General features: G+C 39.7%; 9 protein-coding genes across 13 annotated transcripts; 7 read left to right on the plus strand and 2 right to left on the minus strand.

Moving 5' to 3' along the window:
• Positions 1 to 3983: 3983 nt before the first annotated feature.
• On the plus strand, positions 3984 to 8538 carry LOC109997044 (protein shisa-like-2B). 2 transcript variants are annotated; one of them, XM_020651417.3, is made up of 3 exons: positions 3984 to 4317; positions 4835 to 4971; positions 5126 to 8538. In XM_020651417.3, exons 1-3 carry the CDS (start codon positions 4055 to 4057, stop codon positions 5305 to 5307), a joined length of 582 nt encoding a protein of 193 aa, XP_020507073.1. In that variant the 5' UTR covers positions 3984 to 4054; the 3' UTR covers positions 5308 to 8538. The 2 variants fall into 2 exon arrangements, with proteins under 2 accessions (XP_020507073.1, XP_020507065.1); XM_020651409.3 differs by having other exon boundaries at positions 3985 to 4317; positions 5123 to 8538.
• Positions 8539 to 16338: 7800 nt separating this feature from the next.
• Positions 16339 to 20087, plus strand: LOC109997291 (leucine-rich repeat-containing protein 19). The gene is made up of 3 exons (XM_020651714.3): positions 16339 to 16495; positions 17470 to 17659; positions 17759 to 20087. Exons 2-3 carry the CDS (start codon positions 17491 to 17493, stop codon positions 18154 to 18156), a joined length of 567 nt encoding a protein of 188 aa, XP_020507370.2. The 5' UTR covers positions 16339 to 16495; positions 17470 to 17490; the 3' UTR covers positions 18157 to 20087.
• Positions 20088 to 20370: 283 nt separating this feature from the next.
• Positions 20371 to 22914, minus strand: tmem125b (transmembrane protein 125b). Its single transcript, XM_020651704.3, has 2 exons — positions 22359 to 22914; positions 20371 to 21124 (listed from the first exon to the last, which is right to left on the minus strand). Exons 1-2 carry the CDS (start codon positions 22451 to 22453, stop codon positions 20371 to 20373), a joined length of 849 nt encoding a protein of 282 aa, XP_020507360.2. The 5' UTR covers positions 22454 to 22914.
• Positions 22915 to 33584: 10670 nt separating this feature from the next.
• On the plus strand, positions 33585 to 120877 carry LOC109996541 (low-density lipoprotein receptor-related protein 8). 2 transcript variants are annotated; one of them, XM_020650721.3, is made up of 18 exons: positions 33585 to 33762; positions 34420 to 34536; positions 64234 to 64356; positions 79117 to 79245; positions 87464 to 87844; positions 90981 to 91103; positions 92685 to 92807; positions 97435 to 97554; positions 98261 to 98386; positions 103496 to 103667; positions 105356 to 105583; positions 108364 to 108482; positions 108944 to 109083; positions 112007 to 112148; positions 112914 to 113066; positions 114897 to 115175; positions 116231 to 116299; positions 118197 to 120877. In XM_020650721.3, exons 1-18 carry the CDS (start codon positions 33696 to 33698, stop codon positions 118535 to 118537), a joined length of 2952 nt encoding a protein of 983 aa, XP_020506377.1. In that variant the 5' UTR covers positions 33585 to 33695; the 3' UTR covers positions 118538 to 120877. The 2 variants fall into 2 exon arrangements, with proteins under 2 accessions (XP_020506377.1, XP_020506385.1); XM_020650729.3 differs by having other exon boundaries at positions 118215 to 120877.
• A 2236-nt stretch (positions 120878 to 123113) lies between these two features.
• LOC109997598 (KN motif and ankyrin repeat domain-containing protein 4) lies at positions 123114 to 138467 on the minus strand. Its single transcript, XM_020652136.3, has 9 exons — positions 138194 to 138467; positions 130106 to 131661; positions 128245 to 128320; positions 127496 to 127795; positions 127210 to 127294; positions 126368 to 126587; positions 126148 to 126290; positions 125611 to 125811; positions 123114 to 123978 (listed from the first exon to the last, which is right to left on the minus strand). Exons 2-9 carry the CDS (start codon positions 131598 to 131600, stop codon positions 123886 to 123888), a joined length of 2613 nt encoding a protein of 870 aa, XP_020507792.3. The 5' UTR covers positions 131601 to 131661; positions 138194 to 138467; the 3' UTR covers positions 123114 to 123885.
• A 6604-nt stretch (positions 138468 to 145071) lies between these two features.
• LOC109997704 (angiopoietin-related protein 3) lies at positions 145072 to 152504 on the plus strand. Its single transcript, XM_020652283.3, has 7 exons — positions 145072 to 145664; positions 146805 to 146915; positions 147816 to 147936; positions 148225 to 148338; positions 148804 to 148899; positions 149887 to 150159; positions 151683 to 152504. Exons 1-7 carry the CDS (start codon positions 145158 to 145160, stop codon positions 151889 to 151891), a joined length of 1431 nt encoding a protein of 476 aa, XP_020507939.1. The 5' UTR covers positions 145072 to 145157; the 3' UTR covers positions 151892 to 152504.
• A 3226-nt stretch (positions 152505 to 155730) lies between these two features.
• Positions 155731 to 166982, plus strand: LOC109997309 (phosphoglucomutase-1-like). The gene is made up of 11 exons (XM_020651738.3): positions 155731 to 156106; positions 158512 to 158674; positions 158939 to 159085; positions 159343 to 159468; positions 160709 to 160899; positions 161062 to 161216; positions 161359 to 161474; positions 164295 to 164430; positions 165258 to 165441; positions 165557 to 165685; positions 166704 to 166982. Exons 1-11 carry the CDS (start codon positions 155849 to 155851, stop codon positions 166791 to 166793), a joined length of 1695 nt encoding a protein of 564 aa, XP_020507394.2. The 5' UTR covers positions 155731 to 155848; the 3' UTR covers positions 166794 to 166982.
• Positions 166983 to 169163: 2181 nt separating this feature from the next.
• LOC109995241 (leptin receptor gene-related protein) lies at positions 169164 to 173502 on the plus strand. The gene is made up of 4 exons (XM_020648899.3): positions 169164 to 169322; positions 169724 to 169799; positions 171678 to 171864; positions 172033 to 173502. Exons 1-4 carry the CDS (start codon positions 169307 to 169309, stop codon positions 172147 to 172149), a joined length of 396 nt encoding a protein of 131 aa, XP_020504555.1. The 5' UTR covers positions 169164 to 169306; the 3' UTR covers positions 172150 to 173502.
• Positions 173503 to 176548: 3046 nt separating this feature from the next.
• Positions 176549 to 235035, plus strand: LOC109996589 (3',5'-cyclic-AMP phosphodiesterase 4B). Of its 3 annotated transcripts, none has more exons than XM_020650799.3 (18): positions 176549 to 176659; positions 179874 to 179942; positions 193482 to 193635; positions 199459 to 199706; positions 206611 to 206805; positions 206906 to 206942; positions 207767 to 207837; positions 208456 to 208505; positions 220968 to 221080; positions 228554 to 228647; positions 230195 to 230412; positions 230502 to 230600; positions 231007 to 231171; positions 231485 to 231584; positions 231752 to 231906; positions 232009 to 232131; positions 232305 to 232487; positions 232640 to 235035. In XM_020650799.3, the coding sequence occupies exons 3-18, from the start codon at positions 193594 to 193596 to the stop codon at positions 232991 to 232993; spliced, it is 2247 nt and encodes a 748-aa protein (XP_020506455.2). In that variant the 5' UTR covers positions 176549 to 176659; positions 179874 to 179942; positions 193482 to 193593; the 3' UTR covers positions 232994 to 235035. The 3 variants fall into 3 exon arrangements, with proteins under 3 accessions (XP_020506455.2, XP_020506464.2, XP_065809930.1); XM_020650808.3 differs by lacking the exon at positions 176549 to 176659 and adding an exon at positions 179442 to 179457; XM_065953858.1 differs by lacking the exons at positions 176549 to 176659; positions 179874 to 179942; positions 193482 to 193635; positions 199459 to 199706 and adding an exon at positions 203595 to 203732.
• The last annotated feature ends 7187 nt before the right edge of the window (positions 235036 to 242222 follow it).

Here is a 242222-nt window from a genome sequence, read left to right on the forward strand (position 1 = left end):
GGAGTTCCCCAAGGTTCCATCCTGGGGCCTCTTCTGTTTAACATCTACTGTACATGCTCCCACTAGCTCAGATTATAAAAAACAATAAAATAAGTTATCATAACTATGCAGACGACACACAAATATATAACAATGTCGCCAGGCAACCATGGTCCCCTAAAACCACTGGGTAAATGCATAGAGCAAATCAATGAGAGGATGTGCAAAAATTTCCTCCAGTTAAACAAAGACAAAACTGAGGTTGTTGTTTTTGGAGCAAAGGAGGAGCGACTAAGAATCAGTAATCAGCTTCAGTCAGTTAAATTGAAAACCACAGACCAGGCAAGAAACCTGGGTGTAGTGATGGACTCAGACCTACATTTTAAAAGCCACATTAAGACAATTACAAAGTCAGTCTACTATCACCTGAAGAATATATCAAGAATTAGAGGATCAGCAGGACCTGGAAAAACTTGTCCATGCTTTTATCTTCAGTCGTCTTGATTACTGTAACAGTGTCTTTACAGGTCTGCCTAAAACATCAGTCAGACAACTGCAGCTGATCCAGAACACTGCTGCTAGAGTCCTCACCAAGACCAAGAAAATGGATCACATCAGTCCAGTTCTGAGGTCTTTACACTGGCTCCCAGCCTGTCAGAGAATAGATTTTTAAATACTGCTGCTGGTTTATAAAGCGCTGAATGGTTTAGGGCCAAAATACATTAGTGACCTTTTGATTAATTACGAACCATCCCGACCGCTCAGGTCGTCTGGGACTGGTCTGCTCTCTGTCCCCAGAGTCAGAACCAAACACAGAGAAGCAGAGTTCAGTTTCTATGCTCCTTATATCTGGAACAATCTCCCAGAAAACTACAAGTCTGCTGAAACTCTTAGCTCTTTTAAATCCAGGTTGAAGACTCATCTGTTTACAGCTGCCTTTCATTAAACAATTTTAGTACGATTTTAAACTTTAACTCTGCACTGTAACTTTTAACTCTTATACTCTTTATATTTTTACTTTATTTATTTCAATTAATTTCATTTTAATGATTTTTATTTGAACATGTTTTCAGATTTAATAATTTCAGGGATTTTTAAACTTTCTATTTTAATGTTTCTTTTCTTTCATCTGTCATGATGCTTTTGATGTCTTGTGTGAAGCACTTTGAATTGCCTTGTTGTTAAAATGTGCTGTATAAATAAACTTGCCTTGCCTTTAGAAGGTAAGTTTGTTCAACTTATCAAACTGTTGGGCGGGCTGACCCTTCTTTTACTTTCTATTCCAACATGTCGGATTTACCAGTATTCATCCTATATATCCTTATGTCCATGAATGTGTCTGTACAATAGAATGGATTTAACTCACTGTCAGTCTTAGTCAGTTAAATGGGAATTTATTATGTTCCCTTAAAAGGTTTTATAAGATACATTTCATTACAGTCTTCTATGTCTTGTCTTTAGGACAAAAATCAAGACAAACTTCGACAAAGATCGGAGGCCCCATCTGTCCTTTTTCTATTTTTTTTTACTGAGGTCTGAATGTAGTCCAGAGCATTTTCCATTTAATCACAAACTGAGTATTTCTTTCAACTCAAGCTATCTAATGGAGGAAAAATATCCTGACAATTATTCCATTAGTCATGGATCAGAGCTATTAGAGTATGAAATTGAGTGAAAGAAAATGATTCACACTGGCTCCTGTGGGTCTAATGAATAAGGCTTTTTGACCACCCTTCTTGTATTGTCTGGGAGTTAGTGAGCAGGTTTAGAAGCCAAGTCACCTAATATAAGTTCATTAGTGTAGTTAATGGCATGTTGTTTAACATGAGATGTATTTTGTGAATATTCCTCCAGACAGCATTCTATAAGAGGACTGTCACAATGTCACATTATCCAGATTAGAGTACAAACTACTAAAGGAATATGTTTGACTTATCCTCCTTCATAAACATAACTCAGTAAATTCAGTGGCAAATGTATTTTGGCAAGTTTGGTGAGATTCAGTACTTTGTTTGGCACTGTCGAACAAGAGAGTTTGATGGTTTAAAATTCATTAGACAGAATGATGAAGATGTGATGAGTTCTTACTTACAGGTGCATAATGAAAGGACTGAAGAATACGGGAAATATTGATCGAGTTTGATCTGTTCATCAGAAATAGTCCTGAGAAGACACTACAAAACGACGTGTCCACTATATAGTGCACTATAGTGAATAGGAAGTGATTTCAGTTAAACACTGGGTAATCAGACACAGGTCAGACTAACAAGGGTGAGGACAATAGAGGCAATCAAAATGGAGGGAAAATAGACAAAAGGAGGAAGTAAGACAAGCCAATAAACACTGGGGACAAGAACAACAAAATACAACAGGACACACTTTTTACTAGACCAGGGGCCCGTTTCTGAAAGAAGGTTGAACAAACCCTCAGTCTAACCCTGAGCTCTGAGTTGATTTACTCTCAGATGGGAAACTCTGAGTTTCTGGTTCCAGATCAGCAGATTTTAATTTGTTAAATTAGGTCCACTCGGTGTTCAGTGTGTGCACCACGATGATAAAAAGCCAACATGAAAGGAAACCCTGATTCTATGATTCACCATGGCAACAGGTGACAAAAAAGAGATCCTCCTACTTTAACCATCTCGAAATATAGCCTATCTTAACGTGGACATATGGCGAATATGAAAGGGTTTTAAGAAGGAACAAAAGGAACACTGCTGCAGCGGCAAAGGAGAGAGTGTAAGTGGTGTAAGAGAAAACAGCTGCTCGCGTCAGCGCGTAATGAAGTCTGTTAATTTAATATTTAATCAGAATTATTATAGGCTATTGCAGGTCAAATCTGGTGGAATTGTAGGCCTATTAAACCTATAATTTATTTTTCATTAAGATGCAATCCAGCAGAAGAAAGGTGACCTTAAAACAGCTCAAAATGAAATAAGAACATAATAGGCTCATATAGATTTAAAGTTAACTTCATTCAGAGTCTATTTGAATGTGCAGTGTGTCTTAGCATAGACATCAACAGAAGGATATAGACACAGTGATGTCATGGCCATATTCAAATAGGCTTCACATCCATGTTTTGACCGGCATCATGCACCGATCCTTAGAATTTTGAATGCTTGAACTTTGTGTCGTGGAAATGTAGGCTATATTTTGTCCACACTACTGCACTTGATCAATAAAATGGCAAAGCTAGCCTAGTTAAAATAGGTTCGGAAAACAGCCATGCTGAAAAATGTACTTCAACTAACAGCGCTGCTATTCGTAGCCGAGTGCGTAAAGATGCAAAATATTGTAATATGTTATAGGCTACATATTTTTGAGTACTTACATTCCCTCAAATATTTAGTTATTAGACACTGAAACACTGAAATCTGTAATTGTATAGTTTTAACGGGCGCGTCTTGTGCTGGCAGCCATGACAAACATGTTTGTCGTTACTGTGGAAACGCAGGATGTTACCTAAAAGACCACTGCATTAGAAAGCGGGCACTGCTACTGAAATCTACTGTTGCTGTATGTGCAGCTGTGATAAAAAACGTAATGTAAATGATACTTGGATACATCATCAATAAACATATTCAGCTTTTGTTATTGTTTTGATTGAGAGACCCCTGGCAGCGGATTTTATTAAGTCAATAAGGCCCCCCCTCCAAAAAAGTGAGGAAATGCCCCTGTAAACTGTGTAAAGATTGGACTATCACTTTTAGCAGGACATATTACCCGGAAACAATAGGCTAAGCGATGATATGGTGTTCACTCAGGAGCAATTCTGTTCTGAGTGCCACATATTTAAAAAAAAGTAACTCAGTAAATCCATCAAACAACCTAAAGTGCCCAACAACTTAAGCAGATTAAAAGAGTGGGTCCACTTGTTTGTCTGCGAGGGGGGAGGTAAAGATACGAAGAGGAGGAATAAATGAGGGAGAGAGAGAGAAAGAGAGAGAAAAAATAAAGAATGAGAAGAGAGAGAGAGAGAGAGAGAGAGCTTATCGTATATTTCTTAGTTGATTCACTCAGAAACACGCAGCTGCTGGAGAGACACGCACAATACTGCTTTCACAGAGTGCACATGTACTCTGAACTTCCTCGTTTTTGGATTAATAGTTTATTTTTTCGGTCCTCATTTTTTCCTTTAATTCTGTGCCGCAGAATGAGCGCTGAGTGCAGCAGCTACTACAGCGCAGACGAGGTGTTGGTGGACGGATTCTCCTGCCCCAGGCTGGGAAACGCTGCTGCTGCGGTCTACTGCTGCGGGTTTAATGATGTCAAGTATTGCTGTGATGATCCCAATAGTTTTTTCCCCTATGAATACGGATATATGTGGTGGCTGAGGTAAGAGATTTTCTAATAATTTGAAGATTATAAAGATTTTGTCGACTTTTTTTTTCTAAAAACCAAAATAACAAATATTAGGCTACAGCCTTTTTTTTTTACCTTTCTTCTTCTTCGTTTGTTTTTACATTGCGGACATAAAGACAGCAGGGTCTCACTCACTTATAAAAAAAAACAATTCTCCCGTGACTCACTCTAACAGAAAATCTTTATTTCCAAAAGCTAATTATTTCCAGCTGAGTGAGTCCTTATTCTCACTCATTCTCAGCGAGGAGTGTTAAACCATTGCATCAATTACAGCAAGACACCTTGCATATCAATCAGTTCATTCATGGATAAAAAGACATGTTTTACTGTATTAGAACAATTGAGTTGTCAACCAAATTTCAAGTTTATTACAATATCTCACCTTATTACTTCTTTATTTATATTTATATTTAGAACAATTTTCTTAATGATGTATGTTCTACACATCATGCTGTCTTATCTGCTCCACTCTTCCTTCTTCTTCTCCCAGCATCGGTGCTCTGGTTGGTCTGTCCATTGCAGCAGTAGTCCTCCTCGCATTCCTCATCACCGTATGTGTCCTCTGCTACCTCTTCATCGCCACAAAACCCAGTCGTCTTGACAACGGCCTGCCCCTCAGAGTGCCAGGTAAGAGGCGTGTATGCTCTCTTTTTGTACTCTCTTGATAAAAGGTGTTAGCTTTGAGTCTTGATTCCTCTTTTCAGAGAAAATCTCCACAATCTGCTGTATTCTCTTGTTTTAAATGACTCACTTTGTGCAATTGTATGTGTGCTATCAGCAGGAGATCCCAGTGAGGCATCTACTCATGTGAGAGTGACCTGCGCCTCTGGTCCGCAGGGATTCAGAAAACACTTCATGAGCCGGAAGCTTGACTGTGATAATCAGCCTCCAGACCCTGATCTCCTGTTCCAGAGGTGTTTTACAGCTAATGTCGCCAGGGTAAAAGTGGAGAGCCCCTCGTAGGCTGCTTGGAGACTTCATTTCTAAATATGGGACGGCAGCAGAGTCAGAACCTCAGGAGGCAGGCTGTGCTGCTTTGACCCCTGATGCTGACTTAACACGGTGAGCAGCGGAGCCATAGTGAATGAGAATCCTCACCGTGTTGTGCTGACAAAACTGAGCGAGGGCACACAATGAGCTCTGGAAAGCCTTTGAGAATGTCTTTATCTATTTAACTGTTCTCCTCGTCAAGCTGCAGAAGAACGTGTTTCATCATCACAGCTTTAATTGAGAGAGCATGTATGGAATTTAATTATACTCCTTATTTTTTGTAAGAGACTATTTATAATTGGATTGAAAAAATCCAAAGACTTAAAAATGGAGTCATCAAGGCATCGCTTAAACAACAAGGGACATTGGCCCAGGGTTGAAGTCCAGTTTATATTGCAGGTGTACAATTTCATGTGCATCACGCTTATTGCTTATTGCAGGAAAAAGATCCTCATTAGCCAAGAAAGCAGAGTCAGCGAGGCTGTAAAGTCAGGGTGCTGTGGATTTTTATCCACGTCTTCTACATTTTACTCAGGGACTGAACTGACCTTTGGTAAGGATTGACAGTGTGATAACACAGTCCTGATCAGAAAACATTGACGGCATTATTGTTCATTTAAATGCTTTAAATGACCTTACTTGATTGTCTGTATTGAGTGTCTGTTCTATTTGTTATTGTTCAAGTGTTGATTTGAGTTATGAGAGTGTATGAATGATAAAAATTGAGTGTCTACAGGCAGAGCGGTTTTCCTCATACAATGGCCTTTTCTTTCTAATATTCACAAAATTCAGACAAAATTATGTCTAGAAACAAATCTTTTTAATGCAAGTTTTTTTGGGGCATTTTATGTCTTTTTCTTGATAGTAAACAGTTTTGGCTGGAATCAAAGAGTTGATTATTTTCTATTTGCCTTAAAAAGCTACGACGTAACAAAACGGATAATTTAGAAAATGACTAGGTGTCTTCAGACCGCAAAGGTAGCAAACTTTTGGGAAGACGGGATTACGCAGAGTTTCAATGCTAAGAAGGAAAATTCCTATGTGCAAACCCTAGAATGTGTGTCCTTGATTATTTGTGGAAGGTGAAAAGATGCAACAAAGCCCAGAAATTCACATGACACTGTGTCTCAAATGACAATCATTGTTTAGCTTTCCTGATGTACATAAAGTTGTTTGCTTGTGGTCATGACAAAACAGGGCTGACAAAGCATGCATTTAACTTTTAAAAATATGTATCATGATGGCATCCTTTCAACCTGTTCAATGCTTTAAAATCACAGATGTGCTAATCTGCAGTCAGGATAACATCAACCCTGCTCTTGTCAGCCGTAAGTATAGCAATCAAGTTAATTCAGTTCCTGTAAAATGCAAAAACAAGTTTGTCTAGATTTGCGATTTGACGGATCTCTAAAAGAATCTTGAATCATATCTAACTTGACTATCCAAAAATAGTAGCACATACTGAAAGAAGCAGTTCAGGGCAGTGTACTTGTTGCAGCCAAAAGCCTTAGTAAGAGTGTAATCATTAAACAGTGATATGATGTTACAGTGGCCTGCGGCTGCACACCTGAATGAATACAATCAGATCCCACCAGCCAGGAAGCTAGACAATAGGAAGCATGAAGGTATGACCTCTGTGCTATGACTCAGCAAATGCTATGCATCAGTAGACAAACTAACCAAATCTTAGACTATGTTCGGTCCATCATCAGCTCTGCTTTAAAAACCAAATGTAAACATGTCATTACTACTGTAACCAGAGCACATGAAGTCAACTGTTTACCTTGCATTTGTGCTTCTCAAACATATTCTCTGTTGATCATTACTGTCTAATCAATGTTTTTTCTCCTTAGCTAAGACGATAAGTGTATTGCTAAGCACCTTAGCAAAAAGCCCTGACAGGGCACAGTGTACCATTTAATTTGGGGTTATTTTAAGTCACTGAGATATACTGCTTACGTTATTCGGTGTAATTTTGCAGGTGCACAAAGGCGAGGACAAGTTTGCTTAAACAGTGTTGAATTAAACGTGTTTCATTTGCTGCTTGGAAAAAGCACAAAGGACTTTACCAGTTGGACAGTTCACACTGCTATTCTGCAAATTAGATGTATTTTAAATCTTTCTAACCAGTGGTATTGCATTTAAGGTATTAAGGGCATTTATTCTGCTCTTTTATTCAACGTCAAGAACAAGTTAATTTCTTCACAAGTCTTTCTTTAAACACAAGTGCACCATGAAGGTAAATCTCACTAAAAAGGACCACACCATGGTCATTATTTATGTAAACTCTTTTTATTCAATGAAATCGAGTGAGAGGCTATGAGTTAAACAGGCCTCACTTATTTCCAGTTGGTGAAGCTTCATTTGGGAAACTGCTGTAGCAACTGGGTACAATGAACCCCAGAAACCTCTGATTGAGTGGAGTTGTAGTAGGGGCGAACCAATGGCCCATGCTTTTTAACAGGTGCTGTGCCATTGCAGGACACTATGGTATTCACTTTCAGCCTGAAGAGGTTTCCCGAGTCATAAATGGGTGGACTAGCAGCCACTAGGGAGCCCCCAAGTTGCAAGTTAAGCCTCAATATAAAGTATTTGGGGAGAATGACAATTGCATTTCTATTGTAGCAAGCAAGGCCCCCTCATGCTGTGTGTTTAGTGAAGAACGTGTATGCTTGAAATTAGATTTAAGATATAAACAAAACTAAGCTGCTATGATCAGGAAGCTAATGATTTACAATGGGACTGGTCTATTAATAGGCGTCTATAACAGATCACGAAGCTGCATTCCCATGGACCCACTAAGACACTGTGCTCTGTAGTGTCAAGATAGCTTTGGTGTTTATACATTCCTGCAAAATGTAATTTATTTTTTCAGGGGATTCAATCTGGCCCCTGTAACTGCTGTAGGGAGGCGTTCGTTTTTTATTCAATGATCTGTTGTTAAAAACGTGCGGCAAGAATGAACATATTAACAGTTAATTTAAGAATTTGTTCATAATTGTGTTTAAAAGCTACCTTATACTGTTAAACAAAGTTTCATTTGTAAATGTTGGCACACATAGTTTGCCCTCCTGTTTTTATTCCCATTGTTTATTTTGTATTGATGACATTTTTTTGTTATTTTTTAACTCTGTAGCACTCTGAGATTTTTCCCAAAAATGTGAAGTGCATTACAAATAAAATATATTATTATTATAATTTTCATATGGTGTCGCTGAATTTCATGCCAGTGATTTTCTTTAAACACACTCCCTCATTATACAGTAAATATGGGTTTATGCACACTTTTGATGAAAGAACATCAATAAAATCATTTTTAAAGGCTTGACCTGATCAATAATCCAATGATGCTGCCATGTCATGGATTTTTCCACTGTAACTTTTGCTGCTTTGCTAAAGTGCTCATGATGGATATGCCGGGTCTTTGTAATATAGCAATAAGTAAGGTCTTTTACCTGCTTTTTGTAACATAACAATGAGTATGGTCTTTTTACCTGCTCTTTTGTAATGTTAACAGACAAAGAGTAAGGTCTTTTACCTGCTTTTTGTAACATAACAATGAGTATGGTCTTTTTACCTGCTCTTTTGTAATGTTAACAGACAAAGAGTAAGGTCTTTTACCTGCTTTTTGTAACATAACAATGAGTAAGGTCTTTTACCTGCTTTTTGTAAAGTGTCTCGAGATAACACTTGTTATTGATTGATTTATTGATTAATATCACTTAGATTGTGATCTGCTGGACTGAGTTGTGCTGCACTTACATGTAGACTCTTTCAGTGTACTGATGGTTTAATACTGTGTGTGTATGATTTTGGCACAGTATGTAGATAACAATAACAATAACAAAAAACTAAAGATGACTTTGAGGCTTGTGGGAAACCATGGGAGTTCTCTCTGCTACTCCCCCTCCCCAATTATAAGAAAAGTCCTTCCTCTCCGTCTTGTTACTGCTCCTCCTTTCAGATCATTTGTGCTCAAACAGGCTGTTTGGAGATTTTCTTGTGACATCACAAAGGGCAGTAACCCCTCCGCCAGGTGGAAGACACTCCCACAGTTAGGTGTTTTTTCTGTCCTCTGAGTCTGTCTTCTAACTGTAAACAATCGCGCACAATGTAAGAAAGCCCAAGCCACCCAAGCCCTTCCAAGGGGCGTGGTCAGACACAGCTCATTTGCATTTAAAGCTACAGACACAGAAACAGCCTGTTCTGAGCAGGGCTGAAATAGAGGGGTTCACATACATGCTAAAATACAGGATCAGATTCGATTTTTGGCAAGAAACTTCAAAGACATTTTTTGGGGCGCTCTGAGACTTAATTAAACTTTTGGAAAAGGAGGATAATATATGACGTTTAAAGTCTTGCAATCTTTGAAAACAACACCATGGAAACTGAAAAGGATTAAATAAAAAGAAACTAGGACTTAGTATGGTTGAGTTCTTCATCATTTGCGTCCATGAGAGTGGCATGTCTGAAAATAAAATTTGATTAGGTTCCTTATCAAAACTGTCTTTATATAGAAACAGTTTGATGAGAAACTTCAATGCCATGCAGACATTTGTTGTGTAACACATCCACATCTCTGTCCCTTTCCCTCTTCACTTTAAAGCCACTGTGTGAGTGAAGTATTTCAAAGGAAAAGATAAGATGGGTCAGTGAGATTCCGTGTCAAAAAGGTCAGATTCAGTGCTGGCTTTGTGGTCTTAATCTTTTCTTGCAGAAATGCTCTTGCTGTATGTAGTAAGAAGACTCTGTGATGCCTGTTACAACAAAATGCATTGCAATACATGTTACAAAATCCCCTTGATGTCCCTGTTTTTTGGTATAAGATAGAGGATTTAATACTTCCATGACATGAATAATATCAATCATCCTGCGATGAGGAGTTTTAAAACATGAAAGATTTATAAGTACACATAATGTTGCTCATTACAGTTCCCACAATGAGCATAATGAGCAGTGGGTGGATATTCTTTCTCATTGTGTACTGCACTTTTTCTGAACATTGGATTGGAAATGTGTTGCTGGTATAGTGAACAGCACATCCTGTAGAACCTCAATTAGCATCAATCAGCATATATTCTGCATTAACCCTAGAACACTAACGTTGGGGGATTTTCACCCACACGATTGTGGTCACGTGAATTTCATTGTGTTGCTTCTGTATGATTTGTGTGGGTCCTTGGGTAGCTTCAGGCTGCCCCTTGAAGTCATTGAAGGTAGGCGTGTTTCCCTGCACCAATCCCCGTTTTTTTCAACAGGCACCTGTTCGGAGGATTTTCACCCGACGTTAGTGATAGTGAGTAAAACATTTCCCACACTTGTCAGTAATGCAGTGAGAGACTAAAGCTGGCCACACACTAGACGATTGTATCCCCGATTTTGGGGCCGATTTGCCCCTCCCGATAATCGGGGGGCGTGTCCTGATTCAAGGCTTGTCGCATACGATTATTTGTCAGAATAATCCTCAAGTGTAGTGGCGTCACTACGATTATTTGTGCGAAATCTCCCGTGCGAGGGCTTCCTCGATTCCTAGTCGGGCTGCTTCAAACGGAAATACCTGCAACAGCCAATGGGAGCGAGCGGACAGGGATGCCACCGGATGTTGCGCACTTTGACAGATCACAGACATGGCAGCGAACATAAACACAACTGAGCCCCGAGCCAAGTGGAATATTGAAAAGGAGACCAGCTTGTTAAATTATTGCAACAAAACGAGTGTCTCTATAACATCTCCTGCTAGATGTTTGTTTTTTGTTCCTCGCTGCACAACAGAGTGCACGCCAGGAGAGCCAGCTGACGACGATCGTCATTCATGTCCGTTTATCTACTGAAGTCACGTTTAATCACGTGAGTGTATGTGAGATCTGGAATCAGCGCTTTAAAATCGTGACAACAAACGGCAGGTGTGTGGTCTCCCAGTCGAGCCGAGTCGTCTGGTGTGTGCGTTCAGAGGATTTCTCAGATTAAAAATCAGCGAAAAATGTCATTATGTCTGTGCTCTCCTGCATTTTAAAAATCAGTTAAGATTATAAAATCATCTAGTGTGTGGCCAGCTTTAACCTTCACCAGACAAGGCTCACATGTCCCAGGAAAAAATTGACTTAAACACAAGTTCCCAGCTCTATTTTTTTTAAAGGAATTTTTCACTAATTTTGAGACTTTTTATAGGGTCCCGCCACGATACCTTTTCTTTTTTTTCTTCATTTTATGAGACTTGGTATATGTGGAAATAAAAGAAGAGTACTTCAATTTGCCATGTGTTGTTGTCCTTTAATATATTTTGATTGGAAGTATGTTTTATCAGGTATATTATATCAGGTAAAATATACCCGACGTTAGTGATGGTGTTACAAAACTGTTAGTGTTCGAACAGCCTCTAACGTTAAGAGGTTTTGGATTTATTCATGTTAAAGATTTAGAGGGGGGTTGGGAACAGACAGTTTTGAAATTTCCAACAATCCCATATGAATAAATATGCCTTTAAAATACTTTACTGACCTCTGTACCTCACAATCATTATGGAGATACTTCAACAATAGACTTGTGGTTGACTTTCCATGCCTATCAGCTGATTGCTGAAAGGGCCTCAAAGAGCCGTTTTCCACCTCTGAACTGAAACAATTAATGTATCCACAATGGCTCTCAGAGTCTTATCATAACAGATGAACTGTCTGATAATTTGCCAAGAGACTACAATATTTTTTAACTGGGACTTGAATTGGAAGAGATTGTACAGACATCTCAGCAGGATATTCATTGGATATTTTTGGGGGGCTTTATGACTTTATTTAGAGGTTCGGTAGTGGATAAGGTAAGAAATCGGGGAGAGAGTGGGGAATGACATGCGGGAAAGGAGCCACAGATCGGATTTGAACTCGGGCCGTCCGCTTGGAAGACTAGAGCCTCAGTACATGAGGCGTGTGCACTAACCACTACGTTACCTGCGTCCCAGGATATTCATTTTCATAACATTAATTCTGCCTAATAAAGTAAGTGGCAAATTCGTCACTTGTTTTCTTTTTTTAGATCTTCCCCTTCCTCCTGTAACAGGCTGACAAGATTGAGTTTGTAAAGGCTATTAAGATTACTATTAGCAAATCCACTCAAGTACTGAAATCCTGTCGGAGACTACGTAAAAAGGAGCTTGTCTTCGACACTATTTTAATTAACTGAAGGATCAAATGTAACTTTTATTGAGATTAACCATATATCCTGAGAGAGAGCTGTATGATTTGAGTAAAGGATTAGGATCAGGATGATGTCATCAGCAAATAGCGATATCTTATGTGTGTCAGGGTCAACCTTAAAGCCTTTCATGAGGATGACTTTTAATGGCCTAGTGGCTCAATGGTAAGTTTGTAAAGAGCAGGATAGCTGGACATCTCTGTCTGTTACCTCTACAGAGAGGGAAAGGATTAGAAATAACACCATTAGTGATCCAGTCTACTTACGGGGAAAATAAGCACAGTACTGAAACCACATTTTCCCAACACAAAGGGAAAATATGACCACTTTTCAGCTTCTAGCTAAACTATTATGAGATTAAAAAATAATAGGTAGACTAAGGTAGATTAAAAATGTATTTGAACAAAAGGCAAAAGCAAAAACAAAACAAAGGAAAGGAACATTGGGAAAGTCTGACAATGAAGAAGGCCAAGGACTAAATAGGCAGGGTAATCCAACTCAGGTGTGACAGACAAGACACAGGTGAAACTGATGAAGGCAAACAAAGAGGGAAACACACAAAGGGAGGAAGAAAGATAAAGAGGAATAACTACTAAATGAAAACAGGAAAACAAAGAATGAAACAAAAGTAAAATACAATAAAAGTACACACTAGGACAGTGATTGTCACTGATAATAATAATAATTGATCCTGAATGACCAGCAGAGGGAAATGTGTCGTTAACCTCTTCGATATAATTTTAGTTACCAGTTAAAAATCTGTGCAGAGGAGAGAGATTGGCCTTTAAGATGCACATTTTAGTGGATCTTTCCCCTTCTTATAAATACTTTTAATAATAGTTTGAGAGAAGGAATAGGGGAAGTTTTTTTCCTTCCTAGCTTGCTCAAGTACATCCATATAGAGTGACTAAAGGAGTTCTTTAAGTTTTATATAGAATGCTGAAGGAAAGCCATCCTCCATCTTCCAGAGATTGAACTCTCCCGAACTGTTAAATGTATATACTATGCAGCTCAATCTAGATTTTGGGCACAGATGTTTGATGAAGTCCTACACCCCTCAGGGATTAACATTTAAAAAGAGATGAACAAAGAGACACAAACTGATTTGCTGTATAAATGGGATGAAAGTCGATTAAAACTGGAACTGAAAATCTTCTTATCATTCTTATAGTCCGAATGCTGTCCAAAGTGATTACGTAAGAAAAATATTACCAATGATCAGATTGGTCAGTTATTTCAAAATGTGGTCTGAACAGGGAATCTTCACTTTTGGTTCATTTATTTGAGAATTTTGTCATTTCCTGTTTAACTTTGTACTTACCCTTGCCTCTGTCTTTCATTTCCTGCTCCCTGTGTTTTCCTGCCTTGTGCTCCCCTGCCCTGATTGTGCTCACCTGTATCTCATTACCACCTGATTGTCTGTGTAATTGATCCCCATGTGTCCTTGCTCTTGTTGCCAGTTCTTGTGTCACCTCGGTCAAACATTTTCTGCTCCTGAGTCTTCAAGTATTTTTTGACCATTGCCTGCCTTCTAGTTTTTGCCTTTTTGTATGCCACGTTCTGGATTTGTCTGCACCACTGACTGCTGACCCGTGTACCCACCAGGACTGTTTATTAAAACTCTGCTTTTACCCAACTCCACCTGGTCTGCATTTTTGGGTCTGTCTGGCTCTGTTACTTCTGCTTGGTCTATTAACTGATTCCCAAAACATGGTTAGAGTATGTTTCACTTATTCTAAAAAAATATGTATTTTTAATCTGTATTTGTCAATTCCAAGGACACATGGTTTAGGGCATAATGTCAACTATATACGTGTCACATGAGAAAGAATATTTAAAACCTCTATCCAGAATGTGTAGATTAGTGAGCAGACCCATAGGCAATGAACAAGTGGGCCCTTCTTCGCCCCGTTTACGATATGGTTAAAATGTCTTCTTAAATTAGATAGAAAAGATAAAATAGGACACAATGCATTTGAAAGTAATCCAATTATCTTTACATAAGCAAAGATAAGCTCTCATGCAGGTGACTGGAAAGTAACTGGTGGACTACAGAAAATCCATCTGTCTTTATCTTATCATGGTTTAGATTTAATTTGAAGAGCTTGAAAATAGAGTTTTAATCTATTACACCGAGTTTAAGAAAGATACACATCCAATACTTTATTTATGTTCTTACACTTGATTAAGGTAGGCTAATAGAAAAGTGAAATCTAGGGTGCATAGCCAAAGCTTGAGAAGCTCAGGGGAAGTTAGGAAAGAGGGGTGTTTTTAGGGTGGTGATGGTGGGGGATTTGAGGGGGGGGATGCTTTGTGCACTGTGCTTATACCTTGCAAGTTAAGTTCTCCCATTTACAGGTGACACAATATTGTCTGTGTTTTAGGGATTTATATTTGGCATCCCACTTAAAGTTCTCTCTGCAAGAAATTGTTTGATATTGCATTACAGATATAACCACACCATGAAATGGTGATTTAAAGTTGACCTATGAGTTCATATTCAGCCACAGCCCCTCAATTGACTGTACACCACCAGCTATTTATTCCCTGTGACTTTTATAACCTTTCGAAGACTTAAAGCTGTCTAAACTGAGACAGGTCTGACAAAAAGATATTACACTTGTCAAGTCAGGATGATAAAATATATATTTGGTGTTTCTAAATCACACATAAATTGGAAGCTGTCTAAGTTGCAAAGTTGAAATAAAGGTAAAAGGATAAAATGTGTTATTTTCTAAGTTATGAGTATTCAAACCTCCATTTCTCTGTTTGAAGAGGATTTCTGCTGGTCCTTTGTGAAGCAAGGTTTTCTGCCTGCTGCATGTTTAATGAGCTGTTGAGAGACGGCTGAGGTCAAGTAAGATACATTAAGCTCTTAGGATGACAACTCATTTCCACCCACATAGAGTTCATAGCTGAATGTCCTTTGATTAAAAAAAAAAAAAAAAAAACATGGGACCAAGGCCACATAGAGCCCTGATAATTAGTTGGGAAGTTATTTGAGGCAAAAATGTTTTTTTACAAGAAAAAAATGAAGCCTGTTCTTTATAAACTCTCAAAACTAATAGTGAATAAACCTGGATATCCACCAGAGCGCACAAAATATGGACTCCATGGAGTGCTTTTGTTTCTGGCTCCCAGTCTGTCAAAGAATAGATTTTAAAATACTGCTGCTGATTTATAAAGCGCTGAATGGTTTGTGGTCAAAATACATTAATGACTGAACCATCCCAACACGGAGAAGCAGCGTTCAGTTTCTATGCTCCTTATATCCAGGTTGAAGACACACCTGTTTACAGCTGCCTTTCATTAAACAACGTTAAGAAGATTTAAAATTTTAACTCTGCACTGTAACTTTTAATTGTTCGTTTTAGTGATTTTTCAATCACTAAAACTTTCTAAAATTTCTATTTTAATGTTTCTTTTCTTTCCTCTGTCATGATGCTTTTGATGTCTTGTGTGAAGCACTTTGAATTGCCTTGTTGTTGAAATGTGCTTTATAAATAAACTTGCCTTGCCGTGCCTTGCCTTCAGTTAAGTCTTATGTGATTACACTGCCACTGTCTGGCCTCAGAGCACTAATGCAACACATGTAACAAGTCAAGCAAAACATTGTCCCTGTACTCATTTACTTTCAAAGACTGAGTATTGACCTCTAATTTAAAAAACTAAATTGTGAATTCAACATGTCTGCCTTACTCCCATTAAAGAGATACAACAAAAACATTTACTCCTGTTTGAAATCGTGACTAAGAAAGGAATTTATTGCAGACATGGATGTCAAGCCCATTAAAGTTACTCATTAACATCTCTGTCTTAAGGGCACAGTGCAAGTAGGGTTGTGCTATGGCATGTCCTGCAACCTTTGCCCAACAAGTCTCTTAATTTTTACCAGAAGGAGCTGAAGAGGAAACAAAAACGGCAGAAGAAGTCAGGTGAAGGAGACATATATCTGATCACTTAAAGTTCTTAAAAGGTAAGTCACTTTAGATGTATTTATTTCTTTATTATTTTGATTGTTTGAATTGAAATTGGAATACTATCCTACTACACTTTGGGATCAAGATGAGAGAGTTTCTGAAAAGGTCATATAACTTGTTGATGATTGTAATGTTTCTACTGTGTCACCGTCTACATCACTTGAAACTGTTTTGCCTTCAATACCTGGGTCGAGCTGCTTTACATGTAACTGTCGAAACATGCATAATGGATACACCATGTATGTATTGGAATAAAGATTATAAATGTACTCTTAGGCTGAAGATAATTAACAAGCAGCTCAGGACTGTCATCACCAGCATTGCTCAACTAACAAACAGCATGTGACATTTTGAGTGTGAAAGAGGCCAACACAATCATAAAGTTTAATGAGGTCTTTTTTTAGTTTTTTTTTTTTAGATCAGGTGATTTTTTTCATCAGACTTTTTCAGTGCCACAGGAGAGATATGTATTTGCCAGCTGTGCTCTACAGGAGGATTATCGCTAAAATATTAGGTTTGTTATTCCGACATGTAAAGTGTAATGGCAATGACAGGGTCACCATGAAGTTCAATAAGAAGGTATGACTGTACTCTCAGAGAGCGGTGGGTAGTGTTATTCATTAAGCAAGTTTACTTAACATTTATATAGAACCAAATCTATGAAACCAAATGTGTTAAACAATTTATTAAACAATCAAATCCTATGGAATGAAAAAACAAGTCCACATATGTGTGCTTGTGTGGGGTATCCAATTTGCCCGACTGAACTCTCAGATTATATTGACCCTATTATATTCCTGGGTCAGTTGCAGGGGTCCGGTCGGTTTGATTTACTGGTCCCTAAATATGGAGATTAATGAACTGAAAGAGTCATAGGTTGTTCTAATTGTTCTGGCTGCTAAGGCTATGCCTTCCCAGCATCGCCTCATGATCTTCAGTAACCATTTCTGGTTTCTTTTTTTTTTTTTAGATCTTCCCTCAGCACACAAAGATGGGACAGTGGCGTTATATCCTCTTTGTGGTGTTTTCACTTTGTGGACCTTTTATCAGAGAATCACATCAGGCCACTGTATTTGATGTTAGGGGACACAACGAGCCTCAGAGACATCTTCTCATGGAAGAAAACAATCTAACCACTCCTAACGGTACTCATCGTCTGGGTGAGTAAAAGAAATCTGATTTACACACAAAACATTTTGTTTACATCAGTTGACCTTCCCATCGTCATAACTACATACATTTTACGGCTCTCTTCTCAGGGGTGTCAGATAAAGACGTAGTACCTCCAAAGTCTCTGGAGTGGTCCTATCTGGCAGCAGGACTCGGCACTGTCCTTACTGTCTCTCTCCTCATTGTGATGACGGTAAAGTTGCGCCTCTTCCATCGCTTTCTGGCAAGCTACAGGCACTCTCTGCTCCAAGAGGCAGATGGAGTCAGTCAGTACGGACAGGAGGCGCCGTTTCCCAACAGTGTGATGGGGAGAATGGCCGGGACTGGAGGGACTCTCGGAGGACTGGATGAGGATGATGACGGGTTCATTGAGGATAACTACATCCAGACCAGTGAGAAAGACAGAGCAGAGAGAGAAGTAAAGGAAGATGAGGGGGAGGAAGACATGGAGGACAGCGACGATGATCTTCAGTTCACTATCGGGTGATTTCAGAAAAAAGAAGATTCCGGCAAAACAATTTTTCCATAGCTGATACGAAATGAGACTTTAAAGAAGATCTTGATTGACAATCTGCATTTAGCAATGATTTCAAATACCTCTAGCTCTGGCCTCTTCAAATATATCAATAGGCCTTTTTCACTTAAGTGGAACTGTTTCATGGAACAGTCAGCTTCTTTTTTCTTGTATTCACACCTTAAGAGCAATCACAGGTTTTTTTAGAAATCAACTGACAAAGACTTTTCAAGCTCACACTTCAGAGTAGGTATAAGCAAAAGTGGAACCTTGATTGGCACACGAGCACGATGAAATATCAGCAACATCAATCTTGTAAAACCAGTATAGCAGTTTGTAATGTTAGCATTTAAAAAATGGCCAAAACATGGCAACTGTAATCTTATAGCGCTTACTCTCTATTCCCTGCTAGTTGTACCATGCATAATTGCTGTCAAAACCAAAGTTTTTCAATTAAAGTTAAGTGAAGGAAAATGAAGAAGTGAAAAAGAAAGAGGAAAATAAAAATGAGAGCTGGTTAGAGATTACTTTTTACTTTTTTTGCCTTGGGCCCAACATACTCTAGAATGGCTATGTGTGCAACATAAATCCACACATTTTCAGGCATGTCACTCTCAATCTTTTTGTTTTTGTCATATAAGGTGCTGTTGGCCTGCTAACATCACTTCTTCTTCATATTGGTGGTATCAATGGAAACAGAAATAAAGCCCTCTGAGGTTTCTTGCCTCAATGATCTCCACAGTGGGCAAAACCATTAGAAGGAATGATTAATATCCTGTTACTGATTGCTTTCAGTAAAGATGTATTTACCAAGGTCTATATAATTCATATATGCAATAGCCTCGACAATACATATCTAAAGACAAAGAGGAAAAGTCAAAGGAAAATCATTTAACAAAGGAAAATGGAACTGCTTCATTTTTCCTGTTCCAATTGGTTCTAATCATTTCACAAAGAGGAAGATTTTCCGTAAAAGCCTTTGGGGGGATCCCCGGGAACCTGCTAAAAAAGAACTTTAGATGTATAAAACATTTGAACGCTGATTCATCTACAGTTGATTCAAAATTGTTTCAATAGATAAGCAAATTTAAATTGCATAATGTGATGACCAGTACAAATGCCACATGTCCATTTGAGTGTGGAAAGGTAGTATAAATAAGAACACAAAATCCTCTGCAGGCAGGGAAATTCAGTAAAGAGTCCATACACTTTTATTACTCTGAGACAACAGTGTTTTGACCTGAATCAGTCATCATTGAAAAAATGGCTAACATGACTAAGGGTGAGGTGTATAAAAAAGTCCAAAGATGACTTGATGACGTTGCTCATAAAAGAGAGTTTTGCATTAAGCGCTCCTCAGCAACATGTTAAACAGCAAAGATCTCCTGACGTTTCGTCACTTTGTGGTTTTAGCTTGCCTGTCCGATATCTTTCCTTTTCCCTCTTAGCCAATCAAAAAATTGTGACATTATTTTTTACAATAAATATATGGTGAGTTTATCCACCTGCAAACTGTTGGAGGTTGTTGTTCATACTGCGCTACTGATAAACAACCTGATTGGAGTTTGTCCATAATTTGAGTTAGTATGTGAAGTATTTACCTGTTTGATGGATTTTATGTTGACTTTAAAACCAGGATGAAAATACATAACTTCATCTTAGAAGTGATCTGAACATGCAGAGAGTTACAGGTTTAATGTTAGTGTGTTAATGTAAGATAGCAAAAGGTGTTTTAAAGCACATGAATGTAAAGTCTGAAATACTTTGATTGAATATCCACTTACGGAAATGAATAAATGGTTTTTAATACCAATTTAATCTTTAGTCATTCTGTCATTTTCTTTGTCCAACTTGATCATTGTGTAAGATGAACAGATGTATAAAGCAGAAGACATTTGAACTGATTTGAGTCTTTATTTTCATTCATAGCTATGCAGATATCGAACAAATTTGTTATCAGACAGTAGGAACCTGCAAAGGGTGTGCACAGCATGCCTGTTGTTTGTCACCTATTATTTTCAGGTGATGATCTCACAATAGTGGAACCTAAAGGATTTCGAAGATGCCCCAGCAGTAAAGACTATAACTCCAGATTTGCACCTTAACTCCTTTCTGTTATTCAGTTTTCCTTATTGGTAATTTGCTGGACATTTTTGGATGTGTTGTGATTTTGCTAATTCTTTCCGTTCAGATAAGGCTGGTCCTGCTAGAGGATGTGTCTATCCTCGTCTGGCTCATCTGTCCTCCTGAGACACTGAACACCCTGACCGCTCGACCCCCCAGCCCCCTCGCTCTGTTCATCCTTATCATCATCCTCCTCCTCTGCTCCCTTCTTTTTTTCAGGTAGACCAGCACACTGAAGCCCACCACAGCCAGAGACATGCCTGCCCCAGCAGCCATCAGCATCAGACTCGATGCCAACATCTCCTTCCTATCATGACCTCTGCTGCCGGTCATGGCAACAAAGATCAGAACGGTCCCAGAGAGCATCAAAGCCACGCCAACCGCTAAGATGAGTGCCGGGTCCGCCCTGCCACCGCTCTTCATCTGCTCAATCCGCCGCCTGCTGCGCACACAGTTCATATCCTGGATGGCCGAGCTGAGAAGCTGCTTGAGCAGAACAGCCAGGGCCAAAAGGCAGAGTGTGGTACCCACCCCAAGGCGCCACTCCCCAGACAGGCTGGTGGTGGTGGAGAGGAGGCCCACACCGCCAAGACCAAGTCCCAGAATAAGGGCCACGGAGGCGCAGTAACATAACAGAGAGCGGCGAGGATCTCTGAACCACCACAGCTCCACTTGATCATCAAGCACACGCCTCTGTATGAGGGTGGGGTCCAGGTAGAGACTTGTGGGGTGACGGATGACGTGGTGGGGCTGGTAGAAGGTCTGCAGCTCAGACATGGTGGTAATCACCAGAAAGTCGGCCAAACCAAACTGAAACCTTGAAGGATTGTGGAGAAATTGGATGATAATTAGAATAAAATCAACAGGATTCAAGTTGTTTTAAAAAAGAGTATATCCTTATCTATCAACCACAACAACTATCACTGAATTTTTCATATCATCATATTCTATTGATATTCCTACAATACGTTTCTATTATCTGATTTAATTTTGGATGCTGTCTGCATCTCTCTCATCTCTCCAGTGGTGGCAGATGGCTGTCCACCAAGGTTCAAGAGGCATGTCCTGAAATAGCAAACAGAAAGCACTGCACTAAGCTGCAGAATTTGATCAAAGCATTGAGAAACAGGATAACATTTTGAAAATGAAATAGGCATCAAAATGATGTAACTTAATTTTTAATCAAGTAGAAAAACTTAAATAACAATGTTAATAAAAAATGGCCCTTGTTTACACATAGTGTAAAGTACAGTGATATTATATCATATAACTGTAACCTATTGACCAGTGAGAGAGAGCTGTAGCCAGGTGTATTGTCCTGCTAGAAAAAGGCATATGTAGTTCCAAAGTCTGCAAGTTGAAATGAGTCTGTTTCTGCTTGAGGTTTCTGCCTGTTAACAATTTGTCTGTTTTATTGTTGCCAGGGGCCTCCTCATGCTGGATTAATGTGTGGTCTCTATCATTAGTTTATAAGTAGTATAGAAATGCTCCTTCTGTAAAATGTAATCTGAAACATGGTATCAATATCATTTCCCGTTGAGATTTGTTTTAATTTATAGTTACTATTAAGAAAAGATCGTATTCGATTGGGAACCATTACATTATCTTTGTGGGGCAGAGCGGAAAAAATAAAAAATATAATTTAAGTAAGATCAAATAAGCCATGCAATGAAAACATGTTTGAATCCAGCAAGTAGAAGGCAGAAACCCTCGCATTTAATGAAGTAATATTTATGTATTCTACTCTGTAATATCTGCAAACGTGTCCTTGTGTTGTGTTTTTCTAATGTTTTGTATTGTGTTGTGTTTGTGTTGTGCTAGTATTTGGATTTTGTCTTTGTAGTGTAATATTCAATTTTTTTTTTATGATTCTGCATTATATAAATTAAAAACAGATTGATTAAATATGTTTTGTTACTACTTAAATGCTGCTAATTCATTGATTGGTGTAGTTTAGCTTTTCAACGTACTTGTGCTACCATCTTGGCAAGGAGATTTTTTCTCTCAGGATTAGTCCTTCTAAAATAACAGTAAAGAAAACAGATACTTACTTGGTGTTAAAAAAAAGTGTCATGTGTTGCTGTCCATCCAATCTGAAAAGCTTAATCAAAGAATTAAAATCCTTTTTTTTTTTTTCAAATATCATGTGCTTGCTTTGCCTTGTTTCATTCTGCAACAGAGAAGAGTTGGAGTTTCCAGTAAAACATCAAAGCAGCTTCAGAGGGCATTTTCCAAACTTGTAGATTTTATTTTGTTCAAAGAGATTTCTAGAAGAAAACTCTCCTTAGGTTAGATGAAAAATGTATCCTGACTTCATGCTGGAGGCAGAAAAGCAACAAGGACCAAAATGTAAGTGATGATGTTGACATCCTGGCACGGTGTTGTGTCTGTCCACATGTCTACTCATCATCAACACAGTGACTGACTGCTGTGGCGTCACACATTGATAATCTGTAACATCGTCAGTGCCAGGCAGACCACAGGACCCCCGCTCTGTCTTCTTCTTCTTGAGCAGCACCTTGTCTGGTTAAATGGAAAAGCGACTGGTCACTCACAATAGCAGTGTTGGATCATGGTTTAGACAGATATTGGAGACATTGTCCAGTGTGCCCCCTCACAGACAATGGGCTGGCCAGTGACCACAATGACTGTGCTGCTAGAGGCAGCGGTGGTGTATGTGTGTGTGAGAAGTGTAGGCCATTGCTGTTCTGCTGCTGTGAAGGGCTGAGTGATGTCAGTGTGTACTGATAATGGTGTTTCTGTGATCCTCAGGATAGCGTCATTCACACACTGAGCTGAGCCTCTTAGATACGCCACATGAAATGCTGCATTTCCCTCAGAGAGATGCTCTCTGACTGGAAGCTTGCAGATCTATGTTCTCCAGAAATACACAGCTACAACTGAAACTATTTATTGAGAACAATGGGCAAAGAAATGAAGCATTTGATCAAAATATTGAGAAATACTCTTTCTTGCTCTTTGGAGGGAAATTACATAAGAAGATCCATGTCACTCATATCTGTCTGTGAGATACATACAGACAAGAGAGGTTTAGCATATGTTTGCTAAACATAGAGCTTACAGGCCAGTGTTTCCATTAGCCAATGACAGCATGCAGGTGAATTTAGGAGTGGATAAAATGAAGTGATTGGACGCCACTCAAACCGGCAAATATGACAGACGTGGACATAGTGACAAAGAAGAGAACATAAAATGACACTGAGGTGAGCCAAGGGAGCAAAGCAAAACTTCTTCATCCTTGTAATCATTGCTTAAATATGAATAGTTATGTACTGAACTGAATGTACAACACTACATTAGAGTGTACTATTTATTGACCTTAAGCAGAATCAGTGCAACAACTCTTCGGTGTAATGAATGAGTACTTCCTGATGCGTTCCAGTTGTGAGTTTCCATAGCTAAAAAAATATTTACAAAATGGTGAATGGTTACAAACCTTGGTTAACAAAACATGAGAGATTTAGGAAAGACTGGAAATAATAATAGAATAACTAATAAGTAGTGTGTCCATACTGTTGTGAGGTGGCTGATGCTAGTGCCTCTTCCTATGTTTGATTGATGGATACATCACTTAAAACACCAGTTAAGGGTTGATTCTGAGCCTCTGTGGCCTCCTTTCAGAGAACTGTGAATGCAAGCCAATCAGAGGCTCCTCACCAAAGAGGTTGGGCAGGAGTCCTTTTCTCCATCTAGTGGACAAAAGAACTAAGTACACAATTCAGCCTTCGAATCTCCAACAATAATGGAAGGGCAGATATAAAAGTCAAATTATGACGTTCATTTGATCATCATAAGGATTCTATTACATGAGGTTATAAAAAGACAGATTGATTTATGGATTGATGATAGAACCTATTTATTGATCCTTTTTTTAATCCTTTGTTTGTACATCGAGCTGATGTCATAACCTTTCCCTGTGGTTTCAGAGATGTTGATCTGATATCTTCCATGCTATATATGTTTTACCTTTGAAACATATTATGGCTGGAGATGGATGGCTTCAACCTGTTTTTTCTTGTCAAAGAATCCACAGGACTGGAGTTGTTCAAAGGAGTCATTTTGTGTTTTAAGGTGCCGAATCCAACTGTAAAATATATTTTTTTCTTTGTGGATACGTGATACTGTACTTCCAAGGACATCATTTTTCACTGACTTGAATAAGTATTTAGTTTTGACTCTTTTGTTGCCCCTCAAAGTCTGTTCCATTCAGTTCTGTTTCTAACTAGAGCAAAGAAAATGTGACCCTGCCCAGGCAGTCAATACATAACATTGTTTCCCTGTAGCTGAGTCTTTACAGTCATTGGATGGACCTGGTCTATCTCACATCTTTCATCAGAGAACAACTTTTAAAGCTTTTACAGTAACCTCATTAAAGTACAGAACAGTGTTTTCACACATTATGAGCGCCTTTAGTTTGTCAAAAGCATCCCCATGTTGATTCTACTCATCATTACTTTCCTATTCACTACAAATGACTGATGATGGCATTTATAAAGGTTTCACAAACTAGATGCCTTGTTGTCCATTGACATAGTCTTGTATTTACCTTCATAATTCTCCATATGAATGTGTGTTTAGTCCTTATCTGGCTGTTAGAACATTTTCTTCTCTGGGAGAATTAGGTTGAAGTTGAAGTTATTATTGATTTTCAATAATAGGTGACTAAAGCATGGAACTTAGTTTTGCTTTCACCATGGTCATAGATCAGGTTACAGATGAAAAACTCCAAGCTGGGGATTTCAAAAATTAGATTTTTTGACAGAAACCTCAAGCAAACTCAATTCAATTTGTATGTGTGTGTGCTAAACAGTACAGAAGATAACAGTCATGGTTGGATGATGGATTTCGCCAAACCAGAGGAGATCAGAGCCAACGAGCCAGAACCAGCAGCTCCGAGCCTGAGAGTAGAGAGTGAATGAGAATTCTGAGAGGTCTTGAAGAAGGTAAGGTTCCACTTATCCTGTTGATGACCTCCACCTGGGCACACTCCCTGCATCACACCAAAACAGCAGCAAAACAAAGACAGCTGAGGCCTGCTGGCACGGTTGTCAAAATGTAAAATGTCGTCACATGTAGAATATATGGTAAAGAATAGCGCCACATCCAGAGAAAAAGTCAAAACTGTCCAAATAGTAAAACTCTTACAAATATAAAATATAGTTGTTTGTTTCAAAATAGATTTTTATTGACTAATAATTGCAACTTCTCCCATCTAAGTATTAAATGTTGTTGTTAACATAGATCAACCTGTAGAGGGCAGCAGCCTCCAAGTTTGAAAAGCAGCCTAAAGGATGCACATAAGTACAGCCAATATACAAATTGAAGTTTTAACATCTAATTTTAGTGATCACTTTATTTTGTTGTTGAAGCTTGGTGAGGTGGTTAATTAAATAGGCTGGGCAGAGTATCCATTCTAAGACAATGTACCATGTTTTATTATCTGTTGATATATTTTCGTGATCATTTTTCAATGCCTTGCTCAAGGCCACCTCTGCAGTCCTCGAGGAAGTGACCTGGCACCTTTCCAGCTACCAAACCAACTTCCATATTAGTGAAATCCTTCATTTCATAACTCAAGTCCCTACAGACTGAGCTACTGCCGCCCAACATCGGCATATACAGAAGTATACGTAAGCACTATAAACATCTATCAATATCACTTGTATAAAAAAACATTAACAGGCACTTCCCCCAATGTGTTATGTTGTTTTAAAGGTGTGTAGGAGGGATTTAAGTCAGCATGAGCCTTTAAAAAGTGACCATTGGTTATGGTAAACATTAAAGCAGGAGGCTGTGGGAGTACTGAGAAGAGACAGGAGCATCCTCAAACCTGCAGGAGTAAGATTTCACAGTCTGCTGTCCGTCAAACATGTGTCCAAGAATGTGTCGTGGAGAGATTTGTGTGAACAGTTCATCACTCTGGCCCTACTCTCCAGCAGCTGAATTCAGTGACAGGTGTGTGCAGACAGGATAAACTAATCTCACGGCTGCAGGCCACTAGGTTAGACAAACACAGTTTGTGTCCAGACTCAGAGCAACACTCGTCCAGTTTTACTCAACTAACTGGTGAATGTTTGAGTAAACTGACATATTGTGATATTCTAAAGCAAAATACCCAAACTGCAGATGTTTTCTGTGGAAAGCATTACTTTAGAATAAGAAGCATGCAGTGAGAGGATGCCAGATTCTGCAGCTGTGTAAATGCAGAGCAGAGAGAAACATTGTGCATGTTCAGCAAATGTCCCGTTAAGGTTAATTAAATCAGAGCTGTGGCCTTTGTAGGAGTTACACTATTTACTGAACTAGGAGAGGAACTGCAGATCTTTATGACTGCTGTGAATAAGGGAGGCTCTTGCATCCGTAATGTTGAGAAAATGTGGCACATCATCCAGGCTGGCTACTGTGACTAATGAAAAGGATCTACTGCCAATTTCTGAGGCCCCTGGTGACATGAAGGCAAGCACAGACAAACCTTTGCAGTGTGGACTTTATACTATTCTATTTTCTGCCCAACATATACACCCCTACTCTTCATAGCCTGTTTCTTATGCAGAGACAGAGTGTAACAGAGTTACAGTGTAACTACACTTTTATCTAGACTGAAATATCTTAACATCTCAGCTGCGGAATTGAAAACATGCCAATGTGCTCAGAGGATGCTGACTTCTGTGATCCCCTGACTGTTCCTTCCATGCCTCCAGTGTGTTGTTGTGATCATGTGATGTTGGATGATCTCGCTCTACATTAATTGGATGAACTGCTATCACAACAGGTAGAGGTTGCCACGGTAATACATTTTCCTGCGGAAGCTTCAGGTGTGTTAACGTTTTGACATTGATATTTTGTTATATTGTGAAAAAAAAAATACAATAAATTTTTTTTCACATTTTACAATAAAATAACCCTGCTCTATGAAAATACTTGTGGAGCAACTACAGATCAATCGTTGCACACAGAAACATATTGGACTGGACACAGGTTAAACACACACACTCAAGCAATGGAGAAAAGACATTCTGCTCTCTACCTGATGTTATCAAGAAAACCTTTTTGATCCTTAATCAGTATCAGTTTTAACTTGGCGTGAAGCAGCACATGGAGAGTCTTTGTTTCACGTTGCATGGTTTCAGTGAATTATGTGTTGTGAATTAAACATATTTTGATGGTTTTACATCAGTGAATATTTATGGTGTTGAATATGATAACATTGTGTATATGAAAGTATTTTGCAATGATAGAGATGCAGATGGTCTATAAACCATTGTTAGGGTTTTTCAGGGGCATATGAGTTATTTTATTGGCCTGGTTTATAAGTTGTTTCATTTGCAATTGGGCTCATTTTGTCCAAAAGATCTGGCAACCCTTAAAGCACTATCGTTAGTTAATAACACAACATATAAGCACTAGCATTGAAGAACTAGCATTCAAGTTAACAACATGCATGTGAGGATCAAATCCTGTTGATGTTGTCATTAGGAACAAGTTAGTTTTAAGAAGGTTTTTTTGCAGTTCAAGAGCAAGGTCGGTTGAGGTTTTTAGAGACATACAGGACCTGAAGGAAGCTGCTGGACAGGGTACTGAAACAAAGCTGGCAGGGAAACTTGGCCTTTGATAAAAAAAAATGCAGAAAATTGTATCTCTATTTTCAATATAATTCATTTGATTGATAGTCTCTTCTTCTTTCCAGCTCTAAGGTTTGCCCTGCCTCCTGTTTAATCTTCAGTGAGCTAAAAGCGTCTTCATTTAGTCATGACTCACTCCTCACAGCAAATTGACTGTAAATTCAATTTACTCTGTGTTATCTCTGATGGGTGAAAATCAGATTTGCTGCTAGACCAAAAACATTTCTTGCGCTTCATCAATATGCATTGATTACATTTTTACTTGAGCGAGCCAGATGGGAATGAATGATAACACATACTGAACTAAGTATGTTCTAATTGCATTTCAAAGTAATAAAAGGTACAGTACTTCAACTTTTTCTATGTCTTTTTTATCAGACTTTACAGTGTTTTTTTTTCATTTACATACAGCCTATGATGATGAAAACTCAAAATCAATCACTTTATGATTCCATAGTCATTAGCCAGACTATTTGAAGTACTGGGGGCTTTATTTCATAAAGCCATGGAGAATTGTAGCGATTAAGGAAGCTGCTTTCTGTTACTTTTATTTTCTTGTACAGCTTAACACCAAAGGTCACCACTCAGAATCAGAGCCTTGTTATGAGAAGGTCTTGAGCAAACATCGATTTAATGTTTCTTGAGCAAACATAATGGGCAGAAATTATAGCACATTATAAAACTAATAGTGTGAGCTATTTCTCTGCAGCATCTGGTTCTGTACACATTGTATAATAGACCTATAATCGATGAAACAATATAAAATGAAACAAAACATCATTTGCTGGGGAATTTGCAATCTGTATGTTAGAGAAAAGAGCTTCTTCTTTCTCTGACTCTATTCAATGAACCTATACTGTAGCTTACCTGTGGCATACTCTTTTGAACTATGGAGGTAGTTTACAGCATGTAGAAGACTCCTTTTAAGTTTATAGATTCATTTGTTTAAAATATATGATTTTAGTCGTTCATTTTTTATGAAATTTATTGATTGTTAAGTTATATCTTTATTCCTATATATATGTTTTATTTAATGCAGATCACGGCTCAAAATTGCGAATTTGAAACACGCAGGTCTGGAGCGAGCTAATATGAAATTGGTTGATATGGCTAACTTGCTCATTTCCTGACAATTATTCCGTAACATATTTAAACACCGGTTCAACAAGCTCTTCCTATCCACTCCTGCTGCCTCAGAATTGCTGGACGGTTGCCATGCAACCATGACAACATGCCCGACTATCTATATTTTCTGCTCAGTGCCACAACGGTATTGGCTGTGAACATAACTGTGTGCACAAATAAGTGCATGTGTGCTCCGGGTTGTGTTTGTGTATAGTTTGAGAGGGGGATTAAGTTATCCTTCAGCTTATCTCCATTAAAATGACTGATAATGCTGTCAGCGATGGTCGTGGCCTACTTTTGAAAGACAGCCTTATTTCTCTGGCTGGGAGCCACAGACCTTGTAAATACTACTGATGCACTTTTATCTGCACTCGAGTATTACCTCATTGTGTGTAGTGGGAGAAATAACGCTGCAGTTTGGTTAATGAAAGAGGTACAGGGGGCCTTTTCCTGCTGCTGCTGCCTCTGAGAGACTGCGTTGCCTGCGGTTCACCTTAGCACTCGCATAATTTACATATAAATGAGACTACATATCACATTATTGCTTTGGTGGTATATTAATAATCGGGGTTGTTGAACAGGATACGGTACTGTTAGGGCTTGTGTATTTGCTGAAACAGGTGGAGCCCAGGGTGCTGTTTTCCGCATCAATAAAGCCATATATGTCACGCATGTTTCACCTCTCCATCAGCCGTACTTTACTTTTTGCCCCTCCTGTTAACATTTCTAAAGAACGGGAGAATTTGTTTCCTGGCCTGTATGGATCCGTATTCCTGTGGAGGCTTCTCGCTAGCTACTACTAATATGTTTTCCAAAATACCCCCATCTCCCTCAAACTGACCACAAAAACACCACAGGGACACAAAATTGCTTGACCTCCCGATCCCCTCCTATCTGCTCTGCTGCTGGCCCTCGCCGCTGAACCACTATTACATATCTGTCATGCTCTGAAATTGATTTCACTACCTCAGTGGGTGTGACATGGACAAACCAGGAACCTCTTACACCCTCTCTCTCTTTGTCACACTTTCTCTCCCATACACACAGTTGCACCTTCTCGATTTGGCATCAGTAGTACACACAAACACATAAAAAACCCTGTTGTTTTGGATAAATGCTACATCAAACTGCTTTCCTTCTTACATTCAGTGCTACATTTCTTTTTTTATTTAGCTCAACCCAACGGTCAGTTGGTTATTGTTAGCCTCAGTTTTTCCATTATAAAAAGGACCAAGGGCTTTTTTAGTGTCACTGTTGCAATGTTAAGTATATTTACCACAAGATGCACTAACCTCCAATAGTCTTAACAATCTCTAGGCAGTTGAGTAGTAGATGCGACACAATGTAAAGGAGCATCACTCATTACCCCATTTGTCTCATGAAAAACAAACTGATCAAAAACATTAAATTTATGTATATTTTTTTCAAACCTGCTCTAAGATGAACTCTAGCCTAATAAAACTGTTGTAATTGAGGTCAATTTTAATGCCTGAATAGAAATAATGACATATCTACTATTTTTAATGGCTTGACTAATATGTTTAAGTTAACCCCTGTTAGTAGCATTGTGGTTTAACCAGGAAGTATTTAAAATGTTTGATCCACATGGTCTATGAAATTCATAGATGAGAGATAGATAATGATAACATGTCATATGTCAGTAAATATGGTGGTTGGAGGCCAATGTGAAGAGCATTTTAGAATAAGAAGAGTTTGCACAAGGGGGGAAAGGGATAGTTAGATTTTTAACTGTGACTATGTGATAAGTAGATCTAAGATGATAATGATGAGGGATATTGGAACCTGGAAATGGCAGTAATGCAATAATGTGGATGCGAAGTTACCATAAAACACCAAAGAGGAAGAAGAAGTAGAAAAGGAAGAAGAAGAAGAAGAAGAAGAACACATGGCCTACACAAACTGGGGACTCTCCTTTGATGTGAGTTTTCTTATCATCTAATGTTAATGCTGTTGTATTAATGCTGGCACTCATTATATAAGAGCTCTGATCCAACTTCTTTGACTTTTATGATTATTTAGGTTTTCTTAGCCCCAGAGAACTGCAGGTCTACATCCTGCTTACTATGGTTTGAAAACAGTACCCTTACTCCATAGAAACATTATAGGTTTGCATAGTAATGTCTGCACCATAGACTGTGGTCTGCATGCAGATGGTGCACAGTGTTAACTGTAGAGCCCCAAGAACATTGACTAAAAGAAGATGTACAGACGGTAAAATATGTAAAGAAAACAATGTCTGTTAGCTTATTAGATCCAAAATCCCCAAAGCAATCATCCCAACTATCTTTCACTAATATTGAAAAAGAGAAAAAGCCTTCATAAGAGCAGATTTTAATAAGCTAATGTCCTGTAAGATTATTTTTGAACGAACCTTTATAAGGAAAACCTGTTCCTGGTCACTATTTTTCTTAATTATAATTTCAGCCTGATATAAATTTCCACAGATTTTTTTTTAATTCTAAGTGACCCATTTTCCTGGCATTGCTGATGTTTTAAGTATTTTTTTTATTCAATACCAAAGCCCTTGAACACCATAGTCCACCTACACAGGTTTTGACATGTGGCGTACAGGTGTAATTAAAGTGTCATGGTCTTGTGCAAAATGACATACAGTCCTAGAACATTGTCAGTGTTAATGTTATTAAAAACACTGGTGGTTTTCTGACTTAAAGTAAAGATAAGGTCAATTAGACTGTGTGGGCTGTTGTTGATCAACAGCTTCAGTCTTATTGCAGGTGTTGGAAAGACAAATGAGTGTTAATTAGTTTGACGACACCGTATAATCCACATCTTCAAACAGACAAGAGGGCCAATCAGTCAGGGTAATTGAAAACACCTGTCAGTGTGCAAGCCTTTAATAAACTGAGACACTATGGTTACCTCTTTGTGTATTGTCTAAGGGGTTTTAAGGAAAACATAATACAATATAAGGCTGAATTCATCTTAAAATCTTAAGTTCAAGGGTAATACAGGAAGTGCAACAAATAACAAACCAAATATAGCATACATTTAAATTGAAATAACTAAATAGTTGATTATCAGCTGTAAATGTTTAATGTTCGCTAAGAAAAAAAATTCCCCCTTACATAAAAAAAATACATTATCTTCCATCGATGATAATAATAATAATGAGTGATAATTTTTTTATCACGTTGATTTGTGCATCCTTGCCTCCTCCCTCCTTGGTAGACCCAGGAAATTTCTCCCCCTCCACCCTGATAGAAGATTAGGTTGGAGATAAAGAATACTTAGAGGAACTGACAGCAAAGATACAAAGGTAGGCTATATCCTGAATGGAAGTCTCAAAGATGTGAAAGTCTCGGTGTGGATGTGCTGAAATGCTGCATCTCAGTCATAATGACAAATGCTTTAACTATACACAAGTTAATATGGTTCAATTTATGTGGCATCATACAAATTAGTAGTTGTTGTGTTTTTTTTTTTTTTTACAGTGAAGTCAACAATCACACTTGGGTGAGACAGCTGATCAGCTGAGCGCCTGACTTTGATTCTCAATTGGCAGAATTGCCTACTCAAAACTCATGTCTTCTCCTTGTTTCACCAAATCGTCGAGTGGAAGATTTAAGATACAAAGAAGCAATGTAAGGTAGCCTAAGCCTTGCAGCACCAACCCCTTTGACATAACTTTGGGCCCTTTAGGAGCCATGGGTCACACTTTGGGAATAACTGATTTAATCAAGGTTAATACGGCCAGTCAGATCTTCCCAGTAGGCCCCTTAGGCTCTATTTTATGCTTACCCAACCAGGCCATAATAAGGCCATAATAACCAATAAATGACCAAAACTATTATTTTGTTCTTATTGAAACAGTGGTTTTTATTAATAATAATAGGCCTAATTATTATAATAATTATAATGATAAAAATTGCTTTTTAAAGTGCCTTTCAAGGGACTCAGGGACACTTCACATCAATCAATCAATCAATCAATCAAACTTTATTTATATAGCACCTTTCAGAAAAATGAAATTGCAGTTCAAAGTGCTTAACAAGAGTGCAGAAAAGTTATTGACAAAAAGTAGTTTATAAAATCATTGAGAGACTAATGCACACCAATAAGAATTAAAAAATATGTATAGAAATAAAATAAAATACGACACATAAAAGCAACAAGATATTAAAATAAATACGTAAGAGGAAAATATTTAAAATTGTAGTGGAATAAAAAAAGACAGTACAGTAATGTAAAGATTTGAATTGATATAAAACACTAGCCAGACTGAATGAATTAGTTTTAAGACTGCGTTTAAAAATCTCGATATTCTGGGCTCCTCTCAGACCCTCAGGAACCCATCAGAGCACACAAACCAAGACAACACAACTAGTCCATAAACTGAGCTGAACAGGTGGGTTTACAAATTATTGCCCTCAATTGCGAGAGCATTTTACTCCACTTTTGTCCCCGCCCACGCGCTGTCGTCATGCGCCGGGCAGCCATTGAGCAGGGGGGGGGGGTGTAAGGAGGGGGTGTCACACCGCGGAGAGGCAGGCAGCAGCGTCGCAGCGGCGCTACAACCATAGCGGCTCTCGGGCTTTGTTTTGTGGATGTGAATGAGCTCCATCACCTCCTCCTTCAGAAATGTGGACGGATATAAGGACATTGTTACTTTTACACTCGCTGCTCGTGACGCTCCATCTGTCGGAAGGTGAGTCCAAACGCCTTCTGTGTTTTTTTTCTTCTTCCTGCGCGTGGGACTTGAGTGAAATAAAACATAAAGCGTTATGCGCGTGTGTGATGGGATGTAGGTAAGAGACTGGCAGCGCTCCGGGTAGCACACTTTAACGTTTTCAACCAGGAGGGAAAAAAAAAGGAAAATGACACTTTCTTCATCATTGAGCCACAAGTATAGGCTCTGTCTAATTTAAGGATTTGAGTGATTATTCCGTCACTCAGTGATTTACGCTGAAGCCCTCGCGCGTCTGGCATGTGTCTCGCGGCTGTGAGCATCCATACTGCATTAGAGGAAGAAGCTGTAGTAACCCAGACTGAATCTTTGTCTGTGCGTTGTGAAAAAAAATTGTCTCCGGCAGACATGGCCTCATCTTTTCTCTCAACACTTTTTTTTTAACCGTGGTAAAGTAGCTTCAATAATTGAAAGAGAAACACACAGCGCCTCAGCCAATTGACCCGAATGAACGAATGAATGCTGAATATCAATTAGGCATTCAATTGCAAATGACAGTTGAACTACAAGCGGTCGCTGCTCAGCTGCATCCGTTTGTTGTTGCCACAGATCCATCTGGACGCTGTTTCTCCCCCCTCATGTTTGTTTGTGTGTTTTTTTTTTTTTTATTATCCCCAGCCACGGATGAGTGTGAGGATGGTCAGTTTCAGTGCAACAACAAAAGGTGTATACCCACCATATGGAGGTGTGACGACGATGACGACTGCTCCGACAACAGTGATGAAGAAAACTGTCGTAAGTGATCAAATCTATGGCGAAATCATGTGAAAGCAACTATGAGAAAGACCTATCCCAGTCATTTTTCCTTACATTATTGTTACATTATTATCCTAACACTTTACCTCCAAATAATAGCCTAATAGTAATGTTTCAACAGCAGACATAACGTGGATTAGCTCTGTTTATTTCACATTGTCTTTCTTGAGCTTTTTGCACACTCCAGAAATTGGGCACGTCGTTGTATAAACTTTACAGCTTTCACATTAAACTTTAAATTTAGATTTACTGCAGATATTTCATACAATATTCTATTATTAGAGTTGTCAACAGTGGTAGTATTGCAGTTTACTTGGTCATTCTATGCATTATGTTTTGTTAACAGTTATCACAAAGAACATTTTTTTTTTTTAATCTGTAAAACCAACTCCAGATTGAGCCAAGATTCTGATTCCCGTTAGGAGTTGTTTCTATTTCAGGGGCATGCTGTAGAAGGTTGAATGTAGTTTCAGGCCACAGAAACACCGTCTTCACCAACATTTCTTCACAAATCCAACAAATCAGACCTGTCAAGGATGTGACCATGTTCCATTAAACAGAAATGCTCTACATTATAGGTCATTGAAGGATTTGCTAACTGATGAAAATTATTCCAAAAGAAGACTTTCAGAGAGAAAATAACTGTCTTTTTTTTTATCACTATGAGAAAACCCATTGTACATCTCCCATCAGCCCTCTATTACAGCTTAATGGTGTGTTCATGGCGTGTACTGCAGCTATCTTATCTTATTGAGCTGTATTGTCTCGTAGTGTTAACAGTTATGAACCAGAAAATGCGGCCATATCCTGTGTGGCCTTTTTCTCTTTTTGTTGTGGTTTTAATTTCAGTGAGACATAACAGGTCGAGTACGAGTTTAAATAAAGGTCATATAAAATCCAGTTTTGAGTGTGGATTGGGCAGGTCAGGTCCAGTGTGTGTGCAGATGATTGAATCCTTTCTGCACTTACAGAAAAGACAACAAGCATATTTAAAAACAAAAAGAAAAAGAGGGTTGATTGTGTGGAACAGTTTTCAAATCATGTATAAATGAAAATCAGTCTAGCAGGGAGACAGATTGCGTGGTGCATCGGTCTGGTGCACAGAGCTCTGACAGGTATCTCGGATGTGTTGTTTTTTTAGGCAGAAATAATACAATTTCCAGTTTCCTTTTCTGACTGCGAGCCAGTGGCCTATATTTTTGGAAGAATGCTGGAGCTGATACCAGTGAAGTTGTGCCAAAACTGAATCCGAGCTCTGCGAGTGTGTAGTGCAGCGATGTTCTTTTGTGTCTGGGTTAATTGTGGCTCCAGAGGAATTCCTGCACCTTCCTTTGCCCATACTCTGTATTTCTCCTCTCTATGTCTTTCTTTGCTTCTCTCTCCTTCTCCCACAAACTCCCACGCACCCCAACCTGTTATACACCAGGTTTTACTTTGGACATGTTTTCAGTTTAGTTTTTTCTCCGTCTCTGAGGCCAGCAGGACGGTTCCTCAGGCATTTGGAGCATCTTTGCTCTTTAAACATTCATGTGTCACTGCCTCGCATACAAATGCATGATGTTTGGAGGAAATCATTACTCTGCAGGCTTTGTTTCCTCACAGTTTCTTTTATGAATGAAATAGGAAATTACCAGCGAGGTTTTATCACCCCCTGTGTTCTTCATCAGGCATCCTTGACACATTCAGACTTTGAGTGAAAACACTCCTCCTGAAAGCCTGCTGCGACTACTGTCAGCCCACTCATTGATTATTATGACAGTCCAGCATTACTTATTATATTAGAGAGTGGCCTTCACTCTGTGTACGTCTCTCCTTGGGTTTGTTGCCCCTGTATGGGTTGAATGATAAGGTGGTACAGTGGTCGACCGTGACGGACAAGTTGTAACAGCCTAATAGGTTTTATCAAGAAAAGTATGAAGTTAAAAAACGTCAACAAAAATGTGCTGAAAATGATTTTCTCAGTGTTTGAATAACAGATATGCTGCATGTTTGCTGCTTATGCAATTGTTTTGACTTTCTGCAGATTTTTTTCCCCCATTTGCAGCACGTTTCTTTCATTTTGGAATTTTAAATCTTATTAAAAACTATTTATTGGTCATCAAGTACAAGACGATCCTGGTGCAGACAAATCTGAATCTTTGCATGCCAACTTTTTGGTGGTTGACAAGACTAGAAGTATTTCTTTATGGTAGGGATTTGGTGCACTTTTGGAAATGGGCGGCTGTGGTTCAGTGGTAGAGTAAGTCATCTATCGACTGAAAGGTCGGAGGTTCTATCCCCAGCTCCTGCAGTCCAATGTCTAATTGTCCTTGAGCAAGACACTGAACCTCAAAAATGTTACAGCTACTGCGTCAGTGCACTGTCTGTCCCATGTTTATGAATGGGACTGGTAAAAACGGATCCATTTACTTAACAGCTTCTGTAATATGTGGCATAAAAAGGTCAACATCAGTAAATAAGATGCAGACATTTAGAAAAAACAGCAAACAGGCTGCAAGTACACAAATGACGGAAAGTGAAAAGATTGGACAAATCCAAAAAACAAATGCACCAGCAGAACATTTCTGATTTCTGTTTAAGACTCCTACATGTGCTTTTGCAGAGTGTTTGCCTTGTATGCACAGAGGCAGATTGGTCTGCAGAGGCGTCCCATATAATGTTGGACCACCAAGCATTCAACTTTTACTCTGTTTGATTTGGAGAGGAAGTTCTCTGGCACACACAGTACTACAGCTCTTGTAATATTTAATTAATGAGTTCAAACTGAATTCATTCTCAGAGGTTACTCTTGTAAACTATTTTTTTTTCTATATTTGAGCATGCTGAAACACAGAGGGATATAGAGAGGAGAGCAGTGGAGGGTAAACCTGTACACTGCACAGAGTAAGGATTAAGCTTGCAGCACACAAATCCTGTGCAGGAATTACACAGTTTGGTTCTTGTTAACTGTGAAGTGCACCCTTTTAAAAAAATTAAGTTTCTGGCTGGTTGACTGGATAGCCGCACAGTTTATTCTACTTGTGCTGCACAATGATTTTTTTTGCAACAGCTTGCCAAGCCCAAGAAATCAGTGTCTGATTGTAAGCAACAGAGCATGGTTGTGAAATATGCTGACAGGACGAAACCTTTTTGCTGCAGCTGCTTATTTGTCACCTCATTTCTAACCTGACAGGTGCTTGAAGCTGAGCTGCCTAGAGCAGGTGTAGAGCTTTTAAAACGCTGTTATTTCTCATACAAATATTATACCCTTTATGCACCATGATCCTCCTCCATCCTGCACCCTGTTTCTGCACGCCCCATCCCCCACCCAGTCCACCCCCAGACTGCACCCACATCACCATCCCCCCATCATCCCAACAATATTCCCCACTGACCGGTCACTCATTCACTGCATGCACCCATACATCTATTCATACATGCATAATCACATTCATAAGTATGCATGGACACAAGTATATGGGCCAGATGCATCAAGTGAGCATAAATAAATCCATACATAAACACACATGGACACATACCAATGAACCGAAAAGTTGCACATCATAGAAACTGTATATTTTGTTCACCCTCTAATCTCCAATCAAACCACTCCATACCAACTCAAAACATAAAAAAAAACAAAAAACAAATAGCACACACAACGCAACATTTCAGATGTATAAAATGATGCCGAACTATCAAAATGGTATCTCTTTCTAAAACCAACAGTATGTGATGCAACATATTTCTGTTCATTGAGCATGAGGCAGGGTTCTCCCTGGACAGGTCAACGTTTGATAACAGAGCTGACATGCTGAGACAGACAACCACTCACACTTACATTCACCATTAGAGTCTCTAATTAACCTAGTGAGTATCTTTGGGAGGGAGTCTAGTACCCGGAGGGAACCAAAACATGGACAGGAATATTATACTATCTCCACTCAGAAAGGCTCCCCTGTCTAGCTGGAGTATTCAAACCAGTAACCTTCCTGCTGTGAGGTGACGCCGCACATCCCCTCACCCATATAAACACAAACAAGTATGTAGTGATAGTTAGTGCCTTTGGCTATTTGAGAAGAAACGCCAAATGTATTGGTGGAGAAATCTCTATGACACTGGTGGTCTACCATCTTTAACTCATTCTGCGCTCAGGTTAACCGCGTCTGTCAGCGACAGCAAGTTCACCGCCGGTGATTATGTACAGTCATCTTGAGAAACAAAATCGTCCCATAATGCCCTCCTGGATTTCACAGTCCAGATCTCCCTAGCATTAAATCTTACAGCTTCTATTAGTGCATCAAGACAGGAATTTTAAGCGGGCAGAGACCATTTTTAGATTTTTTTTTCATGACTCATCAAGGGCTAACGCTCTGCCATGGCACATAAGATCTCTATAAGGAGAACCAGGCTGCAATTTCCTATCCCCCAATGTGTCTCTCTGACTATCTCACTGGAGCTTTGTACCCCTGGGAGGTCTAAGTTGTCCGGCCCAAGATGGCAATCAGCAGGGAATGATGGCGAAGTTGGACAGAAGGAAGAAGCCCTAATGTTTAAGTAGCCAGGAGGTTGTGGTTTAATAATAGTTATGGGACACTTCTGTTATGATGTTCCATTTGTCTTCTCGATGTATATCTTTGTTTTATTTATGTTTCGGCCGCAGGTTTACTGTTAGTGTATTTATTTTGGCATTTTGCAGCACATTTTCTCTTCCGAAGCTTGCTTCTGTGGTTGTATTTGTTTTGGATTGTTGCATTTAATTATGAATTTGCATCATGTCAGAATATGCAGCCTGTTTTTTTCCTAATGAAAATCTTACGTTCGTTGCAACAAGTTTTCCGTTGTCTAGTGAATAGTGGATGACAACCAGTGAGGTAAAAACACAGATATCAATGTTGGGATGTATATTTCTGGTTTTGGTTATTAACAGCAACTTCACATATACATCACAAGGCTTGGACTTTATTGTACTTGTTATTAAAAAGCTCTAGAGGATTAAAAAACCACACATGTGCTTCTGGCCTTTATGTGGTCAGAGTTATCTGGTTGTGTAACATTTCTGAAGAAGGATGAGATGCAAAGCTGCCCTGCCACTCGCCTCATCTGGAGTTTCAGGCAACAAAGGAATTTTGCTTCAAATCTCAAAGTCAAACCTGTGCCGACTCTGACATAGAGCCGCCGTTTAATCCTCATCCTGATTAAAGCAAGATATCTCCCGGCTTCCATCTCTCTGCGTTACCTTCAAAGTCCAGCGTGTCAGCTCAAGACTTTCTTCTCCATCCTTGAATGTGATAACGATTCATTTCATCTGCAATCATGAATTTAACATTTACACCTGCAGGGAGGCATTTCACATCGCCACAAAGAGCTCAAAGTCTTCTTTTGTTTTCCCTCAGTAATGCAGAGTCAGCAACAAACTGTGAGCCTCCTCACTTTGTGATTTGATCTAATAAATCCACATGACTCATTTAGAGATATTTTTCACTTTTCAAACTTCGTCTCTAGTCGTTGTTGATGTCTATATTCCCGAGACGTACAGTCGCTGCAACGTAATCCAAAGACGCACCAAGTTTTCAAGTGCAAAAAGGTATCCCTGCAACATTTATTAATGCTGGTGTAATGATTTATTCAACAGACTTATAACCTCAGCAGCTTTCTGCTCAGCTTACATCTGACACTAGTTGAGGACAGGGTAAAACCACAGGTGTAAATCCAGACTGCATCTTTTATTTATGTGATATCAAGTCATGGTCTGTTTCTTTTAGGATATTCTTTTTCTTGTCTGTTAATTGATCATAAAAGTCGCTTCAGCTTCAAATCTTATTGTTTCTTTCTATTTAGCTTTATTCCTAAAAGGAGCTCATGTCTATGAAAGACGTCAGAGCCTTCTGTTAGCTTTTTTAGCCCCTGACTGGCTGGATTTTACTTGACTTGACTTTTTTTTTGGTGCTGTATGATTCCTGAGGTAGGACTTTGGATACAATAACAGAACATTGAGAAACAAGCTTTCAAGTGTTAACTGAGAGCGAGTGGGCGTCAAATAAAAGAACTAGCATTTGGTGCAGCAGAGTTTCTTTTATGAAAATAGAATGAGGTGTGCTATTAGAAAACACTTCCAGGGCTCTTAATGCTCACTAGAAGTTATGAATTGTGTGACTTGCATTCTCTTGAAACTCTTCTTAGCACACGCATGCATTTAGCCCCTTTACTATCTGCAACACATGTAGTTTGTATGTGGCAGACTTAATATTTTCTTATCTTTTGTGTCATAATTACAGAAAGACCAGATAACTAAATTATTAGTGGATGAAGTGAAACTTGCTGGAGCATCATGCTCATATTTGGTTTGACACTTAAGGGCCATATACGCAAAAACAGCTCCAGTCAGATGCAACAATGCATCAGTTTAAAGCAGGTTAATGGACAAGTAATTTCACATTTGATTTCATTTAAAGTGAGTTTGCTCTCCACGGTTCAAGCATTATGTATGGATTTTATGCTTGTTGTCATAGTGATAATGAAGGTCTTGTGTTTGAACTTGTCAAACTAATAACGATTAATCAGTCCAAAAAAATATAAAGATACAGCCCTACCTACTCCAGTAACACCCCAACTTAACTTTTTAACTATGGCTCTGTTTTTATTGCTCTTTTCCTTGAGAACACTCCTTAACCAGGCTCGTAGACAGCATTATTTCATCGCATGTCAAGTATTGTAATTGAAGTTTGTCCACCTGCAGAGATCCACCTGTGCAAGAGAATGATAATGCAACATGTGATGTTGTGCTTTGTGTCACCTCTTGTTTTTGACACATCCCCGTTGAAGTCGTGTTTGTTTGCGAATGTTTTCCCCACTGTCTGTTCTGCTGCTTCCCTGTGTTCAGTGTAGAGCTGTGTTTGACAGCTGAGACGTGAGGGTTTGTTGTTGATCCAGAAAAAGAAAGAGAGAGGGATAAAATAGAGATGGATGCTGAAGTGGGAAAAAGAAATAATTCTGACCTTCAGGCTGAGTCAGGGAGGTTGTTTGTGTGTCGATCAAACTCTCTCCATAATCTCCTCGCCTTGTTGACAGGTGTACACAACATGGAACGGATTACGCCTTTATCTCTCCACACAATGAGCTGTCTGTTTTACCCAATCTGTGGTCAATTTGAGTTCTGTTGACTCCAAAACTCTTAAGTCCACATCATCATACAGATTTAATTAGTGTACAAGTTTTTAATAGCCTGCTCAAAGTAATCTATTGATGGGAAAATGTTGTGTCTGAATTAATGAGGTCAAATGAACCTCTGTGCTCTTATCTGCAACTTTAATCTTTTCTCATTTAAGCAGGAAGCTGTGAAAGCCTGTGTTTGTAGGGAGAATATCAAGATGTCTTCAAAGTGGCATACTGAAAGAAACTTTACTTTTTGTGTCAGTAATTCAAATATATGAATGCATCTTTTTCACATATTTATTTGTCAAACGCTGGGGGAAAACAACATAGGTCACTTTTATGAACTTTAACCCTGTGTGCCATTTTCACAGCTTACCAGTGATTAAAAGGCTTTTTAGAGACATTATTGACAGAAGTGCTGTCATGTTTGTAGTTGGCATCCCACATCTAGTCCATTCATCCCCCATAACCACAATATTCTATGATGTATGATGTGTTTTGGCATGGTGAACAGTGACTCATGCTTTGAAAACTTCATCCACCAGAGGGGACAAAACGTAGCACCGCTAATTGCAACCAGTTGATGTAACGCTAACAAAGTTTCTGCAACCATCCCTTACTTGCCTTGTGGTCTTTCGAAAAGATTCCACTGAATGGTCAAAAGTTAATTACTTTGATATTCCTTTAAACTATTTGATCTCATCAGCAGTTAAGACCAGGCTGGGTTTCAAAAATGACTGTCAGGATCCCACGGTTTCCCCCAATTTTGTCCCATTAAATGAGGATCATTTTTTTGTCCAGATTTGTATAAAAATCTTCAGACTCTATTAGTGGCAAATTCCACCTCAAAGCAGCTTATTCACACTTTTCTGTTGGTTGATAGCTGACAACAAGTTAACATAAAGGGATTCATTGATTTCACCTTCATTGCACTCAGTTAAGGCAGCCTATTAATAAAAAATGTTCCCTCTCTTCAAAGCCCATAGCATTCATTTGTATCCCATCAGCTGTTTAAGACATCTGTTAGTTAATAACATTTATTCTTAAGCAAAGGTCCAGCCTGGTGTTAGCATTTTCCTCAGAAAGCTGAGGCTAGCTAGCTAAGATTACAAGCTAAGACTTAGAGCTAGTTAGCTGTTTCTGTGAACCGTGATTCCTCATAGATCTACCTTTTTAACACCTGCTAAGCTTTTCAAAGTTTCTACACTCAGTGATGTTTTAGTCCTGCACGTTATCAAGAAGTAATGTTATGCTATTATTAGCTTCCTTTTTTTTTTTTCCTGTGAATCACAATTGTGCTGGTAGCAATTGACCAAACAGTCAAATGTCACTCTAAACAAATAACTGGTGTGAAAATGTCTCCCTAAAACAAATTTGTCTACTCTTCAGTTATTAACAGGTCCAAACACACGATGTATCGTATATTTGAATATATTGATGTAAAAATTGCTTAACTATCATCTTCATGCAACATGCAGAACAACTAAGCTAATGAAACGCAGTGGTGACCTTTCATCACTAAGCATAAATCCAGTGAGTGATGGTATTCAGTCCAATAGTTCATTAAATATGCATCAGGTTTTTAATCAGAGACTGGCTTGACCACTAGACAGTGACCAGACATTTTCTCCCAGGATGCATTAGTACTTGGTGAGTTTGTTGCACGACATGTTTAAACCACTCAGAGGGCATTGCTCAAGTCCAGCCCCATCCAAACGTTTGTGTGTGTGTGTGTGTGTGTGTTAAACTGTGTTTGGGTTGTTTGCTTGGTCTCTTGCTCTACTGGCCTACTGCCCTGAGTGTGCGTGTCTCAAAGCCGGCTCGCCCAAAGTGATCATTAAGAAGGCAGCAATTGAGCTATTATCTCAGATTAGTGCGTGTCGCTTAGCAAAGATGCTGAAAGAGAGAGGAAGAGCAAGCCAGACAGACAGAGATAGAGAGAGAGGGAGAGAGAGAGAGAGAGAGGGATTAATGTTGTGGGTATAAAACATCATTCAGCCTCAACCTCTTGCCCTCCCCAATTCCACGTAACATTCTAGTGTTTAAAATGAAGCAGTTTTGCATCATTTAATAATTACACGCCTCCCAGAACTCTTTGTTCATTTCAAGTGTAAAAAGAAGATCTTTCTCTTGGGACGCTCTGTGAAGTGTGGGGGGTTTTTTGTCTCATGAAAAATGCTCTTTCACTTTATCAGTGAAATACTGCCACTGTGAAACAACGGCATAAACTTTCTTCTAAGTCACACTGTGTTTGAAACGGAATGATTTTCTGTGTGAATTCACCAGTGGGTTCTCGCCTTACATTTTAATATTTAAAAAAAAACTAAGACTCTGTGCTTTAAGTGCATTCATGCTATTTTAAAGTTTGTTTAAAAGTACAAGAAAGGTTTCAAATGCAAGTGAGAGAGCATCCAAATGCCTCAATGATGTACCTTTTTTTTTGTTGGTCCTTTCTCACATTAAAAGCTTTTTTGGCACAACAAAATGTGTTCCTTCTGCACAGCATGGTTTCTTAAAACACTACAGTAGATATAAAGTAAGAAATAGTGGATGCAGATGCCACAGACCATCCTCAACTACTGGGAGATGTTGTGAAATTGTACAAATGAGGACAGCCTGGGTTTGCATGTGGTGAAATATTCTTGTTTTTTTAATGAGTTGAGAGCTGAGCTAGTTTTGAAACCCACTTTGGATTAAAACATGGCTCCAGTTCGTGTAACAGTTTCTCAGTAGACGTGAAGTGAAATGAAGCCAGCTTAGCTCAAAATTCATTTTGACGCACGCTGGATGTTTGCGGGGGGCTGCCTGCTCTGTGAACCCAGCCCTCTGAGTCCACAGGCATCCAGGCAGGCAGCGCCTTTCATGCAGCATTACTGTCAGGAAAAACAGAGCCACGAGGGAGAATGTTGGCACACCACTGCAGGAAGTGTGGCCTCTTTGCAACTTGTGATTCACTTTTGTGAAAAATGCCACTTCATGTGACTCGACTGCCGTGCTTGTGAATCTCTTCCGACAGCTCGGGGGATGTCGTGGATTGGCTGAGCGTGGCTTTAACTCTCCCTTGATTTTGATTTATCTGTTTGTGGTTGAGTACACACACTCATCACGGCCCTATAGAGGACATTATGCCCCTCTGAAGTCAGGCCAGGGTAACGAGGAGCATCAGCAGAGAGCATGGTAGTGAATGAGAATGATGAGCAAATGCCTGTGACACAGCAGCCTCAGTCTCTCTTTCTTTTTATTGATGATTCAGTGTAGCTGTAGATGAATTATGAGTGTCACCACCGCTCAAAGAAGTAGCAACAATCCCCTCGACTGGCCCTGATACACAGTGACTCATTTCATCGCCACCATCACTATGTTTGAGCCGAGCACACAATCCAAGATCGTCCCACCTGCCTGAATGACTTCACCGAAGCACCCATCACACCCATCACACCCATCACAGCCCATGAGCCTGCATAGCCATGGCCAATGCATTCCTTCCAAAGGGCCATGTAGGAGTAAGGACAAAAAAAAGATCAGCTTGATGCTATTCTTGTTCAAACTGTGAAGTTCAATAATTCTATATATTGTCATCCTCAATTTACCCCTCAGTGCCACAACTATAGGTTATGTTCAATATCTGTTAACCGTCTTACTGATTTCTGTTATGGCTGATTGATCGTGAAATGTCAAAGGATTATAAAGATCACATGCCCTGTAGGCCTTAAAGCCATGTAATGTAATTTATGATCATATTAGAAATAAGTATCAATCCAATTTTGTCAGTCAGTGTTTCTGCAAGCTGTCTTGATTTTGCGCTTGAATTGGGCATTTTAAAGCTCAGACGTTATAAACACTGAACATGAACATGCTATGAATTCGCAGGTTCTGTTGCAAAACAAAAACAAGTTGACACTTCTCCAAAACCTGCCAGGGTTTTAAATAACGAGACAGTTATTTATGAGTTCAAACATGAAAATATATGATTCAGAGGCTTGAATTGCTTGAGCTGCTTTTTATGAAGCCTCAGCTGAATCATGTGCTGCATGTGGGTGCAATCAAATGTTCAGAAGGTTTTAGTCTTTGTAGGAGTAAAGCTGAATTAGCTTCCCTCTACTGTCAGGGAATGATTGGTGATTAATGTTCCTCACGAATGCAGATTTGATGAGCTGAAGTGTAACAGGGATTTCATTCTATCAAACATTGAATTATCTGAATATGACTGCAAATAAGATACAACCCTGGACTCATTTCTTTTAGGCAGGAGAAGCTCTGAATGAGACAGGTTCAGTCAGATTATCCCAACAAAACCAGCCATCCAATAAGCTGAAGCTGAATGATGCTTAATAGTACTAGTTGAAAGAAAAATGACACTTCATAACAAACAGTGTCAGGCAATATTTAACAGCTGTAAACTGAGATTTCTGCAACCTTTTCTCCTCTCAAAGCACCTTTTTATATCAATTTTATGTTGAAGGACACTTAACTCCTTTAACAATGGGATTTAAAAATGGCGACCAACATTTAAGTTTTAGTTTACCTTAAAATGTGCAGTCTTGTATCAATCAAAGGATCATGTATGATCCACCAGGAATAATAAAAAAAAAAAAACTGTTATCACAATTCGGTTTATGTTTTAAAAATGTGCTAGGTTACCTAATTTCCTAAATCTTCTCCCAAGAATTTTGCATTTGAAATGAAATTACTTTTTCCATCATTTTGAACTTTAATCCCAGTTCAATGTGTAACTTTTAATAGATTTCTGCAGCCCCTTAAAGGGAAAAGCAGATGTCATATCAGGAACTTTAATTTAGAAAGCTTATATTTAAATCATAGACTATATAAGTATTTCATGCTAATGCAAGATTCATTCAGGCTGTGTTGTAGCTCAGTACTTGAAGAAGTTTTCTTGAAATGTGATGCTGATAGAAAGCAGAAAGGAGTGTTTGCTGGCAGATGGTTTCTCTGTGTTGTTCCTGACCTCATGCGTTTAACTGTGATCAAAGCTGCTCATCTCTGCCTCGCCATATATGTTTTAAATGCATAGCCATCGGCCGCTCATATGCACACGCAAGATATATGCACACAGGCAGGCACATTTCCTTCACATTAAGAGTCTGACTGAAGAGCTTGATTTTCACAGAAGCTCAAACGCAAAAAAAAAATTGTGTGCGTACAAAACGCGTAAAGACGATGATGTAATCTCGTGTGACAGGGATCTGTGCAGAAAGAAGAAAAGAGCGATGAAGAGTGAAGAAAAATAGAAGGAGAGAAAGAGGAGGCCCTATGGAGGGGAGCCAGGGAGGGTGTTGTTGTAGAGCAGAGGGTGGGGGTGGGAGCAGGGATGAAGAGTGCTGCAGTGTCATTGATTTTGGTTGTTTTGCAGTCTTATTGTTGAGATGCACAGCAGATAAAGTTAAAAAAAATAAATCACCTGTAGTCTCTCCTTCAGAAAGGTCAAATTTGAGGATGTGTTTCCTGTTTTATGCTTCCCTGAACTGGAAGTTCATGCATCATCATGCATGCACTGAACAGAAACAGAGTATTGACAGAGACATGGGGAGATCTGCTTCTACGGCGATTAAACAAGACAACAAGACAAAGTAAACTCTCACTCCTTCCAGCAAGACAACCAAATTAAAACCCATGGCACCTGTTTGGTTTGAGTCAAGATGAGCAAAGGATCTTTATGGGAAGCTCAGTCACACTGCTGAACATCTGCTCTTCCTCTCAGACACCTGGGATCACCTGGCGTACGTGCAGCTCTCCTGCTCCACTTACACAAGGCTGTTTGAAGTACATTCTCTGTATTGAACTGTCAGGCAAAGTGGAGGGAATCAAGCTCAATATCCACATTTTTAACAAGATGTGCAACACAAAAAACACACTAGCAAGCTTTATATGATGAAGCATGCTGTTCTTCACTGGACGTGTCATCTTAATGATAACTTCTTCTAACGCATGAAGCCGATTCTGTAATAGAGGTTTTGCTTGATTAACCCACCTGGCTCTGCTTTGAACCAGTTTATTTTTGTATTCTTTTTGTCCTGAGAATTTAATGTAGACCAGTGCTGCTTCATGGCTAGGATTTTATAATTAAAAAAAAAAAAAAAACACCAAATGATTCACTTCTCTCCTCTTTTTAGTGAGGTCATCCGAAATGCTACATCTGAAATGCTGTAACAAATGAAGCATGCTTTTAATTGAAGCCATCTGAGCTTTACATGCATGAGTGAAAGCGTAATAAAGAGCATCTTTGCTGTGTCACCTTCAGGATATTCACACTGACGCTCACTTAAAGAAGCAGAGTTTTCGTTCATCTTGATACAATATGCAGCACATGAAGTGTGCAGTGTTGCATTACAAAAAGGAAGAGTAAACTTTGACAGGATCGTGTGTTAAATAATTTACATGTAGCCTATTTTTTTTGTTTTGTTTCGGCTATGAGTCATTTTCTTTGCCTGTTAGTAAAAATACAGACCTCACTTAGCCATCTGACCCTCAGGGCTCTTGGGTAGATTCATTGATAAAGTATTTATCTGAAATATCACACATTCTGTGCCCACCCTGCACGTTAGCTGCCTGGTGCTGCGTTGCTAAAACCCGGCAGCTCTGCTGATGAGAAGAAGCCTTTAGTCATGGTGTGAGTAATCTGAGTCTGTGGTGGGTGGCTGCTGGACTCTTTTGATTGGAAAGCAGGCATATCGGGGGCCCACACTAAAGAATATCTGCACTCTCAGACTGCATCAATAGCTGTCTGTGACTTTGTTCTTCCTGTCTGGGTCCTGTTTGTGTTTGTGGGAGAGAGGAAGAAAAAACAAACAAAACTAAAAAGAGTGAAGCTTGAAAACAAATGGAAATGCAAGATTTACTCAAACGTGCAGAATTGGGTGAATGTGTGTGCGTTTTGTTTTTACATAGCTGTTGGGTTATGTTCAAAGGCAAACTACAGCTGGGACCCAAATGTGACTGTGTCTTAATTATGCTGTCTTGTTGCTGGGGGCAGATTTTCTCGAACAAGAAATTTGACCTCGGGCAGTATTACAGTTATGCTAATTTACGTCTGCAGTGGGAAATGTAAAACCCCGCTCTCCCTGGCTCGTCACACCAATTTGAATCCCTTAGTCTCTAGGCCAGCGAGGGTCTCTGAGAAATACTCGGCCTGCAGCTGGCTTCGTTTGTCGTGTTGTTGGAGTCAGGTCTTTGCAGGAAAAAGAGAGAGAAAAAGAAGGGGGAGTTAGAAATAAAGAGAGAGACAGAGATGTGGCTCATTCTTTTTGCAAGCTAAAAGACTAATCTCCCAATTCCCATTACAGTCCCTCAGCTAGTAGACGGGAACTATAATCCAGTGTGGCACACATTTCCACATACAGGAGAGCCTGTGTTCAGGCTCCTCTAATGCATTTGGCTGACTGAGATTTAGAGTGGCACTGCACTTTTAACATTTTTTCTTAAATCCAGACCTATTGTAAACTCAAGACGCTTAATGGAAGACTCCTCGAAAGTCAAGGCATAGGTTTCAACCTCCATGAAGGCTTTTAAGGAGTATCCTTATTCATGTCTTGTGTTGTAAAAAGGAAAGTAGTGACACACTTGAGAACCGTCTTTAAAATCAACAAGCATAGCAGGACACAGACACTAGTGTGTTGATATAGGCCACACTCAACTAACACATCTAATGAGATGATGAAATTAGAATCACGTTTCACCATTATGAGGGCAAAAAGCCCCTTTGCACAGCCAGTTTAAGAGAGGACTGTGGTTATTTAGTCTGACCACTCTGTTTAAAGGGTACAGGGATGAAATTGGCCGAATGACCTTATAGACCCCATTACTATAACCGTGTTCCTTTGTATTACATTTTGGTTCTAGTTATTTCAAAAACTAATCAGCATGCACAAGACGAAAAAAAATGCTATGTCTTTGTGGGAAGGGAATCCCAGATGATTAAAGCAGGGAAACTATCATAGTTTGGTTACATTAAGGTACCGTAACTTCTTGGGTAAGGTAGAAACATAGTTACCCATGGACGTTCTTAAGTTATATTTAAGATGAATAAGATCATTTTTAAGATAAACTTTATCGATCTCGTAGCACATCCTAGTGCCAGATTGCTTTAGTTTGCTGTACAAAAATCACATGAATCAAAAGCAAACTAAAGTAAATTGCTTTGAATTTGTGTCCTTGTCCTGGATGTAAACTCCAGTCTCATGGACTTCATCACTCATCAAAGCCCTTTGGTTAGATGTTCTGCACATGAAACATGTAACGAGCTCACTCAATTGACTGAACATAATTCAGAGTATTGTTACGATGCATACAACAACATGTAAGCCTGTTTTCACTGAACATATAAGTACCCTGACTTTTGTATTCGGCACTTTTGTACAAGCACAACCTCAAACAACTGCTTCAATCTCTATCTAACGATCTGACCCTTAACTATTTGCTTTTCGTTTTAACCCTTAACATTCCTTCCTACTTGTTTTTACCCTAACCTGGCAATGTATCTAAGGGGAAATGTACATTTCCAAGGTTGATGAATAACACAAGCATAGTTAGAACATGTTTTCCTCTTCATAATAGTGAAACAAAAGCCCTAATTTGTTTTATGAGTTTATATTGTTGTTTTATTTTAAAACTGGTATGATTCAAATATAATTACTTGCCCTCTGGGTAGCATATCCTGCACCATGACGGATTCTGATTAACCTGAACTTAATCACGTGACCTAGATGCTATGTCCAGAGAACACCTTCATAATGCCCCCTACAGGATGTGAAAGAGTTTGTCTTTCCTGGTTCACGTTGCCTTGACAAGACACAAAGTACTTTGGTTAAATTAGGTGCTGTTTTCCCATCACAAACTAATCTTTAAATGATAGGCCAACCAGCTCTTTCTTTCCTGCAGTCTGAATTGATTGTGTCCGTCTGCTCTCAATGGTGAGTGATGGTGTTTGGTCCTGGAGTAATAATTACTTTTGACAGATGGATAATGATTAAGAAGAGTGTCTCCTGTGTGCAGCTACATTCAATCTGAGAGGAGATTGTCCATATGAAGGGAGACATCACTCTGGGATTCCGGACATTCATTTCATTTCAGTTGATTTAATCGCTCTCATAACTGAGTCGTGCTTGTTCTACGCCTGCTGTGAAAGAGGGTTAGAGGCTTTTTAAGAGAAGTTCTAGATGTTAGTTAGAGTTAAAGGAAGATTGAAGAATAGCCTTGCAAAGTGCAGTTTAAGGTTATGCTGGATGTGATTTGTTGACCCAAAATTTTAGTCTATCTTGTTAGCTGCATGCTGCAATTCAGTACATTTGTGCACCTAATGAATCATGAATAAGCCTGCACTGTTTCACTGTAAACTCAAAGTTCGTATTTTCTCTGACAGGATTTTCTCAGAGTCTTCTCTGCTTCTACTCGGCAAGCTAGCATGACAGAATTTAGCTGTCGTATCTTTGCGTTGTCAGCTTTTTTCTGCATTTGTTTTTAACAGTGTGACATTCATGCACAGCGGTAGCCTTGAAGATGCGGTCTTCCGAGAATAGCGATTTTAGAACTACTTCAGAAAAAGTTAAACACCCGTCCTCTCTTTTCCCAAACATCTTTGAATAACTGCCTTGAGCAAGCTGTAGAGCCTACATCTGCTGCATGAAGCTGATGTTGAAGAGAAACACAGAACTTTCTCAGAATAGCAGTCAGTTTAAGGAAGTGTGAAGAAGTTTAAATGTGAGGCAAAGCATCGTGAAGCAGATTATGTTTGTGCATTGAAGCTTCCCTGAATCATTAAAGAGGCTGATCGATACTTCTCTGGGGAAAAGGTTTGAATGAACCGCTGTGGCTTGTGATGAGAAATGCAGCACATCAGGACTCAATAACATAGCAGGATGTGAGAATATGTAAGTAACATTGACCAGGATTGTGGTTTAAACTGCAGGCTGCAGACTGTGGAGTGTTTCAGACTGAGTCGGAGCATCTGGCTGTTGTGTTGATTTGGAGTCATTCTCACTGAAGCGTGGAGGAGAGACTCTGAGGGGAAGAGCAGCAGTGGAGATGTCTGCAGTTTGTCTCAGGGACCTGTACTCAAATTGTATCTCTCCTTTTTTTTATTCCAGGGAGACTTTATTACCAAAACGGGGGGGGGGGGGGGGGGGGGACAGACTGCAGCAACAAGCTTGCTACAAAGGAGACCTTTATTATGTAAACGTTGTATTATTATCTTTACCATATTTGACAGTGTTTTGGGGAGCTGAGTGTTATGGCAAATGAAGATTTGTGTGTGTGTGTGTGTGTGTGTGTGTGTGTGTGTGTGTGTGTGTGTGTGTGTGTGTGTGTGTGTGTGGGTGGGGGGATAGGGATGTGGGGATTATTATTTCTGTGCCCAACCTGAAAAATGCTGAACCCCGGGCCTCAAGTCTCCATTACCCCCACTAATATACTTTATATATGGAGATATTGATATTGATATTTATAAAAAAAACAACTTTAATATTATCTCTTTTAGTTTGGTAATAACTTTCCAGTGACATGACAGTTGATGTTAGTTGATGTTCGTTGGCCTTTGCTGCTTTTATGATTAAATTGAATTTGGGGTTCATATTGCTAAGAGTGCTACTTAATGTGTGGGTCAACATTGACTACGTAACTGAGACAGTCTCTCGTCTAGTCTAGCAGTTTCAAATCAATTCAGTGAATTCCGACAACTTGTGCTAATTAGCTGATTGTGGACTATGTTAAATTGTTAAATCCAGATGTGTGGTGAAGACATCACCTGTGATGCCAAACATGGAGTATAATGATGGCTATGGGGAAAATGAAGATGAGGAGTTGCATTTTTACTGTAGGCTAATGTCGTGAGCTTTAAGAAAGTTACCTGCGTCGTTCTTTGTGCCTTTGGCCCAATGTCAGCTACAGCCGGCAGGCAGCTGCTAACTAGCTAGTTAGCATTCTAGCTGTTTCTACACTTTTGCTTTTTCTTATTATTACCCAGCCTCAGCCAATTCTTGTTTTGTTTTGATTCAAGTATTTTGTAAATACAACAATGATTTTTGATGATGACTTTTATTTTAATTGTCACTGTTCATGGTTGTTGTTGCACACCTTCTGTATACATTGTACTCTGGGTTTTCCTGTTATGTCTAAGCATGATCTTTTTTTTTGTTCGTAAAAAAGTAATTAGCTCTTTTTATGAACAAGTTCCTAGTTCCCTACTTATTTTACTAACTTGACGATATACAGCTATATGCAATTTGGTTTCAACAGTGCTTTGCTCCTTGTGCAAAGGCTTGTATTTTACGAGGGAATCAAAGAATCATGCTTTTATTAAAATAAATCTTTTGATATGTATCTTTTCAAGAGCTGCATCCATCCGTCTAGGATATTTATATTATATTATTAGTTTCTTTTCTGTTTTTTTGGTGTGTGCTAATTTTCAAATGTTGTAGGATTTTTGGGGGGCATGCAATAGCTCCAACTGTGGATGAGGGACATATTGTCTGACCCTTGGCTTGGATTTAGAAACAGCAGTCAGGGCTGGTACCTGAAAACGCCCGCTGTTAAATCCTTTCCTGTTTCTGTCTCTGCCCAGTGTAATTAGATCCAAAATGCTTTTTCTGCACAATGCAAAAGCTGTTTTATGATGAAATCACAAAGTCATTGCCCTTCTTCGGGCAGAACATCTAAGTCATTGCTGCATCTTTTATGTGTTGTGTCCCTGCAGTTCGTACATGCTGCAGGCTGGTAACCTTGTCTTCTCCCTCCATCATCACCCCTTCCTCCTGTGTGTGTTTCCTGTCATGTGTTTCTTCAGGCCTTTCTCTTCTAGCGATGTCTTCCACGTCTCAGTGATATGTGCCTGCTTGGCTGTGTTCTCACACCCCTGGGGTTTGATTGTGCTCCCCGCTGAATCATTAGCAGGCTGCTGAAATTCATACAGGGATCTCCCCAGAGAGCAGAACCTGCACCGCCAAATACAATGCTGTAACCGCTCTTACAACAATAGTTCTGACTCAATAATGAGCCCTAATATTCCTGGCTGAATCTAGGTTACTCCCTACAGTAGTAGGATTAAATGACATTACAGCTGGGTTACATCACTGCATTACCATAAGGAGGTACAGTTCACCCTAAAATACGCTGTATGTTTTAAAGATAAGCATCCTCCTTCCTTCATATTCTTACCTGTAGATCTTGGTTTTTCATTGATATGGTTTCATTCATATGATTGATAGTTCTTTGTTTAAATCCTGGTTCTTTGATGAGGAAGCTGACGCCATCTTGATATGGGTACCACTTTACACCATGCTAGTCTCCAATGCAGAGATTAAAATAAGTGACTTCAGTTTAATGCATGTCACATCTCTATTTGCTAACTGTACTATAAGAAATGGTGATCAGGAGGCTATAGTGGAATCAAACTTGTGGATAGTATTATTTTAATGTAGGTCGGTTCATTATCTTTCCTCATTCGACTCATTTATCAGCCTATAATGAGTCACAGAAACCGGCAAGATGTACTTTAATACAGCCAAGCCTGTCACTGTGTTCAACAGGGTTTCATAGCTCCCTCGTCTGTGTTTGGTGCATTGAACAAATGTCTGCTCTATTTGATTTATTTACATGATTTATAATTTTCCAGGCAGTTGAAATGTTATAATATTTTAGAATTCAGTCAGATTTACAAAAACATTAAGTTGTTAGCTGAGGCGTTGGAAATGTGCAGGTAGTCCCCGGCAGCTTCATCTGTAAATCCATGGTGGTTTTTCTTTCTCATATCATTACTTAAAATGATTTACAGTCAATACATGCAGTATTGCTGCAATGACGGATTGGTTTTGCATGCTTCAAAAATAAGCTATTCCATGTTTATCCAGTTGAGTTTTGTAATGAGAACATATTTGTTGGGTGAGTGAACAGGAAACATTCAACCTAATATTTGTGAGATGTATAAGAACCATAACTATAATTGATTCTAAAAAATAAACGCATAGTCTTTCAGTTGATACCTGCTGCATATGAAGGCAGTTTCACTCAACAGGGAGGGTGGATGACTGCTAACAGTGTAAGCTATTTAATAGAGCCGTAAACACCGTAAGTGCTGCTTAGCAAATCATCTTCCACAAAATGTAGAATTATGAAATTGTAAGACACATGTGAGACTGTCAGAATAAACTTCCTGAATCTACCATGTTCAACCCCAATTCCAAAAAAGCTGGGACTTTGTAAATAACACTGCCAGCAACACAAAAAGCTGAGGCAGGATCATGTTTACTGCTCTCTTGCATCACTTTTTCTTTTAACCACAACCTCATGGTTAAGGGAACTAATGACACAACTTTCTATATTTTTGGAGGAGGAATTTTTTTACCAATCTTGCTAAATGTAGGATTTCAGCTGTTCAACAGTTCACGGTCTCCTTTGTCTTCTTCTACGCTTGATGATAATCCATACATTTTCAGTGGGTGTCAAGTCGGGACTGCAGGCTGACAATTTAATCACCCAGACTCTTTTTCTATGCTGTTGGAATAGGATGCCAGGATATAGTTTGGAACTGCCTTGATGAAATAAGCAAGGCCTCCCCTGAAAAACACATTGTTTTTTCTGGCAGTACATGTTGCTCCAAAACTCATATTCAATTCAATTCAATTTATTTTGTATAGCGTCAACTCATAACAAGTGTTATCTCAAGACACTTTACAAAAATCAGGTAAAATACCTTACTCTTTGTCTGTTAACATTCTGCATTAATCTGCATTAATGGTAACCTTCACAAAGGTGAAGGTTACCCATGCTATGTTCACTTATGCACCCACATACCATCATGCAAAGTGTGCACTGACAACAAGCCAAAAGGCCCCTCTCCAAAAATCACTTTTCATCATTTTTCCTTAGTTGCAATAGTCCCAACCTTTTAAAAACATGTTGTCGTCATTACATTTGAAAGAGGCAAATGAAATATATCAGTTTCAACCTTTGACCCATTGGGTTGTATTTTGATGGCGTGAAGCGTGTTGTCTAAAGCATGTGGTACTAAATGATTTATTCTGATTCTGATGTGGAGCAACAGCTGACCACACCTCATTTTCAAACGAACACACTCTTGGGCGCTAACTGGAATGCAAGTTAATTTGCTATTTAAACAACGTGAGCGCTTTGAGTGAAAATTAAAACATGGTCAGGAGAAAAATAGGAAAGACACTTGTACTGCCAAGAAGCTTTGCGCCAGGCGTACGATAGGGCCCAGAGTCTTTGTGCTATTTTCAGTGTTCTGTAAATCATCACGTTCAACAGGATCTCAACATTAGTAATTTGAGGTGTAAAAGTTTTTATCTGAAACACAGCTGTGTAAGCTATAGAGCAGTTTATGGAAAACTTTTTGTCTAGAATCCTGAAATTATCCTGCAGGTCAGGTTTTCTTGTCGCTCTTTATCCAGCTAAATTAAAACAGAACAGTTGGCCTGTTTGACTTTATGCACAGTCCCCTGTAGCTTTAACCTGCTGTGTAGCTTGTATAAGATAACATTGTGTTGCAGAAAAGATGCCAACCTGTAGGAGGACAATGTAGACATATGGCTGTATATAAACTGTATTTTGATATTTTTGTATTAGTAATCGCAGGGGAAAGAGGAGAGTAGCAGAAGGTCAGACACATGGAGCGGGGATCATGCAGTGAAGGGCGGTGATATGTTTGTGTTCAGATATGAGGTCAGTGGCTCGCTATTTCTGTAAACACTGATTTGTGCGTTGTCTCAGCAATATTTATAGGTATGATTTCACTATGTGGGGCTATGTCACAGATAGAGGAAGTTGACCGTCACAGCATAAATTTAAAAAGCTTCACCCTGTTGCTTCTGCAAGAGAACAGCCACCTGCATGACTGTCTGATGTTGTTCTTTCACACCTGGGCAGATCTCCTGAGATATTTACAAGCTGAACTTATGCATCTTCACTATAAGTCACTCTCAGGCCGCCTCAAAGAAACTAAGGAGCTCTGCTGGCTGACTCTGCCCTGGCTCCTCCCTGGTCAGGAGGTGTTTGTGCCAATGTGACCTGACAGGGAGGTGGGGGGGGGGTTGAGGGGGGTGCACAACATATCTTACAGCATTCAGATTGCTTTAATTAGCCCAGTATGTGTCTTTATAATCAGTACACAAGGTCAAAAGAAATGCTGGCTCGCAACAATAAGCTGCCTCCCTTTCCTCTGGCATCCGCAGACTTTGACTAAAGGGAAATTGTATTGTATGTAAACAATTATATGTACAATTCTTTCAGCTGTTCTTGGTTTAGAATGATTTGCATCTCGCTGCAGCAGTCGTTCTGGCATGAGTCCATTTGATGATGTTGGTACTAAAGAGGGGCAGAGACTTTTTCAGCTTGTCTGGTCTCTGACTTCCCTTGTATGCAGAACTGGACGAATGGATGGATTAATGTATAAAAAAGATGGATGGTTGGATGAACAGATGGATGTTGGATAGAGATGGATAGATAGATGTACATCCAGGGGTCACTCCCCCTCATAGTGAGATCTGCACAGCTGAAGTACCTACACATGCTCAGTCTTCTTGTTCCTCTTCTTTCGGGAATGTTTGAATTTGCCGTCTTTATGATGTCTCTTTAAAAATCTGGTCAGTATGACTTTGGAGCAATGCTTGTACAATAATAATTGATGTCCTGCTTGTAACCCATAAATGAACAGGTTCTACAATTTGTTCATCAAAATTTAGTTTTGTGACACGTTGATGTCTTAACTGTATTTTAGTCGGTTGAAAAATAGTTGAGAAGGCGTCTTCGTCCAATCCAATCCAACTTTATTTGTTATGCACTTTTAAACAACCACAGTTAACCAAAGTGCCGTACAGAAGAATAAATAAAATACGTAACAGCTCACATGAGTGGACCGACTTTAATTAACACCCATTACGCTCGCTTTCAACATTGTAATCGCAGTTATTGCTCACTGGGAAACAAAAGAAACAAATACACATACTCTTCAAATGGAGTGAAAATCTGCCATACCTGTAACTTTGTATTAACATTGATTTGCTCAATATGTCCCAAACAGCAAATAAGTGCAGCCACAGAGAGGGATGTGTAATCTGTAGATGCCACTACTCTGTGGCTGCTAAATCAATACTCCATCAAGCGGTGCTGAGTTAGAGGAGCTGCTACATTTAGCCTGGTGTTTTCCTGCAGGTTCCTGTGGTACTCTGCTCTCCACACAGACCTGACTGAAATGTACAGACCTTCCTTCATCAAACTTGTTGATGCTACGCTATGCTACAATAATGTCCCATTCATTTGGGAAGGTTTCTGTGATTTACATTTTAGTTTAAGCCAACAGGATACATTATGTTTCCTGCTTCAACAACACTCCCCGACTTCTCTCTGAGCTAATGAGGCCATTTGTCTTGTGAAGCCCAGGAGAATGTGCTTATCACTGCATTACATATTAAGCCTCTCATGGCCTCTAAAGGAAGGAGGTGCTGTCATTAATATCCCTCATGCCAAAGAAAAAAAAAGGAGTTTCTTCACAGGGTTAGGTTGTGTGTGTGTGTTTGAATGTCACATGACTGAAGGCTATCTGCTGCTCTGTTCTTGAACATCACTGATTGATTGAGTGAGCTTGGTTTTAGGGTGCATTAAGTCCAGAGGCCTTTTTATCACTCCTATACAAACTAAGATTTCACAAGTAGTAGTTTCTTGAGCTTGATAGTTTATGTTTGGTACTGTTGTTCTGAATATCAGCACGGCTGTGATTTGATCACACAAGGCCATAGAATTAAATCAAATGTGTCTATTTACCAACACGCTTGTGACTTTGTATTATAACAGGAGTCAGACAGGTTCTTTGGTGGCCTGTGTAATTCTGAGCTACCATGTGGATCTTGACACAGCCCACTGTAAAGTTTGTTATTCAGGAGAACACGTAGCAGAATGATACACAAAAGCTGTTTTTTTCTTTCTAGATGATTTCAAGAAGACTGCCTCTAAGATTGACAGGGGGGGGGGGTCTCTCCTGAGGTGATATGTGACTGATCGACAAACAAAACCTGTGCGCAAACATCTCCACAGAACTGATGGCATTATTTAAAACATTAAAAGCATGTTTTTTTATAGCATCTCCTGAAGACACAAGGCTTATATCAGTTTTCACACTTCAACACCTACAGCTGCTGAGGAAAATCACAAGTCTGTCACATCGTTGCTGAGCAGAGCTGACATCCTCATATCTGATAATCATGTAAACATCAACCCAGATTATCTGCAAACCCACACTGTATATACCACACATGTCCACACTGTGTTTAAGACAGATGAAAAAAAAGGATTATAAATGTCGACAACATCGGCCCCACAGGAGACGGCTCCAGGTGGGGTTGTCGGAGCGTGGAGTATCTTCTCACTGTACCTCCTCCAGGAGAAATAAACATGGCTGGATGAGCTCCCCGTTGCATGGCCCTTATTCTGTCTGTGTCACATCCCATTTGTAATTCTGCATGATAGATCAGTGACTCGCACAACACTGGAATGCTTTTGTCTCTGTTTTTTCTTCCGTTTTCTTCACCCAGATGTTGTTCCTGAAGGTGTTTCTCTTTGTGAAAATCCCCTATTCACTGTGTTTGTGAGAAGAGAGAGAGAGAGTGGGTTTATACTCATACAGTGCTTGTCAGAGGGATTAACGTTCAGTAAGTGCTATCCCTGCCATCTACAGTAATATTGCCTGTTTTTATCCACTATCACACTTTCCATTAGGCTTCCATAAAGCAGTATTACTGTGCATGTCACTCCCCATCGCTGCTGCTATTACTCATGTCTGTAATTCCACCTCTTTCTCTCCAAAGCCTTCTTCTCATTCTCATGTCACTTTCCCCTTCACCCCCCACCATCTCAACGTTTTCAAACCTCTCCTAATTAAAAACACACAGTCATTCCTAGCAGATGGCACGAGCTGGCTTAGGTAATTATTGCCAAGTGAACCATGGCCCCCGTAGACCTTTACTGAAAGGAGAGGTGAGCTCAGTTTGGGGTAAGAAAGCTCTGACTTTGTGGAGATGACCGGCACTATGTGTGTACGTGTGACATGCAGAGGCCATGACACAGATCTACGGGAGATTTTTCACATCTTTGTTGTGCGATCAAACGAAGTCTTGAAGACAGTCATACTGCTAAGCCTCAGGGTCTTAGCTCTCTCTCTCTTTCTTCATCTCATGGGAGTCAAATTAATTCATTAATTGAATACGAATTTTAATGCGTCCTATCTTCCAGGATTTGGAGGGTGTTATGAATCTAATTAATCTATCGCCTCTAAAGCTGCTATTCTACCTTCACCGCCACACCTACCTAAACAAGTGATAAAAAGATTTGAAAACGTGCATGTTTGCCTAATGCGGTTGTCATCTTTATGATAAGCCTTTATTTTGAAATCCCCCTCCTGGGCCTGTTTGACAGTTTCCACCCAGCATCCGAGATAACGAAAGGATACTAACTCCTCTCTAAAGAAAGAACAGCTGTGTGTTGAGTACAGTATCTGCTGTTGTTGTGCTTCCTCCTTCAGTCAGCTTGCTTCCCAACTGGCCATCATTCCGTTTGCACGAGTCCTCCCGTTCCCTCCACACAGCGGGCGATCGGATCATAAATATTTAACATGTTGTATACTGTATTTATGATTTGAAGTCAGTATGGCCAGGATGTTCTTCCGAGCAGATTGGATCACTCTTACCATACCTCACACCACAGAGAAATCTGGTAAGATAATAAATAACCATCAAATACTCGGGACTTCGCTTACTTTCATTGTAAGGGAAGAATTGAGCTAATGCAGAAATATTATACTTAAACTTGTAAAAAGTACAAAAGGAGAATATGTTGTAAAAAATACTGAAGCAGGTTATAAAGTAACACCATCTATAGTTCACATATGAAATGAAATATATAGAAACCTTGAGCCTATCAGCCAGCAGCTTCACCAACGAAAACTGCAATATTATTTAGACTTTTGGAAGACGCTTAGATTTACCGTGTCTGCCTTTAAATGACTGACATTACCCCCTCCAAAGATGTGACTAAAGAAAGGAAATTGTTACGTGGGGGTGTTCTTCTGTAATTGTTCAACAATTAAATCGTGAGACAGTATTATGATGGTAGACAGATTTAAAATCCTGCATTCACAAAAGTTACCAAGATGAATGAATTCATGAAAAAAACATACTAACAGAAATGATAACACAGCCTTAAGAGAATAAAAGAGAAACATAAACAGAACATTATCCAGGTCATATGTGTTCTGCAGGAGACACCATAGTTTTTTTTTTTCCCCATGATGTGAGACACCACTAATGAGTTCTTACACTTGAGGGAGGTGTTGGTTAAAAGCATGTCACTGTCCCTGTTTGCTACATAATCATCCGTCTTCACCTTTAAACAAAGGCCCACGTTCTTGCACTCTAATGAGGACACAAGTGGCACTTAAGCTGCACTAAGGAACACCCAAAAACAATCCAAAATGTGTTTATTTTTGTGGTGAAAAACTAAAAGGCTTGGGGGCAGACATAAAGGAACAAAGAGAGTGGAGGGAGTGTTTTACTCCGTCGTCTTAACGGGATCAGCTCATGACTGTGTGCAGAAAAGGCGAGTAGGAATGTTAATAAAAGCACTTGAAGTGAAATGAGACTGGCCGCTGATTGTGGTGACAGCTTGAAAACACATTCATGTCCAATCACAGCGACACTGCTACACATTTCATAATTCTCTTATGATAGCATCAGCAGGCCAGTATGAGCCGTTATCGCTTTGACTTTGGCTCTTTGACACAGGAGATAATTGAGAATGTGGCAATTAAACAAGATTTAGAATAAGAGACAGGCACTCTCTAATCGTAGTGCTTCACTGTGGCAGTCCGACCTGAACTGTTGCTGCTGGACTACAGTAAGAGGAGGTAAAATCACATGATAGATAATGCTTAAGTGACCCAAACTGTAAACGTGATGATTAGATATCACAGGGATTTTATGTATGTTGAAGGAAAGCCAAGGAAGATTGGATTAAAGAGTGAGACACAAATACAGTTTGATCTGCTGACTGTCTTTACTGTACAGCTCACAAGGTAAGGAAAAATGTGCCCGACTAACCAATCTTGGAACCTCATTGGCTATTTTCAGACAATAACATGTAGCCTTTTAAAGCTACAACTGACTTTTTAGGGCTTCAGGGGCATGATGAGAGACAAAAATGGAGTTTGAATGAGAGAAGACAGCATCAAACAGATCGTTAGCTGCACTTTCATGACAAGTCAAAGCCACTTAGAAATGAAAAGACTTAGATTGTTCTAGGGAGAAAGAAATGTGTGCTTCATATGAGAACCAGATATTATGATTTAATAAAACGTGTGTTTGGTGTCAATAATTCATCAATCATTATTTGATCGCTCCTGGTGTATAATTTCGCTTAGGTAAGGAGAGCTGATTCACACAGAAGTGGTCATAAGTGACAGCTGCACCATCAAAATCCTGTGAACACCCCGTCCTGCTAAAAACACAGAGCTGGATGCAACATGTTAACATTTAGGGGCAAGAAGTTTAGACTAGTAGAAACTGAATGCTGTGCTATAGCTCACTCTTCTTGCTCAGCCCTGGTTTATATAATGTGTTGCCCAACCACATTGAGTGTAACGTGTTTAACACAGTTTTATGACCAAACCTTAAGAGGTAGGGTGACAATCAGACTGACAGAGAGAAAAGCGAAACATCCTAAATATACAGTAATATTGGTACACCTTTTCTGGAAGTCTCTTCTAGTTGACTTTAGAGGTGTTGCATTTGCGATTTACAGGTGACTAAAAAAATGTGTGAAAAGAAAGTTCAAACCCTGCGTCCCCTTCCCCTTCGAGGAGCAGATCAATCACTACATGAAGAGGAAGTGAATTGTGCCGTTTTAGATTTTCTTGTGAGCCTCTTGTCAGTTCTGGCATTAAAAGATGTAGTGGAAGAAGGTTTACTAAAGCTTTTTATTATTTTTTTTTTTACCGATAACAAACATTTCTGATGAATTGTACTTGCAGTTTAAAAATAACGTCATGCTTATAAAACATAAGCTCCTTTCACATATTGTCCAGGCAGTCTGTACGTGTGAAGGTAAATGTCTGAATTCGTCACCCAAACTTTATGTGGACTATTTCCGGCTTGTCTCTTAGACTTCACACGGACGTTTCCTAAGTGAGCTGATGTGTGAACACAGCAGGTCGTAGTCTGGAACATTTATTTAGAGTGGGTCTTACTGCTTGTATCAGCCTTGATAATAATGTTTTCCACCGTTGTGTTTTGCCTGTCCCTATATGTGTTGTGGAGATTTCTACTTGGAAACAGTCACTGTTTGTGGAAGACTCCTCTTATTGGTCCTGCTCGCTCTTCCCATTCCCCCTTCCCTCACTCTTTTTATTTAAGTTTTGAGAGTGTCTCTGGCACAGCCAATTTAAAGTTAATTTCTCCAAGTAAAATACACGTAATAATCTAAATCATAACTCCCCTGCTGTGTTCAAACTAGTGCTGAGTTTGAACCTACACTTTAACTCTTCTGCCCTTTGATGTAAAGGTCAGGAGCGATCAGGAGTTGTAGAGAGTGGGTGCAGTTAGATTAGTGTGAACAACTGTGGAATAATCACTGCCTGCTCTCTTTCCTCACAGCCCCTCAGCTAAGCTTAAGCTCCCCGCACATCTCTAAATGCTCGATCTAATTTGAAGCATCAGAGCCAAGATGGAGTCGGCTCAGGAACAGTTGTGGCAGGGTAACAATAGGAGCTGAGGGGCCTTTTAGACGCTGATTTATTAGACTGGACTGCAGGACTGGAGTAACAGGAGGAGGAAATTGAATGGCTCTGACCTCTGTGTGCTCCTGGCTCTCAGGTCCAGCTTACAGAGAGTGTGTGTTTTGTGTGTCTGAAGTGTATGTGCACACAGCACGATGTGTGTAGAAACCATGATAAGCTGTCGGCTGTTTTGGGAAAGTTTTAATCGCTAAGTTTGTCTTCTTTCTGCTTAAACAGGCATTTTTCCTGACATGTTTGTGATTTCCGATTCCCGGCACGTTTGACATGTTTATCAGCCCGTGGCCCCCCGGCTCATAGCTCTCTGTGGTAAACAGGTTTGGGAGGTAACAGGTTTAACCTCCCCGAACCGGCAGTGTTCTGCAATCAGCATCCTTTTCTCTGCTCTGTGATGGAAAACCTGGAGGAGAGATTAGACTTTCAGAGAACAGCGGAAGGAGGAGAGGCAGAGGAGTCAGGCGAAGGGGGGGAGGGGAGGGAAACACAATGAAAAGGAGTCATGAAACTAACAGCGAAGATATTAAAGCTGCAAAGCCGAGAGCTGATGAGGTTGATCTCTGCTGATGACTAGTTGATCATTGGGATTCAAATAATGTGAGCAGTTTCAACGTAGAAATTAAATCCTGCTGCGTACATGCTGTGCTTTTTTACTCGGTCATATTGGCCTCACACTTTCCCTTCTTAATCAAATTCTCTCTGTGCCTTTTCTCTCTCTCTCTCTCTCTCCCTTCTTCGAGCAGCCAGGAAGACCTGCGCCCCTGCAGAGTTTGCCTGTTTGAACGGCCAATGTGTGCCGGGACGTTGGCGATGCGATGGGGAACCAGAATGTCCTGATGGCTCTGATGAGGCCGAAGAGACCTGCAGTAAGTAGGATCCCTAAGTGTTTTTTTTTTTAAAGTATGACCATGGCTTGAGTGGAATTTTATACTGCTTGAATATTTTTTGTCAAAGCAAGATAAAGAACATTCTTTTTAGTTATGTATGGTCTTTTCATGTGATCTTTGTGGCCTGAGTTTGCAGCAGGTCTTTTAATGTTGTAATTTAAGCTGTGATGCTTGGAGTTTTCATATCCACAGTGAGTGCCTGTGACAAAAGCCAAATGAAGCAATCTTTTGTCTGATTTTTTTCTTAATGACATTTTATTTCTGTGTCAAGACTCCAATAGCGTATGTAACCATTGAATGAAACTTAAATAAATTGCCACTGAATGCTCATTTTGCTCTGCCAGCACCCATCATCCATCGTCAAGAAGAATCTACTCACTATTGATCACATAACACTGTTGTAATTATTTAATTAAGGTGTTGTGCAAACATCAAGCTATTAATAAAAGACAGGGCGATTACTTACAGCCCTTTTTGAGCAAAGCTTTGACCCACGTTTGATACAGAGACTCTGGTTTGAGGGAAGTTAGGAACACAGCCTCATTATTGGTCAGTAGACCTGAGATAAGGGATCAGGAAGTGACGTAGTGGACAGCTTATAGTTTCAACAGGCACATTTTGAGCAATTATCAAAATAGACATAACATTTAGTAATGGTGATTATGGCTTGACTTTATGGAGTCAAAGTAAAGACACTTTAACTCGGATCTGGATTTTGAAGCTTCTAAAAGAGAGATGATTGAAGCGGTCTGCTTCAAAGTCTGTGGGCGCAATGTTCTTAAGATATTAAATACAATGTCAACCATACCTTCTAATGTTTTAACAACATTGAAATTGTAAGGGGATTAATATTTTCCATATCAAAGACATGATTGTAATGGTCTTGACGATGGGAATGGGGTAATAAAGTTATAGATAAAACTGGGCCATTTAAAATGTGCATGTGTGAATTCACCTGATTAAGACATTACATCCTTCTGACGGGCCTGAAAAAAAGTTAGCCAAGGTATTAAAGGTCCCATATTATGCTTTTTCTGGTTTTATATGCTCTTTAGTGTGTTTTCCAAGTGTCCTGTGCATGTTTAGGCACATCTATGTGCAAAAATTCAAAGTCCGCAGAGACGTGGCTTCTCCTACGTCCTCCTGTTAGCTGTAGCATTAGCTGCATCTTACGCTCGGTTCTAGCCCCCCTCGAACAAAAATTTGTCAGTGAGACGTCTTGTCAGTGTGAGATCTCTGATCTAAGCCCATTGGCTCGTTGTGGCAAGCCCTGCAGCTCATGTTGCACGCCCGTTAACTAACAGAGCCGACAGGCCGACCAATCAGATCAGACTTGGCACACGTGGGGACTCTGAAAGTGGGCACTTCAGAGCCTTACAGAGAGAGTCAGAAGCGAGCCGGTGCATGGAGCGGCAGAACATGAAGACAGACACTTTTTTCGAACTTTAGCTATTGTGAACATAATTTAGTAGGTACATAAATTAAATAAACGAACCCCAACAAGGGTATAATATGGGCTCTTTAACAAAGTAACGATATAGACATCTAAACCTGTGGCTATTTGATGATCCAAGAGGATGTGAGATGATTAGCTGGATACTGTACTTTGGCAAATATCCGTTTCAGCTGTATTAAGTTTTGCCTTTTAAAAAAAACTTCAATTCTGCAAATAGTTTTATGTCTTCAGGCCTTAAAAACGGTGCCAAATGAATCTGAAATGTGCAGCCTGAGGGGAGGTGATGCAAATATGCCATTTCAAACCTTTGAAACATTTTGCAACTATGTTAACAAGGATCTGTTTTTGTGTTGGTGTTTGAAAAGACTAGTTATGTTGGATTGCATTTACTGCTACATTGGCTTTAACCTGCACGAATCACAGACTGCTTGAGCTTCTTGTTTATTATACATGTCCTGTCTCTGCAAAACCAGATCTCAGCAATTCATTCAATCTTTCTGATATCAGGGACGTAACTATAAAAAGAAGATCCGGGCTGCTAAAAAAGGAATGCACTTTTTTGTGTCTATTATAAAGATTCAATTTGAACGAACAAAGCTGTAGTCAGGTTTGCTTGTTATCCCGGCTCCGGCAGCCGTTCAGCCAACTCGCCAGCCTCCGCCCACCCACGCACTTCAGTCCTCTATACTGTCTGATGGCGAGTGCACAGAAAGGCCTCCATTACCTCCTTGCCGAGCTTTTAAAGCCGAGAATCTCTGGCTGGATCACTCTTGGCCTGTGTCAGTCTAGCTCGCCCACACACAGCTCCTGATGGGGGTTAGGTGGGTTTACGTCTTCACTGCCAAGCAGCAGCTCCAGAGTGGGCGGCTTGAACCAGATATTAATTGTTTTCTTACTTTCTCAAATGCTAATTTCTTTCGCTACCGTGGCTGCCTGCTCCTCTCTCGGAGTCACAGACATCAGATAGAGATGATTGCTGTGCACTGAAAAATAAACATTTCAGTGGTTTAAAGCAGCACCAAAATATTCTCTACTGACTCTATCTATTAAAAAATGTGTTATATACAGAGTAAAATGTTAACAAACCATCGATTGGATCTATAAATTAAGGGAAGGCTGGTTAAGTAAGACATGAATGCCACCTCAGGTCATCAATTCACCTGTTGGTGATCTTCTGTTCATGGGTCCTTACATATCTTTCATACAAAATCCTTAGGTAGGTTGTTTTGGAAACATACTTGAAAAGTGAGTGAGAAGGTGAGGATTTTTTTTGACCCCACTTATAGTGCAAGGCAAGGCAAGTTTATTTATATAGCACATTTCAACAACAAGGCAATTCCATGTTTGGTTCTGACTCTGGGGACAGAGAGCAGACCTGTCCCAGACGACCTGAGCGGTCTGGATGGTTCGTAATTAATCAGGAGGTCACTATTGTATTTTGGCCCTAAACTATTCAGTGCTTTATAAACCAGCAGCAGTATTTTAAAATCTATTCTCTGACAGACTGGGAGCCAGCGTAAAGACCTCAGAACTGGACTGATGTGATCCATTTTCTTGGTTTTGGTGAGGACTCTAGCTGCAGCGTTCTGGATCAGCCGTACTTATCTTTAACATAACTCAGTCGTACTTGTAGAACATTTTTTATTTCCCTGAAAACTGGCATCTTGCTGTGATTGGTTGCTTGATCTTTTTCTAGTTCAGGAGGAGAGGAAGAGGAAAGGATGTGACTCACTCTCATACACGATGTACCAAACAACATGTGAAAAGAATCTGATGACAGATGGTGGTTTGTTATCCCTGTATCATCAGAACAAACCGGAGACTCTTGATGAAGCAGTTTTATTCATACCTCAGTGGTAAACATTTTTTTACTTTGTTTCTTCTGAATTTTTCTAGATTTATTGTTGCGGAAAAGTTACTTTCTAAGATTTAGACTAAGATTTCAAGGCAAATTTTAAAGACTGTTGTATGTTAGTCATAGTGCCCTCAGACGCACACACATACACACACATAGACACACACACACACACACACACACACACACACACACACACACACACACACACACACACACACACACCCTTGGTGAGTGTGTAACAAATAAATCCCCTGTTAGATAAATTAATACATTTTATTTACCCTTTCTGTGTCCACTTATCATATCTAAACTTGTCAAAAAAAGTTTGGAAACGTTACTTTGTTAACTTATTTCGCCCCTTTAACAATACTAATTGGCGTTGTATTATATGTCGTTGGAAAGCCTGATTAGTTACCTTTACAATGAGGTATAACTTGAAAGGATTGTCCATTTGTGGAATGAGCAGCACCATTAAATGTGTGGGTAGCACTCAAAATAAATGTGCCAAAATCCTATGCAATATTCTTCTGTTGGTAGTCTTTCAAATGGGGCTGTGGGGTGGTGTGGGGCAGTATCTCTCTCACAGGCAAAACAGAATGTGTCATCATTGAAGGCCATCTCAATGCAGTGAGATGTCGGAATGAGATTCTGGAGCCAGTGGCAGTCCCATATATCCACAGTCTAGGACCTAACTCCATCCTCCAGAATGACACTGTCTCCCCCACAGAGCCAGGATCATCACAGAGTAGCTCCAGAATTTGGGAGTGGAGAGGATGGAATGGCCTGCCGTGAGTTCATTTATTAAATGTGCAAAATAATTGGCCGGAATAACGTTTCCAAACTTTTTTTGAGGAGTTTACATAAATTACTAACATTACCTTTTTAACTTTCAAAAGTAACACAACAGTGTGCATTAAGGACAGTTGTATGTCAAGAATCATAATTTTACAGTACTAACAAAAGGAAACGCCCAGCACTAAATAGTAGAGTTTACTGTTATATAAATCCTGCTCTGACAAAGAAAATAGCCAGTCATATTTGAGGACTTTGGGCTGCCTCTCAGATTTGACCCTTTGATACCGTTTTAGTCCAGAAGATCACAGAAAATCTCCCCCAAATTTAAGAAATGTTCCTGTAAGCATCAATTCACATTAACTGGAGGACCAGCTGTATCTTATAAAATTCAAAAGCAACTACTTTTTCTGACTTTATACTGTAAGACTCAAAAGCAAAACTTTCAATACTGACTGAATAATGACATCTTGTCAGTGTATTTCATTCGGAAAGCACAAGCTGGTGAGTGATGGAACATGTTCCATAACCTGTTTGAAACTGATACTCTGGCTCTTATCACTCTTTGATCTTTAAAACTCATTTTATAAGTTATTGTGGGAGGGAATTAAAATGCATCAAGCAGAGCGGGGAAATGAATCAAGGAAATCCAATCTTTCAGAGGATATTCATTCTAGTTTAGTCACCTTTTTTTTCCAGCTGTTGATGTGTGGCTCGCTTCCATGAATAATGGAGCAGCTGAGAAAAACTTCCAATGTCGACCCACCCCAAAGAAAGTTGAGTGCAATAAGGGAGACCTCTGAAGGATAACACATTTTTTTATTGGAAATCCAATTAAAGATAAATGAAGGGAGGATTCATCTCTTGGCTGCAGAAGAAAGAGATAGAGATCTGTTCTGAGAAGAAAGCCATCTATATGGAAATCCCATCTGTATTCATATTATGTTGTTGTGGAAAAAATAGCTCCAACACAAACAGAGAACATCATATGGTGAGGTTTTTTATTTCTCACTACCACCAGGACACAGATTTATTTTTCTTTAAGTTCTCCTTGTTATACAGTGCTGTAGACAAAACTGAAACCTCTATGCTCTCCTTCATTCAACATAAAAATCAAGTCTTAATCCAGGTTATAGTCCACACCACCTGATGAAGAATGTCACTAAGAGGTTGCTGTACGAAGTGATTTCTAATGAGATCCACTTCATCACCATTGTCTTTGTGTTTGAGTGGATTCAACTGTTCTGTAATTCCATCACCTTGTCAGAAAAGATGAGGAGAGGACTTGAAAATACTGCCAGCATCTCAGGCAACAGCAACCAACCTCAATGAAGAGCTCTTCTATCATCTATCTCAATATCCTCAATTCACTAGTAACTTATTTGTCACAAAGTTATTTTTAGATCTGTGCATCTGTCAGGGAAAACCGCTTCATGTTTTATGATTAAAGCAAGAACGCCACCTTTGAAATTCATGTTTTGCAAAATCCAGTATAAAAATGTCACCGTTATCACCCATAACCCATGAAACCCTTCACTTTAAAGCTTTTGAAGTCTTGGCTCTAAATAGTAAAAATGCATATAAGATATTACAGATGAGTTTCATTAAGCATCCACAAAAAGTTAAAAAATAATTAGTTATAACCGTTATTCTCCAAGAGAGCAACGATTCTCACAGATGTACATTTTAGTTTGTTATCTTGATGGTAACACATAATGGAAATTCGCCATTAACTGGTAACAGAACTTTGATCATTCAATCGTGCTTATTTAGCCTTGCTAGCCCATTTATCTACCTGTCCCTGCTTATATCTGTAAGAAAAGTATATATGAAAAAAACCTTTCAGATAGAAGAAGCTTGTTTTGGTCACTGAAATGTGAGTTAAAAAAATGTTGCTATTCTTTTTGTTAGTGAGAATACACAGGCAATATAAGTCCAGAGGTTCATGTCTGTTTGATGTCATGGCTATCAATCCAATGCTAAAGGATAGCTCTGCCGTGTTAGCTAGTAGTTTATTATAAATACCTCTCCAATGTTTCAAACCTAGCTGCATTAATATATCACTAACGGCCCGCACAAAAAAAGGACAATCACAGTCAACACTCCTATGCTCTGGGTCCATGGACAAACCTTTTGTTGGACGTAAACAGCCAAATTGCTGACATATGACTATCCTTTTATTAGTTTGTGGAATTACTTGTATAATTTTCACAATAAATACCAGAGCTTAACCACGCCTGATTCAAACTGGATATCAAAAAAAGTTTAAACCTTAGATACATATTTTGAAATTTAAGATTCTTATGTTTCTCTACATTCTCCTTAAATATCTTATTTAGGTTATTGTGGATTTGGGTTTCACCCCACACTAAATCTTAAATCCTGAAGCAACCAAGCTTCATATGTATCAACTGAAATGTGTTCAAGTGACTGTGAGGCCTTTCCCGTTACAAACAGGTTTAGGGAACAATGGATAGAAAAATTGAATGTTTTATATGATGGCGATATGAAACATGCGGTTATGTAAATAGCAGGGTGCAGTGGCTGCATGATAGTTTAACACGTGCTAATTACATATAGAACAGCAGCATACACCTTAATGCATCACGCTCCAGTTATGACAAGCCCGGCTACACTCTCACATGCTGTAAACCCTTGTCTTGTTCTTCATTAAGTTCGCCCCCCAACTCTCCTGTACTTTGTGTCTATTTCAGTTACACACATGCACGAACATACAGTAAGTACACACGCGCACACAGGGCTAAGCAGTTTGGACTCAGTGCTGCAGACATCTGTGCCACAATCATTCTGGCTCACTGAGTGGCCTCCCAATTACACGCTGGAGTAGCGTTACACTGCCGTATTAAGAATTCAAATTTCGGGCCACACTGAGTTACTCGTGAGCTCTTAAAAATAAATGACTCTGAGGAGCACGTGAGATGCCACAGCTCAGAGTTTTTGTATCAGATTAAATCATAATCAAGGAGGAAGTGGGCCACAGCAGCCAGCTGTGTTGTAGCTTCTCAGCCCCCTGGGCAAATATAACTTTTTTATGCTCTTTTAAGTTAACCCAGTAACTTTTTTTTAAGGATTTGACAATGGAGGGCGAAGGATGGCAAGTTGATGCTTCATGAAAAATAATGCTGAGTTCAGCTTATTTCTTTGTGTCAGTTCGTCCGCTATGCTTTGAAATTGATTTGAAAGAGTTGACAGGTGTGAGGGAACTTCACACTGTTTCATCTTTCTTTAGGTGTCTCTTTCTTTATGAGATGACATAACTCTGAAATGGTGGATATTTTAATGGAGCCTTTACTCAGAAAACCTCCCTACTGTGTTTTCAATTTGCTCTTTTAAGTGTTATGTAATCTTGAAAGGATTTGAGATATTTCTTTGGAAAGGGTTTTTGATGGAAACATCCCTCTATAAGCCTTTTTGAAGATACTGGCAGAGTCGATGATAAAGCCTCACTTTTTTTTATTGACTTTACAACGAGAAGATATCTCTGGAAAGATGTTTGCATTGCTCCAGTTTTCTGTGTGTTTTGTCCTTTGGACTGTTAGCAGATACAGTTATAATATCTGTCGATGTCAACACAGCTAATAAGTGAATAGAAACACAGCACACTGAAGCATCATGCCCTCTGCCTTGAAAACAGAAGAAAATGTGTTTTCTTACAAGTCAAGTAATTTGATATCTTTTTAAAATCAAATCCAATGGCTTCCTGTGACCAGATATTTCAGTCCATGGTGCAAAATAAAAAACAGTAAGATGATAATGAAATAAACATTTTAATATATGTTTTTAGTTAAATTTGTAAGTTTAATTAACTTTTTCCCTTTTTGTTTTTGTGGAAAACAAACATGAGGGTATATTTTCAGCAATAATGGCACATATTTATTTGGATCTGTAGAGATAACGATTAAAGTAGGATTTTTTACAAAGGAGTTACATGACTTTAAGAGCAATTATTAAGTAACCGCCAGGTTGCAACTGATTACTTTCTTAATCCATCAGTTATTTTTCTTGTAGACCATTTAGTCTTGAAAAATATCTTGTTGAATAATGTATATCACAATTTCCTAAAGCCCACAGCGACATCTTTAAATTTCCTGTCAATAACCCAGATTATGATTGCGTAAAACAAGAACACTTCTAAAGAGGCTAAAACTGAGGCACTTTATTGCTTGAGAAATTACCCAAAAGTCTCCTTTTCAATGTAGTTGCCAAATTATTTTATATCTGACTCTTTTTTTTTTTTGCTCTACTTATGAGAATCTTCACTCCAGAGGACGGTTAAGTAGGACCAGTAGAAATCACAAGTTAAAGCTATAAATTAGAAAGGAGGCATGGTGACAGTGCATAATGCTGTCCCCTAAGAGGAAGAAAGTCCTGGTTCAAAGCCGCTAACCTTGCTGTTCTGCCTCTGGGCTCTCAGTGTGTGGTTGTCGGTTTCTGCTAGCTCTGTCATTGACTGGCAAAACTTCCACAGTGCACCCATCTCCCCTTGTCTGCTGTGATACAAAATGATTGAAAACGATTTAAATGTCTGGATATTAGTCTATTTATTTAGCTGGTGAAGTCACATTCATGCTGGGCAAAATACAGCATGATATCAAGCAGAGACGCATGTCATTGTACATTACTTGCTTATGCACTTTACTGAAAATAACAATTTTCCATCTTGTATTTTGCAAGCAGCAAATGTTCTCTGCTGTACCAAATCTATAATTCAGAGAGGAGGACATGGCCGCACTAACCTGTTTAATGAAGCAGTGAATCTGAATTTGACTCATGTTATCAGAGCAGTTTGTGTCTTTTTTTAGCTCTGAGGCAGAGACGCTTATTTAACTCCTTCCCCATCAGACCGTGGACACTTACATACACAGATGGACCGGCTGGGGAACACGCTAAGCCTACAGAATACAGACCTAAATAGATGCGCACACACAGTCGCAGACCTCACAACCTTCAGCTCTGACTGTTGGTTTGGAGGTTACACAATGTGGATATAAAGGGTTTAGCTTCTCGGGTACTAACCAAAGCTGGCTAAATAGTAAGCCTGTCACCATTTGCATTGCAAACAAATTCACATCTCTATTAAGCATAGTCATGAACTGTCTGCAGGATGAATCAACACTGTGTTAGATGTATTGGCAATTAAAGACAGCAAAACAGACATTTAAGTGGCTGCAAATTATAACTGAACTCCACGTTGATCCTCATTGTTGTGTTCTTTTTTTTTTTTTTTTTTACATCAGATCAGTTATATACTTGATGGGTCCACAGTACTAATCAGGTCCTGCTGTATCACAGCATTTTTTTTATATGCTGGTTGCAACACTTCACTGTCTATAACCCTCTCAGTGAACTGTACGACTGTGTTAAATTTCAATATATATGTCAGTTTGTAAGAGCTAGCAACAGGTGAATCAAACAAACATGCAACATATTGGTTAATGTGCTGCTCCTTACATAGACTTTCAGGATGTTGATACGTCAACTGTACCTGCCGTCGTAATAACGAGCTGTAAACATTTTAGGTCTGGTGACAACTAACAAGTTTCTATACTTTTTCATAATAGTCACAATACAATATAAGGCTGTCAGCAATTACAAGGTCAGTCATCAGAATCAGCTTTATTGGCCAGGTAGTTTATACACACACACACACACACACACACACACACACACACACACACACAAACACACACACACACACACACACACACACACACACACACACACACACACACACACACACACACACACACACACACACACACACACACACACAAACACACACACACACACAAGGTGACCCCAGTTAACTTTGCTCTCTATGTATAAGCCTTAAAAATTACATTTTATACAAAAGCATACAGTGATTAGACAAAAGTGCAGCAGTGAGGAGTGTAAAGGATAAGGTCAGTCAGACGATTGTACTCCAGCATTCACAAAAGCCACCTTCATTTTGTTTTATGATGTCTCCTCCTTCTCGACCAAAAACCCTTCATCTATGTCTTTATAAAATCGGAGGTTTGCCTTATCAATATCTGTCTGGAGAAGTCAGAACTGGAACTTCCCTGTGTAATTGCGGTGAAGGTTGGTCCTATTGTTTGTCTGTGGGAGGTTCAGCCCTCACGCTTCATTAAAGAGTCATCATTTAAACAGACAAGACAGCTCGCCCTCCGCCTTGTGGATTCAGATTCAGCTCTAGCCTTTGCTTTGCGCTTCATCCACCATCTCTTTCTACTTGGTATGGACAGCTTTGATTTCGCTTTAGGATAAGAAAGTAAAAGGTCATGCAGCGGGTCGTCTCTTCATCTCCTTCCCCTTCATACTGTATCATGCTCCTGGAGGGTCGTGCTTCTTATAGATCCTATTTTCTCCAAAGCGGTCCTCTTTATTTCTCATTTCTGTGCTTTGCTCGCCTTTCTTTCATGCTCTCTGTCTTTTCTTTGTTTTATGTCAGGTCCTCATTGGACCTTCAGAAGTTAGAATTCATTCATTTCACACATCATTTTCTCTCTCTTCACGATTCCACCTCCACGTCTTTTTCATCTCAGACTTTTCTAAGAAATGTTTCCTCTAGCCAGTCCATCATTTGTTCTTCAGACAGTTACAATTGCTCATTTTAGCTTCTTATTGCTCTCTGTTTTCAGTTTTATTCTTCATTAAGCTTGTTTGCTTTTTTAATGCTCACAGAAGTCAGGTCTGGAAAGATGTGAAAAAACGTATCACAGGCAGTAATAGTCTCTGTTGCATGCATTAAATATTGAACACTGACGCAGGCAACATTAAAGACTGTCACACATCAAAACATTTTCATGCCTTGATAATACACCTTCCAAACCTCCTTGCATACTAAACAGAAACAGATTAAATGAAATATATTCTTGTATTACCTTGTTTAAGGATTTAAGGAAAGGGGGAAATTGCAGCCTTGACAGATCGTGGTGTAAGCAATTAGCTGCGATATTCCCTCTCCTTTTCTGCAGTTTTACTCTCTGCACCACTTTCACAGCAGGACATTGTTCAACACAAGATGTGAATGGGCTGTGGAGTGACAAATTGTAAATAACAGTAATTTGCTTGTCGATAACCTTACATAGCAATTATTCAGAAGAACTAATAATATTTGTGGACTAAACTGTGATTGTAGGTAGAAGTCATTCCTGCAAGAGTTATACAATGGTCTCAGAGCCTAAAGTGTTCCCTGCAGTAGAAACAACCCTCAAACACTGCAGTGCCCAGGAAATGTGTGTGTGTGTGTGTGTGTGTGTGTGTGTGTGCATGCATGTGTGTGTGGGGTCAGGGCCTGGCTGCATCAGCCTTTCCCACTGCTTGGTGTCCCCAGGCACCAGCTGCCTCTCCAGCCTCCTCTCTGCTGTCACCCTCTGTGCTGCAGGGACAGTCACACCCACAAAGTGAAAGGGCTGAAGAAAAAAAAAAAACCTTGAAACTTGCACGACTTCCAAAAGAGGCTTACCCTGTGTGGTATTTATATACATAACGGGCATAGCAACCTTGTCATCACCCATTGGTCTTTTGACTGCTTATATGACGCCTTGAGTTTGGCAGATTGATGCTACAATGTTGATTTTTCTGGAGCCACAAGTGACCATATTTGGAGGAGAGGGTGGAGTTGGAGAGAAGCGAGGGGTTAACCAAGTTATAAAAGCTATAAAAGAAACAGTCAACAACTGTGGCTAGTTCGTAAATGAGCTACAAGTAGGTAACCCTCATGTTTCTTACAGAGTGCGATTCTATTTATAGTTTGGTAGTTGCTTACCACAGCTGTCTTATTTTATCAGAAAAAAAAGAGCAAAGCGAGCCATGAACGACACAGAAAGCCAGATTATCCGACAAAACTCCCAAAACACGGCAGAGAGGCTGACTTTACTGTTCACAACCAACACAGCAGCCACAACCTACTCATCTGGCACACCACATACACACTCACTAATTATTTTTTTTTACCATCCGAAGGACTAGTGTATTCTTCCGGTTGTGATATTCCAACTAAAATGGTCCTGCTGAATTGACAAGGGTCCCCACAGTCCAAATCCAGTATAAAATATAATCCTAACATATTATATCCATATTCACTGTTCCTAGGCAACTATAGCCAATGAGAGCCTGAGTAGAAACAGGACTTTCTTTCTCTCCCCTCCATTGCCGGCTTGAAACATGTTGCAGACCTATCAGTTAAAGAATCAGATACCTACAAGTTTCATTTTTGATGTCAGACTTGGAAACAAAAGTTCTTTACCATATAAGTGCAAAAAAGACTGCATTGCACTGTATGTGTAGGTATAAGTGATCTTATTACTGGTACCACATAATTTAGCATGCAGTAAATTAAATCAAGCACGCAAATGAACGTTAAAACGCATTTAGACCCAGGAGCATCATAAATGAAATCAGCTATCCATTTTAAATTAACTGTAGCTTAATTGTCATAGCTAAATAATTAAAACATACTGCATATTGTATTTACATTAGATGTAAGTGCATACTTTGTTGCACGCATTTCCACATGAACAGATGTGCTTTGTTTAGAGACATGGTTTGGCTGACCCTCTCCCTGCCTGGTCTAATTATCCACCATACAGTAAATACTCAATACATCATGTAACCTCATAAATGAAATTCATTATGGACTGTGTTCTCCCTCATCAAGCTATGAATGTTCTTTCGATTGCATTGTTTGTCTGTTTGAACAATGTTCAGACTCCGTGAGCTCATGGAAAAAAGAAAACATGACCAAGGACAGATCTCACAAACTGACCTTGATTTGCATCAGTGAATGGCAATGCTTTGTATATAAAACAGTTTGACTCTTCTGCAGTTGCCAAGGGGGACCAAGAAAGATTGTAGAATATTTCATCCGGTTTAATAACAAAGACATTGCACTTTGATGGAAAAAAAACACAAAAACCTATTAAAAAGTATACATTAAGGAGCGCTCCCTGGACTTGAGAAAGTGTTAGTTGGAGGTTTCCTCTGCATGGGTAAACAGTACGCAGTCATAAAACATAAGAAAAAGGCCTTTTTGTGATGACATGGTAGAGTTGGTCGTCTCCTAACCCGATGTGTCCTTGGCCATGGTATTAGTTACTTCTGATGTTCACTTTAAATAGCAGCCACTGCCCTCAGTGATTGAATGGGTAGTTGCGACCTGCGGTGTAAAAGCGCTTTGAGCAGTCAGAAGACTAGAGAGGCGCTGTACCAGCAAGTCCATTTTCATAGTTTAAACACAGGAGTTCTTCTTATGTTTAAGTCAGCTGTTTCATTAGAATCATCATGGGGAAAAACCCTTTAAAATAGTTTTGAAAACATGATAAATGACTGAAATATATATCTGATCAATGGTCACATTCTTGCAAAAGTAGACAAATTGTTGGAAAAGTAAGGTTTTGGTAATGATTTATTAGTTTAACAGGTTAGCTTAAAGCAATGGATGAAAGTTTGTAACAGTTAGCTTAAAGATAACCGATGAAGGTTTTTATAGTTAGCATAATGTAACAGATAAATTGTAGAAAAGGTAGCTAAAACAATTGCTGAATTGTTAAAAAGTACAAGTTAAAAGTGACAACAACATGGTAGAAATGTTTAGCTCGAAGCATTTGGAAAAACAGTTTGAAAAGTTAGCGGTGGTCAAAATGGTTAGCTGAGAGCAATGGATAAAAGGTTGAAATTTCATGTTTAAAGCATCTGATTAATGGTTGAAATTGTCAGCTCAAAGCTAATGTTAAGTATTAGCCCTACATGTTTTGTGTGTAGGAAATGAATAAGTTGCCAAAACAGTTTGTATAAAGTAATGTTTGAATGGTCAAATAGTTAAGCCTAAAACTCTAGATAAATCCTTTAAATATTTAACTTTTCAGTGTTGAATAAATTGTTGGAATAGAGAACTGAAGCAAGAAATTACTGAAATAGTTGGCTTCAAGAAAGGCATAGATATATGAAAGAGTTAACATCAAGGAACAATTCAGTGAACGAATTGGTGAGGCAATTTGTTTATTTTTTTTATAGCCTTAAATTATATAATCAATAGCTTCCAATTTAGTACCAATATAGTATGCAAGTATACAAATTTAAAACATGAAAGGTTGTGCTGTTGAAGTGATTCTTGGTTTCATCGGACAGGACAGTGGGGGGTACATGTGACAATTTTTTTAATATATAGAATTTCAAAAGGAGACAATGATAAATGATATTCCCCCTGTATGCTGACTCTTTAATCAGTTCAAGGGACTCATGGCGCAAATATATATAATTAACAACATGCTTCATATTAAACGCAGTGTAATCTGGATCAAACCAACCTTGTGCCAACCAGAGCAGATTGGCAAAAGAAGGAGGAGGGGGACCGGGTTGTTCTTTTGCTTTACTGCCAACTGTACATTTGCTGTATTTCATGGTCTTTCTGCACGTCTCTGTAGAAGCAGCCCAGACAGTAAAATCAATTGGCCAAAGTCGGTGGAGTTTTGGATGAGTTTTAAACTGCATCATGGGGGTGATAAAAATCGAGTCCAGCGGTGGCTTGTCGTTGTTTTTGTTGGCGCCTTTATGGGACCCATAAAAACCTCTGCAGTAATCTCCCTATCTCTTTCATCTCTGCCTACAGGCAAACAGACATGTCCTCCGGAGAAATTTGACTGTGGGGGAGCCACCAACAAGTGTGTCTCGCTGTCATGGAGATGTGACGGGGAGAAAGATTGTGAGAACGGAGCGGACGAGGAGGATTGTGCGTCTGGTGAGTCTGCCATGACAGAAACACAAACAAGTTATTACAATAATCGCATTTTTTGCTGGGTATTTTATAAGTAGATATGACATTTGTGAAAATCGACCTTACGAGCTCACAGTCAATATAATAAGAACTCTTATTTCTCCCTTTTTGAATTGTGAGAGGTTTCCTCCATTCTGATCTCACTTATCATCCTGCAGCTGAGACATTAAAGGCACAGCAGGGAATACTCTTTATAATTAAAAGGATTGGAAATAAGGTTTGAGTGTGAAGCCAGCTGTACTCCACGACAGAGTCCCTTTTGAAGTGGAGTGATTTTTTTTTTGTGAGGAGTATCGCATATCTGCAGCTTTCCGTTCACATTTCTAGGTGTCTGTCATCACATTTTGAACCTCGAGTCTTTAGCCTTTCTCCAAAAATGACATCACTTTATACTCAGCCAATCAACAACTCAACCGTGTGCTGCCCCCACCCCCAACCCCCCACAGGGACTATCCTTGCCCTACTTCTGAGGCGCTGTGAAGAATTGGCTTCTTCTTTTCTCTCCCTCTTTCCCTCTCTCTTTCCTCTTCATGTCAAGAAAAATTGATTGAGGCAACCGAGCTGTGGGGAGTGTGGTGTCAAGACTTTGAAGATTGTCTAAAATGGCAAGTGTTGGAAAATTCTGAGGGAGGGAAAAAAATGGCATCTTGTTATTATCCTATATAAATTATGTTGTTCTTTTTTCAGCTATTTGCTGCCTGATACATTGTCTGTATGTGTGGGTGTCTACAAAATGAGAGGCTGCTTTCTGAGAAATTCATGTTCTTGTTAAGAATTCCCATAATTTTCTCTCATTATTCTACAAGGAAGTCAAAACATTTGGCATAAAATGAAAATATAAACCTGAGGCTTCAAGGAGATACCTCTTCTCCTTGAAAGGTTACCTGAAAGGTCAGAATTTATATGATGAAAAATGGTAATGTTTTGCCAGATTAGCCTGCAAGAGGCTTGTCATTGTTTTCTGTCTCAGTTGCTCCACACACTCACGCCAGAGCAAGTGATTCCATTGACTAGGTCTAATGCCTTTCTAGCTTAGATGGCTTTTCACTTGGCTGTCCATTGAGACCCAGTCTAGCCTGCGCTAATCCTTTTTTGCAGTCTAATGTCTGTATTGATGCGGTAGTCCTAAGCCTCTCAGTCATGACATGAGGGCGGGCAGCAGTCTAACGCCCACCCAGGCAAAGGCTTGAGGTGAACATTGACCAGGAGGGAAAAGCTGAGTCTGACACCAGCGCTGCACAGAGTTAGATATGATCACAAATTAGATTAATTAAGTGATGCTCAGGCCAGCTTATCTGTAGACTGATTAGGCCAGACGCCAGATTGGAAGATGATGTTTCCAACAAGGGCTAGACGCTTTTAAAGACCTCACTGCAAGTCAATCAGACACGCCCGTGTAGTGGTGCCTAAAGAAGTGGGTATACTCTTAAATTTTCCCCAAAATGTTTTTTTTTTAAGAAAAAACATGATGTGATGACTTCTAAATGTGTACAGAGGCCAGGAGTCTCATGCCCCTTAATGGGGTTTTTAGGGGCATTTACTGTTATTTGGGTCCTATTTTTATTTTTTATTTTTTAAGATTTATTTTAGGTTTTTTTCTGCATTTATTGGAGAGTTAGAATGGGGGATAGATTAGGAAATCAGGGCGCTCCCCCGCTAGTGGGGAATGACATGCGGGTCAGATTTGAACCTGGGCTGCCCGCTTGGAGGACTACAGCCTCCACACATGGGGGCGCGCACTAACCACTGCGCCACCAGCGCCCCTACGGGTCCTATTCTGACAGTGTGTAGTGCATAGTCAGTGTTTCCCCTACCATTATAATAGGGGGGACGGGGTTGGCCCCCCAACAGTCAATGTTAAGCATACTCAAAATAGGAACCTGCCACCTTTACACTACCTGGCTACTGGGTGGGAAAATGAAAACTGCAGCAGGTGGCAAAGACACCTGTGCTGCACGCCAAGACTTGGTTAATGACTGAAAGACTGTATAAATGCAACCCTTAAAGAAGTGTATTTCACAGAATTACAGTCTGGCATAGATGATAAATTGCCTTCTGTGTCAGTAAGTCTGCGTGCTGCAACTCTTAACCACTTTACACCAAAGTCTTCAGATCTTTCACATTCACAGTCAGAGAGTGAGGTGAGGGAGAAGTGGGGGAAATTACAGATTGGTTTGTCTCAGTGTGTCTGTTCTTAGCGGGCTAGCTGCTGGCTAAGGGGCAGCTGGAGAATTCACTTCAAAGTAAAGCGGTAACTAAGCTGTATGTTTGGGTTTAGAGGGAGAGGATAAATGAGTGAAAAAGTGTATAATGATACAGCAGCCGTCGGAGCGAATCGAGAATAAAGCTAATTTATGAACATTGTATGTATGTAATTGAGTTTTCCTCCCTCAGCCAAGTTTACGGTTGGAGTTTACGGTTTAGCTGCACACCTCGGTTAATGTTGCATCAAACAAACTGCGGGTGCAGATATTCAAATACTAAAGCACAGATAGACATGCAGTGTGCAAAGTGAGTGATGAAAAGCTCTTATGAGGAGTTCTGGGATACATGTCCGATGCAAAATAAATCCTACATACATGGCCGTTTTTCCAATTTTGTCCCTATAGTCAGACTCAACTTTCACTTCCCCTTTTTCACGTGATCTTCTATAAAGCAGTTGGATATTGAATCCTTATATGACACACAATCAAAATGCGTACTTTTGTCTGATTAAGCATTAAACTTGTAAAAACTAAACAAATCTATCCTCACTATTCTGGACTTAACCAACAAGCTTTTTAATTGAAATGCAGCAAACTGATTGTTGTGGTTGTGAAGCACCCTGAACCCCTTTCCCGTTCCTATCCCACTTGAATTTGTGAGAGGATTCCCAAGCTTAATCCTCCGTACAATAAGCAAAAGCTTCAAATCGACTTCCCACTCTCACTTGTATTTACCCAAATGTGGGTAGAGGGGTCGCATCCCTCAAAACTGACAGAGCTTAACGCACCCAGTTGGCCCCAGCGTGCTCTGCTATTAGTAGAAATTTACAGACTGCAGAGCAAGCTGCAGACCTTAAAAGTAAATCCTGCAGAGACATCCTGCTAATTGAGTCATCCACAGTTTGAATTATGTATCAAGTAGATGTAGCTCCACCAGAGGAAGCTTTCCCAGGTCATCATTACATTAAGAATCAGTTCTAGTGGCTCCACAAGAAGATTTAACTCAGAGATGTGGAGATGTATTCGACAGCTTCCTTTACCTCTTACATCTCTTCTCCTGTCCCTGTAGTGAAACCTAACTGGCAGATATGGTTTCCCCCCCAAGATGAAAATGCACACAGGAACGTTCTGCTAATCGGATTTGAGACAGGTTTGTAATTAAGCTAAACATGGAGGCTTTTTGTTTTATCTCAGCGTTCATACCTTTCTCCTTTGCCCTCAGTTGGCCTATCAGTCACTAATGATTTGAGAGCAGAGGTTAAAACACTCCCATCTTATCCTCTATTATCTTCTATGGTCTTTACTGTAGATGGATGACATGTTTCCTCTCTATTACAGCCCAGTTTTCGCTGTAATTGTGTGTGTGGCATTACAGGAAAGGTCAGCAGTCGAGCTATTTCCCCTGTGAGGTACCATGACCCGTCTCAACTGGCAGGCAGGCAGTGTGTGTGTGTGTTTGCGTGTGTTTCTACCTCCCCAGATTTGTCTTTGCGTGCGTGTGTTCCAGTGACCTTGCTGCAGCGACTGCAATGGACTGTAGCTCTGCGAGTAGACAGGTCTCAACTGTCCTTTCAGTTTAAATCTATGAATATGTAAGGGAAAGCTGGGGGACGTTTAGCTGCATTGACATTGACTGATGTGCTCAGAGGAAGCTTTGTAATAAATGTGCTTCTTATTCATGCTTGCACACAACCTGGAAGTTTACATTTTTTCTCAGATCATGTTTGCTCTTAAAAGGTGCCATAAAGATAGACTTTATTTACTTGCTCACTACTTCCATACCATGCCATGCCATACCATACCATACCATAACACACGATACCGTAACATACCATAACATGCCATACCATACCATACCATAACACATGATACCGTAACATACCATAACATGCCATACCATACCATACCATAACACACGATACCATACCATATGATACACTTTATTGTCCCCATACGTACATTTTTCTTGGACTCTGATGCTGCGCACATTCAGCTTCCTCTACAGTAGTAATGGCAAGAAATTTATCTGGAAAACAAAACAAACAAACAGCAATCGACATGTAAATAGAGCAGCACATACCATTGACAACTTCACATATGTGGAGCAACAGACTGAGATGGCCAAGAAGCTAGCATGGTTAAAACCCTTTGATTTGAGCATTGTGTACTGCCAGATGTAAAACATAAAAGGTTGTGTAGAATAATTAAAAATACAGCCCTTCATATATGTGTTCATGCATAAGATATATCGTACATACTGTAAACACATGGATGCATACTGTGTGGTGTTTTAATCTGCTAAAAACAAATCTTTATATAAAAAACACAGAATAGAAAAAAATGTACTCAACAAACTGAGTAAAATGCTGGAGCCTTTTGCAGGTTATTTATCATTTAAAGCACACTGACTAGTACATCATTGTACGCAGGCAAACTATGTGCTCAAAATTACTCAGAAGTCTAAAATTCACTTACCCAGAGCCACCCAAAGGAGAACAAAGTCCCTCTCCAATGTAACCAGGCCACTCATGTACTTTACTAATAGCATGCCCCATGTGTCAAAATGAACATGTCTATTGAATATCCTTAATTATTTAGGGGCAGATTAGTATGGAATGAGGGTAGAGACATAACAAGGACAGGAGAACATATCTAAATCAGATGGAGCTTGTTTACTTTTAATGAATAGAAACTCTTTGAATGGTTTCTCATTTCAGCTGCTCTCCCAGTGTGCTGCTGTGTTAGTCATGTATGTACCAGTGAATTTATTACACACGGATGTTTACATATGGTGTAACTACATAAGATATTAATTAGGACACTATCTTGCGTCCACTGTTTGCTCCCCCAGTTAAACTCTGCAGCACGGTGGAAGGCTTCGTTTATTCCAACCTATGATTTTACTTTTTGTTTGCTTTCATTGTACAAGCACTAAACAGCAGCTACTCGCATTGATGCCTTTGGTTTATACTTTCAACATTTTAAATTAGTTTATTCAGTTGACAATTTACTTTATTTCTTTTCAACCTTTATTTAAACAAAATCTTTTTTTTAACAAAAGAGAAAATACAACATAAAAGAATAACTAACAGACTATAACAAACAGAATTAACACAAATAAATGACTAACAGTAGATATGTGCATTAACTGGTCAAATGATCCTGTATCCTGTTTCGTAATCTTCCCAACTAATAAAACAATCCCGTTTAAGGCGACCCTTTTGGAGAAAAATGCTCAAAGCACTTTTACCAAAGAGAGCGATTAACATGTTTCCTTGTGACCTAAGGATGCAGCTGCTGAGAGGTTTAGGAGTCAGTTGGGAACATAAATAAAAAGGCAGGTTAATTAAAATGCCCCTTTTTAAAAGAAACATGTATATTGCTACATTTTACAGTTTTGTAGGGGGATAACAAACTTTTACACACAAAGAAGCAATACAAGAAACAAACGACAATACCACACAATACACTGAGTCAAATATTTTCAGTGAAGCTCAGAAGCCTTACATAAAGAACATACCCAAGTCGATTAGTGATGAAAGAAAACATCGCTTGTGTTAGTTTTGTGCTTGCAATGGAAGAATAAAAGCATTTGTTTTTACAGAAGAATCCTCATTTCTCTGAAGAGCCAAAGGCATCGGTGTGAAGCTGGACCTCCCTGCCGTTTGTGTGTAGATATCAGATTCTGCCTCTCCCTGTGTTGGCCTCAGTGCTCCCACAAGCTCACAGTGGGAGCCCTGACTCCGTTCACAGCCTGAGTGCTTTTGGCCAGACATTATAGACAGAGAAAGCTGGGAAGAGGTGGAGAAAGAATGAGAAAGGGATTTACATAAACCTCTAGGTTGGCGTGTGAAAAAAGGAGACATCAGGACAAAGTTTTACTTCTGAAGTAAACACATTTCCAAGTAGTGAGGGACAAAGTAAATCTGCTTTCACACATATTTGGTTAGGAACAGATTCTGACTTTATGAAACAAGTTCATAAATACTGTATTTTGCCTTGGATTGTGTTGCGACAACCAAAAAATAACCACTTCAAAGACTCATGCTATTGTCGGACTCTTTTAAAATCATTCATTTGGACCCGCTCACGTTAACCACGTCAGAAACCTGCAAATCTGTTGTACCTTCAGTCGTCCTCGACACTAATTCATTGATTTGATAACAACAGAAAATGCAATTGAATTCTCGCATAAAGAGAGCCTCTGATTTAATAATTGACTCCATTTTTTGGTACTTTCAGCTTTTAAATATTTTCGTATCATTTTTTTATCACACTTATTTTTTACAAGTGTGATCAGTGGTAAAGGTGCCAATGGTTACATGTTCATTAAATATTGTTCATGGTCCCTTTGCAGATTAAAAAACACAGATATTAGAAGTGTAAATGAGGGCATTCATTGATGAGTTCAAATGAACCATAATAGCAGAGTGACACTTTGATTGTTTGTAGATTTGAAGTAGTTTGAGTTTTTATTTTTTTCCTTATGTCTTGAATGTACTTTAGTGCTGCTGGTTCATTGTTCTTTCTCTTTTTGTCTTTGGGAGGTAAAGTCAGATAAATCTTATATAAGTGCATATGTGCTTCAGGTCTTTACTTGGTGGCCTTTAAACTTTAGAGAGTGTGTAAAACAATACAAAAATATGTATTCTAAGTTTGTGACACGGCAGAATACTGTGTTGTTAACCAACAGGGCAAATTTCAGCAATGTACACAAATCCCTGAGAATAAAGTTTCAAAATGATGAATTATGAAGCAGTAATGTCTGCTCAGGGATGCTGTGGGCATGTCTGTTGAATGTGACTAAACCACGGCCACATACAGGAAAGATGCACCCTCTCCCCAGTCAAAACCTGCTATTCAGATTCATCTAACTCTGGCCTCCAGGGAAGACGCACATGCAGAATGAAGGCATAGCTAGCTACACTGCAGATTGTGATTTTGAAACTTGAAGTAAGTCTTATCAAGTAGAAGAACGGAAGATGCTAAAGTGCTCAGTCATTATTCTTTACAAGGGGAGATGGATTATGCTTAAGGAACCCCCATGTGTCATTGAACCCCCCCCCCCCCCCCCCCCCCATTAGGCCCCAACTAAAGAGAAGACAAACTTTCTAAAGGTCTTAATCTATCATTCAACCATAGTTCTCAGTCTTTTCATGATTATAGCAACTTTTTCCCAAATATATATATTTATATGTTAAGAGACCAATTTCTGATTTAGCTTGACACAGACTTTAAATTAGTTTGAGCACTAGCATGTAGGCATTTATTCATACAATACAGAATACCTCCTTCACTATAGAAAACAAAAATAAGCCAGAGAGAAGACAAGCAAAACAAACACTCTCTACAGACAGATATCTTCTGAGAGTGAAGGAAATACTATTACACCGATCCTTCACAGAGTGGAGAAGGAGCAGCTGATGGAAGTGGGAGCTCTTTTATCGCTCACGCTACAGGAGGGAAAACCTCTCACCAGCCTTTGTTGAAAATCACCATCATCCCCTCTCCCCCTGTCCGGCTCTCTTTCCATCCCTACCCCACTTTAAAGACCAATATTGACTTTCAGCCCTCATGAGAAACTCTATCACCCTCACCGTGTGGGCCCTCATATTTGAAGCTAATTTAAGCCAAGAAGTTTCTCGCCTCTGCTCATACTTTTTCTATTATAAAGTTACCTACAGCTGCAGCCAGTGTTGAAGCTTCATCTTTGATTAAATGCACATACAGCAAAAACTTAAACACTGGGAGGCATTTTTTTCGGTGTGTAACTGTGAAATTGCCTGTTACGTTAAGGTTCATTTTAAAGCCTTTAGACTTATTCATTACATTTTATTTTTCAGCAATTTACCAAGTTGTCAGAAGATGACCAATCTGTACATTAAAATGAATCCTCTGCTTCAGTGTTTTTACAGAAAGGCCCTCACCTGATCCTCAAATTTCACATAGATTTTTCTTCTTTTCTACTTTACTCCTAGATGCCAAAGCCTGCCCGACCGGTGAGTTCATGTGTGCCAACCGCAAGTGCTTGGCTCAGGTCTTCGTGTGCGACGGAGACGACGACTGCGGAGACGGCAGTGACGAGCTCAAATGTACTTCCCCTCTTACCTGCGGGCCCAACCACCTCCGCTGTAACACTTCTGAGTGTGTGCCACTCATGTGGAGCTGCGATGGAGATCCCGATTGTTCCGACAGCTCTGATGAGGGGCCTGAACGCTGCGGTGGGGACGGGGTCCCGTACCGCCGGGCAAACTGCACTGATGGGGAGTTTCGCTGTGCAAACGGGGAGTGTGTGCGGTTGACGTGGAAGTGTGACGGGGATCCGGACTGCAAGGACAAATCTGATGAATCTGACTGCCGTAAGTTGCTCTTTCTGTCTCATTTCTTTGCATCTCTGCAACCGCTCCCTCTCTCTCTTTCTTTCTATCTTGCAAGGCCTTGACGTTCTTTTATCTTATCAGGGCAGTCTTTCTATTCACTGTTAAAGCTGTCTTTTCAGATTATATTGTTGCAGGGTAACACAGCTCTGTCTGAAGCTGAGTTGAAGGATAGTGTCAGTACAACAGAGAATAATACATATGTAACCATGGATCTCTGAAGGAGCTGCGTCTCATTTACAAGCTTATGTACATACAGTGCTGAGCAGGTTTTTCGAGCATGTAGTATAATGGGAACGTTAACTTAAAAAGCAGGCATCTATACTGCTAATGTTGTTTTTGAGTTTGCCTCAATGCACTTCATGAGAAAATGAGTTGCTATCCACATCCATAGGCTGTATAGAGACCTTATATAAGAAGTAGACGTACTCGTGGATTCAGAAGAGAAGGCAGTGAAGAGTTACTCATGTCTGCAATCTTTCTAATGGGCAACTAGTAGTAAAAAGGATTCCAATGTATGAAACTAGATGAGAAAATGACCCAACTCCTCTCTTGATTTGTTACCTCATTAAACCAATCTGAACGAGCGTATAATCTCAGTCGTTGGTTTAGAATCTTCTCCAATACAGCAGGAAGTTCATGTTGTAACTTAAATCCCAATTGTAAAATAGACAATAAAGAAAGGCATGATTTTGGGCGGGTCTACACCTGATTGACAAGCCACAACCAAGGGTGGCTTTCAAGGATAGAGATGTAACCGTAATGTGTATTAACCCTGACGTCCAAATGTAGTCACTCCTGGATCCAAACAACCAAGATGGCAACAGGCTCCCAGCCTTCCAAAAGCCCTCACACCCATGCATGACGTCTTGGTGGCTTCTTCCACTTCTTCTATACAGTTTAGGTTTGGATCTGAAAAACAAATCTTTAGAGAGAATTTGACTTCTGTGATGTTGGAAAAGAAAGTGTGATTAGTTTTGTCAACACAGATGTAACGGCAGTTACATTTTATACAGAATGCTAAATCACACTAAAGTCCTTTAACCAACGCTTCAGAGAGAGCAAACTGACAATTTATTAAGAGTGTGATGTTACAGATAGTGGATCATTTTAAGAAGTGTGGTTTCCTGTTTTTTTAGAAATATTTAATTTTTCTTCATTCGACCACATAGATATAAGAACCCTGTAGAGATTTTAGAATGATTTATTTCACACTGCTTGTTTAAAGATATCTTCAGAATTAATCAAATTCCAACACATTCAGAAGTAATTAGAAGGAAGGTCAGCTTTACTATTACATTGTGTTTGTGTGAACTGCATGTTTCGATGTCTCGAGTACTGAAGAGAAGAAATAAATCACAAACAAATAACATTTCCTTCCACCATTGAGGTGTTACTTTGTCATTTAGCACATTGTCTTCTCTGCTGGGAGCTGGTGTAGGGTTTGTTTTTTTCCTCTTAATGTGTCTGCTGAAGAATGTGTTTGTGTTGATAAACACTGTGTGAAGATGGGGCCTTGAGATAAAACAGGTTTTCCTATTAGCTGGTCATGGATGGGCGAGCCCTGGAGCTCATGTCTCACTAAGCCCGAGTGTGAAGCCCAGATAGTCCCTCTATTCATTATCAAGATGTGTGCTGCACACATCAAACCAATTCTTGCTCTCTGTGGTGTCATATAAGCAGCACTTACAAGAGAGTGATGTTTTTTTTACACAACGGGATCCCTGGGTTAAGAGAGACGAGGATGCTTGACTTCAAGTTGCCACAGTCTCTTCCTTTACTATATTCACATACTCTAATGTAAAAATCAAGTGCGTAGAGGCCGTGCATTCACATCTCCTGTTCTCTGAAAGCGAGGAGTCTAAATGGTTACAACGGTTCAAAAAATGACTTGAGGAAAAATCAGTCCTGTCTCCCTTTGTAGCTCACAAAGAAGCATCAGTATTGATTTAAGTCTGTTTCATAACCAGCTACTGTAAAAACTTTAAAAAAATATATTACACTTCATTTTTTGGCAGTTTCACTCCTAAATTCTGAAAAGTCACACAACAGTCAGTAAAATTAAAACCTTGATTAATTATTTAAGGTAAATGGTAAATTGACTTTTCTAGTCTTCTATCTAGTCAAAGCGCTTTTTACACCGCATGTCACACCTACCCATTCACACACTGATGTCAGAGGTTGCGATGCAAAGTGACCATCAGAAGTAACGAATTCAATTCCGATTCATACATAGTGAAACCCCGCTGACGAAGCAGCGAGAGCAACTTGGGGTTAAGTGTCTTGCCCAAGGACACATCGGACATGTGGCTGAAGAGCTGGGGATCAAACCCCCAACCTTCCGGTTGAGAGACGACCAACTCTAACAACTGAGTGTGAAAATGACCAGATAAAAAAATGTTGAGAGGTCGGATGGGACCTAGGGACCACAAATTGAAAAGATTTTGTATCCCCAAGAAATTAAAGACAATGTCATCATGATTCAGCTATATATTAAAGACATGGCTTTTTGTCTGTTTTTATGAATATGCAATGAATACATAAATATATGAACACTGTATAGCGTGTTCTCTATGTGTTTTACATCTATCACCCCCCACCCGACCCAGCTCATCTTGTGATAACACTAAATCATATCGCCCTCAGTCATATATATTGCTTTTCAGTGTGGTTTAGAGAAGAGTTATACGAGCACAGTGGGCTCCGTTGATGAAAAGCGTGTCTGTTCTTGGGATATTAATGAAATTTGCCGTTGCTTCTTGCCGCCTCCATCTTTGCATTACTATATTGAAAATCATTCATCACATGCCCTCAGGTTGACTGTCTCTGTCCCACACAGCATCTTACAAAATCTGTGAAAAGCACTACTGTATGTCATTTCATGTCAAGGATTTTCATTATACGAGCCTTAGAGCAGCATGTCTTATTAGGTAGTCAAAGTAAAGAAACTTGTGAAAAACTGATGAAGTGTAATGCAACACAAGGTCTTGTGTTGGTTTTGACCCTGGGATGCTGTGTTCCTTTTGAAGGGATTAAAGGGGATTTACATGTCCAATATCACATGTGTTTACAAGTCTATGTGTGTGTGTGTGTGTGTGTGTGTGTGTGTGTGTTGCAGCCCTGTTGACGTGTCGTCCAGATGAGTTCCAGTGCGGCGATGGTTCCTGCATCCACGGCACCAAACAGTGTAACAAGGTCCACGACTGTCCTGACCACAGCGATGAATCTGGCTGTGTGAACGGTGGGTCCATCTGTCGTCTGTGTGCATGTGAAGCTGCCTGAACCTGTTCCCCTCACTGCCTGTTCACCTGTAGCCTTCTTTCATGCAAATGTCTGTTTGAATCTGTCTTTTAATTTGTTTTTGTTTTTTGCTGCTACTTATACTTGATTTGTGAAACATTTTAAATCAAGGTCATTGTTTTAGCTATGGAACCTCAGTGATCCGTAACGTATGGTGTAACTCAACCTCCCAGGTGAATTTGAAGTAGTACACAGGGACTTTAAGAATGTAGCGTTTCTGATATTTCATTCCTACATTCCTGCTTTAAAATGTTTTGCCAGCTTGTTGCCTGAGTTAGAGTCTAATTTAAGATTGTTCAAAACAATGAAAACTTGATGAATAATAAAATATACAGCGCTTTACTGTTTGGATTCTAAGGATTTAAGTTGTGGTTGATATGAAGACACCTGTGGTGACGGGTGTTTCACGAGAAGCTTCTTTGTCAGAGAAAGAAAAGAGAAACAACTGGTGTATTTCTCAGCGGTGCAGCGAACAGCTTCAGGCTGTTATTTGAAGAAAGTCAATCAGAAATATAATTTTAGCACAATCTGATTTAATGCATATATCCAGATATTACTTAACAGATGTTTCTATAGCAACAGGTTGCCAATTACTCTTCATCTAACAGCTCTCTGGGCTGCTTGTCAAAACTCAATTTCTGTCAAAAAAATGTAGAAAATGTTTTATCATTTTGTATATAAATGTATTTTGTGTTGTTGTGTTAGCTGGTGTGACCATTGCATTACATTTCCTAGCAGCTTCATGAAGTGCCTTATTGTCTTTTGCATAAGAAAGTGGAAAAATCTTTTAATTAACATTAGCAGCAACTTAAAGCTCTGGTAAAGAAAATGAACATTTAGCATCCTGCTATCAATGAGCTAAAGTAAGGCTAACAAACACTGAGCCGCCTTTTGTGGATACCAAAGGCATAATCATTAATATTACATCTGTATGTGAGAGGTAGACAGTGCCACTAACAACATCTAATTTAGAAAGAAAGCCAATAAATAGCAGGATTGAACTCATTATAGAACTTAAATACATTGAATGCAGAACTTCTGACCTTAAAGAGCATCAAATCTATGGTTTCATTCTTGTAAATCTATATGGGTTGTGATTGATTGATTTTGTGTAAATAAGTAGTGTGTGATGTCTCTGGATATTAACCATCATAAAATTAATTGCTGTAATTTTTTTATTACTGGATCATGTTCAGTGCTGCTGTGCTTTTGTATCAACTCATTACACGTTCCTCTCATCTGCCTGTGATACATATTTTTCCAGCGTACTGCAAATTACTTCGCAGGGAAATTAAGCCTAATCACTGTGAAACTGGACCAATTTAAAGTTTCTATTACACCAGGGTTTTAATGTGGGGAAATATGCATATCTGAGTTTACTATCACTTGTTTCATGCAAGCCTTCAATAATTTGCTGAACCACAGGAGGCTTTCACACTGTTTTTTGATGCTTCTTAGGCCAATAAATGTTCCAGGCGATCAAAGAGTGGACGCTGATTCATCTTCTGCTTGTTTGTTGCAGCCACCAAATGTGAGGGACCCCTGAAGTTTCTGTGTAAGAATGGCGAGTGTATTGACAGCTCTAAAGTGTGTGACTCTATGAAGGACTGCAAGGACCGATCAGACGAGCCGAAGAAAGAGTGCGGTAAGAAGAGTTTTAAAAAAAAAAAAACACAGTGTTGACATTGTTTACTGTCCACCGAGCAGATTCAGATGAGAGAATAGGAGTTGAGAGATGATGTCGCAGAGCAGACTGCACTTTCATGAAGATGTCTGTTTATTGAGAACAATGTAAAGTATTGAAAGATGATGGCAAATTGGTCCTGGGGGTGAATTATCGACGATGCTTTCCTCCCTTTTCTTCTCCACTTGAACTTGTTTCCTGTATACAGCCTTAGCTTAGCCCACTGAGACATCAGTAGTGGAAGCTACTTCTCTGACTACAGCGGAAACCAGAACACTTCCAACCACCAAAAATCACCTCCCACTGAGATTGCATTTAACTGCAGAACCCGTGAATAGAGATGTGGACAATGACACCCCTTCCGTCTGTCTAATGTCTTTGTCCTTCTAGGAAAGCATTAACTTGTAATAAAAAATAACACGAAAGGAAAAGTCTGAAAACTTGTTACATAAAAATTATGTGATGAAGAAAGTCTCCCCTTAGGACGGACTCTTTTATTAAAAAAACAGTGATAGATAGTGGTGACTGCTATCACAACACTATGACCCTAAAGGTCTGATATCACAGAAGTAAAGTGACATGGCCTCGAGTATCATGAAGATATCGATTCCTCTCACTCATCAGCTGTTGACAAACTCGCTTTAAATTAAGTTTATTTATTGCCCTCAACTGGTTTGTTTACACATAAAAGCTTTTCCATCATGTCCCCTGAGTAAGAGACGAGGATACTGTGTCAGCAGAGCTTTGCCTCTGCCCTGTGCAGTGAGGGGAACATGTACACATCTATTGTAAATGGATTCAAGCAGTTAATGTAGCAGCGTAATCGTGTTTGCTATAACAAAATGTGACTACCTCTCTTCTATTACCTTGCATTTCAAAGACTTTGGAGGCGCACTTAAAACAGCAGCAGCCTCTGTTGATCGGAACATGAGCCTGCACGTACTAATTACCATCAAATAGTAGAAAAGGGCTTCTTCTTCTTCTGCTCTGTGATAATCTCTCCGCATACAGTATGTGTTTATCTCTTCGCCTATTTTAATAATCAAAAGTACATGAAATTGCTGTCTTATTCAAGCAGCATAAACTTGATCTTCAGTAGACCTAACAGGAAAAAGACATTGCACCAAAAACAGGTTTTCAAGAGTGAAATGTCCCTCTATCTCCTTGTATCTCCTCCCCACTCTCCTTCAACTCAGGTCTTGTTCACAGCTCATTAAAAGCGTGTCCACACACACCTCGCTCATCGCTCTGCTCGCTCAACCGTTTACTCGCAAGATGTTCCCTCGGCCAAAACACACAGAGAAAAAACTACAGACACAGTAACGCTGCTTGCTGCGGTGAAAAACATTTATACCTAGATGTTCCATGTGATTGCGTTTGCTGCATCAGCCTTACATTAGGGGGAAATAAAAACAATGCCACTGTGTGTGTGTGTGTGTGTGTGTGTGTGTGTGTGTGTGCAAACCAATGTTTCCAATCTCATTAGAAATAATGGCATATTACCTCATTACTTGGCACACCATTCATTTCTTAACTCTGACTGCACCATCACTTTTCACTTGCACAGGCTGAAAATAGGTTGTACATAACAACCTACCATGGTGAGAGAGAGAGAGAGAGAGAAAGAGGGATAGAGGTGGAGCAGAGAAGGAGAGACGCCATGTTTGTTTGCCCGGGGGAGAGAAGGGAGTGACCTCCAAATCATGGCTGTCCTTGAAAGGGGACTGGGGAAAAAAGCTGTCACACACGGCCTCTCCTGGGGCATCTTTGTTGCCCACCCTCTCAGAGAAACAAGGAAGGAGTGAGATGTCAAATACAGCTTCATCTCGGTCTGCAGTTAATTCTGAGCTGACATGAAGGGAGTGAGCAGGAGCGACTGTGAGTGGCAGATTGCTGTCAGCCGTCCAGCTGAATTAGAGATGGGAATTTAATGTAGTGCCCAAAGTCTGCTAGCACTTTTACAAAGCAAAGAACATTCTCCAACAAAAGTAACCTTCACTCGATCTTTGGAGAGTCAACTTTATCTTTTCTTTATTTTTGTTTCAGTAGTTAGAGAATCATTTTGTGTAGCTTTGCAAAAAAAACAAAAACATTTCTCAAAGCTCCAGAGAAAATGTGAACAGGTCATTCTACATCCCTGAAGTCTGAGTAGTTGTGTCTGTTTTGTGTCTTATTGCAGAACACAAAGACCACACAATGAGAATCTGCTTTAGCATCTTTTAACTTTAATTTTTGAGATATAAAGTATTCACAGGGCCTCGTTTCAGAGATCCTCCTGTGTCGTGTGTAACACTGAAAAGACTCTAAATGACACTTCATGGAATGAGGAAAGCTTCAGTCTGAAACTGTAAGAGGTTTCAATACATGGGCAATAAGATGCAATACTATGATGTGATATAATAACCTAACACAAGTTACTATATAATGTGAAACCAAATGCACAATACAACCTAATATGATGAGGGACAATCAGATGCAATGCTATGGGGTGTGGTATGTTACGATACACATGAAAATGGGTCTTGAACTCAAGTACTGCACACATTTAGTTGCCTCCATAGTCATTTTTTAGCTTTTATACAATTATTAAAAATAACTTTTTGAAAGTTCTCTCGATGTCTTTTTTTCAGTAGCCAGACTTTCAATCCTAAATCTGATTTCTGGACAATAGCTGAAGTCTGCATTCGGTCAGCTTAGCTTAGCACAAACACTCAAAACATGGGGAAACTGCTTAAGTCAATAAATGTCTCTTTTCATCGTCTCTAAAGACACCAATTAACACCTACAGTATATTCTTAAATTTGGACATGTTGTGATGTACAGTAAGGGGTAGTAGCTTCCTTGTTTCCTAGTGGCCTTGAGGCTGCTAAAAAGAAATAAAGTAGAATTTTGTTCTACTATTTACAGTGTATTAGTCAAAAAATACTCCACATAAAGTGATCAAAGGAAAGACACATTTTCCCAGGGAGAGGTCCAACAGGAAGACAAGGTATTGTTAGAAAAACAAACAAAAACAAAAACTCCAGCAGTTTGTGAAGTTAACTTTCTGTCTTTTTTTTTTTAAAGCCAATAAACAGATATTTACTTCCATAGGAAGAAGCAAGTAAACCTGTTAGGAAGTGAAACATTGAAAGTGTCAGCCTTTACCCTTTTACTTATGTTCACAGAACACTAAAGGGGCTCAGGTAATTATCCTCAAAGGGAACTGTTACAGAGTTTTGTGGTGAGAAAATAAAAACAATACAGTGATGATATCAAATGGGATTATTTGTTTAGTTAGTTTGTATAAATACAGTCTGGGAGTTGCTGTTGCTCTCCTTTGCTTCAGGCCGACCGTTGACTATCTCACACATACTGTACAGTAGCTCTTCTCTCAGTGACTGACCAAATAAAGCTCACTGTCTATTGACAAATGTGTAACACTACACTAGTTATGATGTTGTTGACAGAATCAAACACTCTCGTATTGAGGAGTGCTCGTTCTCTTCCACTTCAATCCATTTCTTCTCTTCATCAGCTCTTTCCAGCTCTCATTGTGCGTCTGTGCTCAATTGTGTGTGTAAAAAGCAAAGTGTGTGTGCCGTTGAATAAAAATTCAGAAAGAATTACTTTTAGGTGATCCAAGCTTTCACTCAATGGGCCTCCCTTCTATAATTCTTTGAAACAATAGTTTATTTTTTCCTTTTGTTGAACCAAACATGCAGAGTGAGCTGAAAAGCTGCTTCAGTCCAGGCATCAAAACAAATACTAAAATGTGACTTCATGTAACAGCTGGCTCGATGATGCTTTTAATATTCTCAGATGTATTGAACCAATTTGATGAGATTAAAAAAGCCAAACCTTAAATCTCAACCTTTGATTTCTACGTCTGTTTTGCTATCAAGTGATTCTTAAAAAAAACAAAATGTGCAGCACATTTACAGGATATCTAACTGCCTCTAATGTCGTCATTGTGTGCCAACCTTGTGTTAGCTGCTTTGACCTACTTTCAAACGAGAGTGGTTGTGTTTTTACATCTTGGGTTCTCTTTTTTTTTTTTTCCTCTTCTCTCCTTTCAATCTCCGGAAGCTTTTACATCTCTCAGCCTCAGTTTGAGCAATGTGCCTGATGAATTTAGACGTCCTCACTCGCTCCTCTGATAGATCCTTATGGGAAATCTCAGAATCCCAGTTCACAGCATTAATCCCCCCAACACACACACATATTTCATATCCCGGCACATGGATCTGATTTTTGGGGGTTTTAAAGGCTTACCATGTGTGATGTTGTGCCTCTTTTAGTCCTTTTATTACAATCGAGAACATCTGATAAGGATTCAAGACAGATGGAAAAGAGCCCGAGTACATGGGCAGAGATAAAATGAAGATTATGAGGTTGAAATCCATTTTTGCACCCATCCACCACACATTTTTATACACCTTTATTGAATATCACATGCTATTCTGCTGATATTACTGCTGTTGTTATATAGTGCAGTAAATCAGCCTTTCTCTTAATCCTTTAAAATAACCCTTTGAAAGACTGAAAGGCCTGATCTTTTCTGTGATTGGCTGAACATAACCACTTGCTGCTTTTCTTTGTCTCCCAGGCTTGAATGAGTGTATGATCAACAACGGCGGCTGCTCACATGTCTGCATGGATCGACCAATCGGCTTTGAATGCCAGTGCCCCACCGGCTACCAGCTCCTGGACAAAAAGACTTGTGGTGGTAAATAAAGAAACTTTTGACACGCAGATGTATAGATAAAAAAGACATCGAGTGACAGGCTGACTTCTGACCATGCTACAAGGCGTCTGTGTGACTGTGTTTGTGTGTTTGTGTGTGTGTGTGTGTGTGTGCATGTGTGGTGGATTGCTGTGGGCAGCTCTCAGCTCTCTAGCTGTCTGTCTTTGTTTGGCTTGCCCAGCCTATCACTCCCACAGGGAAACTAGCACAGTCATATTTCTCTCTCTCTCTTTCTCTCTTTCATTTCACACAAGCACGCATGCACACATACGCACACGCACGCACGCACACACACACACACACACACACACACACACACACTGTGTCCTTCACAGCCCTTCCACATCCTTTTCACACTAATGTCTTCCAAACACACCGAAGTGAAAACTATAGATTTGCTTGAAGGAAGCAGAAGAGAGGAGTCGACAGGGACACGCCCTGTCTCCCTGTCTTGTTCTTTCTTCCCATTACATGCCAATCCCGCCGTGTGTTTCTCCGCCCTAACACTCATAAATCTGCATATTTACTCATCCATTACGGCTGATACGCTGAGAATATATTGCATTGTAAGAATTTGCTTGTCTTTCTTATCCGGTATAGCTCATGAAGGTGAACTAGTCACAATCTGTCTCTGTCTGATGTGTACTTGATTGATCACCTCTCTCTCTCTTTCCCCTCCTCTCTGCAGACATCGACGAGTGTGAGAACCCAAATGCCTGCAGCCAAATCTGCATCAACTATAAGGGAGATTTTAAATGTGAATGCTATGAAGGTTATGAGATGGATCCGGTGACTAAGACCTGCAAGGCCGAAGGTGAGACACGATGATCAACAATGATGAGTGTTTGAGACGTTGTAGACATTTCAGTCCCACACCCACTGGAAAGGAAACAATGCGCCGTCATTAGCATTGTATAGCTTCCTCATGGCTCATCTAATATAAATGCCAAAAATTAGCCTTTTTGATAAAAAGTGAAGCCAATTTGGATGTCACAATACTGCAGGTCATCTCATGACAACTTGAGGCTGGCTGTAAAAGCCAGAGAATCTGCGTTAGGGTCCCATTTTAAAACATGTTTTATAGCAGAAATCAACATTAACAGCCTGGTACAATAAATGGTTTTGGTCTCAATAGCCCATTTCTCTGATGCTGTTTTGGTGTGTTTGCCAGGAGGTTATAGCCTGCCTAATCTCCACCTCCATGCCTGTTTCTAGATTAACCAAAAAGCATTTCTAATATGGCCATCGCCACCATTGGCAACGTTACTGAGACTAGCAGTGTTGTGAGCAGTCTATACTTTTTGGAGACATTATTGGGTACAAGCCACATAAGACCTGACATACATCAGACAGAAGACTGGGAAAACTCTGGGAAACTGAAACTAAAAAGATTGTCCAGAAAAATGATTGAGTTCGAAGCTTAGCTCTGTAAAGCCTGATTTAGATCTTCCTTCCGTTACCAGGTGGTTACATCAAATAGTTGGAAGTATCATAGTGTTAATCTAATACAAACAAAGAAAAGTGAACGGGTACTGAGTCAGACCTAATACCGATAATACTTTTCAATACACTTCATCCTCTTTGATAGATAAAGGTGAAATATGATATGTTGATAACTAAATTTTGATGTGAAACATTCTTTTTGTTAGTGTGTAGGCACTTGTTCACCTACTGTGGAGTTATTTCCCCCCTCAGGTAGGTGCAGTGTGCACAGTATGACGTGTGGCGCCTTTCTCCAAGAGACATATTCTACGAGAAGCTCAAAATGATGCTCCATGTCCTTACATTATTGAGCAAATCAAAAAATGTTGTCATTTTCTGATACATCTAGTATACTGCTTGGTTGTTTTTATTGTCAGTTGTAAATCTGCTCAAATGTGTTGTGTAGTTCTGTTGATAACAAGACTTCCTCTCCGACGTTGCTTCGCCTCATTAGTGAAACCCTCTCAGATCTCATCTCATAATAACAAACATCTTTTCTGCTGTTAGGCTCTTATCAGCTCTCTGCACTGGCTCGTGTGCTTGACAAAATTGCTAAAATATTCAAGCATCACCAAGACGACCGCTGAGTTTCTCCCCGGCCAGATCTGCACTGTCCCATTAGACGATTTCATGAGTGGCAGACTTATGTGTTCAACCATGCTGAACGCCTATAATGAGGTATATCAGCACTTCAGGGGCACCTGGCTGAGTCACGGCGGAGGCTAATTACAACAAATTTAATCTGCCGTTCCGTTAGGCTTGTTCAAAAGAGTTGTTACACTAGTGGAGAACAAAGTGAACTGCTAGGAGGCCAATTAATTTCGTTTGACCTCCAACTCAAGCCAGACACTTCTATCATGAGGATTGCACAAAGAGGCTAGTTCATATGTTTACACTTAATTTATGTTCATTATTTCATTGGCAGGAAACAGAGTGTCCGATGAGATATGTTAATTTGCTCTCAGTGGCTGTCAAATGTTGTGATTTCATTTTCCTCCATTAGCCCAAGCTGATATCAAAGCTCAGCACTCACTTTGTATCCACACTGTATATGTGTGTGCCCTATGTCTGCCCCCTGCCTCTGTCTGCACTTGTGTATTTCTCTGTGCATGACTGCCCAGTGTGTTTGCTATCAGTTTATCACAACCAGTAGAGAGCTGAGTGTCTGGCCGTGTGTCAAAAGCAGCGAAAGTGAAATCGCAGTGAAAGCAGCCGTTCCACCCGTAGGTTTTGAGGCAATGAAAACTGCTTCTGCTGCCGTGACAGCCCATAAAACCAGCAGTGGTCTATTTTCCTCTGTACAGGGGTTGGAAATGTAGTCATTGTAATGGCTGGTTTTTGAGGAACCCTTAGTCCTGAAGAGCACTGTTATCATTCAGACTTTTAGCTTGGAGAGGAAGGAAAGGAAGAGAATGAGAGAACGTGCAAGAGTATGATACTACACTGAGGCTACGACACAGACTGAGTGAAACTGAGGCAATCGAGCCATTAATGAGAGAATATCTCATCTGCCTCCGGAGATAACTGGCTACAGCTGCCATCCTATTACCATTCAGTGTCAGGAGGAGAGAGCTGGAGAGAGCTGGATATAGATGTTATAAGACAAAGGTGGGCTGCAGTTGCTAGCCAGAGTGATAAAACCTCTCCCTGTAGGCACACATTGTCGGCGTATCTGTCATCCACAAAAGCTTTTTTTCCAGCCAGAACTGTAAAGAATAAAACATAGAGACATGATAATAAAAATGCATCTCAGGGCCTCTGTTCAGATTTGGCTCTAATTAAAAAGCATCTTGGGTGACCTTCTCACAAGTGGACGCCTCTAAAAATAGGTGTGATGCACCCAAAATGAAAAGAGGACACAGCGTGATGTCAGTGCTAATAGCTTTGCGCTAATACTGTAGCATGACAATGACTAAAACACAACAGGTTCATGAAGTAGAGGCAAGAAACTAGTCCATGGTGTCTCTTCCTGTGACTGTGTTTTAACAATGTAGCAACAGACCCATGATTCCAGCTTTGTCTTTCCTGATTTGTTTAAGTTTTTATCCAGTATGCAAATATCCACTGCAGTCTTCTTCCACTGCCCTGTGGATGAAAGCAAAGATGTATTTTTTTAGCCTCGCTAGCAGCATAGCTGGAGGATATCTCCCTCCATCTATTCAAATGAAATGAAATTCTATAAGGGCATTTGTGCTTTAAATAAAATACATTGTAATTTTCCTGTTTTGAATCCATTCCTCAGATTTGCCATTTAAAATGAAACATGTCCAGTGTAATTGTATAGGTTTCACGAAATCACACTTGAGCACATGTTGCTCTTGAGCACTAGCAACATGATCTGTTGCTAGTGCTCAAAGGTAGAGTGAGTTGTCCACTAATTAGATTTTGAAATGGGTTCATTGTCAGACTACTTTCTTCTGCATGCTGATGATCCTTAAGCAGGAAACCTGAGCCCCCAAAGTGCTCCCTCTGCTAAAGTCATCAGTGAGTGAATGTGTCTGAATGGGTTACCCCAGAAGCTGATTAGGGGGTAGACAATGTGAATGTGTGTGTGTGTGTGTGTGTGTGTGTGTGTGTGTGTGAACGAGTGAATGTCACATGTACTGTAAAGTGCTTTAAGAGGTTAGAAGACTAGAAAGGTGCTAGAAAAATCTGTACCCTTTTACACGATCCTTTTTTTTTTTTTTTTACATTTTGTCCTTGGATAGTACAGCTGAAGATAGTCAGAAAATGTGGAGGAGAGAGAGTTGGGTAGGCGTGCATAGGGTCATAGCTGGGACTCAGACTAAGCCTGCCCTTCCGACTGAACTTTTACACCTGGTTGATACTATAAGTTGGTAACTCTGTCAAATTAAGAATGGCCATCTGAAAGGAATTTAATTGTTATCAACATTTCCATTCAAAGGAAGAATGTGCCAACATTTTACAGCAGAAATCAAGTTTATCCTATGTGAACGTCTCTGTGAGACTTGACTGTCTACAGTGAGTGAGAAGTGTGACTCTCTCCAGCTATACTGTTGTCGAGCTGTGTTTATGTCATGCTTACATGGACGGGACAGCCTTGTGCATAAAGCTGTTTCAGTCAAGGACTAGAGAAAAGAAGAATAACACACTCACTGTTTATTTGGATGTCACTTGAAGATTACGGTCATTCCGTGTCAGTTTATGTGCAATGTGAAGCTATGAGTTAACCAAAGTGTGCTAACATTAGCCCGCTAACACAACTATTTAGACCACAGGCAATTGCAGCTTAATGGTGCTGGTGCGTTCTAATTCATAACTCCTTCGTGCCACTCGAGTGGAGATGGTTTGGAGGTGTATCTCTGGAGGAGAGCTGTGGCTTCAGAATAACAGAGGCGTCGCCAAGCTGCAGTTTGTTTTGGTTTCATGCTGGTGCCCAAGGGCGACATCAGTTTGACTTGACTTTGTTTAAGGTTGTTAATCAGCTCTCAGAGTGAACGACTGCATTGTTAGTCTTTTAGTATGTGAGTTCTTGTGCACTCATTCATGTCTATTTACTGTGGTATCTGACAGCTTGCTGTTTAAAGAGTCACACAGCCATATGATAAGGTAGCTCTGATCTATATTTGCAAGCAGCAGATAATAAGGAGCGTACGACTTAATGATGCACACAGACACGCTGATCAATGCAGGAACTATTCAGCACTTTTTAATGAGGGATTATTGTCCCCGCTCTCTTGTTAGAGGAGGATATTGAGCTGTATCACACAAGCTGTGTTGAGTTATTTATCTGTGTTATAGATGACATTGCAAGTATCGACTGATGTTACAAATAAGCTGCAGCATATTAAGCTGCAATGCTTTAAGGAAGATTGTGAAGCCTCAGTGTTATTACTGTAGAGGAATGTCTACATCATTCCCTTTCACACAGCATCTCACATCACGAGTCCAGCACAAAAACACAAACCATGCTGTGCAGAAAAAGAATGTTTACGACTTGTTGGCATCTTCTTTTTTTATTTTCTCCCTTTGGAGCAGAATAATGCCATTTGTTTTGCGTTTAAATTTCCACACACCTTCATGTAAAAGTATTTTTTCTTATTTTTTATCTACTGTAAATCCCACCATGTATGCTCAGAATACAGTGAGAAGTAAATTCCCTTCATTTTGTTTCTGAATGTAAATCATATAAGGGGTTCTGTGCCTTGGACTCCACTTCTGGCTCTCCACCAAACTGTCAGTCTATATGGCTTATGTTTTGTTGGAAGAACATCCTAACTCCACTTACTGATAATGTATTCCTCTTTCTAACAATTCATCATGTCCTGACCTATTTTCCAAATTGCTTTGCACTCTAACTGCTCTGTGATTATAAAGGGACTGCATGCTGGACTGAAAAACATGAGGCCACAAGTTCTTGTTTACTTTGCTGACCACTTAGCAAGAACGGTGCATTTAATATTTGCGTCTGTATGTTCAGGAAAGAGCCCATACTTGCTGTTCACAAACCGGCATGAGATCCGACGGATCGACTTAGTGAAGAGGGACTACAGCCAGGTGGTGTCCACACAGAAGAACACTGTGGCTCTGGACCTGGACGTGGCCAACAACCGTGTCTTCTGGTGTGACCGCTTTCACAGGAAAATCTACAGGTAAACTATATCTATAAACAATCTGAGTTATTATGACAAACATTATTTTACTTTAGAGCAATGTCCAAAATCCAAAACTTGAGCTCAGATTTGAACACCCAACCTGGTTTTACAGTTTTGAATTGAAAATTTAAATGAATAGATTAGAACAGGTGTCCTTATTTGTGAATCGTATTAATAAAGATAAACTGTTGAGCTTTTGTTTGTGTGCATTAGATGCATAAAACAGGGGAAACCATTATTTAAAACAATTGTTTGTTAACACCGGTTGACTGAGAGGTGTTGACAATATACACCAGAGTCTTTATTCACTGTAATAAGGTCTGACTGTGGAGACACACCTGACTTTACATTCGACTCCTTACTGATGGATGTCTGGACTCCACATGTTAGTTATGTTGTTGTTGCAGTCAAAGACATCGTTTAAGTCAGAATTTTGTATCAACTGTTTTTTTTAACACAAACATTTGTTAGGTCTAATTTTATATGATTGTATTTATGACTATTTCAATACTTATTGTATTGTACTATTTGTTTTAATTTCTCTATTTTTATTCTGATCAAAATGCATGCATCGTTAATTAATTTTTCATTCCCTGTTCGTCTTACTTGGTAGATACTTTTTACAACTTCATTGAACTTTTTCTCGTATCTTCTGATTTCAAGCCAAAACGAACAAAATTTGACATTTCAGCCACTTGATGTGTCAAACCTGTAATTGTGGAACCTGAAATATTCCCCTGTACTTAATGTTCTGAGCATCTTCTTCTTGTTCAATCTTTTTATGTTTTTTGAAATTTAACCAGCTGACTGGATGGCCCTGGCCTGCTATCATCCCAGATTAATTCCATCCGTCCTATTGTTATCCCTCTGCGTTTTCTCCCCTGAGTCTGTTCTAATTGGAGCACTCTGTTCCCTTTATAAAATGGCTGTTAAAAGAAAAAGACCTCTGGGGAAACTTAAAGTGAAATTCTTGTTCAGGGAGCACAGATGCGCGGCCCTCACCTCGCACCTCTGCCGGGGCCAAATCATTAGCCAGCAGGGCAACCACTGACTTAGGCCTTGTCTATTCTGATAAGTGATCCAGCACGGAAGGATGCTAACCCCTGGATGAACCTGCTCCGTGCGTGGCCCAAGGCTACAGCTCGCACTCTAGTCCCATTCTCTACTATGTAGTCACTTCACAGCACAGGGGAGGCTGGAGATTTAGAATACACATCAGTCAGGATGATATATAATCTATAGGCCGTTCAATGTCACTGTCACTTTCATGTATCTGCTCATATTTCCCATCACATTTATAAAATTCAAATGTATCAGTTATTTTATCCCTGTTTATTTCTATTGCTGCTTTCACTGCTATGATTTCAACAACGTTTTATTCTATAGTTTTACTAATAGTCTTATTATCTTTTAAGTTTGTACATTCTTACGCTTGTAATGTTAAACAAAAGGTTAATATTTTCTGAGAGTAAATCTTTTTAGTAGAGTGTCATAGAGTAAGAAGAATAGTGGATACAGACTCATTATGACAACATAGGGCCCCACCAGGCAGCCAGCATCCCTCCACTGGGCATCGATTTTACAATAACTGCTGCCTTGCAGAGGATTACGACTTCCATATTCTCCTCCCCTCAAATTCTCCCTCCTTCCCCTCTCTGTATCTCTCTGTGCTCGCCCCCCTCAAGTGCCTTCATCCATGAGGCCAGTGACCCCTCCCAGCAGGTACCACTGCTGGATTCATTCCTGCAGACCCCTGTGGGTTTGGCTCTGGACTGGCTCCAACACAACCTATACTGGGCAGACTCCGGTGACAAATCCATCTCTGTGGCCTCAGTGGACGCCACCAAAAGAAGAATCCTCGTCAACACGGACCTGAGCGAGCCGCGGGCGATAGCGTTGGACCCCCACCACGGGTAAGAGAAATATATTTTGCCTTTAAGCCGGACATAAAACCATAACCTCTGAATGTCATTATTAAAATTAAATCTCATGTGAAGAGTTTTTAGCTGGGAATGAAAAAATTGAAATCAATACTGTAACCTCTCCATGAGCCACAAGAGCAAACAAGATCATCAGGCACAGGATCAAATATTAGTGTATCATTTTTTTTACTGCCTGAAAATGCTACTGGACCAAAGCAGACTTTAATATATTCTCCACAGCTAGGATCCACATTGAGTGATATGTTTGGCTTTTAATGGAGTTTTCATATTAGGCACCATTGTTTGGTACCATGCTCATAAAGCAGTCCACTTCCTTGTTTGAACCCGAGACCACCTCTTCAAACGGACTCAGGCACAGTACCCGAGTACGGAACAAGTACGTTTTTTGTTTACACTGATCAAGTGAACCAGACTGTGGGGGTCAAGCGTACTTGGATCTGGACCCAGGTCCCTAGTGTGAAACCACCCTAAAAGACAGCGGAATGATTTTTTCTTTCTTTTCTATTTTCTATCTATATTATTGATTTCACATATACAAGAACAAATCAGCACAGAGATAAAAGGTACCACGTTGTCCACAGGGGGAGCCATAATCAACACAAGCCAAAAGGTGCTCACAGTAGCTTCAATAATACAAATGTCAGCATCCTTTTCCATGGTCTTTAAACTTTAAACTATGATTTACATTTTTAACGCTAACTGCTGACCAGAACAGCTCCTTCCTGTTTTAAGAAATATGCTCATTAGCAACCATTAGGCTGTTAATTTAATTACAGCTTACAACATATCAGAAAAAAAAAGTAGCAAACTTAGTTTATGATGTTTCCTCTCCTCTCTTCTGAAATGCCGTCAGAGTACTAATTTCCTCTGCATGTATTCTATTTTAATGTAGATGATAGTCAATGGAGCCCAGATAAAGATTAGTAAAGTGATTTCAGCCAAAGACCCGAGCATTGAATCAACATAATCCTCTCCTGGGACCCTGTCTAATCATTAACATAAGAGAACTGTTGTTGTTTTGTTTTGGGAATGCAGAGTAACACGCCGGTGACCCATTTAAGCATCCTGACTCAATAGTTTTTTAGAATTTCTGTCCTAGATGATTGCTCCTAATCTGGGAAGCTTTATGAATTTGTGCCAGCCTCGGCAGCTTTTTTTTTTTTGTTCTGGTGATCAGAAGCTAGATGAAAACAAACATACGCAGAATTAAGTAAAAGAGCACAGACACACACACACACACACACACACACACACACACACACACACACACACACACACTGAGATTTCCTGCATATCAAAGTCCGATTCTTATCCCCAAAAGCACAGATCTCTTACTGAGACACCAAATTACTTTTGTCTTTGAATGTAATAAACATTTACATAGAAATGACTGTTTAAATCTCTGTGTTGTTACAGTGCATACTGACTCATAATGCATGATAACCATTGAAACTACACAAAACTCATACACTAACATCTTTTGAATGTGCTGGTTTAAACATGTTGAGCCTACTGCAAACCGCTGCCATGGCTGCAGAAGTTTGAATGTTTCTCATTTAATAGAGAACTTACCAACTCATAAAGTGAATTAACACTACCACAAAATTAAATGGAATACATTCCTTACAATTATGACAATTTGGGCAGATTGTAAGGAAAATAAAAGGAATTCCTGCCAAATAACTTGAACTAAAGGGTGATTAAACCAATAAATGTATTTCAGAAATTAATATTAGAAGAACTACATCCTCACCAGACCAATTTACTCTGTGTGAAATGATCCAGATAATCCATGTTATCAGCTGCTAAATGCTGTGGAGAAAAACAAACCAAGCATCAGTGAGGTGGTAATGGTATTTTATATGTAAAGATGAAACTGTGATTCTGTTGCTGCATCGTTCAGCTCGAAGACGTGTTGTGGTGCTGAACGGACAGTTCCTTACAACGTTTCTTCTGGTTGTTGCAGATGTATTTGTTACTGGCTTTAATGAAGTTTATTTATATACCGGAGGAGCACTGTAGTTACAACAGAAATATGTCTTATTTCAGTCTCCCACAAAACCTCTGTTTCACATATCTTACAGAATCTATCCTCAGACATCAAATCAGAGACAGTATGCTACTGCTTTATTGTTCAGTCTTTAGTAGAGAATCATAGTTTCAGCTACCATTTGACAAAATCCACATCCCCATGTCTGGTTTTCACAGTCCTTCTACAAGACTTCTCCAAGACTACCTGAATATTTCAAAGGCAGTTTTCAGCAGCACTACTTTTCTGTCATCTTGCCCGTACAGAAAGTTTGTGCAGTCCTCGTAAAAAAAAAAAATATATAGAAGAATGCTATCTGACTTGCTGGTACCTCAACTGTGTCACACAAAGTTACAATTCCTTGCGTCTGGTAGCTGTGTCTTTGTTGTGCAAATGCAGCCAGACACAGTGCAGAGCAGCACCTACACAGAAACTCACAACTTTCTCAAAGAATGGCAAAGTTCCAGACAAAATGCCGCAACCAGAACATTGTATATTCAGTAGAGCCTGTTGGCACAACAATGTGGGCAGACTAAATGACATAATAAATAAAGCGATGAAATCTGACAAAAAAAAACTGGGGGAGGAAAAAAAGAAAGCATCTCATTATGAACACTTTTGCACTGCAAGATCTTCTCTTTCACATTTCCTGCTGAGCACAGCTGCATTACATGAACACTCCACAATATAACATTAAATGTGCTTCCTTTGTTCACTCCAGCTTCATGTACTGGTCAGACTGGGGCACGCAAGCCAAGATAGAGAAAGCCGGGATGAATGGAGTGGACCGACAGGTGCTGGTGGCTGATAACATTGAATGGCCCAATGGAATCACTCTAGGTGAGAGCACAGCACTTTTTTTTTTCACCCTTTATTTCTTTATTATGTTACACAAGGTTATATTTGACACTTTTTTTTTTTTTTTAAAGCTATTTTCATTTATCTTAAATTGCCTGAAGCACAGAGTTAATGCATCCGATAATCGAATGGGAGGTAAAGGTCAGAAGTAATTAAAATAATGAGGAGAGATATTTAACAAAGATGGAGAAAAAGTTATCCTACTTGTTTTTCGAATGACATTTGAGGAGAGTCATAACATATAGATCAACAAAGTAAAACTTAAACTGCTGTAATAGTGAGAACCTGACATTTTAAAAGTAATCAATAGCACCTACAGGGATTTTGCTGGTCGGAGTGCATCAGTGTTTACCACAAAGACAATCAATTTCTACTCAGCTTGCGAAAGTCTTATCTGTGTGTGTGTGCGCGTGTGTGTGTGTGTCTGTGTTTGTGTGTCGCAGATGTAGCCAACAGGCGTCTGTACTGGGTGGACTCAAAGCTGCACCTGATAGCCAGTGTGGACCTGAACGGAGCTCACCGCAGGACACACATGTCGTCCTCAGAGAGTCTGGGACATCCCTATGCTCTGGCTGTGTTTGAGGTTTGTGTGTAACACGTTTAAAAGATTTCTGTCTTGTTGTGCACATCTCATCATATCCACATCTTCCTCATCAGCCTCACGGGGGCCCGCAGTGTGACTGGGAGTTTAAAAGTAATGAGAGTTAAATTCAATTTACTGTACATTATGTGTGTGTGTGTGTGTGTGTGTGTCCTGTGGTCTGTTTGCCCCGATGGGTTTGACTAGCAGAGCATACTAAACAGAGAACAGCCACAGGGAGAAGATAGCCTACAGGCTCAACACACTTATGTTTTGGCCCTTAGCCGTCAGAGATGATGGCCATCAGAGAAACTTAGATCTGGGTTTATCCTACAAATTCTTCCTATCTGGTCTCTTTGTTGTGTTTTTGGGCTTGTGTAGAATCATGCTTTTGCTTACAAACTCAGACAAAATCAGAGTCGTTGCCACTGCAGCAGAGTCCCAGACAGCTGCAGATGGGTGCTAAACACATCAGCCAGGTGGTCGATTCCCAAGTGGGACTCCTCTCAAGGGTATCTGGTCTCAGGGGGATCAGGGCAGCAGGTTTCTTATGGCAGCGGACCAGTTTACAAGCTCGGAATTTTTGAAAGTATGCCATTGAATGACATTGTTCAGCTAAATGCTCCTGAAATTTGTACCAGGGGGCTTTTTTAAGTCAAAACACCAACATGGATTTTAATGTCCCTCCATTGCTACACAATAATAAAGACAACTTAGCTCTGCAGATTTGTTTTGAAAGGAGGTAAAAAGAAAAGAACCATGCCGTCTAGTCTCTTAAAACGTTTGCATTCCAAATTTACTTTGAGTAAAACCGCACTTGAATCATCACCCAAATGTATTTAAAGTGTCAAAGAATATTGTAAAAAAAAAAAAAGTGTGAGTCATAATTTTATTGTATTTTCAAAACTCAGGATTGACAGTTATGTCGATACAGCACAAAAAAACACAATATTCAAGATTCACAAATATAAGCACACAGACGAGGCCATCCTCTCCGTCTTTTACCTGCTCCACTTTTAAATGAAAATGTGTGCTCAAACAGGCTGTTTGAAGATTTTCCCTTCACGACATCACAAAGGGCAGTACCCCCCCCCCCCCCCCCCCCCCCCCCCCAGGTGGATGTCACTCCCACAGCAAATAGTGTGTTCTGCCCTCTGAGTCCACCTTCTCACTGTACACAATAGGTTATGGTGCAAGAAAGCCCAAGCCATATCCACTTCCAGAGAGGGGCGTGGTCAGACACAGCTCATTTGCATTTAAAGCTACAGACACAGAAACAGTCTGTTCTGAGCAGGGCTGAAATAGAGGGGTTTATAGGCACGATCAAATACAGGATCAGAGTGGATTTTTAGCAAGAAACTTTGTTTGTTTTTGGGTTACTCTGAGACGTGTTTAATCTTGTTGAAAAGAAGTATAATGTGTGACCTTTAATATATGAGTTATGCAAGTTACTAATAACTAAAGCTCCCAAGCCTCCCATGACATGTTGAGCAGCCGTATAAAGTTTTCACTTTGCTCAAGTTAGATAAAGAAGAAACATATTTTTTCACCCTTCTCTGTTGATTTTCTCAACATTTTCTCTTGATTTTTCTCCCCGTTAAATAATAAAACTGCCAATAGGGTTGAGCTGTTCAAAGCACAACCTTGATGTAATTGTTCTACTGTACTGTGCTGCCAGTCGACTCTGCAGGCAGCACTGTAGTGTACCTAACAAAACGATGATAAATCCCCTCTGGTGCGATACATAATCGATCCGGGGCTCCTCTGCTCTCTGCCCTGTTGTGACTACAAGGTGACCTTCCTGTTTAGGATGTTCAACACACACCAGCTCTGTGTTATTGAGTGGAGCGTGTTGTAGTGAACATCACATTACCATCTCGGTCTGACTCAGTGACTGACTCAATGCAAACAGACACACACGCGCGTACACACACACACAAAGACGCACTCTCATGTGGCTATATTAGGCTGTAGTTTCTACAGCAACCCCAGAATATGTCAGCTGCATTTCATTAGTTGAATAGAATTATTTCTGAGTTAAACCTCTGCATATTTATTTCCTTGATGCATTCATCCACTCATGTTATTTGCAGCGCATGTCAAATGAACACACTTTCTCTTCCACAAAAGATAATCAATGAGACTATGTGTGACACAAAATATTTATCAGTGCATATTTCACTGGCGTTAATTTTCTCTCCATTGTTTTTCCTCAAATAAATTAGAGTCGTGAGTGAATACGCTGAGCCTAGCATTTACAGCTGTTAGCTCTGTTTACTCTCCCACTGTGGTCTGTATTCATGATTCTTCTATTTTCACTCTTTTTCATTCACCAATTTCATGTCATTCATACAAAAGCAGAGATTTAATTAAGTCCCTTTCAAATTGAAGGACTCTTGAACATACATGACTCTGGAAATGTACAAGCTGTATTAGTGCATGTTGCTGTACACTACGGTTCTGCATAATGCAATGAAATGTGTCATCTTTTGAGTTTTGGTTAAGTTTATTTGTGATCACAACTGGATGGACATCTCAAATGCTGTCCACAGCACAAGCTTCAAATGGAGTTTGAGCTAGAGTTTTGAGCTAAATGCTAAAATTAGCTTTAGCACATGCTCAAATTGACAATGCTAACGTGTGTGTGCAATGCTGGTAAAAAGTAGAAACTACATGAACCATCTTTGGTCAGAGAGTTAGTTTGCAGACATAATGCTAATGATCCCTAACTGCAACAGCCGACGCTGCACTAAGAGACATGAAGAGAGTCGTTTTATGTCTTCTAGGTTGTATGTCCTTCAGAACTGGAGCTTTTAAAATTCCCTTGTGTACCAAAATGTGCTGCTGGGTCGTAGCCTAGCAGCGCCCTGCCTGACTTCTACAATGTGTTAGTCATAATAAAAACCTAATCTTCCCTGTGTTTCAGGATCGTATCTACTGGACGGACAGAGACAGAGCGGCAGTCTTCATGGCTAACAGGTTGACAGGTCAGGATGTCCAGACGCTGGCTGAAAACCTCAACGACCCCCACGACATTGCGGTCTTCCACCAGCTCCGACAGCCCCAAGGTGTGTGTGTCCTAAATAACAGGGAATGTACATGCATGTCTGTACTGTTCACTTTCTTCCCCTCACTGTGATTCTACAAGCTGAGACGCATCTCTGTGACCAAGTTTCCCGCAGTGGGTCCATGTCAGACCGGCACATGAATAAATAATGTTGAGACGTGTGACTGCAGCAGGGTGATCAAAGCATCAGGAGCAGCCGAACATTCACACATCTGTCATAAACTCTGCCTCCAACCTGGTTTTCTTTTAGGACCATCCAGATTTGAATTTAACTGAACAGAGGTTTAAATCATGAATGTGATGCTGGTGTTTCCATTCTTGCATGTCGGTTTCCATAAATATATCAGCCTTGCCTCTTTTGGTGTCTTCCCTCCAGTGAGTAGTCTATACACAATAATATTTACATCTTTCACTGTTTTTCATCACCTGTCTTTAATTGTTTATGAACAATACTGGCTTGAACACAGTGGAGTCGTTTTTGGCACAGCTGCAAAGGAACTAGTTAATATTTACAGCCAGTCTCTGTAAGTCGCCAGATGTTAGTCTGTGTATTCTTCTAGTTTTTGTTTACACATAGTGAATGGCTTTTCTGAAAGGGAATTAGTCAGTGTATTCACAGAGGAGGGAACAACAAAATGTCCAAAGCATCATTCAGACTCTCTACTATCTCTAGATGTTGAAATAGTGATAATCCTATTTTTAAAATGATCACTGTGTCATTCCCGTGTCTCAGTGTCTCTCTGTGTCTTTTTGTCTCTGTCTCCAGGCCCTGACAGCTGTAATCTGGGCAGTGTGGCCAATGGAGGATGTGAGTACTTATGTCTGAAGGCTCCACAGATTACAGAACACTCGCCCAAATACACCTGCGCCTGCCCCGACGGACAGGACCTGGGCCCCGATATGAGGGGCTGTGTGCCAGGTGAGCCTGTTTATTGAGAGTAATTAGTGATCAATAACACCTAATAGGATTTGTCGGACAGACTGCACAGTGCTGACCGTGAAGATGATTCAATTCACCTTCACTTAAGACAGACCTTTTTTCAGAGGGGGAACTTTAAAAAATGTTTCTACTTAAATAAAAACATTATACTCAAATATTTAAGACTTTTTGTGTTAGAGCTCGCATGTGTAAGATCCTTATATTAATATTATTGTAACACTGAAACAATAATAGTATTATTTTCTATGATAGATTACTTTTCTTCACAGTAACAGAGCGATTATATCAAACTTGGTGAAGTAATAAACTAATTAGAAGAATATTCCCTAAACATAATTGGATTAAATTGAATTAAAGTCATGATTAAACATGTATGACTTGGTTATCCTGCATGTCCTATTTATTTCTCCTTATTACAACATCTTAACCATTTCACTGATAGTAATCATTTTAAGTCTTTCATCTGTTTTCTCATGTTTTATTAAATGTAGCACTGTATTCATCTCGTTGTTTTATTAGGCTAAATGTAGCACTGTATTCATCTCGTTGTTTTATTAGGCTAAATGTAGCACTGTATTCATCTCGTTGTTTTATTAGGCTAAATGTAGCACTGTATTCATCTCATTGCTGTTCATTGCTGGATTAATGCATTTTATTACAGAGGTAGAGTTTGGTAGAAATTGTGTAAACAATCAATATTTTATTTGTAGTAGGTAGTAATTGATGATAAATCATGAAATATGCGACCCCCAAGCAACAAAGTAATTCAACCTCTGATGAAAAGATGGTTGCTAAGCAACACATACATGGACCACCACTGTGTAGTTTAATGGGATTCAACGCAACATCTAAAGGACAAATGCGTTCTTCTGCTCATACATTTTCAACACATTGAATTATGATAATGGTCATGGTACTTTGTTAATGAAGGAGAGGTGAGCTGATTTTAATTGGCAATAATTCCAAACAAAATGATTCTGATTCAAAGCATGATGATAGTACAGACAAGTATTTCAATCTTAATTTGAAATGCACTGCAGCAGCTTTAAGTAAATGTACATGTTAGCACATTGATGAGAAATATATGTTTGTTTTGTCGCTTTTACAGCAACACTCAGCGAATGACAACATTGATAGAAACATCAATGAGCGTGCCTATAAGAAACAGGACCTAAACAGACCACAAAATAAGATATACTTTAACTTTGAAAACATGAATTCACAACAAGCTTCTTATTATTCACACTAAATAAGTGTTGTAATTGTCTAATTAACTGTCTTAACTGATCTTATTAAAAGTATCGACCCACACAGTTTACTGATGAAGCACAGTGACACTAGCATGAGTTTCAACTGCAAAACCAAATCAATACTAACAGAATCTTTTATGATACTTCAACGTTGATGTTAGTTAATTTGGTTTAGTAACTAATGACATGTTTAAAGATTTTCGGATTCTACGTTTTAGTATTCAATGATAAAATGAATACCAGATTAAGAGTTAATTGAAGGGAGATCTTTTTAACCATTGAGAGACAAGCTATCCGTTCCTTTCTGTTTCCAGTCATTCTAAGCTAAGCTAACATTTCCTGACTGTATCTTCATTTTTAAAGAACAGAGGGTGTATATTTAGAATAATTTTCTCTTTAAAACTATTTGCAGGAAACTGTTCATTTCCCAAAAGTCACAAGTACTTCAAGGGTATTGAGAAAAAACTGATTTGAAATCATACTTCCAGGTGTTCCAACACATCGACAATAACTTTCTCTGAAGCTTCATATTCTGTTATCTTCTCTTCTCTAATTCCAGGAGCACCGAGAAACGACACAGCACCCACATATTCGCCTCCGTCTGACACTAGCTCGCTTGTTACTGAAGACTTCCCGCCTCCCTCAGGGGGGGTTTCACAGGCAGATGCCACCCCACACTTAACCACAGCTCCCTCTGGTGCCCCCGACTCCCTTACAACCCTCTCCACCCTGAAGCCTCTTTCCTCACAAGCATCAAAGGCTCTGGGCTCCCACTCCACGGCCACCGCTATGGTCGTGTCTACCACACCAGCAGGGGACAGCAGCGTCTCTCAACACTGTGAGTGAGCTGTGTATGAAAAAAACCATGTGTATTCATTCTGCCTTTATTTAAAGACACTGATAAAACTACGACAAATACTTTAAATAGGTTTTCTTAAAAACTCCTGTAGAACTTTCAACTGCTCATAAAACAGACTGAAATGAATACCGATGTCTCTTTAAGACCCACAAATGCGTTCATAAAGAAGATTGTAATTTCCTTATATGCAATTTGTATTTGCTGATATCACTGCCATGGGTTAGGTGTAAGATGAGTTGATTTTCAGCATGCCAAGTCGCCCTATGAACAGAACACGAGGGTCTTCTTCCGCTCTCAGGTGTCAGATTTTCACATTCGAAGCATGACATTGGTCCCTTTAAAGGGACACTGTCACCTGAGTGTCCTCATCTCCTGCTAACTAGCACATCCTACAGTACTTCTCACCCTCATAATGTAGCTCACAACCTCAGCCTGGCTGTAATGATGACATTAAAATGAGGGATTGACAAGACCCCTAAAACCACGCTCAGCTGCATTTAAAAGGAGTGATGAATCTTACCTTGAAAATGTGGCCTTCTCTCTATAAATTGCTCTTTGTGTGGGCTGTAGTCCATTGCGTGGGTGATGGCATGTGTGTAACTGTACATAAGTAAGTGTTATATAAATGAGTGTTAAATGTGAAGTGGCAAAGAAGTGTTAATGAAGTGTAGAAGGTCAGGGGTAGTGTCAAGGTCACTCTGCCAAATGCCATAAACTCATCATTTTTCTCACCCGCTGTCATTTTTATTCCTCACTATCTTCCTCTTTCTGTAAAACACTCACAGCCATGTATGCACGAACACCCGGCTGCTGTGTTTTATCTCCTCTCTCTTCTACCGGCTCTCCTGTCCTGCCTCCCCTGCTTATCTCTCACTCTATTTCGTGCATTTTTATATCCTGTGAGCTTTCTCCCTCTTATCCTCTCTCGCTCTTCTGTCTTTTCTCGCTCTAACTCCTCTAATTCCTCTCTCTCTCTCTCTCTCTCTCTCTCTCTCTCTCTCACTCTCTCTCTCTCTCGCCCCTTCTCTCTTCAGCTGGAAGCGAACATTTCCTCCTGGGCGAGAACCTGACAGTGGCTGTTTTGGGGGTTGTCATCCCCATTGGTAAGTCACTGGGAGTCCTCTTGTGTGTGTTGTCTGTGTGTGTATGTCCACGTCTGAGGCCCTGCAGGGCTGCATTTAGCTGCTGTCTACCTGCACCCTAAGGCCTCTCTGTTTGTAGTCCATTCACACTGACCCTGCTGTGGCAGGATGAGAGAAGCCTGGAATACAGGTCTTCTCGGTGAGGTTTCTCCAAGTCATTTTCTTTGTGCGTCTGACATTGCTGCCTCTCCGCATTATTCACGTCACGCTGTGTTGTTGTGTTGGGTTACGCTACTGGCCTGTCAGTAATCGTTTTGTCTCTGTGCAGTAAGAATACTATAATACAGAAAGAAAGCAAGGGCAGGGTTGGTGCACCTAAATAACTGCAATTTTTCTCCTTGTTACCAGCAGTATGCAGCCAACCAGACAGCTTCGTAATATGAGCATGTTAAGCCCTTTACCCCTTAGTAGTCTTATTTGTCTGTTGTTGCACAGCACATATCCACTTAACAGCAGAAGATATTCTCATACTAGTTTTTTTTATTTCAGTATAGAGCTACAGTGGATAGTACTTGTAGTAAAAGAAGCATTCAATAACTAATATAACTGTTCTTTTTACACAGTTTGTTTTAACTAGAGCCCGACCCATTAATTGGCCAGGCGATAACATCAGCCGATTTTTAGCATATCCAATGACTATCATTATCGGCCTCAAGCAGATATGCTCCTGTATTACTCGATTTATTCACTAGTCAAATAGCATTTCATTTGAGTATCATTGTATTACACTAGCAATGAAGCTTTCTGGCTGTCACTAGCAGAGTGCTTTATGGATTACAACAAGCATCATAAACCTTCAGAGTGTCGAGCGATGATGCACTAACATACGCAGTTACTTTCCAGTTGAGTGACCATCTTGTCTTCGTTATATATCTTTTCCAAAAGTGTTTGATTACTGCATTTGACGGATCAACACAATACATGTGTAGATCTATATCTCTATGTATCTCTGCTGATTGAAGATTGATCTAAAAAAGATGTCAGGTCATTTATCGGTATCAGATTTTTTTCTCTCTCAAATATCGATAGAGGTATTTTTCCCCAAACTCCCATAAAGGTGGGGCCCTACTTACTATATCTTCAGACATCAACGGATCAACACAATAAATGTGTATATCTATATCTAAAAGAGAAAGACTAGTGTGCACTCATCCAAACAAATTGCATACAGGTGCAGGGGTAAAAAAAAGTATAAACTGCAGAAAAAAGAGAAAGGTCCTCTCCCAATGAGCAACTTTATCAATGGCAACGTTTCCATCCAAAGGACCTTCTTCAGGCAAATGTACGGCAAGCCAAGGGAAAATATAGCTATTAGATTATAATGCCATGAAAAATTGTCTCATAGGAGCGAAAAGCAAAAAGTGTTGCTCCTAAAAGAAGAAAGAAAATGAAAATAAGACGTCAATAAACCATGGGAGCTTTATTGGTGCTTTAATGCTTTAATTCAATAATGCAATATTAAATCCCATTGCTTATTCAAGGACACTTTCTTTGAGGATGATGTTGTTTGATAGTTTAGATTTTGTTTTTCTCCCTGAGGAGCGTTCAAAACAACTTTTCTCCACAGTCAGCCCTCTGATGATGTTTGGCACAGCTCACTCAGAGTCTGTGTGAGAACTGTCAGTTCATGAGTGACGCGACAGTCACCCGATGTTTACCCGAGCCACCCACACACACACACACCCACCCACACACACACACACACAATCTCTGTGTCACTGCCCCCTGACCCCTCTGTCCCCCCGCATGCCTGTTCTGCTCCCCTCTGTGCCTCTCATTTCACGCCATGGACTTGGTCTGCCTTGTTAACGCTGCCCCCTTCCCCATGTCCCTGCCGCTGTGTGTTAAACGCATGCAGTTCCTATTGTTGCCACAGTGGTGTTCGGCCTGGTGTGCACCGGAGTCTACCTGGTGTGGCGGAACTGGCGACGCAATTCCACCAAGAGCATGAACTTCGACAACCCTGTCTACCGCAAGACTACCGGCGAGGGCGAGGAGGATGAGATCCACATCGGACGGACTGACGGCATGGGACACCACGCGCACCACCACCCGTACCCACAGGGAGTCAACATGGGAGTCGTTGGAGCAGGAGGTGGCACCTGCCCGCAGTTCATAGCCCTGCCACTAGGAGGCAGCATGCCTGATCCAGGGACTCACTGGTACACGGAGCAGCCTATGCTCTCAACTACAAAGTGACCAAGAAGAGCGGAATCCAGGTGAAGACGGCCGCTCAGGCACACGCACACACAGAGAGAGGTCAGGGGTCACTTTGACCAAGTTTCCTTGAAGGGAGAAAGAACATATCATCGAGTTTTACATGCAGCCATTCACAGCCAATGTCCTATGCCAAACTCTATTTGGAAAACAGCAGATTTAATTACACAAACATTGTTTCTTTTAAAAACACTTGTCTTTTTTTCTGTGCTGCAGCTGGATTTTCTCTGGGAAAAAGTTGAGATTGGATTTGTCAATGTGTTTTGATGTGTTCCCAACATTGACCTGAACTGAATTATGGTGTTGAACTGGTTCCTCTTTTGAGTCTTTTGCATTGATCACGAGTGAGGTGTGTGCTGTGTGCTGTGTGTCTTATATTTTGTGATGAGGCTTGTGCCAGCTTCTGTTTCATCCTCAATGTTTTAGTTTGTGTAATTCCTGGTGGGCCACTGGGAGCTCTGGGAGAACTGTTTGGGAGAGTGAGCTCTGAAACTGGGACAGCACCTGCGTTGATGGGACAATCTGTACAGATTCATGTTTGAGTCAACCACTAATGTCATAGATGTCATAACTGGAGCTTTTTTGGGATTAACCTTTTACCGAAAGGTTTTTCTGTTTAGTTTTTAATTTTCAGACTGATTTTAAAGAAAGCTTCGACATCATGTGCTTTCTCTCTGGTTCAGGAACAAGCCTTTAAGGGTGAGTTGTCTGAGTGCAGCTTTAACACGGCTGATTTGAGGGGTTATGTTTTGATTTGACCTCCAAACCTCCAGAGATTTAGGAGAGTGCATCAGGTTTGTGCAATGGAAAGAAGTAAATGGAGGCACCCAGAACGCTCTTGGGGCCTTTGTTGTCGAGGAGCAGAGAGGATGAGAGGTTAGAGATATTTTACTTGAGACTTCTGTTGTCTTTATTGTAACTTGTTTAGGTGTTCAATGGTTTGAGAAAAGCAATAGACTGCAGCATTTAGTTGGGCTGCGGAATTATGTGGTTCACAAAACCCCCTTGAGTGTTAAGAATTTTATTTGATCACCCACTTTTGACTGTGACAAATGCACACATGAACACACACAGGGGTGCAGTGATTCCTACTGTTCTCCAGAGGACAGAGACAACTTGCACTTGCCCTCTAAAAAAAAACAAAAAAAAAAAAACACAAACAGCATGCATGATTGCCCACCACCTGACAATGCAGCCATTCATTGTTTCAGGCTAAACACACACATGATTGCACGCACACACAATAGCAAGCTGGATACCGTAGCCCACTGTGGTCTCCCTGAGAAGGCGGATATCTGAGCAGACAGTTTGGATGGCTCCGTGTGGGAGGGCCCAGCTGGTGGCTGCACACTGAAAAAGACCCGTTATGTGATGTAACCACCAAAACTCAAATCTGACTGTGATGTAACGAAACCAAAATGACAAATCAGAGAACATGTTTAATGCCCGTTTAGTCCAGTCATTAACGCTGTTACTCTATTTATAGACCTTTAAAGTCCGTGTATGTGTGTGTGTTTATGTGTGTGTGCGTGTGTGAGTTCATTTTTACGCATGTGAGTGCTGCTGTTCATCCCACAGCCATATTTGAAACTGTTTTGTATGCTCTTTGTTGCACAACCCTCTTTGAATGCCTTCTTTATTGTGTACTGCATGGAAGAAAACAGATGTGTGGATACACGGGTGTGTAAGAGTGTATGTGTGTGTAAGTGTTGTGTGTGTGTGTGTGTGTGTGTATGTGTATGTTTGACACTGGAGAGTTTTTGAGGGTGCTTTTTGATTCATTGATTTGTAAATATGTTTTCATAAGGTTTTTGATAATGTATTATACAATTATGTAAAAGAGAAGCTGTACATAAGATTTTAGATAAAGTGTTGACAGGTATATTAATTTATTTGTATAAAAGGAGAGCACTGCATTCCCTGATTGTAAGAAGTCTGAATCTTTCCACCAAAGTGGTTTGTGTTGTTTCTTGCTGTGCATCATTTAGCATCTTTTTCATGTGCAAACCCTTTTTTTCTCCATACACCCACGTAATCATGGTGACCCCCCCCCCCTCCTGAAAAATGACCACCCTTTTGCAATGATTGCCAACCTTAGTGTTAACGAGATGATTGATTTTTCTTTCTTTGTGCCTTTTTCGTTTACTTTTTCCATTTTCTTGAAGTGTTTTTCACGAAAAAGGACAGGACAGGGATCAGCCAACTGTACATGCAACGATGAACTGTTAATTAAACCAAACTGGTTCCACCTTTTGATTTTCTGTAATGGATTACTTTTGAATATCTCTCTATATTGATATATAAAATCTGACTGAAAATGTCTTCAGTGTGTGCTCTTTTATTTCCTTTTATATCACAAGTCCATTTCTCAAACCTGCTGCTGAAAGAGGAGGTTTGTGTCACTCAAGATCTCTATAATGAGACTAGTTATGCTCAACTGGGGCCTCAGCTGACAGACCTTTGTTTTATCATGTCTTCCAGATGAAAGCTGGGTAAGCTATTTAGTCTCAACAGATTTGTGTTTATGTTCGTTAAAATTCCTGCAACATACTGACAGCAGTCTTAAAAAGAAGCTCTCCATCTGTGTGCCATGAGCCTGTGATACGTCTGTCCTTTCTTACCAGATGAAATAATGTTATGGAGGGCTTACCATCCTGTCTACCTGCCTGCACTGTGAACATGTTGATCAAGTATGGCAGTCTGTAAAAATATGGCTTACTCTTGCTGGTTTCTCTACATTGGCCTTCAATAGGTACTGCACATATTTTCAGTCTACTAAATCCTTATGATCTGTGCATTAAAAAACATGGAGACATCTCTGGAGCTTTCAGCCCCTATATTATTATTATTGTTTTGATTTCTTGGGTGCAAAAAAAGTTAACTCCTTCTCCAGTCTAAAGTTAACTAAATGGACCAAACAACAAAACTAATGACCAACAAGCAAAGATTCTGTCAACAGAACATTTGAAGATAAAGAGCAACATATTTCCCTTCGGTCCAAAAACAAAGCTGGTGTGTGAAGACCCCCCATGGTTGTGTAACTCAAACATTTTGTGAGTGACATTGTGTTCAAAGGTGTCTAAACTGAATGCAGATTTAAAGACATAATAACCTGACTCACTGAGAGCAGTGGAAGAAGACCAACGGCTGAAACAACAAACGTGTCTTCTTATAAGGTATGGCATGTTTTCTTTGTTTTACTTGAGCATGACTTGGTAACATGCAGCACAAGCAGAGCTGCAATATGTTCTATACAAGCTAAGCTGGACCACGTACCACTGTATTAACACTCCTCCTGAATGTATGGTACCTGCTCATCAATTAAAGCTTTAGCTGATAGGATGCTGCTCCTGACAGTATGTTTTTTTTAGAGTCCCTTCTGTCTGAGCTGCCTTTCACATTCATCCACTTACAAACTGATTCATCAGCAGACAGACCAACAGTGGTGGATAAATCCAGTCCATTATCATTATTAAACTGAAGCAGGCATAATACCTCTAGACTCTTGGCTTGTTGTACCAGACCCCATTAGGATATTATGTAATAAGTATTTTATTAATCCAGTGGTTCCTGCAGCAGACAAATATGTGTCAAAGAGGCTCAATGCTGCAGGAAAGCTAAGATGGGCACCTTTATCCATGTGGCGTGAAGGCCTGTTTGGGTGGGGGAGGGCGGGTTACAGCTATATACCTGTGATATGGGCACTTACAGGTTGCTACGAATGAAAACATATTGTCAAAATGTTTTCATTCTGGGATTCATCTTTTTAAGTAAATATAGATTTGATGTAGTAGTGCAGCTTCCTTTGCAGAGTGACTGTGTGCTTATATTTCGTCTGTGACGTTTGACTGATGGAAAAGCAGCTGATTCCATCTCCATCCATCCATCTCTGTCTCTTTCTGAGGATATATATTTGCTCAGGGTCATTAAAGCAGCAGGACAGTCAGTCAGTCGGGCTGGGAAGAAAAATCCTCAGGGGAAATGAGGTGGATTTGCTCATTCAGACAGAAATCCAGCCTCCCCCTCATCTCCGCACTCAATCCTTTTTGTTTTATCTCAACAACGTTATCTCACATCCTCGCAGAGAGACTGAAGCTCAGACCCTAAGTGTTGGGGGGGGGGGGGGGGGGGGAGAACAAAGGCCAGTCACATACATCTGCTCTCATGCTGGATCGGGCCTTTCCAGCTGCCATAGGATCGCAGGTGAATCTCATGTGTGCCCCCTCTCATGGTGGAATTAGCACAATTTGGTGGGTATCATGTCTATAATTGTATGTCACACTTGAAAGGGATTAGATCTATTCCCCTGGATATGCTCATTTTAGAATTCCAAATTTATGTACATTGTTGCTTTCTGTATGTGTGTTATGTTTGTTTTGTCTGCCAATAATGTGGCTGAAATGGAGGAGCTATGCCACCTGCTGGTCAGTACTGTTACTACAATAGCATAGCTCATTTGCACTATTTTGCAAAATTACAAAAAGTGAGCAATAGGTGAACCAGCAGGAGGGTGTGTGTGTGAGGCAGGACTTTCAAACAGCAGATTTCAGTTTTCACCCATTTTTAACCCATGAAATGCAGATTTATTACATTTTAGATGATCATTTTAATATTTACACGAGCATTTTGTGTGTCATCAAAGTATATTCATATCCTTTAGGTTCCAGCTCAAAACAAACACGGCTAACTTTGTGGGTTCTCCTCAAAAACTTGTTTGCTTAGCAGAAATAAAATGTAATAATTTGATGTATTTTTATTAAAGAGAGCCATTTTATACATTTGCAAATAACATTATAACTGAATCAACAGGTTTTTCTTTCATGTGTTTTCCATGCAGCTTTATCATTTCTTTTTTATATTCCACACATATTGTTAATGAAAGGAATTGGCTGCTGTAATAGTTTGAATATGAGTATCTGGCACAGGGGAACTTATCTTAAGCACTTGTTATTTTATAGTTGTCAATATTTAATCTGAGCTACACCATAAACGTTTAATAAATATTCTTACATTGCATAGTTTGCAAAGCAAAGACGCTACTTTGATGTGCAAAGGTCAGACATAACTATGAACATCAGCATTTAAAGACATCAGCACATTAACTTTAGCTCTTTACTGCATCAGCAATCCCGACAGACAGATATTAGCTTAGCCTCACTCATCCCATCCAAAACTCAAGTTTATATTCCTGTTGCCTAAATGTGTCCAGTAGAAACAATAACGGAACAGCAACAGCTCAACCTAAGCAAAGATATAACTGTGTTTAATACACGGTTTATTGCTAAATATGAAAGATATGTCTACACATTACTTCCCAGTTTTACAAAGAACTACAAAGCTCGAGCTTTAGCGTGGGCCTGCAGGAGGGCTGCTGTGTCAGTGTGGGAACCTTGCATGGCGATGGAGAGTGCAGTTTGTCCACGCTGGGGAACGAAAAAAAAAAGAGAAGGACAATAATGAGTAAGACTTAAGAAACTTACTCTGAATACCTATCTAGCCAGGCACATTATACATAGGCTTACTATAAACACCCTTTCGTAACCATGCTAACAATGCTGCTGTTTCCTGTTAGTCCAACTAACTATTTACTGACATTTCAGCCTAAATCCAGAACCTCATTCCAAAAAAGAGAGTGATGTTAGTTTCCCTTATAACGATGGCAGGCACAAGTCTATAGGAAGATAATTGAATTGTTTTAAAATTTGATTGTATTGTGAAAATACACTCAGTATTGTATTAGTTATCGCTGAATTTCATGCCGTTATTGTTAATATTGATCCCCTTTCAGCGATAAGCTGCAAATTTTAGTTGTACCACAGCAATGGTGTCAGTAATGATGGTTGGAGTAGTGTCAGAAAGTTTTTGATGTATTTATTATTGTTCTGATAAGTGCACCATATAGTTCAGAGAGCTCGTGTAGGGAGTAGGGAATGGGCGTGTTATTTGGACACCATCAACATGTTGACTTTAGCATTGAGCTAAAAGAACAGCCTCAAAGGCATTCTACTTAGGCTACAGACTCTTCATTTTGTTTATCATTCATGTTTGATGCATACACACAGCGAAATTGTATTTTTTTGTTTATTATGAGCTCATTATTAATTCTACTGTAGACCAGCATGTTAGCATGGTCATGTTGATGTTAGCATCTAGCATGGGTAGCATACTCTTGGTTTTGTTGATATTAATATTTTGATTATTGCACAATAAACTTATTTGGTATAACCTTATACTTTGTAGTTCTACTGTAAACAGCAGGTTAGCATTGTATCACGGTGTAGCACTGTGCAGCCTCAAAGGGATGCTGGGGCTAAACATGAGCTTGTTTCATGTAATGACCCTGAGGTGCGATTGAAGACTCCCAGAGAACAGATTAAAACCCAACACTGTGAAAGGTTAAACTTTCATTTATTTAGTCTAATGAGTTATAATTTAATTAAGGTAATGAATCTGAGTGTGAGTGAAGGTGAAACGTTTTGAATCAAGCTGGGACCCATGTGATTGAAGGTCTTTTTCTCTCTTTTAAACTTTAAAGGCAGATGGAGTCAAAAGCAGAGGGACCATTTTGCATCCTTGTCACTGCTCTTTTCGCTGCCTCCCATCGCTTCAGACTGGCAGATAAGGTACTGTTAGCGGATTAACTCATCTGAGTCTCTGCCCATTAAGACTGGGAAAGCTGTATTTAGCTGCATCCAGACTGTCAGTCCACCCACGTCCACACTGTGTCAGTCAAAACATTTAAGCATTCATCTAAGCTCCCTTTTGAGCTTAGTTATGTGAATACAAAAGTGGAAATAGGGTAATGTTTTAAATAACACTGAATTCACTGGGGAAATGGAGTATGAGTCGTCATACAAACGCTACAGTATTTTGAAAAAAGTCAATACACAGTTAAATGTTATTTTCTTGGAAAAATGAACATACAAAGGCAAATAGAAATCTGTACCTTACAATATTGGTTAGTGTGAAAGCAAAACTGCTTGTCCTCTATCTGGCTGAAGGGTTTGGGGATAAATCTAACAGTGCATTGTCTATGGGGTTTTCTGCAGTATCACCTTGTCAGTCAGTGTGAGATCACACTGGCTCCTCTCCAGCAGCAGCCTTGCGATGTGTGTGTGTCCCCTCTCAGCAGCAAACATCAGGGCTGTGTTTCCCTGGTTGTCCTGGATGTTAGTGTCCGCTCCGCAGCTCAGCAGCAGGCGAACCATCACAACTCGCCCGTGTCTCACCGCCAAGTGCAGAGCTGTTTGACCTGTCTGTGGAGGGACAGACAATTGAAATATTTACTGAAAACCTAATGTATCTTTCCCACTTTGTATGATTTATTTTTGCTTTGTATGTACATGATTTATAGTGCACATAACTTCCAGTATACATTTCTACATAGTGTGCAGTGTAAACAAATCAGGGGATGACCCTGTGTCAATGTAAGTTATTTATGGAGTACATACAATTTTCTCTCGACTGCATAGAAAACTGGAAAACCTTGACATCTCACTGCTATCATTCATTTTCTGTCCTTACTTGATGCCACTATTCACATGAATACAAAACATGTTACACTTAATATATGCTCACATCGGTTGTGTTACCTGGCTAGAGCGAGTGTGGATGTTGCCCTGTTCCATCAGCTTGCGGACCACCTCCATCCCACCAGGTCCGTCAGGTGCTGTCAGTGCGGCCAACATTACTGGCGTATAACCTGCGTTGTTCTGAAGATTTAAGTCACTCACACCTGTTGGAGAGAGAAAATTCATTTTTCTCTGTATTTGAAGGCACATTAAACTTCTCTGGCCCACACGATGCTGTTACCTGTGTCCAGCAGCATGCTGACAATGTTGTAGTTACAGTGGGATACACTATAATGCAGCACTGTGTTGCTGTTGTCGTCAGCCAGGTTGACTAAGAAGGCCAGTAGAGAAGGGGTGTCCTTCTTTACTTCTCTCAGGTACACAGCCAACCTGCTGGCTACTGACGACTCCTCTGCTGCTGCACTGAACCAGTGCTGAAAACACACCACCAGGGCCTTCCTCTGCAAAAACAGAAGGCAACATAGGAACAATGCTAATAGTTACATTTTTGAAAGTTATTTTTAACTGTTAACACTGCATTGTTGATTTTTTCAAAAAATTGTTTGCGTTAATATGTTAAGCCACTGAAACTGTTTACAGCTAACATATACAGATCAACATTAGCATTTATTTAAAGTCCTGCCTCTGTACATCCAACACATTTAAGTCTGTTAAAACCTCAAACGCTCTCTTCAGACACACCTCCTACTCTTACCTCCATGTATAAATACTAAATTAATATTCAATATGATATTGCTTTATATTACATATTTATATTCATATACTTTTACAACTAAGTTTTGTTCTACAATAAGAAATGCTGTAGCTCATTAGCTTGTGAAACCTTTAATACCAGCTCTCCTTGAAGCTCTGCTCTTTTCTCCAGTGTCACATTTTACAAGCTTGTAGCTCACTTTGTCTATCTGCCATCTGTTGCTAAGCAGGTTTGGAGCTGAGGGGAGTTGCAGAGTTGAGTGATAATAATCTGCCTGTATGTCAACTTTTGTTGACATACCCCCAACCTTCTGGTTGAGAGACGACTGACCCTACCAACTGAGCCACAACTGCAATAATTCTGCTTACCATGTCTTCATTGGGGTTATCCATGTTGTCCATGTGATCTTTGAGGAACTGACAAGCAGCCACAAAATCTGCAGTCACTATCCCCCTAAGGGAGAAAAATAAAGAGGAAATAGATCGATTTTCCCAAAGAATTTATTCCCATGAGATGACAGAAAACACAGGAGCTATTCCCTGAAGAGTAAACATCGGATAACATTTTCCAAACATCACTATAAGCTGGTGCTGCTGTAATGCACAAATAAAGTTTATCTTTATCTTTATAAGACTGTAGTTCCAGTCCTCTCACCTGGCCCCAGTGGTGGTTTCTGAGCCTGAATGACCCTCCATCTGTTCTCCTGGGGACCTGGGTTTCATCTTGGCTGTTTTCTCTTGAGTCTCAGCTTTGACAGACGCTTCAACTCCATCTGTCTGCCTGGATCCAACTGCTCCTGATATCATCTCTCTGTCTGGGCTCATTTGCTTCTTTTCATCCATCCATCTCTTGCCTGGGTCAGCGTCCACCTGGACATCAGCCATCTCCCAAGGGCTGATGAGTCCCTCCTTCTGCTTGTGCTGGTTCACACTGTGCTGCCCATCCAGATTTCCTCTTGAGGTTGTTTTGTAAAAAGGCAGAGCAGAAAAATGATGCAGCTTTCTTGCAAGTTCATGCCTTTAAAAATAGACATTTGTATTTTCCTGTGAAGATTCACAGACTCAGCAGTCAGCAATAAAGACAGTTTTAACATCTCCCCTCCTTAGTTGCTGAATTGGCAGTTTAGAAACAAGTAACTATATCTCTTCCAACCAATCTGACTCAGTCAGAGACAATAAAAAGGCTCATTGGACACTCTGAAAAATGACAAAACTGGAACTCAGATTTTGGGAGTCACCGCTTTTTTGTCCCTTTAATGACAACTTTAAAGGGAGTGGCAGTCATCCTTCATTGTGTTTTTCTCAGTCAAATGACAGTAGCTAAAGTAACCTCACCTATAACTATGGTTTCAAGCAATAATCATAACTACAAAGGTTGCTAATGTCAGAGTGCTATTTACTAACCTTTCATTAACGCCCCCAGAATGTGGGCTTTCAGACATCAAGTAACATCCATCTGTCCTCATGATGGATTTAGAGGCTACATTGAAGACAAACACAAAAATTACAATGAAACATTGAACTTTTCACAGTAAAAGGTAACATGTGAGTCTATTTTTAACACATGAGCATCATAATGTTGCCTTAAAGGCTTAATATGCGATTTTGATCCAGCAGATGTCACCCTTGAGCCCCAGCATGAAACCAAAACAACTTGCGCTGCATTGTTGTGTTAGCATGCTAATGCTAGAGATCTTTATTATGCTCGTATCTTCACACTGCATGTAAATTTACCCGAAATGAGCGTGATCTAGAAACACTTATATGACATTCAATTAAGCAGTGAGTACAGTATGTTATTCTTCTTTTCTCTAGTCCCTCAATTAAATAACTTTTATACACGAGGGGATGAGCCGGCCGGCTGGCTGCAAACAAACTCAAGATAGGACTCGGAAAGCTCGGAAAACATCACAGACAGTGGGACTCGGATGTTACACTTATTGTAGACAGTCATTACTCACAGAGTTATTTTCAGAGGATATACTTGATTTCTCTTATATTTAAGTGTGAAAAATTGCAGATTAAGCCTTAAATGGTAGCAGATCTAGATTTTCAATATTGACTTTTGTGTTCTTTTATTAATTCCAGACATCTTTAATGTGAGACATATGTAGATATACAACTTTTAAGAAAGATTTCTGAAGAGATTCAATGTTCCCTTACTGAAATCATTCAGAATTTTTGGTTAACCAGCAGCAAAAGTCCCCCCATAAACTGGCCCTTATTTGTGTCTTGGTACAGCTTTTAGGTTTCCACGGTTGTTGGCATAGGTACCAATTATAGCTCTATTTTCATCCATGACAGAAATTTGGACAACCCTTTGGGCCCCTTCATATATACTAGCTTGATCTATTTAATGATTGAATTAGGTTTTAAAGATTAAAATGGGTTTTAAAAGTAGAAATTTGGATTTCAGTCTAGAATAATCTGTGTATTTACAGTAAATATTTATTTAAAAAATGTTTTGGACTTTCAGTAAAGAAATTGCCCGATGGGTCTTGAGATCACTCGTTTTTAGAGAAACCATATTGAATACACTTCTCTCAGACATTCACATTTGCTATTTCAGCTAAGCAGGAAGGGATTTTGGAATCCTTAAGAAGATGAAAGAGAAACAAAAAGATTAAATCAGTGTAAACACATGCCATGAGACAAACAGACACACTCCTTTCAACATAAAGCTCATTGAACTTACTTATCTGTAACATGGATGACAAGGAAGTAAAGCATGTTTGAAGTTCAAAATGTGTTTTTTCAGTTATTTACAGTGATGTAAATTGCTTAATTTAACCAATTGGTTGCGGTTTGATGCTGATTTAACCTCTGAAGGGGACAGTCGATATTTCAGTGGATTTCCAGATAACTGATAATGGATATTAGTGAAAGTGTCTTCTTCTGTGTGCTAGTAACTTTAACTATCAACAATACAGTGGACGGATGAGAGCAACCGGATTGTCATGTACAGAGACCTGTTGGTAGCTATTAATAGAAAGCTAATCAGAGTCAGAATGCATCACCCTAAACGCACGCTTGATGACTATTGCTCTCCACTTCGACTGTTTTCCACGTCCCACCAAACTCAGCTCAAACGTGATTGGTCAAAAGAAGTAACAGACACCAGAACTCTTCCAATCCAAAATCTTCAACCTACAGAATATGCATTCACATTGAAGATGTTTGTTTCAATAGATAAATCACAGTCCTGCAAAGTAGTCAGGATTTAATCACTGAAATGATAAAATATACGTTATGTGGAGTACAATACCTCCATGTTGACTCCTCTCATCATCCCTGTTTCCATGCTGGGTGTAATAGGAGGTGAGGATGTCAACAAGTCCTATCATCTCCTGCTGCAGAGAGTTGACTTTAGGATCTGGGTGCTTTAGAGGTTTACTCTCCTCTTGTGAATGATGGTCTGAACACAGACACTCCCACTGCTGATCCAGGAGCCGCTTGATCTTCTTGACATGGTGCATGACCATAGCTGTTTCTGAAGCCCCTATAAGTCCAACGGACTCCAATGAGCTCTTTTCAGAGGAATCAGAGTCTTTTCGTGGACTTAGTTGTTCATTTGTAAGAACCGTTCTTGCAGAGTTTGATGCATATTGACTTCTTGACACTTGATTATTTGGTTCAATGGCTCTCACCACTGTTTCATCTCCATCCTGGTCTACCACCACTCTCTCCGCACGGACCCAAACTCCAGGATTTCTGACCAGATGCTCAATCTTTTCCTCCTTTCTTCTGCTCTCATCCTGCTGTTCCTTTAGCAGTCCTAATGCTCTCTGTAGCTCCAGGCCAGTCTCATGAAGCTTCTGCTCTAGTACAGCTACCTTGGCCTGCAGGGAAGTCACCGTCAGCAGCTCATCCAGATCTGTACTAGTCCTCCACTCATGTGATGGATTGGAGCATTCTTGATGGAAACCATTATTTCTAGGGAACATAAGGTGACTTTCATGTCGTGGCCTTTTGATGTCCGATATATCATAGTGGATTGAGTCTGTGCTACCATTAATTGAAGGAGTTCGGATATTTTGATTCAGGCCCAAATGTAGTCTTTCCCTTTCCTCCTGAAGGATACAGATCTGGGCCCTGAGCTCTGGAATTACCCTCATCTCCAACTCAAGCTCTCCCACACGTTCAAGGGCCTCTGTCAGGCGCCTCAACAACTCTGAGCAGTCCTGTGGTCGAGGGCTTGCTGATGAGTAAAAGACGTCTTCACAAGAAATATTCCTTTCTTCAAGGTTATCCCTGGAACTTCGGAGGCTTCCAGGGTCGTCGGTGGACTCTGATCCCTGTCTCAGCAGTACTGTAAGTGGAAGACTTGAGGCACGGAGGAGATGAGGTCTGATGTGTTCACCTAAAGGTTGCTCATCAAACTCCTTGATTCTGGCTTCCATCTCCGCCAGGGATTTGAGCCCTGTAGGAGAAAGTAGCGTCCTGTGATCATTTGCCCAGGATATGTAGTTGTGATGATAGGTATCTGATAATTTGGACCTAGGGCCAAGAGCTCCAGTAGAACCCCAGGGACTCGGGCGGTAGCCACACGCAGAAGGGTTGAGGTTCCTGGGTAGAGTGCTTGCCCTTGGGCCCTTGTTTCGACGCTGGATGGGGACTCTTTTGATTGTGTTACCCTTCTCTATGTCATCCACATATTTCAGGAAGTCCAGATCGAGTTGGAAGCCATAAGGGGTTTCTACCGAGTATGGGGGCTTCCCTTTTATTCCATTTTCCGTTGGTTTATGTTGTCTCTCCATCATCTCTCTGTCTTCAGTTGTCCAAGCAGTTTGCTGTCACATTATCTGTTTGGACCAGTGGTATCTGAAAAAACACATTCAAGGTTGAATTAAATCAAAAACACATTTGATTTAAAAACACACAACTTGTAGGGTATTATTACATGTAGCAGTCTTGGTTATTATGTTATCTAATAAAATAATGAAGCCATTCATAAATTCCAAAGGGGCAAAGCAGATACATTAAGGCACTAACTCACATTAACATAAGGTTTACTTGTGATATTTTTTGTTGGAGATTAGCTCTCAAATTTATATCCAGATGGGGGAACACTCAGTACAGCAGTCGTCTCTTTTTGTACTCCAAATTGTGCCGCACAGCTCTACACAAAAACATCAAATTACGCTCTCTTTTTCCCTCCCATTCCCTTTTTTTTACCCAAAGACTTCTGTTTTTCTCACACTCTCCCTGCTTCATTTCTTCCATGCACCAAGACAGCTATTATTCAACAGTGGCAGACCCGAGGTTCCCTTGATTACAGCCCTGCCATCCAGGATGAGGGCTGAAAATAGCTCTGGACCGTACAGCCCAGCAGCTATGGCCAGCGGAGAAAAAAAGTATACTCCTACAGACATAAAAACAGACAACCATTGTTGTGAGTCACTACTTTCCTCTCATTCTGCGCTCCCCTTGCATCCTATTTCAAAACCTCAGTTCAAAAATCAGTTTAATAAGTAAACCATACTTATTAAACTGAGTAAGTTTCTCGTGTCTGTCACGTTTTTGCTTGCATAAATTTAAAGTATTTGACTATATCGTCTTCAGATACTAGTATATTCTAGTATTCATAGTAGTTAATTCAATAAAAAGTCATTGTTTCTCTTACCTCTAAGTGACTCTCCCTTTCTCCAGCCCCTCCACCCCCCTCTCCTGACCACCAGCCTCTGTGGCAGCTCATCGTCCTCTCAAGACACCACAGCCACCGAGCCACAGCCCCAAACAATGTCAGCTATGCAGTAAACAGACAAACACCACCAAATGGGCCTGCTGGGAATTCTGACCTCCATCATTCACACACTCTCTGATGGACGGCAATAAACAGCAAGAAATCCTTTATAAACAGACATGGACCTACACATTTTCACAAGCTAAGAGGGGTTAACACTGACATATATTTGTGTCTATTTGAAGTAAAAGACACGTGCATTTAATGTGCAAATGTGTGTTAGACGCCTGTCCCCTGTCTAGTATATTGTCATTACTTGTTCTCAGAAAAAAGAAAACAGGTCATTAAAGATAATGATTGACATTCCAGTAACACTTAAATGCTACTTCAGGCTTTGTTATTGTTTAACATTTTGGGTTATTATAGCCTACATAGATGAAAACCTATTCTGTTGGTAAGTGGCTGAAGATTCTCAGTCAAAGAGGTGACCGACTTGGTTGAAGGTCTTAAAGCTATTTCCCCTCTTGTTTCATCATTTCTTTGATTCAGACATGTTCAAGAACTTTAACCAAGTCCATCTGCCTTTTGGATTAAATTTGAATTCTCTTCTAAAGAGGGCTTTGGATCTGTTTAACACACTGAGATATCATGCAGTTTTATAATGACTCAATTTGGGAAACTCCGCTTATCTAGTAGATAAGAACACTGAACTTATTTGTCATGATCTATAAACGTTTTTTTAACAAAGCACAACTCCATCTGACTGTCTGTTCTGTTGCTGTTACAGAAACCTAATACATGTGTTATACATTGAACCTGATACAGTTTGTATGTTGTTATGCCAGTAGGGTTTTATGATGTTGAGAGGAATGTGTCAGCACTTCAGCTGACAAGTCTAAGTTTAGCCTATACATGTGGGTGTAAAGCTAAAGCGTATGCCATGAGCCAACACACATACTTTTGTTTTTATTTTACAAACTAGTATTGGATTAATCAGTTGGATGTCTTTTGGATGTACTTAGAATCAGCGAGACACAAGATTATCTTTTTGTTATGATGATCAAGGTCTGGAGGTTGTACGATAGTTAGATCAAACAAAGAGAGTAGTAATGTTAGCAAAGGCCGTATTCAAAGCAACTTAATCAGCCCTGTACAGCAGAGCACCTGTCACTGCAGACATCTCAATAAGTCTCTGCTCAGACATGACTATGAAAATGCAAGCCATGGCTGCAGTTCAACAGAATGGAAAATGTTCAGTAGACAGACATACCGGTACTTTGAAGTTAAAAAAAAAAAAAAAAGGGGGGGGGGTTCTTGAAATTAAAAGTATACACTCAAGATTATGGGGAGAGTAAATGTGGTAACATAAATGATATAAGATGTTTCCTTAAAGGGGACATATTGTGAAAAAATCCACTTCTACAGTGTTTTTGAACATATATTAGGATAACATGAGTGTCTACCAACCCACAAAATGTGAAATAAATCCATCCAGTCCTTTCTTTGTAGTCTGTATAAGTCTTACAACATAGAGAAAAATGCTCCGTTTCAAATTTGCTCAACTTGTGATGTCACAAGTTTAATGCCCCTTCCCTCCCCTGACATCTCCACCAATGGACTTCATCCCCAGCCTACAGCAAAACCGTTGTGCAGGTCCGCCATTTTTATTCTCGCTACAGAGGAGTGATGTCTACCGGGAAAACTTAGGGGGGCTCATCGCAACAGAGCGTTCTGAGAGAGCTGGTTTATACAGGGTCACAAACCTCCTCTGGTGCTTGATTCATGTTATATTTTGATCAAAGCACAACACAGATGTTTCATTTAGACCACAGGGGACTGTTTGAAAAGGTGGAAAAGGGCTATAATATGTCCTCTTTAATGTATAGACAATAACATTGATACTTTTGGTAGTCTTGAAGCTAGAGAGGGACAGATAGCTCAGCTTAGTTAGCATAATGACTGTTAGCAGGGCAAGCAATTAGCCTCTCTTGTAATGAGACACAACCTCTTGTAAAATTTCAGCAACACCTAATTTTAGCTGTTTTTGAACAAATTACAAATAACGTGATCACTGTAGGTGCTTGTCTGCTTATCTGTGTAGCCTATACAGCCCAGTTAGCTGCTAATCTCCTGGCTGCTGCTCCATATCTGTAGGATGAAGTATCAGTCTTTTCAACTCTCTCAGCCAGAATTAGAATCTGCGCAAAAAAATACATTACCACTTCTTTAACTTCACATCAGTCTACTAATTCTCAAAAAAACATAAGAAGGGAGTGCCAATAGCCTATGTCGGGCACCCCATGTACAGAGGCTATAATCCTCATCGCAGTGGCTGTGGGTTTGAATCCGTCCTTGGCCCATTGCTGCAAGACATCCCCTGCTCTCTCCTCCCAACACTTACTGTCTCTCTTCAGCTGTCCTATCAAATAACGGCAAAGCGGCTTTAAAAAGAAGAAAAGAAAGCTGTATATTTCACATTACAATACACACATTTGTAAGCTATATACTGCATGCTCTCACAAAAATGAAGTGAAATCCTTTGCTATATCCCACAAGTTTCATTAGTATAAAAATAGACATACTTTTAAATGTATTTCTGACCAGGTTACCACAAAGGAAACAATCTTGCAGAGTTAGGGTTTAGGCAATTCCCAAGAGTCATTGCCTAACTCTCCACATTTCTGTGGCACAGGTTTTAATTGTATATGCTTGGAGCAGTAGGCCCACCTCACAGGAAACCAAAGAAATGAAACGTAAAATATTTGCCTTACCCCAGACAGGCCCCAGCCAAACAGCACAATGCTAGAGTACTGCTGCCTGCGCACACATTGAATTAAAACTCAAGTTAGGTATTGGAGAGAGTCTGATGTTTTCTTATGACAAAAAAAAGTTTTCCTTTGTATTCATCTGAAGTTCTTGTAGTATTTCAGTGAAGGGAATGTCAAAAACATTTTAAGCAAACTTCATGTAACAAATCCCACAATAGCTTACATTGTCAAGTGGGTGAATGTGTCCTTTCTCACACGGACCTTTGAGCTCCCTGCATCAGCGCAAACCACATAATCACAACATCTCAATCCACAACATTCTTTACCAAAGCCACAAATTAAATATGAACTCATGACACAGAGAGATGGGCGACCTCTCAATGAGCAGTGATACATGTTTGAACAGCAGCTTGGATGAAATAACTAATTCGGTTTATGGCTGATTTCTTTAGCTAAATGACTGATATCAATATAAGGATACTAATGTCAGTGGGTCAGAAAGCCACTTTGATTAAGATTAAAACTGTCTCAACAATTCCTTGGAATACTATACAAAATGTGGACATTCAAAAGGAAGACACCTACAAACTTTAATGGTCACTCTCACTTTTTATTTAGTTCCCCTTCAGATTGACAAAAGAATACTGAAGGTACAGTATGTCCCTACATTTGGTACACACATTCATGGCACCCTTACAAAGAATTATAATACTTTAGTGACTCTTTCATCTCTATTAATAGTTACTGTGTACAGAATCTGGAAGCAAGGGACTCATTTCTTTGGGTGCTAGAAGGATCCTGATTTGAATTCCGAGTAGTATAGTCCATTGGCATAAATGTTGGCATTGGTTGCATGCAGAAAAACAGTCTTTTTAGAGTGCCAATGAGGTAATTGAGTGGTTGTAATATAGTTCTGGTACCGATTGGTTATCATCTGGTGATGACTTAGCAATTAATTAATCTCCTTAAAAGGACAACAGTCCATCATGTCTTCTCTCTCTACTCCTTGTTCTCAAGTGCTGGCAGACTGTAAACAATGATCACCTCATGGAAAAGGAAGTCTTGGCCCTTTAATCCTTTACCTCTGAATATATTGCTGGCAACACCAGGGGCCCTGAAATATTGGATGCTATTTCATTGCCCATTGTTTCCAAGATGATGATCCTTTGACTTTTCATCAAGCATCAAATTTTGAAATAAAGTGCTTGGAACGGACTAATACTTGTTTCCCGTCAATTAAAAACACTTCACTCTACATGTCTTAAGTCCAAACACACACATGCACACAGATGGCACAGCCAGTAGAAGCCATGTTTGGGTTCAGTATCTTGCCCAAGGACACATGAGGACTGGAGAAGCCAGGAATAAAACCCCCTGATCTTGAGTAGACGATCCACGCTACCTACTGGCCATGTTTTGGGTCATGACTAAACGCTGGAAAAGCTAATTATATCATTTGAATCAGCTTTACTTTTTGTTCAGTGTTAATTATCACTTTGTGTTGGTGCTAATTAGCAAACAGCATGCTTCAGGTGTGTTGAACAAAACTGTGGGGCCTATGCTTTATTTTGATAGCTATTTATTCTCTTTCATTGTGGATCCTTCACACATGAAGGCTCTGTGTGCTGTTCCCCCCTCTTTTCGCAATCTGACACCCTGGATGCCAACACAAACAGGCTGAAAACAGTAATTGTTTTACATTGTTAGCCAAAGGCACCAGTGTACTAAGTTAAGCCTCCAAGAGCTGAAGAGTCATTTTTTTAAATGAATACAAAATGATTCATGAAACGTCTTCTGTGTTCTTGTTGTTATGGGTTCACTCAGGGTTAACATGCAGAGCTGTCAGTATGTTATCTTTGTCCCAGCCACCCACATAATTGTACTGTGTGTTTTGTTTGAAAAAGTTTATATCAAAATTGTAATTTGTGGATTCCTAACCTTAAGAAAACTTCAACAATTACATTTAACAATTAATTATTAGATTTTTCTGATTTCCGCCATCTGCCTCTCTTTTTTTTTCCTGTCCCTCCATTGGTACAGTATGTAATTCTACAAGTTTCCCTGTCTATGTTGTTGTTCCCGGAAAAACCATTCGTCCCCTCAACTTTTTGGCTACTGCCTGTTATTTCCTTCCAGCGCATAACTCTAAACCTTGTCTTCTGTTCAGAGTTGATATAGAAATCGAAGCCAACTGTTTGGACTCAGATGGAGCAGCAGGGGAAAAGCGAGCCTGTCTGTTTTTCTCCTGTTAGACTCACATTTCTCACTCGCTGTCTCCATAAAGACTTCTGAGAAATCCCTCAAGTTCTGTGATCTTTTTTCTGCTCAAATGTTTTCATCTTGCGATTTTGGACCACTGGAGATGTCCAACAGCAACAGGGTCAGGGTTGCATTGTGGCATCTGAGCCTCATTGGGTGGTATGTGGAGCCAAAGCCTTTTGGATGAAACAGCTGCCGGGGCTTCACGCAAGGAAGAAAGCTGTGGTATGTTAACATGGCAAGGTTAAAATAGAAAGTCTGCTGCTTTGTGTGTGTTTGTGTGTGTGTGTGTGTGTGTGTGTGTGTGTGTGTGTGTGTGTGTGTGTGTGTTGCATGTCTGTAGCTTGCTTATAAAAATAAAGTAATTGAGATGTAAATGTGGTTAAACATTTAATCTCTTTAGGGCAATGTTTTATTCCTCAAGGTCTGATTAGTATTCAGTACAGGCCCAGAGTTTCACTCTACACAATTTATAAAATCACTTACAAGTCAAAAGCTTTCCTGACCCTGAATTAAGATCAGCCCATCCCGTTATTGAAGACTTTCAAGGTCAGCATTCAGCATCTCTGCTTTGATTAACTATCCAATCCAATAGTCCTCCTCTGGCTCAGAGATTTAAGATGAATATTTAACCAGGACTTACCTTGTGACATGTGCTCAGGCTGTTTCCTCCACTCTGTCTTGCTGATGTGAGGGTGTGTTTGTCTGACAGTCTGCTCTCAGCTCAGTTCAGCTAGTCCTCCTGTCTTCTGAGGGGCAGGGAGGTGCCTGAATGGAGAGTGGCATGTCCTGGCTGTTTGGAAAGTGCCAACGTGCAGCAGCCCCTGCTGTAACAGAAGCTGGGTTTGCTTGTGTGTAAAAGAGAGCACAGTGCAGGGAGGGGTTTGTGAACATGCCTTCCTCTAGTACAATCCATCCAACGAGACTGACAAGTGGGAGGGTAGACATACAGACGGCACTCTCCTTCAAACGGCAGCCAATAGGAGCTCAGGAGGTGTAGCCGGCTGGGTAAGACAGCAGCTCTTCTGGGATGGAGGTGACAACATGTCAAAATATGGAGCACCTAGGAGAAAGTACAAGAGTCACTTTACTGTGTACCGTCCATGATCCTCTCAGATAACACTAGTGACTCATCGACCCCCCTCATTCAGAATGTGTAACCCTATCCCTTGAAATGTGGTCTCTGCCCCCTATAATCAAAGAAATAGGGGGGAGAGCAGAGGGCTTGGTGGCATTCATGGGGGTTAATTCTCTCAATGCATACCTCTCATACTTTTGGATCTTCTTTTAAACTCCTAACCAGCATCCTCCTTTGGGGCACCAGCAGCATGCTAGAAAAGTCTTTCCTCATCTCCATATACAGGCTGTGGATAAATGTGTTGTCATTTGTCAACAAATTTATTGTAAAGACGTGAAAATTGCTTCATTGGCCATGCTAGTGGCATAGTTGAATGAATCATAATGTCTGTATTTGACAAACTATTGGCCATTCCATAGTTATGGTTCAGACCAAAGTATCTAATGAAGTATGGGATAGATTTATAATACATTTTGCACATTCATTTTCCCCAAAAGATAAGATTTCCAAACACTAGGCAAAGACAAAGCACTAGAACTCCACAGTCTTGACATTTACTGGTCAGTTAACAGTCATACTGACATAAGGGACCTGAGACGAGTCAGATTGTTTTTAGAGACATTCATGGATCCCAGAGGATAAAGACCCTATATAGACCCTATCGATCTCCCAGTCTTTTTTGTGGGTAGTCACCAGTGCATCAGCGTTAAGGTTTATCAGGGAAATATCTCATTATTTTAAATATGGAAGTACAACACAACACTTTCAGAAGATGTTCATGTTCCCCAGAGGATAAAGCCTCCGTAACCTATCGTAACTGATCTCCTTGAGGGACCTCTGTGGCTCGAAGTTAGTTTACCAAATAAGATATCCCAAAATGAATAGATTGACTGACTCTTAAGTTTGTAAAGACATTTCATTTCCCAGTGCCATTATTTACTGAAGCCAGTGAATCAAGGTTTTGGGTCTTAAGACAGATAATCCATCATTCACCAATTGGCCTCACACAAAGCAGCTGTAAAATCCATTGTATTTTGTAGGCCATCTGGCATTTCCTACTTTGAAAATGAACATTTTAGCAGTGTCACTGTCATGCTGACTGTACTTATGTAATTAGTGTGATTCTCTAGCTTTAAACCATGATAATACCAGCATGCTGGCATTGTAATTGTGAGCATTTTATCATGGTAGTATAGACATTTAAGCACAGTTCAGCACAATTTAAATTCACACTTGGACCTTTTCCCTTCTTTCTGATTCTGTATGAATACAGATCATCCTTTTTTCTCTCATTCACTCCTACAGTTTGTCTTCTAGCGTGAATGGAAATGTTTTTCCAATCACGTATTGCCCACAGTATGTGCCATACAGTGAAAACCATTTATGACAGTCTCTCCAGCTGGTAGCATCCGACTTGAGCTCTACTTGAGAGTAAGATAAACTTTGCAATTTTGAAAAATGTAAGAAAAGATGGAGTGGGAGAGCCTCGAAAAGAACTGCAACCACCGCCTTGTGCCCAACGACGGATGGAAAAGGAATTAGCAAGAATTAGCAAGAAGTACTCCTTTTCCATTACCCGAGCAGACAACTGACTCCGAAAGGGATTGTGGTTTGACTCAAGCTACAGAGAGAGAAAAACAGTCTTTATTGGACCAATGACTGCTTACGGACTGACCACATACTGCAGAACACTTGGCTGAAAGGCAAAAATGTTCTCCAAGGCTAGTTTCACAGAAAGATTTAGAGCTGCATTACATTTGAAGAGAAAAGAGGGTTATAAATGTACTTTGTACATGCTTAAAATATTACTTGAGAAATGAGTTGTTAACTATGAACTCTCAAAAAACATGTTTTGGGCCCACAGCGTCGAATGAATGAGGCACAAGGCGTTTTTCTTAAGTGAAAGCGTTATTACTAGTGCAAGATGCCTCCTGCTGGAAAGTATAGCTGGAGGCAAGTTAAATATGCCAAGAGGAAGGATTCTGTTGTAGCAAAAATCACTTGAGTTTTTGAGAAGCTGCATGGATTTCACTGTAGTTTCTGTTGTTGAAATAATCAGAGTATTTTACATATGCTGTTTCTCTATCTGGACAACTGTGCTGACGCAAAACAGAAAGAAAAGTTCAGTCGCTGTTCAGTCCACCTAAAGGTCCCTCACAGGCCTCATCTCCCCTCACTCTGCGCTGTTATATAACTGGCTTGTGGTCAGGGGAGTTACAGGTTGGGCTACTGCGGCATTGGCCAACAGAAACAGTGAAATCATGTAACTGTGACCTATGGATCAAGCCCATCCCTTTGACCAGAAGGCCACAGACCCTTGACAACCTGGGATTATTTAGAATTACAGATGTTTAAGTCCAAAGAAAGACAGCTGGAGTCCATACTGTCCAAGTTTACAACGAAGCTGAAGTTTCTATTAGTTCATATGTAAGTAGTTAAGGTCACAAAGTAGTTCACAAATTGAAAAGAAACTACAGTAAAAACAAAAGTGAAGAAAGAAAGACAGAGGCAATTAAATATAACCTATATACCTTAAAACTAAGGAACTACAAATACTGTATACAAATAGTCAATAAAAAATGTACGTTCATTTTTGGCAGCAGCTAAAGACATAACAGAGAAAGCATTTAGTATTACAGTTACTATAACAGCTTGTTCTTTTGGCCAAGACTTTAAAAAATCCCAAAGGTAATGTAACGAAACTAAATCTTAATAAGTTTGATTATCGTCTGTTTTAAATGTCACTGTCATTATCTGCTTATAATGGTAGACTGCACAGGGAAATGTCTCTATTTGAAAAACCAAATCACTCCAAAGTAAATAGCACAAAGCAACCAAAAGATTTTGAAAATATTTTCCATCTCTAACAACATTGAGAATGAGCAATGTAGCTGAGAAAATAAGCCCTCAGGTGCATTTATGTTGCCCTCGAGCTCGAAGCAGCTGCTGAGGTCTGAAAAGATGACTGCATTACATCACCACAAGAGGGTTTAAAACCATTAGGTTTGGACTTTAGGTGGAATCACTTACACAATTTCTTTTTTGAACAAATCACTCAGAGCTTCTTCAGTTCTCCTGAAAATGTATTTCCATAACTAAAAATCACTGTGCAGTTAGACAACTTACTCTAAGGTATATTTGAGGACTGTTTTGCTGTCTGCAAAAGGAAACTATTGAAGTACCAGTATATAGGGCATTGGGGTCCAAAGAGGACAAAACAAAAGCAACAAAAGCAAATTTTAACTTCAGATGAGAAGCATAGTGGAATAGCTTTCTTAATGCTAAAATAATGTACAATGCATTTGGTTGTTTGTCAGCTCCTGTCAGCATACATTTCAAACAGGGGTTCCAAATTGTAGTAGATAATTCCTGTGTCAATACTTCCTGGTTGAGGGGGGCAGGCCAAATAAAAGATTCCTGAAACCTTTTGCCAGTCAGGTGACCTGAGGCCTCTTTTTTATTGGTGTGTCTCGAAGCTGCACCCCACTTTCTTTGGCATCAAATTGGTGTTGTTCTAACGTTATGTCCTCTACTCTGATTGGACAGTTGACTTAGTCTGTCATGTTTTTCACATATTTTTCGAACAAACTTTATTAACACAATGCCATTAATAATAACCACAGACTCGCAACTATCACTCCTGACCTTTACTCAACTGAGCAACCAACGACACTCCTGTGTTACAGACTGTAGAGATTCTAAGAAACTATTATCATCAACATCCCGGTCCATCGGTGAGATATTCCACCAGCCTTCACCGTCTAATGGTATCATAAAAATAAAGCAGTCACATGTACTAAAGAAGCAAAATGTCCAATATTAAATGATCTAGTAAACAAACGATGTTCTGCCTTTTTCTGACATACGCAGAATGCTCAATGGTCACTGGCTCACTAACTCTCCTCCCTTTGTTTACCACACATGCCCCCTGAACTCCTCAGGGCCCCTTCACTGTATGTTTTAACTCTTTGAACTCAGGCCGCTGCTGTTCTGTCACAGGTTAACCTGATGTGCACCTACAGATTCTTCTTACATTGAACGTTCTGACTTCGCCCGCTGAAGTCAGAACTGTGGACAGTCTTTGATGTGTTCATGCTAACCTGCTTTCATATGTGTAGTTAACATTTAACAGATGAGGCCAGGAGTTAATACTAAACTAATACTCCCACTTCATAGTGGATTGTACTGGATAGTGCACTAGACCTGTCAACCATGAGACTTTAGGAATATAGAAGATATTTTAGAAGTCTCTTCATACATTGAATTTTCATGTATTCAATTTTAGCTGAATATTTCTTTGTATAATGTCTTTATATTATTTTGTAGCTCTATCCTCATTTCTGCCATTCTACTGTCTTTTTGCTTTTTGACTTGTTTGTTATAATTTTTGTCTTTGGAGATCGGATTTCGAATAGTGCTTTCTAATTAAAGCTTATAATGATCAGAAGTACAGGAGGGAGTATTAGGGTTGTCTCCCAGTTTGAAGATTTAAAAAAAGAAGAAAAAAACACAAACAATTTTTTTTTTTTTTTTTTTTACTTTTTTTTTCCTGGAGAGGAAACAGATTAATAAGTGGTGAAGGGTATGTTTCCTTTACCAAACCACCGTGCGTAAGAGGTGTGTTGAACAATACATAAAGACTGGTTTGAAAGCTATTTATGAAAAGGTTCCACTACAGAGATTGAAAGTGTTCATTATTTATCATTTAGAGGCAGCATTTTGAATAAGAAGTACTTCTGTTTTAGTTTTGCATTTTCCGTGAAAAACAGTCCATGATACACCATTTTTTACATTAAACCAAGTAACAGCAGCAATAAAAAAAACCTATTTTAACAGGCAGAAACCTTAAGCAGAACCTGACTCATGTTGAACAACCATGTTTGACTTGCAGAAAGGGACATAACATGACACAAAAATATTAACCTTATTGAATTAATTGAAAAAAATGTCAACAAATGTTGCGAAACCAAGTCATGACCATCAATCTTCGCTACAATAACAGAGAGTTTCGTCGGCCTCAGCACAGTTGACACAGAGTCACAATGACAAAAAGAAACAAGTTTCAAGATTGAATCATGTTAATGTGTAGGCTATGTACTCTCAGCAGGCTATGCTCCTCCAAGCGGGCGGCCCAGTCTCAAATCCGACATGTTGCTCCTTTTCTCCACTCTCTCTGTCCCCCATTTCAGACTAATTCAAAGATGACTTTAACAAAATTACAGTCAGACACACTCCACAAAATTCTGTCAAATCATTCTGGTTCCTTTTCCTGTTAGTTTGATTATTGAACATTTTCTCAAGCGAAAGAGGACCAAGTGTTTGCTGTTTGGGCTCCACAGTTGTGTAAAGACCTGCTAGAGGAACTTCTTGTTGTCTGTTTTATTGATCATGTTTTTCAATCTTGGAACCCATTTGTTATCATCTGATGATGATACAGCCTCAGGGAGTGTTGACTGATATTTTGGGGCTTCTGGGGTAGCCAGGAGACCTAATATTTACTTTCTTGTGAGTACCGTTGTTTGAAATCCAACTAGAAAGTTGAGAGGTGATATGGAGTTGGAGTTGACATCTGCATGGGATTGATAAATATATAAACTTAAGCTGAATGGTCACTTGACTGTCGGTGGTTTCCAGGATTTTATTACAGTTCTGTTTATTTTGCTCTCCACATGGAGAGTTTTCCTGCAAACAGCCCAATGCCTGCTAAAATGCTAGAGGACGATACTTCTGGGATTATAAAATGGAAACCAGAACACCTCCAACACTGAAACATTAGTTTAATGCATACAGATTTTTATGTGCAGAATTGGTAAAAATATATTATTTTAGTAGGGGTTAGAGTAATTGTAGTATAATCTAAAAGTTTATCAACCTTCAAAAGTCCATTCAGGAGGCTGAAACCACATCCACCATGCATAGGGTGACCATATTTTCAAACCTCCAATTCGGGAAACGTTAATTTTACTGCAAGCTCACATGTATCAAACCACAGATCGATGCACTAATAGGTAGGTGGTAGTCAAAGGTTTCCTCCTGAGCAGCCTGTTTAATTTTAAGTAGATCTCAACAGTTGTACTTCCTTTCTGTCTCTGGCCGTTTTAGTATGGCTTTGTATGCCAACATTTCCACCGTGGGCGACTCAAAATGGACACTTTCCATGTGTGCTGGACGCAGCATATTCATTTTTTGAAGGAAGTTGTAACTCTCCTGGAGCTCTTTGGAAAACGCTGACTTCCTTTTTCAGTAAGACAAGCATGGTATATTGTTTTGGGATGACTTATTGGGACAAATAAGTGTTTTATGGATATTTGTAGGGACTCAGGACAGGGAGCTTGAAAATAGGGCGGTCCCGGTCAAATTGGGACGTATGGTCACCTTATCCATGCAGCGATGTTAATCATTGACCTGACAGCAGACAGTCTATAAAGCTCAGGATACTCACTGAGCACCTCTGCGTCCTGTCACAGAGGAGCGAGGCGTCTTCCCTGACATCACCAACACCAAGCAGGAGAAGCAGCACCACACCATCATGAAAATAACAGTCATTACCGTACTGTTAGTCCTAGCTGCTACATGTGTCCCTTCCCTCTGTGGAACCACCCAGCAGCCTGACCCTCTTCCCCGAGCCCCAGCTGAAACCCGGTCCCGTTTTGCCCCACTAGATGATGTGCGTCTCCTCGCCAACGGTCTCTTGCAGCTGGGTCAGAGTATGCGGGAGTTTGTGCAAAAGACAAAGGGGCAGATCAACGACATCATCCAGAAGCTCCACATCTTCGACGGCTCCTTCTACCAGCTGTCGGTGCTCGCTAGTGAAATCAAAGAGGAGGAAGAGGAGCTGAAGAAGACCACTGTGGTGTTAATGGCCAACAATGAGGAGATCAAGGGTCTGTCTGTAGATATCAATACCAAAGTGGACAACATCCTGCGGGAGAAGAGCAGTCTACAGAGTAAGGTGGAGGGTCTGGAGGATAAGCTGAGCAGTCTGACAACTGGCCTGAAGACAAACGAGCAGGTGGCAGAGATCAACAGCCTCAGGGTGAGTCACCTGGTTATTGACCAGCAGTGCTTGGAGAATGAGAGAATAACAGAAAACAAAAGTTAGTTATCTCAGAGCTCTTTTTCTCAGCATCAACATTCATCGAAGTTCAGTACAAAACACAACTCACTCCCAGCCATGCAGAATACACTGAAGCTCCCAACTTTTTTTTGAACTTGATTGAGCCAGACTGTTTCAATACAATGTGTCAGAGCTTGTATCAAAGATATAATGTCTCATAGCTGGGGATGTGTGAGGTTTCAAGCGTGACCATCTCCTCCAGATAGAAGTTATATTGTACCAAACGTTAACAGCTAATTGGGAAAAAAGTTAGTCTTCAACAAAAACAGCAACTCTAAGCTTTCACATAAATATCAATGTTAACAATTGTTTAAATAATTTAGAAGTAGTTTACATTGGCATCATCATTAACAACAAGATAGACATCTTCTTGAGAGTATTGTAATCTACATCAACATAATCTTCTATATCATTATCAATACCATCAAAATGTAGGAGCCTTCAGACCATCATTAAGAGGTCTGTTATAAGATTTACATGCCACCAGATGTCACTGTGTTGTCTGAGTCTGCCCATTACTAGATTAAACAAAAGCTTTAAATACAACATGGTTCAACTTGTGGATAATGTTGCACAAACTATTTGAGCTATTAAATGGCTGATTTAAAAAAAAAAATATATATATATATATATATATATATATTGTACAGTCCAGATTGCCAACACTTGGTTTTGTAGGAGGCATTAAGTGAGAGCACCTCATCCACCTCAGGAAACAATGACCTCAGAGACATCAATGATTAGAAATCAAAACAACAAGAAAAGAATAACTTTAATGATCACATTCTAAAGGAAGCACATGTATAAATCCAAACATCAGCTGATTAACATATATCCCATGACCAAAACCCACTTTTTGTAAACAGATAGAGATCAGAACAGAAGTAAAGCAAGTTTGGAGGCAAACAAGAATCACACTTTCTCGTTTTAGATTTTAATAAAGTCCCTGGATTTGCATTTTGAACAACTTTTGATGCTGTTTGGAATCAGTGTATGATACTCTAATCAAATAATGCTTTTTCTTCCTCTTCAAGTGATTCTATTATTTTCTCCCATCAGGAGGTGATCATGAGCCAGGAGCAAAGCATCACAAAGCTGTTGGAGGCTGTGAGGGAGCAGAGTGACCAGCTGAACCACCAGAGGTCAAAGATCAAGATCCTGGAGGAGAAGGTGAATGTTTGGGACTGTTGGTGTCTTATCAGAGGGGATGCAAGGAGGTGTGATGTGGTTTCGCTTGCTGAAAAATATGCTCAGCCTAATTATTTTGGGATAACAGTTGACCTCTTTTTTTTTTATCTTTATCACACAGTCAAAATGTAATGTTGTTCTGTTTCAAAGGAAGATTGTAGAAGAAACATCTGTATCACCAATGTTCATGCTGTGCTCATGTCCATCAGCAGCCACAGATCTGCTGCCTGTAATGTAGCTATTTGTCGGGAGGCTAGGCTTCACTTCTGTCATTAAACTGTCCTGTTGTTTTCATTGTTTGGAATATTCTAGCTATTTGACAAGCTAGACAAGCTCGATGGGATGAGCATGTTCATGAACAGAGATATTGTTTTTGTTATCAGTCAAGAAGACAATCCAGATATAAGTTATGCTCAGAAGGGTCTTGTACTTCCTGCCCCCTGCATCACCCCGATTATTTTCACCCAGTCCCTTCATCATTCAGTTTGACTTTGATGCTGAGCAAAGTTTGCAGAGTTTTCTGATTTACTTCGGCTGCTCTTTGAGTTTTTATCTGTCAGCAAAGTGCTGCTAGAAATGTCAATGTAATGAAGCCAAGTTTTTACATTGTATAAAATAGACTGTATATGTTTAGACAGGGCTGACTTAATGAAATAAATGTCTATATTATTTCTATACTATTATTATGCCTTCCTCAGTGATACGTTACCTTTGCATTTCCTTGGTTTTGGCAGCACAAAATGATTATTCTTAGCGCTGCAACACGTTATAAACCTCAGGTTGTTTTTCTGAAGAAGTATATTTCATTCCAGAGTATTTCTGCTGAGTCAGTGTGAGGATTATGCCTGCCTACTCAAGGGTTTCCTGTTTTATTTTCCCCAGCTTACAGCCAACACTGTGGCTCAAGAGACCATTGAGAGGACGTCTGAAATGTTCTACAGCGAAGCACAAACACTGACACCTTTTCTGACCTCTGGCTCCACCAGCAACACTGACAATAAGGGTAAAATGAAAACAAGAAGACCTGTCGAGAGTGATATCATGATTCTGTGTATTTTAATATGTGCAACAAGCACAAAGGCTAACAATTCAATCTTACTGATTTAATGCTCGTTGTTTCAGAATGTGTGCAGAGAATTTGCAGTAATTTTCTGCCTCACTTTCACACTGCTTCATACAGCCTGCTATACTTAAAGTTTCAGCACTGTACAATCAATGATATTACCTATACAGTACTTTACATGCTAGTGCTGCTGTTATAACCTGTTTTTTTTTTTTTTTTTTTTAACAGATCTGCCATTAGACTGCAGTGACCTGTTCGACAGAGGGGAGCAGGTCAGTGGAGTTTACGCCATCAAGCCCAAAGGATCAGAGCCCTTCATGGTCTTCTGTGACATGAGCAGAGGTACTGTCACCTTTATGTCACTTTACTACAACACAGGACAAGAATTGATTCAGAATAGTTAGGAACATTTTTGTATTGTTGAATCAGCAGGTGTACTGTCTTTCTTTCTTTTAAAAAACATTGTAATCCGTTGAGTAAGCCGCAGCAGTAGTCACTGTTTGCATTTGTGGTCAATTAGTACAACAAACAGTGAGGCTGACGTGAAGTTACAGACAGTGACGCTGGGTTACAAGCATTAATCATTTTCCTGTTAATCCCTCAACATATAAAGGAAATTTGAATCGATGGTTAGAATGGCAGACTTGGCCAATCAATAAATAGATCAGTAACAAAGACAGACTGTGAATGAATAACACATACTGTACAGTCGATATGTCATCAATATACAGCACAACACAAATATTTCAAAATCTTAAAAATTACGATTTAGTCACTCATACCTCATTCTTTCATTTTTCCATTCAGGCTTTGGAGCAACAGTCATCCAGAGACGGAAGGACGGTTCTGTGAATTTTGATCAAGTCTGGGAGAGATATGAAGATGGGTTTGGAGATTTTCAGAGTAAGAGCCACTACTCTCTCCTTGAGACATTAAGCAAAATTAAATCAATGATGATGGAAAATTCAATCTCAAAAGATCAATCGTGAATAACTAACTCTAACACTCTGTCTTCATCTTAGATAGAGAAATATAAACTGCATTTAAATATGTTTTATTAGTTCATTTATCTCTAATAGCAGTTGTTCAATAATCATGTAATATTATTTACGACGTGTGCTGCTTCCCTCTTGGCAATGTCAGCTTTGTGAAAGAGATCTTATTCTAAATGGGTTTAATACCTGCTAAAATAAAGGTTGAAATAAAATTTTAAAAAAATAATAAAACATTATGTATATATAACGTGTTGGAAAAAATAAATATAGTTTATTTTCCTGTGAATTGTTTTTAGTAATACTTTATGCTTCTGGTTGAAAGTCTGGCCCACGTGACAAAAACAGTTTTGCTTAGGGTTTTCCTGTCACACATTTGTTATTTGTTCTATTTAACATCTATTCAATAGAGTTATAAAGGGGCCGCGATGGCCTAGTGGTCAGATTGCGCCCCATGTTTGAAGTCATCAAGGTCCAAATCCGACCTCTGGCTCCTTACCTGTTCTATTCTCCACTTTCTCTATCCACTGTCCTATCAAATACATGCATAAAACGTTTATATATACATCTTTTAAAAAGCTATTAAAAGTGAGTCATTGAATAAGTTGTGCTAAAATCAAACAAAATGCTAAATTAATCATTTTAGTTTGATTTGAAGAAACATATCAGCCATTGACCTGATTTAAAAAGCTTAGTTTTTATGAAAACCATAATCATTTTCAGCTTTGAATTACTTTTTTTGGTGGGTCTTTTATTTTGAAATTTCCATTCGAAATGTATTATCATCTGTATTAGTTTATATGCATTTGCATGTAGGTTTAAGTACAACACACTCAGACGTGCTTTCCCCGCGGGATTTGACCTCTTAATGTTATCTAAATGTTGTCTCCCTCTTCAGGCGAGTTCTGGCTCGGCCTGAGAAAGCTCTACTCTCTGGCCTCACGGGGAAACTCAGTCCTTCACATCCAGCTGGAGGACTGGAAACAGGACAGGCGCGTCATGGAATACAGATTTCACCTTGATGGGCCAGGGAGCAACTACACCATTCTCCTCACAAATCTGTCTGGAGATCTGCCCGACTGCATGAGCAACCACAGCGGCATGATGTTCTCAACCAAGGACAGAGACAATGACAGACTGCAGGAGTCCAACTGTGCCCTAAACCACTCAGGTAACTCAAATACTGTCACTGTTACTGAGTGGGCTAGATTGTTTGAAGCAGGTGCTTATGATTTTGACACAGCCACAATAGTTCTGTATGCTGGAACATAGAGATAAAATAAAAACAGCCCTATAGGCATGAAGTGTATGACACAAGTAGGCGACCTTACAGTATCAATGCAGCTCATTCAGACTCTCCTCTTCTTCTTCACCATCATCATCATCATCATCATCACCACCATCACCACCATCACCACCATCATCACCATCATAATTGCTCAAAATATAAAGCCACACAATTTCTCCTTTGCGTTAGCAGTTAGCTTTCTCAACGCTGGTATTAGCAGTCTGTGATCTTCACCACCTACAATCCAGCTCTGTGATTCTAAACATCAACACAAATTGCTCTGTCCATTGTCAGCAGATCAGCAAATTAATTTACTTCACTGAATTGATTCGAAACTTGGTATGAAAAGGTATTCAAAGACTAGAGACTATTAAAAGTAACCAAAACATTCAATAAGATCACATAGACTAACCAATCAAATCACACAAACACGCCACAAAGGTAAATGGCCATCATCAATTTTGTCACTGGAACAACACGTGAACGAAAAATATGATTATGTTTACTTAAAAAAAATGAAAATGATTGATGTCTCCATATGTGCATGTTGTTGCTTTTAGACCTTGTATTGCTCACACAATTGGCAATGTAATTGATCCCATATTTTGCTATGCACTATGCACCCGCCTGCTTGCTATGGACTCTGCACTATTATGCCTCTAGAGGGCACCCCAGAGAGCTCAGGCTGTATGCAAATAAAGGATGCATGGGAAGTGAACAACAGACATGGCAATACTCAAGGAGGATACTATTACAGAATGCGATACAGAGAAGACATCAGAGCAGAAAAAAGTGACATTGCCTCAGTTGTAGTTGGTATGTAAGGTGGACGGAACACACCATCAGCAGTGTCCTCTTTCCATTCCTCGAACACCTTTCCTATGTGCACGGCCATAAAGGGCTTGTTTACATTCAGTTTTGCAGACTTCCACGTAGCCTTGTTATAAGAAACGTATCTGTGAATGGCTTCATGGACAGGTATGTTTGTCTCTGTGCAGTGGCAATGAAACATCGTACAACTGTGGAAAACTGTGAACTTGGTCTAGCAATCCTCTTCCTGATGCCGTGTTGATCCTCTCACATCCCTTCTGTACCTCTACACTGCCCCTAGTGTTTATGTGCATACTGCATGTTGTGACAATGTGGTGTTACTGTTAAAGTACATGCACAGCGGATACTACAAACAAATGTAAAAAAAATTGGCAGCAATCGTGCTCAAACGAATGTGTACTTAAAAGCAATCTATCTCTGGCACAGATCACAGGTTTTATTCCATAAACAATGTCATCACAAAATTAATGGTATAGGGGGGTATCAGCCTTTAGTGGGGAGAGGGAATAAGAGCCTGCTTGCACCCCCATCCTGCTACTGTTGGCTGCTCAACAAGTATTTCCTGTCTTTTCCAGGTGGATGGTGGCTTAACGCCTGTGGAGAAGCCAACCTCAATGGAAGATATTTCCACATGAGACCTCGGGGACGATCAGAGCGGAGGAGAGGGATCCAATGGAGGCCTGGCCAAAAATATTCTTCCTCACTAAAGTTCACCCAGATATCTGTCCACTCTGGCGCCTCATCCATTTCCTCTTCCTCCCTTGAAACAGGCATCTTTCAGTGACCCTGAGGTATAACTCCCTAAATTACAAAAACAAACAGTGCCCTCTGCAGGACAGCCTGTGTAATGCATGCTGGAAACAGCCACAGTTAAGACGGCTCAGGAAGAGAAGAAAATAAAAATGTTTTCTCTGAGGGCAAATTCCATCCACAGACGACAATGAATTAAGATGTACATTAGCGCTGTTGTGTGAAGCAGATTAAGATTAATAATCCATTTCTAGCGATCCCAGAACAGCCTCTAATGTTAAAGAAAACTTCATATAATATATTGGTAACTTCACTTACTGTATCTAAGAAGGAAAGGATTTAAACTCACAGATAAGTAGGAGCAGTCAACAATTTGGGTCATATTGACTCTGGGTATAAAGCAGTGGTTGCTAACGTAGGGGACGGGGCCTATTCAAGAGGTCATGAGATCAATTTAAAGGGTCTGTCATTAACATCTGTAACAGGAAGTGGCCTCATGAGTTGCAGTGACTTCTTTTGGAGGGGTCAGGTGGCAAAAATATTTGGGACCACTACTATGTATGACAGTTATCTTCACTTTACATAATTTATTTTTGATACAAATAATTTGTTTTATCAATTTAAACAAATAAAAGTATTACCATCAACTGACAGTATTTGATCATTTGTTTTTATGTTTGTAACAGGAATACAACAAACACCTTTTATTTATTTCTAATACAACCAAAACTGACTAAAATAAATATATATATATGTTGCTCTGTGGAACACCCTTTTCCCCTGGCACACATGGTTAACAATAAAAGTCAGATTTCGTGAAGTTACGGGATTATTTTTTTTCAAATCAAATTTGATTGATGTCTTACATTGAACTATAGATCCATAGGGGCGCCAGTGGCCTGGTGGTTGGTACGTGCACCCCATGTGCAGAGGCTGTGGTCCCGGGTCCAAGTCTGTCTCTCTCTCTCTCTCTCTCTCTCTCTCTCTCTCTCTCTGTCTCTCTCTCTCTCTCTCTCTCTCTCTCTCTCCCTCTCTCTCTCTCTCTCTCTTTCTCTGTCTCTCTCTCTCTCTGATTTCTGGCTCGGCCCTCGTCTTATCTCTAAATAGGGGCATGAAAAGCAACAACAACAAAAAACCTAAAATGGAAAATAAATAAAATATAGAGCCATGAAAAACGTTTTATGTCCTACCATTTGGGTTATAAAAACCTTTCAATTATATCTTGGAGTAGTTTCTCTCAAGTCCTGTTTTTAACTATTGGCTGTAGATTGTTTGCACCATTGACCTTTGGTCAAGCGCTGAATGATCCTATTATATCAACAGAGATTTATTCTGGAGCCCTGTCAGCTTTGAACTTCAAACATTGACTTTCTTTTGAAGATGTTAATAACTTACTAACACTAATTGTATGTTGTGAAAGATTCTTTGAAAGATTAACTTTGCAAGTTACCAACTTCTTCAAACTGCAAGAATTCACCTACAGCACCCGACGGAGAGATTTAGTTTGGTAAACCAAAGGCTCCATAAAAAGTAGTTCAAATTACTTTGTAAGAAAATGATCATATTTTACTGATCATCAAAAAAACTATGACAAATCAAATGTGTTTTTTTATTTTGTCAAGTGCCCAAATAGTTTTCTGTTTTGTCTACAAAGTTCATTATCTAACTGGTACATGGTCTGAGGAACTGAGCTTAAAGCATTTCTCTAGTCTCGCTGCTACTCAAAGCACTTAACACTGCATGTCACAGTCACCCATTCACATCCCACATTCACACACTGATGACAGAGGCTGCTATGTAAAGTGTCTATCTTCACATGCAGCAGGTGCAGCAGCAATCTGGGGTTCAGTGTCTTGCCAAGTAAACTTCTACATGTGACCGCAGGAGCTGGGGATCTACCTCCCGGTTATGAAATGACCAAATCTACTACAGAGCCACAACCGCCCCACACTTTCCTTCAGACCAGATGGGGGTATATTGCAATAAATATCATGCAACCACCTATCTAAACATTTACTTATAAATAGAAATGTGCACACATGGACAAAAACATGGGTATAGCATCTGCATTTCTGTCCTCTATAGAGAAAGTAATTTCCTGTTTGTGCACAGACTGGCCCGATGAACAGATATATTTGGTTAATTGAAAATATCAGGTCCAGAGATACTGATCTATGCCAGCATGATGCAGCTGCTCGAGCACACACCCACTCGCGATTGGGCCCTTCCCCCTTTCTTTTTGCACTTGTTACTTTATTGGTCAAATCATTATGACACTGTCACTTTGTGACAGAGAGCAGTGCTTGTCCTGCTATTGCATATATTATATATATCATGTGCTATATGGTTGAAGAGTTCATGTCTTCACAGACATCGAGATCAAACAAGATGTCCAGACTGAACAAAGGGGAATGACTGACAGAAGAGAAGCAGCAGTAAATGAAGATACAAAATATCAGATATTTCCCTCTCTTAATGCTTTCAGTGATTATCTAAATGACATTTGCACAAAGACAAAAAATTCAAAAGTAACCAAGAGAAATAACCATCTGTCAGATGCAGAAAATGTCATTACCTCTGTCACAGAACACAACTTGAAAACAGACACACACACACACATGCACGCACACACTCTCCCTCACTCTCTCTCCCTAAAAAAACCCCACCAGAATAAACAAATGTAAGCTTTTTTAGTATCTACTTTTATTAAACCTCTTACTTACTAAATTAACTCTAGAGGTCAGTGTTGTTCTGTCTACCTTGACAGGTAGACAATGTGCTCCATGTATATTAGATTCAACAAAGTATCTTCTGTATGTAAACAAACACTTCCTTAAAACCACATCTGCATTTGGAATTTGCTACTTCTGAGTCTCAAATTGTTCCTCTCACAAAATCCTCTTTAGGAAAAGGGTAAATAAGATCGCCTCAAAAATTTGTGTGTCTGCGATGAGAGATGTCATCCGTCTATATTCACTGCTGCGGCTCTTTACAGATGGACCGCAACTGGCCCCCCTCTTTATTATTTAATTTAAATTTCAATACAGTTTTCTTTTCTCCACATTCTTTGGGTATTTTGTAACTTGGAGGCAATGGAAAATACACTTAATCAGAAGAATGCTTCAAGGTTGCACATTAGTCTGGTGGTTAGCACTTTAGCTTCACAGCAAGCTGGTTCAGAGTTTTTAATCTTGGCAGGGCCTGTCCCTGTGTAGGTTTAATCTTCTGTCTGGCATAACATCTCTGACATTTGCTAAAAAAAATGCTAAAAAAAAAAAAAGTAAGCAGGCTGCAAGTCAACACTTTTTCAGAAAAAATATGAAGCATGTTCCCAGGGTAGGTACCGGATGTGCTCGGGTGGTCAGATCAGCAAGGGGTCCAGCGTCTGCCAGTGACATTACACAATATAACTGGCTTTACGTTTGTTTGATGATGTAGCACATTGTGATTCGCTGTTCGTCTGTCATCAAAATTTGAGTCAATGCGCAGTTCAACAACTTTTGACAAAGTCATGTCTCGGTACAACACTTTTTTACTCAAAATTTGAGTCGTGTCACTAGTCAACACATTTCTTAATGCTTCGGATTTGGCTGTGGGGCCCACAGTGATATCCTTATATGGGCCCGGAACTCATTGTGACACCCCTGGACAGATCACAACACCCCTGGACAGATCACAACACATGCTTTGTGACTGGGCCTGCAGCCTTGACAGTGATCTCTCTGCACATGTGTGAAGGGCTGTCTTCAGTTACCCCCCTCCCAACCCTGTCTCTGCACACATGAGTTTGAAAGGTTATTTTGGGCCTCATAAGTACCCCTGTAACCCTGTGCTTCCAGTGAAATAATAGGCGGAGTCAAGATTTTGCCTTCCCATAATTCCCCTGTACACCCTTCCCCATGTCAACTGACGGGGGATTTCCCTCCAAACAAAACTCCTTCCCTGACTACCTTAGTAGTAGTAGTTTAGTTTGGATTCTTATTTTGAAACAATGGACAACAGTCCCCTGCAGGTCCTGACCATCCCTACAGCCCCCTACCCAGACCAGAGACCTGGCACCAATGGTCTAAGGAAGAAGGTGTTCGTCTTCCAGTCCAGGAGGAACTACTTGCACAACTTCATCCAGAGTATCTTCTCCTCCATCGACCTGCGAGACCGCCAGGGGTCAACTGTGGTGGTGGGGGGTGATGGACGCTTCTTCAACCAAACAGCTATTGAAGTCATCGGGCAGATGGCAGCTGCCAATGGGGTAAGTGTGTCACCATGAGTGTGCGTTTGTTTGTTTGTGGGCACATGCTGGTAAGTGTGTGTTTGTGTTCGAGGGTGGGTGTGTATGTTAGGGTCACAAGCTGCCACCTCCTGTTATAATCACATTATGGTGCAGCATCATCATTTGTTTGTATAAAGAGGGTTTATACAACATTACTTCATGTGTGAGTTACATATGTCTGGACACATTGAACTAAAACTATAATCCAAAATATTTTTATTTGGAAAATGTATCATACTTCAGATACTTTTGGGGAAAGCAGAAAACTTCATCATCCTGTATATCTGTTAAATCCAAGACTGTGATAACATCATGAATATGGCAGCGTGTTTTCACATCTGAATAACTGAGAAAACTAAGCAAACTTTATTTGCAGATGAAGACCTTGTGGAACAGTTGAAGGCCTGGTTGTTGTGTTTCACCACAAATGTAATTCCAAACAAACACACTTTCATACTTATGACAATGATTTCTACCTTGGGGTACCTTTTTTAAGGTTTAGTTAATATCAACATGTGTTTGTTTGTATTCTAGCCTCACTAGCTACAGTATGGAGATGGGAATTTGAATAAATCTCTTGGTCCATCCCTTCATCCCTCCAAACTGAAATACTCAGCAACTAGTTAATGGATTATGACATTTGTTTCGTCAATCATGGTTACCTGAGGTTGAGTCCTAAAGATCCATTCACTTTGCCTTGACTGTCACAAGTTAGCTTTTATTGTTTTGAAGTAAATCTCTTAACAACTATTTGATGCATTGCAACAATTGTCTACCTTGCAACACTGATGTTCCCCTCAAGGTGAATTCTTAAAAGTCACTTTCAACATCAACAAGGACAGTTTTATTACAACTAAAAAAAAGAGTACCATTACATTTCTGTAAACTTCAGATTTCCTTTTAGTTTATGAACACATTTAGCATGCTAAGACACAACCTTGTAACACCAGCAAAACCACTGCTTCTAATAATCATGCAAATGTTGCATAATGTTAAAAGACATTTTTTAATCAACTTAAGATTTTGATCAATAAAAAAAAAAACACTAAACCCTACTTTAAAAGTGTATAAATCTTGACTGAAAAATAAACATTTTAAAAATTGCAGTTAATAACTATTCAAAACTCTCTTGTCTCCCCTTAATATTTTCAGTTGCAATTGCAATTAGCAATTGACAACAGTTTGTCGATTCTGTGACGAACTTGAATAATATGTTTAAATTGGGCTAGACAGTGGTTAGCACGAACAAGAAGGTTTCTGGTTCAAATCCCTGTTGGACAGTAGCCTTTCTGTGTGGAGTGTGCATGCTTTCCTTGTGCATGCATGGGTTTCCTCCAGGTACTCCAGTTTCCTCCCACAGTCCAAAGACATGCTTGTTAGGTTAATTGGTGACTTTGCTCATAGGTGTGAATGTGAGTGTGGCTGGTTGTCTGTCTCTATACATCAGCCCTGTGATTGACAGGTGAACACTCCAGGGTGTACCCTGCCTCTTTCCCAATGACAGCTGGGACCTGCTCCAGCCCCCCCACGACCCAGAACGGGAAATAAAGCTGAAATATGGTATAAGGGATGCAAACAGTCAGAGGCGACAGATTAATGTAATACAATACCAGAACAATGTTACATTAGGAAATTGGAGAAGAAATTCTGCTATAAAAACAGCAGGCCAATGCAGCTACTTGATACTCTGCTGTCTTTAAATAAATTCAACCTGTTTGGCTTTCCATCCATTTGCCAGCACATTTAATGAGCTGTCTGTGTTCGTTGGGTTAAATTACACAAGCTTGAAATCTATGATGTTTTTCTGGATGGCGTGTAAACGTAGAAACGTTTAAAATACACTGACTTTAAAAAAACCTGCTGTTGATGTATTATTTCTGTCATTCACTCGTTGAACAATAATTAAGAATAATTTATCCTTTATCAATCCCGCAAAGGGAAATTCAGTTTTACACTCTGTTTAATGAACATGCTACACAAACATAGGCATAAATACACACACAGGATCCTATGGACATGCATTAATGGAGAGATGTCAGAGTGACAGGCTGCCCACAGTGAGTGCTCCAAGGCAGTTTTGGGGTTCTGTGCCTTGCTCAAGGGCACCTTGGCAGTGCTCAGGAAGTGGACTGGCAACTCTCCAGCTACCAGACCAATTACTGGACTTGGTCCGTGCTGGGACTTGAACCAGCGACCCTCTGATTTCCAACCTAAGTCCCTACAGACTGAGCTACTGCCGCCCCAAACACGTAGTCCCTGGACTTTGTAGGAATCAGCATGACCCAGCAAACATGATATTAACTTTCCTCTCCTCCCAACTAAGATACATTTTGACACAGAATTGTGCCAGCCAACTCACACACACCTGTTTGACATTCCCTCAGGTTGGTCGTCTCATCATTGGACACCATGGGATAATGTCCACACCTGCCATCTCCTGTGTGATCAGGAAATACAAAGCCATCGGAGGCATCGTCCTCACTGCCAGCCACAACCCAGGAGGACCTGATGGAGACTTTGGCATCAAGTTTAATACAGCAAATGGAGGTAACTGGAGAGGAGGAAGCATGCAGGGGCAGAAGACAAGTGAGAAATAGTGTTACGAGATAAGACCAAAAGACATTTAACAAGTGTGCAGGCGTCATTCAGATACGTGGCACAAAAACAGAACTTTGTGCAAGCAGACGATCTGGATCAAAGTTCAAGTACATATAAGAAATCTGCTTTTTTTCCGCATATAAATGTCCCAAACATTCCTGATAATTATCGCCTTACTAAATGTGCATGTATGTGATTGTCTTCTGCATGCAGGCCCTGCTAATGATGGAGTCACAAACAAGATCTTTCAGATCAGCAGGACGATTGAGGAGTTTGCGATTTGCTCTGGACTGAAAGTGGATCTGACAACGCTGGGCAAACAGATGTTTGATCTTGAGAACAAGTTCAAACCCTTCACAGGTGAAATCCTGCATTAGCCTGTAAACCATTACTGAAATGAAATATGGAGGGATGCAATAGCCTTTTAAACAGTCTCTGTGGAAGTTATTATAATACTTTAAAATCAGACTTACTTTGCAAAATGAAAAATATGACATATCTTTGACATTCTTCAATTATTAAATGTTCAGCCAGCTTAGCTGTATACTTCATTTTCATTATGTGTGTTCAATGACTGGTAATACTATATTGTTGGTGTCATTTGTTGTTCTGTCCAGTTGAAATTGTGGACTCGGTGGAATCGTACGCCAACTTGTTGAGGAACATATTTGACTTTTCTGCTCTGAAGGAGCTTCTGTCTGGTCAAAACCACATCAAGATAAGACTGGATGCCATGCATGGAGGTGAGAGAATATTAACCAATAATCTACATTACACTATTAAACTACATTCATTACTGATTTTATGTGTGTAAGATCAATGCTAATGTTGTAGCTAATTATAACTAAGGTTAGGTCTTTATAACAGATATTACATGTTTAGTGACATATAAAGGTAGCAGCATCAAGAGCACAATATTGCCCTCTGACATGTGCTTCAGTTAAGTAAAAGGTTAAGGTTGCATTACATTCAGAATACTAATGAACGCTCAGGTGCCTGGAAATGTGAAAATGTCCCAAAAAAAATTGCGCCAAGTGTTTGGTCTGGTAATGAATTTGGTAACCTTCATTCAAAGCTTTATTAGCTTAGTTTCTATGTGTGCCATCTGCATGCTAAGCCCACCAACTATATGAATAAAAAAGAAAGGTGAAGTCTTCTGGTTGACCGCCGTGGGACCTCAGAGAAATCATCTAGCAGGTGATGAATGATGTTTTGATCCTGTTTGAACTAAACCACAATTGACACAAGCGGTGTTTGCCAAATTAAGAGATCATTTTGTATGGAGTCGACATTTGTCAGAAAACTGTTAAAGACTGTTAAAGGTCTACTCACAAAAAAATATACAAAATTGGTGTTTGCCTGAACCCAAGTAACCATACAGTAGGTGTTCCTGCATCCAGGCCTGCCACACAGAAATGTCTGGAATGGACCCTCTGCAGATGTCATTTAATAATATCAAAACATGCATGCTGGATCGGTAATGTTAGCACTAGCCTCCTGGAAAACAATTGTCTTCTCAGCCTGGTTCCGATCAGCTTTTGAAACTGAACAAGTTATTCTCGGGGTCAAATTAGCCTCCTTTTTTTCATGCATCCTGACATCAGGTCCATCAGAACTTTATAAAGGTCCTGGCACGGCTATACAGTTGTACATCACTGGACTTACAGTTAAGTTTTAATTACATAAACATTGGGGAAAAAGGCTGAGACTTTTTAAAATTTTAAGAAGAGGGCAACAATAAATAAAATCCTTTCAAAACGGAGAGACTTCCTGTGATACTTTTACATTCCCCTTTGGGTTAAATGTACCAAGTTGAGGGCCATGTTGGTTTAATTAGTTCATGTTGTGCAACTGAAGAGATATTAAACGATAAGCGTCATAGAGGGTCAGCAGTGTTACATTGTGATACTCCCTGTTTGAGATGAGCCGCTCATCGTTGTCTTGAAAGTAATATTTTCTCTGTCTCTTCTGTTTGCTCCACAGTGATGGGACTATATGTGAGGAGAATAATATGTGAGGAGCTTGGCTGTCCTGCTAACTCTGCAATAAACTGTGTCCCATTGGAGGACTTTGGGGGTCAATACCCAGACCCTAACCTCACCTATGCCGCAGAACTAATGGACAGCATGAGGGACGGGCAGTATGACTTTGGGGCAGCGTTTGATGGTGATGGGGTGTGTATGATTGTCTCTCTTTTTTAAATTTATTTTAGCTTTTCTACAAAGAAATCAGATAAAATAGTTTTCTTAGTCATCCCTACTTGACAAACATTTCACACTTTGAAGGATAAGGGGTGACAGACCCGAAGGCCTTACCTCTGTCTGTCTGCTCTCTAGGACCGTAACATGATCCTGGGTAAGCACGGCTTCTTTGTCACCCCACCTGACTCTGTGGCTGTGATTGCTGACAACATCTTCTGCATCCCGTACTTCCAGCACACAGGGGTGAGAGGCTTCGCCCGCAGCATGCCCACAAGTGCAGCCTTAGACAGGTAAAAAAAAAAAGAATGCACAGCCTGGCTTTTATAATCACTTACAGAACAATGAGCCAGCAATTTTACAAGTTTCAGTTTACTGTTTCTAAAGAAGTTCACCATGCTTTCTTGGAACACTCTTTCCTTTTATTTCCTGCAGAGTAGCAAAAGCAACAAAAATAGAGTTATATGAAACTCCCACTGGGTGGAAGTTCTTTGGGAACCTGATGGATGCAGGCAGACTGTCTCTGTGTGGAGAGGAAAGCTTTGGTACAGGTACAGAATCTCCTCAGCAACTCAATACTTCATTTAATTTGAAAAGGTGTGGATGTAAAAGAAGTCTGCAGTTAATATTCAAAAATACATATTTTATTAGTTTTACATAAAGCAAACAGAACAAGACAGCACACTCAAGATACAAATGCCAAATTACAAAGGGACAAAACAGAAGAGTGTACCTAAATATGGATCATATCACATACAATCTTATTTACATTCATTATATTTTCAAATGTTAAGATGTGAAGACAAAGTGTGGGCACTCCGTCTGCAATAAGCCAACAAGATCACTGGGTAGATAATCTAAGAGGGTTGCCATAATATAATTTAATATAAAAGAAGTTGCAGATACACTTCAATAGAGCCCTGAGGTGCTCCACAGGAAGCACCTTAAATGTTTCTCAGTACCAAGGTTTGACTGAGGGAGGCGTCTCCTGAAGCTACAGGAGCAGAATACATCACCTGGCTATAGGAGCAGACGTTTACTCGTTAAAACAAGCTGTCCTGTTGATAAAGAAAGCTCGATCTAGTTTTACTGTTTTGGGAGAAAAATAAAATATTAATATGGATATTAACGAACATTGCCTTATACAGTGATAGTAAGTTCCTAATTATTTTGTACACTTCACACAAAGTGAGGGATCTGGGGATTCATTTGGTTTAGAATTTGACTGTTTACTGCAGTCTATGTAATATCCTTTATTGGCTCTTCTTGAGTCTACATGTAAATATTTTTCTAGCTGAAACTAAAGTATCTGGACAAGCCTCAGCATTTAGTTCAACCCTCAAAGTCCCTTTCCCTTACTTTCCCAGTATCAATTATCAGTCAGTTCAGCCAGACTTCAGGCTACAAAATTAATCATGACAAGCCAGACGCCCTGCCTTTGATTAATTTTGGGGACGGTGATGCTCGTGTCAATTTTCTGTTCAGGTGGTCAATTTAAGGCTTAACTTAAGAGATCAGCAGACATAAAAAAATATATATATATATAAATTAAATGTTATGCAGCATAAATGACACACTGTTAATTGTGTTGATGTTGAGAGAACATGGGAAGTTATGGAACTCTGGATTACGGTATATAATCATCAGTACAGAGCGAGATATCTGTATTCAGTGTCTCCCAACGTGACACCAGACAGACCATGGGGGGTCCTAATGGCATCTGCAAGCAGCTCATCCCATCACTAAAGCATTTCGCTCAGCAGCGTAGTGTGTTGACACTCAAAGAGTAAAGTTCCTAGTAAAAGTCTTACCCTGCCCCCCTGGCTAGATTGGCAAGGAGTCTCTAGTTCAAATAGTCTATGCTCGGCAAAAAATACTGCAGATTCTGCTTTTTCGGCAAAAAGCTGATTCATGGATGATTGAGCCGCTGCTTATTTCTTCAATTTCACAGATGTTAAAGGAGAGGCTTTAAAATCTATATCCAAGTTTATAATTTGCTGCGAAGGCTCTAATTGGTTTGCTAATGTATTTTTCCTCTTTGCAGCTCTATAGGAAATTATACAGTATCCATTGCTAAAAAAAAAAGCAATATTAGAAGTTTAACTGTATTTTCCCAGTAGCTTTGTTGTTTCCTGAATCAGCTTGAAGCTTAACAATAGCTAGGCTGTTTTATTGAACAAGTAGTGCAGTAGCGTCAAAACGTTCTCCCTACAACAAAGTGGAAGCTCAACGGAGCGCTCTTTCACAATCCAAAATCAAACTGTTGAGGATGAGTAGAAGACGCCGGACGTATACTTGTGGCTGACATATCTGCCTCTGAATGATGATTTCCGAAACAAGCTAACATAACCAAGCCCTATCCAGTCAACCATCATTAGGTTAGTCTGCAAACACCAGCTACAGACAAGGGCAAGGGTGGCTTGGGCTTTCTCACTCCTTGCCCAATTTTTTACAGTAAGAGACAGAACCACAGGGCAGAACAAACACCTAGCTGTGGGAGTGTCACCCACCTTGGGGAGGGGTTACTGCCCTTTGTGATGTCACAAAGGGGAACTCTCCAAACAGCATGTTTAAACACACATTATCTGAAAAGTGGAGCAGGTAAATGCCGGAAAGGATGAACTTTTCTCATAATTAGGGAGGTTTGTAGACAGACTAGAGACACAAGTAAGTGTATGAAAAAAAAGGTGAAGTGTATTTTAAACCAAATGTATTTTTTGTTCAATTAAAACTTTTTTTCCATGACCTCTGTCAAGGGGTCAAGGTTGATTTTCAGTCGTTGGCCAAGTAGCCTAAGTAAATATATACGCAAAGTTTATCTTTACAGCACATTTCAAGAGCAGATGTCACAATAAAAGATTTTTGAAAATGCAAACCTACAGATAGCAACAGCTAATAAAATGACAATAACATAATAAACAGGTCAAAGTGGGTAGTTTAAGTGAAGCAACTATTAGCTTAGCTTGCTACATTTTTATAAGTAGCTTGCCAAACACTGGTAATGACCAACTTTGACACATTTTGGAAATTATTGCCAAAGTCTCAGAGATCTTAGAGAGCTTCCCTTTGATTATGTTGTTTAAGTGTTGAGTCACTTCACAAATTAGAGCTCGTTGACAGAGTTTCATCACCTTCGTATATATACAGAGCTTGTTTGGCTAGCAGTTGTAACAGTTGTGGTACTCTGGGGCTGAATCTTTCTGACTGCTTCCACCTTACAGTCTATGGTTTCAACATACATTGTTCTTCAAAGGGGCACTTTGCTTTTCGTGATCTCTGTGAAAACAGCTCTTCTAGTCAGCAATCATCACGTGACCCTGTAATTTGATTGTGATGTTCTTCTGAGGTCTGTCTTTTACCTTTACTCTCAGGTGGAGATCACATCCGGGAGAAGGATGGGCTTTGGGCCGTGCTGGCATGGCTGTCCATCCTGGCCTACAGAAGGCAGGGTGTGGAGGATATTCTTAAGGACCACTGGATGAAATATGGAAGAAACTACTTTACTAGGTGTGATAAGAACATACATGTATTGTTGGTTTGTTTTTTCTATAGTTATTCTCCTGTAGTAATTAACTCTGAATGAATGAATTATTTCAGAACCTAGCAACATTTTTTTTTTTTTTTACAAGTTCATTTTTTACATGTGAGAACATAAAAAGTGACACAATTTTTTTTTTTTTAAAACAACACACACGTGTCCACTAGACTGGACATCATGCAACCCTTTCAAACTGTTTTTTTTTGTCCTGTTTTGGTTATTAATTTCATACACATATTTCTGCATACATTTGGTGCACAAAAAGCTTACTTTGGTTAGTTGATATAAATGGAACTTATATTCAGGAGACACAGTGATGTTTTAAGGAGCTGTAGAACATGGCTGACATCTAGTGGAAATTGAGTAACATTACATATTCTTTGCACTGTGCAGAATATAAAGACCCAAAATGATGATGTCAGTGATATGATCATCCAGAGCTCTTCTGAAGATTTACTAAATTGTTCATCTGTCTAGGTTTGTCATTACCACAAAGATTATATTGTCTGTCCATTCAAATAATTATAACAAAATGGAAAACCTGTAATTTTAAGACAATGTACACATATAATTCTGTGCTGGATGACAGAATTTACAAAAATCATCAAACAGAAGATATGCAAAGAACTGCACATCTGGTGGGTGTTGCAGCTGCTTAATGGAAAAGCTCCTGTAAATTTACTGACTGTCCATTTTGGAACTGTTTTCAATCTCTTCATCAAATGAAATACCAACAAACTTAGCTACAACAATAAAGCTCTTATTGTGACAGTAAATTGATATTGTTTTCGTCTAGATACGACTATGAAAATGTAGATATAGACGCAGCCTGTGAGATGATGGAGGATTTGGAGATTTTGATCGCAGATAAATCCTTTGCACGGCAAAGATTTGCTGTGGAAGACAAAATCTACCAGGTGGAGAAAGCAGACAACTTCGAGTACACAGATCCTGTGGACAGCACCATCACCAGGAACCAGGTACATGTCACAAACACTGAGCCATATTCATGTATCCAGTGGTCAGGTATGTGGACCCCTTTAGCACTGGAGGTACTGGTTTACATGTTCTGTTCTGGGCTTTCTTCCTCTGCAGGGTCTGCGGATAATATTCTCTGATGGCTCTCGGATCATCTACAGACTCAGCGGGACGGGGAGTGAAGGGGCGACGGTTAGAGTCTACATAGACAGCTATGAGAAGGAGCACATCTTTGAAGAGACACAGGTAAACTATCACATTCTGAACATCTCAGGACTCGTTTTTAGTGTTACAGAATTTAGAACTGTGATTGCATTTACTTTTGTAAAGCTCTGATCTCAACACCACAAGATAATAGCATAGCTTTTCTTCTCATGATAACAGTAACATTATTACCTCAAGAAAAAAGGAAAATTCACAACTACTTTAGCTTTATTGAGAGTATTGTAGGGAGCCTTAAAAATATATTTCCTGTTGATTTGATTAAACCTTGTTTCAGACTGTCAGGTAGGATCATATCTGAACTGTGATAAAAGTTCAATCTGATGCTTTTAATAATAGTGGTCCTCCTTGATTGGACGTTTTCAGCTTAAATCAGTTGTACACTTGTGAAAGACAACGTCTTATACTGACATGGCTCTCCTTATTTCTAATATTTGAACACTGTAAGAACTCAGAAATAAGTTCTCAAAGCTTCATATCTTCAATCAATGAAATAGTTTATATGTGATCTGGATATATCAGAACAAATTTGAAAAAGTTAGACTCCACAAACGTTTCAATACTTTCAAAAATGAAAGATGGGGTGCCGTTAGCCAAGTGTCTAGTGTGCACGCCCTATGTACTAGGGTTAGGGTTAGTCATACTGTAGCTGTATGACTTGTGGCTCCTTTCCCGCATGTCATTCCCCACTCTTTCTCTCCCTGATTTCTAACTCTATCCACTGTTCTGTCTCTGCAATAAAGCCCCAAAATAAATCTAAAACTGAAAGAAGTTTTTATATTTCTCCTCATATGAGTTGTTGATAATCTGGATGTGGGAAACAGGTAAGACAAAAACCTGACATATCAGGCTCTAATGATTTTAAAATAACACTTAATTAATCGTTCATAAACATTTATGCCATTTATGGTGATTAAAAGATTCTGGAAGTAAATATCTCAAAACAATGGCAGTTATACTAAAATATTCATGAGGGTATGAATCAGTGGCATATGGTAGCCAGGTGCTTGAGTCTTTACCGTGTCCTCTTTGTTGTGGCCAGGTGATGCTGGCACCACTGGCGACCATCGCTCTGAAGATTTCACAGCTCCATCACAGGACAGGTCGCAGCGGGCCGTCAGTCATCACATGATTCCTCCCTGTTGTTACTTGTTTTTGCTTATGTAATGCCCTTTTTGTTTGTATTTTCAGATTAGTCTTTTTTGGTGAAAAAGGAGCTTAAATTCCGTGTTTAGCTGGAAAACATGCACCATGTTGCATTTAAGGCTTAACTATATTCAGTGATCCCTCTGTATAACATTAAACTGCTTTTTACTTTTGGTTCATTTGTGGTGTGTGTTTTTTAAGAGCAGCAAACAGAATACTCTTCCAGATAATGTTAATGTATCTCTACATTTTCAGTCTTCTGTAGAAATGAATAAAAAAAACTAGTCATGACATAGTGTCGCCCTATCAAACACAGCCTGTTGATCTGAAACGGTGTTGTCATTTCCCTTAAGACATTTTATCTCACTGTTATTTCTTCACATTGTTTTACATAATGTAGCTGTGAAACTCAGGAAGTAAGCTTTGTGGTTTTTGAGAAAGCTGTACTTAAGACCTGTTGAAAGACAAAAGAAAAGAAAAATACTAGAATTACATGTTCTGGTGCAACCAGTGCGATTTTCAAAGAAAGGAAATGGGTGTTTCCTGCCTGCATGAAGCCACAAATTGTTCTTTGGCTCAGAGGCACTGGCTCATTAAGGGACATTAATACTCATCAGCAAATGACTACCTGAAAGTTCACTTCAGTGTTGGGGCTTCAGGATCAGGCTCAATCAAGAGTAGACACCAACATCTTTCAATATTAGAAGCAATAAAATAATATCAGAAACTTCGGAATCAGAGTCAGCTTTATTGGCCTTGTATGCTTACACACACAAGGAATTTGAATTTGGTGACCTGTGCCCTCAATGTACAAAAAATATAAAATTTAATGTAAACATAATAATAATCAGAAACTAATATATACAAGGCTAAAAAAGACAGTTGTGCAGTGGTGAGTAGTGCAACATTTTTTAGTACGGATTAACAAAATAACCCTTTAACTCGTGTTAGATTTTACTTATAACTGGTCTTTACTGCAGGATACAGTCAAGGCATTATCTAGCAACAATTTCAAAAAGGGATTTTTTTCCAGCTCCGGTGGTTTGATTATTTCCATCCAGACAGCCGCAGCATCCGAGGGCCTGCATCTGGTCCAGCGCTGTGATCACTCATGCCCTTTGAAGTACTGTGCCTTTCTGATGGTTTCATCTTCATATACAACTGAACCTGAAGCCCAACAAGAGAGAGACCCAACGAGTTTAGTTTATCATCAGAGCTCTTTTTACTGCTACTAGGCTCTGCAATTTGACTTTTCAAAAAAAGGGAAAAGTGGCCACATACATGAAGCATGGCTCTGTCATATCAGCTTTGAGACAGTGAGCCAATGTGCACATTGGGAGGACCCTGGTGCACCTGTACTCTCTGTGCTGTGACATTTCAAAGTGTCCTTTGTTAAAATGGGGGCTTATTTAGTAAATTACTCGCACATTTTTACAATTTTCTCAAGGGAAACCTTCTCTTGAATCTGTATTGCAAACACATGGAACCTTTTTTTTTTTTAAACTAAATGATTGAATTTATAATGGAGTTTATAATACTGCAAACACTGTATACTGGTTACATGAGACACATACTGTTGGAGGAAGTAAATTCTGGTCCTCATATCATCACATCAGTGTAAAATTACTCATTACAATTCAGCAAAACACACTTAAGAGTATCCAAAGTTAAAGCACTTATTATGCAGAAAGATGTTAAACCTGTTTTATTATATCATATGACCAAACCATGTCATAGCCTAACATTACAACAGTACGTGCAATTAGTCTGACAGATGACAAACTGGTCGAACTGAAGCCTATCCTCTTTGGTAGGTAATTAATAGCATGTGATCTTGTATTTTGCATGAAAAAAGTCAACCAAGTGACTAGGTGTTCAAGCTCTCAGAGGCATGAGTAGGACATGAGAAAAACTTTGGGATTTATAATTTTGCAAACAATTAAAACACATTAATTAAACTATCCAGTCAATACGTAAGTAGTTCAAGGCTATAATATCCTCTTACATTACATCACTGATAAATCCACAGTGGCTGCATATACAAATGCAGGGCCTCGTGCTCAGCGTCACGAGGGATGAAAACGACAGAAGGGTGCACCGCAAACGACAATAATATTCAATAAATCTGTCAATGAGTTGCTAGTGACGATGATAATGATGACCAGGTTGATCATGGGGGTGATGATAAAGTGCCCGCAGCGCTTGGTGGTGTTCCTGTTTGGTTTGCACAAGAGTACATATTATAAGACTCTGGTTTTCACCACACAGTGAATGGTTTGTTTGCACCACAAAGTCAGTCTATGGTTTGCACGCTCAGTGTAACCTCGAGCTGGCGGAGTGACTGCAGCTTTAAGACGGTCACGTGATAATAAAGAAGGACAACTTGATGGAGGAAGCAGGAAGTTCGTCTACCAAGAAGAGAGTCTGAGCACATAAACAATAAACAAAGAACTACTAGTAGAAACTAATAAAGTAGAAAACTGTTGCACACCTATCGCAATGGCCGGCATTAAAGGTATTTCATTAAATACTTGGGTCTGTATGCTGACAGCTTAGTGTTTGTTTAGTAACATAGACGATAATACTTAGCGTAAATGCTTCCAAACGTCGTTAGCTTTGCGTTTAATTTTGTGTGTGTGATCATTTTGAAAGCTAGAAGTACAAAACTGCTCATGTGTTTTTAATATTTTGTGTAGGCAATATAGTTTCATTGTTGTTGTTGTTTTTTTTAAATGCTGTTTTAGCCTTTTTGTTATTTAATTCGTAATTTGGACCTAGCCCACAAACACTGTCCGAGCAGGCTTTATCGTAAGAAGTTTTATTATGGCTTACTAATAGTCACATATTTCCTGTTGTCTCTTATCGTTTGGACTAAAGTTTCTCCGTAGATGTAACATAAAGGTTTATCTCCCTCAGCACTGGTTGGTTTGTCCTTCAGTGGTGCTATTGGACTGACGTTTCTTCTGTTGGGCTGTGCGCTGGAACAGTACGAGTAAGTATTATTAAACTGACTTTAAACTAATATAATGAGGCTTCACAGGGTAACAGGGTACTACATGTATTTTCTTTCTGTTTGTATTGACTTCACTCTTTTGTGTGTCTGATTTTTTATGTTCCTAATGGAGACAAGACATCTAAGGAGACTGATATAAGAAAGATATGATCCTCATTGGTGATCTTAACCCGTGCACAGACTCCATGAACATAAAGCATTTATCCCTTTAGTCCTATAAATGAATCCTCTTAGTGTAACTATAGCAAAGTGGTGAGACGATTTATATTACAAGATGTATTTAAGACATATGGTAGGTCTGGGTGTTTTCTGTTGTTAAGATTATATGGAGACTAATTTGAGATCTCACACATTCTACTTTAAGCTCAGATCTTTGAATGAGACAACTGTAAGACAATTTAAAGAACTTGGACTGTAGACTGAACCTTGATTTTTAAGTTGGAGAGCTTGCTGTGGTTTTGTTTTTCTTGTTGGAAATGCAAGAGATGATGAGATGAACCCTTTTATGTCTCAGCTTAGTCTTTGAGACAAATGGGAAAATCGTTTTTGACTAAGAGACAAAGACAAGACATAAATAAGATCATATCCTACATTTTACTTTGCTGTGGGTTATAATCAGTGCATTACAGACATATGGAGTTGCTTATGTAAGTGAAAAATCACGAATGCTGAATGCTGTTTAAATGCAATCTCATTTATAACCCAACATTTCCCTTTTGTAGTGCAGACTTTATGATAAATTATGTGAATCTTGGCCCTGTTTCAGACGACTCATATGGATGTGTTATTCCTCCAGACCCTTCAGATTGAATCAAGAGTCACTAAAGTAGTTATACAATACTGTTTACAGACAAATTAGTAATTATCCCTATGGGTAATCTCCACTTCATCGGACAAATCCATGAAGTAAACCTTGAAGATGTTTTATTATTATTCATATATTTTTAAAGATGCACTATGTAGATTTGTTAGTGAAATTTGAAAGTTGGAGAAGTGAAACAATTCTGTGCAATATTTTCTGAACTAAATACACAAACTTTATTCAAAGGGAAAAATGGGTCCCTGGAACACTGTTTGGAGCTAAAAAGCTACCAGGAGAGTTACAGTTTCACTCCTTGTTAGTACGAATTTTCATGAAATTCATTAATCTTGGTAACTTCGTGAAATGTATTATTCAAGTCTGTCTACCACGTGTTAACACTCCTACCTTTAGGTGTCTGAAGCTGTAACCTTATATGAGTGAAGCACCTAAGTAGTAGCAGATCTATATATGGAGAGGAGCCAACTATATGTTGTCAGCAACTGTTTGCTAGACAGAGAGTCTACATCTGTTACGTATACAAATCAGTGTCATGTCATCTTTATTGTTTTATAGTGATGTACCCAAATGGAAAGGAATTTGTGGGTTGCACCTTTTTGACAGAATATAAGCAGCACTGGGAACACTGTTACTTTATCAGCACTTTGTCAGTCAAGTGATTTGGAAGCGTACTTGTTTGATGAAGTTGTCTGACCTCGGCCGATTAAATGGTGTTATAATCTCCAGTCTGTTTCACGATTTCTTCATTGGATTTATACAAACAGAAACAACCCCCACCTAACACTCCTGCTGACCCACCAACACAACTTGAAACTGTTTTCCAGGGACCAAATTTTCCTCTGAGGACAGTTTGTGTAAAGAGTTATGAACATATACCACAGAATCTGTTTAGTTCTCTTTCACAACTCCATAGTGCACCTTTAAGTGGTGTGTTTTGCATTATATTCCCTGTCGAACTTTCATCTCTTTTCTTTTATCTGACATGCTTCAAACTCATGCAACCATTTGTCATAACTGTTCCTAACCTTATTCCATAGGGCATACTGGCCGCTGTTTGTACTGATTTTCTACATATTGAGCCCCATCCCGACCTTCATATCCAGACGCCTCAGCGATGACGCTGACGCCTCCAGCAATGCCTGCAGAGAGCTGGCCTACTTCATAACAACTGGCATTGTGGTATCATCTTTTGGGCTTCCCATTGTGTTGGCCCGAAAAAGCATAGTGAGTCCTCTCCACTTCTGTCAAATGTTCTGAAAGTTGATTTGAAATGCCTTATGTGGTCTGAGCCATATCAGTTGACACTATTTTCCAGCACTATAGCAAAACGAAATGAGCACAATGCATTTGTTTTGGACAAAATAATTCAGTGTCAATATCTCTCTCTCACAGATCCAGTGGGGTGCCTGCGGTCTGGTGATGACAGGAAACGCTGTCATCTTCCTCACAATCTTTGGCTTTTTTGTTGTGTTTGGAGGTGGGGACGACTTCAGCTGGGAGCAGTGGTAGTGAGCCTTTAGACATGACAGAAGGATGGGTGGATGGGTAGGTGCATAGTTGAATGGATAGACTGAAGGGCACATGTGTCCTGAACTCAGTAGGGGATGAAGCTCATGCACATAATAAAATAACCTGACATATTTTCAGGGATTTTTTTTAATGAGGGGATATTAAAGTTGGAGACAACACTAGGTTCCCTGTCAATGTGCCTTATATCTTGGACCAGAGAGACAATGATGCCTATACCCCTCTGATGCTATTACTCCATCATTTTCCACCTTAACCTGTGTATTTTAGCTTGTCTTGCCCTTTTTCAACCCCCACATCACCCCATGTATAGCAGCTGCCTGCTATTTCTTTATTCAACATCATAAAAAGATGCTAAAGAGTAACTCTTGTAATGTACACTGCCATGCTTATTTCATTATCTGTCCTCATTGCTTAAGGGGGAACTGCTATACTGAATGATAGCTTACTAATAATCACTGTTTGCTGTGTACAGTAAAAAGCAGGGCAAGTTATGTTAATCCGTGCTATCTGACAACGTAGATAAAGACCTTCTAATCAGGGGAAGATATTTTTGTACGGAGGTGATGTTTTTTGTTAAACTTTATTTTGTTCAAGTGCAATTGCTTACATTCTCACCAAAGATCTTTTAGGTTGCAAAAATGTACCATTGAAACGTCGGTTTTCATTTGTGCCCATCACCAACATGACCCTCAAAAGCAAGCGGAGGCTTTGGAAAAATTACCTGTAGTCAATACCATACATCAGATCTTATTTAAGTTATTTCCAGCATTCTTTTATAAACCTGCAGATAAAAGAACTTCATACTATAGACAAAAATATGACAATTTGTGAATTATATTTAAGGTCAATTTGTTACACATTTGTTTTTAGGCCTACAGGAGAGCACTGTACCTGCAAAGTCGCTTAGAAGTGCCTGTCATTCACTGAGTATATTTTGATTAATAGACAAATCCCTATGATTCCGTTTTGAGTCATTTTTAAATAGTGTTTCGTCATCAGGGGCCATTGAAACATGTATTTGTAAATCAATTTTGCATCCCCATGATCAGCTTCATCAAGTGACTGTTTTTGAGGTTCTGAAAAATGGTGTGATGAGTCCTTTCCATGCAAGCTATCACAAGATTTCTAATTTCTTTCATTTCTAACTTTGACTGCTCCACAAGCCAATTTGTGAATACTGTGTGTTCCAAAAACTGACATGTTTGACAAGGAAGTTATTTTCTCTCTGTGATGACTCCTGTTCCCACACTAACACGTTCTAAAAGATAATTTCATACGCTCCTGACTGCATTCTGTTTCCCAACATTGATTAAAAGTTTATGTATAAAAAAAGTGCTGGCTCTGCCCTTGCTTTGTGATTGGATGGAGAACTTTATTTAACCTCTCTGCAGTAGTTATATATACCTGTATATTTTACATTCAGCTCAACACAAAAACAACTTGACAATAGTTAACCTTCTTAAAGGCCTCCTACAAAATTCAGACTTCAAAAGAAGGAGGGGTCGTTTTGGTATTTAGGTGTTTCTGGCTAGCCTAAATAAGCAAACCCCTATAAGCCTTACTGCCAGGAATTCAGATGTGAACAGCCGTTAAATAATTCAATGTTTTACTACATTCAAAAAGCAGCATGCAACATGATCTGGATTTTACCAATCTATAATTTTCAGTTAAAAGCATCTTTGTTCCTGTCTTCTTTGCTCTTTACAGCCACACAAACATTTATATGAATTTCAGACCGACAGCATTGTAAGTTGTGAGCAAGCTGCATGATAAAAAGAATGATTAAAACAAATATTATCTTTTTATGGTTCAATAGGGCGTTCTAGAAATCTGTCATGCAGCTGTGCCTTACTTTAGTGGTTTCATTTCATTCTCTGTTCATGTGTGGCAGAATTTAAATGCACTACAGCTGCCTCCCCCTGTTTGTGTGCTCAACTTTTGTGTTCAAATACATTTCCTGTGCAATCATAAGAAACACGTTTAAATCAGTTATTTTTTTCCATGAACGACATCTGTGGGTCCTGGCTGCTTCCAGTGATTGCATTTCAAGAATGGAAGTCACTGCATGTCAGGGCTTAAATCTGCAGTTTGAAGCCCTTTTGAGGACTGCAAGGGGATATTATGTACAAGACATGATGTGTTTATTGCATGGCCATGCTCAGTTGTGTCAAGTTAGATACATTAGTTGAGAAATCAGGGATTTAAGGAAGACAAAATAGCGCAAAGACAAGACATATGTTGATTTATTTATTAGGAAAGGTGAGAAGGGGAGTGGGAGTGACTCTCATGGGTAGTGGTAAAGCCATACTTGATTTGTTGTGCAAGATTGAGGAGGAAAAAAAGATGAAGGCAAAGTTGAAGAAGAAGAGCCCAGGGACACTCATTCATCTCTGTTGCAGGACAGCTGTTGCCTGGCAACAGCCAAGGCATCAGAATTATTTAAAAAGACTGTTGAGTATGGCCTTGAACACTACACAATGCTACACACAGTATGTTGCGTGCTACTGCGATTTCCAGTAGGTTGCATTTGGTTCTCAGTGCAACACATCCCAGCTGGACACAGAGCAAGATAAGAGTACAATTAATAATGCAATGTTGAAACAGCACTCATACCAAGGCAATGCAACCAACCAATCACATGTTCATACAAAGTGATGCAATAAACCACAAAACTCAAGGCCACTAGGAAACTGCACTATGTGATGTAAATGGTAAATGGACTTGACCTTATATAGCACTTTTATAGTCTTCCGACTACTCAAAGCGCTTTTTACACCGCCTGTCACACCTACACATTCATACCCTTTCACACACTGATGGTAGAGATCACTATGTAGTATCATCAGAAGTAACTAATCCCATCTATACACCGCCACTGAAGCAGCGGGAGCAATTCAGGGTTAAGTGTCTTGCCCAAGGACTTGTCGGACATGTTGCTCAGCTGGGGATTGAACCCTTGACCTTCTGGTTGAGAGGCGATGACTCTATCAACTGAGCCAGAACTCTGTGTGATGAGTACAAACAGAAGGGGTAAACAAATTTTCGTCATTCATGTGTTTGCAACACAAACTTCAGGCCACTCCTGCACAAGTCGATGCCCCAGTTGGGCCACCCCAGTCCAAAAAGTCTGAACACTCCCCTGAGTCTGATAAGCACTATGCAATATCAGTTATTAAAATATATGCCAACTACCACATGAAACACCCAAATAAAGTGTTTTATTTTAAAAACGGTGTTACTATGTCGTGAAGGGGGCCATAGCGAAGCTAGCTTAAGTTCTATGAGCAAAGTTGTTTTTAAAGACTAGGATTTACAAAGTTGCTACTGAGCCAGGCCACACAACAATTTTGACAACAGGATTAAACTGACTGGGTAAATTGTACATAGCCATGGTAACAATATGGGCTATATATACTGTATATAGCCCATTGACCATATCTCATTGAAGCCATGCATTTTGCTTTGATGTCAGGGTGGAATCATTCTACTGGAAAGGGTACGCTCAAACGCTACACTTTCTGACAGCTGTGTTTGAAGTTTTATATGTTTAATCTTAGATCGACCTGACATTTTCATTAAGCTACATCAACACCTTTCTATTGATGGGATAATAACTTTGATCAAGCAACAGAGCATAGTTCAGTCAATCATAATATAACTGTCAGTTAGGGAATTGGGTCAAAGCTCATAGGCCTACCCTTAGAGTTAACCTATATTATATAGCCTAACACAAAAAGCATTAACAATTTGCAAGAAATATACCTTTTTATGTGAGCTGTTAGTGGCTGAGTGTTAACATAACATGTAGCTACACAGCCAGGTTATCAAATACCTGTATGTTGTTTTACTTTCAATTCTTCAAAATTTAGGTAGGCTATCAATTTTCTGTTGCTGACCAAAGATTGTCAGATTTCCTACATTTTTACAACCTGGAATACAAATTAAGGTAGGGGTAGCATTAGAAATGAGCATCCTGAGTGTTTCTTTTGAGGGGAATGGCTGATGTGTGTGTGAATATGTAGCCTAATCAAAATATAAATATAAGAACCTGTTCTGGAAGGGGTAACAATTTAGTAGTCTGTGCCTCTTTGCGTAACTGCTATAAAAAAAAAAAGACAATCAACTAAAATACATTATGTAGTCAATGCCAAAAAGCCTGGGGGATTGTGGTCTCACTTAATGGGGGAGACTGACACATCCATACCCCCACTCTGGCTGGATACCAAGTGGATGCGGAGAAGGGGCTTGTGAGGGAGGGAGGGAGGGGCGGGAAGCCACTAAAGAGAGGGAAGGGCGTACGGACTGGCAGTCATTGACAAACGGGAGGATTCGCGTCGACGGGATGAAAGCCAATCGATGCGCTCACGAGGTTCGTGGAGGGGAACGAGCGCGAATGGAGCCCGTTAAATAGGGCGCGTGCTTGGCGCGGTAGAGACAGAAGAAGAAGAAGAAGAAGAAACAGCGCGCGAGGAAAGCGAACACCTCACCGGTAAGATTTGAAAGGTCCTGTCAGAGAAACGGTTCAAATTGTAGCCTGCTCTACCTCCAGCGGGTTTTATTGTCGGTTCAACTTTTACGGAAAGTGACTAATAATGGAGTTAATCTTCTTCCCTTTTATCCACCTTTATTTAGCCTAAGTTAAGCTATTTTCCATCTAAAGTTTACATTCTTAAATGATGTATTTGCTTCAAACGTTTGCAAGAGATAACATTTGATCATAGGGTGGCTTATTTTCTGTAATTTAAACAGTGCAAAAGCTTTTTTCGAGGACATTGTATCGGCAGACATGTCCAGAGTAGCACTAAAGAAAGGTCTTTTGATTCAATCCTCTCACGTAGGTTTATTGTCTGAACGTAAGGCTGTGCTCTGCATCTCTCTTTCTTTTCACAGTCTGCTTGTTCAGTCGCTTTCTTTGTCACTGTGTGTCCGCTTTGCAACATGTTTCTCAACACATGACGTGTTGCCCAGGATACTACAGGCTACACAAATGTTTGGGGCACTTTGCTGCAGCCTGACGACGAGGTCGAACAAGGTAAAAAGCGTTTCCCACTAGTGTTTCCCATCCCTCACAGGAAAGGTGTTTATTTGAATAGGCAGTGGTGTTTTGGGTAATTAAGAGGTGCTTGGTGAAAAGGGGTTTTGTGGAGCCTAAGTGGACAGCTTGGGTGAAAATCGTTAACACAGTTAGGCTATAGGTTTGGTCTATACACTAAAGTGTTTTAGACGCAGTTACACAATCAATTAGCGTTCATTAGGCGATGAAGTCTGAGTAAAATAAGGTCAGACTCTTACAGAGGATGAATGGATTCAGTTGGGCGATTTATTTCACTATAGAGATATTTATGCTTTTGTGACTTAATATATTTTTGACACTTCATTGCAGAGGAACCTTTTTATAATCTGGGTAAAAGAGGTGACTCGAAAGGATTGAATCTGTTTTGTATTTATCATCTCTGCATTAGTGATTGTTTTTGCTCGTCCTTTCAAACCTAATTTACAGCCACAACTGTTTTTCAGCACACATACAATCAGTCTCCATCACAGTGAAGGCCTACTAGGCATTGTATTGAGTCCCCAGCATGTTACATTGTTGTAACACTGTTCCAGGAGCAAAACAAGGGTCTCGTTTTGTCGGGCTGACAGAAAGTATTCTGGGACTGATGCTCATTTCTTTATTCGGAGGAGTCTATATTTTTGAACTGGAATAAAAATAGAACCTTTTCTATAGGAATAGTAAACATGTATTTAACATTGTCGGCTTATTCTAGTGCCACTCATTGAGCTCTGCATCTGTAATGCTCTCTTAAATGTGCTGCTGACAGTGCTGGGAGAATTTGTAAACTATAGAGGTGGAGCGTACTCTACAAAACAAACTAAAAACATTGCACATAGGGTAAGGAAATTTGTGTTTGGTAGGTTATTTCTTTGTAACAATGCTTATTGACAAAAAATCTTATACTGTTGGAAAGCCTGTTTATTTCCATTTTTAATGCTGCCACATTTGTGAGGAGCATGCATTTGTGGGATAAGCATCAGAGCTGAGTATGTCTTAACCCTTAACCTTAACCCTAACCCTAAATGCCATCGCTGGTCTCATAATGGAACCTGAACATGTGGAGGAACGTTATGTTCTGAGATTCTGCCTACGGCAGTTGGATCTTTGGGTTGAAGTTTCGAGAAGATGTGGAGAACGCTGGAGGCAGTGTGATGGTGTGGGGCGGCATCTCCCTCACTGGAAAAACGAGACTTGTCATCATTGGAAGTAATCTATATGCAGACAGATATCGAGATAAGATTCTACAACCAGTGGCAGTGCAATATTTATTGCCAGGAAGCATTGTTACAACAAAGAAATAATCTACCAAACACAAAGTTCCTTCCTTTTTGTGCGATGTTTACTTGATGAAACCATGATAGCACTTTTTATAATCCCTTCTTGAATGTAATGTTGTGCATGCATGAGCATTTGAGGTTGTGTGTCAAATAATCTGTGGCAGCAGAACCTTGAAGCTTTTTTACTGAAGTAAGTAAGGAAGTTTTGGTCACACCACTGCTGTTCATTCCTGTCTGGTCACATGGACAGTGTTACAACCACCACATGTCTCCCCATTAACAATCATATCCAAGCTTGAGCAGGATTTTCAGACGTGGAATAAGACTTTCTTGGACCAGCAGATACATGTATGAGCACTGTATGGCTGCTCTAAGTTTGCTGCTGACTTAAAATTCAGAATCAATATCTGTTAAAATATGCTAAATCATGGACAGACCTGAAAGTCTGGAGGATGGATGGAGGTCTGGCTGGAGGTTGTGGGATAACATTCATGAACCCTTGTAGCATTGACTTTTTTATTATTATTTTATTTTCACTCTTGTTGCTCTTCTGTTGAATTAATTAATGTGTATAGCTGCACATACGTTTTTCATCAAATAAGCTCACCTACTGTATTACCACAGCTGTGAAGTTTCACTGACGTTTTCAAACACCATCATATTTCACTCCTAAATTTCAGAAGCACGCTTCCCTTTTCAACCCAGTGTGTAGCTTTCTGTGGTCGCCCCAGTCATGTGAGTCGTCACTGTCCTTTTATTGTCAGCCAGTGCTGAAACAACAGAGCACATGCATCCTGCTTTTTGTTTAAAGAGCTCTGGCTGCAATGCTGATGACTCACTTACTGGCTGCTTGTTGGCTTTACTGGCGATGTGGTCAATATACAGCTCTTTCTGTCTCTGAATGTTGATGTTTCCAGCTGATGAATGCCGTTTGTGTGCTCGTTTGCAGACTGGGTGAGTGGTTGTTATACTGGGAGCTGATAGGGAACACAGAAAGCTTTGTGTTCATTTGTGTATGACAGTTAAACATTCATGAGAGTGTATATTCTTTGGATTTGAATCTGAACAGTGTATAATAACAGGTAGGTATTAAGAGAAGCACAGCAAAGTGGATTTCTAAAGCGAAAAGGGGAACAGAGCAGCTTTTGTACACAGTCAAAGTTTGCTCCTACAACTCTGAGAATACCTTTTATTTCCCTTTCTGTTATTGTAAGAAAGGACATATTTTTGCTCCTACATGATTACATATGTCAGAGTTTCTTGTTGTTTATCAATCAAAGTTTCAGCGGAACAACAAATTGACCTTATTATGGTTGTTGCTGTGATATGTGATTTGTCCAGTTTCAATCCATACATTGTTTGTCTTCTAGGCTGACAGCCTGCTGACGTGAATTCCCGCTTATCATTACACAGCTGGCTCAAGGAGAAAATCTTCATCTGTGAGTACACTTCTTTTTTTGTCTGTGCCGGGATATTGTGGTCAGTATCAATTTTCCACTGCAAGTCTTATTGCTGACTAAGGAGTGGTGTCATTTTCTCTGTGTCATAAGGCTTTTGGCTGACCGTATTGAACTAAAATTACAGGAAGTCGGCCAGATTAAAGTATAAGATTGCCCATAGAGTACATACATTGCTAAAGCTGAAATCTAGTGATGGATCGGTCAAATGACAAAAAATGACACTGCAACTATTTTGTTGCTACTTTTTGAAAACAACAAAATACACTTAAAAAAAAATGTAATCATTCAATTAATTCATTACAAAAGCAAAATGTCATAATAAATGAGATAATGTCAGGCAGTTGCAGAAGCACTGTAACATCAGCACATCAACATTTTCGTCAGATATTGCAGACTGATACAAAGACGCTTTTATTATCCTTAGGCAACACAGCTTTTTTTATACTTTATTTTTCATTTTTGTTTTACAAGAAACACAGAACAAGTGAGGACTTGGGCAAGACAGTATGAATAAGATCAAATACAAGAATGTAAAAGGCACAGGTACAGTACATAATGGATGGTACATTCTAATGAAACGATATATTTACGAGTCTTTATCTTTGTATAAATCCCACTTTCTCCAATATTCTTCTCCCTTCTCCTTTTGAAGTCGCAGGACAAAAGTCATTTTTTCCATAAAGCTGATGGAATTCACAATAGGCAACACAGCTTGAATGAATATGATAATGCCATTCACTGCACACTGTGATACAGTTTGCACCAATTCTGAGTCAAGTCATTTAAAAAAAGAAAATCTGACACCGTAGGAGTCTCCTGCTCAACAGAAATTATGCACCTAGTAATCAAAGCCATTAAAAAGAACTGCATACAGTTTTTACTTTTATGAAAAATTAGTGTTTTTTAAGGGCTACTGGCAAAACTGCCAGGTGCTGCCGTGAGCCCCTCCCCCTTCCAAAAGCACTCACAGGCTGTCAGTGTAGCCTCGCGCAGCAGACCCAGCTGCAGTCAGAGAGCAGAGAGGAGACCCACACCACTCTGCGTCCAGACTGCAACGAATGCAATAAGCTTTAGTTTTGTATTTATTTGCTTTGATTACATTGTTTAAGTTGAGAAGTACATTTACAAGTAAAGTGCGCTATATACTACTTTTGAATTCATTATTGGATTTTGCGTATAACAATGCGATTAATCGTGATTAATCACAGGAACTCATGCGATTAACGTGATTAAAACTTTTCGTTGCCCAGCCCTAATAAATATAGTACATCAAATTGTACAAATAGATATGTATATATAGATATATGGATTGTATAAATATATAAATTATAAAAAAATCATAGTATATCAAGTTTTATATATGTATGGAAAATCCTTGGATTGTAAATATCAAATACAGTATCATAAATATAGTATAGCAAATTGTATATAGATAGATTGTATATATAGAGAGATTATAAGGAACACAGGAATTTAATTTAATAAATATTAATTATTGAGCTGTGGAAAAGGAGTAGGATTAAATAAGTTTTATACTTCTTCCTACTCCTTTTCAGGCATATCAATTGAATATATGTAATTTGCTTTTTCTTGTGAAATAATTTGAACATTGTTTTTTGTTTATTGTATTTTCTTGCTTTTCATTTGTTTTGTATTTTTGATATGTTTGATTTTATTTGATATGTCTGAAATAAATTTAATCAATCAATCAATCAACATCATCATCATGTGTAATATTGTTAAAAGGTCACTTTAATCCAGAGCTAATGAGTTAGATCAAATGATGGATCAAACACAATTACATTGTTATCTACAGAAGATAAAGAGTTTAATGGCATGGTTAATCCCCTTCGGGTTATGAGAATATGGATCAATTAGAACAAAAACAAAACAACAACAGTCGATGACGGGCAAAATCTCAAGACTAAGTTGATCCTTAATGTATAATAAACCATTTCTGTGTGATTTCAATATGAACTATTGCCCCAACGACATAAAAGGTCTAAGACTAAAAACATGCGTATCAACATTTGACAACACAAATAAACTAAGCCACAGTGGAAAGTACACATTCTGTGTAGCATACTGAATTGAACTTTTGAGATGAGCGAGGGCTGAGAGGAGTTTGTAGAGGAGGAAGAGAAACAACACACTGATTTGTGACAGCTGAAAAATGACATCACTGTGGGGGCCACATGCAGGGAACCCGCTGCTCTACAGTACTGGACAGAAAGAGAGAGAGAGTGGAGAGAGAGAGAGACTGAGGGGGCAGACTCAGCCTCATTATCATGGGCCACATGTCACAGGACCAACCTGGGGCTCTAAAACTGTCACACCATGTGTTTGATATTTTGACCTTGGCTATGTATGATATTATGATGCCAACCTTATCAAATGTACATTTAACTGTTGTGGTGATTTACAAACCTGTGTTTCACAGTAAAATTTAAGTTAATTTAACTACTAGCATAGGATTGGGGTTGTCATGAGACCAGAATTTTAAATTTGATACTAGTAAAAAAGACAAAAGATACCTGTTTCTATACCATGGTAAAAAAAATACAGTAGAAGTCAGAGGCACCAAAAACTACTTTAAACTTTAAAAATCTAAACAATACAATGATGTTACAGAACAGTCAATGAGAACATACCAACTCATATAAATATTCCATCTCAGGCATCATGCATAATCCAGAGAAAGTGTGGTATCAGCACACACTCTGCCCTCAGTCTGTATTTTTAGGATTTTCTCATTATGTTACTGTATTTCGGTCATTTCTGTGAGTCAAAGAGACTTGAGACCAAACAGACATGAATAAATGTCGGAAAAGACCCGCCTTTGAATGGGAACAGTCTGCTGTGTGTAAGCAGAATGATATAATGATACGTATATTAGAAATATTATAAAAGGTATTGCTTTTGCCTGTTCACATGTCTAAAATAAAACTAGCTAAACTTCGTTATGGATGATTAACATGGACTATGCGTAATACATATTGACACTGTGAAACGACAACAAGCTCTCAAACCTTTTAAGAGAAACACAAAGAAATGAGTTTTAATTGGTGGGCCAGGACGCATGACGGTACTGACTGGATGAGTCAGTGAAGGAGGGAGCTTCTTCCTTTCGTATTTAAACACCCACACACACTAATTACCTCATCATATTCAAGTCCCCCTATTTAACTTCCATTGCAGTGTTGTGATGGAAGTACAGTTTAAGTCAGCAGTTTGTCATCTTTTAACAAATAAAAACTTTTCATTGTAAGCTCCATGGGTTAAAGCTTTTAGGAGGAATCAGCTCTCACACTGGTGAGTGTCACCAGTTAGCAACTTCCATGCCAACATGACTGCACATGACCACTGAGACTAAACAATCTGTGCCCATCTTGACTTCACAAATATACGGATGCCTGCAGTACTTCCTTTAGTAGAAGGCGTGGTTGGATATGTGAAACCTGAAATACCACCACAGCATCCTTAACCCTTTATGATATTGAGATATATTGTTTATACAGTATAAGAGAGCTGCAACTTAAATATAACAAAGAGTAATGTCTGGAGCTAGACCTGCTCTTTTTGTAAAGTGTCATTAGATAACATTTGTTCTGAATCAGGGCTCTACAAATAAATATTGATTGACTGACTTACAACTGTTAATAATTCAAAGGTGAAAAGGGAAAACAGCAGTCATTTTTTTATATTTCCAAGTGATGTATTAATATTGCATGTAATGTCCAGCTAAGAAATTGTCTTCATTAATTAAGACACACAAAACATTTTGGCTTGTATTTTCTGTTTACCATAAATCAATATTTTCAGAGAGATTTGGGGTTTGCAGGTTTAATATAAGTCAACATTTTGACCATTAAGGATTTCTGTTTGCTAATTGGCTACATTAAGTGGCAGTTTTGCCAGTAGCCCTTAAAAAAACACTAATTTTTCATAGAAAAAAAACTGTATGCAGTTCTTTTTAATGGCTTTGATTACTAGGTACATCATTTCTGTTGAGCAGGAGACTCCTACGGTGTCAGATATTTTTTTTTTTAAATGACTTGACTCAGAATTGGTGCAAACTGTATCACAGCGTGCAGTGAATGGCATTATCATATTCATTCAAGCTGTGTTGCCTATTGTGAATTCCATCAGCTTTATGGAAAAAATGACTTTTGTCCTGCGACTTCAAAAGGAGAAGGGAGAAGAATATTGGAGAAAGTGGGATTTATACAAAGATAAAGACTCGTAAATATATCGTTTCATTAGAATGTACCATCCATTATGTACTGTACCTGTGCCTTTTACATTCTTGTATTTGATCTTATTCATACTGTCTTGCCCAAGTCCTCACTTGTTCTGTGTTTCTTGTAAAACAAAAATGAAAAATAAAGTATAAAAAAAAGCTGTGTTGCCTAAGGATAATAAAAGCGTCTTTGTATCAGTCTGCAATATCTGACGAAAATGTTGATGTGCTGATGTTGCAGTGCTTCTGCAACTGCCTGACATTATCTCATTTATTATGACATTTTGCTTTTGTAATGAATTAAATGAATTGAATGATTACATTTTTTTAAGTCTATTTTGTTTCATATATATATATGTATATATATATATATATATATATACACAATTTGATATAGGCTACTATATGTACAATTTACATATATATAATACACATTAACATACACCTGTGTATACAAAACTTGTAAACCCAATTATTATTATATTTATTTTATTATTATTATTTTGTCTATTTATAATACAGAAGGCATACACACTCACGGCTGCTGTTTTGCTGACATTTTGATGACACCTCATAACAGCCAATGAGAGCCTGAGTTGAAAGGAGCAGCCTGCCCCTGTTCTGACAGCCAGTTGCAGGCGGCTGTGCCGATGATTGACGTTTCTAGTAGCCAATGAAATTCTCAAAATATGGATATGCTTCTGTTATCAATACTTCGGGTATTTCTTCATGCACTCACTGAGTAGATTGGTAAATTCATCATCAAACGATTGGAGCAGATTCTTCCTTGTTGGTCTAAAAGGTTCTGTTCATTCTCAAAGGACAGGAGCGCTGGTGGAACATTGTTTGGCATTTACATCCTTCTTGTCTGTCTATCCATTTCTGTGAGAAGATTAATAGTTGTAGATGTATTGATTTTAGTAAGCTAGAATTTGTATTTTACTTTACAGCTGTTATTTTGTCTGAATTGGTCAGTAATGTTGGGGCACCTGAAAGTGATGCATCAGCTGCTTTGTGAGCAGGATAAACCCACACAAACGGTGTGGGAAGCAGGGATAAGATTAGAAAAGTGTTGGACTTCTAATGTGTTCCAGCCTTAAAGCAAAGATTTATTTGAACCTAAGTTTATAACTAACTTCATTCATACTTAATGAAGCAATATAAAATCCACTTATTAGAGTCCATTTTGAATTTGTATCATTATTTTCTGTATGAATTAAAATTAAGACTTTTTTGTCTAAGAGAGGGATTTAAAGACCTTTGGCACAAAATGTGAAAGTAAGTGATACACTGGTTTAAAAATAGCTTACAGTGAATACAGTAGTGCTTCAGTGACTTGCTCATGCTGTAAAGTAGTAGCTCGGATTGTTTACATATTCCATTCGATGGCCCTGTCCTGGAAATGCTATAAATAAGAAATGTGTAGGCTCTTTGAAAAGTGGATTTGTAACCCAGGGTCAGATAGTTTTCATTTACATTAATTTCTGCAATATTTCATCCACATTTTCAGACAAAGTCAAAAAATGGTCCAGGAGGGATGTCTTTAAAGGTTTGATTTGCATTAAGAGAAACAATCCTGAGTCTGAATAGACACACAATAAACACAAAATGTGCAATGGAGGAGCTGTGCAGGTATGTTCACGATTGCTTGCAGTGTAAACAGACAAATATTAGGTCCAGTGTGCGTTAATGTAACGCATAGATTCAGCCTTTACATTACTGTAATGTTTTCTGAATGTGGGTGGAGGTGGGATGGCAGGGACATTATTGATGAGGCTGACAGCAGAGGGGAAGAAACTGTTCCCGTGTCGTGAGATTTTGATCTTGATAGACCGCAGCCTCTTACCAGATGGGAGGGTCTCGAACAGTCCATGTCCGGGGTGAGAGGGGCCAGCCACAATTTTGCCTGTACGCCTCAGGGTCCTGGAGGTGTACAAGACAGGTGTAGCTGATAATTTAATAAGCATTTTTTTTTTTTTTTTTTTAAGTTTTTTTGAATTGGCTGTCTCAATTTCGGCTATGTTTCTCTAAGATAAGCTCTGACAAATACATAGAGCATTGTTTGAATGCTTTCCAAATGCAACATTATTACAATAAATGCCTTTAGATGTAAATGCATCAACATGGACAGGGCTAGGTTCATTTCTGTTCCCATCAGATGAGCATCTGAGATGATAAAACTAGAGACCACAATCTCTTTCATTCATCAAATCTTAGCCCAGTTTCAAAGATTGATGTCAAAGCTTTGACTTTGGAGAAGAGACGGTGTTTGAATGTAATCTCGAAGTAACAACATGAACCCTATATTTAAATTAGTGTGAAGAGTGATGTCATTAGACACAATCTGCATGTAAGACGTCAATCTTGAGGTGTGAATAAAGTGGGCATGGTGTTTTTTCAAATTAAACGAATGTGGGGGAAATCCACATACAAACAAGGCCTGCTTTCTTTATCCACAGCTGTCGTGTCTTGTGAGTGTTACTCTTAGTAACCGTTAAGCACTCATAATTTGTTGAATGATTTTGAAGCTAATGTATAAAATAGATTAAATTACACTGAATTGATTAAACTAAGGTAGGTGTATCTCCTCGATAGATCATAGTATGTTCTTTGATTTCTCTTCTGAATTGTTCCTTCATTTTGAAGTTTATCTGACTTCTCTGCTTGTTATTGAGAGGCCTTTGTAAAGTTAATTCATCACTTTCATTTTGCACAGACAGCGCATTGTTCGAAAACGGAGGCCAATGAACGTAATATCAACGCAGTTCCCAACATGGTCTTCTTGAGCCTCCTTTGTTTTGATGCCACAAAAGCTACCTTTGTGTGGGTGTCCAGCGATTTTTAAACATGTGACGTCTACTGATTCACCCTTTACAGCTCTCCATTGTGCGTGGACGCTGTGTGTCATGGATGGATTGGTCAGATGGGAACATTTTCTCACTGCTGCCAGAAATGCACCCTTGATGACCTCTTGTAAACAACATGCAACAAAAGTGCAAATGTTGGTCGTAATAGGAGCACTCTGAATTTACCAAATGCTGTAAATACTTTCCCATGCTGTCAGAGACTTAAGGTTCTTTTGGTTGGAAGAAAATAAGTGTCTTATATAACAGATGTCCTTAGTTATTATTGGTCCATCCTACTTGTTCCAGGGGGTCAATTGGGATGTAGTTGGTGGGGGGACTGGTGTAATCTTATGCCCAGTTTATACGGAAAGAAACAAGTCTATCAACCACACGAGTACCACCACCACTGAACGCTCAAATGAACATTTCCAGGTTATTCATAGTTATAAGTTCATTTAATGGATGTGACATTAAACAACAGCATCAGTGGGAAAACCACACATAACACTGGGGGTGGGATTTGCAGTGTAACACACAAAATTATACAATATGAAACGCAATATGTGGAATACGTTAATGATTTTATCACAATTCTGTAATAAATGTTAGGGATGGGCATTTCACTGAAAATAACTTTGGTTTGTACTTAATTATTTAGCTTGATGCTAAGACAATGGAATAGTGCTAACAGATTTAGCATCACAGTGTTGGTAAGAAATTATCTATTTTACTTAACAATCCACTGTTAGCTGCAATGTTAAGACAAATAATGCACAAGTTGCAGCCATACAATATTTTAAATACATGATTGTATCTATGAAATCTCAGAAAAAAGGGGAGATTTACAACAGTTCCTTGTCAAGCAATTTGCAATGACCATAAAATGTCAACTTCTCTCATTTACCATTTACCTAAGTGTTTGGTATCTCAAGTGTTGCCTCATGATCGTGCATGTCTTTGCCTGTTTCACATCAACAACAAATTATTTGTAGAGGTACAGTCAGCCACCATGGGGCTCTTCGCCAGATTTCAACAGATGGAAGCTTGGGGCTTGTTTTTTATGACAAGTGGAAGCAGCAGTGTCTTTTGTCCAATGCTCATCTTTGTTTGTGATTGAGTGGTCTTTCGGGTTTTGTGGGTTTAAACACTTCAGTGTCTTAAGCACAATTGTCTGATGGAGAGACAAAGCCTCAAGCTTTCTATTGGAGTCCAAATGGTGAGACCGAATGCTTTCAAGAAAAAAACATTTGAAACAAAATCTTTACTTTCTTCTTAAAGGTTTACTCTGAAGATGCCTCTTGTCTTAGATTCAAGTATGTCTCCAGATATTATGAAAGTTTTCTTCCAAAGTTGATTTTTATTTTTCCATTCAAAGTGCAAAAAAAAAAAATGCTGCGAGGCACCCGATGAAAGATTCTTAAAGCACACAAGATAATTGTCAGACATGACTGTGACATCTGGTCATCTATTTAGTTGTCTATAAAAGAAAATCACGTTTATTTGTGTGTTCTAGCTGTGGTATTTCACTATTTCTTTCTTTAACGTGATTATTGGTTTATTTTCAATTGCTTGTCTTTTAAAATAAATAGTGCACAGACATGCAAACCTTAATGAAAATCTTATCTGGCTGGGTAACTAACAAGCCGAGCAAAAATATGCAAAAGGTAACAGTGGCATGAATGGGTCAATTCAGTGGCATGGTTCAAAGTTAATCAGTGGGTTTTATTCATTATTGATCACTTACTGTGGCTATGAAATTTGATTACGTGGTTAGCTTCGATTCATGATGATGGGGAGAATCACCACAGACATTAAGGCACGTATAGTCTTGGGAATAAAGCTTTTCTTTGTTTTGCTGCTTGAAGGGGTTTTTTTTTGTACAAGTCTTAGCAAAAAGCAAAAGAGCACAGTAAAATACTGTATGCCATCTGAAAATCATATTAAGTGGTCTCTATGCGGCTGAAAACTCCCCTAATAGCTTTTTATAAAAATAACATAGCCATTCTGTTAGTTTATTGAGCCCCTTGTGGGTATTTTGTACATAGTGCTGTATTTCAAAGGGCATAGAGCTGTGTTGTGGACCTATCCTCTGATGATTCGTGCTAATGGTCTTCAAGCTTTTAAACCATTGTTGGATCACATCTGATACTCCTGAACTCGCATGACATGATTCAACATAACCTTTTACCATTGGTCCTTTCTGCTTTTTTGTGGAGCTCTGTTCTGGGCTGACATGACATTGAAACATTCCTGTTCGCCACAGGATGAATCCTACTAACTCACGACATCCTCGGACTTTCCCTCTTTGGGTTTTGGTGAAATATCTTTAATAAAATCAAACAAATTACAAGTTCTGAAATCCTTTTTAAGGATACATTGCAATAACTTCAGTGATCTCTTGACTTTTCACAAAATACCATGACTTATTGGCTTTTCATCAAAAACCATCTGCTTCAGCTCTACTATTTGTTTATCAGTGTTGGAGTAAGGACAGTCAACATTCATCCTTTTACCTAACACTATATCAAAGTAGTGTTGTGAAAAGTTAAGATACAACACATATTTGCTACCTTGTGTGTTTTCAGAAAACATTGGCAAATTGGTCTAATGACCCACTGTAGGCCTAATGTGTTAAGCCTCCCAAATTCCACTAATTAATCAAAGTATTCTAATGTTTTTAAAGACTGATCTCTATATTGAAAGTGTAATAGTTTTACTCAGTTGTGTGCAGAAGAACATGTTTGCAGCAAGACTAGTTTAAATGAAGTAGAACATGTTTGTCAAATATCATACATTTCTAAATAGATGTTTGTAGAATTAAAATGTTTAAATCTTAAAATACTTTGATTCAACACTCGCCTCATCTATGTGCAGACCTTTTTCTCATGAAGTAAGCTCCACCATCTACTTGAAACCTACTTTTCAAGTATGGTTTTTCTTGTGAAACCTATAATGGACACATCTATGCAGCCTCATACATTATTGAGAACTTCCCCCACTCCTGCTGAGATTTGAACCAGCAGCTGAAGAGGGTTTTTTCTTCCAGATGTTGAACACCAAACCTGTGTGATCTGCTGTCATTTCATCTCTCTTGTCATTTTTTTGAAGTGAAACTTTGGACAGCAGGTTGCTGCCTGCATAGATGTCTTTTTCAAAGCTATAAACAGGATTGAGGGTTTTTGGCAGCTGAGAAATTATTTTTTCATGCCACTTGACTTGTCATCAGTGGTTAAGCACCGGCAGCAGCCTCTCTCTACAGCAGCCCTACACTGCTTTAAAGCTAAAGATTAAGGTTATTATGGGAGAAAAACATCGGGGCAGATCAATAGTGCATTTAAAATATTGATTCACATCCGTCACTAGGATCATTCTTCATGTCTGTCTGTCAATTGTTGTAATACATTTATTTTTAAAGCACTTTACAGCAAATCTACCAGCATAAATCACTTCTTTAATTAACTGTGCTAATAATCATGATCAGACTTGATCCAGTGACTGGCTAATGCTGAAGGTTGCATGAGTAAACACTAACACTGGCGAAAAAACCCTTAATCTTTGGTGCTGCACACACCTAGAACATGTTACTAAACACATTTTAATCAGGGGAGACTTGAAGCGTGAACAATTATTTATTCAACAGTTTAGTAAAAGATAAATGTGCAATGTCTTTGGCAGTTAGATTCTGTCACATTAACCCTTTTCACACATACGGAAATCTCCTGAAAAACTCCGGAGATTAGGCTACCCACAGGGGATTTAGGCTATATGTGAACGCAAACAGCTGCATTTTTCGCGCAGACATTACCCGGAGTTTCTCAGACCAGACCCCTAGTATTTGATAGAGGAATGCAGGATGTGATGGGGAGGAGCTGGAATGGAGGAGTGGGGTGGAGGAGGGTCGCAGCGATGGCACTGAAATTACAAAAAGGATTAGACTATGCTGTCACAGTCTAACGGAAGCAGATCTGTCAGCTACAAGTATACAGCCGCATAGGACTGGTGTCTGCTACTCATCCTTAACAGTTTGCTTGTGAAAGAGCGCTCTGTTGAACCTCAACTTTGTTATGGGGAAAATGTAACTAATACATCTAAGCTACTGAAAAGCTTAGCTGTCCAGACCACAGAACAGAGCAACGCTACCGCCAAGCTACTGAAAAATGCAGTTAAACTACTAACATCGCGATTTGTAGTGACTACTATTAGTACTTCTGAAAGTGTTACAATGTTTTTCTGAAAACTTTGAGCAAGCTTTTTCTTGGGGAAATACATTTATTTTATAAGCAAGATAAAGCAACCATTAAACATTTACTCAAGTTTACAGCTGTTAACAGGAAAACACAGTTACCTCATGAAACACATACATGAGGTAACTGAGTAGACTGCCTTATCTGCATAATGATGTTATTTATCTTAACATCTCCTTACTTTACCTTTGTATAAAAATAATAACAAGGGTTTTATTTTAAACCATTGCAGACCCTGCTAAGATATCATCATGTGTTTAGGTGTTTTATTTTTGTTATTGGCACTTTGAACGACATAATCATCCTCAGAATACAGATGGTTAAGTCTGTTTGCACAGCGGTGAGAGAGCTCAGCAGTTATGGAAGCTCACAAATAATACCCTTCAGAGCAAGGTTGTAAAAACAATAGGTCGTAAAGTGAACTAATCAAGACGTCAGAGAGAAAACAAAACATGAATTGAAGTCAGGAAATACCTAAGAGGCTGTAGAGAGCACTGTAATTACCTGCCAAGACTTAACCAGGAAATACGCAGGCTTTTTTGCACTCTGGCACACTTCTGTCTATTTATAGGATTGGGAACAAATATTTTAATCAGAATCTAAACTGAGGTTGCTCATTACATTTTTAACATTTGCATTGATACTTTATTTTAAGTATGTAAATAATGTATATTATCGGCCTACAGTAGAGCATTTCTATCCTGGTCTGGTTTTCAGTAATTGTTTTACATCCGCTTTGTGAAGGGCATCTGGAAAGACGCTTATTAGAAATGACATCCTCGACATGACATCACCTGAAATGTGAAGTACCTGAGTGTTTAGAGATGCTTTAGGTACAGGGTGAACAGATAAAGGGGAGATTTGCATTACAAAGCTCAGTAAACGTATAACGTGTACATTTTCACATGGCTATGTCTTTCTTACAGGGTTTGTAGCCACTTGTATGGGTGTGGTTTTGTTGTTGTTGTTTTGTCTAGCTGTATGCGCACTGATGCTCTTTTATACAAATGAAGTTCCTAAGAGATAACTAAAGTTATTTGAATTTTCTCAGGTCATCTGTGTAAATATCAGCATAAATACTGACCCGAAATTAAGTTAACTTGTCATTTTAAAGAATAAAAAGTTCTTCACAATTTTATGACAAAGCTGCAGACAGGTGAGGGGAGTGTTGATGAGCTGGTTAGTAGGAGAGAAAAGTATTTGAGAGGTGGTCTGTAGAAATGTTGGAATAAAGTCCATTAGTGTCAGATAAAGAGCATTCATAGCTGTGTGTCTCAAATGATCGAAGACATGTGGTTCTAGAAAAATTCCTTTAAGCAAATATTCCTTTGTAGTCTTGGTTGAGGGAAGAGTGGCATCAAACCCTCAGGGATTGTCAGAAATTGTGAATCCGAGTACTGACACATTGTCATCATTAAGCCCTGTTGTTTACACTTAAATTAATTAACTAATCAGATCTAGTGTTAAAAAATGGAGGCATGTCATTATGAGCACTGATCATTTTCTCCTTCAAGTTCAATAGGAAAGTATTTAAAAAGTTTCAATTCCCCAAGGTCAGTGTCACCACAAACACAGTTTAAAAACGGTCTGCAATTTGTATTGGCTACATGGCTTAAACAAAGGCTAAATTCAGCTTCATAGACTCTGATGAACTGCATTTTATATTCTTGTCAAAGTACAAGTACCCTTACCTGAGAATTGTTGTGACAGGCTTTTATGACTGCATAATAAAATGTCTTCGTTTATCATCGTTACTGAAATACATTTCAATCAAACCAGCTCTGCTGTCAGGTTTGTGTAACATTTTTGAAAAAGTTAATGCCATGCGGCTGTTAAATACCACTGCATTGTGTTTTTCCATTCACTTCCCAACAGTACGAGTGGCTTATTGTTCATACTTGTATTTGCTGAGAATGCTGAGCCGTCACAGTTACTGTAATGTCTGCTTTTTTTGTCTGAGTTACATAATACAACACTGTTGAGACTTGTCAAATTGCCGCACACAGAAGCCTTACCAAGAACAATTACACAAGTCTGACAACAATTGCAGACATGATTCTTACTGGGAAGCAGACAGAACAACTTTTGGAACAGGCTGCTTCATCAATCCTTTCCCTCCTCCTCCTCCTCCTCCTCCTCCTCCTCCTACCCCTTCTTCTTTTTCCTCCACTCCAATTCCCATGTGCAGGCAGACTGGTGAGGCTACCCGGAGCCCAAGAAGCAGGAGAGACAGGTTTTCAGAGAGAGGATAACAACCAGAGGGAGAGAGAGAGAGAGAGTTTGGTCGAACATCCCTCAAAATGAAGAAAAGCAGCAGTGCACAGGGGGTTACACCAGGCGATGTAAGTACAGTATTGATTTCTTTCAACCTTCCATCTGTACAGCAACAAATCCATCCATGAATTCATTACACGGCCTCTCATTGTTTCTCTTTATCGGAAATCCTACATCTCGCCTCCAAAGTTTACAGCCTGATTCGACAGTTTGCACAGTTTCTGTAAATTTTTGTAACGTTAGTCTTTCCTCTGTGTCCAAACACAACAAGCTCTAGTGGGAGCAAGGTGCAGTACTGTATGTCTGTGTGGTGGTCAGTGACTCATGAACAGATGACTGTACCGTACACAACAGACCGCTATCCGGCAGGACACACCGCAGAGAGCAAGATGGTTTGTGTGTGTGTGTTGGTGTGCGTGTGTGTGTTGGAACAGAGGATGAAGGACACGGTGTTTTGCTTGAACTGACAGAGATAAAGAATTGAGGACTGATGCAGAGTTTAGAGGACGGAGGCAGAGCAGGAAGAAGGGGAAAGGTGTAAAAGAGAGGTCACAGCAGGAGACGTTCAGTGCATTGAGTGAATGGAAGCATGGGTGAGAGGGGGATGAGCAGAGATCTGACAGAGAGGTCCATCTGTTTCTCCTCCACAGCACCCGTGTTTATGACTGAGCAGGCAGGTCGTAATCATTTACTCCAACACTGTCCAAAAAAGCTGAGAAACCGAGCTACAGCCTGGAAAATTAAAGTTTTCCTGCTGAAACATCTAAATGCAGCCAGAACTGAGATCTGGCAGAAACTAAAAGTGTATGATAAAATGTTTCAAACGTGTTTAATGGGTTAGGGTTAGGGTACATTTTTCACTTTAATAGAGCAAACACACAATATAGCCCATTTTAATGGCCTGTGTTGTCAGGAATGATTTATAGTAACTTTGACTTTAATACGAGCAGTAATTATGGCAACAGCAGACACATTTTTTTAAAAGACTGGTGTTTCATTTGGGGACCAAAACTTTGGATTAATAGCACTTAAAACGCTCATTACATTCTACTGAAGGAAGAGTGACGGCGTCTTTAATGTTTCAAATGTTTGTGTTTCACAACTGAGGACTGCAAGTGCCTTTTGACTAGACTAGACCAATAGTTCAGTCAGGCTACTTAGTAAGTGTTTTGTGTCGCATTCATTTTGGACTATCACTTAACCAAAGAAGGATTTTAGAAAAAAATATATATTTTATTTATTTAATCATTATTTGTTTTTTACTTTTGATGATGACAGGTGAGGCCTCCCCTGACCGCATGTCTCTGGTCAGAAGCCCCTCATTGAAAGTGAATTAGTGACGTGGTGAGCCAAATATGCAGGGAAGTCTGTTCAGAGGTTTTTTTTTCTTAAACTATCAACATTGGTCACCAGCAATTTGATAATTGTATCGCAGTATTCAGGACTACAATATATTGCTTTATAATATTTTTCCCCATCCTTTTTGTCACAATAGCTGAAAAATATTTATTTTTGTATTAAGATAAAAAAAACTAAAACTTTAAGATCTACAAAAATAAACAAACCATTTTTGTTGGGCAGATGAGGACCCATCAAACCCAACCATAAAAAGGCCACAGTGGTGTGGCTTAGTTAAAACAGAGAAACCTAATAACCCACTTATTATTTATTTATTCCATCATGTCTGGTGTGCAAAATGTCAGGCTGAAGTTGAAGACATCTGCTATTCTCCACTACTCCACACCCTCAGGTTTCCATAGCCCACCTTTCATTAAGATTCAATAGCGCATATCATTTAATAATTTAAGATTTTCTTTCCCCCCATTTTGCTCTGGGATACTCAGACACTATACCAATCTTGATCAAGCTTCTGTCCTAAATCTGCCTCATTTATTTCACCTTCCTTGGAAAAGGCTTATTGGAAGAATCCCAGAGAAGTAGTTTAAGCTCTGAGGACGAAAAAGACCACTCTCATCTTCAGAGAGAGAGCACTCACGACACCTCTGTTTGACACTGGAGCTATAGTACCTCCTTTCATCTCACATCCTGTAGACCATATTTAGACACGTGTAATTAATCCATCTTTTTAAATTTAAAGTACAGACATCTGATCCTCCTTTAGGATTATTTACAGGCGTATATGAGGGGAAAAGAGCTGTCTTTCCTCGTCCAAAAGACATTTGGAGCACAAACATGGAATCAATGAATAACTAGATTCACATTTCCAGTGTCAGAGATGCAATCGATACACGATTGATGAACAATTTGGCAGTGAAACAGCAGTGTTAGTGTGGAATATTGACAAGAGACTATTTAGAGCTCTGCTTATAATGTTTGTTGTCGAGAGTGATCGTGTAAGTGTAACAGCGGTGGAACAGAGTTGTGTTGTTACAGATTTAATTTTCAAACCTTTTCCCTTGGACGGGAGGAATGTGTCTTAAAGAGACAGGCACCATAAATCAGACAAATTGCATTTCCTAGAAGGAGCAGAGGAGTCAGCAGAGCTGTGTTTACAGACAATCAAAGGGGAGGACAGATTCACATCTCTGTGTGTTTTTATTACTTCTCCTCTGTTCACTTCATATGACTCTCATTAAGAAACGTCTTAACCCCCGTCTCCTCCCTCTATTCTCAAAAGTTCTCTCTTCATGTTTCCGCTTTGCTACTCAATTTTTTTGTCCCTGCCATTATTCCAAGAGAATAATTAGAATTATGAATTATTCTCTGGAAAGAAGAAACAGAATTACTTTTCCTTTCGGCCTGTCCGTCCCCTTTCTTCATTCTGAAATGCTGTTGCTCCTTCCTCACCATGTAGTCATCCTTATACTAACATCCGTTCACACACACACACTGTGCATTTGAAGTTATTGTTTTTCTCTTTGAAACTTGAAAATGTCCCATGAAAGATTAAAGGTCAGAGAAGATCTCTCTGTCCTGCTTAAAGTTAATTTGATGGGACAGTGTTGCTGAGAAATAAATTGTCCCTGACAGAAACAGGTTTTTGATGTGCAGATGTAAATGTGTTTATGCAGCAGTCTCTGACGTCCTTCCAAGTTTCATTAGATGCTAATGTTTTGCCTCTCTGGAGGGAACTTAACTGTTTTCTAACTTTTTGTTTTGGTCTTCTGTATTAATATAATAATCAAGATCATAACCACAATTATAAATCAAAAAGGGGCAAATTAAAAGTAAAAGTTGACCTAAATACTTTGATGGCTTCCCTTCCAAGATCTCTCTCTGTCTTTTGTTCAGTATTTGTAACAGCTAAGAGGGTACAGCAGTTTGTAAAAGGCAGAGACAAAATGTGTGCTACCTTTTCTGTCCATAAGGAACCTCTCTACACTGTATTATAGTTTACTGATCTTGATCAGACAAAAATGGATATTATGGGCTCAAGAAAATGGAATATCTGATCTAAAATATCTAATATCCAAAGACCTGTATAAAATGATTGGACTATCTTGTGGTAGGTTCTTCTACTCTGCAGAAATATACAGTATTTGTCCACTAGAGGGCAGTGATAGGTTGTTTTTTTTCTTTGCTCTATAAAGACCCTCTTCTGTCACAACCCCGTACACACATCTACATGTATACTGCTGTTTATATTTCTATTTTTTGAGGATTATGTTCTTGATTGATTGATTATTTGTTTGGTCAGTAACATGTCAGGAAAAGATAAACATGTTGATCAGGGTCAGTGCACAGAGGCTTTAGTCCTGAAAGGGGGCAGCCCGGGTTTGACTCCAGCCCTCAGCACTTTACCACATGTCATTCCCCACTCTCTCAGCTCAGTTTCCTACTCTTCCACTGCCGTCCACCCTATAATAATGTCATAAAAGTCCCACAAAAATCTTTAATAAATATATGTTTATCAGAAGCCCTATTCTGACTGTCTGTTCAACTCACTATATTTACTCCTCTGTGAGGTTTCGCCTTCACTTTGAATGTCACAGAGGGACACCAATATTACACCGTCACAGAAACAATATGGACATACAAAGACGTCATGAAGGCGGAGCTTTGTTATGACACTGTCGCACTCTGAAAAGGGCCAGTGTCTCCCAAAACCCAATATTTGGTCGTCAAGTAACTGGTTTTAACCCTCAAGATAAATATGTTTAGTTACTGTCATAGAGAAGGAAAGAAACCAGAACAAACTCACATTTAAGAGACTACGATCTGAGAATTTGTCCTTTTTCCTAAAATGTTACTCATACTGAAAATCTGTTATCAAAATAGTTGCAGTTTACAAACTTCCAACTCAAAGAGAAATCAATTCAACTCTTCTATAAGGTAGAATTACACACTTTATAACTTCAGTTAATCTTAAAAACATGATAAAGTAATTGCATTTAGCTTAATAACTCTCTGTTTGATTGCATAGGTCAAACTGTGGCTTCTCGTCCTACACACTCTTTCACTTGCGGTTGGTTCACACTCATCCTCTATGTTTGTCCCCCCTCTACCTCGTACTCCGAGTACACAAATGTTGTCCTGTTTACGAAACCACCATTCTAGGAATTCATTGATTTGTCCTCTCTCTCTCTCTCTCGCTCATTTATTTGAACACAGACACAGAGTGTTTCATTTACACTTGCATGCAGCGAACAGAAAGTGGACATTGATGTATGCAGATTGAGCTCTGGCAGCCCGCCTCTGTTTCCTCGGTGCCTGGACTTGTTTATAACCCTTCATCACAGACAAACACCCTGCTGGAGCCTTCACACTCAACCAAACATACTTAACACAATTTATATTCAGCAAAGGCTAATAAAAATGTCAATTGGCGCGTCTGGTGGATGACTGCAATAGACTTCGATCACACAGTTTATTTTCTCTGTGTATTGAAGCTTGAAACATTCGTACACTGTCCGTCACTTTGTTAAACCACAGATCTGATACCCTAACTTCTTGAATAACAATCTTTATGTTGATTTAACCTATTAGTTTTAAAATACTAAGTGACTGGCTTAAGGCTGTGATCTCGTCCTCTGACTGTGTATTTGTGTTTGTGTGTGTTTGTGTGTGTGTGTGTGTGTGTGTGTGTGTGTGTGTGTGTGTGTGTGTGTGTGTGTGTGTGTGTGTGTGTGTGTGTGTGTGTGAGTTTGTTTGTGACTGCGTGTTTGCACATGTACCGTGTGTTTATTAGTGTTTGAAACATGTCTAAGGGCAACAGAAGTCATTTCTGTTAGCCTATTAAACAATAGCATGTCAGAAATTATTGAAGTCAAATGAAGCCCTGTTGGAAAAATATTTTTTGTACTGTAGCTATGTCTGGTGATTTCTCCGAAAGATGAAGGAATTTTATTTATATAATTGATTAGAATTTTGAGTTTATTTGGCCTGAAAGTGCAGAGAAGTGTTACATTTTCAGTAACATTTGATCAAATGAGCCCCCGGGTTCGCCTCCAACCGTGGCCTCCCTCCGCATGTCGTTCCCCACTCTCTCTCCCTGGTTTCCGACTCTATCCACTGTCCTATCTCTGCATTAAAGGCACAAAAGCCCAAAAATAAATCTTTAAAAAAAATAAAAACATTAAATCACAGACACAGCTGTATATCAGAAAGTAGTTTGAGTAATGCCAAATGCTTTGTATCATTTTAATCAAAACAAGTGAATCAATGCACATGTTAATGAAAAGTAAGTGTGAATTAGAGATTTTTTTGCATTGATATTTGATATCAAAAATTGTTTTTGTTTTGTAAAGCTACATTTGATAACGGTGTCCTCCTCCAGCAGATAAACTTCTGCTGGGGTTTTTCCTTCATTATTGGATTAATTATCACCTAGGTTTTCTTCATCTTTTTTTCCACCACTAATCCGATCTACAGCCAATATTAAAAGCCAGTGACGTGAAAATCTGACCCATTGTCACTGTTTCTTTTCTCAGGAGAATAAGGAGACTCCTGCGGGACAGCTTTACTCAGGCAGCACGCTCGGGGTCGAGCTGTTCAAAGTCCACAGGCGATTTTCTGGAAACCTGCAGCTGCCTCCATTGTCATGGCGACAGGCTGAAAAGGAGAGTTACAGGGGTAGGTCCCTAACACCTGAGGAAGATCCAGTGACCCGGACCAGACCGACAAGTCTGCCTATCGGGTCATTGCCCCGCATAGACATCACAAACGCCGACCCTGACAGGTAAAAAAAAACAAAAAAAAACAATCATCACAGTGATGCAGAGTTGGTCAATTTGGTGGATTGACAAGCCTGCTTAAGTTTTTAATTTTTTTTAGATCCTAGTATTAGATACATTCATTTAAAGAATTTTCCATTTGAACAGGCTGCAAATGGAAAGATTTGCTGCAGAAAGCTGTTACCTAATATAATATTCAAACACATACACCTAGAAAAGACGAGGAAAAGGAAAATCCAAATATTACAATTGGAGAAGCCTTGGTATCTTTGTTTGACAGAATGGGAGACGAGGCTGTTTTGGAATTTTGCATGTGTTTTCAATTCTGCATGGTTGTGAATTTGTAGCCTGTTTCTCCTAATGGGAATAGTTTGGGATATGTTGCAGTGCAGTCACTGTCACTTTAACTTAACCTTATGCGTGTCGAAAACAGCCTCAGTCAGGGTTTTTGTACCCTCTTCTTTTGACATTTGATTTGCACATTAGCACGAAAAGATTGCAGTGACATTTAGATTTTTGTTTTGTCTCGGTGTATGTGTGATCCAAAAGCTGTTCTTTTGTTTGCTTCATAGTTTTAGTTTCCTAACCCTGTGCCCCGGAGAAGAACAGATGGTACTAACAATAATTCTGCAGTCGTGCAGTTGAAAACCCTCCTTTGTTGTGTCTACCTTTGAGGCTGAACACAGTGGGCTGCTGTCGCACAGTAGCATTAAATCAAACTATAAAAGAGACTTTCATCATGGCTGTCGCTTTACTTTATTAAATGATATATTTCTTTGAACCCTAGAGACTCACTTCACCTAACTATTGATGATTACAGGCTCTTATCAGACCTGTTTTATCAATTGACTCTTTCTTTCTTTTATCTCCATGAAACTCTCACTCTGCTCCTCGGGTTTAAAAAAAAAAAAAAAAAAACATGAGGGCAATGAGCTCAGAAATGTTTGACCCATGTGTTGTAAACCACAACTTTGTATACCGTTGATTATTTGGCTGCCACTGATAGCCATTCAGCTTGATGACGTTTCAGATTTTATTTGCGTAATGAATATTGCGGGAGAGGGGTTGTCGAGCACATTTCAAGTGGGGTAATGAATCATAATCTCATAGTCATTCTTCTGGCTGAATATGTGTTTCAAAGTATCAGAAATTGTTTAAGTGTTATTTTCTTTTGGGCGTGGGCGGGGTGATTTCTTTTGAGCATCTATGACTTTTCCTTCTTCATCGACATAAAGCAGAAAGAAAAAATGGTGGTGTGATTTAAGTGTAGAAGAACAAAGCTAGATAAGAGCCGTCACTTTTCTTTTGTCAGACTTGCAGGAGATCTATTAAGAGCTGGTGGAGAGAGCAGGTAGCTGAAAAGTTCAAACACCTGTTGAGAATCATTTTGTGATTTTTGTGAGAAAGAACAAGAGATCTGTCTTTTCAACCTTTTCATTTGTATTTATTACCTCTATTTACTTACTCTGTTCTTCTACAACTATAGCACATTTGTGCTAATAAGATAATTCAGACTTGCTGAGCTAATATCCATTTATCAAACAGATTAATTGGGATATGAAAAAACTAGAGACAGACAATGACAATAAGAACTTACATGGATAATACCTTCTAATTTTTACTAATTACAATAGGCCTGCACAAGACATTTTGCAATGTGAGATTCAATATTTTGCCATGACGATAAGACGTGTGTTAAACAAACATTGAACTTTTAGAAGTTGTATCTGGTGAAGTGTGCAAGATGAGACAATGACATTATTCGGTCATGAAATCCCTCTATTATTTTAACAAACTGCGCAAAGCAGAGGGTTAACTATTTTTCTCTGAGATGCATTATGCTGATGAAGATCAATATCTTTCCAGTTCATCGTCAATGCTTGTGATGTTACAGTGAAGTTACTGTTATTGCTTTGACGTTGGGTAGCACCATGTCCATGTCATTATAAAGTGTTACTTGGAAGTTGCAGTCACTGTTTGAATAACGTTTGATCTATATTGCAGCAGCTATGGTCTAGTTTAAGAATGGCCAGCCTGTTCCTTTTTCCTCTCTGTGTTTGCGCTCGGATGATAACAGGAGGCTCTGGTTCATGTCTCTCTCAGATGTCCCTGGGTCATACTGCTCTTAGCCTGCTTAGTTACCTCGAATGCTAACTTAACAAAACGATGTGGATGTTTAATATCAAAACACTGTCATGATATTAAATAAACAGGAGATTGTGTTTATAATATACTGCTTTCTGACAGAACAAAGACATGAATGCTATTTTAGGTCATTTTTTTAAGGATAGAAGTCCTAAGAATATGAAAGAGCTCTTTCCTGTTTGTCAGAGAACTTGCTAACAAAAGAAAATAGTCTGAAGCAGTTTCATAAAGATCACACAAATATTGAAGTGGTTGTCAACCACTGTCTGATATAAACGTTATTAACCCTTCCCCTCGCCTTTCCTGAATATTTCCTACTGTGTTCACACACGGGCTCACCCCAACTTCTTGAGCAGATTCTTGGGTAAAATCCGTCCATTTGCGGCCACTCATGCAGCTCATCCAGACACTGTACGGGACATTTTCAGGAGTTTCATGTGAAAGACCATTTACCTTCTGTATGTTCTTAAGTAACGCTTAATTCAGGCTTTTCAAACTTAAACAATCGAATTATGGCATGACTGATTCTTTTAGTGATTAGTTTGAACTATGATATAACTTGTGATCCTTGTGTCAAACACTTTTACACTGTTATGGAAATATTTCAGTGAAGTAAGAATATGTACAAAGACCAAGACCCAATCGTCTTTGTGAGGTTTTATTCTTGCAAGAAGTTGGAAGAAGGAGTGACTGCACAGAGTGTATCATGGTGATCAGTCTGCAGAGAGAGGGAGACTGTGAGTGAGTCAAATGAGAGAGACACTGAAGACTCCTTTTATACATGTCAAGGAGGAAGGAACAATATTGACATGCTCTGTTGTAGGAGATAAGCAGTTTAACACAATCAACCTAAACAGAAGAAGAGCAGATGTCCATGCAGAGTCATCCTCGTAGAGATCAAAGGTCATGCAAAACCCCTCTAGAATAACAAGATGTTTATAGGTCAGTTTAACCTAAAACAGCATTTCTTGAATAGTCAGACAGTTCACAACTGAATTATTTTAACACATAAACAAAATACATTCAACCCTCTGTCACTACCTGTTCGTCCTCTGACTTCATTAGCTTGTATACGAGCAGAGATACTTATTTTACAGCAGAAGTGAACTGAGATCTCACTGCTTTCTTCTGAGTTAGTTATCATATTTTAATTCATGATCACATCAACTTATCATCTTTGATTTTATTTGACCATTTACAAAATACATCTGTTACCTGAAGGTACTTTCGAACATGATTAAGTTTGGGATACAGGGAATACAAAAATACAAATATAAATTTCTTCTGCCTTTTTTTTTCTTTTTTTGCAATGCATAATAAAACCTTCTCTTTGACAATTAAAGGAAGGTTCAGTTTTTATCTGAAAGGGATGCAGTGATTGTGACTTTTAACTAGATATGTATATGGTCTGGATGCTTCATTTAGGATAAAAGGGACTTAGCAAAGCGCTACTCCTGGTTCATTTGAATATTACATTAAATGCACGTTATTGAGAGTTTGAGAAATGGAAAATAATGATTGGTCTTTGCGTTGTGGAGTGCAGGGCGGGGCCGGATGGTAAACGGGCGGATTAATCTTCAGTGGCTTAATATCAGCGGGAAAAAGGGACAGGCGGTCAGATAAACAGAGCGAGTCCTGCAGCAGTCCAGAGCTGCCTGGTTTTTCTACCAAGCGGACGGTATTCCAGCACGTGGTCTGTTTCTGGACTGAAAGAGGGTCCATCAGTGTGTGTTTGTGGGTGAGAGGTCTAAATATCTGCAGCTTTTGGTGCCTGATGAGGAGGTGAAAAGGAAGAGAAGAATGCTCCGGAGGTCCCCAAGGTGCAGAGCGGGGCACTTTGACTTCAGCGATGATGTTGTGAACAGAGAACACCTCTCAGCTCCCAGGTGAATCTTTGCCACTTCATTTTGGTAAATTCAGAAAAGCATTTTTCTTCAGCTGAGATGTTACTGGACAGTCTTTTTCACTATTTTAAGATCTGCAGCTTTGTTTTTTTCTGAACTATATCTAGAATTTATAAATTAATTACATCATGGTTGAATTTATCATAATCATAATTATTTTCTAAAGAGAGAAATAAAAGGGAATTTTATTCAGAAAATTGTTATCCAGCGTAACTGCCTAAACATTAGGATCTACAGAAATGCTGCTCTGATGACTTCCAGCGGTATCCTGCCTGCATCAGATTAAGAGATTAGATTCGAGGTAAAGCATGCTGGTAATGTTGTGAAGTTGGGATTTGGATGACGCAGAGTGCTACGCTGATGACGTTCTTCATGTGTGTAATCAGTCGGAACATTTCACATTAATCTGAGCTCTTCTGGCAGAGGTGTGGAGCTGAGAGTGTCTAGGGGGATAAATATGTGTGGTTAATCCCACATGTTAGAGAAATTACAGAGGCGGGGGGTGAAAGTGCAGTAAAGAGTGGAGTGACTGTCAGGACAGTCCAGATATTACGTGATTGTGGAGAGTTGGTTAAGTGTTTGGGAAAGAAACAAAATGAGACTTTTATTTCTATTGTGGACACTTTTACTGTCCTTAAACCAAAAATGAAATTATCAGCTGAGTTGTAATGTCAATTAAACATAGATTAAGATAAGATATGCTCACAGTTGGAGTCTGACTGGTTTTTAGTTTGATTCATTTTTTTGTGGCATCTGTTGCCCCGGCAGGGCTTTGACTTTTTGGGTTTTGACCCTTAAACCCGGCTCCATCTGACCCGGTCATCTGGTTACCCAACAGCCCGTCCTCTTCTCCTGCACACGCTCAGTTGTTGCAAACAGATTACATCCGTCCACACATCTGTGGTGGTTTCACTGTGGCCTCCGCAAACATGCTGGGTAGAGGAACTGTGGCTATTTTGATTATGATGGCATTAAATATGTCTGAATTATCATAATGATGATTTAAAAAAAAAAAAAATTGGTAAAGCGTTTTTCAAAATAAAACGTTAACGTGCTTAAAAGAACTAAATATTATAGCTCACACGGTTTAAGTTTTAAAAGAAAGGGGAAAAACAAACTGTTTAACAACAAGCCATCAAAACAATGAAATACATCGGATCAAATAAGGCATTCGACAAATTTACATTCAAAAGAAAATGTAAAAGTTTTTTTTTTTTTTTTTTCCTTTATTTTGAAGTGAGTCATTTTTTGTGTTTCTTTTTTATCCAATCTGCTATTTCTTCTTTAGATTTTGCTTGGACCATTTCTTGACAGTTTTTCTTTCCTATAATTGGATGTTTAATTTTGGGCAGTTTGTGTATTTTTTCCTTTAAAGAGCCAGAGGCAAACTAGCCCAATATTAAGATTTATTTTTTTCATTACATGGTTTTATGTTTATAGTTGAGTTATAATGTGGTTTATCTGTCAGGGTTGATGAATCAAACAGTCTCCTCTCACAAAATAAAGAGGAGATGCCATCTCTTCAGCACTTATCTTATCCAAACAACAATATCCCATCCTAACAATTAGATGCAGAACAATAAAGATTCAACAGATCCTCCTGTATTCAATAAAAAAAACTATGTCATTGAGACACAGACCAGAGCAGCAAATTACAATCAAAAAGCCCTTCCCCTCTCTGACCGGCAACACACTAATTTAATGAGCACCGTAGTTTAGATTTTAGGCCAGTGATGGATTGATGGGTGAATAATGGTTTAATGGGTTATGCAACCATCTCTTTTCCTGAATGGGATTTGTGGCAATGTTGCTCAAGCCAGTATTTAGTGGAAGATTATTGAAAGTACATGATGATGATTTGATAGTCTGTTAAGATTGATTAATATGATTCAGGACATATTGAAAGATCTCAGGGGTTTTAAGAAGACTCACACCCAAAACGTCTTATAGTATTTATTTTCCAGCATGTTTTACTTCAATATTCTTATTCGGTTGTCCCAAAAAATACATCAGCGAACTTCTTGAGCTCAATCAGAACACTACTGCCAATACTTTACTTTTAAAGTACCAATAGTACTGAGGATGTAACTCCTCTTCTTAAGGCGTTATACTGCCTTCCAGTTTCTTAATTATAGATTTTAAGGTGCTGCTACTAGTTTGTAATCACTCGATAATCTCTAACTAAAACACATCACTGATCTGCTCAAAGAAAATAAACCCAGTAGATCTCTCGGATCTTCAGCAGGCAGTCAGAACATAACAGGGGGAAGCAGCTTTTAGCGTCTATGCTGCAAACAGATGGAAAATGTCGCTCTGATATCAAATGATGCCAAACCTTTTAAACGCTTCAATTTTAGATTTTTAAATCTTAATGTGAAACTCTGTTTTCATGTGACGCCTGCTCTTTTATTTTAGTTACCTAGATACCTAGAGAATATAACTCCTTATTGCTGCTTTGAAATCTGAGGAACTGAGTGTCATCAAAGGACAGAAGAGACAGTATTATAAAACAAATTTATTTCTGTTATTACAGCTTGAAAAAAATGTGATATGGTGTGTATTGAGATAGCATATCCTGCAGACAGATTGTCAGGTTTATATTCCCTCGATGACCTGTCTGATTCAACTTGTGGGACTCGGTGGACAGTCGTCTCAGTCCATCTCACTTTCCTCCTTTGCCAATCACATCCCTGCTATATAAATACAACTGCCCAGCCTTTTTTTTTAAAGGTGAATGTAATGAATAAACAAGAAGCTTTCACATACCTTCTGTACCTTTTCTTTAAATAAAGCTGCAGGGGTTCATCTCCTCTTTCATCTAACTGTTCTCTAACTGTCTTTCATCTCTCTTGTCTCTTAGCTTTGAGGTGGAGAATGGTCCGTCATTGTGCTGCAGTCCTTTAGACCCACAGGCGTCCCCTGGTTCAGGTCTGATCCTGCATCCAAACCAGGCGGGTCATGGCCAGCGGCGGGAGTCCTTCCTGTACCGCTCTGACAGCGACTACGACCTGTCACCTAAGTCTTTGTCTCGAAACTCCTCGATTGTAGGAGAACTGTGAGTTAATAAAAGAATCAGAGAGTGACTGCTGCTTTATCAAGAACACTTTAACGATGTATGGATTTCTTCATCTCTCCCTTTTGACTTCCCATTTCAGGCATGGAGAGGACTTGATTGTGACTCCGTATGCTCAGGTAAGAATTACAAGTCGATAAATCTGCTACTAAGAACGTCGCCTTATGTTTTGTATAAGTTGTATTTTTTTATGTACCCAAGTTTCTCTAAAGTCTTTGTTGGTGTAAGAGGTGCTTCACATCTAAAAAGTAACTCTTTTATTCAAGTCATGATGAACCTTTCTGCCATCTGGTGGGCATTGCGTTGGTTGTTCTCCAAATGCATCATTTCCAATTGAAGCTGTGCTTAACTATTGCTCTGTCGAGTTCTGCTCTCTAATCAAAGCAGTGAGCTCCAAACAATCATGACGACAGATGAGGACGTTTTCTGTCTTTGAATCTTTAAAGGAAGTTTATACTCCTGCATGTGATGCTCTACATGACATGCACTCTTTCCACTTTCAGCGTGAAAAAGTGAATCTGTTGATTCCACTTTTTTAATAGTTTTTTTTTAAAAGTTTTACTGAAGATTTTGTTACTGATTTTGATAGGATGCAGAGTAATGAGCTGCACCATTTAGTACTAAGACGACATTGATCATCGCAGCAAATTAACAAAAGCAATTACATTAAACAATAACTAATCAATCCTTCTGCATTATTAGCTGCAGATGCATGTGAACTTTACGAGAATATTTAGAATTAAATTAAAATTCAAAACACTTTTGACTTTTTCGGAGTCATCATAGTCATAGCAGCCACTAGATGTTTATACTGTGCATCACTGTGAATATTATGTATATTCAAGAGTAGAATTGTAATCTTTGCATATTTTACTCTCTTTTTTTAAAGTACATATTCTGCATATTTCACCCCTTTGTCACTTTCTTCATTTTTTTGTGTTAGGTTCTGGCCAGCCTGCGGACTGTCAGAAACAACTTCACCACCCTGACAAATGTGCAGTGTGTATCCAATAAGTAAGTCATCTCATCATTTTATGAAAGTGTCTGCTTGTGTTATGTGACTGGATTTAAATGCTGAAGGACATCTTCAGATGTGCTGTGAAGATTCCCTCAATGGATGACTTTTTTTCCTTGTCAGAAAACTACATACTTGATTTTTGAGATGAAGTCTTGATGTGGATGAAAGCTGAAGGAGGGAAGTTTTTTTTTAAGCTGCTACAATTCAAGATGCAAATATGTGTCACTTGGGGGCGCCAGTGCACTGAAAACATTTGAGTAAAGCGGCCTCTATCAGTAAACCAGATGTCACGAGTGTTTTGATGCTTAGGCAGTTGCAGCATTGACATTGTAGAAGGGACACAGCAACATTTTATTTTATATTTTGGTGATATAATTAGAGGGCTAACTCTGACAACTGGTCTGGGTCATTGGCTGCAGCTGAAACATGTTTAAGGTCACAGAGTCATTATGATCTTAGAGATAGGGGTAACATGTGACATGAGGAAGTCCCTTTTTTTTTTTTTTTGCTGTTGCAACAATGACTGCTGCTGAAAATATATCACAATACAGGCATTTGTGACACATAAAGGCTCCTGATTTTAATATTTAACGACTCTTTCTCTCTGGTTGCAGGAGGTCTCCTGCTGCTAATCAGCCTTCTGCCACCAAAGTCTGTCTGTCAGGTGAGTCCTAAATTACAATTTATGCAGGATACAAAGAGAGGAGTTTAATGAATGATAATGCGATAGTAATGAGTGTTAGAAACTGTTAAAGGGGTCAGACACTAATAAAAAAAAATGAAATAACATATACGGTATCTAATACAGCCTGAAATACATTACACCAGTCAATGCATGTATTAGCCAAAACAGCAGCCTATGCAGATACATGAAAATATATATGAATTAATGCAATGAGTAACTACTGTGTAAGAGCAACAAAAGACTGGCTTCAAGTAACTAATCCACATCACAAGTTTTTATTTTATTCAACATGTATTAAAACTTAAGAGACTTAAGGGTATGTCCTCATCATTCAATGATGTTAAGAGAACATTTCAATCAGAAGAAACAAACAAATACATAAATAAATACATGCTTTTAAGTAACAGATGCCAAAAAGCAGGACAGGACAAATGATAGCCTAGGTAGTAAATCTGACATCTCATAATTTTTAAGGACCCCAAGGAAACCCCTGTTTTGTGTTTTTGCTGTTGTAGCAATGACTGCTGCTCAATCTGAATCACAACGCGAGCACTTTCTACGCGTCACTAAAATGTGCAGTGATCAGTGTAATGTTTGGCCAATCTTTTAAATGATGGAAACCTTCTTTTTTTTGTGTCATTAACATTATGTATACAATAATGGGTAGTGTGTATTATATCTGTATCAGGCAGGAAAATGATACATCAAAACACTTCTACAGGCTTTGCAGTACTTTCTGACTATTTTAGGAGGACATGTCCAAAGACTAAAGATTTAAAAGATACAAAAAAAGAAAGATAATGATTCAAGCATGTAGTTTACGTGCAGTACACAGTACAATGACAAATAAAGTGCCTATTTAACTGTGTGAATTCTACAAACATACAACATGTATAATTTGAAGAAGGCTTGATAAACAATGAAAAACAGGGCGTAGAGGCTAATAATGCAGTCTTAAATGTGGGCAGCTAATTAACACGGGTGTGCCTTTGCAGCATTGTGCACATTCATTTTATGTTCAGTCTTCTCCGTGCTACTTCTTAATTCGTTTAGATATTCTTTGGTTAGAGCTGTAACTCCTCATGAAAATGTCCATGGCTGCAGTTATCAACTTTTAAACTACTGCACAAACTGTTGTTTGTGTGCGTTTGCACACGTGCAAACAGAAGCTGTAATCTCCACTTACTGATACAGGAAACTATCACCTGATAACAACACAAAAATTCATGCACTGACGTTAAGCCTGTGCAGAAGGTATGAAAAAAAGCTGAGGCCCACAGAAGAGATTTAATGCTTAAGATTCACATGAAGGAAGATGTGAAGGAGGAAGAGGACGGGTGAAAGAAAAGGAGGAGGGAGGTAGGGATATTAGTTCCTGCTGCACTGGTTCTTCAAGCCCCGATTGACGTCAGCACAGCCTGCTCACAGCAGCTCTCTACTTCCTATCAGCACAGATGGGCTGCTAGGAGCGTCCCGCAGCAGGAAAAAATACAAGACAACTGTTCGGCTCTTATTTTCCTTCCTCCTCCTCCACACTTCACACAAACCTTGACCTTCACAGAGCAAACTCTGACGAGTGAAACTGTCCTGTTGATGTCTCCCGTCATTAGAGAATAAAAAAGCAAATATATGATTCACTCTGTTTTCATTTGTTTGAACCACAGTTCACGTATGTTTCTTAGACGCCGCTTAGTTTTGACCCACATTAAATGTTAACGTCATCCATGAAACCTGACCATATAAGGATCGAGCACAACACCTGCCACTGCATAGCAGTAATTGTTCGAGTTGTTTAGAAGGAGAGAACAACAATTAACAATACCACAAAGAAAGGTGCCCTCATTTCCTCCTTGCTGCTGCTTTCTGTCTCATTTTTGTCAACTCTCTGAGCGGAAAAGGAGAACAGATTTTTCCTGTTTTGCATCTCTGTTTTAAGTGAGGGAATATCCCTTTTTTTTTTTTTTTTTGTTGGAAAAAGTACCTGCTTGTTTCTGTGCATGAAGTCATCTTAGATGGCTGATTTGAGTCTAGATCAAACTTTGAATACGTCTAAAGAGGGAATGAGATGGGATGAAGTGAAACTCATGAGAAGTAGAGTGAGAGTAGTGTTAATTCCTGTAGGAAGATGGTGAGGTTACACAGAGACACTGAGTGAGAGATTGTTTCATGGAGTGAGATTGGAAAGAACAAAAACACAGCAAAGGTCACCGAGAGACGTCAGCGCTTTCAAGCCCTTTAATCAGATGCGATATGAGAGAGGCAGAAAAAAGGGCAGAATAGATCAAATAAACGAAAGGCAGAAACGTGACCGCAGTGACTGGGTGAAAGTGCGGTAGAATCAGAAAACCTTGGGGGGGGTATATTATTAAAGATCAGCTCAGCCTCACATGCGTCACTGCAGGCTGTTTACACTGTTAACCATCTTACTACAGTAACGTGACGGGATGGAAGTGTTTCCCGTGTGAGTCTAAATTTATGCTTCACAAACCATCTCATGCCCCATCACATGGGGTCCCATGAGCCCCGTGGCCAACAAAGGGCTCACTCTTCCCTGCCTCGGTCAGATTATAGGCTTTGTTCTATTTTACGCATGAAAAAGGGTACTTTTGAGGAACAGTTTTGATGATGACGTCGGTGACCGTCAAGGACTGCTAATCAATCTGTTACGCTCATCACTAGCTTGAGCTGAATATTGTCGCAGATGGAGACTTCAGGGTTGATGGTTAGAAGAGGATGTAAAACATGATGTTCTTGGGAGGCTGTGTTCCCTTTGAGGAATTAATTGCGCACACGGTGCCTTTAGGAATAAATGTTGAAGTCAGCGTTGCCCAGATTGGAAGCCTGCTTTCTAAAGTTGTGAACATCAAATTCAGCCCCTGAATGAAGAAAAAGAAAACATGTGCAGACTTTTTACAGTTCTCCTTGGTTTGTATTTAATTCACTTTTAAACAGCTCTCTATGTGGACCTACCTATCAAAATAAAGCAGGTGGACAGTAATAGTAACATATTTAAGGGGTAATTTTGTGAAGTGAAACCTGATAATAAACATGCCGTTCATTTTTCATAAACCAATATACATTGAACAGCAAAAATAAATATTTTCAGTAACTCCTCACTTCCTTGCTAAGACTTAAATGGAAAAGAACCTCTTATTGTCATATTCTCTGTGAAATCGGTTACAGCGAACCTCTGATTTGATTAGTTAACATCAAGTTTAGAAGGAAGTGAAACAGCTCGCCTGACCCGGTTAAAAAATTATCCTCAAATGACTGTGGCGGGTCAGATGTCAAGAACTGATACATCACATCTTTAATGTTTATTATGAACAAAAAGATTTTAAAAAATATGTCTCGTATATGGACTTATGAGGTAACTAATATCAACATGGAGAAGTCTCTCCTCCCAATGAAGAAGTATTCTAGCACAAAACCTCCTTTAAAACCTTTGACCTGTTTGTGTGTATTTCTCATGAAGAAGAGATGATTCCTGACAGATATAATTATTCATAATAATTATTCGTAATTATACATTTATATTCATATATTATCTTTGGACACAACAATGGTAAATCTTTCCCCAGGTTTCCAGTCTCCATATTAAGCTACGCTAAGCTAAATAGCCTCTGAAGGTAAACCTCAAAACATTTTAATATCACTCTTCATGCTGGACAGTAGATCCCCGAGGAATTCACAGGATTCAAAAGAAGTACTTTTTATATTCTTGAGTGGATTAGTTGTTATTCAGTCGATCTGATAGAGTTTGGCTTTTGTTAAATGAGATTTATGTGGAAAGAAACTTTAGGACAAAATGTTTAATCATCTTCGGTAAGCTCTAATCTAATTAGTTTTATTTATTGACAGAAGCTTTGCCTAAGAAGTCTTTTTCCTGATATGTGTCTTTCTGTGGGGAATTCCCGTCAGATGCTCGGTAGTCCTGCAGTGCAAGAAGATTAGAGTCCGGCAGAAAACGCATTCTTTGCCTTAAGACTAAACACACGTGACTTAGTGCGTAGTGGACAGGGCGTGGGACCCTTTAGTAAGACTTACTCATTTAATTTGTTTCTTTCTGTAAACAAAGAAGATAATGACTAATATCAGGTACGTCTGTCAGAATACAGAAGAAAAAGGATGTGTTTAATCACCTGTAATCTACCAGGTTGATGCAATCTAACAGTTCTTCTTTTTTTTTAAATCAGTGGAGGAGTGTTGTAGTTTAGTATCCGTGTGAACTAGGGCTGGGAAATATATTGAGTTTTTAAGATATATCGATGTATTTTCAAACAAGATATAGGGTAAGACAATATCGTTCATATATATCCATATAGTTTATGTTGCATTAAAATAACATTATAGAGCTGTGTAGCATGTCCTGGACATGCAAAAAGAGGTGAATAACTTAACTATAGCTAACGGAAGCCCACCACCCATTAGTTAACTAGACTACTCTTTCCTAGAACTAAATGAGAGCTCACTCCCTATCAACCTGCTAGTCTACTCTTTCCTTGTGGATGGAGCTATGTAAAATGACTCCTCTAACACCCTTTGGAGGACGGATGAACAAGTTATAATCACAGCCCCAGGATTATCTGCCTAACATTCATTTCTAGAATAATTAGATTCAAGGATAACCCCTGGTATAGGACTCTAGATTACCCCCCAGAGAGGGAATAACTGAACTCCCCTCACTAGGATGTTAGGTGTGTATGAAGTGTGTAATATAAATCAGTAAGACAAGTGTACCGTGGTGTGACTGCTCAAAACTCACCTTCTGAGGTACACAGGGTCTTTAAGGGGGACTTCCAGTCTTGTGGTGTAAATGATTTCAGTCAGAAAGTGATTTCAGAAAGTTTCCGAAAATGTATTAAAACATTTCAAATGATATTCCAAATGCAAATACAAAACCGTAAAAGTAAAAAATATAAAAATGGAAAAGAAAAGCAAAACTCAAAGACCAAAGTCTAAACCTGTGAGTGTAGACACTTGAAGTTTTAAAAGATCTTGGCTCAGAGACTAAGTCCCAAAATGGGATTTCAAAAGTCAGAGTGACGTGGATTCGTTTAGCAAAGCAAAAAGGAACCCCGATCAGATTTTCTACAGGGTTTTTATAGCCAAACTGTCTTTTTTTTTTCAAGATCCTGTAACACCTCAACAATGCACGTTTGCAGAAACGTGATACATACACAGGTCATACCAAGTTCATAACCCAGGAGATACTAAGTTCATATGTGGTTTTAGCTCGAAGACCGTGAACCGAACATATACACAGAAACGCTATGCGCTATGTGGTTTTGCGTCAATGTATGGCACACTTATCTTGACCTCACACGTGCCTAGGCACTACGAGTGTGTGTAACTTTAACAAGAAATGTTGAAAGCAGAAAAAGGTTATGACTTTATGACCTATGTATTAAATGATGAAAGAATTAAATGATAATAAAAGAAAAAAGACAAAAACAAATTCCACACTTGCATAACTCTATCTGATCTTTCAACAGCTGCCAGTTCACCTTTTTCTCATCTCACTGATGATGACTGTCGGTCCCTTTTAACCCTGCTCCTCCTCTCTCCCTCTTTTATTGAATTTAAGGAACTATTTTATTTTACAATATTACTGTTTGAATTCACAGACAGGTAGTTTATTTTTCATGTGTTTTCACTGTTAATAAAAGACTTATCGATATATATCGAGTATCGCCATTCAGCTAAACAATATTGAGATATGATTTTTGGTCCATATCGCCCAGCCCTAGTGTGAATGCATTAATAAGTGAGACAAGAACTAAAGAAGTGTGTTGTCAGGACAAAGCATAAAGTGTTATCGGAGAGTGGAAGGTGAAAACAGTTGAACAAATTTGATTTGTCATTTTTCAGTCAGGCCAGTCCCACGCCGCTCCTCTCTGCTCCATCTCGGGTTTTCCAAGCTAGCAGGCAGAGGAGCGGATCCACAGGGCTGGAAGCATGCAGCCTGGTTAAGTATTTGAATTATGTCATTGACGTCAGCACAGTCATAAACCTCGCTGCAGCCCATCCCTCAGGCTGGCCCGTGCCAACACAGCTCCATGGTTCATTGTGTGGGAGCTGTCAAACAGGCCCTGATGAGGTGTGTGTGTGTGTGTGTGTGTGTGTGTGTGTGTGTGTGTGTGTGTGTGTGTGTGTGTGTGTGTGTGTGTGTGTGTGTGTGTGTGTGTGTGTGTGTGTGCGCACGTGCACGTGCACGTGCACGATTGTTTGTTAACTCTTGAAGCCCTTTGTTTTGATGTGTGGAGATTCGGCTGCAGTTGTAGACTATGAAGAGACATTCACAAGGTGTTTGTGAAAGAAGACAAAGGCTCATAATATGGTTTCAGGGTTGGACCATTACTGTAAATGCACCACAACAAGTTTTTTGAAACATCACACCACTTTCCGTAACTGACTACTGTATAATTACTGTATCATTTTATTAAAGTATGGGATTAATAAACCTTGCATATACATGGTCATGACATGAAAATGTTGAACCACTTCCTTAAAGCAGGGATGTGATTCTTAAGGGATTTATCCTGAAGTCTGTATGTTCCCCCCTAAAAAAAGACTTTAACAAAACTGTAATCATTCATTTGTTTACCACATGTAGACTTTACCCGGGCAGCATGCCAAAGTATATTTGCGGACCATATTGGATATCTTTTAAAAGATCCATATTTAAGTTATACAAACGAACAGATAATCTCCCCTAGCGCTGTATTTCTCACGTGTTTTGAGTAGCACCTGATGCATGCTCTGGCTCTGCAGGTGATCAGAGAGAGAAAGAGACTTCAGCTGTCACGTTACGGCTTGAATGGATGGATTGTTGGGCAGTGTCTCAATTTAAATATGCAACTACTAATGTCGTTGTTAATCGTTATAAACAGAAAGGGTTAATGATGTCAGTGGGGTCCAGAACTTGGTTGTAATAATTAAAAAAAACGCCTTTTTTATTTTCAAAGTATAACTTGAACCATTCCACTTATTTCCATTCATGCTGCAATGATAAATGGACCTCATCATTAATCATTGGTGTGAAAAGCTGCCGGAAGAAAACTGAAAGGGAAAGAGGGCACAAGACCATCATCATGATTAGAAGATGGTGCAGTATACACACAAATTGGTGCATGAAAATCAATCGGTGCAGGAGAAAAACTTCAGTGGGGAGCGCCGATAACATGGCAGTTATGTTGCGTGTCTCATGTGTAGTCCTTGTCACAGTGGCTGTGGCAAAAAGAGTCAAACATAACTTTAAAAAGAAGACATTCAAAATGTAATTCAGTGGACTCCTTCTCTCAGACTGGATACAAAGAAAGTACTGAAGCACACAGTCACTTAAGGCAAATTAAGTCCCTCTCTGAGAGCGCCGGCCTCCATTTGTGGAGGGGCTGAAGTGCAAGAGGTTTCCTCTACCTTGCAGTAAAAGAAATGTTTGGTTCTTCTAATTTTAGAGGAGGGGCCTCCCGGAGACCTGCAAACCCCACCTTACCTGATGTTGCCAGCTAGTAAATGGAAACAGTATAATGATGTATTGGCAATAACCAACAAGCTGTTGCTTAAGACAGAAATATTTTTGAAAAGATTGAACTTTGAGGCACACTATTTGTGAAATTAAGGATTTCATAAGTTGTGTTTCTTTCTTTTTTTAAACTTTCTTATGTGTCTCTATTGTGTGTCTGTTTAGTGGGGGGGGGGTCCTGCTTTTTTGTCCTTTGCCAATCACCTCCCTGAGAAAGACTTTAATATAAAAAAAGATCATGTGTAGAAAAATAAAATGAGGCGAGTGCTGCACCAGGTCAAAGAGTAGAACAATAATGTGAGGAAATCAGGTGCACCTCACGGGTAAACGACAGAGGTCACATGGAAGTAAGAGAAAAGACTGCACATAGGTTCACGGTGAAGAAACTGAAAATCGCACTCTGATGCTGTTTAAAAATCCTTTATTTAACAGGGATGTGTCTACGCGTTCCCACTCAGCTGAGTCTTCTGATGACAATGATAATATGTATTTGGAAATTCCACATAATGCCAAATAACACTTTAAGATGATGCTGTAGCTACACAAACGTTTTACATTTAGAACAGTAGCAATATGCACAAGTTAATATTGATAGAGAAACGTTTATTTTGTTGTTTATAAAGCAAATAGAGACATTTTCTGTTGCCAAGTTGCTCATCAATCATTCAAGAAGTAAAAGGTTACTTTCAAACCAGGTGTGTGTTAGAAAACCTCTCTGTGCTGCTCTCTGATCGGACCATTACTTTAAGAATGATAGTGCCTCTCTCCTCCTCTCTTAATGTCAACACATTTCCCCTCTTTCATCATGTAAGTAAATTGACGTACATTGGGGGTGATACATGGGTGATTCATTGTCTGTCTCAGCTCCACATGGGGAACGAAGTGAAACAAACACCACTGACTGTTTTTTCTCTCCTTCATGATCTGCTGATCTCGAGATGAGGAATGTGTGTTTGCGTACGTGCAGATAGCTCAAGGCTGTTTACACTTCGACTGACTGATGACTCAAGTCTTCTCTATTGACCCTCTGTCTAAACTGGCCCCATTATTCCCTGATAAGACAAATTACTCTGAATAAACAAGACTTAAACAAGACATATTAGTCACTGTGTTAAGAATGCCTCACACTAAAACTCCTACTACATTAAAACCTCTACTGTACGTTAAGCCTGTAAAGCTGCTTACACACAAAACTCTGTGAACATCCTGGCACAAAGATATTTTGTATTTAAGAAGAGTCAGGGATAGCCAAGTTATCAGAGCTATCAAGTCCTGATGCTGCTCCTTTTTTTCTTCTTTTTTTTTCAAAATTAGATTTAATTTTTTGTGCTTCCTGACCAGAGTTGTTTTATTCATTACATTGCTGAAAGGAAAGCAAGCATCACGTGTAGAGCAGAAGAATCTGGTAGTTTTCTGATATTCAAACAAAACAAATTCTCTAAAAGGTGGCTGTGGCTCAGTTGGTAGAGTCGTCGCCTCCAACCAGAAGGTCGAGGGTTCTATCCCCAGCTGGGCAATATGTCCGATGTGTCCTTGGGCAAGACACTCAACCCCGCATTGCTCCCGCTGCTTCGGTGGCGGTGTATGAATGGATTAGTGTTGTACTTACTCTCTGATGTACATCGCTTTGGATAATGAAGATTGAGCCACTTTTGGAGCATTTTTTAGTCTGTAGGGTTTCTGCATTGTTATCATTTTACGTAAAGAACCTGAAATGTAATGCTTTGTTATGAATGTTATGAACTGAAGTACCCAGCATTGTATGTGAGATCTGTGAGTAAGAACTGTTTAAAGTTACAACAAGCTACTTTCAGATCTCACCTATTTTCTCAAAGTTATTATATTTATGAAGTCTGCATACAATGACTACTTTTAGAAAGGAATATTTTATGATGACTCTTTTTTGCTTTTATTTGTAACACAGCAAAAGGTTTAGATTTGTCTTTACTTGCTTGCTATGGCCTATCAGTTGATGTTGTAATAGGGAGGAAGTCCAGTTCTGCACACTTATATTCATCCACACAGAGGGGGGAACCGATTTTTGGGGGGGTTGGTTGAGAACACAGAGAGTGGCAGTGTGAGGTGGATGTGAGCTGAAGGTTTCTCAGGTGGGAATGGAGATTGGGGGTGGGGTAGGATGGGATTGGGGGGGACAGAGGGGGTGAATGGGGTTGAGTCCAGCCCTGGTTTTGGTGCAGATGATGACTCCCACAGAGGGCCGGTTTGTGGCTCTATAGGGGAGAGAGTTGGAGGGAAATGGAGGAGAGGGGGGAGGCAGACAGGGTCTGTCTGCACACTGAGGTCTGTTGTCCTCTCTGCAGCCTCCAGCATATGGCCAAAGCATTAGGACTCAACGAGCGAGAAAAAACTTCCATTGAAACGAGAGGCTGGAAAAGTACCTCACACTCTGTCTCGGTGCAGGTTTTTCAGTTTGAATGTGCGTCATGCCACCTTTGACTGGTGATATTGTGAAATGTGTCGGTCCATTTAGCCCTGTATTTATTATCAACTAAAAAGCGATGATGTACTTCTGCTGTGTGCGTGTTAGTGGATAACTTTGTTAAAGTAAAACTTTAACTCAAACTTCTACAATTCATTTAGCAGACACTTTAATCCAAAGCGACGTAAATCAGAGAGTAAGAAGAACACAAGCAAGGATCTAGAAGAGAGGAAGCAATGTCTGTAAGTGCAAACGATCAGCTTTAAGTCCGATCGGACACAGAGGCAAAGCACAACATCGACAACTGATCTTGAGAGTTCTAACCAGCATCAAAACCAAATATCCTAAATATCCTAATCGTCATCATCAATATCATTAAGTGCATAAACTTGATTGTGACTTAAGTTATTTAGAAGACTGGTAGCCTACTTTCCAGCTTTTGTCATTTTGATGAATAACAGCTGAAATGTGCAGTTCCTCCTCAATGGTCTTGCTCTAGACAAGTGGTTTGAAGCCAGACACCAAAATCCCAAATCTTTTGTTCTGCATCCGAGGGTTTTTACAGCCATCAGATGCTGGACTGTGTAATTAATCAAACAACAGCTTCAATCTGACCTGAATCGCAGTCATGGAGGCGGTGTGGACCAGCCAAGCCTTTGATGTTTCCTGAAATGCAGAATGTATCTTTAAGCACTCATTGGATGAAACTGGGGCAGGATGTGGTCGCACCTCCTTGGCATGGTCTGCTGCTCCTTTGGCTCAAGACGGCCGCACGTTGGTGTATACCCAGTTTCAACAGCTCAACGCCTTGTGCATGAGCTGCTTTGATGCTTTACTTTCTGTTCTGTGTCACTGACTTTTACATGACTTGGATGCCAGTGGTTCCTGTGAATAGTTTGGACCAGGAAGCTTGGCTTCCAGCTGAATATTGCCGCCAAGGGTTGTTGAATCCTCCAACCTGGAGCTGAAGTAAAGGAAAATTTATCCGAGCTGAGGAATAAGGCTCGTGCTAGCAGTTGAGCTCGTGTAACCTGAGGAGTCAGTGGCCTGATTTCTGAAAAGCAGAGTTAAGCTTTAAGGATTGAAACTTGACTCTCTGTTAGATCTAGAGGAGTTGCTATCGTCATGTTCCTTCGATGTTTAAATGTTTCCTCGACTGCATATATACCATCTGAGAGTTCATTGAAGTTCTTTGTCAAACAGCGGTGGTTCATAGTCTGTACGCCATCACTGCGCTTTGAAGTGCTTTGATCCTCTATATTGACGTAAATTGGGGAGCAGCACGCTGGCTGTCCTGTTGTGCTAAGCATATGGGGTAAATTTCTTCCATGTGTGAAGCCCTATGAAGTAGAGATCAGTCTTTTCCAGAGAAAAAGGAAGGTGGGGAGCTCCAGATGCGTTCAGCGTTCCCTCCCTCTAGGCAGAAATGTGTTGAATCAACCTTCTCCCTGCTACATCAGAAAGAAGCTTTTAATTTGTTTTCTCATGTTTTATAGTTTCAGTGGATTTCTCATAAACCAAACTTTTTTTTAACTTCTAAATCGCGTGTGTCTACCACCTGGCAGTAATAACTGCTAATGACTAGCTAGTTCATCAAACGACAGCTATGTTTTCACTCCAGCATTTAGTAATAATTCCGCTCCGTGTTTTCTGTGAGTTCAGGGCCAAAGAGGAAGCGCTTTGGTTTCTTTGGCACACAGAGAGACCCTGGCCTCCCTCTCTCCCCCCCTCAATTCAGGGAGTCAAAGTTTGCCTCTCGTGTTGCTTGTGCAAACACAGAGTTTGGTGTTTCATATAATTTTTTTCCTCCCTCGGAGAGGTTCAGAGAGGAGAGAGCCAGTTTGTGAATCATGCTGCTGTGGTGTAAGCTGCTGCTGCTCAGCAGAGTGAAGCCTTGAAGTGGTCTGCACATTTCAGAAAGGAAGTGGAGGGAGTTGTAGCGGTAATCATTGCAGCAGTGACAGAGTGCGTCAAATAAGTTCATGTCGATTTTTCTCTTTCACATTTCAATGTTGGGGTGGGGGGGGGGGGGGGTCACAGACACATCAACAGCAGGAGGCAGCAGACCGCCTGGTTTGCACACCACCCGTTCAGTAAAGAGGTTCTGAGAGGGGAGGGGGAAGTAGACAGAGTGGGAGGGGGTTTGAAAAGTGCACGAGAGCGACAGGGAAGAGGGGGTCTGGAGAGAAAGAGACTACAGAGCAAGACTCAGAACTCAAACTGAGGCTAGACTTTGTGTTTACCGAGAGTTCGTCTTCCCTGAACTTTTCTGAGGTGTTGGAGCATAACGTGATGAAGGAGCTCTGTGTACACACTTCCCCCTCTTCCTCCACGTCTCCTGGATGTTCTGCGGGCCAGTCCTCCGTGAGATCAAGCCACTCCGGGACCCTCGGACCGCCACACATAGTGTCGGGGGGCTCGTCTATGGACATGGACCCTCTGGGGCCTGATTACGTGTCCATGTGTCTGTTGGCAGATGAGTCCTACCAGAAGCTGGCGATGGAGACCATGGAGGAGCTGGACTGGTGTCTGGACCAATTGGAGACTATCCAGACCTACCGCTCAGTCAGTGACATGGCCTCTAACAAGGTAGGATAATGAACTGCCTATAAATGACTATGGAAACAGTGCAATTGTAAAGTTTTGACAAGTTTAACATGTATGCTATTTGTTGAAAAGTAACTAAAGCCCGAATTTTGGGAGGTAACTTGGGCAATTAACACCTTGCAATATCTGAAGGTTTCTCGTGTATTAAAATGAGATCATAATAGTTGGTTTGAACACCAATTCTCTGTGCGTGTGTAAAAGTGCATGTTGAAATCTTTAAAAATGTTTCTATTTTAAAGTCCAAGAGGGCTTTAATCTTAATCAACTCACATTAAAAACCTTTTTTATCTCCAAATCACAAGTTTGAGAGAGTTGTCTTGTAGACACTTAAAATGCTTCTTATGATGAATACTTAAGGCCTTCTCTTATAGCACAGCCATTGAATTAATCTTAATTGTGCTTTGTTTTCTTTATAAACTGTAACTATGATCAGCATAAGACCTCCTAGGTACACAGCACACTGTCATGTCAAGATCATTTCCCAGTTTGAAGCCCCTATCAGCTTCTAATCTAATAGCTGTTTGAGGATATGATATTGAGACTAAGCGTGCTTTAGTATGAGGACCTGTCGGACTTCTGCAAAGTCGTACAGTTGGCCTTTGTTGCACGGTGGTTGTAAATTTGACCAGTGCATGCAAAATCTGAATTGCCTTTTACCACATTGACGCACTTGCAAATTAACAGCTGTTCTGTGGTGGCTTCATCATTTTATAGATGTGTTGTAAAAGAAAGTTTGAGCAACATTTAGATTGCGTGCATGAAAACAGAGTTCCAGGTAACTTTGAATACATGAATACAGGATGTGCTCTCCATGGAAATCATGTATTTATGGTAATTTAAGTAAAACCACAGTATTTTATGCAACACTGCTGAGCTGCAGATGAACATGCAATATGATTTGATCCTGTACACAGAGGCGTTTATCATTGATTTGAGTGTGCAGTGAATATTGGCTCTGGTGTAATGTTGCCCTCAGATAAACACTGGTCTGCTGTCTGGAGTGACGTCATCGCTAAAGGTCAAACTTAACTGACATACATCAGTCTGCCAGACTTTAGTTTTAAGATTAACAAAAAGTAAAGACTCATTAGAGGAAAGTGCTTTTTAGCCTTAAATGTATATTTCACTGTTTTACAACCCCACTAAAAAAATAACAGCAACAGGTACATTGTCTTGGATTATAATTACTCTTCAGTTTGCTGAGCTAGTCCATTAAACACTCACTTTATTCTGCTTTATAAATATCTGCTATCCATCTATTGAGCAGGTAAGGTCCGATTTATTTTATGCATGCTTCTAAAAAAGAAAGAGTGCTACACTAAAGCACAACAGATGTTTGCTGCAAAAGTTTGTGTCACAGTTTTCTAATTGAAAACATTTCTGCTCTGCTAACAATAGTACAAACATGTCCAATAATATTGCAGGTGTTAATAAGGACATAAAAAAAAGGAACACTGGGTACCTCTTATGATGTTGTTACTATGATTGTGGTTACAGCATGGCACCTGGAGTACTTAGTGTTGTTACTGCTGTTTTTGTTGCAGTTCTAAATCGTAATGGCAATGTTGTTTTTATTTGTTTGATTTTCTTTTGGCTGTGACTTTGTCTTGTTTTGTTTGTTCTCCATCTGCGCTGTTCAGCACTTTGGATCGACAGTGTTGTGTGTAAAGCGTTGTAAATACAGTTGAGCTGAATTTGTCATGGAAAAAAAAAAATAGCAACACAAATATTAGACTTAATTACTGCTGAAATGCTTTGAATGCACAGCCCGACTGTCTGAATTTAAATCAAAGGAAGTGTAATGACTTTTACTAGCTTGTATTGAGTTTCTTACAAGATTGTCTAACAAAAGTAATTGGACAGTGGAGCTGACTTCTAATGTTACAATTAGCTTCTTCATAAGCGTGAGTGCAGTATTATCTATAACACATCAGGTCTTTACAAAGACGAGTACTTCATGAAGAGACTGAAACGTTTTCTTTAAGCAGACTAATTAGTCTGCAGCCATGCTAACAGCGCTATGAGGCTGCACTCAGGAAGTCAGTTGAACTAAATGCTTTCTAAGATTAAAACAATCATAGTGATAACATGCTTATGTTTTGCATAATATTTGTAAAAGAAAACATCATCTTTCTGGTTTGGTTGAAGTGAATAAACTGACTTACTTTAAGACTACATAAAGAAACTGTTTAGAACTACAGTCATTTTCCCCTTTGTTTTGGTGAATCCATTTTTAATTTGTGCACAGCTCAGTAACTATACAGTGCACACAGTTACTTAACCCTGTGCAGACAGTGGAGACATTATGGCGGCGGCAGATTATAAACACCCAGGGCGGCGTTGTCCGTTTCCGTGTGTATTCTACTCTGTGGTCTGGGGGAGGATTTAATGGGGAGGAGTGTGTTCAGACCGTTGCGGGTGACTGTGACCATGACACAGGTTTCCTGTCTCTTTATTTCCCGTGCCCCCCTCTGCCCCCTCTCCTCTGCTCCCTGGTTACCAGACGACAATAGCAGAGCTTCGACCATGCAGCCAGGTTGAGTTTTTTTTACGAGAGAAACACGTCACTGGGACTGTCAGGACAATGGGCACAAGGCTCTGCAGACGCATACCAGCAAAGCCGTTCACTCAGGCAGGCCAGGCACATTGTTCCCGTGAGTCAGAGTCCTGTCTCTATGACCCAACTCCAGCACTGAGCATTGTTGACCAATGCTGTTTTTGAAAGAGCGGAGGTCAAGAGTTTGTGATGTTCCGTTTGAGATTCCTCAGTGTGCTGGATTGTTGTGCAATATTAAAGCCATCGCACTATTCACCTTATATTGCAAGATAGTTGTCATATATTGTTACATTTCTGCACCATAGTTTCATGGCTGTGTTGAATATTTAATTAATCCATGATATTAGATTGTGATTGGCATTCAGACAGTTCTGCTATTTATCTTGCCGTAAAGAACAGCCCATTGCTGTGGATGAGGCTCTAATCGAAGACTCTGGAGGACTTGAATCCTACCATAGAGTATAAGGGAGTAACTTTGTGTCAAATTATTGATTTCTATCATAAGTAGATATGCAATAAGCCCAATAATGTTCAGGGATTGGGTTGTTGCTACAGAATAATAGTGAATTATGGTGCGTTAATTTAATTTTGCTCTCTCAGCCCCTTCGCTGCACATTATCCTCTGCAGCTTCTGCTCCTTTTCTTCATTTATATGACGTGATCTCTGACAAAGGCAGAGACAGAGAGGAACCAGAGAGGATGCAATTGAATCCACCGTCAAACCAACAGTGTCTCTACTTACAGTGCTCAAGGGCGCAGGTGTATCCGGGTCTAACAGGACCACACACCCTGCTGACCGCCTGCCTGGTCGCTGTGACCTCAGAGCTGGGGGAGCTGCTTCCCTACCCCCTCACTATCATTACGCTCGCCACACTTCCATGCTGGAGCGAGTGGCGGCCTTGGACAAACTCTGCCATCTGAATCCAGTTAGAGGAGGGCAGAACTCTGTGGGTTAGCGTGCGAGCGAAATAAAGCGAGCCCCCGAGCGGGGTAGGAAACTTTAACTCACGTGTGGTCACTCTAACTTTGAAGCGCCGCTGTCTTCAGTGGGGAAAAAATGACAAAATTATTGAAACAGATGTAGCGGTGGGATTGTAGCTGCAGCAGGAGTAGTGGACATAAAATTATAGTGTTTTGATTTGGTTTGCCTGAAGCTGCAGTAGTGATTATGGTGTCTAATTGTAATTAAAAAGTTAAACCTCTATGATCTGATGCTGCATGGAAAATAAACCGAATGAGGAAGGCGGATAGGACCCTTTTTTTACCCCGTTTAGTTCCCTGGCTTCTAGGAAATGTCTTTCTAGTGTTTCTACACTTTGAAACTCGCTAATGCAGTGTGTTTTCACAATAAACAGCCTCACACAGGGCAGAGGAGGCTCTGGATCACTGCCTGCTTTTGTAGATTGCACAGACAAGTATTGTAATAAGTTATCAAGCTGTGCAATCCCATCTTTATCTCTTCTCTTTTTGGGTCAAGGTCAAAGTACGCTACAAGAACTAAGTTAACTTTAATACATCCATGTAATCTGATATTTTCCTCCACATTACGTCAGCATGGCGTTCTGTTTTACTTGCTGTCTGGGACTTTTCAGTGACGAGTTAAAGGTATGTTAGTTGTTTTGTTGCCTGAGGCCGTGTTAGGAGGAAGGACATCTACCAGTAAGTGGCTTGAGTCGAATTTCTTTGCCAAGTAAAAAAAGGGGAAGTAGGCGGGAACGCGTGCTCGGGCCTGTGCTGGAGGGAGGAGCCATCAATCTCATGTTAGGCTGAAGAGGCCGGTCAGTCAAGTCGAGCTTTATCGCCATACGTTTCCTGCCTGTGTGCACTTCACAAAAGACCGTACAGAGAGAGGAAGCAGGACTCTGACTCACTGAAGAGGAGTTACTGCGCAAAGGAACTTTACGGGATTTCATTCTACTTGTGTTTCGTTTATTTATTTCTAAGTGACAATGGGACTATGTTGTTCTGAAAAGCAGGAGAAGAACTTTGAGATGCTCACAGGTTGGAAAAAGGTGAGAAATGTTCTGAGCTGGTTACATTAAGTTGCTTAAGAGTGATATGCTGTATGAAGACTCATCTACTCAAGAATAAAAAGTTTATTAGTTTGCGCTAAAGTAAATCATATCACAAAAAAAAAGTTCAACTTTCTTTTTACTCCTTTTTTGATTTTCCTGCCTTTTATGTGGTTCAGAGTTTCAGGACAGAAAGATAAAAGTGTATGTGTTTTTGGAATAGTAACATTGGAACACTTGTACTCATTTAAACAAGTTCATGTGTAAATAGTGTTTAGGCTTGCACCTATGCATGTCATTTACATAGAAACAGTGACTCCAGTGTGCACAGTTTTTGAATATTCAAATTATCAGCTTATCATCTTCTTAGAATCAACCACAAGCTGAGTTTATGTGACTTGTGGAGGTTGCTAAAGAGGTGAGGGGGGGGGGGGAGGGTTGTTCTGAGTGAGCACCAACGTAAAAGGATGTATGAGTTACTGCCATGCATTGAGTAATCTATTCTCTTGAACACTCAGACATGTCGTCACGCTTTGAACGTACGCTGTGTCTCTGAGCTGAACTATATGACCCTGAGAAACTGACATGTGGCTTTGTGTCTGATTCATATCCTCCAGGTCACAATAATCTGCACTGTTCTGCTGCTTTAAAGAATCAATTACAAGTCGCCCTTTGAATGGAATAATGCTGCCTGATTCCAATTCACATTTTTGTCCTCACGAGCTCTCTTTGATTTTTATGGACAGCCTCTGGCAGGCTGGGTGTCTGAGTGAGGCCAGCGCTTTGAAAGAGGTTTTCAAGTTTCACAGTCAAGTGGATGTTAGCCGTCTGCTTGTCAGCTATTAGCTGCTGCGACCAAAGAGTGGCTGGTTCTGTATGAGTATTTTAAAAAAGCCCTTGAATAAAGGCTTATGAAGCTGAAATTAGGATCACATTTCAGGATAAAAGAATTGATTGCACCATTATTGTAAATTGTGTCTTTACAGTGTTTAGCCCAGTTATGTCAATCCAGAGCACACGCCATGCATTGAATGTGTGTGTGTGTGTGTGTGTGTGTGTGTGTGTGTGTGTGTGTGTGTGTGTGTGTGTGTGTGTACTTGTACATTTGTGTGTGTATGTGTGTGCAATGTGATGCAATGTGTTCAGAGCAGGGACCACCGTGAGAACGATGGAGGGGGCCACGTGACTCTGTTGCCATGGCGTTCAGGTTGTCGTGCAATTGGTGGTACACTAGTGGGTGGCAGACTGAAAACTCTCTCATCCCTTGTCTTCATTTGTGAAGCAAATGTCTTGGTTTTTTTTTTATACACAGTGCTGCCGCATAGAGACAGAAAACAAGCTGCTTATTGGAATTATTGTTGTTGACAAGCTGAAATTCAGAACGAAAACAGAAATTTAAAATGTGCTGCAGTGCTCATGGACCAAAATGTGCACAGCAGCTTGTGGTTAAAAACAATCTGGGAAATGAATACCCTGGGTCTCCTCAGCCATGTGATAAATGCTGTGGTGCTTTGAAGCCTCACATTGCGCAGTATGCGTTGACTCTGTTCTGCATTACTGAGCAGGGGGAGTGCATGGGGAAGGGGGGGGGGGGGGGGGGTGAAGGAGTCAGCGGGAGGGGGTTTGCAGAGAGCCCAAGCGAGTGAGTGAGAGAGAGAGATAAGGGGGGGATTCTCCAAACTCCCATTTTCTGCAGTGCTGTGCTTGGCTCAGTGTTTAGCGAGTGGAGGGAGGCAAAGAGAGAGAGAGAGACTCCATCAGCCTCTCTGCCACAGGGGACTCTACAGCTAGAGCGCACCCCCTTCCTCCGTGTCCTCTCCGTCTTTCTGCATCCCTCCTTTCCTTTCTCCCTCTCGCTCTTAAAATCGTCCTCCTTGCTTTGCACAATCTGGGCTTGGGAAGGTTGGATTTCCCCCAGTTGTGTCACTAGATAACATTTCGGATTGTGGTTTAGAGAGACAGACAGAGACGGCGTGAATCGAAGAAAAGAAAAGGAAATATTGATTGCATCCAGGGGGATTCCATCACTCTCGCCAGCGGCTTTGCAATACTGGAAAACAGGAGGCGACGACATGAGGAGACATATTTGGTCGGGGATGTAGTGTGGGGGTCTGCCGCAGCCCCTTTCTGGCGGTTCAGCAGGGGCATTTTTTTACCGCAGTCCAGCGCCTGAAGGCGGGGGATTTGGACGCGCTTTGAGCTGCAGGTTACAGGGCTGATTGCAGCCTTGGGGTCCACTCAGAGAGGAGCATACAGGGCTTCTGCTGGGGAGCACCAGGGGCTCAGCACAGCTCAGCACCATGCCTGAGGCCAACTACCTGTTCTCTGTGTCCTGGGGATACATCAAGGTGTGTCCCAGAGGAGAAAGGGCATGGATGGGACTGTGTGTATTTGTATGTGCATATGTCTGCATCTATATACTCTATATTGAAGAATTTTAACTGTAGCTGGTTAATCACTTTTGATTTCACTCAACGGAATTTGTTAAATTTGGTTCAAGCACTTCAGGGTTTTTGATTAGTCTGGACTGTCTCTGTTATCCTGCTCTCACTCAGCTCTGAGAAAGAAAACTGGCACATTTTGTTTCCCTGAAAAGAAAGCAACACAAGATAATTTTATATATTAATTGATGTTTGTTGAAATATGAGAGAGTCAAGGCCCTTGTGGCTAATCCAAACCAGGACCAAGAAGACGTAAACACAACCTTATATGGTGCATTTAAAAAAAAACAGGCTGTATTCTCATGGGTCATATTTCAGTGGGAAATAACAGGAAATGCTTATTTTCTCTGCTCTGAAACAGCACTTTAATGATGCCATGAATGTTTATTCTCTTCTCTTTTATAAATCATTTATCTTCATGTACTTTTTATCTTTTTGCCTCCAGTTCAAGAGGATGCTGAACCGGGAACTGAGCCACCTGTCTGAGATGAGTCGCTCGGGCAACCAAGTGTCAGAATACATCTCCAACACCTTCCTCGGTGAGCACTGCAGCAAACACAAAACAAAACAAAAAAATCACACAAGTAGGCACCCACAGAAGTATGATCTGTGCCATTACAAAATGTGCTGCACACAAAACGGCAGTGGATGGCTATATCCATCAGGAATCAGACAGTTTGTATGTGGCAGAGGTTGTGAGGTCACCCAAAGTATGTGCTAAGTACCTGGTGTCCTCCAGCACTCTCAAACCTGCCTGAACTGGTCTGAAGGGAAGATACAGAGAGTCCCCTCTCTCCAGCTGCAGGGAGATATGGAGAGAGGACACGGATGGGGGAGGGGGGGGGACTGTATACAGAGGAAAGACTCCCCTCCGGAAAAATCAGAGGCAAAGAGCAGGAAAGAGGGAGAGTGTTTGTGTGCATACAGTGCCATCAGGTCCTCATAGAAGCTGAGTTATGTATCAGGAGGACAGCAGCAGTGTTTCCCTGTCTCTAAAAGCCCTGCGGTGTTTTTCGTGACTCACTGCAAGCCAGCTGGTCTGCCCCTCAGGTGTTCCACCTTCCTATCAAACTTAACGCCATCATCCACCCAGACAGGCAGCTTAATAGGGTCGGTGCACACTGAAGCCCTGCTCCAGCTAGGAAGCACACCTCCATCTTTTCTAAACAACCCACATGGGTAAGAGGGGATGGCTGCACCATGAAGGAAAAGCAATAAAACTGGTCCAGTGAAAGAGATTTTGGCTTTGATAGAAGAGACGAGCATATGAAAACAGAGAGGAACTGTTTTTTTTTTCTTCTTTGAAGCTTTGTGCTTTTGTTGTCATCTGCACTGCAGCTGACACCTGTCAGGTGTAGGGAGATCACTTTCTTCCTGTGCTTTGTGGAGGACGCAGCAGCAGTGATACATTTCTTTCTCTCACTGCGGTGTGTGGTTGCACACCAGGGCACACTCTCATCTGCTTTGAGCAATGCATGCACAAAACAAACCTGCATACTAACTTGTTGTGGCCACAGTTCTATGGATTGTAATTGCAACGTTTGCTCAGTTTCTTAGAATGCGCAGATCAATGAAGCTTCGTCTGCTTTCATGCAGTGCCCTTCATAAGAATCCCACATGTTTGGTTCTTTTCCACTTTGTACAGTATTAAACCAATGACTGCTTAAAGATAACTTTCAGAATCAGCTTTATTTGCACAGATATGCTCACACATTCAAAGAATTTGACTTTGGTAGACTGTGCTCTCAATGTACAAATGAATAAAATTAAATATTAAAAATAAAAAAAACTAGTATATACAAAACTAAATGAGACAGTTGTGCAGTATTTTCTGCAAAGTAAACAGTATCTGAAGTACTGCATGCTAATTAAAAAAGTGTCAGTGCAGCTATAACGTGTTGTCATGAAGGTGTTAGAGGTGAACTGTCTCCCCGTGTTAACTTTGTTCACTCTGCAAGTGCGTGAGACAATCCAACAACAACAAGTCCAGTCCGCTTTTACTCTGGAGCGACCAACAACCATGTTTTTTTTTTATTTATTTTTTTAACTTTTGTTTGTGTCTTTTCTATTTCTTTCATTCTTCCAGATAAGCAGAATGAGTTGGAGCTTCCGTGTCCGGTCCCTAAATCGAGGGAGAGGAAGCGGAGGCAGGGTCAGCAGCAGCAACACCAACAGCAACAGCAGCAGGGTGGGATGATGACCCAGATCAGCGGTGTGAGGAAGGTTAGCAACACACCCAGCATCTCAGGAGGAACAGGCAACCGCTTCGGGGTCAAGACAGACCAGGAGGAGCTGCTATCGAAGGTAAAACATAGACCGATGACACAGCAGAAATACAAGAAAAGAAAATGATTAGCTGAGACAGATATGTAATCTTATCGTCTCACTTACAGGACCTGGAGGACATCAACAAATGGGGACTCAATATCTTCAAAGTGGCCGAGCACTCTCATAACCGTCCGCTCACCTCTATCATGTACACCATATTTCAGGTCAGTGCCTTCAACCTCCTCGTCTCTGCATGAGTCAGAGAAAACTTGTAATGAAGTGCAAACGTTTTTATACATACACACCGACGGCCACAGTAAACACAAGGCTCAGCACACATCAGCGTGTAAAGTATATTCAGCTGTCAGTGTTGTTACAGAAACATCTGCTTAAGGGACATTAGCGGCTAAGATTGATTTCTAGTTGTGAATCATCCTCATTTTCAGCCTTTTCTCTTGTAAATAAGTCACAATTTGCCAAGATTAGATTTAAGGTCAGATCACTTGTCCATTGAAGATTACATTCACTGAAATCAGCTCTACAGTACAAAAAATAAAAAGTAGCTGCACCATCTTCATCCCTTCTCACGGTTGTTGTTTTCTAATTTTCATACTCTTGTGTCGAACGCAGGAGCGAGACCTGATGAGGACATTCAAGATTCCAACAGACACCTTTGTGACGTTCATGCTGACCTTGGAGGGCCACTATCACTCAGACGTGGCGTACCACAACAGCCTCCATGCAGCTGATGTTGCACAGTCCACACACATCCTCCTGTCCACACCTGCACTGGATGTAAGCCGAGTTTTTTTACGCTTTCATAGAACCAAAACAAAAAAAAAGTTTGTTTGTTTTAGTAATTAAACGTTTCATTAAATAACGTTGTCGATACTCAAAGCATCACGGCCTGCACCTTTTCTCAGCTTCTCCATTATGATTTAATTAGCTGACTGGCATTAGCGTCACCAGCGCTGGCATGGCCCTAAAACTGCATGCCGCAGAGGATGACACATGCGAGAATCGGCCTCAAACAATTGTCTAACACCTTGTTCAGCCAGTTTATTTCCTCTGAAGCTCATCTGTTTATTTTACTTCTCTTTCAACGCAGGCGGTCTTTACTGATCTGGAGATCTTGGCTGCCATTTTTGCTGCAGCCATTCACGATGTGGACCACCCAGGAGTGTCCAACCAGTTCCTCATCAACACCAGTAAGTCCCCTTTACTGGATTGCCACCACTCAATTTATTAAGTCTGTAATTACAAAAAAAAGGAAGAAACATTTGCCTCCAAGGATAACACTGTTTTTCTTCAGGATGTAATCAAGTTTAAAAAAAGCTAAAGCTCAGTTTGTCCTCCCTCCTTTCTCTGCTTGTAGACTCCGAGCTGGCTCTGATGTACAACGATGAGTCAGTGCTGGAGAACCACCACCTGGCTGTGGGCTTCAAATTGCTGCAGGAAGACAACTGCGACATCTTCCAAAACCTCAGCAAGAAGCAGAGGCAGACGTTGCGCAGGATGGTCATAGACATGGTGAGCAAACGTCTCCATTTCTGCAGACCTGTTTTTGCACCTCTGTTTTTTCACAGTGGTGTGCAGCGCTTACATCATTCTTTGTGCCTTTTTCTCGTCCAGGTTTTGGCAACAGACATGTCCAAACACATGAGTCTGCTGGCCGATCTGAAGACGATGGTGGAAACCAAGAAAGTGACGAGCTCTGGAGTCCTGCTGCTGGACAACTACACAGACAGGATGCAGGTAAGATGCACACACTTACTCAAACACACACACACACACACACACACACACACACACACACACACACACACACACACACACACACACACACACACAAAAACCAGACACTGACATCAGACAGTCTGTTACACTGAAAAGATGCAAGATGTTTCATTATTCTTTTTTTGCTGCAGGTTCTGCGTAACATGGTTCACTGTGCTGACCTGAGCAACCCGACCAAGCCTTTGGATCTTTACCGTCAGTGGACAGACAGGATCATGGACGAGTTCTTCCACCAGGGAGACAGAGAGAGGGAGAGGGGGATGGAGATCAGCCCCATGTGCGACAAACATACAGCCTCAGTGGAGAGAACACAGGTAAAGGAAAAACACATGTCAAGCTCCAGAAGTAGTTGAAGACCTTATGGAATCAAAATAGTGATCACATATACATTGAGCAATTAAAATATTGCTGATAACTTGTCAGTATTGTTTTCATTTTAACTGACTTCCTCCTTTATTTCTTCCAGGTTGGCTTCATTGATTATATCGTCCACCCTTTGTGGGAAACCTGGGCTGACCTGGTCCATCCTGACGCCCAGGACATCCTGGACATGCTGGAGGACAACAGGAACTGGTACCAGAGCATGATCCCTCAGAGCCCCTCCCCTCCCTTCTACAGCAGCGACGGCGAGGACGGCCCACACGGGGAGCTGGAGGGAGTACCTGCATCGACTAAATTTCAGTTCGAACTGACGCTGGACGATCAGGGCGAAGACGGGGAGGGCGGGATGATGGAGACTGGTGTGACACTCCAAGATCACACCTCGGATGAGGGCAGGGTAGAAATGACGAGTGGTGACGTCTCCCCAGAGGAAACATAACTGGACTGACGGTGTTTGAGTATGCAGCTAGGTTTAGCTGTTTTTGGCTGAATTATTTTAATTGCAGTGGAGAAATCCTGCAATCTGGCTCTTTGGAGCTGCCTGGTAAAGAGGGCCTTACTGAATGTGGGGCACCCCTGCAAACAAGGCCAGGAAAACCAATGGCAGTTTGTTTTTGAGCCCCCTAAAAGGGAGCTGGGGAAGAGAAGGGTCTGCTTTTTAAAGAAGGGACTACAGTCAGAATAAAAGGCTGGATCTTTGTTCTCACAAAGAAGGTAAAACTGACGATTGTGTCTGAGTACTGGGACTAGTAAAAACTTCCAAACTTGCACTTAAGGACGTTTTTTATGTTCATTCAGATTCTTTGTATTGTGTAGGGATCGGATGGGACATCCTCAAGCGTCCAACCAAAACTACTTGTCCACAAGTTCTGTGTTACTAAGTATGTTTTTTTTTTTTTTTTTATCACTTTTCTCAAAAAAGTTGTGTGCCTTTTTTTAACAACCATGTCTTTTTGTAAGTGTTTTTATAATTTATTGAACACATTCATGTAGCTGTAAAAATGTGTCAAATTTTCTACTAAGCAGGCAAAATGTTCTCACACAGTCTTCCGGATGTTCCTGCAATATTTTAAGCTTCGTCTCACAGATGCGCCTGGTTGATGTATTTCTAAAATCAGTTGACTTCCCAGCACAATTTGCACTTTGTGGCAGCAGAGAGAGTGGAGACATTCAATAATTTAAAACATGCAAAACCAAAAAGAAATTTCAATTAAATTTGATTTCAAATTAATTCATTTTGATGTTTTCAAAAGAATCATTTCATAAACACTTCAATAAGTCACAGATCTGATTCTTTGAAGAGAACATGTGTAGTACTGAGTTGATAATCACCTTAAGATTAAAAGAAACCTCCAAAGAGGGAAGCTCTGTTTACTGCCACCTCTGAAAAGTTTGACCCCATGCTTGAAGAGTCAGCGGTGTAACAGACTTCCAACCTGAAGCCAAAGCAGCTCTCTTCTTGCATCATCCTGTAGCTAGATGAATAGTTAAGGCCTCTCAAAATCAAATCAACGATTAATTTGCTCATAATAAATCAACAAAAATCCCCTTACTTTGTTTTGTACCGAGCTATGACATCATGAGAAATCTGTTTCCGCTGTGTAACGCTTCATTTGCTCTCACAAACAAACCTGTCGGGGGTTGAAAGTATTCCATCTTTGTGAAGACACCGTGACTCGTTTTGATCTTTTACATGACTGTAAGACTGCGTGCACGTTTGAAAAAGAGACACCTGTTAGCGATAAAAATCATTGTTATCCTGTAGTTTTTATTCCAGCACTTTGAATAAGCCGACACTTCAGCAGCTGGTTGCTGATGTGTCCAACACTACCTTAAAGGTACCACATGTGAGGTGCAACCTTCAGAATAAAAGACAATATCGTGTTGTGACATGATATGGACGTATGTGTGTGTGTGTGTGTGTGTGTGTCAGAGTTGCACAGTCTCGATGACTCTTCAGCTGTTTGTAACAGTCTATTTATTATCTTATTCTTGTACATGATAATATTGGTATTGATGGTTAATATTCTCTGTATATTTGTTATTTATATGCACTACCACATGTCACAGTTTGACTGTACTTGTCTGGTGGTTCTGATTTCTTGTACTCAACAAGCTACTTTGCTATAAGACCATAACGTGAAGTCATGCAGTTCAGTTTTTGACGATTTGAAATGTACCGTTTGAAATGTTTGTACATTCCGAGGATCCAACAACACACCTGATGTCAGGTGCAGAAGAAGTCTGGCTTTATGTTTGGGTCTTTGGTTCCAGGCAGATTATGAAGGCTGAATCTTTGCTGCAGTCCATTGTGTACGGTGACGGGTCATTGTACCGCTAAAGGAATATTTGCTGAAATATATAAAACATGTTTCAAATATATTTTTTCAGTGTTTTCCTCACAATATATTGTCAAACAGTGTATGTTGTGTTAAAGAAATGTTTTCTATCGGATTATTAAAATGGGCATGTATTACAGAATCCTCTGGTGTTTGTTGTTTGTTTGATCACAAAAGAAATCAAAGCTTCATGAATTTAAACTTGAGGAAATTTGTGTCATTCTTATCTGTCAAGCTTTTAAAAATAAGTCTTTATTAAAAAGGGCAACTTTACAGCAGACATTTGCAGTTAAGTAGTTTTGTTTTCCTGAGCTCATTTCTCTTTTCTTAACTGTATGTGGGAGGGAATTGTAATATTACTTGCTAGGTAATATAACAATGAGCTAGATGTCACCTCAGCTAATTCAGTCACTGAACTTAGACTCTCGGTGTATGGCGTTTCTGCCTCTGGGGGGATTTTATACCGTGCCACTATTGAATAAACACTTCATCTTGTTTGGTCTAATGTTCAAACAGTTGGTCAAAGATGTGCTCTCCTTTTTTTTTTTAAATCTACAGCAACTAGGTCACTTCTGGGAAGAAGAAACAACATAGCAACAGCCAAATAAAGAACAAGGTTTCAAAAAAACGGACAAATGTTAGAAAATGTGTGACATCACAGTCGCAAATTCCATTATTTACACAGTCTATGATTTAAACTGATGCAATATTGTAACTTTTTAAGTTTCAAATTCTAAGGGGAAAACCATTGAGTGTTTGTCCGTCATTTCCCCGCAGTGAACACAGTGACCTGTCTTCCCTCAGATTTGGGTTCATTGCTGCTGGAGACTAAGGCGGCAGTGTAAACAGGAAGAGTAGAGATAGTGATGCTATGTGCAGAGCCCTCAGGGCATTCACTCCACCATGTGAGCACTATGACCCACGCAGATAATCATCGGAATACGTGAGGCCGAGTTTGAAGACAATGGATGCTTTTACAGATTTAAATTGATAAATAAGTAGGTATGTTTCAACAAAGAAAAACTTAAGTGAAGACACTTTGGCCGATGTAATGTTACCTTCACGGCTCCTATTGTGTCAAATCTCATCAGCCCCCTCTACGGTGTGTAAAATCTATAAATGTGAATCTGTGTGAACTTGCAATTTTATAACATCACTGTGATCAAGGGCACCATATGGGGTAGAAGATTTGGGATGATTCTTAGGGCCCCATTACTCTCAGTGGCCCCCAATAATATTAGAACATTAGTTCATTTTATTCAATATTAAATTATTTTAGTAGTTCTAGTTCCCCCATGCGTTGTCACAGGCAACAGACTTACTTCAATGTTATCAAGAATATTGCCAGGGCCCCAGTAGCCTAGTGGCTTGTGCGCGCTCCCCCATGTTCAGAGGATGTAGTCACTAAAGTGGGTGGCTCGGGTTCGAATCCGACCCGTGCCTCTTTTCACGCATGTCATCCCCACTCTCTCTCCGATTTCTGACGATCCACTTTCCTGTCTCTAATTAAAGGCGTTAAAAGCCCCGACAAATGCAGAGTATGGTTTACTGTGACTTTAGTCCCCTTTAAACACACGCTCCAGTCAGATGCAACATTCTTCAAGGCTTCAGTGCAATCATCTCGCTTCCAGAAGTTTTCTTATCCTGCTTCGATCTGCATCTGTTTTGAAAACTGTTAGATGTATTGAGGCTTTTGACCAATCAGAGGTTATGTTCCTAACTTTCAAAAACCAGAGCCTATTAATGTGAATCAGTAATGATCCCGTAGAGTGTGTGTACAGTGATATAGTATCGCACAAGTCTCTTTACAATGGTTTTATACCAGCACAGCAGTCAAAATAAAGAGTAGAACTGCATATAAGTATGTGGACGTTCTCCTTTTCACATTTGGAGCTTCAAAACAACTTAGTTCTTTGAAGAAAACCTCCCACTTCAATTTCAGGCGTCATTCGAAAGAAGTTTTGGTCATGTTTTGAAAAATACTCCCTCAATCACTGCAACATGCGTTGTATTTTTTAAGGAGTGACATATATAGGTCACAACAACCCACAAAAATGCCACCATAAAAGGCCTGATAGATAGCTGTCATGATTACATAAATTATCCTTAGTTAGTGTGTATCTGCCAATAATTTTATGGCATTAACGTAGCCAACACTATGTTCCAAAGAGCTCATTACTCAGCTATGAAAACTACCTGGCATATGACAACGAAACGTTATGATCGACTGATTGAGAAGTCCTTTGTGCTCGAGACAGCTTAACTGTATTTCCCTGAAATCAACCTGTGTGTCACATAAAATTCCCTTCATGTGTTAGTGTCCGGATGTCTGAATGACATCAAGAAACCTGAAGCTGCTCTCCACTTCCATTAGATTCAGCAGAAACGAGGCAGCTGTTTATGATAAACACGGGCGCAGACAGAGACTAGTGTTTTCCATGGTGGTGGTCCGTACTGCCATGGCAATGGGCAGCAAGTTTGTTTGAAACCTTAACACAAGTCTTGAGGTCTGACGTCAGGAGACTGGCCCTGATGTCTGTGAGCCACCCACTTAAGGCTGGGCCAGGGACTTTCACTGCCAGGAGATCTAGCTGACAGCCAATCCACCTTGTTTCTCCACTCCTGCAGCCAGGCCCTGAAAGCATCCACAGCCCCGGGGCCGAGGCAAGAGAGGAAGAGAACCACTTCCAGCAAAACAAACCTGCTCTCTCCATATTCACTTTATAAAAACAAATGTCTTCCTGCCGTTGCTCCTGGCCAGCTGCTGTTTGTTTTTAGTTGGGTTGACAGTGGGGACTGTAGTCAGTGGCATTCCAGGATAATTCAATAACACGGGTCTGTGTGTAAAATGGCAAAGATCAGCTCTGAGTGGCTGAGACAGATGGATGAGGAAGTTCCCTGCAAAAGTCCTGAAGAAAATGATGAATCTGGAAAAAGATGAGATGCGACAGTCCTCTTCCTCTCAGGCCTCTTGTATGTGTGTGTTTGTGTGTTGAGCTTAAATTGAAGGATTTGGACAATAACAGGATGTGTCCTTCCCAGTAAAATGTCACAAATCATCTTGTTATCAAACCTGGCTGCAGTCGCAACAGATATGCCATTGTTCCTCTCTCAGCGTGATTTTCGCCTTTGCATGCAACTGTCTACATTTTTTTCAATTACATAGAGATTTTTATGGCAGCATTACATAATCCACTGGATGAGAAAATGCAAGAGAAATGTCAAAATACAGCCAAAATGTAAGATGTGTTTATCTGACCTTTTCAGGAAATCAAAACTGAGGCCCTGCATGCTGTGTTAAAAGCTAATTCTGAAATATTTTCGGAGGGTGGGGTATGGTAATAAATGAAAATATTATTCTTGAAATATTTGATAATGGGGCTGCACGGTGGTTCAGTTGTTAGTACTGTTGAGGAGGTTCCTGGTTCGAATCCCCCCGTCGGTCAAGGCCTCTCTGTGTAGAGTTTGCATGTTCCTTGTGGGTTCTCTCCGGGTACTCCTGCTTCCCCCAACAGTTCAAAGACATGCTCGTTAGGTTAATTGGTGAATCTACATTGCCCGTAGGTGTGAATGTGAGTGTGGCTGAATGTCTGTCTCTATATGTCAGCCCTGTGATTGACTGGCTAACAGTCCGGGTGTTCCCCGCCTCTCGCCCAATGACTGCTGGGATCGGCTCAAGCTGCCCCGCACCGGACAAGCAGTATAGATAATGGATGAATGGATATTTGATCATCAATTTGTCTTCTAATATTTAATTCTTAGACAGTGGTAGTGATTAAACATTGTTCCTTTCCTTAGACGTAATCCGTAAAGCCCTTTCAGTGTCACATCACATTTGTTATGATGCCTTTAAAGACACAGAACCAGCCTGACATTTGTGCTTATTCCTCTGGGCTCTTCACCCAGCGCGCAGCCAGCCAGGGAATCGTTCAGACATTAGAGGCCCTGCGGGGACACAGCGGTAAATAAGTCATCCTTGTTGTCAATTTTCTTTTAAATTATTAAATAAAAACAATAAAAACTCCACTGGGATCACAAATGCATAGTTAAGGATGACACACTGAGACACATAAATGCACACACATACACACACAAACTTGTTACACCTGAGGTGAAAGAAGCACACTGATCATGCATGTACAGACAGGTAAACATACTTAATCAAATGCAGTTTCTGGGTCAAATGTTACAATGAGTAAATGCTACTGCAACCTCACAGAAAATCTGGAAATTTGACCTGATGGATCAAGATAGAGATCTTACTGCAAACCAAATCACGTTAAATACACATGCCCTTCTAAAGATTTTGCCCCAATCAATAAATGTCCTTATTTGACACAAAGACAGCGAGAGAGAGAGAGAGAGAGAGAGAGAGAAAGCATTGAGAGGGTGCAGCTCTGTGGCTCTCTGGTGTGTCACAGTGAGCGAGTGCGTGGGAGGAGATATGAAACATGCTCTGCAGTGGCACAGTCTGTGGAGGGCAAGAGACTGAAAGAGAGAGAAAGAGAGAGAAAAAGAGGAAAAGAGAGAGGAAAGGCCCACACAGTATAAAAAAAACACCACATGTCTATGGGTGAGATAAACAAAACATTCTCATTGGAAACTCAAAAGGTCACCTAGATATAATCATCTGGAAGCTTTATTGTTGCATGTTGTTCCTTTGTTTTTCTCTATAGTAAAGTTAATTATTTAAAAAAATATATTTTAATAATTGTTTTTAAAAATATATATAATTGAATTTTACCATACAGTTTGTTAATAGTATTGCAATTCATTCTATTTCCCCCATGGACGAAATAGAAGTTAGCTTAAGTAATGGGTGAATTGTCATACTAAGCTAAAAGTTATGGTTAAATCATGCTGAACGAGTGTGTTTTAGAATTAATGGACAAAAGCTAAATAATATAGGCTAGTGAGCAACAAGGTGGAATGAAAGGTGGAAATTGCTTTAAAGATTAATGGTTGAATGGTGGAAATAGTTAGCTAAAAGTAATGCATCAATGGTGGATATATTTAGCTAAAGGTTAACTTAAAGTAAAGGATGAAGGTTTGAAATCATAAAAGTTATAGATGAACTGTGGAAATTGTTTGATAAAATGTATGAAATGACTCTTGAAATTGTTCGTAGAGATAAAGGACAAAAGGTTCAAATTAGAAGCCAAAAGTCAAATGATATGTTTTGTTCGCTATAAGTGTTTCTAAACGATCAAATTGGTTAGTATTAAGGTTCATCTGGAGATACACGTATCTCCTAAGTAAGTGATAAATGTTAAATTCGTTTTTTATGGTTTTCCAGACATCACTTCATTATGCAGCAGCAACTCAACTTCTAAAGCAACTTTGTCTGACAGAATATGAAACAAAATTATTCATGTTGCCTGGAAAACTCTGAGCCTGCGTTTGAAGCTTACATAATTTTCTTTTTCTATTTTTTTTATAATGAAACTATCATTTTTCATCATACAAGAAAAGGGATGAGTCAGAGTCCAGTTTCTGTTGTTGCGGTGAATTCCAGTAAGGATCTGACAGCGTCACAGTCTTCGAGCACTGCCCCAGCTTCCTCTGTGTTCACTGAACTGTGCTGTATTAAAGGAGCGATAAGGCTGCAGTGTTTCCCCCTCCACCCTGACTGAGGGAGACAGCTGCTCTACTCCCGCCAGACTCCAACGAGGGCCTGGCTGCACGTTGCACTGTGTGGACCTGATGGAGGATGCAGATATAAGAGGCTGTTGTGGCTGGGCTGTTGAAAAGCAAAATTCAATGATATCTTAAGTAAGCTTTGTCTTCCCGTAAGGAATACATGTGTTTTAAGTGGTGTGAACATGCCTATAGTTTAAAATGAACAGTGGTAGAAAAACACTTAACCTTTTTTTTTTTTAAGTAAAGGTACCAATACAACAATAAAACTAATTCCCCAAAAAGTGAAAGAGCAACACTTGACAGACAATCCTTTAAGTATCTAAAAACAGAAAATGGTCCCTGTGTTCAGCATTTATGACTGAAACATGTCTCTGGAATGTAGTGGAGTAGAAGCGTCTTTGAGTTTCTAGAAAAGCGCGATATGAAACCAATTTATTATTATTATTATTATTATAAAATAGCATGAATTGGGAGATTCAAGCTTAGTATCATTACTTCATACCAAGAACTGATAACATAAGTGCATATTGACTTTGTCTACTAAAAACAGACAATAGTTAAGCACAGGACCTTAATCAGAGACAGCCCAAACATTCTCTGTTTACAGTAGCCTACACGTCTGCTGACATGTGAATGTATGTCCAGCGTCTTGCAGACAAAGGCCAGCATAACAGGCGGGCCTACGTGCAGATCTGAGTGCCACCACACATGCCATGCCTTGTCTCCACTCTACCATGTCAGTCGGTATCATTAAAGCCCTGGCTGCAGCCAGCCAGTTTCCTGTCTTGTTCATTATTTCTATCAATCTGTGCAGAATTGAAACCACACATGAAATAGTTCAAAGACACAACCTTTGTCTAACTCTTATGTTTGCAAAGTGCCCTCTCTGAAGATATTAGCAGGGGATGGAACATTTAGAAGCAGTGAGGGCAAATGTAAGATCTTTGTTTGCTTTGAAGTCAAGCTCACACTGGGGCCCTTAGGCAAGCATGGACTTTCTCTCACTGCAAGACACACATCTGTTAACAAAAGCACGTGAATGCAAATGAATTGAGAGGTTAGGTTTTAATGTTTAAAAGGCAATTACTGGAAAATCATGTGTTTTTGGGGTTCCTTAGTGATTTTGGGAATATTTTTCCTCACACTTGTCTGAATATCCTGGCATTCGATGTGTGTGGAATTGTTTATCCCCCTGACAGTCAGACCCAACTATACCATATGTGTAATTACGGTAATTACATTAAAACATGTTTTCTTTTCTTATATTTCTAATTTGATTCAACTTGACATGTAAAGTGGTAACATCGTCCTCTGACACTTCACATAAAATGAAAAAATGGAAAACATGAGAATGACCCCCCCCCCCTTTGAACCCCCCTATTATGTGGACTTTACTTGAAAAAACATTTATTTTAGATTGACAAATGCATTTGGTGACATGTCTTTGGCATAAAATCAATCACATATGCAAAACTGTAAAACAATTTAAAGTTGTTTTTATATTTTACCTTTTATTTTTCTTATGTTATTTTCTTAACACAATTTTACATATTCTTCAGAAAAATGTTTTGGAAGACAAAAATAAAATAAGAACAAAAGTAGGTTCAGGGTAAGGTTTTATTCTGCTACTTTCTGTTTTCTGTTCAAATATAAGTTAAGCATTTTCTTAACTTTCATCATGACATAAAC

The sequence above is a fragment of the Labrus bergylta genome, chromosome 4 (assembly GCF_963930695.1).
Source record: "Labrus bergylta chromosome 4, fLabBer1.1, whole genome shotgun sequence".
In the NCBI taxonomy this organism is placed as follows: domain Eukaryota; kingdom Metazoa; phylum Chordata; class Actinopteri; order Labriformes; family Labridae; genus Labrus; species Labrus bergylta.

Coding starts and splice junctions, on each gene's coding strand:
- LOC109997598 (XM_020652136.3), bottom strand. CDS start 131,600: ATGATGGAGAGACAACATAAACCAACGGAAAATGGAATAAAAGGGAAG. Junction 127,796..128,244: donor TCTGGGGGCGTTAATGAAAG/GTTAGTAAATAG, acceptor AACAACCTCAAG/AGGAAATCTGGATGGGCAGC. Junction 126,588..127,209: donor ATAACCCCAATGAAGACATG/GTAAGCAGAATT, acceptor CTGTTTTTGCAG/AGGAAGGCCCTGGTGGTGTG.
- tmem125b (XM_020651704.3), bottom strand. CDS start 22,453: ATGATATTTGAAAAAAAAAAAAAGGATTTTAATTCTTTGATTAAGCTT. Junction 21,125..22,358: donor ACACTTTTTTTTAACACCAA/GTAAGTATCTGT, acceptor CAATCCTTCAAG/GTTTCAGTTTGGTTTGGCCG.
- LOC109997291 (XM_020651714.3), top strand. CDS start 17,491: ATGGGACAGTGGCGTTATATCCTCTTTGTGGTGTTTTCACTTTGTGGA. Junction 17,660..17,758: donor TAACGGTACTCATCGTCTGG/GTGAGTAAAAGA, acceptor CTCTCTTCTCAG/GGGTGTCAGATAAAGACGTA.
- LOC109997309 (XM_020651738.3), top strand. CDS start 155,849: ATGGACAACAGTCCCCTGCAGGTCCTGACCATCCCTACAGCCCCCTAC. Junction 156,107..158,511: donor AGATGGCAGCTGCCAATGGG/GTAAGTGTGTCA, acceptor ACATTCCCTCAG/GTTGGTCGTCTCATCATTGG. Junction 161,475..164,294: donor AGAGGAAAGCTTTGGTACAG/GTACAGAATCTC, acceptor CTTTACTCTCAG/GTGGAGATCACATCCGGGAG.
- LOC109995241 (XM_020648899.3), top strand. Junction 169,800..171,677: donor TGTGCGCTGGAACAGTACGA/GTAAGTATTATT, acceptor CTTATTCCATAG/GGCATACTGGCCGCTGTTTG. Junction 171,865..172,032: donor TGTTGGCCCGAAAAAGCATA/GTGAGTCCTCTC, acceptor TCTCTCTCACAG/ATCCAGTGGGGTGCCTGCGG.
- LOC109996589 (XM_020650799.3), top strand. CDS start 193,594: ATGAAGAAAAGCAGCAGTGCACAGGGGGTTACACCAGGCGAT. Junction 231,172..231,484: donor TGTCCACACCTGCACTGGAT/GTAAGCCGAGTT, acceptor CTTTCAACGCAG/GCGGTCTTTACTGATCTGGA. Junction 232,132..232,304: donor ACTACACAGACAGGATGCAG/GTAAGATGCACA, acceptor TTTTTGCTGCAG/GTTCTGCGTAACATGGTTCA.
- LOC109997044 (XM_020651409.3), top strand. CDS start 4,055: ATGTACTCTGAACTTCCTCGTTTTTGGATTAATAGTTTATTTTTTCGG. Junction 4,318..4,834: donor GGATATATGTGGTGGCTGAG/GTAAGAGATTTT, acceptor TTCTTCTCCCAG/CATCGGTGCTCTGGTTGGTC. Junction 4,972..5,122: donor CCTGCCCCTCAGAGTGCCAG/GTAAGAGGCGTG, acceptor GTGTGCTATCAG/CAGGAGATCCCAGTGAGGCA.
- LOC109996541 (XM_020650721.3), top strand. CDS start 33,696: ATGTGGACGGATATAAGGACATTGTTACTTTTACACTCGCTGCTCGTG. Junction 103,668..105,355: donor TTTCACAGGAAAATCTACAG/GTAAACTATATC, acceptor GCCCCCCTCAAG/TGCCTTCATCCATGAGGCCA. Junction 113,067..114,896: donor TATGAGGGGCTGTGTGCCAG/GTGAGCCTGTTT, acceptor CTCTAATTCCAG/GAGCACCGAGAAACGACACA.
- LOC109997704 (XM_020652283.3), top strand. CDS start 145,158: ATGAAAATAACAGTCATTACCGTACTGTTAGTCCTAGCTGCTACATGT. Junction 147,937..148,224: donor CAGCAACACTGACAATAAGG/GTAAAATGAAAA, acceptor TTTTTTTAACAG/ATCTGCCATTAGACTGCAGT. Junction 148,339..148,803: donor CTTCTGTGACATGAGCAGAG/GTACTGTCACCT, acceptor TTTTCCATTCAG/GCTTTGGAGCAACAGTCATC.